Raw genomic sequence first — 288358 nt, forward strand, 5'->3', positions numbered from 1 at the left:
CAAGAATACTGTGGGAGGCCATATCAAAAGCTTTGCTAAAGTCAAGGAATAACACGCCACTGCTTTCCCTTCATCCTCCTATCCCATCCTATCCCATCATCCTAACCCATACCATCTATCCTCCACCACCAGTTGGAAATGTGTGCAGTGGCGGATATGGGGTAAACATGGAGGCAATGACAGCAGGTATCCTGAGGTAGCCTTGATGTTAAGGATGAGAATTACTGCAGCTAGAGTGAAGGGGCTAGGAAAGAAAGGCCCAGAATTCTAGAGTATTTTCCTGTATATCTTAAGACAGTGTATTGGTGAGGAGCCATATCCACTGGCTCCTCTGCAGTCCTACAAACTCCTCCCTCTTAAGCAGGATTATGCCTTTGCCACTCTTCACTTGACAACTCTGCTGAGCTTTATATCTCTCCTGGAAGCAGATGATCTAGTGCTGTGATTCTGCTTTTGTAGAAGACGACAGTTTAATCTAGGTCTACACAGCACTACAGCTCAGACTACTGAGGTGTGAATTGCAGAGAGCACCAAAGTATTGTGCTCCAGTTGCCCCATGTGGATGTTGCTGGCACAAACTAAAAGATATCTAGTTCACCTTAATGTAATCCTCTCTCAAACTTGCATCTGGAAGACTTACTGATCAATATAATTTCTTTCACTTGTTTACATCAATATTCTGAGATGCTATTTAAAAAATACATTTAAGCAACTAGTATGTTACTTGCCCATCAAGGAAAAAAAGACAGGTTTGTTGACTGAAAGTTTTACCAGAATGTGAATATTATCTAACAGCTTCTCTACCAAATCCCTATTTCAAAGATTACATGTGCATATACTCAGACAAGTCATTACACCTCAGTTTCCCCATCTTTAAAATGGGGATAATAATCCTTATTCAAAGTGTGTTGAGGTCTATGGATAAAAGGCACTATACAGGAGCCAGGTATCATCATTAGTAGAAGCACGAGTTTTCATAAAACAGAAACAAAACGGGGTGCTCCATTGCTTTTGGAAAACCTTCTGCTATATAAATTAAGAACTTTTGCTCAGCTTTGTCTTGTAATGGAAAGTAATCGCATCAGAACAGATACAATACAAGCAGCAAATATGTATTAGCCCTGTTCTGGATGAACCGCTTCCAGGATTGTTAAGTTTCCATATCCATTTGATCCTCACTGTCTGCAAACACTGCTAAACAGGCTGCCTGACAAGAAGTTCTACTGTTGCTGTTCCAAGTGACTCCCATAAAAATGTTCCGCCTTAGCCTGTGTTATAGACCACGTAGCCTGTGCATTTGCAGACAAGAAGGCTTATGAAACAGGGAAACTAGTCATTTGTTTTCCCCCGTAAACAAAAAGTAGTGCATCATATCCCAGGGTGGAGGTAACAGCTTCTGGCAAGAAAACTCAGGTTAATTGCATTTTGCTGGAAAAATTCCTTTCTTTTTCTGATAAATATACTAGATACATTGAGAGAACTCTACAATGTTCACCACATCTAATTTGAAATAACGGGGAGGATGCTGAAGACAGGAATGGGAATCCAGTGGTTTAGACCTCTGGAAAGTATCTTTGATGGTGTTAGTCTGGAGAACAGAGCACTGATTCAGCAAAGGAAGTCAAGCACATGGATAACTTCAGTGGGACTACTCAGGCTTAAAATCAGGAATGTCTTTAAGCACCATAGTGACTCAGGACCACAGGTAGTTAAATATAATCAATCTTTTATCTTTTCTAACTGTGACACTCTTTGTCAAAGTGTGTGTCATTACTGGTACAGTAAAGGAAGATAAGATTATCAATAAATGCAAGTAGACGATGTTTTCATCACTAGAATAAAGCTTCCATATAGTTTCTAGTTCATTGAGTGGCTCAAATATTTTTGCTTGAGTACTATGTTAGAAAAGTTTAGAAAAATAAAAGCATACAATATTTCATTAAACTATTACTGTGATAGAATTTCTTAAAGAGAATTTTATTCTCCATTTAAAAATACAGTTGCCTGTTCTTATGTTGCATAGTCCATCTTCTAAAACGCTAGAGCTGAATTTTGGCAGCCATCCAACCACTGGATCCCATGACATAAGTTAGTGATGCAATTCATTTGTGTTCCAAGAGTCTCATTCACAAAACTTTAATGAAGCTCCTAGTCTAAAAATGCAGAGTATGTACTTCTTTTTTCTTGTCATTTGTCAGGGTCAAAGAACAAGTTCCTGCAAAACTTTTAACCTTTTACAGATCTCAATATGCCTTCCATACCACAGGAGTGGAGCCAGAAAATAGATGAAGCTGGCACTTTCTTCCAAAATCGCTATAAAAATAGAAACATTACAAAAGCTGAATGCATGTGCAGTAATACTCTTTCTGATGACAGGAACAGCATGTACACTGTACTTTTTTCTTGAAGAGACATACTGTAGTACCATGCCAGACCCAGTTACTTATACTATATACTGTACATTTGGCTGCAGAAGAAATCCAAGAAAATAATCATAGCACTGAATATATGTTATGTGTGCCATATAATAGTGCATAAGTATGAGAGTTCTTAAAATAATTCTACACTGGATCAACTGATACAAGGTATCTGTTGAACTCTGAATGACCTAGATGTTAGAACTCCCTTAATTTCAATTTTGAGCAGTCATGCCTGCCCACACTCAAATTATGATGATAAATAAATATACTGTAGGATGGGGGAGGGAAAAAAGCCCTTTCTCTGAATAAAAATTCAAGACCAGTCACTATTTTGACAATAAAAGCCCATATATGTGAACTGGAAAAGTGCACACCCAACATACTATTGTCAAAATATTTAGCCAAATAGCATCTTGTAATATATCATGTAAAAACTGGTGACAAGCAGGTAATGAATATCACTGTGTGAGGCATGTACAGGTTGTGTATGAAGAATTCTGTGCGTGCTGGAAATATGTTTTTAAAATATGTTGTGGAAGCAGCTGATAAATAAGCCTAACCTAGACAAAGGAACATGGATAACCTATCTGCATGGATCAAGCTAACAGGTGGATAAGAAAAGCATCATAGCTTGATTACAAGCAAAAGGACAATAGAAATACACTTTCATCTAAGGTAAACAAAGTGATCAAACCAATCAAGAAAGCAAATTGACCTGAAGTTGAAGAAGGGGGTTGGCACCTGCATCCTAAAGAACAAGCAGCAAGAGAGAGGATTTGGGGGTTTACTTGTCAAAGGATACATTTCAAAGGTTTTCTTGTCTATTGAAAGGAAGAAAAGAGACTCATTTGTTATCCACCAGTTAGGGGACAAGGGAATCAGCAACCTCTGATTCTGTGAATGGGGGATCCTCCTGCCTCCAAGACTGGAGATGCTAGCAGCTTGACATAAATGAGAAAATTGCTTAGGCAAATATTGTAACTTGCTAAAATTAAATTTTAGTCACTCGAAAGCATGATATTTTTGTTTAGTTTATACCATGCCTGTCTCCTTTTCCTCTTGCTTAGTGTCACTTAAATCTATGATCTTTATTAAAAAACTTATTCTTAGTTTTACTATAAACCATCTCAATGTTGCATATTAAGGTAAAGAGTATGTCTTCTGGTGGACTAACAGGCTAGTGTATATGTGTACTGTGTCTCCGGAAACAGTGGACTTAATTTCTGTGTCCAGTGAGAGGGACTGGACTCTACTGAACACCTCTGGAGAACTCCGTTTCACTGACTGTTACCTGCAAAGCAAGGTTTAGACTGGCAGAGTCTAGAGGAGTTTGCTGGTGAGGCAAAGAGACTGTGTGGTAGGGAGCTGCGACACAGTTTAAGTTCCACCAAAGTGCTCTTGTGCTGAGGCAGAGAGGTAACACAATGGCTTATGTTCTGGGCTCCCTGAGAAGAGTGTCACTTTTGTGTAGTGGCTGGAGTTTATGGGAATGAGCTTTTGACAATCTTTGTGCAATTACTTGACCAAGTGGGCATTTAAGTTGAGTACACAGTGGAGCTCAGAGGTGTGTTTCTAATATCTCATCTGAGCTCCAGAGAGGAGAGAAATTATACTTAAAGTTCATTATAGATAAAACAAACTCCTATACTTTTACTGCGGCCACAGGGACGTGTGTACTGCAGCATCCTATCCAATATTTCCTGCTGAGGGGATGAAAGGAGCCACAGGAATAAGAGATATTCCGTTGGACCAAATTTTGTTATAATATGGAGGACTGAGGCAATGTGGCATCACCATCCCCCCAACCACCACCACTTTTCTTTTGATTCTGCCAAAGCTTCTCTGCACGTGAATTTGGGCTTCTGTGGTTTTGGGATGCATAGATGGGTGGAGAGGAAAAGATACCAATGGAAAGATACCTGGCAGCATCACCCCCTGGAAGCCCTCTGTGACTCAGAAATTGCCCCCTTCTCTCATCATGAAGGATACAAGTTATGTATAGGCATCACTTCACCCACTGAAACCCAGCCTCATCTGGAGTGAAAAGAAGCAGCTGTGTAACAGCACAAGGCACCACTACACGATACTTTATGGCTGGGATAGTTTGATGACCATAGGGATCCAATTATGATCTTACTTACTGTTTTCTCCCAGTGTAACTTGATTGAAGTTCCAGTGGTGTTACTCCTGATTTTCACCACTTAATATTTGCATTTTAGTAGCATCTGAGTCCCACTGTGAGGTTGGGATTCTATTTTACTCAATGATGTACAGACATTAGTAAAATGCTATCCCACTTCCCAAAAATCTTACAATATTAAGTCCAGTCTTGTCAACTGTTCTGCATAATATTGGATTTAGAAAAGGTTCAGAAAAGGGCAACAAAAATGATTAGGTTCCCTTTGAGGAGAGGTTAATGAGACTGGGACTTTTCAGTTTGGAAAAGAAATGACTAAAGGGGGATATGATAGGGGTCTATAAAATCATGACTGCGTGGAGCAAGTAAATAAGGAAGTGTTATTTACTTCTTCTCATAACACAAGAACTAGGGGTCACCAAATGAAATTAATAGGCATCAAGTTTATGCCAAACAAAAGGAAATATTTCTTCACACAACACACAGTCAATCTGTGAAACTCTTTGCCAGAGGATGTTGTAAAGACCAAGACTGTAACAGGGTTCAAAAAAGAACTAGATAAGTTCATGGAAGATAGGTCCATCAAGGGCAATTAGTCAGGATGGGCAGGGAGGTGTCCCTAGCCTCTGTTTGCCAGAATCTGGGAATGGGCTACAAGAGGATGGATCACTTGATGATTACCTATTCTATTCATTCCCTCCGAAGCACCTGGCATCGGCCACTGTCGGAAGACAGGATACAGGCTAGATGGTCCTTCAGGCTGACCCAGTATGGCTGTTCTTATATTCTTATGTTCTTACAAGTATGCACTTGCATCCACCCAGAATCCCTAGGGCTTTGGGTGGGTGCAAATATCTGTTCATATATATCTGTCCATAATTATCAATATCTGCCCATAATTCACAGTGCTCCCACTTTGTGACTCAGCACTCTGGCTAGGTCACTATATGCCCCCCCTTCAAGGGTATCAAAGTCTGACTAGAGTCGTAGACCAGCTCTCCAGGTTGCACCTCCAACAGTCCTGTGCCACTTCCCAGTGGCTGGTAGGGGGACCCAGGCCCTCCCTCTACGGGGGTTCCAGCCCAGGAACCCTAAAACCAGCAGCCAAGGTCTACACATTGCCCCTCTTTTCTGCAGTTTCCCTGATTTCTTCCTACCCTGACTTCTCAGGCTTTCTTTCCCTGCAACTCCTCTGGGGTTGACCCTTCTTCCAGGAGTAGGATCACAGGGCTTATTCTCCCGACTGCGGTTTCCTCCTTTCCACCTTTCCACCTCTCTGCTGCTACAGATCAACTGTAGACTCTCTCCCTATAGACCTCTACTACTACAAACTTCCAAGGACGGATTATGACATTCTGAGACCTCAGATATGTCAAGTGTAGGAGGCCCCATATCATAAAAAATGAATTTATTATTTGCACAGAAAGGACATTGAATATATAAACACGGAAGCTTTAGATGTGCATATATACAAAGGTGAAGTTGTAAAAATAGATGAATAATCTTCATTTTGAGCAGCCCTCTCTGTAACGATGACATCATGACAGAAATAAATTTTAGACAAATTCTTTGAACTAATTGCATATATAAGTAAAGTAGAAGTAAACAATACAACATAAAAAATAAAAAATACAGTAAAGAATACAATTTACTAGAAAAGTTCTCAGGAAATTTTTCTTCTCTGTTGGAGCATCTAAATTGTGGAATTTCTTGTCTGAATACACAATGAGACTCCTAGAGGATATAAGATGGCAACAGAGGATACAAGATAAAGGATGCGGATAAACCACAACCTTAAAGCTCAGCTATTAGTTGTATTGATATGAATACACCCAGGTAATAAGCAAAATTGTATGTGGGTTGTATTTTTCCAATACATTGATTTGCTTTGTTTTTATAGAAGGTTATGCTGAATTACCTAATATTGGGACTAAAATTAGTAGCAGGAAGTTTTTAATTGAAACAAGTAAAAAAATTTAATCTTATATTATAAACATTGAGATTTATATATCTATACAACAACAACAAAGTATATATATATGCCAGAAACCTGTGTTATTTTACCAGGATATTTCTGTGAAAGTTAGTGCTATGTTATCTATGTTCTCACAGGAAAAAAAGAGAGGATATATAATTTTTTTACACCATTAATAAGGAAAGGTGAATAAATGAAAAAAAATTGATTAATTTTGTTAGGGAAATACAAAATTTATCTAGATTATATATAATATATATTTACAAATGTGTATTCCGATTTAATTTTTGCTATGAAACAATGAATTGTTGGGATTTTTCTTTTGCCATACTATAAAAATACAATGTATTATACATATGATGAGATTTATAAGTCTGTATAAGAATTTTTAATAGCATAATACCTATAATTAAATATTATCTTGTGCGCTCCAAACTGGGTGAGCAGAAAATCCCAGTCTTTTTTCTAAGCGGACATCTCTCTTCGCATTCGCTTCTCTATCCTCTGTCTCCCCCAGGACCACTAATTAATCTCGAGTAAATACCCTGGACACACAGAGTGACAACAAGCTATACGCATGAAAGGGAAAGAATTTACCAGAAAAAAGACTGGTAATCTCTAGACAGGCATTGAGAAAGTGAGGAAAAACTAGCATATATTCAAGCAAATATAATAACTATTATAGGCTTTAATAGCCTATAAATCATATATGCACAGAGTCTGAAATAACTTGCTCACCAAGTACTCAGAATATTTTGCTATATATGTATATCTTCCTTCACTTCTCTCAAAACCCTCTATTTATCCTTTCATCAGCACTCTCTGATCTTTACTCTGAAGATTCCCGAAACTGACGGAGTGAAGCCAACACAAATTTATCCTCCTCAAGATCCACTTGACCCAAGTCCATAAGACGATCACCTGCAAGCTCAATCATATGAAGCATGGATAGTGCATGAAGCGGAACGCGGTGTGGGCACAAAAAAACACAATTGTACATAAATACAGATCAAAAGAAGAAAGAACACACTAACATACGAATATGAGCTTGGCAGGATTGCTTCACGACACTGCCGTCTCCATCCTCCCATTTTTCCCAATTTTATCGGCAGTGAGCTTATTTATTTATTTAAATAGTTTATGAAGGCATGGTCAGAATTTTACCAGTAGCAGCTGGCCAACAAAACACGGCCTTATGAGACAGATAGCAGACTTACTCGTAGAAATATTAATTTTACAAATGTAATTATCATTCTTTTCTCATCCCTGGCCTCACGTCTGTCAATAATGAACAATTAGTGAAGGGTTAAGGGTAGGGAGAGGGTAAATGTGTAACCAGATGTGTATATTTTTGTCATATTTGAACAAAAATGTCTATATTTAGAGAGAATCTTCTTTTTCCCATATGTCTTTTATTTATCCACCGATTTTCATAAAATTTGAAATGGAGTCAGCTTTTTCTTTTTTAGAGGCACCTCATATTGTGAGGCTCTAAACTGTCATTTAGTTAGTTTATACCTTAATCCAGCATTGCAAATTTCCTCTCTTTATATTCCTTAACCAGCTTCTCCTGCTGGTCTTCATCAGCAGTTAGCGTTTATAAATCCCTGGGCCTATCTTCAGGTGTGACTTAGAAGGTTAATTGCCTCTTTGGGACCATCTTTATCCCTTCTGGGCTGGTGTGGGGGTAAACACTCCATCACAGATGTCAGTGTTCAGTTCAGGAGCTGGACCATCTGTTTAACTACTTTTTTATATTAGAATGACTGGTTGAAGTAGACTATGATATTACCTTGGTTTTTAAACCTATGAGTTTTAACCAGTCACCATCTCTTTAGTATAGTTATTTCTAACTGTTGTTGGCTTGGAGAATTTATTCTTTATCTTCATTTATTGCAATTTTGTTTAACTAGCTACAGTTCCATTTCAATTATCAATTCTTCTGCATGCAATATTACAAACTGGATATAGGAAGATAATTTTTCAAATGTAGGTTCCTAAATTGTGATCTTAAGAATTGCACATCTAAAACCTCAATTTTTGGGGAGTACATTACTGGGCAATATTGTGCTTATGCCTGAAATAACCTGAGTTATGCATAAAAACTTGGATTTGGCATGCCATTCTGGTGTGCATTGTTTAGGTGCATTTGAAAATGTAGCTGAGCATCTTACTGCCTTACTACATATCCCTTTCCACTGGGTGGCAAAGCTCGCCTAATCTTGTGTAAATATTTGTTTTTCCAATTCACTGAGTATTTTTAAGGTTTTAAATGTTTTTCAAACAATTTCCTATTTATCTATTAGAAACCTACGAAAAAAGCACTGTGGGCAAATAAGAAATTTATTTTATGTGAGCAGTCGTTTATTGAAAATAATGGACCATAGCCACTCTCTCTATTTTCCCTAAGAGAAAGCCAGGCATCACAATTCTTACTAATAATCAAAGATGTACTGATCATTACATATCCTTTATTTGCTAATAATGAAGAAAGAAATTAAGGGTTCATATCCTGGAACCTTTTGCATCCCATTCATGAGAAAAGATTACAATGTCAGGCCCTAAATTAGTTTGGCATGATTTGTTTTTGACAAATCCATGTTCCATTCTATTTACCTTAACTTTCTTGAAGAGCTCACAGATTATTTATTGGAAGGAGTGATGAAATCACAGAATGTGATTGAAGTGATGCATAATTTTTCAAGCCAAGTGAGGGTAGAACAATTACACTAGAAACTATTAAACTTTTTAACTGGCAAGTAAAAAATAGCCAATTAGACAGAAAGACCTTGATCCAGCAAGACACGTAAGCATACGTTTAACTTGGAGATTAATGGGCCTAGTCATGGGCCCAAATCTGCACATTACTGACTACTTTGGCTCAAATCCAGCAAAGCAGTTAAGAATGTGCTTAATATTAAGCAGGTATGTATCCCATTGAACATTTCAATCAATGGGACCAGTCAGACACCCAGTTTAGTATGTCCTCAAATACTTTGCTGGATCAGGGCTGAAGTGATATAAAAGCATCTTAGAATAGGACATTAGGTTTTTGCAAATGAATGCTATTGAAAGAAATGTGTAACATTCCAATAACTTCTAATAAAGTTACCATACAAATTTAAAATTCAAAATGTTATGCTAATGAATACGATTGGCTGCCAATATTCTTTGTCAGTAAGAAAGATGTCCAAGCTTTCTTTACACATGCGTATTATGCAAGTATTGTTTATCATATTCATAAAATTATAATGTTCTATGAAGATTCAGTGACTGTAACAAACTCTATAGAGCAGTTCAGTAACAAATTATTACTAATGGAATCTATCCACCAGTAATACAGTATACTCTGAGCCATTTCAGTAGTCCCAGCAGGCTTATTAGTCTTCACAAAGACAGTAAAGACTGCTCATGAATTTCTGGGAGGCTTGTTATCTGATAACATATTTGTGGGGTTTTACTGCCTGCTTCAATAATTCCACTGACAAGGTCCAGTCTGGGAGGATTACTGAGCAAACTCAGTGAAATGATGATTGTTGTTCTCATATCCACTAGTTTTCTAGAACCCACCCCTGAAAACTCATCACAGCAGATTTCTTAATTAACATTTGATTTGTTATTTAAGCAGACTCAATCTTTTTTTTTCTAAAGCATTCATCTATATTTTCCCCTCAACCGTAAACATTTTCAGCCTAATGGTAAGGCTGCATGCTACAGCAATTACTGTCTTACCTACTGCATGACAGCTTGGCAGACTTAATAAATCTTCTGAGAACAGTTATTTTTGAAAGTGTACACAGCTAAATTTGAAACATATTTAAGATGCTTCAGAATTGAAAAAAAAAACCCCTGCACCCTCTGTAATAAGGCACAGAATGGAACGTTGAGCTGCAACATTCAAACCACCTTAAAGAATTTGGCGTCTACACCCCTCCACTTTTTCTTAGGAAGGAGCCAGACTCAGAAAAGTGAAGTGCTGAAGAGAACAAGTGACAGTTCCTCTGCCTTATTTCCACAGAAGCCCCTCTCCAAGTATCCTGTGGCACTGGGGCTGTATGAGACAAGAAAGGGTAGCACACAGGAGGAAAGTTCTCTGTTACATCACCCACCCACACCCAATTAACCTCACAAGGATTTTGCTGTGTAAAATAATGTAGACTAGGCATTTATTATCCTCTGATCAGTGGAAACCCCCTGAAGGGAGACTGGGGAAATGAGTTAGTGGAGACAAGAAGGCTCCCTAAAGTGCTATGCGGTGCTGCCATAGAAGGAGCATGCAGGAGAGATTAGTGCCTCAGACAGAGATTAGCATGATTCTCAGGGGCATGTGCTAGTCTAATGGTTTGAACACACTGTTTCATAGGGCACTGGAGTCCCCTGAACAAAAATTTTGCATGGGTTTAAAAGCCCATGAGCTGAAACTTAGTGAGATACTCATCCCCCATGTGAGTTTTCCCATCGTGTAGGAGATTATCTAGCCCATTATTTGTAGGTGGTTTCAGAATGATTGTTCTTTCAATTTTCTTTTTTACTAGGTAAATCTTGTTAAATATCCTTTTAATTTATGACAAATTAGCCAGACACAGTCAAACACATGAGAAAAAAAAGAACCCATATTTGTTGAAAAGAGAAAATAACCTCTCAATAAAGAAAACCTGACACACTTCCAACAACAGCTCTGAAAAGATCAGTGGAAACATACTTAGTAAAAAGAGCAGTTAAACTATGTTCCACAGATGCACTGCTGGCAGAAAAATTGTACACAATGGGGAAATCAATACAACTGATTGGGCATCTAAAATGGATGCTGAACAGAAGCAATAGGAATGCTTACAAACCAAATAACAGCCTGAAGAAAATAAGGAAATGATTGACACAGCATGTATTTGGAAACAGTGAAGAACTCAAAAGAATAATGGAAGAGAGTGACATCAGAACATTGTCCTATAAAGGGCAAAACCTCCAAGACATTCTCAGCATGGCCTTAAGAGAGACTCCTTCCTGAACAGAAAGGAATCAAAATGGTAGCTTTCATTACTATAATACATTTATATAAAATTTTACCACTTCTCTGGTCTGGAATTGATAGATCAGCTTGTACATAACAGATTTTTCTACTGGTTTTGCTCATGTGTATCTCCAAATATGGGCCATGTTCTTGGTAGTGCAGTTATTGTTATTCTGGGGGTTGGTGAAATCTCATTGAATCTGATGGCCAGAACTGCAGCCCTTCATTCAGAATCTTTGTAAAAAAAACAATCTCTCCTTTATGGACTAGTTGAAACAATAGGAGCACCTTCCCAAAACACAATCCACGCAGGACCATTCAGGAATCTGAGCTATGTGGATGGAGGGTTTTCCTTGGGGTCTGAATGGAAAAAGCATCAGGCTGGATATTGTTTGCAGGAGGTGTGGGTGTATGAGAGTAGCTTAAGTACACGGAGAAGGCAGCAAGAAAAAAACAAAGATAGCAACAAAAACACCTCTGGTGTGAACCCTGAGAAAAAGCTAAGAGAGAGAAAGGTTTTTGGTAAAGTGTTGGTTGAAAGAAGCTTGGAACTGCAAGCAAAGGAACTGTTACCTGTTTGAGTCCTAGTGTATCCAGAGAAACAGAACTTTGTGTACGTTCTCTGTAAATAAAAATGATTGCATCAAAGAAATACCAGACTCCCAGCATCAATTTTTTTTCCTAGCAGAAACAATCTGCAAGCCCTCAAATGTTGGCTAACTGCTTGGGGCAAAAGGGATAATGTTAATGTCCAGCAAATGCATGGGTAGCAGGTGTACAGCAAAAATCCTCTCTGTGAGTAAGTAGTCATCCCCCATATTTATTGAGAGAAAGAATGTCACGACAGAGAAGTAAAAACCTATGAGACCTTATCCTGGTTCTGACACTTACTCTTCCTCTGGTATTGCAGGTTATTTATTCTCATTGTCTCAGTTTTGCCGTATGCAAGATGGTGACATTGTTATTAGCACTAAGTGTTAATGTTGTTTGCTCCTACTTGGTTTTTATACAGCCGACCAAGGTGCCATATGCATTTTTGTTGAGCCAAGGAGCCAAAATTCATTTATACTTATCTTTCAAGGAAATTGTGTGGTAAAAGTCAGTAAAGAAACAAATAACATCCGGATAAAATATATAATCAGAGAGATGCAGGATAGCAAGAATAACTACATTGATCTCCATCAAGAGTGAGTTTTAATTATTAGACTAAGGGTCAAATTTTCAAAAGCACACAAGTGACTTAGCCTCCTAAGTCCCATTTTCAAATGTTACTTATACACTTTTGAAAATTCTGCTAGGCACCTATCTGCATGTTAGTCACCAAAATACCTTTAAAAAATCAACCATTTGTGCCTGAGTTCCTTACTCCCATTGATTGCAAAGCCTAGATGCTTTTGAAAATCCCATTACATTCTTATCTGCATCTTAGGAACCTAAATATTTGGTCCTAAGTCTATATTTTAAACGTACTTAGGCATTGAAGCACTCAACATTGCAACAACTAATTCATTAAGGAGGCTAACTCATCTTTAAAAATGGGATTTAGGAGCCAAAATCCCTCTCCTAAATTCCTAAATCTCTTTTGAAAGTAAGAGTTAGGCATTCCAACGTTGAGCACAGCAATGCCTAAGCACCTTTAAAAATCTGGGCCTAAGTGCCTCTGTCATATAGGCCTTTTTGAAAATTTTATTCTAAAGCTGAATACAGACTTTCTTTAATTGTTAATATTTAGCAATAGAGGTGATTACCTTGCTGACAGTTGTGGCAGATATATATCCTGTATTCATCTTTGAAAGTGTCAGTAGTTGAAGAATAGCTATAGATAAGAGATTTCTTAAAATGAAGAAAAAATTGAAAGTATGTCTAGATATTTTTTTCAGACTTAGAACTTTATGGAGAAACTTGCTTTTCAAGTAATTACTCTTTTGTGATTTATTTATTGATTTTCATAAAGAAATAGACATAGAAAAGTACAAAAAGGTGAATGACTTACAGCTTCTATATATTTCCAAATATTGCACACTTCGTGGGCTCTCAAACTAATTCTGTTTGGATCACAAACTAAATATAAGTCAACAATGTAATACTGTTGCAAAATAAAGCAAGCATCATTCTGGGATGTATTAGCAGGAGTACTCTAAGCAAGACACAAGAAGTAATTCTTCCACTCTACTCAGCACTGATAAGTACTCTGTCCAGTTCCGGGCACCACACTTCAGGAAAGATGTGGACAATTTGGAGGAAGTCAGAGGAGAGCAACAAAAATGATTAAAGGTCTGGAAAATATGACCTACAAGGAAAGATTGCAGAAAATTGGGTTTGGTTAATCTGGAGAAGAGGAGAAAACAGTCTTCAAGTCTATAAAAGGTTGTCATAAAGAGCATGATGATAAATTGTTCTCCTTATCCACTGAACACAGGAAAAGAAGTAATGAGTTTAAATTGTAGCAAGGGAGATTTAGGTTAGACATTAGGAAAAGCTTTCTAAGTATAAGGGTAGTTAAGCACTGGAACAAATTACCTACAGAGTTTGTGGAATTTCCGTCATTGGAGTTTTTTAAGCACAAGTTAGATAAACACCTGTCAGGGATAGTCTATAATACTTAGTCCTGCCTCAGTGCAGGAGACTGAACTAGATGACCTATCAAGGTCCCTTCCAGTCCTACATTTCTATAATACTATGATCTCTAACAGAAATATGCAAATATGCAATTTTACAATTTATCAAACCTGCAAGACCAGACAATACAAAATCAGACAATACTACATAGACATAGCATGCTAGGGTGGAGGTAACAGTAATAGAACTGGAGAAGACACATGAATAGGGAGAGGTGAGAAGGAGGGAACCATAACTCTTGGCCATTTTTGCAATGTGACTTGTTCCAAAAATTATTTGCTCTCTGCTGAATATTTCAAATAACTGTAAGGGAAATACAACAATTAAGTGACCAAAGACAGTTTGCATCAGCCTTGTGAAGTTGGTTATCATAGATTAGTCTCCAGGCAGTGGTAAGGGGTGAAGGGAATTCCAATTTACCCTGTACTTTGGAGTTCCAGCGTCAGGCTCTGAACCTGAGGGAGCAGGTTCGTTCAGCAAACTCCTCCGTGACTATTTCCTCCCTCTCTAGTAGGACAAAGTATCTGTCTTTGACTCTCTGGGACAGAGCAAGAGTACAAATGATCTGAAAACCCTTCCATGTTCTTGGGAACCTATTCCTCCTCAAAACAAAGAGAAAGCAAAGCAAGATGCAGTGAACAAACACCTCTGGATGTCTTTTCTTTCTCAGAGCAGAGATAAAGGTAAAGCCTTTAACCAGGCAGTAAATTGACACTGCCTCACAACAAACATAGGTGTATGCTGAAATTAATAGCATTATGACTCTGAGGTGCAGCCCATCTGTTGTCCAGTCACTGAATTGTTCTATCCTCCTTACATTTAGCTAACACTCTCTTTTATGTGGGCCAGACTGGCGCCTGGGAGGCTAAAAGGTTCCAGCTGTTTCCTGCTCCTGCTGGTTAGCATTCACATCTTCATACAGAACCATGGCCTGAAGCGTGGATCATTCTGCCTGTTTCTGGGACTCTGGAAGGTTACAACAAGGGGACAACATAAGAGCAAGAGAAAGAAAAAATAAATGATACATGAATTTCAAATGTTATTGTTTTCCTAAGAGACTTCTGTGCAAGACTGATGGCATCTGCTCTCAAAAATGGTTGCACCACACCGTCCCTAATCTCTCTTTGTACAGAGCAGGGATTTCTCATTTCACAGATATAGAGCCTCATCCTTCTCCCTCTGAAATGGTGTTTTGCCTTAACCATGCTATAGTATACATCCATAATGTCACATATATTCTTAATTTAAAGGATAGAAAATGTGCATTTTATCATCCAAGATGAGAACTCTAGGCACGGGATTTAATGACCTATAAGCAACTTTAACTAGTGTAATGAACATAAACATTGTGAATGCTATCCACTAGTAACATAGCAGAAGATGACATGATTCTTAGCAATTTGCATTTCCATCATAAGGATAATATATATTTTATATTACTTTAATTATCTCAAGGAAAGGTGTTTGCACGTGTGGTTTAATGTTGGATTTTTTATTTAGATCAGTCTTGCAAAACTGTCATGCAAATTTACTAACATAGGCATAAAATCTACTAGCCCACTCTTTACTCTTTACAGTGGTGGGAATGATAAAACTAAGATACTTTAATCACCTGTCAAACATAATTTACCCTGAGTGAGTAGAATTAGGAAAGGCTGATTTAGACAAACACGTTCACTTTAAAGTCAAGGTGGGCTCCAGTTATAAAATTTCAGATCCAAATTTCAAACACCCCACACTTCTGGACTGTTTGGGTGTTGAACGTTGGTTTGAGTGCCCACTTTAAAATTAGTCATTGTGACATGCAAAGAACTGGAAAAAGAAAGTACTAAATTAATCTTAGCTGTGAAATAGATTGGACCCATCTTAGCATGAAATCAAATATTCCCAAGGGACATTTAGCTTAGAGTTTAGGATGTTTATGGACTAGTTTTGCTGTTGACTTGATTGTTTATGGCACTGTTTGTGCCAAATGTTCCTCTCCATTAATTGGGACAACCCAGTGTAACCTGACAACTTACGTCAGTGATGCACCTCGGAGTAGAATTTGGCTTTGTGTTGTTGTGTATTTGTTTACAAAAGAAGCTCTTAGAAATGTTTTTTTCTGTCCAAGACAACTCCTGTGGCTGTTATATGAAATAAATATCAAAAATTACACACTTTTGGTCATTTCAAAGTTCGGCCGAGAGGCACAGTGGTTATAGATAGAAGTGACCTCTCAGATCATTCAGTCCATCTTCCTGCCAGTGCAGGAATAAAATCATAGAAATGAGAAATGCCACTTTGAGAAAGGATTTCATTATACTAGACAACATAAGCTGAGAAGTGTTAGAGTAATCACAGATTCTATACAAAGCATAAAACAATCAATACAAAAATTGATATTAAAATACATTTAATTTCTGCCGTTTTTACACAAAGAAATTCAAATCGATACAACGGAACCCACTTAACAGAATACCTGGTAAGAATAAATATTGTATTTACCAAAACCAAACATTTGCAGAGGTGTAGCTTATCAAGAGTCTCCTTTGTTCAATATCTTTGTATTAGTTCTAGACATCATGAAATATTAGCGGAAGACAGAAGAAACAAAGCAAGATATTTCTCTCCAATTCACTGAAGGTACAACAGTATATTCACAAAAAAGGAGAACTTTTTGAAGGTCAGGCACTCTCTCAACAACTACTATAGAAACCATAAAGAAAAGGAGTACTTGTGGCACCTTAGAGACTAACAAATTTATTGGAGCATAAGCTTTCGTGAGCTACAGCTCACTTCATCGGATGCATTTGGTGGAAAAAGCAGAGGAGAGATTTATATACACACACACACACAGAGAACATTCCCTGTGTGTGTGTGTGTGTGTGTATATAAATCTCTCCTCTGCTTTTTCCACCAAATGCATCCGATGAAGTGAACTGTAGCTCACGAAAGCTTATGCTCCAATAAATTTGTTAGTCTCTAAGGTGCCACAAGTACTCCTTTTCTTTTTGCGAATACAGACTAACACGGCTGCTACTCTGAAACCTATAGAAACCATGTTACTGAGTCTAATTCTTCATTGTATCAACTGCTACCAATTCACTAAGTTACCAAATAAAAGGAAAGTGTCTGATATAGAAAAAGTCTGCTTAGCAAATCACAATAAATGATAGCACATGTCTCAAAACCCTTAGCATTTACGCTGTAAAATAAGTCGGATTTTTTTAAGTATCTAAATATCTCCCTTTTCATTATTATTAGAGCGATGGTTAATAATCTGAATCAACAGTTTACATATTTCCATTAAAATTAATGCTTCTTCTGAATGATTTCTAAGAGATCAAGTACCTCAAGCAAAGTTTCTGTCATGTGACTATGAGAAAAAAATCACTGAAAGAGTTACTTTCCTCAAACACTGAACAGGGATTATTTAAAATAAGGAAAATTAGTTATGGGAATAGTCACCAAATAGTGCTGTTACACATAGTCTTAAAAGTTTTTATTTTTAGTGGGAGACCAAGTTTTTAGTCTTTGAAGAAATGCTGGTTCCGTTAGTTTTGCTAGTGTGGGTCCTTTGTGGGAAGCAGTGGGAAACAGGAGAATATTTTGCTTTTTGACTTAATCTGTCTAACTGGAGAAAATTCTTGAGATGGCGTTGCTCCCTGGGAATCAGGCACTGGTGTTGGTGTTGAAAGAAGAGATTGCCTCCATGTCTTTTGTAATTATCTCTGTTCCATGATTGCTATATATGTGTAAATAAAACAAGTTACAATGACAGTATACTATTGTGTCACAGATTTCTCTACCATTGAGAAGCTGTCCTATAAGGTCGCACATCAGCTACCGCTCAGGGCAATACTAGTCTGTGTCCCTATGTTTCACTGTAGAACTTCTGCCTAGAACATTGCTATGTCCCTCTCCTGTCTGCTCTGTGTTGCAGATTTTAAGTAACAGTACACATAAACATACAGTTTCTGCTTCAGTAAAAATCAAATTGTTGCTATAAACTCTGCATAACTTGGTAGTTTTGACTGTTCTTGAGCTTCACTTTTGGTTTACATTCAAAGTGAGACTTAAACTAAGTTTTATCTGAGTATGACTCAAAAGCAGGTGTAATTGCCAAATGCTAATCAAACCAACAAATCCTTCATCGAAACACTGCTCACCCATCCTCGGCAGGAAAGGAAAGAATATTCCTGGCATCCCCTGACAGGAGGTGCTTGGAAAAAAAAATTTAGTTTGAAACCTCCCCATCATCCCAATCCTACTGGCCCAGGACTTCCCACATTCCTTTAAACCCCTCTTACCTCCAGCATTTTCATGGACCTTTAGCTGACCGCCCTGTTCCCTCTCAACTTTTCAGGACTCAGTCAGAAGACCCCTGTCTCTTTCATAGAATCATAGAATTATAGAACCAGAAGGGACCTCAAGAAGTTGTCTAGTTCAGTCCCCTCCCTGACAATTGTTTCTTTAATCTGCTCTTCAAAATCTGCAATGATGGATATTCCACAACTACCCTGGGCAATTTATTCCAGTGCTTAACCACCCTGACAGTTAGGAATTTTTTCCTAATGTCCAGTGCAGTTTGGTTGGTATCCAGTGAATGAGGTAGGGATCCACTCATTGAATAGTATGGTAGTACATAAATGTTGAATTGATGCCTTATTCACTCTGCATTGTTCAAACCTGTGCATGAGACAGTGGAAATAACAGCATCATACTATGCCATAATGCATACACATAAGGGAGTAGAGTAAAGATTGTATTTACAACCTTACCTTTGGCATTTACAACTTTTGAATGCTTCACATTGTAATCTTAATATTCCTTTAATATAGTTTTTTGTCTTGAATCACATTTGGCATGGAATATAATCACAATTGTACTCTGGTTCAGAACCACAGTTGTCAACTATATTGTTGGGGAATATATCTTATACTCATAACATTATTGTTGGTCAGCTCTTTTACTTTCCTCATGTAATATTTTAGAAGTACCTATTGTCTCATAGTATACTGCTCTGTTAATTCTATGGTTTTGATAGGCATTTGTATAGATTCATACCTAAAATGTTCTTGAGTACAATAATTCTGAATTATTACTTATAAATTAGTACCTTTCAATGGTCACTCAAGTTGTTTATTTAGCTTAGAAAAGCCTTAAAAGACTAGACTGTGACAAACGTATAGACCAGGGTTAGAATTTTCTTCTAACACTAATATAAATCAACAATAACTCCAGACATCAATGGAGAAACCCCATAGCAAAATTACTGTGATATCCCTAGAGAGCTCTCAGGAGAAAGGAATAGAATACAGTCTTCAATAGCATTGGCAGTCTGAGCCTTCTGATGTTAGATAAGTCCTTGATATACTTGTCCTTTCAGGCTGTCATTGGGTAGTGTATCTTTTCTATCTGCTGTTGAACCTTTTGAATCTTATTTATCTTCATTTTGCCATCACATAAACCTCTATCAATCTTGTGATGACATTTTAAAACCCTTTTAAATGTTTCCTTGAATTGATTTCACTATTGCAAGACTTCACACCTGACCTCACTTTCGTTCTTGTAGAACTCAATTTTGTATCAGCTGGAATTTTTTCTTCACAGAACTGGTTACTCAGAACAGCTAAGTTAAGATACATTTCTTTGTGTGGAACCGTTACTGAAGCTGCTATCAATGTAGCATATATGCACCCATGCCAATGGAAATACAGAATTCCCAAGTGGAGATGACTCATCACTACAAGAAACAGTGGTGAAACTATTAGTTGGAGAATTTCTTGTCAGCTTTGTCAACAAAGGAGACTGACTAATCTTTTTGTTTTTTATGTCTGCTTTCTATAACAAATCTAACAAAAGATTTGCACACATGCACACACATACACACACAAAGAGATGCAAAATAAAGAGTCTTAGGCAACATGTATTAATAAGAGCAGCAGAAATGGATGGATGGAAAAAAGACATAGACCAATGTTATAGGAAAGGGGACAAATGAGCTTTACCCATGTGGCAGACAATTCCATTGTGTCAGAGGAGTACTGTTGTTGACCATGATCCTCATCCCAGATTTTAGGTGATTATTTTTTTACATATCCTCAACCATTAGGCATCTTGGAGATAAAGACTGGGATCATGAATTCAACACAGTATTCTATGATCTGCTGGACGAAGTCTTTACCATCCTATCTTATCGACTTGGGAGCTGGAATATTGCTTTGTTAAACACTAGTATCATTTAATCCAGAAAAGCTTGTAGAATTGGCTCAATTTTGTTACACAGAAAACAATTCCTATGGAAGAATTTAAGGATCATGTGAGAAAAAATTAGACAGGTATGATGTTTATCTATAAATGTTGTAAAAAAATTCATAAAATACAGCAGGCCACTGCTGAATTTTATGGCATGAAAACAGATAATTAAACTGTAAATGCTGATCTTGCTAATGCTTATAAGTGGATTATTGGAAATAAATTGTACTTAAATGCCTTCAGAATGCAGTACACATAATCAGAAACAAATGGCAAATGTTCATCAGTCTAAACTAGTGTATTGTGTAATTAGTAGAAAGAGAGGTGGGGAAATCCCAGGGAATTAAAATACTTTGCAAGTGTAAATGGACTAAAGGGTAAGCTGAAAATACATTTTACCTATTGTCTATCCTATGCTAGGGTCTAATGTGATTTCAAAACAGCATTTAATGCTATTCATTTCTGGAAGGCCTTGTCTATGGACTCAATCCTTCTCCAAATGAAGTCCATTTACTGCCATGGAGGCAGGAACAGGTCATAAGAGTGCAGTGAGTGTATATTAAAGTTTGGAAAGGGAAAAATGTTTAATAAAAAATAGTGGAATTCAGAAATGGTATAGGCAGGGACTCAAATAATAAATGACCACTGACAGTGAGTTCAGTACGAGATTCAGCTGGAAATCCATGAAATTTGTATTAAAATAATTTCCTATGGGGGAAGAAAAACAAACATGCTTTTCAGTGCTCTCCAGTAATAGACAGAAGTTACCATATACATTTTATATATTTCTAATATTTACATCCCATGCCTGAATTGATTTGCTGAAAGACTCCATATATTCAACTTTTGATATCAAGGATTATTCTGGGAAGATGTTGGCAGACCCTCTTTGGTTTATTTTAGAGGTATGAATCCCATTCATTAGAATAGCTTTTCAAATGAATGGCTTGTAGCGTCCTCATGAATAGTGTACTTGTGGTTGATGTAAATCACTCATTCTTTGCCTGTTCAGTTTCACATCCTCTCAGGGATGGCTTCAGTCCATCTCTGGCAACCTAAAAATAATAATAGTAGTCCTGTTAGTAACTGTGAGAACATGTTTGAAGTGCAGGTAATGGGAGATTCAACACATTGCACTATTCAGCCATTAACCAGGAAAGAAAATGTGAGTGTTCATTTGAACCCACACTGGAGGAGAATTAGTTTAGAAAATTGCACAGTACAAACAGTCTTAAAGCAACAGGCTGGTAGCCTGTAATTAGTGAAAACTTCATGGACATTAGCCCCAGCATAGAAGAGACAAGTTACTTTCTGAAGGAAAAAGTCAGATGAAGACTTTTCATCTCCTGAAAATGTTTAAGAGTTATAAACAGCAGGGCGTGGTATCACTATTTTCTTTTATTTCAACACATTTGAATTATAGGCACCAGTCCAGATAATTATCTGATTCACACCTAAAAAAGTCCAGATTTGTCCAAAAGTGGACGCAAAATTAAACATGCAAATTTTACATTTCAAATTCCTCCTGCAAATATAGTGATGAAAAAGTGACCCTATATGTTATGTTACAATGCAGAATCAATGTGCAATCTTATATATATTGCCAATGAGAATATATCAACTAAACAAATTCCAACAAATGATTTAACTTACTGTTCTGATTAAATAGAATCCTTCGGGATTCTATTTGTTATGTTCACAATCAAGATAAAGTTGAGACTTACTATTCACACATAGAAGTCAATTTTTAAACAAAAGCTGTGATATTAAATTAAAAAATCAAAACTGAATCAGTCGATGCTTATACCTATACTGTGTTCTTACAAACTAGGGTCTGATCCTGCACCCTTTCTTTCAGAAAATTCCCTTTGATTTAAGGGAAAACACATCTGAGGTGGCATGATAGTATTACATGGTATTGCACAACATTATAGATTGTGCCCACAAGGAGGGATGCCCGAGAGGCACCCAAGTGCAAAATTAAGCCATTGTGTCCACATGTATTGTGAAAGGTATAATTGGTATTTCATTGAAATGATGTTGGTTCCAATTGTTACTAAGATTGCAATGCCTCAATAATAAATAGCAATACCTTACACTTCTATAGCATCTTTTATTTCAAGATTTTAAACCAGGTTTAATTAAGTCTTCTAGAACTCTTAACAAGAAAGGTAGATATAATTATAAACTATTACATAATAAAATACATATTAACATAAAATATAATGATACTTTGGGATTATATATCCTTCATACTTCCTCCTATGCTGCCACTCATATTAGAAAGAGCTCTCCATAAATATCTGCAAAGCCATGTTTGCCCTTCTTCAAATCCCTCCTTAAATCTCCTCTCTGTGGTGCCTGAAAACAATTGATGATTAGGCCACTGTTTTTCATATGACTAGTGTTGTCTCATTGTTACCTTTGTGTCCTCCCTGTCTGTTTGTTCTAGGCATCTGTTGTCCCTTGCCTAATACTTAGATTGCAACCTCCTTGGGACAGGGGCTTTCTTTCTGTTATGTGTATTTGTACAGCAACTAGTGTAGTGGGATTCTGATCAATGATTGGGGTACTTAGGCACTACCACAGTACAATAATAATAAATAATAATAATTAATAATAATTAACAATTAATATTATTACATTACATCTATAATCCCAAATCTCTATTCAAAATAAAGTGACTGCTGAGATGCAAAATTAACAGAAATAAAAATATTCAGAATAATTTCCCTCCATAATGCAGTTTTTGCTAGTGTCTCAGAACAGTGTGTAAAGGTAGGGGCCATGCCTGGTCAGGTTAGGGTGAATGATGAATTTTCTTATTATTCTATTTAAATCTTAACCCTTCAAACAGTGAAGATGAGTATATATATTCTGTATTCAAAGTGTCTCTTCCAGAGTAATATTCAAGTAAACAGGCCTTGACCAGGGGTTCTCTGTGTAAACTGGAGGAAGGAAATCCTCCCACCTGGACACAGAGTGCTAGTGGACTGTGTGTTTTCCACTAGAGCCCTCTCTTGCAAGTAGTCTACACCATGTGGAGGATTGTTAATGTCTCACTTCCCTTCTAATCCCTCTTTTCCTTCCATACACAAAATGAGGTCACTTCAATCTCCCCAGTTGTCCATAGCTGCCAACTGTAACCATACCATGAATGGAGTAGAGAATCTCACTTTTGCAGTCGATTAGGGACCACATTTTTGTATGATGCTGAAGTAGTACAGTAACGTTTGTAATACATTTTGTAAAAGAAAAGAAATCTTGATATTTAAAAAAATATTTAAGAACACTGAAAATAAATATGCTACAGAACTGCAGTTGATGTATCTTGACCTACAGAATATCAGACTGATTTTGCAGTGCTCTGTTTGATAAAGGGTAACTAATAATCTTTTGGAAATTGTAAAGGATGTTTAATGTAAGGGAGTTTTTTCATTTATTATGACTTTTAACCAATAGAAACTATATTATCATGCACACACACACCCCTATAATTCTTTATCTATGAATATGAAAGTACGTATGACTTCGAAAATTACACAAATGCAAACTGTTTAAAATATAAGAATAGGAATTATAGAATGCAAATAGCATGGCTAAATCTTTGACATTAACACAAATCTGTGTGCATGTAGCAATATCCATTTAATAATGTGTACTAGTAACAAAATCAGATACTTTGTTTAGCAAAACCAAAAGTGCTTAGTGGTTCATTCTTTGTGTATCATCTCTTTTTTAACATTTGTAGAGGATTTTTAATGGATTAATTTTTCCTCCCAAACATGAATATTTACTCACTTCAGCGATTATGCACATTTTGCACATTAGAGGACAGTGCATACTTTTAAAATGTTGACTATATCTACTTTGCCCCTCCTTGATTTTCCATCCCGACCTTTGCCTTCTACCCTCAATGTACATAAAGGACAAATAGCTTAAATATAAGGGAAAGGAGAAGCTAAAGTGATCACTCATGTTTGTTTTTCTCTCCTCAAAGTACATTCTGTATCTTTTCCAAGAAAGTGAATCCCTTAAATGCCACTTGAGATTTAAATGAAAGTGCACCATCATATTAAAAACAATAGGCCAGCTTTTGCCAACCTGACTCAGGTTGAGTAAAAACCTTATTATGCAATTATTCCAGTTGAAGTCACGAGGCTATTCATCTCGAGTGAGGGTGATAGAACCCAACTCACTGTGAAAAACTCTGAATCAAAAAAAGTTTGAAGACATTTAGCAGAATTTGTCATTTGAATTAAGATGTCTTTATAAACAAAATCATTCTGTTCTTATTCTCCTTGTGCACCAGTTAGATGTAAAGACTTTATTTTGAACAACACACAAAAAACAAACAAAAAACTCTCCTGAGCTGATATATATTGATCCTTTACAAAATATTCTTTTATATTTCTGAAATGGACCATTGCATTTCTTCAAGAGATATGTTTGCTTTAATGTTGTTAAGAGAAATAAAAAGTTCCTCCCTGTACATGTTTGCAGATTGATTTCAGTAATAATGTTGATAAATGTTTCTCTGAAACATAGACAAAGTGTGCGTGTGTGTGTGTGCGTGTGTGTTTCTGAGAGGGAGATCTTTCTTCCTCTCCTTTTTGGCAAGCGGAACAGAAGGATCTATTTTTTGACAGGCTGCCATTCTCAAGAGTGCATAAAATCTGCATTTCCTTTCATCTGTCTGGATTAGTGGATTATCCTGAAGTCTGCCTTGGTGACTGATATACTTTATATCCTGCATCTCTGAGTTCTTCTAACTGATATAATAATAGGTATTTTTCTGAGATTTGGCATGTTATATGGAGGGGGAAAGGTTTTAACATGTGGCTGATTTGTATCTCACAGTCTTAATTATTTTTTCCCTAGGACCTCATTTCAGCAGCCAACACTATATTAATACGGAAGTAATGCTTTTTACTTTTGCCTCCTTTTGTGATAAAAGTACATCAAAGGGCAAAGTTAAAAGCCTGCTTCTAGTCCTTGATCCAGTTTCAGAAAGGGGAGAGAAAAAAGACGGGAATGATATTACTGCAGCAAAAATAGTGTGTGAAAAGGGAAGGGTTTGTACAATGATCCCAAATTATAACACTGTGGTCACAAACAAAATGTAAAAACATTCAAGATTAAAAGACTTTTTCAGTTAATATCCCCCCAAATAATTGTACTTAACAAAATTCAATAATTTTAAAACCCCAAATGTTAGAATATCTGGAAACAAACAGCTATGGGTCCTTGAACCTCTGCATGGGTCAGCCACATGCAGACCTCTGAATTCTGCTGTGGGTGCTCTAGAACTAGGTTATGTACAGTCAGAAAATGTCAAACAAAGATAAGTCTGAAATGGGGGCATAGCACCTACAACCATCCCAGATTAAAACCATGGCAGATCTTCTCCTCTCCTATATTCTATGACCAGCTCTCAGCAGTCTTTATAACATGATAACTTTGAACAAAACCATAAACCTGTCCAGCTGCAAGAAACCTATTTTCTACTTAATCCAGTGGTTCTTCACCATGGTTTGTGGTGGTGATGGCTGGGATGGTCCCAAAGAATTTCTTGAGCCTTCCTAACTTCAAAGACTTCTAAAAGAATGGCTGAAATACATCCCTGGTATAGTTCTATTGACCTCTATGCAGTTATACCTGCATACTGGGTATAGGAAGTCTAGGGGGTGCTAAGGTAACATTCATTATACTATGGTTCAATTTAGTCCAATAAAACTATATTCTTCACAATATTCTTTACAGATTAATGAGTGATCTCTTTCTGACCCTTTTATTTTTAAATTCAATCCTTACTCTATTCTCACACGCAGTTGCTAATCTACACTATAAATCATAGAAATGTAAGACCGGAAGGGACTTTGATAGGTCAACAAGTCCAGTCCCCTACACTGAGGCAGACTAAGTATTATCTAGACCAGCAGTTCTCAAACTTTATTTCATTGTGACCCCCTTCTAACAACAAAAATTACTACATGACCCCAGAAGGGGGGACCAAAGACCGAGCCCACCCAAGCCCAGCCACCCCAGGCTCAGGGGGGGGAGGGGAAAGCTGAAGCCCGAGGGGTTCTCCCTTGGGTGGGGGGCATGTAACCTTAGCCCCAGGCAGTGGGGGTTCGGCTTCAGCTTCAGCCCTGTGTGGTGGGGCTTGGGCTTGGGCTTCAGACTTGCTTGGGCCAGGGGCCAACACCAGCCTTGGTGACCCCATTAAAATGGGGTCATGACCCACCTTGGGGTCACGACCCACAGTTTGAGAACCCCTGATCTAGACCATCCCTGACAGGTGTTTGTCTAACCTGTGCTTGACGGAGATGCCACAATAGATAGATAGATCATATGTTCCAATGCTTAACTACCCTTATGGGACAGGGTGTGCATACACCCCACTGGGCCAGAAGAGATTAACCCCACACTATGGGTGGAGGACGTCCCACCCCTCAGACTGTACTGGACATGCGCCAAGTGCTATGCTAGTATAAAAGGGAGCAGGGCTCAGTCTGGGTTGACCTCCAGGAGAGGAAGTACCTGGTGGAGGCTCCATCTGAGGAGCCATCACAGCGCTTGCCTACGTGAGCTGAAGAGCCCGAGATCTGGACTGGAGATCTTGGCCAACAGAGTCCTATGGAATTAATTATGCTGACACCCCGATGCCCCGTGGACTGCAGCTTCAAGAAGTACAGTAGGAAGTGACCCAGGGAGGGTGAGTGAATGGTATCTCTCACCTGTGTGAGGTCAGCGTGTTTTCGTGAGATTCCCCACTGACCCAGTGGGGAACTGCTCTGACACTCCTAGGTTGTGGCCCGGGAGAGTCAGGGGGGCCCAAGGCTCACTACCCAGGGCAACATCCCCCTGGTGATGGTCCTCCAGGTATTGGTCACTTTGCCACACTGCCCCATATCTGAGAGCCATTATATTGACTCTGGTCACTAGGCCATGCTGCCCTGAATTCAAGAGCCACTGTATTGACTCTGGTCACTAGGTCATGCTGCCCTGAACTCAAATCATTTATGAAGATATTGATAGAACTGGACCCAGGACAGATCACTATGAGACCCAATTTGATATACCCTTCCAGTTTTACTGTGAACAATTTTGACTACTCTGAGTATGGTTTTCCAACCAATTCTGTCCACACCTTATAGTAGGTTCATCTAGACTATATTTCCCTAGTTTGTTTATGGCTAGTTCTTAATTCTCTCATCCATCAAAAATTATGTTTTTCAGGTACTCTCTCCTCTGTTGAGCCTACCTTTACCTTTTATATATTCTTCACATTCCTTTGTTTCTTTCCAGAAAACTTGTAACTTATTCATTAACCTTTCCAGTTACTCTGCTTTTTGTTTCCCTCTCCACAGATGCTTCTCATAAAGAGTGAAATTAGTACCTGTGCAGAGTGCTGGATCAAGGCCTAGATACCACTGATGTCTTATTTTGAGAGTTCCAGGGGGATTTATGTAGTGAATAAGTCTTCTGCTGGCCCACTGCACAGAGGTTAGTTTACTTATAATGAAGAGGGGTGAAAGAATCTTTGACTCCCTGTCAATGTCTTATTATTTGTTTGTGGTCATGCCCAAGATATGCTAGTCAAATTTCAGACATTTAAGAAGGTATGGTCACTAGTCTGTGCAGATCACAGTCTAAAGACAGACAAATAAAGACAGCTCAGAGAAAGGAAACAAACAAAAGAGAACTTCTGTTCACAAAATTCACAATAGGCTGCTGATATAATATGCTTTGGCATAGAGAGACTAGTAAAGCTGAAACATTCTGTATTCTCGACCTAGAGTACAGGAATTTAAGAAAAGCTGTCTGTCATACAAACATATATAAGGTATCCTTTATAGTCATTCTGTATTTTGTGTCCCACAATTTGTTTTATATTTTGCTTTGTAGTTTCTCTTTCTGACAATAAATAAATGCCTATTTATTTATTCTTGTTTTTTTTCCAAGAGGCAGTTAAACTTGAAAGTGATTTAGACCCTGATTCATTTATAAACCTGCAGGTATTAACCAATTTAGCTCCTTTGACTTCAAAGGAGCTGGTCATTTACACTACCAGACAATTTGGCCCATAATGGCAAATTACCATTCTGTAATTCCAGTCTTCCAAGGCTGTCGTTACCTCCTGAAAGTTTCTGAACTCCAATTGCCTTTGTTGGGAGATGAGGCACCTTGACGGCTGAGGCTCTAAAACTAGGAAATAGTCCAGTTGTGTGGTCACTCACTGCAGGGTTAAGATTTTAATCCTTTCATATTTCTTGGATAATGTTGCAATATGTCATTTTGGTTTAAATATAGCAGTTTACTGGCTAAAGCCAAGACTGTTTCATAGGTGCATCACATGTCTTTTTAATAGAAAATATTTTTTTACTAACTTACCAATTTCAGCTTCTTCATTTAACTCTGTTGATGCTGATTCTTGGTCAGACAGCTGCAGCGGCACAGGAGCTAGCAAACAGAGCTCTAAACAGGGGAGTGGGAGTGGGAGTGGGAGTGGGAGTGGGAGTTCTGTTGGAGGAGAAGGTAGTTGTACTTGGTTTTGTATTTTTAGTATTTGTATTTGTGTGTGTGTAGGGGTTTTGTGCTGGGAGAGCAGCTGAGCCTGATTAGGGGGTGGGGCTTTGTGCTGAGAGAGCAGCTGAGCCCTGCCTAGGGGGTGGGGCTTCTGACTAGGGGCCCTATAAAGGTAGCCAGCCAGTCAGGCAGTGGCACAGACAGCTGCAGCGGCACAGGAGCTAGCAAACAGAGCTCTAAACAGGGGAGTTTGAGTGGGAGTTTTTGAAAAGGGGGTTTGTATTGTGCTTGTTTGGGGTTTGCTTTTGCTGGGGGGGTGGTCTTTTTGGTGTGGCTTGTGTTTCCCAGATTAACAGGATTTAGGTGGGAAGGAGATGACAGATACAGAGGAAGCTGTGGGAGTGACTCCTGCAGTGAAAGACACATTGAGGATGACTGGATGTGGAAGCTGTGGTATGTACATGATCCTGGAGGGGGGAACCGGTAAGAGTTTTGTCTGCATGAAATGCCGTCTGATAGAGCTGATGGAGGAAAAGATCCGAGGTTTGGAGATGCAGGTGGAAAGTCTGGTTGAGTTTAGGAAGGGGTTTGAGCAGATGATGGAGCAAAGATATGAGGTATCTGAAGGGAAAAGCTCAGACTCACGGATGGAAGCAGGGCTGGGGAATTTTGAGGAGAGACTGGATGAGGAAAGTGGTCAGTGGAAACATGTGACTCAAAGAAGCAGGCAGAGAAAAAGACGGGCTAGTGAAGGAGAAATAGAGCTTAGGAACAGGTTTGCAGAGTTGGAAAATGAAGAAGGGGCTCAGCAGGTAGTCGCTGAAGGTGGAAGGGTAAGGAAGAAGAGAAGAGAGGCTAGCCCTATAGAAAAAGGGGAAGAGTCAAGGGAGACTTCACCAAATATGAGCCCCAGGAGGATACAGGATGGGTTGAAGAGAATTGTAAGGGAAAATAGGAATGGAAAGAACTTGCAGCCAGAGGGAACAGGGGAGAGACTGGAGAATAGCACTGTCACCAGGAAAAGGCAGGTCTATGTGATCGAGGACTCTTTATTGAGAAGAATAGACAGGCCTGTAACTAGAGCTGATCCTGAGAATAGAAGGGTGTGCTGTCTTCCGGGTGCTAAGATACGGGATGTAGACCTGAGATTGAAAAGGATCCTCAAGGGAGCGGGAAAGAATCCCCTAATTATCCTTCATGTGGGAACAAATGATACAGCCAGATTCTCGCTGGAAAGTATCAAGGGAGACTATGCTAGGCTGGGGAAGACGCTTAAGGAAATTGAGGCTCAGGTGATCTTTAGCGGGATCCTTCCTGTTCCTAGAGAAGGGCAACAAAGGTGTGACAAGATTATGACTGTCAACAGATGGCTTAGGCAGTGGTGCTATAAGGAGGGCTTTGGGATGTATGGCCACTGGGAGGCATTCACGGACAGAGGTCAGTTCTCTCGGGATGGACTTCATCTGAGTAGGGAAGGAAATAGACTTCTAGGATCGAGGCTCGCACAACTGATAAAGAGAGCTTTAAACTAGGAATTGGGGGGAGATGGATGGGAGATGTCCAGAAAATCTCCACGCCAGATTTTAGCATTGAGAGGGAAGAAGATGAAGTAAGAAAGGATACAGCCATGGGTAGGAGAATGTATATAAGGAGCGAGGGCGGTGTGGATACTAGTCTAATAGGTTATACTGGCTGTAGAATGACTGTGCCTAATAGGGTACAAAATGTGAGCGAGGCCAAACAGCAAAAATTAAGATGTTTCTACACCAATGCGAGGAGTCTAGGTAACAAAATGGAGGAACTAGAGCTACTGGTGCAGGAAGTGAAACCAGATATTATAGGGATAACAGAAACATGGTGGAATAGTAGTCATGACTGGACTACAGGTATTGAAGGGTATGTGCTCTTTAGGAAAGACAGAAACAAAGGTAAAGGGGGTGGAGTAGCATTGTATATCAACGATGAGGTAGAATGTAAAGAAATAAGAAGCGATGCAATGGATAAGACAGAGTCTGTCTGGGCAAAAATTACATTGGGGAAGAAAACTAGTAAAGCCTCTCCTGCGATAGTGCTTGGGGTGTGCTATAGACCTCCGGGATCTAATTTGGTTATGGATAGAGCCCTTTTTAATGTCTTTAATAAAGTAAATACTAATGGAAACTGCGTGATCATGGGAGACTTTAACTTCCCAGATATAGACTGGAGGACCAGTGCTAGTAATAATAATAGGGCTCAGATTTTCCTAGATGCGATAGCTGATGGATTCCTTCATCAAGTAGTTGCTGAACCGACTAGAGGGGATGCCATTTTAGATTTAATTTTGGTGAGTAGCGAGGACCTCATAGAAGAAATGGTTGTAGGGGACAATCTTGGCTCAAGTGATCATGAGCTAATTCAGTTCAAACTAAATGGAAGGATTAACAAAAATAAATCTGCAACTAGGGTTTTTGATTTCAAAAGGGCTGACTTTCAAAAATTAAGGAAATTAGTTAGGGAAGTGGATTGGACTGAAGAACTTATGGATCTAAAGGCAGTTGAGGCCTGGGATTACTTTAAATCAAAACTGCAGAAGCTATCGGAAGCCTGTATCCCAAGAAAGGGGAAAAAATTCATAGGAAGGAGTTGTAGACCAAGCTGGATGAGCAAGCATCTTAGAGAGGTGATTATGAAGAAGCAGAAAGCATACAGGGAGTGAAAGATGGGAGGGATCAGCAAGGAAAGCTACCTAATTGAGGTCAGAAGATGTAGGGATAAAGTCAGAGAGGCTAAAAGTCGAGTAGAGTTGGACCTTGCAAAGGGAATTAAAACCAATAGTAAAAGGTTCTATAGCCATATAAATAAGAAGAAAACTAAGAAAGAAGAAGTGGGGCCTCTAAACACTGAGGATGGAGTGGAAGTTAAAGATAATCTAGGCATGGCCCAATATCTAAACAAATACTTTGCCTCAGTCTTTAATAAGGCTAAAGAGGATCTTGGGGATAATGGTAGCATGACAAATGGGAAGGAGGATATAGAGGTAGATATTACCATATCAGAGGTAGAAGCGAAACTGAAACAGCTTAATGGGACTAAATCGGGGGGCCCAGATAATCTTCATCCAAGAATATTAAAGGAATTGGCACCTGAAATTGCAAGCCCATTAGCAAGAATTTTTAATGAATCTGTAAACTCAGGAATAGTACCGAATGATTGGAGAATTGCTAATATAGTTCCTATTTTTAAGAAAGGAAAAAAAAGTGATCCAGGTAACTACAGGCCAATTAGTTTGACATCTGTAGTATGCAAGGTCCTGGAAAAAATTTTGAAGGAGAAATTAGTGAAGGACATTGAAGTCAAAGGTAAATGGGACAAAATACAACATGGTTTTACAAAAGGTAGATCGTGCCAAACCAACCTAATCTCCTTTTTTGAAAAAGTAACAGATTTTTTTAGATAAAGGAAATGCAGTGGATCTAATTTACCTAGATTTCAGTAAGGCATTTGATATCGTGCCACATGGGGAATTATTAGTTAAATTGGAGAAGATGGGGATCAATATGAACATCAGAAGGTGGATAAGGAATTGGTTAAAGGGGAGACTGCAACGGGTCCTACTGAAAGGCGAACTGTCAGGTTGGAGGGAGGTTACCAGTGGAGTTCCTCAGGGATCGGTTTTGGGACCTATCTTATTTAATCTTTTTGTTACTGACCTTGGCACAAAAAGTGGGAGTGTGCTAATAAAGTTTGCAGATACAAAGCTGGGAGGTATTGCCAATTCGGAAAAGGATCGGGATATTATACAGGAGGATCTGGATGACCTTGTAAACTGGAGTAATAGTAATAGGATGAAATTTAATAGTGAGAAGTGTAAGGTTATGCATTTAGGGATTAATAACAAGAATTTTAGTTATAAGTTGGGGACGCATCAATTAGAAGTAACGGAAGAGGAGAAGGACCTTGGAGTATTGGTTGATCATAGGATGACTATGAGCTGCCAATGTGATATGGCTGTGAAAAAAGCTAATGCGGTTTTGGGATGCATCAGGAGAGGCATTTCCAGTAGGGATAAGGAGGTTTTAGTACCGTTATACAAGGCACTGGTGAGACCTCACCTAGAATACTGTGTGCAGTTCTGGTCTCCCATGTTTAAAAAGGATGAATTCAAACTGGAGCAGGTACAGAGAAGGGCTACTAGGATGACCCGAGGAATGGAAAACTTGTCTTATGAAAGGAGACTTAAGGAGCTTGGCTTGTTTAGCCTAACTAAAAGAAGGTTGAGGGGAGATATGATTGCTCTCTATAAATATATCAGAGGGATAAATACAGGAGAGGGAGAGGAATTATTTAAGCTCAGCACCAATGTGGACACAAGAACAAATGGGTATAAACTGGCCACCAGGAAGTTTAGACTTGAAATCAGATGAAGGTTTTTAACCATCAGAGGAGTGAAGTTTTGGAATAACCTTCCAAGGGAAGCAGTGGGGGCAAAAGATCTATCTGGTTTTAAGATTCTACTCGATAAGTTTATGGAGGAGATGGTATGATGGGATAATGGGATTTTGGTAAGTAATTGATCTTTAAATATTCAGGGTAAATAGGCCAAATCCCCTGAGATGGGATATTAGATGGATGGGATCTGATTTACTATTGAAAATTCTTTCCTGGGTATCTGGCTGGTGAATCTTGCCCATGTGCTCAGGGTTTGGCTGATTGCCAAGTTTGGGGTCAGGAAGGAATTTTCCTCCAGGGCAGATTGGAGAGGCCCTGGAGGTTTTTCGCCTTCCTCTGTAGCATGGGGCATGGTTGACTGGAGGGAGGCTTCTCTGCTCCTTGAAGTTTTGAACCATGATTTGAGGACTTCAATAGCTCAGACATGGGTGAGGTTTTTCATAGGAGTGGTGGGTGACATTCTGTGGCCTGCGCTGTGCAGGAGGTCGGACTAGATGATCAGAGTGGTCCCTTCTGACCTTAGTATCTATGAATCTATGGTCACACCTATTTTGCTATCATTGACCATGAAAATGGTTACATCGTTAGCAGTGGAGACACCTTCTGGTGCTGAGGGATTCAAGAGTGGAAGAGACCTCAACTGGGAGCAGCCAAGGAAGTGTTCCACATGATCCCTCTTTTCCTCTCTCACCCTCACCTCAGCTTGTGAGAGTTGATGTTTCTCTCTTCCCCCAACTATCCCCCTACAGATCCTTCTTTGTACTCAGGGCGTCGGGGTGGATCATCTGCTGTTTCTGAGGCCTCAGCTCTGGGACTTGTCCTGCCCACTGCTGCTGCCACTGGGCAGTGGGAGTGTCAAGGCTGATTCCCCACTCTGGCACTTCGAGTGCAGAAGATGGATTTTAAAAATTAATACTGGCCACTCCAGACTTGTTTTAAACTCCCAAGGTTACAGCTTCTCTCTGACCTTGGCTTGGTAAATGCTGCCACCACCCAAATGCAAAACCCCTTTTGTAACCCAGGAAGACGCACTTGGGAATTCCTTCCTGTGGGGTACCCTCAAGCCCTTTCACACACACCCTCCGGGGAAGACCTGAGAAAGAAAACAAAGGAAATTAGTTGTTGCCACCAGCTAATTAAACAACGAATGCACAAACTGTTAGGACACACAAATCTAGTCCTGTTCTTAAAAAAAGGTAAATTTCATTAAAAACAAAAAAAGAAAATACATCTGAAATTTAGGCTTTTGCTATATTTTGAAAGAGCAATTCCAAAAATAAGCACCGAAAATAGCTTTCTTGGGGATTCAGCTTAAAGGTTACAAGCAAACAAAAGCATCTGGGGATAGAACAAAGGAGTGCATTAGCCATAGAAAATAAACAGAAATAACCCTAATAGCATCTTTCTAAACATTCCTGATCTACTTACACATTTGGGGGTTCCAAATAAGTAATTCTAGGTATGATCTGATGATTTATTATCATACCTGGCTTAAAGCTTCTCATAGCATAACTGCTCCCTGTTCCCCTCTTTCCCGGAGGAAAAATAAAACAAAGACAAAGGGGAAGTTTTTTCCCCATTTTAAAAAGTTCTAGCCTTCCCATTGGCTCTTTTGGTCAGGTGCCCACTCCCTTTGCTTTACCTGGGGACTTTATTAACCATTTACAGATAAAGCAAGCAGCAAACAGCCATCAAGAGAGACTTTATAGCTAACTGGCTGGCTGAGTGTCCATAAAAGGGAGCTTCCCCTCTCCCCTTCATTTATCATAGGGGATGATTTTGAGATTGGCTGAATGGCTCCCATTAGGGCAGGGTGACTGGCTCCTGTATGGCTGTGGTGGAGTGTGAGGGGTGATGATACAGTTTGTTGCCTATGTGGGGTAACCATTGTGGGCTCTCTATTTACCACCCTTACTCTAATTAGGAGATCTCTGTTGAACTGGGGGGGGGTGGGCTGATTGCCAGTTTGGGGTTCTGGAAGGCATTTTTTCCATATGTTAAAACCAGCAAACTGCTGTGTGGGTTTTTCACCTTCCATACGTCATGCAGGAAGTCCAGTTTAGGGAAGTTAATTAGGATTGTCACAAATTTGGCAGGTTCCAACGAGGTTACAGGATTAGAAAGGATCTGACTGAGGTCTCTGTAACTCAGTGAGCTACCTGTACATTGGTTCTGAACACAGCATGGCACACTGAGGGGATTTGCCTCTGTCTGTGTGGCTTGTGGCACCCTTCTTCTCTCTCCTACCACTGACGCAGAGGAGGGAAATGGCCTGCTTGGTAGTGTGGGGTGGTTTCTCCATAATAGATAATAGACTGAAATAAAGTTGTATCCTTTTCATTTAGCCATATGGCGGTATCTGTGTCTCATTTTTTCCACATGCACATTAATTCACTTGAAGTCAGATGATTATTAGGATATCTCCGTGGTATTCAGAGGCACAGTGGGTGCTTGTTACCACATTGTACCATACCTGGAACACTCAGCGGCAATCAGATTATAAATGATTTCTTGGTTGCAGTACATTACTTACATATATGGAAATAATAATTTCCATCTTCAGGATAGATAATGGAATATGTGAATGTTACGGGATGCACTATATTCTTTTTCCTTTTTTTCTCTTTTTTTGTCTTGTCCTACCTCAGATGGATAAACTGTACCTTGGAACAATGAATTAACAATTCTGGAAACATCTGTTTCTGAAATGTCTGATTCAGCACTGGATTTTCGAATGTCAGGATGAATATTTCATAAAACTCCGTTGCTGGCAACATGGTTACAATGGGGAAAAAATGAATTCAGCACAATGTTAAACAGTTTTCTTTGTTGCTTGTGAATCTTGCATTGATGTTCAAGGATACGAAGCACCCTGAGCTGAGTCGATGGTATTGAGGGTGCTCAGAACTTTGCAGGGCTAATTTTAATTTCTGCTCTGCTCCTACATCTTTGGCAATAAAAAAGAAAAAAGATGGACATACAATTAATACAAATCCACATGATTTCAGGGGAAAATGGATCTGGTCAATTAACTTAATATTGTCATTTGACAATACAATACAATATAGTACAAGTCTGCTTGTCTATATGGGAAAATAAATATTGGATAAACTAAGCTGTGAATTTAAACCAATATAGTTATACTGGTATAACTATCCCTTTTGGACAATCTTTTTTTCAATTTAGCTTATGTCACTTTGGAAGGCATTTAAGTGAAAGTGTAAAGGCTTTCTTATTTGGAAATTAGGTGGTCCACACAGGGAGTTATACCAGTATAACTATATTGGTTTAATTAATATCAGCCTAACTATACTGGTATAACATTTAAAACTTTCCTGTGTAGACAAGCCCTTTAACAGATGCTTAGCTCATGGTCTGTGTGATTCTCCAGAAGGAGAGGAAGTTGGTCACAGTCTTGCTGCAGACAGCAGTCAGCTGATAGAAAAGGAGTACTTGTGTACTCCTCTGTATTTTCTACCAAATGCATCTGATGAAGTGAGCTGTAGCTCACGAAAGCTTATGCTCCAATAAATTTTAGTCTCTAAGGTGCCACAAGTACTCCTTTTCTTTTTGCGAATACAGACTAACACGGCTGCTACTCTGAAACCAGTCAGCTGATGAAAAAGTTGACAGAGCCAATTGGACCTACCATTTGATTGGCCTAAAATTAACAAGAAGCAGGTTTAGAAGAAACACAAGGAAGTACTTCTTCACACCACATATTCAGCCTGTGGAACTCACTGCCATGGGATGTTGTGAAGTCCAAAAGTATAGCTGGGCTCAAAAAAGAATTAGGTAAGTTCATGGAGTATAGGTCCATCAATGGCTATTATCCAAGATGAACAGGGATGCAGTACCATGTTCCAGGAATCCCTAAACCTGCAACTGCCAGAAGCTGGGACTGTACAACAAGGAACATAAGAACATAAGAATGGCCATACTGGGTCAGACCAAAGGTCCATCCAGCCCAGTATCCTGTCTGCTGACAGTGGCCAATGTCAGGTGCCCCAGAGGGAGTGAACCTAACCGGTAATGATAAAGTGCCATCCATCTCCACCCTCTGACAAACAGGGGCTAGGGATACCATTCCTTACCCATCTTGGCTAATAGCCATTAATGGACTTAACCTCCATGAATTTATCCAGTTCTCTTTTAAACCCTGTTATACTCCTATCCTTCACAACCTCCTCAGGGAAGGAGTTCCACAGGCTGATGGATGTATCACTCAAAATTGCCATGTTCTGCTCATTCCTTCTGAAGCATTTGGCACTGTCCACTGTACTGGGCTAGATGGACCAGTGGTCTGACCCACTAAGGCCATTCTGAAGTTCTTAGGCCTGCCAGACAGAAGGAACAACTATGTGTCTATGTGTCTTTTGAACAAAAATGCCTTATTTGTAAAGCAGCCACTGTTGAATAGCTTGCACTTTCTGATACAGGTACAGAGCTTGATTTAAGGAAAAATTTCCTCTAGGGTAAATTATAAATACACATTTCCTGAATAATTTGGCCCCAGAAGCAGCTACTGTTAATGTATTTTCATGAAGCAATTATCAATACTTAGTTCAGAGTATTATCTAATATTCCTTTGTTTACTCATAACTTAAATGTGATGACCTCTGCCCTAATCATCTCCCTAGGAGTATCCTCTCCTTAGTAAGTGAGATCTTCTCTTATACCAGTCAGCTCAATATTTCTCTTTCCTGAACACAGAAAAACACAGTAACAGCTGTTTTCCAGTACGTATCAAGCTGATTTTCTAATGTGAACTTGAACTTATGACTAAGAACCCTGGACAACAGAAGATTAAAACTAGGAAGTTCTATACTTTCTCCCTAATGAAATCCACCTATCCATTTCCAATCTCCATAATACCCATAATTACATGCAAATTGTGTGATTTTCAACTGTTTGTAGAATCTGTTTCTATAATTAAATGCACCATAACAATGTTTGTAAGAACTCACAGACATCACTATGAATCATATGCATCCAGCAGAGCCCCATTCGCACAAACAGAACTCATAGGACAACAATATTGCAGTACACATTTTGTTTTGATACAATGGATTAGGTGTGAATAATTTAAGGAATCAGAAGAAAGACCTGGATTGATTACTTTTCTAAACATTATAAAGACAAATGGTAACACAGGCCTTTATCAAATGTCGGTGTTCTAGGAGAAGTGGTATTTAATGATTGGAAAAAAGGAACAGGCTGGCACTGGTCCAGGTAGTGAGCATTTCCACTTAAAACCCCTACAATTAAATTAGTTAATGAGAATCATGTTAAACACAAAGTAGTTCATGCCATAAAGTTGAGAAAGAATCTTCACATTCCATTTTAATGGGGGGGAGGACAATTTAATCCAATTACTTTTTTTTTAGTTTTTCCAGGGAAAAGTACATTTCTTCACAATCAACTTTTGATGCATTTCCCTAATTAATGCAATTTGATAAAATGAAACAAATTCACGATGTCATTAGTTGAGTTGTGCTTAATGAAGTTGGGCTGTATGAAACATTAACTGCAATACAAAATCTATTTCTCTGGCCTGGGAAATATGCATTTATCATTTCAGTACATTTACTCTGGAAGTTCCAATCATGAAGCCTTATCACCATAATCATTATGTCTTGATAAATCAACATAAATTAACATATTAATCAATGTCATTATTAAGTGCAGACTATGAAGAATCTATTTCCTAGTAGCATGGGACAAGTTAAATAGGCTCCTTGACAGCCTAAATGATAACAGACTATGTCTGATGGACAACTGTCAAATTTGAAATGAAATTAACTGTACCTGTGTTATCAGCTTTGTTCAGCTCCACTCTTCCCCGATGATGTATAATGTCCCCTCATAGATCTATATGTGGAAATGTTTCAGCAAACAAGGCTTCTATGCGCAGAATAAAATGTATATAAACATCAATAAATAAAAAAGTAATTTCACAAGTTTAATTTGAGAGAATTAAGCTACTAGACTGAATTATTTTCATAAAGTCTAATATATAGAGGAGATATTGAAATGGAAATCTGGAATTGCTATCACTGTTTATCCATCTATATATTTTGGATTTAAAAGAGGAGTCAAAATGTGTAAAACATCCAAACATGGGGCCTGACCCTGCAACAGTCCCAAGCAGTCCTTGTTCATGCCAGGTTAGTGGAACTATATATGAGAGCAAAGATTACTTGTGTGATTACTTGGTATCTAGAGCCTGATACAAAATTAAAGTCAATCAGAGGCTTTCCACTGATTTCAGAAGGATTTGGATCACACCTCTATTTGATGTTGTGAAGATCAAGACTATAACAGAGTTCCAAAAAGAACTAGATAAACTCATGGAGGATAGGTCCAACAATGGCTATTAGCCAGAATGGGCATGGATGGTGTCCCTAGCCTCTGTTTCCCAGAACCTGGGAATGGGCGACAGGGGATGGATCACTTGATGATTACCTGTTCTGCACCTGGCATTGTCCACTGTCAGAAGACAGAATAATGGGCTAGATGGACCTTTGGTCTAACCCAATATGGCCGTTCTTATGTACACATCCAAGCGTATCTCTTATCACATTCCTTTGCCCCTCCATTTTGCCAATGACACTAGCCTTAATGCTTCTTTCATTACTCCTACTCTTGTCTTCATGTTTTCTTTCATGCTGGTTCCTCTTCACTGACCAACCTCCCAACACCTGATTGTCAATGTACCACACTGCCTTCATTCAAATCCCTGAAAAATACTGACTATTGCTGTCACTGGTCCAGTTGAGCATCACCTTTTGCCCCCTCAAACTGCTCTGAGGGGTTCCAGATTCTGAATTCCTGGGTGTTTTAAGCCTACACAGTCTGAATGGAGCTGAGGAACTGCCCCCATCCTGAGGTCCCTAGGCATATTCTTGAGTGTATAATCTCTATTTAGTATCCTGCTGTGAGAGTTCTGATCACGCAGCCCACTGCTCAGCTCATGGAACTAATATGAAGCCCTCAAACTCCTTCCCTTAAAATAGCTCAATCACACTGTCTCCAAGAACTCCAGCCATCTGCGTGTTCTGGACCCAGAGTTTACCTCTTCAAGGGGTATGTGGTAGATGTAACTCATGAAACACTCAGACACTTTGCACAGGATTCTAAAACCATTGATCTTTACTTAATCATTTGAGAAATACACAGAGCATAGGTTATATAGAAAATAAGGCTGTAAAATTATTAAAAAATTCAATCGTGATTAATCATGAGATTAAAAAAAATTGTGATTAATCTCAGTTTTAATTACACTGTTAAACAATAATAAGATAGCATTTATTTAAATATTTATGGATATCTTCTACGTTTTCAAAATATACTGTTTTCAGTTACAACACAGAATACAAAGTATACAGTGCTCACTTTATATAACCATTTTATTACAAATATTTTCACTATAAAAAGATAAACAAAAGAAATAGAATTTTTTCAAGTAACCTCATACAAATACTTTAGTGCAATCTCTTTATTGTGAAAGTGCAACTTACAAATGTAGAATTATTATTTTTTTACATAACTGCACTCAAAAACAAAACAATGTAAAACTTTAGAGCCTATAAGTCCACTCAGTCCTACCTCTTGTTCAGCCAACAACTAAAACAAACAAGTTCGTTTACATTTATGGGAGATAATGCTGCCCACTTCTTATTTACAATGTCACCTGAAAATGGGAACACATATTTGTATCGCTCTATTGTAACTTTGCGAGGTATTCATGTGCCAGATATGCTAAACATTCATATGCCTCTTCATGATTAGACCACCATTCCAGAGGACATGCTTCCATGCTGATGATGCTCATTAAAAAAATCATGTGTTAATTAAATTTGTGACTGAACTCCTTAGCGGGTAATTGTATGTCTCCTGCTCCATTCAATGTAGTACTCTCCATAATCTTCTGCTGGCTCCTTTCCCATGGCAGCAAGACTCCTTCAGAACCATAAATCAATTTATTGACACTACCCTTGACAACACATTAGGGACTCCAGGGAAGCAAACTTGGAAAATATGGTTTAGATGAAATTACTATAAAGTGAGTGCACAACTGGTTGAAAGACTGTACTCAAAGACCAGTTATCAGTGGTTTGCTGTCAAATAAGACAGAAAAATATTATATTGCCTCTATATAAATCCATGGTATGCCCACATCTTGAATACTGCATGCAGATGTGGTCATCCCATCTCAAAAAAGATCTATTGGAACTGGAAAAGGTTCAGAAAAGGACAACAAAAATTATTAAGGGTATGGAATGGTTTCCGTATGAGGAGAGATTAATAAGACTGGGACTTTTCAGCTTGGAAAAGAGACGACTAAGGGGGGATATGATAGAGGTCTATAAAATCATGACTGGTGTGGAGAAAGTAAATAAGTGTTATTTACTCCTTCTTATAACACAAGAACTAGGGGGTCTTAAATGGAAATTAATAGGCAGCAGGCTTAAAACAAACAAAAGGAAGTCTGCTGCAAAATCCTATCTCACCACCTCAAAGTGGTACAGCAGAGACCATGGCTTGTCTGACAGCAAGGATAGAGGAGTGTATTCATCAGTAGGTTCAACTATGCTATTAAGGTGTCAGAGTACCAACCCAGGGAAAGAACAGCTGTCCTCCTTCTTGAGGTTGGGTGTTAGATAAGTTGAGAAGGTAAACACGCCACTGACAGCATAGCCCCCAGTGGGGTGGGTGAAGAAATGGCTAAAACAACACGAATAAATATGCCCCAAATCCTTGTGCACGCCTCGATACATTCTACGATGGTGGTGGGGAGTTCAGTCGATGAAAGGCTGTTCAGAATCTCAGAGGTCAGAAAAAGGACTGCCCTTTCAGTGTGCACCTATAACTGCAGGACACAGATGAGAGATGATTCGATCAACCATCAATGGAGAAGGCAAGGACAGCCTGTGACATCCTTGATCTCTGTGAAACACAACGAAGATGGAAGTGAAGTGGAGAGATGAAAGTACCATCATGCTGGGAAAAGGAGAAGGTGTGAGAACCGTTGGAGGAATCAGCTTCAACATCAACAAGGAATGGTCTTCAAAAATTATTTCCTGCATGTTCAAGTCATCATGCATCAGAGTGCTACACCTCCAACTGAAGAAGAACAGTACCCTCAAGATTATTCAGATCTATACTCCCACAAGCACAAACAAAGATGATGATGTGGAAGAATTCTATCAGGAACTTGAGGAAACCCTGGCTCAAAAGTTCACATATATGATTGTGATGGGAGATTTCAATGCCAAAGTTGAAAGAGGGAAAGAAGATAAAAAGTTCATTGGAAGGTATGGCATCGGCGAACAGAATTCACGAGAGTGACTGGCAACTCTGGTAGAGATGAAAGAAATGTTCATTGGTAACACCTGGTTTAAGAAGAAGGCCAAGAGCAGGTTGACATGGATCATGCCCAATGTGAAGAACAAGAATGATATTGACTATATTCTGATTGATAAGTGGCGCATTGTACCAAGACATCTCAGTAGTACCAGCATTTAACACCGGTAGTGACCATCACTTGCTCAGAGCATGGCTCAACTTCAACAAAAATATGGAGAAGAAAGCATTATAGATGGCAAATCAGAGAGAACAGCCAAAAATATTCAAAGTCAATCTTGAAAGCGAACGTTTCCAAGGAAGACTGGAGTCTTATAGACAACTGCAATGAGGATTATAAAAATGTCACTGTTAAATTGAGGCAATGCGTGAAATTAGCCAAGAAAGAAAGACTGAAAAGAGTGAAGGGAAGAATCTTGGAGGAAATACAGAACATGCTAGAAAAGTGGAGGAATATGAAGTGAAATGATGTTGACAAACTTGAGTACTTCCTCCTCTGCAAGTTGACAAGAAGAAGAAGAAGGGAGGACTTTGAAAAGTACTGAAATGAAAGGCACTTAAAGATGACTGAAGATTGCAGAAGCCTCAAAAAATGCAAAAGGGAATTGATGCTGTATAGGTCAACAATAATGGTGCTGACGAACAGGGACAGAAAACCAGTAATTGACAGAACAGGATTGGAAGCGGTCTTCAAATATTTCTACACTGAACTGTTCGCATCTCAGAGAAATGTCCCAGTATCAGCATTTCAACAGACCAACAAGCATGTACTCCTACTCCTTGTCTGCGAAGTTTGACATGTAATTCACCAAATGAAGGAAGGAATAGCCCCAAGTAAAGATGGACTGACAATCAAAATGATAAGAGTTGGCGGCCAAGTTCTCTGGGAAACCTTTGCTCAGAAGTTTACCTGTTACTTGGAAATGCAGAAGATGCCATATAGCTGGAAGGTGTCCAACACCATTCTGCCGTATAAGAAGGGTGATCATGAAGATATAAAAAACTATCATCCAATATGCCTGCTCTCACATGTCCACAAGCTGTTCACTAAAAGAATAACAAACTTACTCTCACAGAGTGTGAACGAGCAGCAATCAGCTGTTGGAATGCTCAAGAGAATACAAATTCCTTTTATATGTAGCCTTTGTCGACAATGAAAAAGCGTTTGACAGCATAGAGATCAATGTAGTGTTGAAAGCTCTTGCAGACCAGGGCATTGACACAAACTATATCAAATCATTAAAGGAAGCAAATTCTGACTGCACTACAGATATAACCTTATTTGATATTCCCCATTTGCATGCCAGTTAAGAAAGGTGAGAAACAAGGAGACACAGTTTTACCAAAACTCTTCACAGACTGCCTCAAAATGGTAACGAGGCAGATGAATTGGAAGAGTGGAACCAACATCAGTTAAACCAGATTCACGGACGATATTGCATTTGATTACTGAAAATACTATCAAAGAAAATGCTGCAAGAACTCAACACAAAAAGCAGCCAACACTGAAAATTAACTGCTCCAAAACAAAATGTATGCAGTCTGATATGTTGCCAAAAGCCCAGATAACAATCAAGGGAGAAGAAATAGAAGAAGTTGAGCAATATATTTATTTGGGCCAAGAAATTAACATGCGCCATGATCAGGAAAATGAACTCTCGTGAAGAAAGCAAGCAGGTTTGTGCACATTCAATTCTATCAGGATGTCCTCCAAGGAAAGGTCAACAAGGCAACATGCACCAGCCTCTTCAACTCAACAGTACTGCCAGCAATGTTGTACAGCATGGGCACTGATGAAGACAGAGGAGCAGCATCTATCATAGAAAGGGCGATGGAAAGAAGAATTCTGGGAATTTCAATCTGCAACCGAGTCCCCAATGAAGTGATCAGACAACAGAGTAGAGTGCAGGATGTCATTGTTGAGAGCAGGCATAGTAAAATGCGATGGGCCGGGCATATAACGATGTTCACAGACAATCGATGGACTGCAGTTGTCACCGAGTGGTACCCACGGGAACTGAAATGACCACTCAGCTGACCTCCAAAGAGATGGGAAGATTTTATCATGAAAAGGCAGGGCCACATGTGGAGAAGGAAGGCCAGGATAGGAGAAGAATGGAAGAAGTGTTGTGATCAGCGCAATCTATACAAGGGCTAAAGGACCAATCAATCAAGGTGATCAAGGAAAAGGAAGTATTTCTTCATACAACACACAGTCAACCTGTGGAACTCCTTGCCAGAGAATGTTGTGAAGGCCAAGATTACAACAAGGTTCAAAAAAGAACTAGATAAGTTCATGGAGGATAGGTCCATCAATGGCTATTAGCCAGGATGGGCAGGGATGGTGTCCCTAGCCTCTGTTTTCCAGAAGCTGGGAATGGGTGACAGAGGATGGATCACTTTATGATTACTTGTTCTGTTCATTCTCTCTGGGGCAGCTGGCGCTGGCCACTGTTGGAAGACAAAAAGAAAAGGAGTACTTGTGGCACCTTAGAGACGAACAAATGTATTTTAGCATAAGCTTTGTGAGCTACAGCTCACTTTATCGGATGCATTCAGAATGCATCCGATGAAGTGAGCTGTAGCTCACGAAAGCTTATGCTCAAATAAATTTGTTCGTCTCTAAGGTGCCACAAGTACTCCTTTTCTTTTTGTGAATACAGACTAACACGGCTGTTACTCTGAAACCTGTTGGAAGACAGGATACTGGGCTAAATGATCTTTTGGTCTGACCAATATGGCCGTTCTTATTTTCTTATGTAGGATTAGAAATCAAAAGTACTTGGACAAATTAGAGAATTGCTCTGAAATCACCATGTTGGAATTCAATAAAGCCAAGTGTGAAGTACTACACTTAGGAAGGAAAATCAAATGCATAACTACAAAATTGAGAACAACTAGCTAGGAAGCAGTATTGCTGAAAAGAATCTGGGAGCTGTAGCTCTCAGGGAGCCAGCTGGAACAGAGTGAGTCTCCTAGCAACATACTGGACACAATTGGTCCTACCAGGGACTGCCTGAGTAATTGCACTTCCTGATTGGTGGAGGGATGGAGCTAGCTACTACTTGACCAAGCAGCAGCCAGAGCTCACTGGCTGCTCAGTGTGTTCAATACCTGAAGTTGTGCTTGGTCCTGCAACTACTTCCTCCCGCTCCTGCCTCACCTGCTCTTGTTCCTGCTTCAGCTCCTGCCTTTCTCCACCCTTGACAAGACTAGCTCTAGCTCCTGGCTCTGATTCCTGACTATGTCTCCAGCTTGCCCATTGGCTTTGGTATTCAGATCCTGATCCCTGACTCTTACGCATGTCTCTACGGCTCCTGGGTGTCCCGTGGTCCTGATCCTTGACTCCAGCTCAGCTCCTATCAAACCTCCAGGCCTGGCTACCACCATGGCTCTCTGATGGTCAGATTCATGTCCCAATCATGTCCTTGACAGCAGCCGATCATAAATAGAATGCAAAGTTGAAAAAAGGCTAATATCATTCTAGGATGTATTAACATGTGTATGTAAGACATGGGATGTAATTGTTTTATTCTACTTGGTACTGGTGAGGCTTCAGCTGGAGTACTGTGCCCAGTTCTGGCCACCGCCCTATGAAGAAAGATGTGGACAAATTGGAGGAAGTCCAGAGAAGAGCAAGAAAAATGATAAAAGGTTTAGGAAACCTGACCTATAAGGAAATGTTAAAAAAAACTGGGCATGCTTCAACTTGAGAAGAGAAGACTGAGAGGGGACCTGATACAATCTTTAAATATATTAAAAAGAGAATGGTGATCAATTGTTCTTCAGGTCTACTGAAAGTAGGACAAGAAGTAATGGGCTTAATCTGCAGCAGGTTAAATTTAAATTAGATACTAGGGCCAACTTTCTAACTGTAAGGATCGTTAAGCACTGGAACAGGCTTCCAGTGGAATCCCCATCACTGAAGGTTTTTAAGAACCGATTAGTCAAACACCTGTCAAGGATGGTCTAGGTATTTGGTCCTGCCACAACACAGGGGAGTGGACTAGATTATCTCTTGAGGTCCCTTCAGCCCTACATTTCTATGATTCTATCAATTTTACCATGGCATTTGCATTTTCCCCTGTTCTAGGTATAGGGACTAAGTACAGTGAGTACTGTACTAATGTCAATTAGGCAAAACTGGCAAGATTTTAGTGGCTAGAACTGTAGGCCTGGTCCTGATTCCACACTGGTTTTACATTTTTATACAAGTGTAACTCCATTGTCTTCAGTGGAATTACTTAGGATTCACATTGGTGTGAGATAAAAATCAGGCTATGTCTAATTAATTTTGTTTTAATTCCTTCCTTCATAGAAATTAACCATAGACAATTGAGACATATGCATTAAAATTTTCCTGTTAACTGTGATGATAAAAGCATATGTGTATTTCAACAAAGCAATGTATTTTGGGTGCAGTTTTAGTTGGTACAGACAGATCATTAGCAGTTGTGGAATAGCCCAGCAATAGTAGTCTCACAATATATGCCACTCCCCCTTTAGAATTTCCAACACTGAAAGGTTCCTTCGAAAGCTAATGCTTTTAAAACTCTACTCCACTTGCAGTTTGTTCCATCTCCTGTAGCTAAGCAACCAACATTTTGTCAAGATTCCACTGTCAGTTTGAATGTCCCAAAACATAAGGTTTTCAAAAATCATAATTACAATATATCCCATTAAACCATGGCACTTTTGGGAAAGCATGGTTGTGTGACCCAGATTTCACCAAACAGCAGGCGGATTACTTGTTGAATTGTTTGCAGTTTAAGGGCTAGCGTTGAAAACTTCCCCAGTTTCCCCTAGGGCACCCTATGTGATATCACTCTCCTAAGGGTAACAGAGGTGCAAGGGAGCAGAGGCTGCAAGAATCTGGGTACAGACCTGGTCCTTATGCTGCAATGCTGCAGTGTGCTGTAATGATGCCAGCAGAGTTCATACTGGAGTGGTGTGGGAAAGTGTCCTACCATGATGGATGAAATAAGGCAGCCCTTCCCAGAAATCTTCTGCAAAGGATTACAGAGTACCTCCATGAAAGCTTCCTAGAGAACTCCATGGAGGATTCCCGGACCATCCCCATGCACATAAACAGTCTTTCCGAGAGCACCCTCTGTGTAGCTGGAGTGGCCATCAATACCCACTACACCTACTTTTTTGTTCAGATTAAACATAAAAAATAATAGCATGTATTATTTGACTGGAAATGTGTACCCACCAGAGGTGCCTTCCTCAGCATCACACTCCAGTACCAACTGTTCCTGTGAAGGGATGGGCTCCAGGGTTAAAAATAGTTCTTGGCTGTTGGGAAGAATGGATCCTCCGCTTCCTGCCTCACATTCTCCTCCTCCTCCTCCTCCTTTTCCTCTTCCTTGTCAACAATGTCCTCCTTGTTGTTGCTCGAGGTTGCCCGGGACTCCTGGGAGGTATTCACAGAGCGTTTTGGGGTAGTGGTGGCATCACCTCCAAGAATCACATGTAGCTCCTCATAAAAGCAGCACGTCTGTGGGACAGAACCAGAATGACTGTTCATTTCCCTTATCTTCTGGTATGCTTTCCAAAGCTTCTTTATTTTCATGTGGCACTGCTGTGTGTCTCTGGTGTAGCCCTTCTCCCCCATGCCTGATGCAATCTTGGCATAGATGTCAGTGTTTCTTCTGCTGGATCAGAGCTCTGCCTGCACAGACTTTTCTCCCCACACAGAAATAAGATCCACTGCCTCTTGTGTTCTCCATGCTGGAGCGCGTTTGTGGCTTTGAGTCTCAATGATCAGCTGCGCTGGCGAGCTCTCCAGACTGATCAAACAGGAAATGAAAATTCAAAAGTTCCGGAGGCTTTAACAGGGGAGCAGCTGTTTCCTGTGTACCTGACTGATGTGCAGTAGAGTTGAAAGTACTCTCCAGAGCAGTCACAGAAGAGCATTGTGGGACCCTTCTGGAGGCCAATTCATTCGAATTGCACAATACAGTGTCTACACTATCCTCATGTCAACCCATGGATGTCGAATCAAGTGCTACACCTCTCGCAGAGGTGGAGTACAGAAGTCGATTTTTCAGGCCACTTAGGTCGGCGGAAGGGACTCAGTAGTGTAGGCATATATATTATTCAATTGACTTAACGTGGCTTATGTCGACCTAAGTTTTGTAGTGTAGACCAGGCCAGTGTGATGAATAAAGTGTTCCACTTGCAGGCTCAATTCCATAAAGCACTTATTTCAATGGGACTCCTGAGGCACTTAAAGTTAAGCATGTGCTTAAGTGCATTGCTGGATCAGGGCCTTATAATTATTTTTCTTTCCTTTCATTGTTTATTGATTTATTTTTTTTGACTGGGTAACTTAAATACTAGTTATTTCAAAAACCTTCCAACTTGACATGGGCATAGATATTGATGGAGATGAACTTATATATATAAAGAAATATGATTTTGAAATAGCAAAGTTGAACTGTAAGAGTGCTCCAAAATTTCAGTCCATGGTTTTCCACTACATTTTTAACAGTTAACCAAGGTGTGGAGCTCCATACATATGTACACAAGCCTGCATATATCTGCAATTCTGTATGCTAATTTAAATTAAGGTCTGCCTGTGTCTCCGGAGCCCATCTCACCATCACTCTCTCTGTGTGGATACCACACTCTGATATAAGTGTTTGTTTAAACAGCTACAACTGGAGCTTAATTCGTTACAGACTGTAGTTGTTGAAAACAAACATTTGCATTTGAAATGGCTCAGTAGCCTGCTCAGTGCTGGTGAGAGGAGGAGGGGGCAGCTGAGGAATTTCAGGTCCAGTCATTTGCCATGTATTACTGAGGCACCACTGACTGAACATGAAAAGGAAAAATGTCATGTTTGTCCTCTGCCCTGAACGTATCCAGCTCAGGTTTTACTTTCACATCCACCTCCCATTCACAGTGCTGCAGAACTAACTAACCTTTTCTCCTGAAGTTTAGCCACCCTCCACAGCATGGGGGTTGTTGAAGTTTGGTGACAAACACCTCTTCTAGTTCGGCTTAGAGCTCCATGGGAGCTGAGGAACCCTCAAGTTTGTTTATTTTTAACTAACTATATCTGGAATAAATTAAACTCATGCTTTTTATTTGTTTATCCTTCTTAAATCTGATTTTCAGTGGAATGATGCCAGAATCTTTCCAATCTGTACTTGTATATATGGAGTTTGCTAGCTTTCCATCTGTAAATACCCATAATTCATTGGAAGCACTATTATTCATTGCTGATATTGGGAGTTGTTATTGTGAGATTGCAGTGTCTGGTTTTTTTTCAAGTGTTAGGCATAATTTGCTAAAACTATCACTAAAGACTGATAGCAACTTGTTTATTTGGATGGAAGGGGAATTATACTGAGAAGTCATTTGCACGTTGTAAAACCCAAACAGATTTATTGGGTACTTTGATTGTAATTGATTTCTGTATTTTTGAGAAGAGAATGTTTAATTTTTTTTATAAATAAATATTAAGCTAGTGATTTATGGAATCTGTGAACTGTGCCTGCCAGAAAGTGATGTTCAAGAAGCCTTTGTGATTAAATGGTATGTAAAAGCCACTACTGTAGAGTAGGATTTTAGAAGTCTGATGCAGAGCTATGCAAGATCAAGGACTGGGATTAACTTTTTGTGTCCTGCTGATAGTCTTGACAGTTTTCAGAAGTTCCTTTAGTTACTAAAAAAAAATCTGACTGGTGCACAAAGGGAACTAAAACTAAAACTAAACTCCTGAGAGATGCCAAAGGTTCTAAGGCCATTATATATCTTTAGTTAGTTTGTGAAAAGAGAAGGTAATATTTAGGCCTTATGGATCCTGTCCTGCAAAGGTTTATGCATATATTTAATGATAAAGATGCAAATAGCACTATTGACTTCAATGGGACAGGATGATAGTTATTCACATAGGTACATCTCCATAAAAGGAAAATTGAAAAACAAAAAATAAAATATTTGGAAAATGAAATTCAAGCCAAAAATTTGGCATAACATTTTCACACACAAAAATAAATAAATGAAAATCACTTCTTTTCAAAGTGACAGATTTTTAAAACAAATATTTTCCACTTTTCCATAATTCCGCTAAAAAGTATAGGGTAAGTGGTCTCCACAGAAGAAAAATGGTCAAGTGATTAAAGTAGTGAGCTTTGTATTAGGAGATCTGAGTTCTATTGACTCTTGCCAAAGAGTCAAGAGTCAAAGCCTCTATGACTTTTGCCAAGTCATTAAACTCTCTGTATCTCTTTAAAATACTTCCCCTATCTCAACAGAATGTGGCGATACTTAATTTATTCATGTTTGTTCAGTGCTTCAGGTAGAAGGCACTATAGAAGTGCAAGTAATTTAGACTAGTGAGAAAACAAGCATTCTGTTTAGTGAAAATTTTTGAGGTCTCAGAGTTTGTAAACTAGATGTTTCAAAAAACATGACAAAAAAGAGACTCAGTCCAGAATAGCCAGTTTCCCAGAAGTTGTGGTACTTGTTAGGATATAGATATTCAGGCCTGTCTGTAAAGGCCTATACCCTAAGAATTTAGGTGTATTCTTATCACTTAGCTACTTATAAAGATATAAAAGAAAGAATCAAAATCACTGTCTGCCGGTGTAAGGGCCTTCTCTTACTGTGACAGTCTGAGACCCTGTTCTTAGGATAAGACCTCTGGCTAAGCAGCAGAGAGGCATCCGGAAGCTAACGGTCACATCCTTACATTCCAAACTAGTCACATTGAAATAAGGCGCTATTGGGCTGTTAGGAATACAATCCTGTCCTGATAATGCCTATCGCCTCCAGAGAAAGGGAAGTGCCTAGACAATGTAAAAAGAAACTTAGTCTGATAGCATCCTGTCTGGCAAGAACTCACCTATCAATAGCTAGGATGTGAAATCCTCATTTCTGTGTTGTTCTATCATTGTATTCCCCATCTCCCGATTGTTTGTCTGTATAATCTCTGTCTGGTTCTGTGATTGTTTCTGTCTGCTGTATAATTAATGTTGCTGGGTGTAAACTAATGAAGGTAGTGGGATATAATTGGTAAAATAATCATGTTACAATATGTTAGATTAAATTTCAGTAAAATGTTTGGTTAAGGTATAGCTAAGCAGAACTCAAGTTTTACTATATAGTCTGAAGTCAATCAGGAAGTAGGTGGGAGGGGGGGAGAATGGGAACAGGGAATGGGGGTGGGGAAATTGGAATCATGTTTTGCTAAGGGGAGGAATGGGAACAGGGACACGGGTAAGGGTCTGTTGTGTCAGAGCTGGGAAGGGGGACACAAAGGAAGGAAACTGGAATCATGTTTGCTGGAAGTTCACCCCAATAAACATCGAATTGTTTGCACCTTTGAACTTCGGGTATTGTTGCTCTCTGTTCATGCAAGAAGGACCAGGGAAGTAAGTGGGTGAAGCAATAAGCCCCCTAACAGTATTCACCTGGGATGTGTGACACACAGGATCAAGTCCCTGTTCTGCATGATTTAAAGCAGTCTCTCAACCTTTTTGTGCTGACAACATCCTTTGGACTTAAAAAAGTTCGTTACCTCCCTACTAAGACTTGAAAAGGTAGGGGGCTGAAGCAGACCAAACCCCTCTGCCCAAGTCTGAGGCTAAAGCCAGCCAGGGCCAGGGCTGAAGCCGTCTAGGGGGTGAGGCTGAGCCCAAGTCCTGCCACCCAGGTCTGAAGCCACCTGGGGCTAAGCCCAAGCCTCCTCCCCTCTCCCCACCTGGGCTGGGGCTCAAGCTACCTGAGCCTGATAGGGTTTCCATTTGCCCAGTTTTCACCTGGACAGTCTGGGTCTTGACTTGTGTATCTGGGTGCCATTTGACAAGCCCTGATGTCACCGGGGGAAGTAGACCAAAGCCCTGAGGTAAGTGGGGAAGTGGGATACTGGGAGGAAGCATAAGCAGGAGCGCATGAGAGGGCAGGGCTCCTGCCTCATACTGAGAAAGAGGGACGATCAGCGAGTTATTTCAAGTGCCTATACACAAATGCAAGAAGCCTGGGAAACAAGCAGGGAGAACTGGAAGTCCTGGCACAGTGAAGGAATTATGATGCGATTGGAATAATAGAGACTTGGTGGGATAACTCACATGACTGGAGTATTGTCATGGATGGATATAAACTGTTCAGGAAGGACAGGCAGGGCAGAAAAGGTGGGGGAGTTGCATTGTATGTAAGGGAGCAGTATGACTGCTCAGAGCTCAAGTATGAAACTGCAGAAAACTTGAGAGTCTCTGGATTAAGTTTAGAAATGTGAGCAACAAGGATGATGTCATGGTGAGAGTCTGCTATAGACCACCGGACCAGGGGGATGAGGTGCACGAGGCTTTCTTCCAGCAACTCTTTTCTTCCGGAAGTTACTAGATCGCAGGCCCTGGTTCTCATGGGAGACTTCAATCACCCTGATATCTGCTGGGAGAGCAATACAGCGGTGCACAGACAATCCAGGAAGTTTTTGGAATGTGTAGGGGACAATTTCCTGGTGCAAGTGCTGGAGGAACCAACTAGGGGCAGAGGCCTTCTTGACCTGCTGCTAACAAATGGGAAGAATTAGTAGGGGAAGCAAAAGTGGATGGGAACACTTAACCTACAAACACTCACCACCGAGAAGAGGAGGGGGACAGAGCCCAGGCAATCACAACCAGTTGCCTGGCACACCAGGCAGTGACCATGAGATGATCGAGTTCAGGATTCTGACACAGGGAAGAAAGGAGAGCAGCAGAATATGGACCCTGGACTTCAGAAAAGCAGACTTTGACTCCCTCAGGGAACTGATGGGCAGGATCCCCTGGGAGAATAACATGAGCGGGAAAGGAGTCCAGGAGAGTTGGCTGTATCTTAAAGAATCCTTATGGAGGTTCCAGGGACAACCCATCCCAGTGTGTAGAAAGAATAGTAAATATGGCAGGCGACTAGCTTGGCTTAACAGTGAAATCCTTGCTGATCTTAAATACAAAAAAGAAGCTTACAAGAAGTGAAAGATTGGACAAATGACCAGGGAAGAGTATAAAGACATTGCTTGGGCATGCAGGAGTGAAATTGGGAAGGCCAAATCACACCTGGAGTTGCAGCTAGCAAGAGATGCTAAGAGTAACAAGAAGGGTTTCTTCAGGTATGTTAGCAACAAGAAGAAAGTCCAGAAAAATGTGGGCCCCTTACTGAATGAGGGAGGCAACCTAGTGACAGAGGATGTGGAAAAAGCTAATGTATTCAATGGTTTTTTTGTCTCTGTCTACACAAACAAGGTCAGCTCCCAGACTACTGCACTGGGCAGCACAGCATGTGGAGGAGGTGACCAGCCCTCTGTGGAGAAAGAAGTGGTTAGGGACTATTTAGAAAAGCTGAACGAGCACAAGTCCATAGGGCCAGATGTGCTGCATCTGAGAGTACTGAAGGAGTTGGCAGATGTGATTGCAGAGCCCTTGGCCATTATCTTTGAAAACTCATGGCGATTGGGAGAAGTCCCGGACGACTGGAAAAAGGCTAATGTAGTGCCCATCTTTAAAAAAGGGAAGAAGGAGGATCCTGGGAACTAAAGGCCAGTCAGCCTCACCTCAGTCCCTAGAAAAATCATGGAGCAGGTCCTCAAGGAATCAAGAGGAGAGGAAAGTGATCAGGAACAGTCAGCATGGATTCACCAAGGGCAAGTCATGCCTGACTAATCTAATTGCCTTCTATGATGAGATAACTGGCTCTGTAGATGAGGGGAAAGCAGTGAACGTGTTGTTCCTTGACTTTAGCAAAGCTTTTGACATGGTGTCCCACACTATTCTTGCCAGCAAGTTAAAGTAGTATGGGCTAGATGAATGGACTATAAGGTGGATAGAAAGTTGGCTAGATTGTCGGGCTCAACAGGTAGTGATCAATGGCTCCATGTCTAGTTGGCAGCCGGTATCAAGTGGAGTGCCCCAAGGGTCGGTCCTCGGGCCGGTTTTCTTCAATATCTTCATAAATGATCAGGAGGATGGTGTGGACTGCACCCTCAGCAAGTTTGCAGTTGACACTAAACTGGGAGGAGTGGAAGATACGCTGGAGGGTAGGGATAGGATACAGAGGGCCCTAGACAAATTAGAGGATTGGGCCAAAAGAAATCTGATGAGATTCAACAAGGACGAGTGCAGAGTTCTGCACTTAGGATGGAAGAATCCCATGCACCGCTACAGACTAGGGACCGAATGGCTCGGCAGCAGTTCTGCAGAAAAGGACCTAGGGGTTACAATGGATGAGACGCTGGATATGAGTCAACAGTGTGCCCTTGTTGCCAAGAAGGCCAATGGCATTTTGGGATGTATAAGTAGGGGCATTGCCAGCAGATCAAGGGACATGATCGCTCCCCTCCATTCGACATTGGTGAGGCCTCATCTGGAATACTGTGTCCATTTTTGGGCTCCACACTACAAGAAGGATGTGGAAAAATTGGAAAGAGTCCAGTGTAGGGTAACAAAAATGATTAGGGGACTGGAACACATGACTTATGAGGAGAGGCTGAGGGAACTGGGATTGTTTAGTCTGCGGAAGAGAAGAATGGGGGGGGGGATTTGATAGCTGCTTTCAACTACCTGAAAGGGAGTTCCAAAGAGGATGGATCTAGACTGTTCTCAGTGGTAGCAAATGACAAAACAAGAAGTAATGGTCTCAAGTTGCAATGGGGAAGGTTTAGGTTGGATATTAGGGAAAACTTTTTCACTAGGAGGGTGGTGAAACACTGGAATGTGTTACCTAGAGAAGTGGTGGAATCTCCTTCCTTAAAAATTTTTAAAGTCAGGCTTGACAAAGCCCTGACTGGGATGATTTAGTTGGGGATTGGTCCTGCTTTGAGCAGGGGATTGGACTAGATGACCTCCTGAGCTCCCTTCCAATCCTGATATTCTATGATTTTTTGATCTGTGGAAACCTCTCGCTGCTGATTTAAATTTAACCCACTGACAGATACTTAACCTGCAAACACTCACCATCGAGAAGAGGAGGGGGACAGAGCCCAGGCAATCACAACCAGGTGCCTGGCACACCTGGCCAATCACAGCCCACAGCCCTCCTTGTCCTACCCACTCCCAACCGCCCAACTGGGGAATGTTTCTGTGCCTTGGGGGGAAGAGGTGGAGCAGGAGGCTGTTACTCCAAAAATGGATGTTGGGTTACTGCTATAACAACCTACCTATTGCCCCTTAGTCTGTTCTTCCCGAGGTAAAAGTTTCCGAAACACTAAAGGACATGGATACAACCTTCCGGTAAAGTAATTGACACAGGCAGTATTCTTTCCAAAACAAAGTATCTTTTATTAAAGTAACTAATAATTCCTAATACAATATAATCTAAATATCCTAAACAAGGCACAAAATCTCTCATACAATCCCTTATTGCAAGTTAAAGAGCATTCCAATACAATAAGCATATTGCTTCACTGAGAATCATTTAAACTATTTGTTACAAGTGACCAGTATGCAACAAATCCCTGACAGCAGATCTCCAATTTGCTTTTAAGTTTTGCATAAATAAAATACAATTAAAACACACTTCAAGCATACACATATTAGATACTATGCTAAACAAAAAATTGTATTAAAACTAACAAGCTTACTTTATAAATCTGTTGGGTATCCCTTTAAATCACTACTGCTGCTCAGCTTCTCTTTTCCCATCACAGTTGTGACAGTTGCAGCACACTCCCTGCAGCTTCTTTTTGCTCTGTTCCTTTATCCCTTAGTTATTTTGTTTCAATGGCGCCGATGCGGTGGCATGGCTGATGTTACTGCCACTTTAGGTATTTTCTTCAGAATTCTAAACTCTTTTTTCAGTAGTTCTTTTGTCCTTTTGGTCAGCTGCTCCAATCTCTCCCTGCAGCCATTCTTTCAGCAGTTCTTCTTGCTGGCTTCCAGTTTGTCCGTCTTCTTCCGATCAGCTCTATCTTTCTCTCTGACTCAGACTAAGAAACTGCCTGCTGGCAGCTGGCCTTTTATACTGTCTTATTGGGATTTTCTTCTATGCCCTTAAGCAATTACCCCATTCACACATGCTCAGTACCAATCATTACCTCAGAGCTATAATTGACAACTCTGAGCTTTAAAACAAGCTGTAACCAGTGTGAGTGGGCTCTGATCAGCTGGCTGCTCACTTAACTGATCTCTCTGTCACCCCTTATTGCACATGCTCAGTAACCACCAATCTTACACATGCTCACTGTTATTTGCCACTGGTACACACACACACACACTTAGCTCTTTGCCAGAGCACCATTTTAGAAATCCTAGGTTTTCACTAAGCATGCTCAGGGTCCACAGCATCCATCTCAGGGTGGAATAACATTTGCTTATTCTTAATAAAGATCAGAAAAAACAAGGGGAGACTGGACAATTTCTCTAGTGATAGGGCTGGGCCTTGGGGTCCAGTTACCAGCCACTAGTAAGGTGGCAACCATGGTAGCTGGAACTAGGAATGCTGGAGGTGCTGCTGCACCCCCGGCTTGAAATGGTTTCCATCATATAGAGGGTTCACAGTTTGGTTCAATGGTTCTCAGCACACCTACTATAGAAATTGTTCCAGCACCACTAGTGGCAACCCTAGAGCCCTGCTGCACAGATCCTGTCACCCACCTAAACATGTCTCGCAACCCCACAGTTTGAGAAACACTGATTTAGAGTAAGAACTCAAATCTAGGTCTCCTACATTCCAGGTAGTTGTGTCCATCACTGTGCTCTAGTGCCAGTGTCTCTTTCACTGGCCCAGTGAATATTTAATTATGTGTACAAAGTGGAACAGCTCCAACAAGAGAGATTGAGAGACTATGTCCCATAGTCTAACCTGGGATCTAGACTCAAGTTCCTGTTCTGAATCAGCCAAAGCAGAACTTACCTGGGTCCCTGTGATAGGGTATATAAAACCCTCTGAGGCCCCCTGTTGGAGGCCTTGTGGCCCCTCCATACTCTTCCCCAAAAAAGGGCAGTGGAGGGTGTCCTCCCAGCCTTCTAGAGTGGCTTTGTGGGACAGAACCAATCAGGATCCAGCAGCCTAGTATAAGAAGAGCTGCAGGGCCAGAGGGAGTTTAGTTTCTTGTGAGAGCTGTAGGAGTGTGGATGGTGTGTGGTTGGCTGATGAAGAACCCCAGACAGGCAATGCTGCCAGAAGTTGGGAAAAGTGAGGAGCCCTGAGTTGGTTGCTGGGACTCCATTAGGACAAGGCCCTAGGGTAAGGATGAAGATAGTGTGGGGAAGTGGCCCAGGAAATTAGAGAAGCAATATACTTAAAGGAACACAGCAGATGTTGGCAATCTACAGGGTCCCTGGGCTAGGACCTGGAGTAGTGGGTGGGCCTGGGTCCCCCGTACCCGCATTAGCCACTGGGAGGAAGTGGCTTGGACATTAAAGCACCCCAGAGGGGGAACTAAACTATAGTGGCCAGCTGGAGAGCTGTAGCTAGGAAGCCCCAAGAGAGCAAAGACATTGTCCCTACTCTGGGATAGAGCAGTGCCCCAGGGTTCCCTCCCTGGAGTCAGTTGGAGAAAGTGTGTGCAGGTGTGTGCACTGGTTGAGGGGGTGCTCATGAGAGGTGAGTGCACCTTGTTACAGTCCCCCCACATATTAGGTGAGTGCCTTTGTTTTTTCTGAGGTGTCTATCTACCTCTCTGGTTTTGAGAAGAAATTCCATCCTGGACCTGAGAAATTTTCCCTATGAAATGTTCATCAAAACTGATCTTTCCAAGAAAGCTTCAATTTAGATGAATCAGCATTTCTGACCAAAAAAATTAAAAAATAAATAAATAAAATTCCCCACCAGCTCTGCAAGATATTAGCATTATGTTGATTAAGCTGGGAGTATTCAGAAACCATTTGTTTTCTTGTACAAAAATTGTAACAAGGGAAAACAATGAAAACACTAAGCATAAAAGTGAAGGAAAGAGATGGAATAGTAACTTCAAGCAAATCCTATGTGAAGATTATAACAAATCAACCTGAATTATAAATATTTTCTGTTATAATAATTTAGCTAGTTCATTCTGGAATAGAATGGCTTCTAACACGCTAGAAGCGCACATTACAAGCCTGCAATTTTGTAAGTAACTCAAAGTAGTCTGAAAAATGGTGCTTTCTAAAATACACTTCTTCTTGTGTCTGTTTCTACCTCTGTAATTTCCTTTTCTTGTTTAGAAGCTTCACAGGTCATGTTCAAACAGTTATTGGAATCCTATTGGGTTAGATATTCCTATTTCATCTGAATAACTGACAAATATATTGTCACTGAATATTTTTGATGTATGGATTCCACATTGCTGTAGGAAACAATGATATTAGCAAGGGAAGAAAAATACTATTGGTCTAGATGTGTGGAGACTGCAATGCTGTTGATATTCAGTTTAAGACTCTTGCTATTTTCTTGATGAGGAGATTAGTTAAAGCTTTAAAGAGTTTCAACTGGGTCTTCTGAATGAGGGCTTAAGTCACATCAAATGTCTATATCTGCATCAGATTCACAAAAATGCAGTTTCAGTTCATAGCTCATTCCTTTTACACCTGTCTCTCTCAGATTTCACTTGCACCTTGGACGTTACACTTGGTTGAACTAATATCCTCGTCAATTCACTTCTTGTTACTTAACATCATAGTATTACAAATGTACCAAGTGAATGTGGCGTAAGGAGATGATTCAAGATGAATTTTTCAGATCAAAATATAGATTCAAATACACTTTTCATATTTAGCTGATTTGGGTATTAAAAATAGGCATTTTGCATTCCATTAAAGTACAACTAACTCTCTATTTCACTGTATTCTGCATTTAACTTTGTTGCACTCTCTTAGGGACTCTAGTCCATGCTGGTGACAAAGACAATACTCATGTTAACTTGACAGATTCCACAGTCTCTTTGGTAATTTTGAGTTCTCAGCTTAGATTTACTGTGCTAGAAAGAAGGAACTCCAATTGTTAAGATGTGATGTATTGATGCAGCTGTTAGTGTTAGCACTAATTCCTCAAGTTTCCTGATGTGGGTAGGTGAAAATTGTCTGCCTCTTTCCTATTCAGCCTCCATATACCGTTGAATATTGCCATATTTTGGAGTGTACTGGCACATGCTGTTTGACTAGCTTGCACTGTGTGAGAGCCTTTGTCACTTTGAATTTTAGTTATTCTATGGCAGGTGCTTGACTTAATTAGTTAATGTTTGTAAAGATCTTTGAAAATAAAGTGTTCTGTATGTACTATTCTATTAATACTTTGTACTCATACAGAGCCTTTCATTTTTAAAGTTCTGTGGAAACAGTAACTAATCTCTCAGAACAAGATTGTGAGGCTGACAAAAATACTATTAACCCACTTCACAATTCACAAACATACCTAATATTAAGAAACTTTGTTTTGATTATTTATTACTTAAGTTCTGTAGTTACATTGGGCATGAATTTCAGAGCTGAACAGTACCAAACGCCTCCGTTTGCATTTTGCTTTCTCTCCAGAGGCTTGGAACAATATAATAGCCTGTAATTATAAGTTACCACACAGCTCTTTATAAGCAAGCACTTTTATTCTTAAGGTGAAAGCATAACAGAGGAAATATATCCAAAATAATAAAAATCTATACACATGCGAAAAAGCTTACCAGAGGTCACCGCAGCTCCAACATCTGGCTCTGGTACATGTTAGTCCTTCAAAACTCACAACTGAATTTTCCCAGTGGTTATGAGTTCATAATTGTCTCCGATTCAGAACCAAAACCTCTGTGAAGAGTTTGTTCCTTTCTATAGCTTGGGCCTTTGATCTTGGCCTCATGTAACAGGTGATCAGCCCACTCCTAAAGGCAGAGTTTCAAAAGGCTGGGTTTTTGCAAAATTGGAGGTGAAGAATTTGCATTCACCTCACCCTAGGAAGTCTCCAGGAAAACCACTTAACTTTTTTGTTCCAAAAGTCCATTCTTGTCTGGCACAATTGTACAATATAATCCTTTGAAACCCCAGGTCTCTCACATCTGTCACATCTCTGCACTTGAGAAGTTACATTCAATCCTGGCCCATAGCAACACATACACCATTCATTTAATATAATGAATCTCAGAGATATTTACACTTAATTCAGTAAGGTCTCCCAACAAGACAGCAGGAAATTGCCATGTATGTCACAATAATTTGTGATACAAATCCATGAGAAATTGGGCTATTGTCCAAGGTCATAGAACTTGCCCATTTTCATCACAACTGTCTGTAGTAACAGAAACAGTAAAATTTTGAATCACATCTGTAAATAATCTGTCATAAATATAAAGGGAAGGGTAAACACCTTTAAAATCCCTCCTGGCCAGAGGAAAAATCCTTTCACCTGTAAAGGGTTAAGAAGCTAGGATAACCTTGCTGGCACCTGACCACAATGACCAATGAGGAGACAAGATACTTTCAAAACTGGAGGGAGGGAGAAACAAAGGGTCTGTCTGTTTGATGCTTTTGCTGGGGACAGATCAGGAATGGAGTCTTAGAACTTAGTAAGTAACCTAGCTAGATATGCGTTAGATTATGATTTCTTTAAATGGCTGAGAAATTAGACCGTGCTGAATAGAATGAATATTCTTGTCTTTGTGTCTTTCTTGTAACTTAAGGTTTTGCCAAGAGGGATTCTCTATGTTTTGAATCTAATTACCCTGTAAGGTATTTACCATCCTGATTTTACAGAGGTGATTCTTTTTTACCTTTTCTTATATTAAAATTCTTCTTGTAAGAAATTGAATGCTTTTTTCATTGTTCTTAAGATCCAAGGGTTTGGGTCTGTGGTCACCTATGCAAATTGGTGAGGATTTTTATCAAGCCTTCCCCAGGCAGGGGGGTGCAAGGTTTTGGTGAGGATTTTGGGGGGGGAAAGATGTTTCCAAACAACGCTTTCTCAAAAATAAACCCAGACGTTTGGTGGTGGCAGTGGAAGTCCAAGGGCAAAAGGTAAAATAGTTTGTACCTTGGGGAAGCTTTAGCCTAAGCTGGTAAAAGTAAGTTTAGGAGGTTTTCACGCAGGTCCCCACATCTGTACTCTGGAGTGGGGAAGGAACCTTGACAAGATGGCAGAGCAGTGGGATCAACTTGAAATCATTTTGAGATTTTTTTTTTGAACCAGAAGCACAGATTTGAAAAGGAAATATTTTTTTTTCCTTTGGGCTGCTGGAAAGCAGGTTAAACTGAAAACAGTTAGAAGTAGGTTTTTTTTCTCTGCTTTGGGGCCAGAGCAGAGACAAAAGGGAATTGCCTTTTGTGAGCTGGAGTTTTCTCTACCTAAAGGCAGGATAGTTAACCTCCTGCAGGGAAATTCATAAGTCTTCACAGATCTGAAGTTATTTTTTTTCCTAAGAGCAACTAGAGAGGTTTTCTGCCTATTTGCCTGGAGCCCAAGGTGTTAGTTTTTTTTGTGGGGGGGGGTTGGATTTTTCTGTAGGCTGACCATCATTATCAGAGAATATAGGTATCCTATTACAGCACAGCAAAATTTTACAAGCCAAGTTTTGTTCGTTTTTATTTTTCAACCTCGGGTGTAAAGTTAGTTAAAAACAGAGAGGTAAAGATGACAGAAACTAAGACATTACACAAATTGGAGTTAGACAAACTGGAGGCAGTAAAAGAAGCAGAAAAAGCTTGAGAAGCTGCCCACAGGAGAGAAATGGAGGCAAAGGACAAAGACAGGGAGGCAGCGAAAGAGGCAGAACAACACGAAGCAGCTGCCCCGGAGAACAATGGAGGCCAAGGCCAAAGAACTGGAGGCAAGGGCCAAAGAACTGGAGGCCAAGGACAAAGAACTGGAGGAGAAGGAAAAAGAGAGGAAGCACGTGGAGGAGGAGAAGGAAAAAGAGAGGAAGCATGCATTGGAGATGGAGAAGGCAAAGGCTCAGCGGAATATACCAACAAACCCTAGCAATCCTTTTCCAGGTACCACTTCCCATCCCAGAAAGTTCCCCACCTACAAGGCGATGATACTAAGGCCTTCTTAGAAAACTTCAAAAGGGCCTGCCTTGGGTACAGCATCTCTACAGACCAATACATGGTAGAGCTGAGGCCACAGCTCAGTGGACCCTTAGCTGAGGTGGCGGCTGAAATGCCTAGGGAATGCATGAACCAGTATGAAGCCAAGGTGTTTAAAGCCAAGGCGAGAGTCAGAATGGGGCTAACCGCCAAGCATTCCTGTTGGCGGTTCAGAGCCTTAAGGTGGAAACCAGACGTGTCATTTACCCGACATGCCTACCACATTGTGAAACATTGGGATGCCTGGATATCAGGAGCAAGTGTTAAATCTCCAGAAGATTTGCACTTCCTAATGCAAATGGAGCAATTCTTAGAGGGTGTTCCTGAGGAAATAGAAAGATACATCCTAGATGGGAAGCCCAAAACTGTAATCGAGGCGGGGGAGATTGGAGCCAAATGGATGGAAGTGGCAGAGAGGAAAAAAACTTGCCGCAGTTGGAGCGGATACCAGAAGGGACAAGCTCAGACCACACCCTACTACTGGGGGCCACCCAAGGCCCTACCTATCCCCCAAGGAATCCTCCAGCCACCTTATTGTCCCACCACACCATTCTCCTGCAACCCATCTCGCCCCAGTGACCCGTCAGCTAGATGATGTTTTAAATGTAATGAGCCGGGGCATGTGAAGGCCAACTGCCCAAAGAACCCCAACAGATTACAGTTCATTGCACCTAGATCACTCCAGAGGTCCTCAGGCCCAGATACCTCCCAGATACTCTTGGAGCAGAGGGAAACTGAGTGTGAGTGGGAAGAAGGTCACTGCATGGAGAGACACCGAAGCACAGGTGTCGACTATCCATGCTTCCTTAGTGGACCCCAATTTAATCAACCCAGAGATCAAAGTGATGATTCAACCCTTCAAGTCCAACTCTTTCAATTTGCCTACAGCCAAGTTGCCGGTCCAGTACAAGGGCTGGTCAGGAACGTGGACTTTGCAGTTTATGATGATTATCCCATCCCCATGTTGTTGGGGGAAGACTTGGCCAATCATGTGAAGTCAGCCAAGAGGATGGGAATGGTCACCCACAGCCAGACTAAACCAGCCATCATGCCTAGCACTGTTCTGGAAACTTCTACCAGGACCCAGTCAGAGGTGATGGACCCAGACCCCAGGCCAATGTCTGCAACAGCAGTAGTGGATCCAGTCCCAGAGACCCAGAGAGAGCCAGTCCCAGGACCGGAACCAGCGGAACAACACACACCAGACCCATTGACAGCACTGAATCCAGTACTTGCAACCCCAACCCTAGAGGGCCCCACCGAACCTGAACTGGCAGCAGCCGATAATCCTACACAAGAGGCTCAGCCGGAGCTTGAACCCCAACATAGTGCACCAGCAGAGAGCGGTTCATGGTCAACGGAAACAGCCCCATCCCCTACATCGCTTCCAGAGGGACCAAGCATAGATCCACAATCCAATGAGGAACTGATGTCTCCAGCATCAAGGGAACAGTTCCAGGCTGAACCAGAAGTAGATGAAAGCCTCCAGAGAGCTTGGACGGTGGCACGGAGCAACCCACCGCCTCTCAGCTCTTCTAATCGGTCCAGGTTTGTTGTAGAAAGAGGACTCTTATACAAGGAAACTCTTTCTGGTGGACACCAGGAAGACTGGCATCCTCAGAGACAGTTGGTAGTTCCAACTAAGTATCAGGTCAAGCTCTTGAGCTTAGCCCACGATCATCCTAGTGGCCATGCTGGGGTGAACAGGACCAAAGACCAGTTGGGGAGGTCATTCCACTGGGAGGGAATGGGCAAGGATGTTTCTACTTATGTCCGGTCTTGTGAGGTATGCCAGAAAGTGGGAAAACCCCAAGACCAGGTCAAAGCCCCTCTCCAGCCACTCCCTATCATTGAAGTTCCATTCCAGCGAGTAGCTGTGGATATTCTGGGGCCTTTTCCAAAAAAGACACCCAAAGGAAAGCAGTACATACTGACTTTCATGGATTTTGCTATCCGATGGCCAGAAGCAGTAGCTCTAAGCAACACCAGGGCTAAAAGTGTGTGCCAGGCACTAGCAGACATTTTTGCCAGGGTAGGTTGGCCCTTTGACATCCTCACAGAAGCAGGAACTATGGAAAGCCTTTGGGAAGCTCATGGGGTAAATGACTTGGTTGCCACTCCTTACCACCATCAAACAAATGGCCTGGTGGAGAAGTTTAATGGAACTTTGGGGGCCATGATACGTAAATTCATAAATGATTGCGATCTAGTGTTGTAGCAGTTGCTCTTTGCCTACAGAGCTGTACCACATCCCAGTTTAAGGTTTTCACCATTTGAATTTGTACTTGGCCGTGAGGTTAAGGGGCCATTACAGTTGGTGAAGCAGCAATATGAGGGATTTACACCTTCTCCAGGAACTAACATTCTGGACTTTGTAACCAACCTACAAAACATCCTCCGAACCTCTGAAGCCCTTGCTAAAGAAAACCTACAGGATGCTCAAAAAGAGCAAAAAGCCTGGTATGATAAATATGCCAGAGAGCGTTCCTCCAAAGTAGGAGACCAGGATATGATCTTAAAGGCACTCCAGGCCCATAAAATGGAAGCGTAATGGGAAGGGCCATTCATGGTCCAGGAGCGCCTGGGAGCTGTTAATTACCTCATAGCATTCCCCACCTCCAACCAAAAGCCTAAGGTATACCATATTTAATTCTCTAAAGCCCTTTTATTCCAAAGAATTAAAAGTTTGTCAGTTTACAGTCTAGGGTGGAGATGATTCTGAGTGGCCTGAAGGTGTCTACTATGAAGGGAAAAGTGCTGGTGGCGTGGAAGAGGTGAACCTCTCCATGATCCTCGGGTGTATGCAGCGACAGCAGATCCAGGAGCTGTGCACTAGCTATGCGCCGACGTTCTCAGCCACACCAGGGCTGACTGAACGGGCATACCACTCCATTGACACAGGTAATGCTCACCCAATTAAAGTCCAACCTTACTGGGTGTCTCCTCAAGCTAAAACTGCTATAGAATGGGAGATCCAGAATATGTTACAGATGGGTGTAATCTGCCCCTCCCACAGTGCATGGGCATCTCCAGTGGTTCTAGTTCCCAAACCAGATGGGGAGATACGTTTTTGCATGGACTACCGTAAGCTAAATGCTATAACTCGCCCAGACAACTATCCAATGCCACGCACAGATGAACTCTTAGAGAAACTGGGATGGGCCCAGTTCATCTCTACCTTGGACTTAACCAAGGGGTACTGGCAGGTACCCCTAGATGAATCCGCAAAGGAAAGGTCAGCCTTCACCACACATGTCGGGCTGTATGAATTTAATGTACTCCCTTTCGGGCTGCAGAATGCATCCGCCACCTTCCAAAGACTTGTAGATGGTCTCCTAGTGGGATTAGGAGAATATGCAGTCACCTATCTTGATTATGTGGCCATATTTTCGGATTCCTGGGCAGAACACCTGGAACATCTACAAAAAGTCTTTGAGCACATAAGGGAGGTAGGACTAACTGTTAAGGCTAAGAAGTGTCAAATAGGCCTAAACAGAGGGACTTACCTTGGACACCAGGTGGGTCAAGGAACTATCAACCCCCTACAGGCCAAAGTGGATGCTATCCAAAAGTGGCCTGTCCCAAAGTCAAAGAAACAGGTTCAATCCTTCTTAGGCTTGGCCAGTTATTAGACTATTTGTACCTCAATACAGCCAAATCGCTGCCCCACTGACAGACCTAACCAAAAAGAAACAGCCAAATGCCGTTCAGTGGACCGAAGAGTGTCCGAAGGCCTTTAACCAACTTAAAGCAACACTCATGTCTGACCCTGTACTAAGGGCCCTAGACTTTGACAAACCGTTCCTAGTAACCACAGATGTGTCCGAGCGTGGTGTGGGAGCAGTTTTAATGCATGAAGGACCGGATCAAGAATTCCACCCTGTAGTGTTTCTCAGCAAAAAACTGTCTGAGAGGGAAAGCAACTGGTAAATCAGTGAAAAAGAATGTTATGCCATAGTCTACGCTCTGGAAAAGTTAAGCCCATATGTTTGGGGATGGCGTTTCCATCTGCAAACCGACCATGCTGCGCTACCATGGCTTCATACCGCCATGGGAAATAACAAAAAACTTATTCGATGGAGTTTAGCGCTCCAAGATTTTGATTTCGACATCCAACACATCTCAGGAGCTTCTAACAAAGTGGCTGATGCACTCTTCCATGAAAGTTTCCCAGAATCAACTGGGTAAAATCGTCCTTGAGTTGTGGAAAATATTGTTAGTTTTTATATACTTGGTAGTATATTTAAAGGTGCATGTGTCTTATTAACTCTGTTTTTTCCTAGAGCTCCAGGAAGAAATCCCAGCCAGTGTTTCACCTAGCTGTGATTTGGGGAGCATGTCATAAGTATAAAGGGAAGGGTAAACACCTTTAAAATCCCTCCTGGCCAGAGGAAAAATCCTTTCACCTGTAAAAGGTTAAGAAGCTAGGATAACCTCGCTGGCACCTGACCACAGTGACCAATGAGGAGACAAGATACTTTCAAAACTGGAGGGAGGGAGAAACAAAGGGTCTGTCTGTTTGATGCTTTTGCCGGGGACAGATCAGGAATGGAGTCTTAGAACTTAGTAAGTAACCTAGCTAGATATGCGTTAGATTATGATTTCTTTAAATGGCTGAGAAATTAGACCGTGCTGAATAGAATGAATATTCTTGTCTTTATGTCTTTCTTGTAACTTAAGGTTTTGCCTAGAGGGATTCTCTATGTTTTGAATCTAATTACCCTGTAAGGTATTTACCATCCTGATTTTACAGAGGTGATTCTTTTTACCTTTTCTTATATTACAATTCTTCTTGTAAGAAATTAAATGCTTTTTTCATTGTTCTTAAGATCCAAGGGTTTGGGTCTGTGGTCACCTATGCAAATTGGTGAGGATTTTTATCAAGCCTTCTCCAGGCAGGGGGGTGCAAGGTTTTGGTGAGGATTTTGGGGGGAAAGACGTTTCCAAACAACGCTTTCTCAAAAATAAACCCAGACGTTTGGTGGTGGCAGTGGAAGTCCAAGGGCAAAAGGTAAAATAGTTTGTACCTTGGGGAAGCTTTAGCCTAAGCTGGTAAAAGTAAGTTTAGGAGGTTTTCATGCATGTCCCAACATTTGTACCCTAGAGTTCAGAGTGGGGAAGGAACCCTGACAATCTCAAAAATTGTTTTCTCGTGTGATCACTCCCAAAGGCCTGTTGTTACTTCCTCTTCTGCCCCAAAGTTAAACAAATGTTTAAAATACCAAGGAATGAATTAAAAAACAATTTGCACTTCCTGCCTAGAAGAATAGTACATGATGTGAAGCTAACTGAAGGATGTAAAGCTATATAAAAACAGATATATTTTGCTATCTAAGCATGAGTCAATTTATTATATGCTGGTGACAGAACACTGAGCAGTGCTCCCTGTCAGCAATTCTGTCGTCCTCCACCAACAAACAAAGTGTCATTAAAAAAAACCCAACCCACACCTGATGCTCTTACTACTGCAGTGCTATATGTTTTCTTTTTTTGTATAGCCCTCTGTCACTTTGAAATCTGCCTTCCCTGCAAGGGTTTTCCAGCCTTGTAGGCGAAATGTCATTGATTTACATTGTCTTCCTGTAAATAGTCACTGTAAATATGAAAGAAAATCATGCAGTACTGTGTTAAATAGGACAACACTATTTTCCTACTGCTAAATCCAAGGGCCTATGAAAGTGATAGCTTGGAAATGCTGCTTGACCCAGCCTGCTGAGTCCAGGGACATATAAGGGGTCAGCTTGGGAGTGCTGATTTACCCAGTCCACTCAGATGTGCTCTGTTAGTGTCTGTGTGCATGTATGTTTGTCTGATTCTGGGGCTGGAGGAACCCAGCCCTGAGGAACCTAGGGCCTGCAAGATAGCTCCATAGCAGGGAACTTGTAGAAGGGAGAAGTAGAGCTCCGTATGAAAACACAAATGACCCAAGCAGTACATTGATAGAATTACAGCACCCACCACACCCAAACAGTAACCCTAATAAATTAGCATACCCCAAAGTAATAGGCGAATCTGGTAACAGATGGATCAGGCAAGGTATTTCCAGTAGAGATAGGGAAATGTATTATCATACAAGGCACTTGTAAGACCTCACCTGGGATGCTGTGTGCAATTCTGGTCTCCCTTGTTAAAGAAAAATGAATTCAAACTGGAAGAGGTGCAGAGAAAGGCTTCTAGAATGATCAGAGGCATGTTGAACCTAATTCATGAGAGGAAACTTAAGGAGGTTGGGTTATTTAGCCTAACCAAACGAAGACTGAGGGGAAATATGACTGCTCCCTATAAATACATCAGAGATATAAACACCAGGGAAGAAAAGGAGTTATTTAAGTTATGGGCCAATGCTTTAACAAGAAAAAATTGATATAAACTGGCCATAAACAAGTTTAGGCTTGAAATTAGATTAAGGTGTCTGCCATCGGAGAATGAAATTCTGGAACAGCCTTCAAAGGGAAGCAGTGGGAGCAAAAAACCTAGCTGGTTTTTGGACTGAGTTTGTTAAGTTTATGGAGGTGATGGTATAATGAGATTGCCTACAATGGTATATAGCCGATTGTGACTACTGCTAGCCAATATCCCCAATGGCCTGGGTGAGTACACTGGATGCGGAAGGCTCTGAGTTACTACAAAGAATTGTTTCCCAAGTGCCTGGCTAGTGAGTCTTGCCCACGTAATTGGTGTCTAACTGGTCTCCATATTTGGAATCCTGGAGGAATTTTTCCCCAGGTCAGATTGGCAGAGACCTTGGGATGGTTTCACCTTTCTCTGCATTGTGGGGGATAGGTCACTTGCTGGTTTTAAATAGGGTAAATGGTGGTTTCTCTGCAACTTGAAATCTTTAAATCATGATTTGAGGCATTCAGTAACTCAGCCAGAAGTTATGGGTCTATTACAGGAGTGGGTGGGTGAGGTTCTGTGCCCTGGCATGTGCAGGAGGTCAGACTAGATGATCATAATGATCCGTTCTTGCCTTAAAGCCTATGAGTATATATTTTATCAGTTTGTTGGGAAGGACACATACAATTTGTGGATATTGTATTCAATCACCTAGAGATGAGTCAATAATGGTGACAGAAATTGCAGAATAGCTAAAACATGAGCATGCTTTAATTTAAGATAAAAGTTTTGCTTTGGGGGCACAATTATGTTTTGGAGGGCAGAGACCTCTTTTGACTTGAATATGTTGCCAACCAGGCTGTGGGAAATCAGGCTGAGTAGTAAAAGAGAGTTCTGCCTGCCAGTTGTAGCTGGGTCCAGGGTAGGCAGAGTCCAGGAAATAGCCAAGGGTCAGTACCAGAGTCATAAACAAGCCAAATGCAGAACCAGAGTCATAAACCAGAGCCAGAAGTCTGAAGCCAGAGAGGACCAGGAACTGGAATAAGGGGAAGTGTAGCTGCAGACATGCTATGAATTAAACAGCCACTAATCTGCTGCAGGGGGTGGGTTTATAACCAGGACTACCAAATCAGCAACTGGTCAGGAGCTGTAGCCATTCTGTGAGTTCTAAGGCAATGCAGTTCATTGGCTGCCTAGAAGTGCAGCTTTTCCTAGCTTGTCTGGTCCCTGACCACAAAAGATTGAGGTATCTAGATTGAGATTATCCTGGCTATTTATTGAATGTGCTAGGTCCTTATGATTTGTTTGTATTTTTCTTTAAAATGTACATGTGCATTTTGTTAATGTACAATGAACACTGAGGTATATATGTGGTGAATTTATAATTTATATATTTAAGACCTGAGCATTGCTGGTCAGAATTTTTCCCAGATTGTTTTATGTACTTTTGTAGGCAAACAGTTAATCATATATTTAAATAATCCCATTTTTGATTGACATAGTTGAAAAACATTTCTAATTTTTCCCAATATAGGGCACTCCAGAGGTGTGGGGGTGATACCAGTGGCAGGACTGCAAACCCACAGGATCTGTTTTGTTTCCTCTGCCTGTACACACACCTGAGTGTGCATTATATTTTTCTAGTCAGAGCATCACCCTAGATTGGAAGCTTCCATTGGAACAAAAGACAAGATTTTCATTTTATTGATTTTGTCTTTTGGCATTTCAGCATATATTTGCAGGGTGCTGAGTTATTACACTTGCTGGAATTGTAAATTACAGTGTCAATATCTTTGTGGGTTTAACTGACTGACCTTATAAGTGACCTTCCCAGGGACACTATGTTGTTGTTTTTTTCCTTGTCAGAAGGAGTCCCCCTTTCCTGTTAAATGTTAAATTGCATAATGCTATTTTGGTATCAGATGAGAACTCATTTTTCCTGGCTTGGCGATTATGCATTCAAGCAGTTTTTCTAGCATGCCTATTGTTGCAAATGAATTATCTATCACATATCATACAATATATGCACAGGTAACATATTGCTTTCTTAAAAAATAAAAGTTCAGTACATTTGGGTTAAGATTAGACATTTGTTTTCTGTTGATGGGAATAAAGATTTATTGTTCCTCAAATGTGGATATCACTTTGCCCTTTAAATGACTTCAGAGAGACTGAGCTAAATTCAGTGTCCAAAAGAAAGCTGTTAAAGTTATTTATAAATAGGACTTACTTTTTCCCTCTTCTTTGATTTTGAACTAAAGGACACAGAAGACTAGGATACAGCAGAATTTCTTAAAGTTCACAGTAGGGAATAATGCAAGCAATATATATAAAACCATACATCTTTCAAATAGATATTATATCTTAAACTGAAGATCCTTCTGTTTTCTGAAAAGATACTGGTGTTGAGACCAGCAAATCAGGCAAAGTTAGTTAACCAAGTGGAATAAAATCCAGTATAAAATGTCTCCAAACTTGGGAAGTACCAACAACTACTAAAGTGAAACAAGGAGTTCTAATGGGCAAAGAGTATCTTCAAGGTGACGATGATGATTGCTAGAACATCGATGTTTATCTTGTTTTGGTTTCTGACAAATCAAAGTTAATCTGTCAATAATTTATATTTAATAAAGAGTAGAATAAAGTAAGGGAGATGATGAGAAAATATGAGTTCTGTTTCTATAAAGACAGACAATGAGTTGGGTTATGTTGTAATAGAGGGGCATAAAAATTTATTCTAATTGTGAACTCCCTGTAAAAAGTATATGAAAGTTCACAAGGTGTCACAATAATCTATAATAACACATGTTGATAAAAGATACAAAAAGGAGACAGAAGAACTACATTAGTCTAAACAAAGGGCCTTCTGATATGGTTCAAGGACTACATTAAAATCATGCTTGGTAAAAGCAGAAGATGAGGAACAAGAAATTAATGAACCAAAACTGGAGTGTGTCAGATATTAGGCCTAATTGGTGGACAAAATAATAAGAGGATGGTTATTCCACCCATCATTCCCCTTTTGTGTCTTTAAAGAAAGAGATTCTGGGGAGGAAGGAGAAGAGCAGACTGAGGCTACTGACTCATGTTTCACTATCATGGCTGCCACCCACATTGTCTCCTGGGACCCTGGATCTTCTTTGTCCTAACCTTAAGAGATGAGATGACCTAACCAGACCAGGCCAGAGAGAGGACTCGGATACCTTTGCCACTTCTGCTGGCTCCAGCTGAACCCCAAATACCATCTGTGATAAAATGGGATCAGACTTTAAAAGCAGCAGCAGCATCTAATCTAATCTAATTTCTTTTTTTTTCCCTGGGAAGGACAGTTTTGGAGTTAAACAGCAGAAACAACAATAGTTTCAGCCTATCACAACTAACTTTTGCTCTTTTACCCAATACCTTCTTAGGCAGTGGTTCTCAAAGCCGGTTCGCCGCTTGTTCAGGGAAGGTCCCTGGCAGGCCAGACTGGTTTATTTACCTGCCACATCTGCAGGTTCAGCCAATCCGGCTTCCACTGGCCGCGGTTCGCTGCTCCAAGCCAATGGGGGCTGCGGGAACGTGGTGGCTGCCCTTCCCGCAGCCCCTATTGGCCTGAAGCGTCAAACCGCGGCCAATGGGAGCCGCAATCGGCCGAACCTGTGGATGTGGCAGGTAAACAAACCGGTCCGGCCCACCAGGTGCTTTCCCTGAACAAGTGGCAGACCGGCTTTGAGAACCACTGATCTAAGGGACTGTCAAACAAGGGCTGTTTTTTTTTTTCCTTCTAAAATTCTCTCTAGTTAAAGGGAAAGGGAACAAGAAATGTTGTTAAAATAAAATCTTCACTTAATACTTTACATTTTGAATCTTTTAACTGTTTTTCCTTACTTTCAGTTTCATTAATAAAATGTTAAAAAAATTTAATAGTTTGTTTGCCATGGCTGAAGTCTCTGTATGCCAAACTCCAGACCTGTTTAATTTGGACAGTGACTGGGTTATGTTAACTCCCTTAGCCCATATATCCCATCTAACTTAATACAACAGTGAGTAAAGTTTATTCTGACCCTCTGTTATTTAAAGGTATAGAAACAGCCATTTTTTCTCCCTATGGCTGAGTGAATGGGTAATTTGATTAGATAAGCAGGGTGCAAAGAAAGAAAACAAAAGCAAAACCAAAACATTCTAACCCACCATCAATACAAAGTTTGCCAAAACAAAGTTTTCAGTCTCATTAGAGGCCCAGCCTGACAGGCACACTAAACACTAATTAAAGGAACTCAGAACCTTGTAGGTTTACTTTATCAGACCTGAAAACACCTTTGTTTGAGAGAGTTGTCTATGTTGACAATGATGAGATCCCTATAAAGAGAACATATAGTAAATTTCACCCCTATCTGGTTTCCTGTCACAGATTTTCTATTGCTTTAAAATGAACTGTGTGGTTTTTTTTTTTTAAGTTAGCCAGTGGATTATATATATATATATATATATATATATATATATATATATATATATATATTTTAAAAAAATACAGCTCCTTGAATATTTTGGCAACATGTTTATGCTATGGACTCAGAGGTATTGTATGTATAAATAGATTATTTTAAACACTTTTACATATTTTCCAGGATGGCTGGGCTATCCCCTAATAATCTAATTCAGTTGCCATAGCAACAACAAGGGGCTATTACCACGACAACCAAATACATAACATATTCTTCCCCCCCTTAATAAGAACATCCCCTAAATAAAACAAACACTAAAGTAGAGAAGGAGGGTAGACTGCCTCCATTCCCCGCTAAACCCCGGGGATTATTTTGCCCCATAACCGTGGGTTCGCCCTAGCTAAAGATCCAGCCATTGAGGAGGTCTTCTCGCTCTAGGTGGATTACGGAAAACTTCTAGTGGTGTTGCACTGGAAAGTACCTTGGGCGCAGGCCTGACAACTGTCTCAGGGTTCGTAGCACAAACTGGTGAGGAGGTGGAATCAGCTTGTTCTGGGCAAGGGGGTATCTCAGCCGCCGGCAGTAATGGAGAATGGTCAGGAACAGGTGATTCTTGATTCGGTGTCTTGGCAGAAGAGGTGAAGTCAGACAACTCAACTGAAGATGTGTTCTGAGGACTGGCATGACCTGACAACAGCTGATCTACATGTTTCCCCCAGGTGAGATTCTCTGCAGTCCGGACTGTGTAGGAAACAGGACCTGTTTGAGCTATGATCGTGGGAGGGACCCATTTAGTTCCAGAAGTATAATTCTGAGCCAAAACTGGCTGTCCCGAGCTAAAGGGTCAGTCTTTTGCTGTGGGTGCATGCCTGATGACTTGATATTGCCGCTGATGTTGCCCAATTTGTCTGGGTTCGGAAGGTTTCAGCAGATCAAAGCAAGTGCACAGCTGTCGTCCCATCATTAGAAAGGCCAGGTCGTAGGATGAGGTTTGTTTCTGTAGGAAAGTAAGAAGGTGTCCAGATGCTTTTGAATGGAGTGTTGTCCCCTTGCTGATTTCAAAGCTTGTTTCATTGTCTGCACAAATCTTTCAGCTAATCCATTGGTGGATGGATGATATGGTGCTGAAGTGATGTGGTGTATCCGTTGTCCGTTGTCGCTTACAAGTTGTTCTGGCAGATCGAAACAACTGAGTCCCCGTAGTTTTTGGATAGTACTCTCTGTAGCAGTGGACTGCATTATAGAGACTTCTGGCCATTTAGAATGGGCATCTACCACCACCAAGAACATGCTTCCTTCAAAGGGGCCAGTGAACGTGTCAACATGAATACATTGCCATGGGTTTTCAGGCCAGTCCCATGGGTGTAGGGGTGCCCATTGGGGTGCATTCCTGACACTCTGACATGACATACAAGCTCTTGCTTTCTCTTCAATAGCACTGTCCAATCCAGGCCATCAAAAATTGCTTCATGCAATTTCCTTCATGCGCACTATTCCACAGTGACCAGAATGTAGCTGTTCTAACATCTGTGATCTCAGTGGTGGTGGGATAATGACACGTCTCCCCCACAACAAACACCAGATTGGATCGATAACTCCGTCCTCCTGGACATGTAGGTAACAAGGTCAGGTAAGACTGGAGAGATTTGTCAAGATTTTCCATGCATCACCAGGTCCATAACTTGGATGATACTGGGTCAACGCGAATGGCTTTCTTTATCTGAGTAGCAGTGATGGGTGTATTCTCTACGTGTTCAAAGTAGAAGATTTCCTTTTGGGCAGTACCTTGATGTTTGACTGGCAAAGGCAACCTTGAGAGAAACATCTACATGGCCGTGCAGAGTGCATTTCTGATATTATTTCATATGTGTGCACTGAAAGTAACATTGCCCAACGTTGCATACCACTAGCAGCTAATGGGGGAATGCCTTTGTAGGGTCCAAAAATTGATGTCAGAGGTCGATGGTCTGTAAGAAGAGTAAACTTCCACCCAGACAGATTCTGATGAAACTTCTGAATTCCAAAAATGATTCCCAATGCCTCATGTTCGATTTGGGCATAGTTAGTTTCTGCTTTGCTTAGAGTGCATGAAGCAAAAGCAATAGGTCTCTTTTCCTGAAGGCATAATGTGTGACACGACTGCACCCACTCCATAAGGGGAGGCATCGCAGGCCAATTGTAGGGGTAAGGATGGATCAAAGTGCGTTAGAACTTCAGAATTTAGCAGTGCATCTTTAGCTTTGTTAAATGCAACATTACAGGCTTCAGTCCACTTCCAGGTCTTGTTCTGTCCAAGGAGTTTGTGAAATGGTTTTAGCAGTGTGGCTAACTGTGAGATGAACTTTCCATAATAGTTCAATAGTCCTAGAAATGAGCGCAGCTGGCTAACATTTCGAGGTGGGGGAGCCTCCACAATAACCTTAACTTTTGCAGGGGCCTTATGAAGACCCGCAGCATCAATGATGTGTCCCAAATATTCAACTGGAAGGGCTGGAAGAATTCACACTTGTCTTTGCGGACTCGTAGGCTATACTCTTCCAATCTTTGTAGGGTAGGGTAGCCTCTAAAATCTTTTAAGTGATCCTCTTCATTCCTTCCAGTGACCAGGATGTCATCCAGATAGCACTGAACTCCTGGCAAGCCACACAAGATCAGGTCCATAGCCCTCTGGAACAGGGCAGGAGCAGACGTTATTCCGAAGGATAGGCGACAGTATCTATTAAAAAGAAAAGGAGTACTTGTGGCACCTTAGAGACTAACAAATTTATTAGAGCATAAGCTTTCGTGAGCTACAGCTCACTTCATCGGATGCATTACCGATGAAGTGAGCTGTAGCTCACGAAAGCTTATGCTCTAATAAATTTGTTAGTCTCTAAGGTGCCACAAGTACTCCTTTTCTTTTTGCGAATACAGACTAACACGGCTGCTACTCTGAAACCAGTATCTATTAAGCCCCTTATGAGTCACAATAGTCAACAGCTCTTGCACGTCGATGAAAAGTCGCATCTGTAAATATGCTTGACTAGATCAATCTCACTGAACTTTTTCCTCCCAGCCAGGCCCGTGAAGAGGTCATCGATGCAGGGAAGTGGGTATTGCTCTGCACACAACACCGGGTTGACAGTGACTTTAAAATCACCACAAATCCGGAGAGAGCCATCTTTCTTCACTGTTGGAATGATAGGAGTGGCCCATGGACTATGGGTAATTGGTATGAGGACTCCATTGGTGACCAGGCGCTCCAGGTCCACTTCAACTTTCGGCCTGATGGCATTTGGCACAGTTGGGCTTTCAGATATTTTGGTTGACTGTCAGGTTTAATGTTCAATGTCACAGTGATTCCCTTCATACTTCCCAGATCCTCTCCAAAAACAGCAACATGTTTCCTTAGTATAGTAGTCAGACCGGTTTCTTCTTTAGTCATTCGGTGCACTTCTGCCTAGTTCAGCTGAATCTTCCCAAGCCAAGACCTACCCATTAAGGCTGGGTAATTACCTCTCACCACAAACAGTGGCAATTTAGCAGCCTGTCCATTAAGCTCTACCTTAACATCAATAGTGCCCAACATGGACACAGCTTCTCCCGTATACGTCTTCAGAACAGTTTTTGTTGCCTTAAGGGGAAGATGCTGTAGCTTTTCTTTTATACACAGTCTCGGAGACCAGCGAGATGGCTGCACCGATGGCCAGTTCCATGTGTATAGATTTGCCATCCAACAATGGGATTACCCAGTATTCATGTGAGCCCACTGCCAAAGACAAAACGTGCAGTGGCACTTCTTCTTGTGATGAGGTGTCACCTTGGTCATCCTGGGTCTGCTCTAGGGTATGCAGGTTCCCCTTTTTTGGTTGGCCAGACCACAGGCCTCTTTTTCTTTTGTTTACAGGCACACTCAATGTGTCCCTTTTTTGCCATAGTGTCGACACACCAGGTCCTTACACCAGCATTCTGATGCCTGGTGACCTGGCTTACCGCAGCGGTAACATTCCTGACTCTGCACAGTTTTGTGGATAGGTTCTTGTGACACTTTATGCACCGTAAGGGATGCACCAATGTATTGCGCCTCCTTTGTAGCCAGTTCCATGGAGACTGCAATATCAACAGCCTTCTGTAAGGTAAGCTGAGCCTCTGTCAATAGGCACTTCCGTATAGCTTCGCTGTACAGGCCACACACTAACCTGTCACGCAGGGCATCATTTAACATCTCCTTAAATTCACAGTGTTCTGCTAGCCATTTTAAAGTTGCTACAAATTGTACAACTGTTTCATCTTCTTTTTGGTCTCTTTTGTGGAACCTATATTTTTCAGCAATTACCAGTGGTTTTTGGAGAAAATGGGACCCCAGGATTTCCACGATGTCACTGTAAGATTTGGTCTCAGGCTTCACAGGGTGTAAAAAGCTGCGTAGCAGGGAGTAAGTTTTAGCCCCCACAACAGTTATGAATATTGGCACCTTCTTCTCTGCTGTAATGTCATTTGCAATAACAAAAAGCTCAAAACACTCAGTATACACATGCCATTGCACTATGTTCTCCTCAAAAGGTTCAGTGGCCCTGTAAGTGTAGCCATGGTTTTAGTTTCAGGTTTCACAGTCAGTGCCAACAAGCCAGTTTTCACCCCCTTCTAACAGCTAAAAGATTTTAATAGGTTTTTTTTTTTTTTGCTTCTACCTTGACTTCTACTTCCTTCTGTTGCTGGGGCAGCACAGGGATCCCACCCTCATCACCACTTTGTTGTATCCTTGGGGGGCAGCAGATTTAGGAAGAAATCACTTGAGACACAGAGAGCTGTGAGCCATGAAAGCAGCCATTTATTTTCCACACTCTGAACTAACCAAACCAGCCAAAACTGGCTGGGCTATCCCCTAATAATCTAACTCAGTTGCCATAGCAACAACAAGGGGCTATTACCACGACAAACAAATACACAACACAAGTAATCATGATTTGATCACATTTATAATGTGCAAATAGAATAAAGGCAGAACCAGTGATACATTTACTTGGTGTTTTAAAAGGGCCAGTTTTACAAAGCTGAAAACAATTATGAGCCAAATCAGCTGAGAGGAAGAATTTAATCAGAAAAATGTGAATGACAATTGAATTGTTTAAGAGCACTTTATTAGGTGACCAAAAAGCCACAATCATATAATTATAGAAGATTAGGGTTGGAAGAGACCTCAGGAAGTCATCTAGTCCATCCCCCTGATCGAAACAGGACCAACACCAACTAAATCATCCCAGCCGGGCCTTAAATAGTTCTAAGGATGGATATTCCATTACCTCCCCAGGTAACACATTCTAGTGCTTCACCACCCTCCTAGCGAAATAGTATTTCCTAATATCCAACTTAGACCTCCCCCACTGCAATTTGAGACCATTACTCCTTGTTCTGTCATCTACCACCACTGGGAACAGCTGAGCTCCATCCTCTTTGGAACCCCCCATCAGGTAGCTGAAGGCTGCTATCAAATCCCCCCTCACTCTTCTCTTCTGCAGATTAACGAGCCCAGTTCCCTCAGCCTCTCCTCATAAGTCATGTGACCCATCCCCCTAATTATTTTCGTTGCCCTCCACTGGACTCTCTCCAATTTTTCCACATCCTTTCTGCAGTGTGGGGCCAAAAACTGGACGCAATACTCCAGATGTGGCCTCACCAGTGCCGAATAAAGGGGAATAATCACTTCCCTCGATCTGCTGGCAATGCTCCTACCAATGCAGCCCAATATGCCATTAGCCTTTTTGGCAACAAGGTCACACTGCTGACTCATATGCAGCTTCTCAACCATTGTAATCCCCAGGTCCTTTTCTGCAGAACTGCTGCTTAGCCGTTGGTCCCCAGCCTGTAGTCGTGCATGGGATTCTTCCGTCCTAAGTGCAGGACTCTGCAATTGTCCTTGTGGAACCTCATCAGCTTTCTTTTGGTCCAATCCTCCTATTTGTCTAGGTTACTCTGAACCCTATCCTTATTCTCCAGGGTATCTACCTCTCCCGCAAGCTTAATGTCATCTGCGAACTTGCTGAGGGTGCAATCTATCCCATCGTCCAGATCGTTAATAAAGATGTTGAACTGGGAATGAATGAGTCATTATACAAAGTAAAACTATTTCTCCCCCCCACCCGATCCCCCACTGTTCCTCAGATGTTCTTGTTAACTGCTGGAAATAGCCTACCTTGCTTGTCACCATGAAAGGTTTTCCTCCTTTCCCCCCCCTGCTGCTGGTGATGGCTCATCTTAAGTGATCACTCTCCTTACAGTGTGTATGATAAAACCCATTGTTTCATGTTCTCTGTGTGTGTATATAAATCTCCCCTCTGTATTTTCCACCAAATGCATCTGATGAAGTGAGCTGTAGCTCACGAAAGCTTATGCTCTAATAAATTTGTTAGTCTCTAAGGTGCCACAAGTACTCCTTTTCTTTTTGCGAATACAGACTAACATGGCTGCTACTCTAAAACCGGCCCCAGGACTGATCCCCAGGGCAGTCAGCTGCCAACTAGACATCGAGCCATTGATCACTACCTGTTGAGTCACACAAGCTAGCCAGCTTTCTTTCCACTTTATAGTCCATTCATTCAATCCATACTTTTTTTAACTTTCTGGCAAGAATACTGTGGGAGACCATATCAAAAGCTTTGCTAAAGTCAATATATACTTAAGTCCACCACTTTCCCCATATCCACAGAGCCAGTTGTCTCATCATAGAAGGCATTCAGGTTGGTCAGGCATGACTTGCCCTTGGTGAATCCATGTTGACTGTTCCTGGTCACCTTTCTCTCCTCCAAGTGCTTCAAAATGATTTCCTTGAGGACCTGCTCCATGATTTTTCCAGAGTCTGAGGTGAGGCTGACCGGTCTGTAGTTGCATGGGTTTTCCTTCTTGCCTTTTAAAAGATGGGCACTATATTTGCCTTTTTCCAATCATCTGGGACCTCCCCCAATCGCTACAAGTTTTCAAAGATAATTGCCAATGTCTCTGCAATCACATCAGCCAATTCCCTCAGCACCCTCAGATGCATTAGATCTGGACCCATGGACTTGTGCATGTCCAACTTTTCTAAATAGTCCTTAACCTGTTCTTTCACCGCTGAGGGGACAACAAGAAAAGAAGGTCATATTGGTTACAAAAACAACAACCTGGTTTAGAGGGGAAGTGAAGGCAGCTATAAAAAATTACATAAGAAATGTGTGACAGAGTGCAGGGAGTTAACAGGCCAGACTTCAGTCTGACCCTAAATTAGCTCCTCCCAGCCATATTTGATTGGGGAATAATATGTAATTAGTTAATCAGGATAGCACACTGGGTGAGTTAAAGCAAGAATTAACCTGTCATCTGAGGACTGCTGGAAAGGCACATGAAGGAAATGCAATGTGAGGAGAGAAACAGGGTTATCTGAGCCACATCTGAATGGATATGTCTACACAGCAAAGAAAAACCCATGGCTTGCCCATGCGAGATGACTCGGGCTCACAGGACTTGGGCTGCTGGGCTGCTTCATTGCTGTGTAGACTTCTGGGCTTGGGATGAAGCCCAGGCTGTAGGACCCTGCACGGTGGCAACTGCAGATTGATATGTGTGATCCCAAAATTTCATTCCAAAAATGTAAGTTCTCTTTGAAATTTCAAAACAAATTGTTGCAAATGTTCATAAAATTGTTCTCCTTGGTTGAGATTTTGTGAGCCAAGTCTCAGGCCAGAATATTCTTTCCAGAAGAATATTGAAGGAAAGAATCAATAATGGAAATACAGATACTTAACTGCAGCATCCAGAAATAAACTTTCATAATGCAACATGTGAATTTGTGCCTATTACTCTGAGGTCATCTCAGCTATAAGGCACTCAGGATTAGATCCACAAAGGGATTTAGGTGCCTCACTGCCACTTTTGGTTCGTAAACTCTAAGCATCTACGTTTCTGCCAGCAAGCCTCTGCAGAACCACATAGGTTCTCACACTGCAGAGCTGCTTGACACCCTAGCTCATCCTATGCCCTGGCAGAAGTCTCACACTGGGCATCCCTGCCCATCTTTGCTGCAATGCCCAATTCAATAGACACTCTTACACCACGCTTACCCTGCACAAAAGACAGCTGAGGGCAACCAGATTGGAAATTTTGCAGGGAGCAGCAGCATGTCCCAGAATACCCATTGTGCAGTGGCTAGGGTACTCACTGGGATATAGGAGGTCTGTTTTCAAATCCTGACTCTGTTTGGTGTGATGCAGGAACTTGATTTGAGTCTGCCAGAGATCAGTGAATACCCACCCTCTAGGCTACTGGATATTCTGGTTTGGATTACTCTCCTGTTTGAATGTGTGTGAAATCATTAAATATTCATTGGGCCTGAGAGAAATTGACTTGGTGGTTAGGGTACTCCCTGGAATGTAGGTAGACCCAAATTCAACTCCCTGCTCCAAAATCAGGTACAGCGGGAATTTAAAAACAGCTCTCCTACACCCCAAGTGAGTGACCTAGCCACGGGATATTAACTATAACAGGGTGGGGATCTCGGCCTATGAATTTTTTTCATGAGAAAGAGCTACCTTATTTAGGCACCTAACTCTAGCACAGGGTTCACCGCCGTTGGGCATTTCCTGATGAGCTCCCTGCTCAGTGTGCTGGCTTTTATGAATCCCATTCTTAGGCACCTAACTCTCCCCATGCATTATACAGGGAGCCTGGGTGCCTGGGCTGCAGATTTCACAGGGCAGCAGGGTGCTTGAAAGCTAGGTGTTGTCAAACCTAAGTCCCTAGGTGGATCTAGTGTTCAAATACCACATTAAGGGAATAAGATGGAATAAGATGTTGAGAGCTCTGGTCCTAATTTAGCAAAAAAAACCATGTGCTTATTATTAACTGTATGGGGGGGGAGAGGGAGTAAGTGGGACCAGCAGGATTGAGCACATAGTGCTTGGGTTTCATGGTGATGAGTGTGGAATAAGAACCCAAATAGCTAAATTCCTTTATAATTTGAAAAGTTAAATATACAACACAACACTGGATCATTAAATAGTTAGTACAGCAATAAAAGAAAACAAAGATTTACAACTTTTGTATTTAACTCTTACTACCTCTTTCTACGTACCTAGTAAATTTATTGCTACCCCTTAGAGCTGTCCATTGCTGAGTCTATTGGATTTAGAGTTGTTGTTCCAACAGCTACTGTTGTTCCTATTGTGGTGAAAACTTATCTCTGATACACTATGGCTAGATATGAGTACACTGTTCTATTCTATTATGGTACAGAGGTGTAGGGATAGAATTACAGATTTTAACCACTATCTTGGTTACAAGAGCCCTTTTTGATTAACCTTAAAATTTCAGGTTGAATGCCAGGCAGAAATTAAATAGAATGAGAAAGTTTAAGGAAACAGTTGCAGAAGTGTAGTTCTTGAAATATGCACCACTGCCAAAAGTGAAAACAGAAAAACTTACACAGAAGGGATCAGGACATGGATCTGCAAAAACAGGAGAATGACTTGTTTATCTGTATGTTGTCTATGATAGTGTAGGTAATTATTGAAGCCTGGCAGATGACTCCTATGCAAGATGAACCATGTCCACAAATAGCACCAAAAGGTACCAGATGCTACATTTTGACACATACTCAGTTATTTTAAAAGTTTAGGCCTAGGGGACAAGGAATAATAATTCCTATGTATTGTTCCTGCTTCCATCACTAAATTACAGTGTGACCTTGGGCAAGTCCTTTACCTTTCAGTGCTGTAGTTTACCCATGTCTAAAATAATATTCACCTATTTCTCACAGGATGTTATGTGGCTGAATGAATTAATGTTTGTAAAGCTCATTTAGATTTTTGAATTAAAAGGTGATATGCTATAAAAGTTCCAAGAATACTGAAGTATATAACCCCAATTCAGGAAAACACCCCTATTCAGAAAAACACCTAAGCATGTACTTAACTTAAAGCATGCTCTTAAATGCTTTCTAGAATTAAGAATATAAGATCATAAGAATGGCTATACTGGGTCAGACCAAAGGTCCATCCAGCCCAGTATCCTGTCTATTGACAGTGGCCAATGCCAGATGCCCCAGAGGGAGTGAACCTAACTGGTAATGATAAAGTGATCTCTCTCCTGCCATCCATCTCCACCCTCTGACAAACGGAGGCTAGGGACACCATTCCTCACCCATCCTGGCTAATAGCCATTAATGGACTTAACCTCCATAGATTTATCTAGTTCTCTTTTAAACCCTGTTATAGACCTTGCCTTCACAACCTCCTCAGGCAAGGAGTTCCACAGGCTGACTGTGTGCTGAGTGAAGAAGAACTTCCTTTTATTTGTTTTAAACCTGCTACCCATTAATTTCATTTGGTGGCCCCTAGTTCTTATATTATGAGAACAAGTAAATAACTTGTCCTTATTAACTTTCTCCACTCCACTCATGACTCTATCCTATCCCCCCTTAGTCTCCTCTTTTCCAAGCTGAGAAGTCCTAGCCTTTTTAATCTTTCCTCATTAGGTCAATACATCACCTTAACTTTACAACTCTGTATTTTAAATTACCCTCATCAGGAAAAAGGAGATGGGAAAATGGAACATTTGGGAAAACACTAAATAAATATACGCATATTTTTCTTTGTATTTTCTGTCTTTGAAAATTATCTTCATGAACTTTTCTGGCTGTATTTGAACTGAGAGCACATAGCAACAGCAGCTCTGAACAAAGATTAAACAGAACTGCTGTCTGTCTCTTGCTGGAGATTTTTGTTTTTGTACATCATCCATAACTTGTAATAGTGACTCCAGAAGATCAATCCATATCCTACTTTTTTTCCCCACTTTCTTGTTCCAAAATTCAGGGGCATGCATTTCATGTTCATTGCATGTAGCATCACGGTCTATATTGATAACATCATGGCATGCCCAAAATATAAAGTTAATAAGAACAGAAGAATTGCTTTTGTTGTTTTATGAAAGTTCTCTCTTCTGTTGCAGCACATGGACAGAGATTCCATTTTGTTATTATAATATCACAAGCTGTATAGTTTTTTTAAAAAATCACCTTGTTTCTGAGACAAAGAAAAATGAACCCTGTAAGCTAGTAAAAATGTCATAAAAATATTTTCACTATATTTGATGCATTGAACAGCCCACATGAATATATATATATTAAGTAATCTTCTTATGTCACTGGGATTCTAATTATGCACTAATTGCTTGGGTAGGTTAGCATGAAATCTAATTTGAACTAATCTGCCAGAGGTAAAGGGAGCATGAAATAAACAATTTGTGTTAATTTCATTTTTTATGGTATGTATTTCTCTGTAATACAACTCAAAAAAAGAGGCAAAGGGAGCTTCTGCTTGGTTTTAACAGTATACTTGAGAATGCCACATTTTTGCAGATGGTGTTGAAAATATATATTGGTGGCACATATGAAACTGGCCTGTTTAATTTTAGGTTGGGTCAATGTGGGCTTCACGAACATGCTTGTAGACCGGTGATGAGTATTGACTGAAGCCCTTTATATATTTCACCTTTAGTTCTCATACCCGTGATCAAGCTACACAGACATGGAGCAAGGAATTTTCGAGAGAAAAGTCATAAGAACTGTGATTATCTCATTTGTTACCGATGGGAGAATAAAGTTAACAAAAATACCTATCACTGCTCACAATCTTTCCCACTAAATTACCTCTTGGCTACATGAGTCATTAGAAGAGCCTGTTACAGTGCAAAATGTATGGGAATTCATTACTACAGCGCCTCAGTACTTATTGTTGTATCTAGATATTTTAGGTATGGACATAATTTTCTTTTTTACTTCTAACAGTATCAGTGTCAAAGGTCTAAGAGTTAATATGTCAGCACAAGAAATAAGGAGAACAAATGTAATTTGTTGGTTTAGAATAGTATTGGATTAAACAAATTGACACTGATTTCTTTTCATACTATCAAGATGGTAACTGCTTTAGGGTGCAGACTGCAGGGATGGCTTTTTTAAATGTAGTCACTGGCATCAAGCACATTGCCAGCCCTGAAATAGTAAATCTAATCACTGTCTCAATAGTTGCCAGCTTTCAAAATCAGCTTGTCATTTTAATTTTGCTTTTTGATTACCTAGATGTCTGCAGAGGCTCATCTACCTGACCCATTGCCCATAAGTTGTTGCAGCTGCTCAGTCTCATCGTCAAACGAAATGAAAAACTGAAAATCATCAAAGAAAAAGCTGGATGCAGCTAGCACTTAAAACCACAAAGTACGGATACTGCAGAAGCATACCTGAGGTAGACTTCTGCAGCTATGGCTGTGTGTAGTATTAAAGAAGTACCATCCATCAAAAGCACATTTTTTAAAATAACAGATGAGTATTGCTTGATGACTACCAATAAACAGTTGTAATACTGAATAACACTACGGCTGAATCTTCCTTCTTTTTCTCCTTTTTCAACATCACTAAAAGAACCATTCAGGGATCAAGAGTTCTTGTGAAGATTGAGGAAGTGAAGAGTCTGCAAATGAGCTGTAGAGAGAATTTCAATGCCTGTGTCTGTCTAATCTCAGCTAAAGCAAAAACTTCATCCAAGTTGCAAAAATAGTAAAGGAAGTGACAGAGCTTAATCTTCAGAAAGAAGGAGAGTAAACATTCATTCTAGGTTCTTATATGATGATCTTCACTGTGATATCTAGCCATCTCCACAGATTATAGTTCTCTCTGGTCTCATTAATCAGCAGGGATGAGACTTTATTTTATTTATTTGTGAGGTTATTGTAAATAGTTTCCTATGGAAGTTAATTGGAGTGGCAAAAGGGGCACCTACTCCTCCATCTTTAAAGCCAGGGCAGGAGGAATGCCAAGGAGAGTTATGGAGTTGGCGGATCAGATGCCCATCCCAATTCTCTTGGTGCAGCCTGACAGGATCATAACAACAACACACAGTAGTTAGCTCTTATCAAGTACTTTTCATCCACATATTTCAAAACACTTTACTGATGGTTTACTTATCATTCTCCTGATTTTATAAATGGGGATACTGAGCAAGAGAGTTGAAGTGACTTGCCCAAGGTCACACAGAAAGTGCAATGCCAAAATAAATTCCAGTCATCTCTGAGTGGTCTCCCTTTCAATGCAATCCTAGTAATCCATGCTAGACATCTATGGATTCCATATGATCAGTAGGATTCACTGTTCAGCTATTTTGCATGTTGCAGAGAATGTGAATATGTATGGTATTATGGTGTTTCAGCATTCATACGGAGAAATTGGAGGGGAAAAACTCTTGCTGGAAGGTTACAACATAACGCTACTTTATTTCCTAGCATTCACACAAAAACCTAAAAAAAGAGAGAAAACAGGCTCCTCCCTAAAACAGAGGCACAATTTCCCCCCCCCCCCTTATTGTAGGCTGTCTGCAAACTGACTTTGCTCATACACTTTACTACAGAGCCCCAAGTCTGCAAGCAGCACCAGGGAACCACATTTCTGCTCTGCCCCACGCCCCCTGCTCTTTAAGTGATAGTTTGCAATTACAACACCGTCCTCAATACATCATATATGATACTTATCCATGGCCAACAAAGAGTCCATGTCCTGGAATCTGAGACTAGTAGAAGGAGGAAACACCTTTCTAAAATATATTTTATAAGTATTCTGAGTCAGGAGATGATACAATATGTGCCAAAAAGTAAAGAACAAAATAAGCCATGTTGCATATTCATGTTTAAAAGCTATAGCAAAAGAACAAAGCAACTCCTTCTATTCTACAAGGCAGTATGCCAAAGAACGCAGTGGTCTGGCAGGCTTTTTAAATGACCCAGCAAGTCTTTGCTGAGCTATTTGCACCATCTGTTTCTTAGGTTCAATCAAGGGCAAGAGGGCAGACATCTGAGGACATCAATTATGAATTGATATAGAAAGAGAAATATTGCCACTAAGGGGAAATATTGCCACTAGGCGAAAAATCTATGAAAAATAAGAGACATGGCACAACGATTTCCATTTCTCTGTCCTACAGAATTCAGAGTTGTCTGCTAAGTCACACTCTAGAAAGAGGTTTTCAGACAGGCCTGAGAGTGAACAAAAAGTGATATAAGACAATAATAATAATTTAAAAAGTGTCTTCCATGGTTGAAGAGATTTCAAAAGCAACAGGCGAGGGCCCTGAATGTATGACGACTTTTCTATTCAAAATATATAATGTTTAGAAACATGCTATAGGGCAGGCGAGGCCAAATCGCGGCTTGCAAGCCACATGTGACTCTTTTACAGTTAAAGTGTGGCTTGCAGAGCCCCTCTCACACATACACACACATTTTCTGCCTACCAGACTGGGGGAAGAGGGGAGAGCTTGGGGCTTCTGCCCTGCGGCCGGGTAGTGAAGCTAGAGGCTTCTTCCCTGTGAAAAGTGAGGGCCTCAGAACTTTAGCCCCATGAAGGCATGCTGGGGCTCTGAGGGTCAATAAGTTTGGCTCTCTGTGTTATAGGGTATCATATTTGCAACAGCATATGTACAGTAAGGGTTATATATCAGTCACAGTCCATAGGATAACCCTTCAGTACCAGCAATGCGCAGCTCAGGTCTAACTGTGTATGTACTAAGATGTTTAAAAAAAATGGTTAAAAAGTGTAGCAAGCACAAGTGTGAAATGAGATTCACCTAAGTTGTCATTGTGCTAAACTAAAAACGTAATTCATGTGATTATGGATCTGAGATGGTATAATGATGTCCAATATTATTTGCTTTAAATGTACATTCATATTCAGTTGAGTAAACTATCAAATGTGATATAGCAAAAATACAATTAGCTTTTTCATACCTAGCCAACATACCAGTATCAGAAGTGATAGGTGTTTAATGATTTCTGTATCTTTTGCACACACCAGTTACTAAATTTAGCTCCTGCACTTGACATTTTAAAAATATTGTCAGAGAAACCACATAAACAGAATATGACATCAGTTTTAAAGTCAATATCTGAAATTTTCATACTCTAATCTGGGGCAGCTAAGATATTTCAACTATATTTGATTTCTGAAACAATATTTTTTGACAGTGTCATTTTCCATTTTATAGCCAACTTGTGTTGCAGAATAAGACTGAAACATATTATTTCCTGCTTACTTTCTGCTAAATTCAGTTAGCTCATAAGCATTAATTGATTTTAAGTTTCTCTCCTCTGCTTCTTGTTCTCATGTTAAAGCTTTATTTTTTTTAAGGACAGGTTTCAGAGTAGCAGCCGTGTTAGTCTGTATTCGCAAAAAGAAAAGGAGTACGTGTGGCACCTTAGAGACTAACAAATTTATTAGAGCATAAGCTTTCGTGAGCTACAGCTCACTTCATCGGATGCATTTCCAAATGCATCCGATGAAGTGAGCTGTAGCTCACGAAAGCTTATGCTCTAATAAATTTGTTAGTCTCTAAGGTGCCACAAGTACTCCTTTTATTTTTTTTTAAGTCTTCCTTCTGCCCACTTTAAGACAATGTTTCCTCTCTCTGTGAAAATCCTACATGGTCATTATCAGGTATCTGTTCACCTTCTCTACCAATGACATTTCCTAATCTAAAAGTACAAAACATTCAATATACATTTGTGGATCAGTGTAGTTTTTTAAAAGGATTTCATAAACTATTTTTTGTCTCTAATCCTCTCAATAATAAAGTGTTAAATGATTAGGCCTAATCTCTGTAAAAAATTAGATAACCCATTTGACCACAACACAAAGTCTCATGAAATAAAGACATAAAGCTGTATGCAATTTGCATATTAGAGACACTGCAGCCCATGCCACCTCCCCATATCCCACTCTGTTTTCCTAGACATGTTAAGCAGAGATCTTACTGGAACATAAGCTATTGGTATACCACACAGCACCCTCAAATGAGAAATCACCCAGTACTAATCTTTGGATCATCTCTGCAAGAAAAGCACCAAGCCATTAACAAATGAGTCGATCCATCCCCATCCAGGACTGATGCTTTGTCTGAAACACCTGACTGAATAGCTAATCACTATTTTTGTTTATATTTATTTAAGACTTATTTAACATGTTGTGTCTTTTAAAGCAACAAAAGATGGAAAATTCAGCTAAGCTGAAACTCTATTCTTAACATAGCCATTGTATCCATTGTAGCTCGCATGATATGTCAGAGCACGCACATGCACTTCCGAAGCTCCTTGTCAGAAAACCACCACAACTGCTATGCAGAAATGAACACACTATGGAATGTCAGTCTTTGCTCTGAATTCCCTGGCCTCTGTCAAAGTCCAACCTTCAAAACACCATCTTAATAGAACAGGGTTTTATTTTTTGCTCTCAGATTTCAAGCTGATTTCTCACATGGTCAGGAAATTCCTGTGGAAAAGGCCAAGGGAAGACTGAGGAAGCGGGGAGCAAAAAGCTGCACAACCAGTGATGTAGAGTTTTAACAGCATTTTCCTTTCCATTCAGCCTACTTCCATCAGCAGAAGAGTGCTTGTAATAAGGGCCATGTTTTGATGGAAAGTTAAATTAATCCTATGTAATGAATGCTAAAGCATATTATACAGTTCAGCCACTAGGTGGAGCTGTGTGTAAAATACCTTATTGAAATGAACCTCGGCCATACCTGGCAGAGCACTAAAGGATCTAATGATGAATACATCTGGTGTGTTTAAGCAAGCTCTGTGATCAGTCCATATCTGGTACAGAGAAACATGACAATCTATGGCAATTAATCAACTTAATGAATGCAGTAATGGTTAATGAGAAACCTCTTGAGGCATCTTTTGCTGTGACATACTGGATAGCTAACACCGGGAAACCACACACTATTGGAGAAACTTTTTTTCTGCCATGTGCCAAGAAAATGGTTTTGATTACGCTGGCGCAAGGCGCAGTAACTCGACTTGACTTGATTCTCCTGTCTAACAGCACTATGCCAGCATATTCACAGTATGGCAAATGATGTGACTGAGCAAATAAATGCCAAAATCAAACAAAGTCCTTTTTTCCCCATTCACGTAATTAACTGATGGATGTGTCAGGTGATGCTCAGATGCTTACCAGTAAAATTTGAGAATGAAGAAAAACTCCAAGAGGAATTTCTGTTCTGCTGGCCTTTACCACAGCGTGCTACAGGAGAACAGCTCTTGGCACTTTTGGATGCCTTTGTCGCTGATTCTGGCTTGGAATGGCAGCACTGTGTGGGAATTTGCAGTGATGGAACTTGTGCAATGACTGGGAAAAAAACAGCAGACTAGTCACCTGAGTGCAGGTTGTTGCACCTCAAGCAGTTTGGACTCACTGTATTATACACAGGCAAACCCTAGTTGCAAAAAAAATGTCACCGTTCTAAAAAAGTTCTCATTGAAACTGTTCACTTCCTTAAGAGTAGCTCAACAAGTGTGCATTTGTTTGGCATTTTGTGTGATGAGATGGCAGCTGAGTAAAAAAAAAAAGAAAACCACACACTTCATAACTGCCACTGTCCACACGAGCATCTCACGAGGAAAGTTTCTTGATCCAACTGTTGATTTTCTCAGTGAGAAAAAAGATGGAAGTGTCTTGCCCTTGAAGTGAGGTACACACATTTAGGCATTAAAAAATGTCTGCCAGGTAAACAGATCACTTGCTATCTGCAAACTTTTGGCCAGCGGGGAATCTTTGAAAGAAAAATTCTCACTATGACTTTTTGGGAGAAAATGCCTTGCAAAAGCATGACTTGCAACCAATTATCATCAGCCACCTGGGAATCCTTAAGCATTCAGGAGTACTTCCCTAAAAAGGATCGGAAAACAGAGGGGTGAGGATTAGAAATCCCTTTAATGAAGAAGTGATTGTAAGTGCTGTTATGTCACTTACAGTGAAAGAAACATTAATGGACCTTTCCTGTGATGAGACATTGATACTGAGATTTTCTGATCAATCTCTTGCTAACTTCTGGATTTCAGTGCAAGAAGAATATCCAGAGCTGTCATCTGCAGCATTGAAAGCGCTCATGCCATTTTTGTCCACCTACCTGTGTGAAACTGGCTTTTCAATACTGACTTTACTGAAAAATAAATACAGGGCCCATCTTGCTGTTGAATATAACCTCCCTCTTTACCTCAGCAAAAAAGCCCTGTTTAAAAGATTTCTGTTCATCCGTACAAGCTCACCCCTCCCATTAGGTTCATATTTATTTTATTTTTTGCTTCTGAATATAAAGGTTCTCTTGCAATTGTATTGTGAATTTAAATATTTAGTGGCTACTTTTTGTAGCTACTGCCTTGTAATTCATTTTTTATTTAAAATATTAACTATTCTAGAGACGCTGGGGTTGTGTAGTAATTTTTATTGTCAGAAGGGGGCCACGGTGCAATGAAGTTTGAGAACTGCTGCGACAGTATAAGTTCCTTCCTACTAGACCCCTCTGAACTGTCGACCCTTTCCCATCAGACTGGGACTGAAAAGATTGCAAAACCATGATGGTGGCTGTGTTCAACTATTGATATCTCCTTCTGTTAAACCACATCCATTTTGCCATATCTGCCCTCAGAAATACAGATTCTGGCTAGAGTTGTAAGTAATATTAGGGGCCCCATCCTCATATTCTTCTTCAGCAAGCCAGAAAAGGGGCTTCTGGATTTGCAGGGCCACATCCTCAGCTGGAGTAAAATAGTATAGCACCACTGAAGTCAGTTGAGCTCTGATTTCAGCTGAGGATCAGGCCTGTGTGTAATAGCTGCACTGTCTTTACCAATGCATATTCTTCTGCATGGTGCAAGTATTGTACAGAGCAGCATTTATCCATTTTGTGTGTGTTTGGTTTAGGTCATTTAGTGGCAGTACAAAAAAGACAAAAAGTTCTCATGGAAACACAGGGATAATTTAAAAAATATTATCAAATACAAGATTATCAATAACTAATCAAGGACACTTCCGGGATAATAGAATCAAACTCTGCTACTATGCAGAGATAGGGCTCGATGACCTAATGTTTTGAATTTAATGCATAGTTAGAGAACCGTTAAAAAGCAGATATTTTTCTGCTTCATTGTTCATTGTGTAAATAAATACTTGGATGCTGCTTAATGATTGGAATAGTAACGTAGACCATAGCACTTTTTTTCCTTGCTCCCACTCCTTGTCATTAAACATAAAGCACATAATTCCATGTATCTGAGAGACCGAGATGATTTCTTTGTAGTTTTCCCTTTCTATTGGATAAAAATACACATTATATATAAAAAGGCATTTTCACAGAAAGTATTCGTTTCATGGTGCAGGAGGTTCCTTTTGTGTGACATTTCCTATTAAAGTCCCCTACTGTTCTGGTCTGGATGATAATTTGGGGGGCATTTAGCTGGTTTCTAATGCTTTGTCTGAATGGGGCTCTCAACTTTACTGTTTTTATTGCTACACAACCCTTTCTCTCAGTCTCTCATCTACCCCTTTTTCTGTAAGTAACATTTCCCTGGGAGTCCCCACAGGCCTCACACAGAACTAGGCTAAAAAGGGGATGTGTTCTTTTAAAGTTCTCTTAGCTTTACTTTTCAGCTGGAGGTGGTGATCTAATTAACTTCAGCTACTGGGGTGGGTTAAGCCCTTTCGACAAAGTGAAAGGCTAATCTTTCCTTTCAGAGAAATAAAGAGCAAAGGTTTTAGTTGCTTCTTTTATTATTGTATATCCTTTTATCCTTCTTATTGCAACAAAACTGTTATTGTTGCAGCAGGAGTGGTGATTGATCCCCATTTCCGCTCTCCTGGGAATATAATGTATAGTTTGCCCAGCTGCTAGGTTTGTTGATGCAATATGGGGAATATATGAGATATCAATAGCAACACTTATATTTTAAACTGTAGTCCATAGTCTGCAAAATATTTTGCCTAGTGTTGCTTGTGTTCGGTTTTGGGAATGTTGATATCTGTGGCTAGATCCCATGTGTTTTAGGCCTCCACAGTGTATAGTCCAGATGATGCTGGAGCCCGTAGAGGCATTTTCTTGAAATGCAGATTCTTTATCCAGCAACCACTCCTGAGAGCGGCAAGGACCCGGTCCACTCACTGACTCACGCCTGACACCAGTACTGAGCCCTCAGACTCCCCCAGCCACTTAAACACACCCTCACCCAGAACTCCCTCTGTGTAAGTGTTCTGGGTCCACAGCTTCTCTCTCCAGGGGACATGTGGCAGGTGTCACACCTATCACACACAGACTTTGCACAGGATTCTAAAACACCATTGTTCTTTAGTTAAGCACAAGAAGTAGAGAGAGTGCCAGATCATATAGAAAACTACCAATACCTCACTCTATGGGAACATGTCCCTCACTCTAGCTTACCCTCCAGCCTGCGCCGCTTCCTGCAATTCCCATTGGCAGGGAACGGTGAACTTGTGGCCACTGGGAGCTACAGGCTGCTGTGCCTGCGGACGGTCAATGTAAACACTGTCTTGTGGCCTGCCAGTGGATTACCCTGATGAGCCGCAGGTTGCTCACAACTGCTCTATGGCCTGCGTATACAGGAGATCAGACTAGATAATCACAGTGATCCCTTCTGGCCTTGGAATTGATACATATGTGGAAATGTGTTTGCAGGATCAGCCAGTTAGATGATGAAAATCAATTAAGTGTTTCCTTATGATGTTAAAAAAGTCATGCAGCTTAGGGACTAAATTCGGAGGTTGTGGGGGATCACCTATCATATTTCTTTTTACTCAGGCTCATGTTCCTGATATAACTGTGCTAATCTTATTTCAGATCCATTAGATGGTTTAAAAAAACACAAATTCTAGTGCAATTAAAGTGAATTATGAAGCAGTTTTTCTTTAGGATTTGCAGTGCATTTATTTATTTATTTTCTTTCTTTCTTTAGTGCTATTGAAAATGACAGCAAAAGCACCAACTATTCAATCATAAAACAGAGCACTGTTAACAAATGAGCTTTGTATACATTAAGGTTACCACCAGCATCCCTTTTAGTTAGTTATAAAGTTAAACTAATGCAAAGCAGATGTAGAAATATTTTTGAGTTCTAGAAACATTGCAGGGCACAAAGATGAAGGAGCACGTTATATTCACATTGTCTCATATGTTCAAGTTATACTCCAGAAGACTGATGACCAAGGAACTAACTCATTCTTTAGTATCCTCCCTTTCAGCTAAATAGAATAAATTATATTTTCGTGTATTTTGGGGGGAGGGGAAAGTGGATCATGAATTACAAAAGAGTGTTGCTTTTCAAGACTGTGTTATGATTGCTTGTGACTGTAACTGTAATCAGAGAAATGAAACTTTGGTATAAGTAATCATGTCCCAGTACTGCAAGCTTGACAGCACTATGCAAAGATTTATAGCGCATGAATGTCATTAAATGGATCAATACATTACTCCAGATTTAACAGTAATAACTTCTGTGTTCTGTTTTTCCTTCGTTAAGAGTGCTAATTGTACCCAAATGTCTCATGGCTTTAAGGTTTATGTTTTGCTGGAGACTAATCTATCAATGAGCTCTAGTTGTTAAACCCACAACTGCAATTTGTTTTTTATAATCTGATCGCAGATTATAGCAAATAGCAACAGAGCTGGAGTTCAACATTTGTAGTTAGCCAAAAATGTACAAAAAGAGATTTCAAAGGGTATGGAGTTCAAAATTCATATACAACAGTGCTGTACAAGCTGAATTGTTTATTGTGTGTTTTGTTCTGTGTATTCTTTCAATGAGTCTGATATTCTAATGTCCTAACTATCTTCTGTCTCCTAGGAGACAGTATTTTTAACAGAGCAGAGGGTTCTTCACTCTCTTTATAGGTCCCATATTAATGAGAAATTAGAGAATGGCATTGTCATATGAAAGGAACTGAATTTCAGGCTAATGTCTTAATTAGCATAAAGTGCCTCCCAAAGCATTAACTTCTAACCTCTTTTGCCCTGTTTTTACTGATGATGTTACTTTTCTTTTTAAGAAAAAAGGCTGCTAAAAGTACCCTGCTCTTTTCAACAAAATACAGCGGAATTCCCACAGTAAGGAAGGCAATGCTTCATCAAAGCATTGAACAGAATTTTGCTTACTACATACTTTCTTTCAACTAATCTGTGTGGTTGCATAAAGCATTACAATAGCTTACACAAAACTAGGTAGAACTTTTTACACACTGATATCTTACAGCAATAATTCAGCTAGAATGTGACCCTTTGTCTCGAAAGATATTATAGGAGTTACTGCATAGCAGAGCTAATAAAGGCTTTTTTGTGGTCCTCGATAGCATAGTGCCTATTAAAAAGATAGCCCTCCTGACAATTTTTGTTGCATTGTGTAGAGTACAGGCACATGCATAACAGACTAAACAGAGTCAATATATCAATGGCTTGCGGGGGGAGAATACCTGTAACAATAAATGGGATTTATTCTACAGGCAGTTCTCCATAAAATTTACAATCAGCAAATAAATTAAAAAAAAAGATTTGAGTGCAATACAATTTATTCTCATTACAAACTTTTACTGTCTTGGTCAAGTATTTATATCAAAGCAATTAAGGTCAATACTGGCTCATATTGGTATGAGTTAGTCAGTTAATAGCACAGCACTGTCATCTTCTTTTTCTATTTCTATAGTTAATGTCCTTTTGTATTCGAAAGACATGCTTTTCTATAGAGACCAATTAAGCTTTGGGTTTTGTCTCAGTTCTGAAAGGCTAGAACAGTCGTTTTAAGGAAGGCCTTGCAGAGAATCAAATGTATATTTTTTTAAAAAAAATTATATTATGGAGGCAGCACTAGTGACCCCTAGCTAAGGTAGCACTAAGATTGGCAATTAAAGCAGGATTAAACTCTCTCCATTTGATGCTTTAGTGATTGAATTTAGTCTCTAAATTTGGTTCAACTCCTTGGAGGACAATGGAATTTCCTGTGTAATTTGTGTGTGTGAAATCAATCTAACTTTTGGTGAAAGAACAATCAAAATAACTTTTTGAAATGCTGTTCTGTTTTCCTACCATTTCTTAGTGTTCCTCTAGCAAAAAGACCACAAAATCCCCACAGATTCCAAATTTCACGCACGCACACATTCTGATATCTTTGATACATAGCATTTCTGACATGTTAAATTAAACACATTGTTAGTCCCTTTCTTCAAGCTAGCAGTTTTGTGCCATGCAAAGATTAACCCGGAGAATTTTTCAGAGCCATCAACTACTTCCATATTCGTACACCACCAGGCTGCATCTCTGGTCTCCCTAGCTCTGCTGTGCACCCACTACTGGAGAGAGGGAGATGTGTATGAGGGTGAGTTCTGGGAGAGGTGGGGCTCTAGAAGGCTGTGGAGGTGTTGACAGTGATGTGGGAGGATGAAGGTAGAAGAAAGCAGGCTTTGTGGAGATAGGGAAAGGTTAGCTGGAATATAGTGGATAATGGTCAGAATGAGGAGTGGTTGGGTTTGTGCAGGAAGCCTGAGGCGAAACCAGTGTCTCTGCACTAAAGTGCTTAAAGGGCTCCCCTGGTGCTGCTGCTACCTTAGTTCCCCAGGACATCCAGGCAACAGTGTTGTGGGAAGCTCTTGATGTATCCCTGCCTCGGTGTAGACTCCTGAGCCTACTGGGGCCCCCTGAGGCATGAAGCCATCTGTGTTAGGGGAGCTGAGTCACCACAGCACTTGGCCTGGCTATGTCTGGGAGCTGAGGCACAGCAGTGCAATAAGTCTTATATGTATTGGAGCTTTGGTGTAGAGAAACTTGTATTTCCCTATCCAAGACCTTCTCCACAGGAATCCCTCTAGGTTCACTCCCCATAGGTCTCTTATCCCATACCTCCCACATCCCTAATCCTTCCCTGCCCCCTTATTTGCCTGTTCACCCTCTCATGTCCCGTTATAGCCAAGTCCCCCAAGAATCTCACACACACACCAAAGGATGACAATCTGTTCAGACTAGGAAATGAGCAGGAAAATGGGAGGCAAAGGACTCGTGAGTGAGTGAAGACATGGGTAGGTCTGGGGATATATGCAAGAGGCCCAGGGGTGAGGGTCTGAGGATGCTTGCAGCGGGGCCTGAGATGTGGGGTGGGGCTGGGGTTGCGTGTTTGGAGTAACACAGGCCTGGTTGATGGAAATCCTGTTGTTGTGGCCGAGGATGGGAACTGATTAATGGAGCATAGATGGGCTAATTAATCACTTACCCATGCATTTCCTTGGTTTGTATGGTTTGCATTGGTGGGATGGGCTGTGCTATCTAGCACCCTTAACTCAAACTTAACATCGTCTTTTAGTCCATCTTATTAGGGACTTGCAAATGTAGTCTGAATAGTGATATCCAGTGATAAAAAAACTTCTTGAACCTTGAAATAGCATAAAATAGTTAAAGATTTAAAACTTTAAAAGCAAGTATAGGCTGCAATGCAGGCAACAAACAATATTTCATCTTAAAATAACAGATTTTCTACACAGATTTCATGGAATACTCATCTTTTAAAATCTATGATTTTTAATATTGTTTATTTTAGTAACAAAATATGTCACTCCAGCACCTAAGTAGGTCCTTAAGTGCCTAATTACTTGAGTAAAAAAAGAAAGAAATTTTAGTTGACTTAAGATTTCAAAGGGAAAAATCAATTATTCTTGACTCAATATTTATTTACTTAATTCACTTATTTACCAGAGTTTTAAAAGTGTTTTTAGGCTTCAGAGTCAGCTTAGTTTGGGTTAATTGAATATTTTTAATTAACACAGCTGAACTCAATCCATCTAACTTTAAACACAGCCCCAAAGGCAGCACTTGGTTAAAAAAGTTCAAAGAAAATTAATATTTGAAGCACAGAATATACTCAATAGGTTTGCCAGCTGAATTAGTACAGAGGTTAATAATCATCACTTTAGAATACATTGACATATGTTTAATTCCCTTTTTTGGATGAGTTTACTAGTCAAATTAATTGGCTCCAGTCCATGAGAAGAGCAAAAGTAGCAACTTGATTATTTGTAATAGTGTTTCACAGAGATAATGCTAAATGCTTTCAGACAGTATATTTTTGGAAAGTGAGTTTGTCTTTCTGTGCTGCTAATCTGCAATGATAAAATTATGTTGTGCTGCTCCAAAAGACTGCTAGATATTATCTCTATACAAATCAAAGTAGTATTTGTTTCCTGCAGAAGTTTCAAGCCACAAACAGATGGATGCTGCAAAACGTTTTCCACTGATATTTAAAACATTCTAAATTGATTGCCCTTTGACAGTATCTGTGACCCTTTATTCAATATCCATAACTGTATGCGAAAATGAAATTTTGTTTGCAAGAAAACTCAAGGAAGGTGCAACTTCGAGATGATTCATGCATGAAGTGTTCATGAGGCCATGTTGACATGTCTTTGTGGGTTTGAGAGCAGGAAGGAAGAGAGACAGGGTTTTGGCTGAGGAGCAGCAGAGAAAGGTAAGGGGAGAAGGAACAAAATGGAGGAAATGGATAGGTTTGTTCTTTAAGGGTAGAAACTTCTTAGAGAAAGTGCATTTGGCTCACAAACAATACTGCAGTATTCCACATCACAGTTGGGTTTGGAATAATCCGCTGGTCTTTTGCTAGTAGAGCAGGTCCAACACATGAGAGAAGCAACAGTTATCCTCTGTAGATAAAATCTTTGTGGTGTGTACTAAGTGCTCGTGACTTCTTCTCTGCCTGCTTTTGTTTTATTGTTATGAATTGGGTTAAACCTCATTGAAATTGATGGATGTAGTAGCTGCCCTTCTATTCAGGCTAAATGAGGGAAAAGATAAAAGGGTTTTTTTAGTAATAGAAAAAATAGAGCTCACCATCCAAAACACTGACCCACATGGCAACTAAGCAGAAGCTATGTCATGCAGGCTGATATTTTATGTTCTGCTGTGTCTGGATCATCTGCCATATAAGATCTCACTCTGACACAGGGTTAATTAGCAAACTCCAGTTTTAGTTTGGCTGCTTACAACATGTTCTCATGGCTTCTCAGATCAGTTCCCCAGGAAGTATCATTTGCAAACAGTATGCAGCTTGAAAATGTCTGCTAGCACATTCATATTGCCACATCCCTTCTCTTGTAAAGAAAACTGTCAAACACCGTAGCAATAACTAATAATATAATCTAACATATTCTTTTCAGAAAATTACTGTTCTTGCTGTTACTGCATGTGTCACCTTATCAGTTTGTCTAGCCATTTACCTCTACAACTAGGAAATCCATTGCACAAAATCCCTCAGGTGAGCAAGTCTTTTAACAATCCACCCTCCTCCCTGGGGCTGTCTTACTCCCATCTGATTAACTACAGTTTCTAGGCTTAGTGTTGCTGGGGTAGAATCTTAGAATATCAGGGTTGGAAGAGACCTCAGGAGGTCATCTAGTCCAGTGCCCTGCTCAAAGCAGGACCAATCCCCAATTTTTGTCCCAGGTCCCTAAATGGCCCCCTCAAGGATTGAACTCACAACCCTGGATTTTGCAGACCAATGCTCAAACCACTGAGCTATCCCTCCCCCAATCGCTGTTGAAACACCCTCTTCCTCCAGTCTTTCCTCTGATAGGTCCCTGACATTGTCCACTTCTCAGAACTTTGGCTCAGTTGTAAAACCCTAAGACATGTGTTACTGTCCTTGGAGGTGTCTTTTATTTTCCTGAGGAGCTCATGGTTTCACCTGTCTACTGTCCATTTGCACTTGATATGATCTTTAGTTTCCTGGCTGCACCACTGTAGTTTTGGACCAGAACTTAGCCTGTTTTGTTAATGGCTGTATATGCACTTTGTCACCCAGCTCCAGATTTGGCAAAACACTTGTCTTTTTCATTGGTTTCTTTGTAGTTCGCCAAGTGAAAAACCTGAATGCCCAGGTGCTAACAACTTTCTGCTTGTTGGCAAGAGTGTTGTAGTTCTCCTGCGCATCAATCTTTGGACTGGACTAGAATTTAGGCCTTGCAAGGGAGTGTTCCTATGATCTAGTAGTGCTAAGTAAGGGTCAGCTTCTGCAGTTTTCACCTTTTTCAACAGTTTCTTAGCGGTTTTTACTGCTAATTACACTTTGCCATTGCTTTGATACCTCAGTGAAGATGTGATCCAAATCCCAGTCCTAACTGAACTTCCAGAGCTGTCCTGAAACAAACTGTGGTCTGTTATTGGAACACATGATATCCAGTATCCCATACCATCCATAGTGTGCTTTTATCTTCTGTAAGACTGTTCTGAATCCTCTGTTTGGTAAATAGTCTATCTCCAAGAAATGGGAAAAACAGTCTGCAGTGATCATGCATCCTTTGTCACAAAGGTAAACGAATCCACTCCCACCTTTGCCCATGGTCTTTCCAGAACTTTGTTTGCCACAGAATCTCTTTTGGTTGATGGTCTTCCCAGGATTTGCATACATCACCACTTTTCAATGAACATCTGTAATTGCTCATACATTCCTGCCCAGCATATAGTATCTCTGGCTCATGTTAAGCAACCTTCAATTCCCAGATGCAATGAATGAACTTGTACATAAACTCATTCCTAAGAGCTGCTGGAATCACTGCTCTTTCTCCACAAAATGTCATTCTGTACACACAATTCATCTCTTATCTGAAAGAATGTTATTATCTTTTTTAGGTACTTGGTCTTTTGTTGAGGGCCATCTTTGTAGAATCATGAGTTTCAATATCTGCAGCATTCTGTCTTGCTCTGTACCTCTCTGTATCTCTCTCAGCCTTTCTTCAGAGGTAGGTAAATACTGTTCTATATTTATTGTCTTCACCTCACCCTCTATGGATTCCTCCTTTCTGGGGTCTGCCCAGTATGCACAGCTCAAGGTGTCTGCCAACATCACATGTCTGCTTGGGCAATACTTGATCCATATGTCATACCTGCAGCCTCATCATCATCTGCTCTAAGTGATTTTCTGCAGTGAATAAGGACTTTCTCCAAATGCTTTTGAGAGGTTTATGGTCAGATTGTATATCCATGGTGTGATTATAAGTGTACTGTTGAAATTTTTCCATACCAAAGAGTATTGCTAACAACTCTTTTTTCAATTTGAACATCGTCCTTCGCTGTCTCAGACAATGCTCTGCTTGTGAATGCAACAGGTTGTCCTTCTTGCAAGCATGGCAGCCCAGATACCCAATTCGGATGTATCACATTGCAGCATCAGGGGTTTCTCTGCATTGTGATATTTCGAAATGGGAACCTTCCAATCATCTCTTTTACTTTCCAGAATGCTTGCTTATGTTGGTCTGTCCACTCCATAAGCTGTCTTATGTCAGCTATCTCAGGATCTCACAGCTCTCAGACAGATGGTTGCAAAACTTTGCTAAATAATTGACCATTCCCAGGAATCTTTGGACTCCTTTAACATCACTATGTCTAGGCATTTCTCTCACTTTCTCTAAGTCTACTTTCAGGTCTCTAGAGATAAAATTTTTCCTATGTATGGCACGCCAGTTACTCTCCACCTGAGCTTGTCTAAGGTCAGTTTAATATTCTTTCTTCTGCATTTCTGGAAAAACTGTAGATATTTGTAGTCATGATCCCATTGTGCTTGTTCTGGATCATCATCCTCTCTCACTATTGTTACCTGGGGTTCTTTCAACCCAAAGCTCTTGGTAACTTTTACTCTGTGTGAGGTGGGTGTCAGAAATAAATCAGGGGAGACACAGCCGTCCGACCGATAGATGGCAGGCACAAACAGGACAACACAAGAGTGCTTTCACTTAAAGCTAAACTTTACTTAGTTTCAAGCACTTACACATGTCTGCAACAGGTTAGTAAAACACTCCCGACCCTTGATAATTATCAAAGCTGAGTGTGACTCTCAAGTAACACAGCGGCAGATTTCCGGTGGCCAAATCTTCTGTCTGCCGGTGGGGACTACAAGATGTATCCAGAGGGAGAGTCCAAAAAGAGTCCAACTACCTCAAACTTTTCCCCCTTATTTATACATTAGTAATAGATTGGCATGTCCCTTAAAGAAAACTTGTTAAGTAAGCCATTTCAATGGTCAAGCAAGAGGTTCCTTCTGATTATCGATTAACCAGGTGTGGGTTTTTTCAGAGTTTGCAGCCTTGAGGCCCCTGGGGCTAGACATTCCTAGACATTCCTGGGGCACATCCTGCTCTTCTAAAATGCATGTATCAGCCACTTCAACACAATTCTTATCAGGAAGGATGCGGGGTTCAAGCTGCCCTTTCTGTGGCACCTAAAACCCCCTCCCCTCCTGCCTTGGTCAAACTGAGAGTGCTGAATGGCCAATTTGCAGGCTGCTGACTTGGCTGCTTTTAGCAATAAGCCATAGTGGTTTCAGGCACTTTACTGGTTTGCCAAAGTCTCCCTTTACAGTTTCCCCTCCTTAAAGGTCACCTTTCACACAAGGGGTCCTTACATGATCGCTGTCACACCTTTTATGATCAAAAACCAGTTGGAGAACACTTCAATCTCTCTGGTCACTCGATCACAGACCTAAGAGTGGCTATACTTCAACAAAAAAGCTTCAAAAACAGACTCCAACGAGAGACTGCTGAATTGGAATTAATTTGCAAACTGGATACAATTAACTTAGGCTTGAATAGAGACTGGGAATGGATGAGTCATTACACAAAGTAAAACTATTTCCCCATGGTATTTCTCCCTCCCACCCCACCCCCCACTGTTCCTCTGATATTCTTGTTAACTGCTGGAATTAGCCTACCTTGCTTGTCACCATGAAAGGTTTTCCTCCTTCCCCCCCCTGCTGTTGGTGATGGCTCATCTTAAGTGATCACTCTCCTTACAGTGTGTATGATAAACCCATTGTTTCATGTTCTCTGTATGTGTGTATATAAATCTCTCCTCTGTTTTTTCCACCAAATGCATCCGATGAAGTGAGCTGTAGCTCACGAAAGCTTATGCTCTAATAAATTTGTTAGTCTCTAAGGTGCCACAAGTACTCCTTTTCTTTTTGCGAATACAGACTAACACGGCTGCTACTCTGACACCTTTTATGGATGCACCTACGTTGAGATCCAACAAAAGCTCAAAGCTCTCAGACGAGACCGAGCAAATTATCTTCTTGTTGGCATCCCATACTTAGCACACCAGCATAGCACTTGACAAGCGATTGCCTTAGTCTCCTTTCCCAGTTGAGGGAGGGGCAACAAGTTTTATATGTTCCTTACCTGGGGGTACGAGTGCCGGTGGCAGTAACCACTGACTCATCTGTCGGGGGGACTTGCATTTGCTGGAGTTTGCACCATATCCAGCATGTCATTAGGCTGGTAACAAAAAACACTACTATTTGTCACCCCAAGATTACTATGATGGGGTATAGGGGCAAATTCAGGATGCCTGTGCCAGTAGGGGACCATCCTAATAATACTTCCCACAAGTGGTGCAACAGGTCCTGGACAATTCTTGCAAATACCCATTTAATTTAATTGGCATTATGATGCATGGTAACCATGACTCTACACCCTTCCTATTTTGCAGGATGTAATGGTTCTGTAAATCAGGGTGTACAAATAATGTTTGTAAAGCAGTTAGACCGTTCCAAGGGGCACAGGTTTTACAATAGAATACAAAGTATAAGACACTTTTAACTGACTATATTTAAATTTGGGTATATGAAATTTGAAATCACATCCCCTAATTGCTACAATATGACAGAAACATTTATTCTCATAAGGATTATGATTTACTTTATGCATAAAATTAACAAGAAATGCAGGACACCAATTTCTAAAACATACACAATGATTTCCTAGATACACAAATACAGAATTGTTACTTACAAATGGGTTAATAGCTTAATGGCATTTTCCTTCAGTTACTTCCAAACATACATCCTGAGGTTGGAGGACATTTTTGTTACATTCATATCCAATTCTAGGTTCCTCTAAACAGGCTCCAAATTCTACTGTTTTCCATTTTTGATCATCTTTCACTACCCACGCTCTGTGGTCGATAGGTTCCATTACGGTCTGATTAATATTGAGACCTAAAGCCACAATGGGAGAAACCTATTTTATTTCTGCTTGGGACATTAGCAAAACAAAGACCGTGATTTCCTCTGAGTGTTGATTATACGTAAAATTTACCATTTTCCACCAGGCCTGTAACTCTCTCTCAGTTTGGGTGGAATTATTCCAAATGATGCTTCTGATTTCTACTGGGAAATTCATACCATCACGAATCATATCTTTTACTACATCAATCATCCATACTTGCATTTGTATACATGCCATAGCTAAAGAAGTGTTAGCTTGCAGAGTGCCAACAGCCTGCAAGAGGTGGCGATGGTCTTCCTCTTGGGTTTTTCCCCATTCCTCTAAGATATTTGCTACTTGGGATTGCAGAGACCTTAATTGCTCAAATGATACTCTAATAGGTGTAGCCAAATCTTTTATGTGAGCTCCCATTGGATTCATCTTGTTTGCAAGCACCTTCTCATTAATGCTGTTAAGGACTACTCCTCCCATTCCAATTGCTCCCCAAAAAGTCTCCTTTTGCCCTTCTGCTTTCCCTGATAGAGCTTTTTGGTTTGGGAATATTGTTTCCATCCAATTTTTCCAACCTTCAAATAAGGGTGGAACAAATTGCTTACACCAGGGCTCTATCACTGAGACATTTGTCAAACTTAGGTCTAGAATGACCTTTCTGAGGGATTGAGTAGGGTCAAGAACCAATTGCTTTTTGACATTGGTTCGGACAACATAGGGACTGATTAAATTGGTGACTAGTGGGTCCAAAAGCCAAACAATGCAACTTTTTACACCATGAGGCCCTCGCAGAAACCATTTTCCTGTCATGCTAACCCGCATGTTGATAATTTCCTCACTAGCACACCAGATTAACTGATGCTGCTCTCCATATCACAGAGACAGGAGCTCCTCTCTGAGCGGCCACTGGTTCCTGTTGTAACAGGACAGGAGGATCTTCCATTCCCCTCCTGGTGTGACTATTTGCAATTCTATTTTTTCCAAATTTCTCACTGCTTCCCAATGAGATAGATGCCATATTCTAATTTAAATTGGACTGTTTTGTCTCCAGGGGCTGTTTTATCAGGAAGGTCAGTCCACAGCTGCGCACATCTAGGTTGGTTACAATTATGCAGCAGCCTGTTTGTTCCCACCCAACGACAGCCTAATTTATCTGGGTAGTATTTTCCAATTCCTCCCACCAATAAATCTTCTCTCCCGGGCCAAAAAGGGGAAGGGAATATTATGGTATTCATGAGGATAGTGATGTTTCCACTAATCATTCTGGGATTTTTTAGCCGCCAAAGTGGACTATCATTTACAGTCCAACCCATTATACATGTTGCTTCCCCACTCATTCCGACAGTGATGTTTACTTTGTTCAAACCTTTTAACCTCGTAGAAGTGTGGTTGTATCCATCTATGGGTCCAAGAAGATGGAGGCTTTTCCCTGAAACATATGCGGGACTTGGAGAAACATCGAGGGTATTGTTTACTTCACACTCCAGTGTCTTCCATGTCTCCCATGTCTCAATCACGACGGTTTTTGGTGCACCGACATCAGAAGCATAGACCCACAAACACAAGAATCCAGACAGCAACATACACAGTCAGGACCACATCTCAGGCAGAGCTGTTGGACATCTACTGACAGAGGACTCTGCAACATAAAACATAGGCTGTTTCCCCCTCACACACACCCGTTAAGAGGGAAGGAGTTGTGAAGTGTCTTAGAGCTAATATTCATTCAGATTCACTGATGTCTGAAGCATCTTTCTCCCAAGATGGGAGTACCTGGGCCTGACAGTGGGCTTCATCTAAGGCTGACTGGGATGGTTTCCCTTCCATCGTTTTAGCTGTGAGGAGTGAAACCACTTCAGTATGTTTTTCTTTCCTGACCAAATTTCTAGCTGATAGACAGTGGGGCTAGCCTTGTTACAGATTCTAACAGGCCCTGCCCAAATAGGACTGAGATTATATGCTTTTTTCCTTACTTGTCAATACATAACCATGTTTCCTACCTGCTATTCTTGGGGATTTAAGATGGGATCCATTCTTTTGTCCATTTTCCAAATGTTAGTTCCCAAGGCTATGACAACTTGTTGATGGGTGTAAGAAACAACTTTTAATAGCTGCTACATCAATTGATCCGTGAGGATATGGGGTTGTAGATTGTCAGGTGGCGTTCCATCCACTCACCACTGTTCTGGGAGACACATATCTCTCCCAGTCATCGCCTTGAATGGAGTTACTCCATGCAATGCAACGGACCGCCTAATAGCCATCAGGATAAATGTCAGTCTTTGGTCCCAATCTTTCCCTTGCTAGTTTACTGCTTTTCTGAGAACAGTTTTGAGAGTTTGCTCCACCTGGCCTGAATTTTTGGGGTGTCCAGCTATATGTAGCCTTTGTTTAACCCAAACACTTGGCAGAATTCCTTTTGTGATTTCCCCAATAAAGTGGGGCCCTTGATCTGAATCAATTTCCGTCGGGGTGCCCCATCTGGTTATTACTTGTTCAGTGAGCACGCGAGTTGTGGTTTGAGCTGTGTTATTTCAAGTGGATGAGGCTTTCTTCCGGCAACTCACGGAAGCTACTAGATCGCATGCCCTGATTCTCATGGGTGACTTTAATTTTCCTGATATCTGCTGGGAGAGCAATACAGCGGTGCATAGACAATCCAGGAAGTTTTTGGAAAGCGTAGGGGACAATTTCCTGGTGCAAGTGCTAGGGGAGCCAACTAGGGGGAGCGCTTTTCTTGACCTGCTGCTCACAAACCGGGTAGAATTAGTGGGGGAAGCAAAAGTGGATGGGAATCTGGGAGGCAGTGACCATGAGTTGGTTGAGTTCAGGATCCTGACGCAGGGAAGAAAGGTAAGCAGCAGGATACGGACCCTGGACTTCAGGAAAGCAGACTTTGACTCCCTCAGGGAACAGATGGCCAGGATCCCCTGGGGGACTAACATGAAAGGGAAGGGAGTCCAGGAGAGCTGGCTGTATTTCAAGGAATCCCTGTTGAGGTTACAGGGACAAACCATCCCGATGAGTCGAAAGAATAGTAAATATGGCAGGCGACCAGCTTGGCTTAATGGTGAAATCCTAGCGGATCTTAAACATAAAAAAGAAGCTTACAAGAAGTGGAAGGTTGGACATATGACCAGGGAAGAGTATAAAAATATTGCTCGGGCATGTAGGAAAGATATCAGGAGGGCCAAATCGCACCTGGAGCTGCAGCTAGCAAGAGATGTCAAGAGTAACAAGAAGGGTTTCTTCAGGTATGTTGGCAACAAGAAGAAAGCCAAGGAAAGTGTGGGCCCCTTACTGAATGAGGGAGGCAAGCTAGTGACAGAGGATGTGGAAAAAGCTAATGTACTCAATGCTTTTTTTGCCTCTGTTTTCACTAACAAGGTCAGCTCCCAGACTGCTGTGCTGGGCATCACAAAATGGGGAAGAGATGGCCAGCCCTCTGTAGAGATAGAGGTGGTTAGGGACTATTTAGAAAAGCTGGACGTGCACAAGTCCATGGGGCCGGACGAATTGCATCCGAGAGTGCTGAGGGAATTGGCGGCTGTGATTGCAGAGCCCTTGGCCATTATCTTTGAAAACTCGTGGCGAACGGGGGAAGTCCCGGATGACTGGAAAAAGGCTAATGTAGTGCCCATCTTTAAAAAAGGGAAGAAGGAGGATCCTGGGAACTACAGGCCGGTCAGCCTCACCTCAGTCCCTGGAAAAATCATGGAGCAGGTCCTCAAAGAATCAATCCTGAAGCACTTAGAGGAGAGGAAAGTGATCAGGAACAGTCAGCATGGATTCACCAAGGGAAGGTCATGCCTGACTAATCTAATCGCCTTTTATGATGAGATTACTGGTTCTGTGGATGAAGGGAAAGCAGTGGATGTATTGTTTCTTGACTTTAGCAAAGCTTTTGACACGGTCTCCCACAGCATTCTTGTCAGCAAGTTAAGGAAGTATGGGCTGGATGAATGCACTATAAAGTGGGTAGAAAGCTGGCTAGATTGTCGGGCTCAACGGGTAGTGATCAATGGCTCCATGTCTAGTTGGCAGCCGGTGTCAAGTGGAGTGCCCCAGGGGTCGGTCCTGGGGCCCGTTTTGTTCAATATCTTCATAAATGATCTGGAGGATGGTGTGGATTGCACTCTCAGCAAATTTGCGGATGATACTAAACTGGGAGGAGTGGTAGATACGCTGGCGGAGGGATAGGATACAGAAGGACCTAGACAAATTGGAAGATTGGGCCAAAAGAAATCTAATGAGGTTCAATAAGGATAAGTGCAGGGTCCTGCACTTAGGATGGAAGAATCCAATGCACTGCTACAGACTAGGGACCGAATGGCTCGGCAGCAGTTCTGCGGAAAAGGACCTAGGGGTGACAGTGGACGAGAAGCTGGATATGAGTCAGCAGTGTGCCCTTGTTGCCAAGAAGGCCAATGGCATTTTGGGATGTATAAGTAGGGGCATAGCGAGCAGATCGAGGGACGTGATCGTTCCCCTCTATTCGACACTGGTGAGGCCTCATCTGGAGTACTGTGTCCAGTTTTGGGCCCCACACTACAAGAAGGATGTGGATAAATTGGAAAGAGTACAGCGAAGGGCAACAAAAATGATTAGGGGTCTAGAGCACATGACTTATGAGGAGAGGCTGAGGGAGCTGGGATTGTTTAGTCTGCAGAAGAGAAGAATGAGGGGGGATTTGATAGCTGCTTTCAACTACCTGAAAGGGGGTTTCAAAGAGGATGGCTCTAGACTGTTCTCAATGGTAGCAGATGACAGAACGAGGAGTAATGGTCTCAAGTTGCAATGGGGGAGGTTTAGATTGGATATTAGGAAAAACTTTTTCACTAAGAGGGTGGTGAAACACTGGAATGCGTTACCTAGGGAGGTGGTAGAATCTCCTTCCTTAGAGGTTTTTAAGGTCAGGCTTGACAAAGCCCTGGCTAGGATGATTTAACTGGGACTTGGTCCTGCTTTGAGCAGGGGGTTGGACTAGATGACCTTCTGGGGTCCCTTCCAACCCTGATATTCTATGATTCTATGATTCTAAGTTGGGATAGCCTCAATCCATTTAGTAAAGCGATCAACAATCACCAGACAATACTGATTACCCCTTGTGGTCCTGGGTAGGGGCCCAATAACATCAATTTGCAGTCGGGCCTATGGTCCTTCTATTCTCTGATGTCTCACAGGTCCTTTGATTATTTTGGGATCAGCATTATTGGCTGCACATGGTAGACAGTTATTTACAAACTGTTCCACATCGCTGCTCATGTGTGGCCACCAGCTGGCAGCCTGCAATCGAGTTAAGGTTTTCTCTACTCCTAGGTGTCCCCCATCATGAGCTAGGGAAATCATTTCTATTCTTAAGGCTGTAGGAACCACCCAGACTGCCACTGGTTTCCCTTCTTTAGTTGCTAGAATTCATTTTGATTCATTGTGGTACAGTTTCCACTCCTGGTGCTTTCCCTTTTTCACTAACTCTGTCAGGCTGGGATCCTGACTTTGGAGGGTTATTAAATCTATGTGAACTGAGTCTCTTTTTCTGGCTGCTGCTATAGGAGCTAAACCTTTCCCATTTCTTGGCTGCCAAAATTTCCCCTCTCTGCCTTTGCTTCCTCATCTGCCCGATTATTCCATTTTGACTCCTCAGTCCCCTTTTTGTGTGCTTTGACTTTTCCCATGTGTACCACAGTATCCCGGGCCTCTGCCAATGCCCACACATATGTCAGTTTGTCGGCATGGGCTATGGGTTTCCTATCTGCAGATCTCATCCCTCTCTTTTTCCATTCTGGTACCCAATCCACCAGGGACTGAAGGACCCAGTCTGAGTCTGTGAAAATGGCTACCTCCTGAGTGGTGGGGTATTTTCCAGTGCTACTGCTATAGCCACAATTTCGGCTGCTTGGGCAGAATATGGTGTATACTGTCCCCTCAGCACCTCGCCCGTAGGCACTTTTACAGCAGCGAAGTCCACATGCGGATGGCCATTTTTGTAAAAACAAGAGCTGTCCACAATCCAAACATCTGCTATTCCCAGCATCTCACTCAGCATGGCCCCTCCCTCGAAGAGGGAAGGCTCCCAGGGCAGTGGCTCAGGTAATGGGTACTTCCCCCTCTATCAGGAGGCCATAAGGTATTGGGGACAGTACTGTGGTTTTTTCCGTATCTACATTTTTGCTTAACAAAGCAGGGTCCATTTTGCCAATCGAGGGCTAGATATGAGGTCATTGTTGATTTTACCAGTGAGTACGTACTTCACTGGGGAGTGGGTTGTTTTCAGTAACACAGGGGACAAACCCACCAGGTATTCCCAATGCTGTAGTGCCCAAACAAGAGTCAAGACCTTCTTTTCACATGGGGTGAATCCCTTCTCTATCTCACTCAGGGTCTTGGAGGCATACGCTACAGGTCAGAGACCTGTTCCATGGTTCTGGCTTAGCACAGCTCCCATTCCCTTGTCTGTAGTTGCTAGGTATAATACAAATGGTTCTCCTACCCGGGGATATGATAGGGCTGTGGCTTGGGCCAAGGCTTGTTTTACTGGGCCATGGCTTCCTGCTGCTGTGGGCCCCAATTCCATTCTGCCCCTTTCCTTAACAATTCATGCAGCGGGGCTGCTTTTTCTGAAAATCCTTCTATAAAATCTTGGTACAAGTTAACCAAGCCCAGGAAGGATCTCAGAGTGGTTATGTCTGTGGGGGTTGGGAGTTTGAGAATAAACTCAACCCTCCTTTGGTCAGGGGAGCGCCCTTCTTGTCCCAGGGTTACCCCAAGATAGTGTACCTGCTGGGAGCACAGTTGGGCCTTCTTTGGACATACTTTAAACCCTGTTTTCTGAATCTTTTGCAGCACTCTGTCCAACACCTTTAAATTTTCCTCCTGGGTCTGAGTACAGACCAGGACATCATCCACATAAGAAATCACACTATCCTTTTCAGGCATTCCCTCCCACTTTTTTGCTACTTGGGCAGGGCAGATAACGGGTGTGTTATTCCATCCCATAGGGACCCAGGAAAAACACAATTGTTTTTCCTGAAAGGTGAAAGCAAATTTATAGTAGCTGTCCCAGTGTAAGGGGATAGCAAAGAAAGCGTTAGCCAAATCTAAAACTGAAAACCACTGGGCTCCTCCTACAATGGAACCCATTACCTCCTGATATTTAGGCACTACGGGGGCCATAGGTGGAGTCACCCAGTTAAGGAGGTGAAAATCCACCCCAAGCCTCCAGGTTTTGCCATCACTCTTAAGGACAGGCCATAGGGCAGCATTGTTAATGCTGGGCTGTTCCACTAAAACTTCTTGGCTCAAAAGACCATCAATTATTTCCTTTAGGCTAGCTTCGGCCTCCTTTGAATATCGATACCGCTTCTGGGGTGGAGGATCAGGGCCTGTGACTAGGATTTCTGCATCAGTTTTACCACATTCTATTTTATTCTTGGCCCAAACCTCCTGGTATTTCTCTGCAATTGCTAAAACTTCTGGGGGCCAAGGGCTGCTATTCAATAGCTGGCTGAAATTTCCACAGGCTCCCATGGGGTGCAAGGAGGCATTTCCCACAAAACCCTGTTAGCACAATCAGCTAGCACTCTCAATTCCCTCAGAGCATCTATTCCTAGAATACCTTCTCCCCCACAAATCCATCAAGCCAAATTGCCCTTGGCTTTTCTTTGTCCCCACACTATATGGGATTTTTTTTACGGAAGGAGACAATGTTTTGTGGCTCATTAATTCCCTGTAAGGTTTTGACTCCAGCCAAAGATCCAAACAGGTGCTTATTTTGGGTACTAATTAGGGAGGAGGCGGCACCTGAGTCCACTAGTAAATTCTGTCTGAACGCCCCTCCTGCAAACTTCATATAAACCGTGAACCTCCCACACTTATTGGTGTTTAAGTGTGCCACAATTGGGGAATCCTAGGGCACTTGGCCTCCCCATAGAGCAGCAATCGGTGGTGCAATGTGCTTTTTCCTTGATGCTCAGCCAGTTCATTTTCTGCCAATTTCGCTAGGAGTTCAGCAATAGGCAGCGGGTCTATCGCTTCCTTTTGCTCATATTTTAAAAGCTGCTTCCAGATTTCCCCATGCCATGGGTCAGGGGTTCTGCCTCGACCCTTATGGGGTTTGTCTCCTTTTTCTTTTCCCTGTGTGCTATTTGGAGGAGCTACAGCAGCCACCTTATCAGGTTTCCTTTTAGGAGGATGCGTATCCTTTTGGACCTCATAGGCCTGCTTTGCTCTATCCTCAATATCTCTTGTTCGAACTGCTGCCAGATCAATACCCACTAAGGCCATATGAATTAAAGGGAGAAATCCTTGGATTAAAGCTTGCTTGAAAGGGAGGGCTGCAAAGTCTGGGTTAATGATATTTGTCAGCCCAGAATGTCTCCATGCCAATTTCTTTCTGGCTACATAACTTTCTACTCTCTCCCCAGCCTGTTGCTTCTCCTGGTGAAATATAACTGTGGGGCTTTCTCCCTGGAAGAGGATGTATATTACTTCCCTCTGCACATTTATATGCTTTTCTGTATCATCTGCTCCAAGGGAGGCCCCCATCTGGACATCGTAAGGGAGCCCTGCAAAATCCTCGGAGGACATACACTCCCTGCATATAGCTGCCACATCAGCTGGAGTGAATCAGCCATGCCAGATACTCTTACCATCTACCCCAAGGCTGTGCTCCTATTCAGCTGGCCAACTGATTTCCCTACTACCCTAACCTGGTCAGGGGTAAAGGGTCTAGTCTCCACCCGCTCCTCTCTTCCTCCTTGACCTCCTTGAGGTCCCCTTTTTGTGACAGAGGTACTGACTATGGGGGCCATTGGAGGAGGTCTTTACAGCTCTTCCAGTGATTCCCATAGGGGGCTATATGGAGACTGCCCAGTGGGATCCAGGGTGAACTCACTAGGGTCTGTCAGCTCATAATTGCAATAAGGGGGGCATGCACTGGGATCCTCCTCTGATTCTATATCTTCCTCCCAGCTACAATTCCCTCTGATTGCTGCCACAATCCCCCTATGCTCTCCCAACTGAGCCTTAAGGGCACAAATCTGTCTCCAGCATTCCCCGTGCTCTGCCTGGGTTCTGCTTTGTGAATCCTTCAAAAGGGGTCTCACTGCAGCTTTGCTCTCCATGGTCTGCTGTTTCAACTCAAACACTTTCCCCTGAAGCTTACTACTGACCCACTCACTGTCACATGCCTGCTTCTGCATTCCTACAATCTGTGCTGCTTGTGTCAGAGATGTAGCTCTGAGAGCATCAGATTCTGCCTTCAAATTAATCACTTTGCTTTTCTTTTCCACTCTGATTCTTTCCAATTCCTGCACCTGGTCTTTTAACCGATCTGTATTGGTGGCCAGGGATGGATTCTCAAACTGAAGCACTCATGAAATCCCGTGTCACTTGCCAAATGCATGATAAATCAGCAGTGACATGTACCCCTCCATTACAGCCTGTTTCTCTTCCTGAATCTGCATGGGAAAAAGTGGCAATTGACATTGTAGGACCCTTTGATACTGCTCCAATTGACTGCCATTATGCCATGCCTTTAATAGACTATTTCAGTAAATGGCCTGAGGTAGTGTTTACATCTCAAATCTCTTCTGCTACAGTAATTAAGTTCCTCTCTTCAGTTTTAGCAGGGAAGGTAATTTAAAGAACTGGTTTCAGATAATGGTAGTCAATTTACTTCCCTGAAACTTTTCTAGCACAGAGGAACATTTTACACAGAAGGTCATCCCTATATTACCCTCAAGCCAATGGGGAAATCGAACGGTTTAACAGAAGTTTGAAAGAGAGTTTGCAAATGGCTAAACTGGAAGGGTGATTGTGGATGCCCTTCACTACTGATTTCTTGCAAGCATACCAGGCTACACAACATGTCACAATGCAAAGATAACCCGCAGAGTTATTGCTTGGGAAACAGATGAATACTAAACTGAACATTGCTGTATTGTTAAAGGCACGACCTGATGCCCCAAACAAGGATGATGTGAGAAAAACAGTTGAACAGAACCAAGCAAAGTCTAAGGCTTTCACAGACAAGCAGTGGGGTGCTAAGGAATGAAAGTTTGAGTGTGCTTCCTTTGTTAGAATATGAAAACCTGGCATTTTACGCAAAGGGGACCATAAATTCACAGCTCCTCTTAAAATCATAGAGAAGAAGGGACCTTACACCTATCGACTTTCTGATGGGCGGGTATGGAATGTTTCTTATCTTGCACCTGCCTATGCACCAAGAGGAGATTATGCCAATACCCGGTCTGCATTGGATAACTTCACCGTAGTACCAACACAACAAGATATTGCACTGGAACCGAGGCTTGAGAGACGGCCTGTCAGACCCAGGCGACCCCCTGTCTGGACTAGAGAGTATGTTATGTAGTATCTACAGTGTTTTCAGTGTAATATTTCTGCCAACAGTATAGTGTCTTGTTTCATATTTGTTCCTGTGGTTAGAACAACAATGTTTATTTTAATTGGGAGAGTTTCTTAAGAGAGGAGGGAATGTGGTGTTTAGATGTTGCTTGTAATTATTAGAATTGGGAGCACTGACTATTGGGAGTCTGAAAGGACAGGAAACAGGAAGGAGGGGAGAGGAGTTGGGAGGCTGAGGGAGAGCTACAGAGGGTGCAGCAGCAGCTTGGTAAAGAGGTTTCCACTTTGAAAATAAAGTCCTGTTGAAGCTTGTTAGTACCTTGCCTGGCTGATACAACAAATAGATGTTAACAAAATCAGACAAAAGTGTTGATTTAAAATCCTTTCCCCTGTCCATTGTTCAATTTTCTGTCTCCTGACTCTTGTCATGTCATGATTTTCCTAGTTCTCCTGGTGGCTTGGTCTAGACTAGCATTTGTCCTCCTGTTGTAATTGATTGCCAATTGCTTGTTAAGTGATTGTAAATGCTAATATAGACACTCTAAAAATGTTTGTATCAGCATATGGGGGCTCAGCCTTGGGCAAATCACATAACTTTGTGCTCCAGAACAAACATTTGTGGAGAGCCTCAGTTACCAACATAATTAGCATGTACAATCAATTAGCCCAAATTATAACAGAATCACCAATTCTAGTCTAGACAACTATGCCCCCAAATCTTCATGCTTCTTTACATATCAGAAGAAAATCAAACAAAAGCACAGTCTCAGTTATTGTCTCTTTACTGATCACCTTTAAAAATGAAATTATCCTTCACATTCCTAATTCCCCAAAATCAGGGTAACTGCCAACTTTGTGGGACTGAAAGACTGTATCTGGGTGTGAAAATTTGTCCCTTTCCACACCGCATGTACACATAGAATAGAGTACTTGGAATAGTTAGGGTAAGAGAAAGTTGATTAGGGGAAAGAGGCCCTCAAAAAAGCCTTGTCTTGAAAATAGCCACAGAGTTGGTTTAGTAGTCAAAATTTTTGAGGTCGTTCCACTAAAAAAGTCACATTACATCCAAACTTTACACTTCTTACAATTCTTTCTTTTTACGCATACTTGGGCTCAAACTATGGCTCTGATCCTGATATTACTCTCTCAGCATCAAACGTGGATAATTTCCACCACCCACTTCCCTTTTGGGGAAGCAATAATTAAAAAGCTATTTAGGGCCTGGGGTAGAATTTATGGTGCAAATTTAGGTCATTTGATCAAGAGGTTCCCAATATACGTCCTTCCCCCTCATTATGAGCTTCTTTTAATCTTCATAGTATTCTAAAATTCACATGCATAATGAGATTATCTAGGATATTGATATAGCACAACAGGGGCAATGGTGCAAGTTTGGAGTAACTTGATTCAGGCTTTCCTCAGATACTACCCCCTACCCCCCCAATAAGAAGAAGATTTTAATATTCAAGTTGCTCTAAAACCAACATGCATAGTGAGATTACCTTGAACAGTGGTATTCCACAACTGAAACTGAGGTAAAGGGGAACTCACATTGATATGAATGGGTCATTTTTCTCTACCCGGAGTTAAAGCTTTAGATTATTCATCTCATTGAGGTATCCTAATTCATCTGACCACACCCCACTCAGATGAATGGACCATTTGACACATCTATAGTACTCCTCTGCTGCACAGCCCCTTCCTTTACACTAGATCCCTGAAGTAGATACAAATCTGGGGCTCCCTGCTCTTCCCCTTGCTGCCTCCAGTTGGTAGATGTGCTCCTCAGAGCCCATCAGTTACCATCCTTCTTTCTTCCCATGGCACTTCCAGCCTTACCGAAGGCATGGTGGGGCCAGGAGGAGAGCAGAGCTGGCAGCTAAAGTGGCAGACCTCCCACAGGTGCCCTCCAACCATGCCCCATCACTAACACCCCTTCCTCAAGAAACAAGGGAAATTAACTGCCCAGAAATGTGGTTAATGCAGATCTTGTTTACACTACAGTACCTTTGCTGGTATCCTGACAGAGCCCCCTAGTGGAGACATAGGCTAAGCTGACAGCAGTTCTGTCGGCATAGCTACATCACCTCCCCAAACAACATTAGCTAAGCTGACACAGAACCATTCTTCTCATAGCATGAGTGTATCTCCAGCAGGACTTTTGCTAACATAGCTATGTCAGTTGGGAGTGTGATTTTTTCTTCAAACTTCTAGCTTGCTGGCCAAAAAAAAAGCTATGCTGGCAAAACTCTGTAGTGTAGATTAAGGCTTGCAAAGTTAGGTCAAAATAAGTCACTTTGCATCAACTTAATAGTGCATGTGTCTACACTCAGATTTGGCTCCTGCTGATGTAGGTGCCCCAATATAGTGACACAGTAATACCACCCCCCAAATGGTGTTGAGCCATAGTCGACCCTACTGTGGTTGATTCAGTGAGAGTACAGACATTGCATGACCTACGTCAACCCTACCAGTCCTCCAGCAGCTGTCCCACAATGCTCAACACTGACTGCTTTGGTCACAATTGTGAATACCACTTTCCAGGGTCACATACACCAGAAGCCAATTCCTCCCTTTAAAGAGTCCACATATTTTTGAAATTATTGTCCAGCTTGGTGAGCACGCCTAGCAGCATTCCATTGTTGTGTGCAACTGCCCAACTGATCATGCGCTCCACACAGGGAACTGATGCACTCCACACAGGGAACTGACAGGCTAGGAAAATATGGTTCACCATACCTTAATACTCCATAAGGAACTCTTCTTCATTTGCAGTACATAAAGATATATGCTAAACAACACATTCAACTCGCTGTAATGAAAAACCTTAACTTCTGGCCTCAGCAACACATATTTATGGCTGATGTATGTAAGCTGGCTATATATGCAACCATGGGGCATATATGAGACTCAGCCCTGCTTAGTACCCTCTTCAACTCAAGAAGTGTGTTTCAGATTCCTGCTGGCACTGCAAGTCTGATGAGCCTTCTCTGGCTTGTCAGATTGGGTTTATATCTGCTGGTGAACCACAACACCACTCATTAGACTTCTTCTCAGGCTGGTGAACCACCTGTGATTCATTAATTTTATACCCATGCGACTGCACTGATTTCATTGTGGTCCCTTATGATTTACACTGCTACAAGTGAGGAGAGAATCAGGCATAGGTGCTGACTCTGTCGGTGCTCTGGGGCTCAAGCATGCAGGGGGGAAAAATTGTGGGTGGTCAGCTCCCACCAGCCAAAGCTGTTTGGCTGGGTCGCTGTTCTGCTTTTTGGCAGCTGGCAGGAGGGGCTTGGGAGAGGATGGAGAGCAACAAGCAGCAGCCATGGGGCCTCAGGGGCAAGGGTGGAGCAGGGACAGGAAGAGGCGGAGTGAGGGCGGGGCCTCAGGGGAAGGAGCGGGGCCTTGGGGCAGAGTGGGAGTGGAGCAGCCACTGGGAAAAATAAAATTCAGCACCTATAGTATTATTGTTTCATCATACAACTTGCCGCATGGCTTTGTTATGCTACTGTTGCTTGCTTAATTGGGGCCAGGCAGAAAAGCAAAATCAAAGAAATTACAGATGGAAAAGAACTATTAGTTCATCTAGGTTGTCCTTTGTTGAGGTAAGATAGTAGACTGTTACACATTCACTAATGCATTAGTCCACTGCCAGAAGGGAGATTTGTAATAGTGTATTGCAGTGGTTCCCAAACTTGTTCCGCTGCTTGTGCAGGGAAAGCCCCTGCCGGACGGGCCAGTTTGTTTACCTGCCACGTCCACAGATTTGGCCGATCACGGCTCCCACTGGCCGTGGTTCACTGCTCCAGGCCAATGGGAGCTGCTGGAACCTGCGGACGCAGCAGGTAAAGAAACCAGCCCAGCCTGGCAGGGGCTTTTTCTGCACAAGCAGCGAAACAAGTTTGGGAACCACTGGTGTATTGTATTGAAGGCTAAAAAGGTAAGAGGATATCCTGGCAAATGGAAACCTTCATGGTTTGCTTTCTGACAAAAAATGCAGATGAGGATTTTGGAAGAAGAGCAGAGTGGGGACAATAGATAAAATTCCTGGAACAGCAAAAATACTACATCGTCTACTTTACTTCAAACTTTGAGCCTTCTCAGAAATGACAAGTGAAGTTAATCATAGATGCACACACTAAGAAAGTCAAATTCCTTATTTTTTTAAAGGGTTAAGTCTATAAAAATACAGATTTCCATTATGATTAAAATGCATTTCATCTCAGGAATATTCTGAAAAATATTCTGAAACAAACGTCTAAGAAATTCCAATTCTGATTTCTGTACATGCTGTAAACAAAACAAAAACAAAATAAACAAATCAAAATCCCCTACTTTTTCAAGAACCACAAAGTCTGAAGAAATAAAGTCCTTTCCTGTCAAAGTACTTGTTATTGCCAGAGCTGTGGCACATAGTGAATCTGCAAACTAGTTTCCAAGAATATTGGAAGTGAACTGTTCAATTATTCAACCTTTAATTGCCAAATGTATCATTAACATAAATTCATTATCAGAGTTAGGTCCTCGATATTGGTTGGTGCTGTCACCAACAAGAGACTGCTGAATTGGAATTAATTTGCAAACTGGATACAATTAACTTAGGCTTGAATAGAGACTGGGAGTAGATGGGTCATTACACAAAGTAAAACTATTTCCCCATGTTATCTCACCCCCCCACCCACCCACCACTGTTCCTCAGATGTTCTTGTCAACTGCTGGAAATGGCCCACCTTGATTATCACTACAAAAGGTTTTCTTCCTCCCCCCCTCCTGCTGGTAATAGCTCATCTTAAGTGATCACTCTCTTTACTGTGTGTATGATAACACCCATTGTTTCATGTTCTCTGTGTATATAAATCATCTCCTCACTGTATTTTCCACTGAATGCATCCGATGAAGTGAGCTGAAGCTTACGAAAGCTTATGCTCAAATAAATTTGTTAGTCACTAAGGTGCCACAAGTATTCCTTTTCTTTTTGCAAATACAGACTAACACGGCTGCTCTGAAACTTGTCATTAGGAAGAAAGCTTCGCCTTTAATTCCAAGGTATTCAGAAAGTGGTAAGTGATTTACAATTAAAATATATTTTGTGGCAGGCAGCAGGCTATTTCAACATGCATTAGTAAATATACTTTATTTAACAAAATATTTTCATGAGCAGATTATATACGATAGGGAATGTAATATGAATAAGTACACTTTTGGTTTAATTGAAAGCAGATCTTGGGACTGAATAGTAGCTACAGTCAAAATGTTTATATCAGAGCAACACCTGCATTTTGATGTTGATGAATAGATGCTCATGGCTTTACATATTCAGTAGAAGCCATCAGGACATGATGCTGCATTAGAATGTTGAACGAATTCAGCATTCAGTTAACCAATAATGAGGGGATATTGCCAGATGGATCTTGCCAGGTGTTAGCAATTAATTATTGGTATATCTTGGGAATATGTAAAGGATATTCAAAGTTAAAGAGAGCATTCTTCTTCCTGAATAGTATTATTGAATTACATTGGTGACTGCTGATTGTCTGAGTTCTCTTTTTTTCACCTTACAGGAACCATTCAAAAGAGATCCTTCTGAAGAAATCAAAGATATCCCCCCTGGCAAGCTATTATGTGGCCTCTTGAAATCAGGGTTTGGAAGAGAGAGTTTTAGAATGTGTTTTAGAAAGGAATAATGATTGCACTGAAATGCATTTTCCATTCTTCCAAGCTTGTCTGCAAGTTTTTCCTTCACTCTTTTGTTTAAATGGGTATCACACTGCCAGAGTACACTGTAAAAGCCTTTGTTAATGAGGTGATTATGTTTCTTTAAGTGCTGAATGACAACAAGAAGTGAAGTTTAGTACATTTATCATTTACACTTACAAAACAGTTCACTTGACAGCACTAAACTTGACAGACTCTATTCACAGGATAGCTACAGCAGTAGGCAAGCCGCCAGACACTAACAATAATGCAGTGTTTATCAACCCCATCCTCCTTACTGTAGTTCATTCCTTGCTCACTCAATTTTCAATGCTTCTGATTGGCTTGCAGCCAAGGGTAACGGTTTTTTTTGTGAATATTTATCCATTATGCCTATCCATTAGGAGCTGGACAGAGACTACCCAATAGGCCTTCCAACCAGGTTTAAAATTGATACAGTGTTATGATACAGATGAAAAACAGTATCTTACCTGGCCTACTGAAAACATTGAAAGTCACTGTTTTGTATTTTTGCAGTATTTTGGAGTATCCCTCAAATTTCTCTCTTTTCTATATAAGCTTTAAGAGAGTTTTAAAACATCTACAAGCATATACTGCAAATACATTTTTCCCAAAAAATGGACTTCAGAGATTAGGTCCTATCTTCCTATCACTTGAAACCAGTGTGGCTGACATATAAACAGGAGAGTCACAGAATACTATTATGTGTAAAACTTATTACCTAGGAATGTGGTTGATGTTCCACCACTTGAAGACTTTAAATCAAGACTGAATGTCTTTCTAAAAGATATGCTACAGCTCAGACAGAAGTTATGAGTTTGATGCAGAAATTACTGGGTGAGGTTCCATGGCCTGTGTTATGCAGGAGGTTAGACTAGATCAGTGGTACAATGTACTGGACAACAGGTTTTATTGTTTGCTATTGAATTACTATAGCTGTGAAAAGACCGTGGGGTTAGATTCTCTCATATGTAATGGCCTCTTTGTGTTGGTTCATCGGTACAAAGGGTCCATTACACTACCAAACAGCTGATAATTCTTCTTAGGTATAGGGCCGGCCTTCGTGGATGCTGTTATCACCCTCCCCCAGCTTTGGAGTAAGAGGCTTTCCTGGCATAAATATAGCACAACGTTGTTCCAGCAATTTTCTAGCTGGCATACCAGCCCTTTGGGGCCATAGCTGAAGCAGTTTTGACCAATCCTGAAGCTCTATTTTGTATTTGTATTTTTTAAAGATTAATTATAAGTGGAGTGCATTGTGATGTCTCTATTTAAAGTTGCATATGTGTTTTCATTCTAAAGTGCCTTTTACAATTGCTTGTGACTATGAAGAGTGAGCAAAAATTGCTTAGAAAGGAAAAATAAGTGCTCGTTTGCTATTATAAAAACAAAATATTGTGAAATTTAAAAAAAAAAGAACTGTAGGACGCAGCAGTTTGAAGGATCAATTTAAAATTTGTCAGAGACATAGACTATAGTTTACAGATGTGCAATTCAGTTGTCCACTGAAAACATGTTTACTTTTGGCAGGCTGATAATGGTATAAAATATGTATTTATGTGTCCACACTGTCTTTTATTGTTAAATGACAGATTTCTTACTAATGTTCTATTGGTGCAGCACTTTGGTATTTATGTATTATTTATTATGTATTTATGTGTGGAATTTCTATTTTAGTGTTCGAACTCCCAAGATCCCATAGACTTTGTGCATGCATTTCAGGGGGATTATCAGTCTCTGCAGGAATTTCTGGAATGAGAAGGCTCACTCTGTACCATGTGCAAAGGTGCATATGGAATAGGCAACAGCTCCTAAGACCCCTTGCCTAAGGGCTAGCTATACCTGTCCTCTTTCTGGTACCTCTGAATGCACCCTCTCAGATGTCAGGCCTCATGCGCTCACCTGTCTAAGGATGAACTCTTTCAATTTTCTCATTTTTAGACTAGGTTCTGGCTACAAAACCCCATCTATGCCAACTGCTCATTATCCTGCAGGCCTGACTGAGTTCAGGCACATGCTTTATCCTCTTTATGTATGCCTGTGACCATAGATATAATGGGTAGCAGGTTTTAAAGAAGCAAAAGGAAGTATTTCTTCACACAATGCGCAGTCAACCTGTGGAACTCTTTCCCAGAGGATGTTGTGATGGCCAAGATTAGAACAGGGTTCAAAAATGAACTAGATAAGTTCATGGAGGATAGGTCTCTCCATGACTATTAGACAGAATGGACAGGGATGCAAAACCATGCTCTGAAATGTCCCTAGCCTAGCCTCTGTTTGCCAGAAGCTGGGAATGGGTGAGAGGGGATGGATTACTTGATGATTCCTCTCTGCTTTAATGGCTTGCAATCTTCGGTTTGTGGCAGTGGAGGAATGTGCTGAGATTGTCTGACGTTCCAACACACCTCCTCTGTTCATTCCCTCTGAAGCACCTGGCATTGGCCTTTGTCAGAAGACAGGATAGTGGGCTAGATGGACCATTGGTCTGGCCCAGTATGGCCATTCTTATGTTCTTATGACCAACAGCCTTTTTAAAATGTTTATGTCTGTTAGCTAATGGAACAAAGCATCTGAGAATTTTTTTTCAAAACAACAAACAACCTTCATTCATAATTAGTCTCATCTAATCTTATGATTCACTACAAGCTAAATTAAATGGGCTTTCCCTTTGAGTTACAGGAAAAGAACAGCACCTGCTCACATCCTGTTTGGAAGCCAAGGAGCTACTGTGACCCAGCCTGGTCCCACTTGTTCTCTCTGTCTGTTTTTCCTTTTCAGGAAAGCTAGATTTTCACAAACAAACAAACCACAACACTTGCCCTCTGTGTCTGTGGTCCCCAGTTAACATATTGCTCACTCATTTTTGATACAGGGCTCAGGTATGACAAGTTCTTTGACTCACACTCCTTTTTTTCCAGTAGGTCAGCCAGGCCATCTAAGAACATGCCTCTGTGGTAGGTTCTCCATTGTTGGCAGTTAGACCCATTCAGCTTTAATGGCTTGCAATCTTTAGTCTTGTGTGCTGAGATTGTCTGACATTCCAACACACCACCTCAGAAGTCCTATCATAAACCACATTTTGAGGTTCAGATCAGCAGTCACCAATGAGTGAACCCTCATTCATTACACTGAGTGTGCATCTGATCTCAGAACTGTACTCGTGTCTATATGTATACTGTGATACAGGAAGGCCAGGGAGCAGTGGGAGAGTGGAAATATATAAACCCTAGGCTAATTAAGGCATGGTTCCCTGTAGACTAGGGAGGGTGGCTACAGGTTAATTGGGGCACATGCAGTCAATTAAGGCCCTGTCAGGAACCTAATAAAACCTCCTGCTTCAGGCAGTCAGGGGGAAGGAGGGAGGGCTGCAGCTTGGAGGTGTGCTTTGAGATTTGAAAGAACAGAGAACTGAAGTAAGGGAGACCCTTCCCCACCATCTAAGGACCGAAGGTACCCTACCAAAGGGGAAGAGGGTAAGAACCCACAGGTGTTCAGAGGGGCTGGGGCTCAGAGTGAGGAGCAGACCCAGACCCCTCCCCTGTTTCCCTCCTTTATCACCTTCCTGGGCCACTAGCAGGGCCCTTGGCACCCAAAGAGCAGGGGCAAGGGGTGGCATCTTAGCCCTGCTCCAACAAAAGCACAGGACCCACCAACTAACATCTGCCATCTTGTCACAATACTGATCTTTTAACCGATACTCTTTTTTTTTAAACACATTTTAGTTTAGTTAATAAGAATTGTCTGTAAGCGTGTATTTGGGTAAGATCTGAAATATTCATTAACTTGGGAGGTGATGTGTTCAGTCCTTTGGGATTGGTAGAACTTTCATATTTGACTTTGGTGTCTGGGTGGAAACCCAAAGCTAGGTTGCTATAAGGGAACTGTATATTGGCTTCTGTGCAACCAGTAAGGTATTGTAGAAGTTGGTTTGTGCTGGCTTGGTAAATCTAAGTATTGAACTATCCACCAGCTTTGGGGATTGTCTACCCTGTTCTTTGCAGTTTGTCCTAATTGAGTAACCTCAGTATGGCTCCCTTGGGACCCCGGTCACAGTAGTAAATGAAGCAGGGGCTTTCTCAGTGAATGGTAAAGAGAAAGATGCATATTTTACAGCTGCCTCATTCACTATTCACTATCCAACCTAAACAGAGGTCCAGTGAAAAAATCACCATCCAATGGAATTGAATGAGGAAGAGGGTCAGGAAAAAATATACTGCTATACATATGCACAAAGCAGCTAAGTTAAGATTGAAAGGGAACTCTTAAAATTGGCATTTATTTACTTTTGAGTGCTTCACTTTGCAAGCAAGTATTTTTTGTATGGAATGTATAATAGTTTTCATACATCCCATACAATTCACTCATGCATTTAATTAAATGTTTTTAAATAGTTTATTAAGGAATTAAAAGACATTTTAAAATTTAGGATCAATTCAAGAACACATTTGGAAAGTTATGTTTAAAGCATATTTATAATCAGATAATAAATAGTTGCAGTCTTTTCAGCTAAAACATCTATAACTTATAAGATTCATAAACTGATCAGTTTTAAAAACCCAAGAACAAACCAATGTTTTAAGCATGGCAGGCACTTTAGTACAGGAAGAAGAGAGCATTTTCTCCTACATTTTTCTTCATATTTTAAACATAGAAGTGCAAATAGTTCCTACATCCTCAGTACTGTAGCTTTATTGACGTCAATGGAGCAACACCAAGTGACACCTGCTGAGGAGCTGGCCCATTGCATTTAGCTGTTTCAAAACATCATTTTTTAAGGATTTTAAAAGTGCTGTACTAAATCAAGGCTTTAACACACATTAGGGGTCAAATGAAATTGGAGTTTTGCTTTATATTTTGGGACAAATAGTTAAACTTTTATAAAATGCCACTAGTAAAATTATTAGTTTGCAGGATAGTTTATCAATAGAATTGGAATTAGAATTTCAACTATTATGATAATGAATAAAAATGTAACATTAATGAAGTTAGATTTGTACCTTGTGAAGATCTTTAGAAGGAAAAGTACATAAAACTGCAACAGAATTATTTGTGAACATATGTCATCCACAGACCTAAATTAATGGTGACACCTTTTTCACGGATAAAGGTAAACACTGTAATGTTAATAAAGTTAGATTTAGACTCTGTGAAGAATTTAGAAGAAAAGGTACATGAAACTACAACAGCATTACTGGTGAACATGACACTCACAGACCTACATTAATGGAGACACCTTTTTCACAGATAAAGATAATTAACATGAGTTTTATCAAGCTGTATTTGCATAGCAGACTTGCCAAGAAAGCATGGTATTCAAGTTGTGATACAATTCCCATTGATTTCAGTGGGCTTTTGGGGGGCGCTAATACAAGGCATGCAATAGTATTCATTGCTGGTGCCACTGTTTTTTGACAAGTTCATTGGCTTTAAAGATTAAAGATTTTTATCTACTGATATTTCAGTAATTGCCTTGCTGGCCATCTATAAACCTATGTTTTATTTAGGTCCTACTCATAAAGTGTGTTTGGGGATCCCATTATGACAAGCCTAAAAGATCCACATTTAAGAGAAAAATGATGATTTTGTATAAATGTTTGCCCATGAATGCGGTGGTCCCAAGATGAACAGACAAAGCTCTTTGAAACTGAATATAAATGTGCTGAGTATTGAACACAGAACAAAAATATACTATACCAATTATCACATTTTATTGGTAGCCAATAAAATAATTACCAGGAGTTATTATTGAACTTTTGAAGTTTCTCTTTTTGTTTAATTAAGTTATCCCTTAAGGTCCAAGAATCACCTAACTCAATATAACTGATGCAGGGAACTGAATCTGGGGAATTAAGTGAAATGAATACATAAGTGGATTAGTATTTAGTGGTTATTAATTAATAGATCTTTTCTGGATAATTACAAACTCTTTCTCCTCTCACTTTGTTGTAAGGTGAATTAAACAAAAAACACCACCGCCAACAACAAAAAATGAGTGTAGTGAGTTTAGTCATCTATCTCTCTACAATACTTATTGAACTCAACCAAATTCTCCCTTTACTTTACATTAGAAAAATCATTCTCTTAATTCGGTGAATTTTTTCATTTGAGTTTATTTGACTACATAACTGTTTTAATATACTTTTAAATTTTATATGCACTACACAAACTTTTTCAGGTCTCAGCTGACAAATCTGTTCCTATAATAAATGTAAATGGGCAATCACCACTTCTAATCTTCTTCTAGCCCCAACTGGTAATTCACTGATGAATATACTATTTTGTTATAGCCTGGGTGTTACCATTTAACATAGTATATCATGCTTTTGAAAACAATGCACGTCTGTATAAGGATACCTTACATTTTCTCACATTGTGCAATTTTATTGTCTGTGTTTCTACTTTCTTCGGTTACTGACTAGCTTCCGTTACCCTGAACCAATGAAAACAACATTATTTACCGTGCACAGCAGTGCTTATGCTGATCTAAAATTCATTCACGCTAGCCGAGTGATGTCTCCACAAGGCCCTGTCCTTCAACAAATCACTTGACAAGTCCACAGAAAGTTAAGTTGTTTGGTAAAATAAGCAACTTTTGCTCTGGGAAACTATCTCCGTTCCAGAAACACCTTGGTTACTATTGCCAGCCAAATAGATGGCATCCGGAACTGAGTCAGAGCCTTCAAACAGCAAAGAATCTTTAGTGCAAAACTGTCAGTTTGTAATTTTTTTTTAACTCCATGACTGCAGTGTCAAGTATTAACATTGTTCAGCAAGCATTAGAGCTTTGTTTTATTGTCAAGTTTAATTACAGGTTTCCTGGAAGAGGCACAGTTTCTTGTGGAGTTTGCAGCCTGGGGTATAATACTTGCTAATCTTCCTGAAAGTAAGCAAAAAGAAGCATCAGAAGCAGCAGAATTATTCCAGAGGGTGTTGTAAACTTCAAATAAAATTTAAAGTATTCTCTAACGTAGTTTCAGTAAAAATATAATCTTCATAGCAAAAATCACTGGTTTGAGGAGCGGGATAAATGCTACCTGTATACAGCCCTCTCCCTCCCCTCTTTCTAATAATTAAGAAACACTACTTAGATGCTGAAGAACATTTCCAGCAATAGAAATTACAGTTTATAAATATTTCACAAAAGGAGATGATTGCACCTGATTATTTAGGTTTCAAAAGGAACATTAAAAACGTTGAATAATATCTCAAAAAGAAGATCAGCAGGCAGAAATCCCTTTCATGGTTCCAACAGAACAAGCTGCCAAGGCTGCTCTCCCAAATACACCTGTGTATTACTTTCATGCTATGTTACTTTTTATCAGTTTCATATTTCCCCAGAGAAAATACGTATTAGTTGTTCCATAACAGGTTACCACAATACAAACACTGATGATCAACAGCTTTTGGAGCCAGTCTTACTTTGATTTATACATTATTTTCTGAAATGCTGCCTCCCACACCTTTCTACTGCCTTAAACTGACATCTGATATCAAGATCTATTATTAATGTACTTCTTAGAAATCAGTGTGGCATGCCCTGGTATCCCACATTCATCAGCAGCATTCACTTGTTGATGTATGATCAAAAATGCTTGTGAAAGTCCTATGGTAAAAAAAGAACAGGTTAGACACCAAGATACTGTATTGTTCAAGTGATAGAGTTCCCCCCTCCTTGTGTTTCTACATATAACAAGATGCAAGATATTTTTGTGTAGTGTGTTTACTGCTTGATAATAAAGTTTGTTCAAGAGTGTGTGTGTGTGTGTGTGTGTGTGTGTGTGCGCGCGCGCGCATGCTGCATGTGCCTCAGCCACAAAGTTCAGTTTCTTTCCAGAAAAGGATAGAGATATCACAAGCTGGCAATGGGGATCAGATTCCTAGATAGTTATTCTGAATTAATGTAACAAACCCTGCAGCAGCTTTTTAAGATGGGACCTTCAGAGCTAAAAGTATGCTTCCTTGCTGGCAATTGCATTAACCTCTTATTTGAACAGGCCACTATATGGGGCAAAGAGCCACCTTTTTCTACTGTGGGTTACAAACACACTTCCCTAATCAGTGGATATGAAAGAGATAATTGGGTAAGTAAAACTGCTGATAGGGAGAGAGAAAAATGGAATTCTCTACAGTAAATGCATGTATTTATGTATGATGTTGCTTCTCTACTGACTGCTCCCTCATACCCCAAGCCAATTCCCTTGGGTGAATTGATGGTGATTTCCAAGGTTGGAGAAAATGATCCTAAAAGTGTGAGAGGGATGATTCCCGGACTATCAGTGTATAAAAAGATACAGGCAATTTACCTTCTGTATTTGATTGCCAATTTGAGCATCTTCTGGCCAACTGAATCAAACAAAAGGAACAAGATAACGGCTAGATTTAACCATTTTTATTTGAACAATTGATCTTGCATAACAATACCACTGATATTCGCTGCTAGTCTCTATACTGTCCTTTACTCTGGTTACAGAATATTATACTGAAATAGAACGGTCTCAGCCAGACATAGCAGGGACTTTTTTAATCCACAACTGTATTGTTATTTCTTGATTATGCAAATCACTGCACTGCGACTGGAAGCACACTGCATAGTTATTTCTTATTAACAAGTAATGCAAATCTCTGTGTTGTGATTGCTTGTTGGCCTCAGAGTACAGTATCCTTACACTCAGAATCCAAACACACCCTTTTTTTTCCTTCGAGGCGAGGGAGGGTTATGGCTCCCTCCCCATGTCCCAGGTTATTTCTAAACATTAAATTATATTTATAGATAAGCTTACTTTAGAAACTTAATCTTCTCTGTCAGCTTCAGTAGCAAACATACCTCCAAGCACTATCCGCTTTTAAAATAACTCTGAATGGGAAAAGCTAGCTCTCTGGATAATCTTTTTGTTCTGTGTTTGTTTGTAAATCACCTAGCACAATGGGGTCCTGGTCCATGACTTGGACCCCAGGCCTACGGTAATACAAATGATTATTATTGTTGGGTTTTTTGGTCCTTTTTCAGAGAGGAGAGAGAAAAAGGGTAAGAAAATGAAGGTAAACGTGTGTCACGGAAAGAGGGGATGGAGAGGAAATGCTTTTAAAATACAATGTATAAATTTAAATTACTGATAATTGGCACAGAGGCTAATTCTTCCCAGGCTGCATGTGTAGAGGAGAGGAGAGCAAGCGAGAGAACAGATTTTAGCACAATAAAGTCCTTATTAACTGGATAATAACCATATCCTGGGCTGATAAGTGCTTTGGACTTACATCTCTGAGTTGAATTAACCCAAAATTTGGGGCTTGATCATGTAGCTAATAAGCAAAACTCCCACCCATTGATTACAATGTTGCAGGATTAGGACCAAAGTTATTAATACGGGAACAGAATATACCACTCAGTTATTTAACTAATGCTGTTCAACTTTAACCACCAAATTTTAGGTTCACAAAAGCAGCCTGCCTGGATCCATTATAGATCATTCCTAACCACTCAAAACAAAAGTTTGGTTTCAATATTGTCATATCAATATGACATCTTGAGGAATTAGCATCCAGAATCTGGGCATTTCACCCACTGAGGATAAATTTGAGTTGTAGTACATAGCAGTATCCTTCTCCAACAGGAGTGTCCATGGATTGGGGCATGGGTGAAGAAAGTCTTCCCCAGTAAGAGAGCAAAAACCAGATCACTGACCAAAAGAGACATCCAGGTAGTGGTTAAAAAGAACTCCCACCTTTCCCCTCTTATCAGTCTTGTGAGCAAAGAGCCAATAACGGTATTGATAGGAACATAAGGAACTACCATACTGGGTAAGATAAGAGATCTATCTAATCCAATATCCTGTTTCAGACAATGTCAGTACTAGATGTGTCAGTGAAAATTGCAAGAAATTCTGTAATGGGAAATAATGAATTAACCTAGCCATAAGCAAAGGTTTTCTTAACCCCCTTCAATTAGTGGTTGGTTTATGCCATGAATTGTGAGGATTTATACCCCTTTTAAACATTTATCCTATGTAACCATGGATGTTCTCATTATGGTTCTAAATCTCTGATCATTGTTAATCCTATCAGTCTAGGGGAAATTACTTCTACATATTTATTTTTGTGTTACATTTTTAAAAAAGCATTTCCTTTTGTTCATGTTAAATTTGTTCCCTTTTCATGTGATTGTAAACAGGTGCACTCGACATTCCTAATATCTTTTCAATCTCTCCTCCTCATGGAAGCCTTTCCATGTCTCTATCCTTGATTCAGGGTTTAATTCTCCTCTGGGCAACTTGATCCACACTTAGTAGGTTGCCATGCCAACCTCCTGAATCTAACCTTTGAAATGGGCCACAGAAAAACAGCTAACTAGCAAGCTATCTGAAAAAACAATACTGTTTAGACATTTTGGTGGTAACCTAGATGTAAAACCTTGACATATCCTTAAAATAGTGCACCAATTTCTGCAGTCACTTACACCCTTGTAAGCCTCAAAGGGTTTGCAAACTAGTAAGTGACAGCAGAATTTGGACCATATCACTTTACCTGCACTGTGCAGAGAAACCAAATCACACCCAGTGAAGTAATTTGAATCACTCATCTGACTTGGTGTCATATGATATGCACATTTTGTACATGTGGGAAATTAAAGGTCTGTATAAAGTAAGATGGAAGGGGGAATAGATTTCTAAATTGTGTTGTAAGACTATCCCATTGTACAATACAAAATTAAAGACATAGGTACATGTGTAAAAAGCAAGGACTAAATTCTCTGTGTAACTCCACTTGCTTCAATGGAGTTATACCAGAAAATGTGGCCCAAGGGAACTCATTATGTCATATTTAAATATGCTGGACTGTCTGAATGTCAGTGTGAGCTGCACAGCTGAGGAGGGGCAGACAAAAGTATTTATCCACAAATATAATAAGGTGGTCATTAAAATCTTTACATTTGCAAGTAATTAACCTTGTAATTAACAGGACTGTCAGAGCTAAAACATGAGACATAATTGTCCTTCTGTACTCAGCATTAGTGAGGCCTCAGATGGAGTACTGTCTAGTTCTGGGCACCACACTATAAGAAAGACATAGACAAATTAGAGAGTCCAGAGAAGAGCAATTAAAATGATAAAATGTTTAGAAAACCTGATTTGAGAGGAAAAAACTGGGCATGTTTAGTGTTGACAAAAAAGAGAGTGAGGGGTGGCTGATAGCTTTCAAATATAGTAAGGGCTGTTCTAAAGAGGACTGTGGTAATTGTTCTGCATCTCCACTGAAGGTAAGACAAGAAATAATTGACTTAATGTGCAGCAAAAGAGATTTAAGTTAGATATTAGGAAAAACTTTCTGTCTATAAGGATAGTTAGACACTGGAAAAAACTTCCAAAGCGGGTTGTGGAATCCCCATCATTGGAGGTTTTTAAGAGCAGGTTAGACAAACCTAATTTTGCCTCAGCACAAAGGGCTGAATTAGATGGCCTCTTGATGTCCCTTGAACTCCTACAGTTCTATGATTCTGTTCACTTTACTATGGCATTTGCGGTATTCCCTATTCTAAGTACAGAGAAACTAACTACAGTGAGCACTGTGGTAATGTCAATGAGACAAAACTGGAAAGATTTTAATGGCAAGCACTGTAGGCCTGATTCTGATCTCACACTGATTGAACACAGGTGTGACTCCATTGACTTCAATGGAACTACTTCTGATTCACATTGGCATGGGATCAAAATCAACCCTCCTCTATGCCTGTCTAACTTTGGTTTAATTCCTATCTTCAAATAATTTTACAGTGGACAGTTGATATTGTGATGGGGCAAGGCCAGATGGCTATAGAAAAGTAGTGGGAGATAGATATACTAGCTCCAGGCTAAATAAATCCCTGGTACCAGGATAAGTGAAATGGAAGCTGTTCCAGGTCAATTAAGACACCTGGGGCCAATTAAGAACTTTCCAGAAGACAGGGAGAAGGCTAGGTTGATTGGGACACCTGAAGCCAATCAGGGGCTGGCTGAAACTAGCTAAAAGCCTCCCAGTTAGTCAGGTGGGTGTGCATGTCAGGAGCTGTGGGAGGAAGTTGTGCTGTTGGAGAGGCTGAGTAATACACACCATATCAGGTACAAGGAAGGAGGCCCTGAGGTAAGGGTGAAGTGGAGCTTGAGGAAGTGAGGGCTGCTGTGTGGGAAGTAGCCCAGGGAATTGTACATGTTATGTTTTTAAAAGGTCAGCTACCATAGCTGATACTATTAGGGTCCCTGGGCTGGAGCCCGGAGTAGAGGGTGGGCCCAGCCTCCCCCCCCCTGCCACCTTTGCCCCCTGATTAATCACTGAGACTGGGAGACAACAGAGACTGTGCAAGGAAGGATAACTTCTCCTCACCTCCCTCGCTGGCTTATGATGAAAATGGCTCAGTAGACTGTGACCCTTGTCTCTAGAGAGAGAAGGGTTACGTGCAGGGTCACAGTGAGCCTCTGAGGCTAGCGAAATCCGCCAGGAAACGTGGGATCCATGGAGGCAAGGACAGAGCTTTGTCACAATACATAAGCATTACAATTTACCTGTTAACTCTGTTAATAGGAGCTTATATGTATTCCAACAAAGCAATGTGTAGCAATGTATGTTAGGGTATGGTTTTAGCCAATACAGACAGATCATAAAGGAATATACCCATAGGTATGAGAAAAATGCTCTACTAATTTCCATAAGTAGCAGCCAGTATGGTCAGAGGACTGAAAGATCCCTACACATCTGCAGACTGCCACTGAACAGCAGACTCCATCCTTCTTTCCTCTGAATTGCCTTTGTGCACTAGAATAATTCACTGCAGAAATTACTATCTCCCCTTTCTATTATCTCAAGGAAGCAGGGAATTTGCCTGTTACATAGCCTATATGATTGCATCCTTCTTTGTTTCAAATGTTTTTTGTTTGAAATGTTTGGTAAGCTTCCTCTTTGGAAGGAGGCCCTGAGGTAAGGGTGAAGTTGTGGCCATTGTGGCCTCTCTGAGCTTAATTGTGCGTGCACAGATCTGTCTTAGCTCTTGCTCTGCCTGCTAAAACTAAGGAAACCTTTCCACCATGGAAAACCTATTATGTTAAGAACTACACTTTTTTTTATTCTTTCAATGTGTATTTAATTTACTAAACCACAATCAGTAAATAAGCACATAGTAGACACATTAAAGCCAAAGAAGTGCTGTAGTCTTGGTCAATAAAATAACCAATTCACAACATAATGTTGCATGTAAAAATGGACACATTGATATTTGAGATACCACAATTTCCTCTATACCTACAATGAGAAATAACCATGGTAACTGTTTGCAAATGTTTACTTTTCATGGCAGTCATTGTAAAACATGGTTTGTCCAAGGAAATAAGGACAAAATAACAAAAAATTAGATCCTTATTTCTAGGATTTGGATCTTGAATTCTAGCCAGTCTCTGAAATCCATCTGATTAGTTTTGGTATCTGCCTCTTCAGATGATATTAATGTGGCAGTAATATGGAGGAAAGCACCAATTTCTTTTAATTTTTAAATATGTTTTCAGTTTTAGTTTTTAGCTAGGGCTAAAAAATGCGTTAATGTGTGTGCTCTATTTGTTCTTTACACAGCTTAGGCAGCTGCTATTAAAATTGCAGTTAGTCAAAAAATCTTGTTTTTGACTCAGGAATTTTGACAACCTTTAGGATTGTCCACAGAAGGAGAAACAGACTCTTCTGAGGCTGTGTCAATCCTCTCTGGATTCCATAATTATTATTGTTTGCATGTTATTGAACCAGTAGAGTAATAGGCCATTTCCTTCCTTATCAGCACCATCTCTTCCCCATGGCAATCAGAGATCCAGACCATACCTAATGTTCTCAAATTCCACAAGCCTTGAAAGCCTGAGTATGGAGTTTGATTTCCACAATGTGGCCCTGCTATAAGAGGCATGCTGAGTTCCAGAGCTAGTGATGGATTTGAAGAGCAAAGCCCACTTACCAATGAAAGTTAGGTCACTTATTTGTTACTTGAAATCTGGCTGATGAAAGGTTCCAATTGTTGAGAATTTTGTCACTATCCATAAGCGGAAGCAAGTGTTCCTCCAGCCAGAAAAATGAAATCAAAGAGGAGTCATTGTTAAGTTAGAAGTCATGGAACTACTGCAGGATGATTAAAGTCAAGTCCACATATCTAAAAACCAATAAAACAACAAAAACCCCAGGAGGGGCAATTTAAAGGGAAATGGAAGAAAAAAGGATTATGAATAAAATAATGTAGTGATTTTTAGCAGAAGGGAAAAGGCAATGAGTTTAAATTAGAATATCCTGAACAAACATAACCCCTTCAACAATATATATCAGCCATGTAATAAATGAAAACAGCCTGCACAACATCAAATTTTCTCTTTTAGAAAAGGACTTAAAATACACTTTAGGTCAGAACACTATATAGGGGGAATTAAAAACAGTGGGGAGGGATAGCTTAGTGGTTTGAGCATTGGCCTGCAAAACCCAGGGTTGTGAGTTCAATCGTTGAGGGGGCCATTTAGGGGGATCTGGGGCAAAAAGTGGGGATTGGTCCTGCTTTGAGCAGGGGGTTGGACTAGATGACCTCCTGAGCTCCTCCTTCCAACCCTGATATTCTATGACACACCAAACCAGAGGAAAAATGGAAGGCATGTTTGGGATGCAAAGAGAAACTTTGAAACTAAAAGCTAGAAATACTGAATACAACTCTAATCCTTTTCCCCCATAAGCAAAGCAAGAAATCAGTCAAGGATGCAGCCAGACCATTAAAAAATAGAATTGAATAAGAAACAGTCAAAAAGCCTTTAGAAGAGGGATCCTGGCCAAATTGCATTAACAAGAAATGTTATTTTGATACACGAATGCATTAAAACAAGTTTTAAAAATGATGTATAGGAGGATGAAGGTAGTCTGCTTAATAACAGAGATGCGTTTTATAGATCTAGGAGACAATTGTTAAATGGGCTGAAAACAGAGGCTCATGAACATATATATTTTATTGTAATATAAATATCAAGGCACAGGAACTCAACAAAGCTATGCAGGGAACTTTACAGCTGGTGGGAGGGATAAATAAGGAGCTAGTGATAGTTTATGATCAGTTACACCAGAGCAGAGCAGAATCTAGCCTAAGATTTGGAATAAATTAATACCAGGAATATGCCTACTGCAGGGGCTTCAGCATGGAAAATTAGAAATGCTGGTCCTGGCAAGTGCTGTTGGCCCCAGGATATGACAAATGCTGCACAGGGGTAGCCTCCCTTGGAATTTTGTTTTATAAAATGATCATGTGCTTACGCTCATTTAGAAACTGTTCACCCTGAATAAATAACATTTTTTCCTTTTGATTTTGTAGTCTGTTATCTTGCAGCTGATCTAACAAATATATGTGGACCATCGATTTGAAAAGCAAATTCAGAACTGCTGGTCTGTTCCTCAAAAGCTTGATCAAGAGGGAGATATGTTGGAAGAAATAAAGAAGATCCTGGAATGAAAATCCGAGGGCTAGACTTATAAATAATAAAGTCCCATTACACAGCAGTCTGATTCTTAGTAATCCTGGCACAAACAACTAGTTGAGTAACCCTAAATGCTAGGCAACAGAGCCAAATTTATCTTTGGTGTAACTCCATTGACTTTGGGGAATTTGGATTCCAGACGAGTATTAAATTTGTTGAGCCAAATTCAGATCAGATTTAAGCACTTACAATTCCCTTAGTGTCAGTGCAATAGCACCAGCTTACTACGAGGCCTGAAATTGGCACAACATGTCTCTTATAGTCAATTGACTGCAGTTTGTCAGCCCCTTTGATATCTCCACTCTCTGGAGAGCTGCCCTCTTCCAGCCCTACATTGATTCATTGTTGAGTTGACCTTTACAGATAGACCAGAATAGAATTTAGTTTGTATAATGTCTTTCAAACTGGAGGTGTCTCTAAGCTTTGAGAAGGCAATGTTACTATGCAAATACTCTGTAGGCAAATATAAAATCAGCCATAAGCTATGTAGTGGCTTGTATATAGCCTTGGACATAGGACTTTCATAAATTATTGGCCAGGACAATAGGGTTATCCCCTTATTTATTTAAGAAGTAATTTTACAGAGTTCACTTTGTAATGAATATTCTAAATTGTAAAATAATTTCAACAATAACTTCTTATTTTTAGTAGTTCATGATGTTCTGAAAAGTCCTCCTTTTGGGTTAAAATCTCTGTTTCCCTCAGATGAAAGGTGAGCATTTTTGTTTGATTGCTTTTTGGATTTACTTTAGGGAAAATCCATTTAGCTGTGTTTGACTGAGCGTGAAATAAAAAAAAATGATACTATGGTAAAAATGTATTGCCACACTTAGATATCTCAAAATGGCTGTTTTAAATATGCCGCATACATAGAGTTCACTGTGGTCTATGTCCACAATCATATGAGAAAATGTGTTAATAATAATAATAATAATAATGATTAATGCATAATAATAATATTAATCATGAAGTTATATTTATTATAACTTCTGAGCATGCTTAGTGAATATCTGCTAATAAGCATTACCTAGCTATGTTACACTTTGTCTATATTTCATGGCATTCATATAACAACATAAAGGGTGAATATATTAACAAGAAAAACAGAAATAGAAAATACATGTTTAATTTTACCAACTTAACATTAAAGTAGGAGACCCTTAACTTTTGTATTTCCTGGCTTTTTTGTGGGCAAGCTGGATCCTTTAAAATGCATTATGATAGTTTTTTTTCTATTTAGAATAAAACAAAGAGCTTTATTTATGTAATCCTTCTGCCTGGTGGTGTTGGCTGCATTCAAATTCATCTGGGTTCCTCTTAAAATTTACACACACACTGGCTCCAGCTTCCACCCAGAAGCCTTGGGAAAAGTTAAATACCTTCCATGGGTCCCCTAACTATCAATACTTCCTCGCTCTCACAAGCTCTGAGTCTGTGTCTAAAACAAGAAAAGTTTATTAGGAGAAAAAAGGGAATACAGCATGAATTTGAGAAAACTCCCAAACATCCCTGCAGCCTGCCACTTCCCACAGCTCCCATTGGCCAGGAACAGCAAACTGTGGCCACTGGGAGCTATAGGGGGCTGTGCATGCAAACAGTCAAAGTCAGCAAAATGTCTCATGGCCTGCACTCAGATTAACCTGATGGGCTGTATGCAGCCTGCAGACTGCAGGTTGCCCACCACTGCTGTGGATCTACCTGCAAACACTGTTGTGTCCATGAGGAGATTCATTGCCTTCCATAGAGCTCCTAGCAGGTGGATTGCTTTGCATGATCATGACTCCATCTTACTCTTCAATATGACAAAGAGTAAGATGGAGCTCTTAATTGTTTTGCAAAGGAAGCAAAGCATGAAAACACAGGAGAATCATTTACTATTGTCAAATAGGACACTAGGAGAGTGAGTCCGAAAAATCCCCATCCAAGTTTCTTTGCACAGCAGTACAATAGCCATTGATGGACCTATCCTCCATGAATTTATCTAGTTCTTTTTTTGAACCCTGTTATAATCTTGGCCTTCACAACATCCTCTGGCAAAGAGTCCCACAGGTTGAGTGCGGTGTATGAAGAAATACTTCCTTTTGTTTATTTTAAACATGTTGCCTATTTCATTTGGTGACCCCTAGTCCTTGTGTTATGAGAAGGAGTAAATAACACTTTCTTATTTACTTTCTCCATACCAGTCATGGTTTTATAGACCTCTATCATATCCCCCCCCCTTAGTCATTTCTTTTCCTAGCTGAAAAGTCCTGGTCTTATTAATCTCTCCTCATACGGAAGCTATTCCTTACCCCTAATAATTTTTGTTGCCCCTTTCCAATTCCAATGTATCTTTTTTTGAGATGGGGCGACCGCATCTGCATGCAGTATTTGAGATGTGGGCAAGTCATGGATGTATATAGCGGCAATATGATATTTTCTGTCTTATTATTTATCCCTTTCCTAATAATTCCCAACATTCTGTTCGCTTTTTTGACTGTTGCTGCACATTTGAGTGGATGTTTTCAGAAAACTATGCACAATGACTCCAGAATCTCTTTTTTGAGTGGTAACAACTAATTTAGACCCCATCATTTTGTATGTATGATTGGTATTATGTTTTCCAATGTGCATTACTTTGCATTTATCAGCATTGAATTTCAGCTGCAATTTTGCTGCCCAGTCACCCAGTTTTCCTAGATCCTTTTGTAACTCTTCACAGTCTGCTTTGGACTTAACTATCTTGAGTAGTGTTGTATCATCTGCAAATTTTGCCACCTCACTCTTTGCCCCTTTTGCCAGATCATTTATGAATATATTGAATAGTATTGGTCTAAGTACGATACCTCTCTCTATTCTGAAAATTGACCATTTATTCCTACTCTGTTTCCTATCTTTTAACCACTTACTGATCCATGAGAGGACCGTCCCTGTTATCCGATGGCATCTTATTTTGCTTAAGAGCCTTTGAGGGACATTGTCAAAGGCTTTCTGAAAATCTAAGTACACTATAACCATTGGATCCCCCTTGTGCACATGCTTGTTGACCCCTTCAAAGAATTCTAGTAGATTGGTGAGGCATGATTTCCCTTTACAAAAACCATGTTAACTCATGTTTATCTGTGTCTTAGAATTCTGTTCTTAACTATAGTTTCAACCAGTTTGCATAAAAGACAATGTCACAATCCAGAAAGAAGAGACTGCAAACAATGAAGAAATTGTCATACTTCTACTTGTTCCAGAGAAGGAAAAACTGATTGAGAATGTAGGAGTAATAGGAAGAGCTAGAACCAAGGAGTACGAGCTGAAGCCACCATTGTAAGGAATGGAATCACAGAATGCACCAATATAAGGGACTGTATTTCAAGGAAGGCAAATCTTAAGGAGTTTTGAAATCTAGGGCCAGAGTCTCCTCTGCCCTGGTCTACCTGCACCAACACAGAACACTACTATACTATACCCTCTCTTGCCCTGGTAAATGGAAATAGAGAAACAGAGGCCCAGTGTGCCCAATAGTTAAAGTACAGAAAAAATCTTGGTTGGGAGAAGTCCAGTGGATATTAGGCTTGATCCAGGAGCCTGGCTCAACATTTACTCTGTAAAATGCATCCGTTTGCAAAGGGTTTCCCAGAATTTAGTGTCAAATAGCAATGCATCACACATTACCAATTTTTGTACAACAATTGGTGCTTACAGTACTTTCTCTATTTAGCCAATTTCTTAAATATAGAATTTATTTAAGTGGATATTGCAGTTTGAAGCAGATGGTTCATTCTGTTTGGTAAATCCTTTCTTTGTGGTTCGTGAAACTAGCAGCACCATTACTGTCTAGCATGTTAATTTGGAATCCATGTACTAAACTTCATTACAAAATTGTATGATGAAAAGATTTGCTATGTGTGCACAAATGTGTACCATTTGTATTCCTAGGGGCACAGTGATTCTGTAGTTAAGGCTCCATCCAGACCTCCTTTTTAAGCCTTATTTTTAATCCTCCTTCATTTTTGATAGGAAGAAACAAACTGTCTGAAAATGTGTCTGGTTACAAGGAGAATAACTTTTCCTGATGGTTTGTAAACAAGAAGATTAAAAAAACCCTGTCATATGGTAATTCTCCTCAACTTAATTATGTTTTACATTTACAGCTGTATCTCCCAATTCTTTGGACCCTTTTTTCAGCACAGGAATTATTTAAGAACTTCAGATTTCACACATATTATCAGTCTCTATGGTATACAGCAATTTTCACAGGAAGTGCATGCTTAAAAAAGTTATTAATCTTCAGCATTATGTAGTGGATCTCCTCCATTTCCTGAGTAATTAAAAGTTTAATCACCTAGTGATTAAAGGTGTCATAATTAAGCAATTGGCTCTTAAAGTTTAAGTGCTAGGAATTTAACTCCATTTTGGAACTGGTAGTAGCTGGGTCTGGCAATGCTGGGTGGATCATGGGAGAGTACTCAACTGGGGCAAAATGGCCTAGACAGTCTAGGAATAGAGGGAAGCTCCAATGTGGGACCCTTAATGAATGGGGGAGACAACCTAGTGACAGATGATGTGGAAAAAGCTGAAGTACTCAATGCTTTGTTTGCCTCGGTCTTCACAGACAAGATCAGCTCCCACACTGCTGTTCTTGGCAACACAGTATGGAGAGGAGGTGAGCAGCCCTCAGTGATGAAAGAACAGGTTAAGGACTATTTAGAAAAGCTGGACATGCACAAGTCCATGGATCCAGATCTAATGCATCCAAGGGTACTGAGGGAATTGGCTGATGTGATTGCAGAGCCATTGGCCATTATCTTTGAAAACTTGTGGCGATCTGGGGAGGTCCTGGAAGATCGGAAAATGACAAATATAATGCCCATCTTTAAAAAAGGGAAGAAGGAGAACCCGGAGAACTACAGACAAGTCAGCCACACCTAAGTCCCTGGAAAAATCATGGAGCAGGTCCTCAAGCATTTTTAAGCACTTAGAGGAGAGGAAGGTGACCAGGAACAGTCAATATGGATTCACCAAGGGCAAGTCATGCCTGACCAACCTGATTGCCTTCTATGATGAGATAAATGACTCTGTGGATATGGGGAAAGCGGTGGACGTGATATATCTTGACTTTAGCAAAGCTTTTGATACGGTCTCCCACAGTATTCTTGCCAACAAGTTAAAAAAAGTATGAATTGGATTAAATGACTATAAGGTGGATAAAAATCTGGCTAGATTGTCTGGCTCTACGAGTAGTGATCAATGGCTCGATATCTAGTTGGCAGCCAGTTTCAAGCGGAGTACCCAAGGGGTCAGTCCTGGGGCCGGTTTTGTTCAATATCTTTATTAATTATCTGGATGATGGGATGGATTTCACCCTCAACAAGTTCTCAGATGACACTAAGCTGAAGTGAGAGGTAGATACACTGGAGGGTAGGGATAGGGTCCAGAGTGACCTAGACAAATTGGAGGATTGGGCCAAAAGAAATCTGATGAGGTTCAACAAGGACAAGTGCAGAGTCCTGCACTTAGGACGAAAGAATCCCATGCACTGCTACAGGCTGGGGACCAACTGGCTAAGCAGCAGTTCTGCAGAAAAGGACCTGGGGATTACAGTGGATGAGAAGCTGGATATCAGTCAGCAGTGTGCCCTTGTTGCCAAGAAGTCTAAGGGCATATTGGGCTGCATTAGTAGGAGCACTCCCAGCAGATTGAGGGAAGTGATTATTCCCCTCTATTCCACACTGGTGAGGCCACATCTGGAGTATTGCATACAGTTTTGGACCCCCCCCACTACAGAAAGAATGTAGACAAATTAGAGAGAGTCCAGCAGAGGGCAACGAAAATGATCAGGGGGTTGGGGCACATGATTTAGAGGAGAGGCTGAAGGAACTGGGCTTGTTAATCTGTAGAAGAGAAGAGTGAGGGGGGGATTTGATAGCTGCCTTCAACTATCTGAAGGGGGGTTCCAAAGACGATGGGCCTCAGCTGTTCTCAATGGTGGCAGATGACAGAACAAGAAGCAATGGTCTCAAGTTGCAGTGGGGGAGGTCTAAGTTGGATATTAGGAAACACTATTTCACTATGAGAGTGGTCAAGCACTGGAATGGGTTACCTAGGGAAGTGGTGGAATCTCCATCCTTACATGTTTTTGAGGCCCAGCTTGACAAAATCCTGGCTGGGATGATTTAGTTGGTGTTGGTCCTGCTTTGAGCTGGGGTTGAACTAGATGACCTCCTGAGGTCTCTTCCAACCCTAATGTTCTATGATTCTATGAATGTACAGGTTTCAGAGTAGCAGCTGTGTTAGTCTGTATTCGCAAAAAATAACATGGGAAAATAGTTTTACTTTATGTAATGACCCATCCATTCCCAGTCTCTATTCAAGCCTAAATTAATTGTATCCAGTTTGCAAATTAATTCCAATTCAGCAGTCTCTCGTTGGAGTCTGTTTTTGAAGTTTTTTTTGTTGAAGGATAGCCACTCTCAGGTCTGTAATTGTGTGACCGGAGAGATTGAAGTGTTCTCCGACTGGTTTTTGAATGTTATAATTCTTGACATCTGATTTGTGTCCATTTATTTTTTTACGTAGAGACTGTCCAGTTTGACCAATGTACATGGCAGAGGGGCATTGCTGGCACATGATGGCATATATCACATTGGTAGATGCACAGGTGAACGAGCCTCTGATAGTGTGGCTGATGTGATTAGGCCCTGTGATGGTGTCCCCTGAATAGATATGTAGACAGAGTTGGCAACGGGCTTTGTTGCAAGGATAGGTTCCTGGGTTAGTGGTTCTGTTGTGTGGTGTGTGGTTGCTGGTGAGTATTTGCTTCAGGTTAGGGGGCTGTAAGCAAGGACTGGCCTGTCTCCCAAGATCTGTGAGAGTGATGGGTCGTCCATCAGGATAGGTTGTAGATCCTTGATGATGCGTTGGAGAGGTTTTAGTTGGGGGCTGAAGGTGATGGCTAGTGGCGTTCTGTTATTTTCTTTGTTGGGCCTGTCCTGTAGTTGGTGACTTCTGGGTACTCTTCTGGCTCTGTCAATCTGTTTCTTCACTTCAGCAGGTGGGTATTGTAGTTGTAAGAATGCATGATAGAAATCTTGTAGGTGTTTGTCTCTGTCTGAGGGGTTGGAGCAAATGCGTTTATATCGTAGCGCTTGGCTGTAGACAATGGATCGTGTGGTGTGATCTGGATGAAAGCTAGAGGCATGTAGGTAGGAATAGCGGTCAGTAGGTTTCCAATATAGGGTGGTGGTTATGTAACCATTGCTTAAAAGGTTTTCCTCCTTCCGCCCCCTCCTTCCTGCTGGTAATAGCTCATCTTAAGTGATCACTCTCCTTACAGTGTGTATGATAAAACCCATTGGTTCATGTTCTCTGTGTGTGTATATAAATCTCCCCACTGTATTTTCCATTGAATGCATCCGATGAAGTGAGCTGTAGCTCACGAAAGCTTATGCTCAAATAAATTTGTTAGTTTCTAAGGTGCCACAAGTACTCCTTTTCTTTTTTATGAATGTACATTCACCTTTGCTGGCTTTGGTGGCTGGCAGACCTATTAAGATCCAACAGGGCAGGAGTCTCTTCCTGCCAACCTCAGAAGAGAGAGGAGAATTGTGACACCCTGATACCCCAATATTCACCACTGTCATGTAATTAGTATATGTCTTATACAAAGTATGCCTTGTGAGGTGGCATTCTAAAAATCTTTATCTGTTAGACAGTAATATCTCATTGGATTGTATGTGCTATCATCATATGTGAAGTTATGAAGTTTGGCTATATATGTGTTACTGAAACATGTTGAGGCTGAAAACACCCACAAACAGCCTTTCAGGTACAACAGTAAAACGGCCAAACAATGTTAATGGCTTATTGAGGAAATACACACAAGCGCAAGGATTACCCTAGGAACTGTGTACAATAGAAACCCCTCAGAGATAGCACTACACAAGGGGAACTGTTTGACTCCTTTGATGATCCCCTTTGAGGATCTGGGCCTTAGCTTGTGGTTTCAATAGCTATCAATGTTTGTGTTGCTGTTGGTTTTTGCCAGAAAAGATGTGTTATTGATATATATCATCTAAAATTGCCCTATGCAAACTTAACCAAGAATTTTTGTTTTGGAATTGTAGATTGGGTATACTGGACCAGTTATTGAAATAACAATTTGAAAGATGATTAATTCTTTTCTTAGCTCTTTATTTTTCCTCCCTACCTTTCCTTCCTTTCTCCTCATTACAGGATCAGCTTTAGATGCTACTGTTGCAGGGTTTATACATTCTCTTTTCGCTCTAAATGTCTGATATATGTGAATAAAACTAATTTGTTGTCTCTCTATAAAGTATGGATGATGTGGAGTATTGATGGAGGGAGTTAGAATTTTCTGATCTTCCTATGTAAGAGAAAGCTTTAAAAAAGGGGGCCTTGTTCTAGCTCATGTACACTTACAAGTCTCCCTTTCAGAGGAAGCTGCACATATGTATTTGAGGCTAGACTGTGGAACTTAATGTAATACTGTTTCAAGATATCATTGGAGTTTGGAACTACTACAAGTCAATAAGAAGGATAAGAAAGTTTACTGAATTTTTATCGTTTGAGACCATTCCAGTGACCGAAGACCTGCCTGTGAGATGCTGAGCTCCTCTGAGAAGGTGCATACACTTTGATGGATTGGACTTTGAGAGAGAGCTTCAGAAAGCAGAATGAACAAATAAAATGTACTGCTCACTGTTTTTTACTTGGCAAAAGAGAAAAGTAATGCATTGTTCTTTGGACTAAATTGTGTCCTCATTTGTGCTAAAAAGGCAAATCAGCAACCGAGAGAGAGAGAGAGAGCATCAGAGTAAATCAAACACTAAGGGATCTATATATGAATGAGAATTAGGTGATGTATGGTAAATTTGGATAGCTCTTCATAGAGGTGAAATTAATATAGAATACTGAAAAAAATTGTTTGAAAGTGAATGGGATACATCAAACAAAAGTTTTTGGGCTAGTAGACTGTGGGAACAATAAATGGTTCCAATAGCTGAAGAAATGTCAAGGGGAAAGACAGAACTGTGACCCGGCCAGTGAAAAGCCAGATGATTAAAAGGTAAGCCTCAAAAGATATCAATCTTTTCAAACCTATGAACCTATGAATTTTGTCCAGCCTAAATGAAGGCAAACAACAAACCAGGAATCACATAATGGGTTAATAGGTAATTTGAAACCAATTATAATATCATACTTCATATCATATTCATTTCCATGCTTATGGCATTATCTGGTTAAACAACTGTTTAGTAACATTTGAAATACTGCAATCAATGTAATATTTCTTTATTTAAACATTGTACACAAAGGAAGAATCTCCCATGATAGCTAGGTAGGATTCAAATCAAACCTCAGGGGATTTGGGATTCAGCTTGCGCAGAACAATTGGGAGAATGCTGACCACTTTAAGACAGAAGGAATGGGAAGCATCTCATCTTCATAGAGTCATATAATTTAAGGCCAGAAGCGACCAATAGATCATGTAATCTGACTGCTGGTATAACAGGCCATAGAATTTTACCCAGATATCACTGTACTGAGACCAATAACTTGTGTTAGACTAAAGTACATAGTTCAGAGAGTCATCCAATCTAGATCTGAAAACATCAGAGATGGAGAATCCACCACTTCCCTTGGTAGTTTGTTCTGAGTGTTAATTATCCTCACTGTTAAAAGTTTGCTCCTTTATTCCTAATTCTAAATTGTTTGGCTTCAGCTTCCAGCCTTTGGGCCATGTTATGCCTTTCTCCACTACATTAATAAGCCCTTTAGTACCCAGTATTTTCTCCCTAAGAATGTAGAAAACACTACTGATATACTGAAAACAAGTTACCTGTCAATCTTCTTTTTGAAAATCCAGACAGATTGAGCTCTTTATGTTTCTCACTGAAAGACATTTTCTCCAGCCCGCAAATTATTTTTGTGGCTTTTTTCTGTACCCTCTCCAATTTACAACATCATTTTAAAAATGTGGGCATCAGAGCTGGATGCAGTATTCCTGTCTCAGTTTCAGTGCTGTATAGAGGTAAAACCACATCCTTCCTCCTACTCATCTGTTTATACATTCAAGAGTCACATTAGCCATTTTGCCCTGGCATTGCACGAGGAGCTCATGCTGAATTTCTTGTCCACTCTGATCCCTAAATCTTTTCTGAGTCACTGCTGTCCAGTGTACAGTCCCATTCTGTAGGTATGGCCTACATTCCTTTTTCCTAGATGTATAACTGCATTTGGCTCTATTAAAATACATTTTGTTTGAATGGGCCCAGCTCACTTCCTGACCCAGATCACTCTGTATGACTGCCCTGTCCTCATCATTATTTATCACTCCATCAAGCTTTGTGGTGTCACAAAGATAAAAATTTTATCAGCAGTGATATTATATATTTACTTCCAGATCACTGATAAAAATATTTAATATTTAATTCCTGAGGAACCCCATTTTAAATACCCAATTAGATGACAATTCCCCATTGCCATCTACTTTTTGAGATATGTCAGTTACCCAGGTCTTAATCCATTTAACATGAACTCTATGGATATTGTATAATGCTATTTTTTTTATCCAGGATGTAATTTGGATCTAAATCAAATGCCTTCAAAAAGTCTAAGTGTGTTATATACATAGTTATCTTTATCAATTTTGTAATCTCATCTGAGTAGGAGCAGAGACCTGTTGGGTGGAAAAAGGAATATTCTGGCCTATTAGAGTGTTGAAATCTGTCTTGGGTGGGAGGGATAAAGTTTGGAAGTGAGCTGTCTACTGGCAAACTGAATAGTCTGGGGCTGTCTTGAAAGAAGACAGGCAATGAAAGGAGGAAAGAAACCCTGTTAGAACCTCACTCTGGATTATGAAGTTTGGGATCTGGCTGCTTGAGCAATATGAGAAAAATCACCCGGCAAAAGTAATTTCTGTGCCAAAACCAACCAAAAAAACCTCTTAAACCTTAAAAACATTGTTTCAAATCTAGTGAAACTGATAAAGTCAAATATATCAAAGTAAATAAATAAATTTAAATGTTAAAAACAAATAAAGAAGTCAGTCTTATATAACACATTATATAACCTATATGAAAACAGGATTTATAGTGGAAATGCTGACAGACTAACTAAATCTGCAGTTGGGACACTACTACAGTATAATATTCTCATCCTGGCCCTTGTTCATTGCACCTTCAGATTCTTTGCCATGAATTTACTTAAAGATAAACTTGAACATTGCTGAAAGTGGCTTGTAAGTGTGCTTACAGGCTCTTAGTATCATCTGGTAAAAGCCAAAACAACCCTGTGAGAGCTGCAGCAGCAGAACAGCTTGTCAAACTAAAACCTTCAGCAGATGGTTCTAAATCATAGGAACTCCACTTTGTGTGCTGAATGCTTGAGCAGTTCCATGAATAACAGAAAGCTGTCCACAAATATGTGGGGAAAGAGCAGATGTGTGAGGCTGATGTTTCCTGATCTCCACCAAATGGAATCTTATTGCTGTCAAAAACACTGTCTCTTGTCTGTTTGAGACAGTGACTTAAAGCATTCACTTGAAACACCTCCATTTTTTAAATATGGCACCTCTACTTTTTGCTGTGAAAACTGAGAATTTACATTGGCATGGTAGGAAGGTAGACACTGCAGCAATACAATGTCTGAGGGAATGGTTACAAATCTCTCAGCTTCTCTTTAAAATTTCTACATAAAACTTAAATGGTTTTTGGGTTTTGCCAACTTTGGTTCAATTTCACCCAGCAGAGCAGATCTTCTTAAACGTGGTGATCTTTCATCTGTGTTACTGCAGTTTTGTGCTAGTGTAACAAACACTGTGGTTTTCAATAGAAGTACATTATTGTAATACTGAAGTGGTGCAGCGATGACACAGGCCCTTGTATCCAACCTTGGTTAAGCCATATTTCAAGAGAACTAACATCACTGTGCTTCTGAGTGCAGCCCCACAGACAGGAAGAATATGCAAATAGACAAGTTTCAGAGTAGCAGCCGTGTTAGTCTGTATTCGCAAAAAGAAAAGGAGTACCCGTGGCACCTTAGAGACTAACAAATTTATTAGAGCATAAGCTTTCGTGAGCTACCGATGAAGTGAGCTGTAGCTCACGAAAGCTTATGCTCTAATAAATTTGTTAGTCTCTAAGGTGCCACGGGTACTCCTTTTCTTTTTGCAAATAGACAAGAGCATCTCACAGGACGACATTCTACTTGTATATAATATAGTGAATATCACTTATATAAGGTTGGACCTATTTTAAATGTTACCATGATATTTTGGAGATTCCTCAACAGAAGATGAATGATCTGTGGCTGTCAATTTGGCTCCAAACAAGTACTGCCACAGCATGAAGAACTGTAGGGAAACACAATTACCACTGATAAAATGTCATCTTGAAGCAGACAGCACAGCAGAGATAAGGACAACTTCAGAAATGATTATTTTTGGTTTTGCAACTCATTGTCCACCAAGCTGCTCTTACAGGATACAGCCCAAAAGAAGAAATATATTATAATGGGACTCCCATTCCAGCTCAGGGCTTCTTGTAATTTGCAAAGTGAAGCTAGTCCTGTTAGTTGTCTGCACAGCCTCCATCATCTTCTCTCCCTTTCCTGAAAAGATGGAGTCAAAAGAATAATCCCAGAAGTTTTAAGCTATTTTTTCAGGAAAATGAAGATCTCTGTGTCTCATGGATTGAATAGAGTTCACTGAGAGATCATGTCTCCAGCACAACAACACTGAAGGTCCATGTATTGTAAATACTGGAATATGGTCTGCTAAAGCAGAGATCATTGATTGTTAATTTTGCTGGTCACCGATCACTTGTTCTGCTGAGGAGGATGACGACTACTCGGTTATTTAAAGATTTGTCAGTCTGGCTACATTTTTCTCTCAATGTGGCTTGTCTATCTCCATAATATCACCCAGTATCTGGCACTAACAGAAGCCTTAGGCTACCTACTGAGTACAATATCGTTGCCATAAATGTATTGCTGTTAGCTTTGCTGTTCCAGAAACTTATGCTCCTTTGAGTTACACACTCCAGGTGGCCTACAAAGGGCTTGTTTTAACCATGAAAGTATCTGAACAGGAGCTGGAGGAGTAGAATATAGAGCTATGTGCATTAATTTAAAACATGAGAGTATGATTCAAGCTATATATTTTCAATGTACTCCATGAAAGCATAGAAAATCGCCTAGACTGTGAGATTTTAAATATTGTTTATATATTGTCACACTTGTTTTAACTAAAGGTGCAGCATGAAATGAAGAGACATAAAATCCTTTTGACTGTGACTCTCTTAGAATTGCTTTGTGCTGCCTTTTCAAGTCCTTTTGGTACCTGTAGAAGGGGCACCATTGCCTCCTAAGCACCCTCTTGTGGTGGAATGTGGTTCTGCTGTGGCCTGCCTCAATAACAATGAGATCACTTAAAGCCCAGTCAAGGAGAAGCTACACACTATTGTAGCAGTATATCCAGAGATGAACTGCCAAATCTTAACAACGGGTTCCCTCCTCACCCCACGAGGGGTCGTTGCCCACCTCTCCCCCCCCCCCGGGACTCCTGCCCCATCCAACGACCCCATGTTCCTTGACACCCCCCCCCCGGACCCTTGTCCCATCTATCCCCCTCCCCCGTCCCCTGGCTTCCCCCAGAACTGGACAGGAGGGTCTCATGGGCCACCATAGTGGGTGCCCACCCCACCCCTAGGAGCCAGAGGCACCTTCCGGGGAGCAAGGTGGGGAGTCCCAGTGGTGCTTACCTGGGACAGCTCCCAGGAAGCATCCGGCAGGTCCCTCTGGCTCCTAGGGGTGGGGAAGCATAGCTGGGGAGGGAGCAGGGGGTGCAGCCGCTCCCCACACTGATCACATCAAAAGTGGCACCTTAGGCACTGACTCCCTGGGTGCTCCGGGGCTGAAGCACCCATGGGGAAAATTTTGTGAGTGCAGAGCACCCACTGGCAGCTCCCCACGCCGCACCCGGCCCCAGCTCACCTCCGCTCCGCCTCGTCCGCTGAACGCGCTGCCCCGCTCTGCTTCTCTGCACCCACTCCCCCAGCTTCCCGCGAATCAGCTGTTCGGCAGGAAGCCTGGGAGGGCTGAGAAGCAGGCGGCAGCTTCCCGCTCAGGCCAAGGGTGGCGGAGGTGAGCTGGGGCGGGGAGCGGTTCCCCTGTGACCCCCCCCCAGGTTACCTGCTGTGGTGTGGGTGGCCCCCCTCGTGCCCCCCGCCCCAGCTCACCTCTGCCTCCCTGGGCCTGAGCGGGAAGCTGCCGCCTGCTTCTCAGCCTGCCCCGGCTTCCCACGCGAACAGCTGATTCGTGGGAAGCCGGGGAGGGGGCAGAGAAGCAGGGCCGGGAGGCACGTTCAGGGGAGGAGGCGGAGGCAGTGGTGAGCTGGGGCTGAGGGTGAGGTGGGGAGCTGCCGGTGGGTGCTCTGAACCCACCAAATTTTCTCCTTGGGTGCTCCAGGGCTGGAGCACCCATGGAGTCGGCGCCTAAGGCGCCACTTTTGGCCAGTTAAATTTAGAAGCCCTTTCAGAACCGGTCGTCCCTCGCGGAACAACCGGTTCTAAAAGGGCTTCTAAATTTAACAACCAGTTCTAGCGAACCAGTGCGAACCGGCTCCAGCTCACCCCTGAGTATATCTCCCTTAAATAAAGCCTCCTGAAAGGAACACTTGAACACTTGTAAAAGCCAGATAAAATTTAAAAGTCCCAAAACAAAAGTGTCTAGATTCCAGCAGCAACTCCTTGTGTTATAAGGCCTCAGGCCTCTCTGCTGCCTTTCCCCTGTTTGTTCAGTGCTCCTCACAGGCCCTTCTGCCTGGAGAGCCTTTGCAGTTTTTCCTTTACTTGTTCAGGGTGTCTCCCGGACCTCCTTGCCTGAACAGCTTTTGGCTTAGTTCAGGCTCTCTGGGATTTCCCCTCCTCTGGAACGTCCTTTCTCCTCAGGAGATTTGTTCAGCTGTGCTCTCCTAAGCCTTACAGGGTACATCTACACAGTGAGCGGCAATGAATCTCAGAGCCCATATTGACGGACTCAGGTTTGTGGGGCTTGTGCTACAGCACAAAAAATAGCTGTGTAGATTTTGCAGCTTGGGCTGGAGTTCAGGTTCTGAATGCCCCCTCCCTCAGCTTTCGAGCCTGAGCTGCAATGTAGCACTGTAGCACAAGACCCACAAGCCCAAGGTGTTGACCCTGGCTTAGAGGCTTGCTGTTGCTCACTATATAGACATACCCTTAATAGGCCCAAGTGCTCCTTCCTAAATTAACTACCTATTAACTAGCCCCAGCTAGACCTGGCTTGGCTCACTCACTTCAGTGGAGCCTCTCATAGGATAGCGGCATCTGATTCCCTTAAAGCTCCAACCCTATGACGGTGCCCTTCTCGAATCCTATGAATCTACAATCCTAGTCACAACTCCAGCGCCCACTGAGCTCAAAGACTTAGCTAATTGCAATTTTAGCCTGATAGGTGGTGGATATTTCAACCAAGCCCTTTGACAACCACAGTACCCTGACAGATGGGATACCATTGGACAGAATGATACTCTAGAGGTGCATAGGAGTTTATTTTTCCATTTTAAAATGTTTATGGCCTGACCCCAGTGAGTGGCTGGGAACTTTCACAGGTCTCCATGAACAAAGGTTCTGAGATCCCCTATAGAATGGTGGGTTGTTTTTTTTATTATTTCTCTGGCACAAGTCTGCCAGAACTAAAATTATGCACCTCCCTAGGTCTGGTGACTGCTTATCATTGCCCACACTTTGTGACTGTATTATTATAAAGCCTATTTTCTACCTTAAAGTGGAGAGAGTGTGCTAGATGGTGTTAGGGAATTTGGACAAATATTCTGAGCATAACTGAAATGTTATATTCTAATTATATTTTGAGTGTGACAGCCTAAGAGTACAAATACCACTACAGTGTAATCTGGTAAATGAAAGGTAAAAGTCTCATACAGACACTCAGCAGGTTTCCAGAAGTTTTATTCTGTGATTTGCATAATTTTATGGTGTGGAGAATATAGAACATGTAAAGTTGTCAGTTATTTTGGACACTGTGGTACTACTGCTCTTCACTTTTCGTTCCTCTCTCATTTTTGAAAGGAAAATCAAGGGTAACATTTTGAAAAAGGGGCAGTTGTCTTCAACTGTGGCCCAAAATGAAGAAATCTGTTACATGATTTAGCTGGGAAAGGAGGTTATAGTTACTACTAGTTAATCCTGAAGGGATCCCAAATCAGGTTATTCTGTGAGGTGAAAATATCCTTTCCCACCACAAAAAAAACCGTCAAGAAGTTGCCCCATTAAGTCTATCATTATTTACATCTCTCTCAATATTCTGTCCTCTAATTGCTCTCTCTGTCACTGTGGTCAGCAGAATGGTTCTTCTCACTGCCCTCTACAAGTCTGTGAGGGATACTGGCATCTCTTTTCCCATTCTGCCCTATCCCTTTCAAACGGATATTAAAAGGAGGTGCTGGATCAGCTTTGGTGTTAAAAGTTATAAGGTATGGTCTTTTCTCCAGAGTGGGCCAGTAGACAGCATATTGATCTTCACTCAGCTAGTTATACCCAAGGCTAACCAGAATGGCAATCAGTGCATTCAAACAGTAGCAGATCCCTCTGTCCCACATTAAATTTGAGACTTTGCCACTATGTTCCACTTGGGCCCTCTGTTTCATGAGTTCAAAAAGCAAAACTGGTAATCATAAGACTTATTGGATGGAAGCCTCAAACTAATATCCAAAAATATGAAAGGCTAGATTCTGCCAGGTGCTGAGTCCTCCTGAGAGATGCCTAATGTCCTCAACCTAGTTGATGTCAGTGGGAGTCAAACATACATCTTGTAGAATCACACCCATATTTAACACTCCCTAACCTTGACAGTGACAGCTATTGCTACTGATTTTACATGGAAGGCACCATAGTCATGGGCAGCAGTATAAAATCCTAAAATAGATAGTTATTCCCTCTTCCACGGTACTACACATGGCAAGTAATTAAATGCCTGGGTTGCCTGTGAGTGGATACATGTGTAGGAAGAGAATGAGGTCTATTAATTAGAGCACGGAACTGGAAGTAAGACTTCTGGGTTCCATTCTCAGATTTGTCTCAGATTGTTATGTAATTTTTACCATAATCCCTCTATACCTTTGTTCACCCATCTATAAAATTGAGACAATAATACTTTAGCCAACTCACAAGGGTGTTAGGAAGCTTGATTTTATAAAAGTATTTTTCTTATGATTCTATTAAGTGTTAATTTATTACCGACATACAGTGTTTTTGATATTCTGTATTTGTGCATTGCATTTGATGACAGCTGCAATAATGATATAACTTACTGTAAAATGGAAATTTGATCAGCAAAGGGTCTGACTCTCCTCTTCCTCTTTTTTTTTTCATCAATACAACTTGATTGACTTCAACAGAGCCTATCACGGAGAGCAGTATACGAGCCCCAAAACTATAGCTAATGAATTAGATTAGGACAAACATAACCAAGGGCCATACTTAAAAGGGGAGGAAGTATTAAAATACCTCCTATAATTCATTATAGAGGATAAAAAACAGACCTGGAGCAGCTAAATTAGTTCAGAGATTCAAGAGCCATCTTGTGCCAGCAATTCCTCAGAGGTAATCCTGGTTAGACAATGACAGATGATAGGACCAGGGGCATAATGAAAGCTAGCAAAAAAAAAATCAAAACAGACATTAAAATAACAGTTCTTCATGCAGGGAATAATAAATGTTTGACACAGCCTAATGGGCCAGTTTGTTGGCACAAAGACACTAAGGGTCATTTAAGAAGCTGTTACACACTGTCCTGAGGAAAACATCACTGCAAAAAAAATAAAGGATACAATTTGATCAACCAAATAGTCTGCACATATCTTTGATATCCTTTATGTGGAAACAGTTCTATAAACACTTTCCCTCACATTTTAGGAAAATGCAACATCAAAGAAAAAATTATACTCAATAGTTTTTATATTTTTTGTGTGGAGAATTAAAAAGTCCAGACTACTAGCTTGTGCAATAAAAGTATAAAACATTATTATTAGTCAAGCAACTGCAATCATGTTTAACCAATTATAATTTGTCATATTTCCTGCTTTTGGACTTATTTTTCTCTTATATCTAAATGTTAATACAAGTGGTATAAATATTGAAGAATTAGTGAAATCTCATTATGTGACTCTGGGAACCCAGACTTCTTCGCAGCAAACATGAGCATCTCATGAGCAATCTGATAATGAAACTCATAGGACCAGCTGAGGAGCTAAATTACCATGGCACCATTGACTTTAATGGACTTCAGCTAAGGATATGGCTCGTGCTATAGTTCCATTCATCAGACAGGTTGTTAAAGGAAAGTCCTATTTACTATTTCGGAACCCAAGAGAGGATAATCATAGTGTCTACTTTATATAGATTTTTAAATGGTATGCATCACCATAGTATCTGGGTACCTTCCAATGGTGTATTAAGCAATGTGACTAACATCCATTACTTATGGTTCGTTCTCTCATCCTTTTCTCAGAGGCAGAAGTGTCTGAGGGGTGTTTGGTTTTGGTGTGTGGGAGGGGCAGGGGTGTTATGTATATATTGCTGTGTGTTTATATTAGAGAAAGCAGGCAAATAAATGTGTCTTGCATTTCAAGTGGAATGTGATTAAATGTGGGATGTACCTTAGTTCTTGGGGGAGTTCATTAGACCCCCCCAAAAAAGTTCTGTCTCCCACACAGATGAGCATTACCCTTATTGTAGAAAATTCCATTGTGCCAGAGGAGTATAATTGTCAACCCTCTTCTTCATCCTAGAATTCTGGTCAATCTTTTAGACATCCTAGGCCCGGGCCACTGTGTACCTTGAAGATAAGGACTGAGATCTTGAATGTGACTCAGTAGTCTATGGGAAGCAAATGTAGAGAGCTGAGAACAGGTGTGATGTGCTTGCCATATCCTGTGTTGCTGCGATGACGTGCTGCATAATCTTAGATTTTATGACCAGAAGCAGATATTGTCATCAGTCTTGGAAACAAGCCTTTCATTCTGTTATTGTCGGACATAGCACTCATATTTTATATGCATTATGCTGAATCCTGTCATTAAAATCTACTTATGGGACTATAGCATGTCATCAGTGGAAGTTCTGCGCATGAACCAATATAATCATTAATCTCTTTCAAGCCTCATCACAAACTACACATCCGACTCTATACATACAAAATTAACCATTTTTCATTCCTAAGTAAAATACTGTTTCAAAGTTTATCATATAGATTTTGTTTTTCTTTTGGAGTGGGTGGATGGAATATAGTGTTGGAGTTACAGCTCCAGAGACTGAATTCCTTTCTTTAGCCATAGATTAGGTACACACCTGTAGCAGCTGCACAAGCTTCCACCACAGTGCAGTATCAGTGTAGCTTCATGGTGACCTACATGGATCACCACTGGGAGAAGGCACGTGAATTATAGTTCAGACTCCATAGTCTGTTTATTCCTTGCCCTCCCTACTGAGGCTAGTAACAAGGGTGCAAATGAGGGCATGATTTTTATAATGGGAACATTTGCTCCCTAGGACTGAATTGATAATGACCTGTGTGGAATAAAAATGGAACCAAACACACAAAAGGCTGTTTGATATATCTTATTGTTTATCTATTTATCCTAGCACTTATACTGTGTTCATCATCATGGTATCTGAGCACCAATCCCAAATTCCATGGGCCACCTCATTCCCACAGGATTTTTGCATTTCAAAATTGTTGTGCACTTAATTTTAAGTTGATCAGTGGCTAAAGGAGGGGCTTAATATTTGTGAATACTTGAGATAAAGATAACAGTGAATTATTGCATAAAACAAACAAAATGAGGGTTTCCCTCTGCACCTGACAGTAGGAGAGTGTTAACTAGTTTTTTAACTCGTAACTTTCATAGAAAACCGCTGAATGGGAGTTTCGAGACTAAGCTATATAGATTCTAGCCATTGAAGGCCCTAGCAAACTGTTTACCTGGACAGCACTTTCCCTTGAAGAATTACTGCTCTAGGACAAATTCTGCTTTGAGGTGTGTATTTTATGCATGGGGTTAAGGGCAGAATTTGTGCAAGTCCTTTCATCTGATGGGAGGATATGGTAGTGCCAGAGTCTCACTGAACTAGACATACCTGACAAAATGTTGGGTTTGATAAGTGGAATGATAAACTTTTAAATCCTCTCATTGAGACTTTTATTAACATTTATTCTACTGGAGGGACCATTTGACCATTTATGGAAAACTCTTTACCTTTTTCATAAGACTATTACTTCTGACAAATCAGAGGTGAATCAGTAGAAGCAGATGTGAATCAGTACCTGCAACCCATGAAGAGTTAACCACTTTTGATGGGTTGCTCATAAAATGTGAGTGTTGACAACCCGGACTTAAATTCAATCAAAATAAGTCATGAAAGTTAACAGCACGTGAGCCATGTGAATACTTGAGTAGATCTAAACATTTTTTCTTTAAAAGCCACATGTGTGCTTCAGAAGCAGGTGTAAAAATCATTACTGTCAGGTTGAAGTGACTGCTCTGCGTATGTAGGGGTTTTTTTTAGTTTGTATATATGGGGATGTGGTAGTTTAGAGAGAATATATTGAATTTAAGCAGGTGGAACTCTACACATAAAAATCATGCAAGGAAAAAGGCCTAGAACATAATACAGCTCTGTTGTAATTATTGTATCTAACAAGCTTATCTCAGCTGTGAGCCCAATTGTTGGAAAGTGGGTGAAAGTTCATAAAATATTAAAATAATGTGTAACAGTGAATGTTGATAGGAGGGATATGCAAAGGAGACAGAAAGGCTGGATTAGTCCAATCTAAAAGGGCTACTGATACCTCCCAAGGGTTGTGTTAAGAATGAGACTGGTAAACAAAGGAGAATGGAATCAGAAATTAATGGAACAAAACTGATGTGTTGGAAATTAGGCCTAAGTGGTGGACAAAATAATAAGGAGATGGGTTATTTTGCCCATCACCAGCTTTTTGGGTGTTCTTAAAAGGACACTTTTGGTGTGCGTGTGGGGAGGGGAGGATAAGTGAGGAACAGGTCAAGAATTTAACACAGGCCTAAAGGACATTTGGCCAATGTAGTGAAACATGATCACCATGAATACAAGTGGTAAATCACCATAAAATATAGCTACTGTTTTTAACTGCACTAGTTTCTTTATTATAATCATTCTCCTGCCAATATGTCTTGCCCACTTGCTGTCTGCCTCCTTCGCTTGCTGAGGTACTGGTATGTATTATTTTTTATTTGTCTCTAATGAAAAAAAGCTGTGAGTTGTACATGCACAACTGCTATTGAAATTAATGAGGATTGTGCAACTGACAGAATGACTGAGATCAAGGATTCTCTTTTCCTTTTCTGGGATCTCTAATATATAACGTGCACAAGGATGAATGTTCTAGTGTCAATAAAGGGAAAGTGTATTCAGAACTTCAGTGTTAGATATTGTTAACTACATTGAAAATAGAGCCAAACTATTAGGAAGCACCCATGGTTAGTTAACATAATTTAAATGTTTCTATCACTCTTTGTTGTAAGTTGATCCAATTGATACATCTTAAGTCTCTTTACCATAAATCAAAATGTCTTGCAATGAATTGTTTCAGAGTAGCAGCCGTGTTAGTCTGTATCTGCAAAAAGAAAAGGAGTACTTGTGGCACCTTAGAGACTAAAAAATTTATTTGAGCATAAGCTTTCGTGAGCTACAGCTCACTTCATCGGATGCATCACAATGAAGCTGTAGTTCACGAAAGCTTATGCTCAAATAAATTTGTTAGTCTCTAAGGTGCCACAAGTACTCCTTTTCTTTTTGCAATGAATTGTCACTGCAAACTCCAGAGGAAGCAGTCTCAATCCAGTTCCTTGTTGCCATCTAATGGGTACTCTCGTGGTGATCTCAGACATGTTCCTACGTGATAGGTGTCCACATCAGAAAAAGCACCAATACAACTGGCATAATTTGTACCTTTGGCTGCAATCTCAATGAGGCGACAAAGGACTGAATCAGACAGTAACAGTGAACTAACCTGGTGCCCATCCTCCCAGCTCAGACACCCTCTAAAAGGAATATGTAATGTAATTGTCCAAGGGGGAGCAGCTTTAAGAAGTCAGAAACACATTAGCAGAACATCAATAGGGTGAGCACAGTCAATAAGAGCAATTAAATGAAGAAGATTACATGCATATACTGTCTGAAGTATGTCAGGGAAAAGTCCTGAGAGTTCAAGGAGTCACTCAGTACCGCTTTTGATGGGTGGTCACACTAAATGAAAGTGGTACCTTATTTTTACTGAATTTCAGCATTGCCTGTAAAAAGGAATTATCTAAGAATACTGTAGGAGGATATAATACAGCAATATGAAGTCTCCCTGTCAGTTGAAGGTTTTAAATCAAGACAAGCTTTAGCTGAGCCAGAAGTTATGAACTTGCTGCAAAAGTCACTTAGTGAAATTCTTTGGTCTGTTTAAGTAGGTCAGACTAGATGATCACAATCATCCCTCTAGCCTTAAAACTCTACTAATCTATGAAAAACGTCCCATTTCATAATGATGACCAAGTATTTAAAATACTAAGGTTCTGATCCTCTAAGCTTCTCTGGAGGGGTTGACCCTGTACCTGCAAAGAGCCACATTAAAGGCAGTGGAGCTCTATATGTAGAAAAGCTTGCAGAATCAATACCTAAATACATACTCATTTTCTAAGTACTGTGTTAACGTGATACTAATCGTGGATGCAGGAAACTATGAAATTGGGTGTGGGAGCAAAAGACGGGATTCAAGTGTGAAGGTATTTTAGCACAGGTCTTATCAGTAGAGAAATAGTATCTAAAATAAGGGCATATTAGGTAGTAGCATTAGTGTTAAACACAACAGATGCTCCATCTGAGATACTACATTATAAATCTAAAAGATTTCTTTTGTCCATATACATTTATAGTTTATTTTGGATGTCCATTTATCGAAACTCCTTTGTCAATAAGCCCGTGGGAACACAACTGACCAAGATTCTACCAAATGTTTTTGCTTCCAGGTTCAAACCACTGTTAGTAAATTTGAGATTGGAGAAAAACATGGTAGTATCATTCCATGGCTATCTAACCACCAACCTCAGTATCATGAGGGAGGCAGAAAGCTGTGATGCAGTTCTAAAGAGTCTTTTCCTCTCTATAATGGCTGGGAAAATTGTACTGAAACTATTGCTAACTGGAGTGGATAAGATTAAGAATGCTAATATTCTTATGCTACCCACAGTATTTCAGAATAATCAGTGAGAATACATACAGTGCCCTCTTTTTGAGAATTAAGAATGGACACATCATACCTGTAGTTATAAAATGTAACATTTTTCACTCTTTCCAAAATGTTCATTGAAATCAAAGCTTTTAATCTGGACTAGTGGAATATCTGCCCCTGTTAGCTGCATTCATACATTGATAACTATGACGTTGCACCCCATAAGGCTTTATGGAAATATGCTTATGAATATATATATGACATAAGTGGAATATGTTTTATGCTACATATGCCATGTAATATATCTCTGTAAAGGTTATGATCTACTGAATCTATTCATCCTATTTATATGCATGTATCATTTTTGTATTCGAAGTTATGAATATTGGCTGTGTACTGGTTTGATTTTAAGTAGCCTTAGAAAGGCATTTGGGAAGCTTCTTTAGAAAGGAATTGCAAGTTAAGTGCCTAGTCAAGAAGCAATTAATGCACAATGGATCTTGAAAGGCTCCACTCCACACAAGAAGTCTACTTGAGGACGTTCTAGGTAGTATGTGAACCATGGCTGCTACCTGTAAGTTCTGAGTGATGCATGGACATATGACTTGCCCATCTGACTCCAAAACTCCATCTTGTAGAAAGCACAAGAAAGCAGGAAAATGACTACCAGTGAAGCAGCTACTAAACTAGCGCTGGCTAGACTGGAAGCAGAAGAGAAGGCAAAGGACCAGGAGTTTCAGCTGAAACTCAAAGAAGCAGAGGCAACTGCACACAGGAGAGTTATGGAGGCAGAAGCAGCCAGGGACAAAAGAGCCCTGGAGTTAAAAGAAATACAGGCCCAGATTGAGGCCCAGAAACAGTAACTGGCTGTTATGGAGTGGAAGAGACAAAGCCCTCCAGCTGCTGGCTCCATCTCCTCAAAAATCCACAAATGGGAGCGACTAGGTCCACAGTATGATGAATCCAGTGATATTGACGAATATTTCATCACCTTTCAGAGACTGTGCACCCTCCATGCTATCCCTGAAGATCAAAAGATGACCACATTGATAGCAAAATTGACTGGCAGAGCTCTGGACATATTCAGTAAGATGCCTATTGATGACGCTTCAAACTATGGCAAATTTACAGTTTTAAAACAGTTTCAGATTTGACCCTGGGTTTTAACCTACAGATTTAACCTACAGGGTTAAATTCAGGAGTCTGAAGAGGAGGTCTGGATTGAGCAATGTGGCCTAGGTAAATGAAACGAGAGATTTGGTAGATGAGTGGGTGAGGGGGAAAAGGCATTACAAGTTTGGAAGAAATGTTTAATTTGGTTACTTAGGAACAATTCCTGAATATGGGCAGTGACAATGTAAAACAGTTTTTTTGGGACAAAAAGGTGGATGCCGTGGGTGAATTAGCTGGGTTTGCAGATTCTTATGAGTAAGCACAAGCTGCACTTAAACATAAACCACCGGCAGAGGGGTTCGGGGGTTGGAGGAAAGCAAAACCACCATTTTACCCCTGGGAAAAAGGAGGCTGGGCGTTCACCTCCGCATTCTCCTGTTACTCGTCCCAAATCTCCTGTACCAGCAGAAGAGCCCAAGAAGTGCTCTCATTGTATGTCCACTGGGCACCTGAGGAATAAATGTCCCTCACTGAGTAGAAACAGGCAGCAAGTAACACATGAAGCTGTTGCTTCTCAGAGCCCAGCTGCTGCCTCTTTCCACACAGGATTTGTAAAGCTTGCTTCTATATAACCAAGCAATGAGCATATGCATGCTGTTAAGCTTAACGGCAAAGTGCTCTATGTTTGGAGAGATACGGGTGCAGAGATTTCTGTGGTCAGGAGGGACCTGATCCAGGAGAAGGATTTGTTGCCAGGGAAAATGGCAGAATTAGAACTGGTGGGAGGTTACAAAGTCCTTGTGCCTTTAGCTAAGGTACACATGGAAACTGGCCATTTGCAGGCTGAGCTGACTGTTGCAACAGTGGCACACAATTTTGCACCGTTTCTACTAGGGAATGATTTCTTTAATATGGCAGGTTTCAGAGTAGCAGCCATGTTAGTTTGTATCCGTAAAAAGAAAAGGAGTACTTGTGGCACTTTAGAGACTAACAAATTTATTAGAGCATAAGCTTTCATGAGCTACAGCTCACTTCATCAGATGCATACAATGGAAAATATAGTGGGGAGATTTTATATACACAGAGAACATGAAACAATGGGTGTTACCATACAGACTGTAACAAGAGTGACCAGGAAAGGTGCGCTATTACCAGTAGGAGAGCAGAGGGTGGGGGGAGGGGGAACAGGGACATGGGGACCTTTTGTAGTGATAATCAAGGTGCACCATTTCCAGCACTTTACAAGAACAGTAGGAGGGGAAATAAACAAGGGGCAATAGTTTTACTTTGTGTAATGATACATCCACTCCCAGTCTTTATTCAAGCTTAAGTTAATTATATCCAGTTTGCAAATTAATTCCAATTCAGCAGTCTCTCCTTGGAGTCTGTTTTTGAAGTTTTTTTGTTGAAGAATTGCCACTTTTAGGTCTGATGTGGCAGAATCTGTCCCAGGGTTAGTTAGCAGTGAGAAGGAATCTTGTGCTAAAAGCTCCGGAGTGGGGATGAAGTCCCATGGACTGCTGGGGGAATTGGAGGACCTCTCTTAAATTCCTCTGTAGCATGAAAAATGCAGCTTTGGGGACAGGGATGGTTGTAACCAGTTTCTGTAGCCTTGGGGCTCAAGGCAAGGCCCAGAGGGAGGGGCTGGACAAAGCCAGCTCCTGTCCTGTAATCATCTTCCCCGGGGAGAGGAATGTTCCGCCTTTTAACAGGGAGGCCACCCCAGCTGCTGACCACCAGGAAGTTGTAGGTCAGCAGGGGACAGGGCAAGCTCTGGGGTGCACAGAGACACGTATCCCAAAGGTGGAAGTTAGGGTCCTGGTAACTTCTGTGGTGCGAACAGACACCGGGGACTCTGTAGCTGGAAGCAAGCCCAACATCAGGGAAAGGGGGAAGATTTTGCTGGCCAGTGAAGGGTCTGTCAAAGCTGGTAGCTGTGAGCCTACAGCCGGACCAGGAGAACCTTTCCTTTTGGGGGACACAGGAGTGTCTGACCCAGAGGGGAGCCCAGAAAGGGAAGTCCAGACGGAAGGCGATGGGGGACTGGAGAGTCCGCCCACCTTTTGCAGGGAGGATCTTTCCCAGGAAGAGGGTGGAAAATCTGCATTTAAAATGCCAGACCCCTCTCCTGTGGATCAGAGTTTAAGGGAAAACTGGGGGTCAGATCTCCTGGAGGGGAGAGCCCCCCAGCTAACCTTTTGGGAACAGAAAGTGGGGTGTCTAAGTTTGTAAGAGATAAAACTGTCTCTTCAAGGCAGGAGGAAGGAAAACTTTGCCTTAGGGAAACTTCACATGTGTGTGGGGTCCAGCCCAGAGAAATTCCAGAGGGAGGGGCCGAGGGCAGCGATGGTTGCAGTACACTCGTTCCTTGCCAAAGCCTCAAACACATGCCTGAATTAAAAGCCTTCTCCAAAGAGGCAGAAGAATCTGCATCAGTGCACCTATCATGGTACACAAAGGAAGTGAAAAAGGTAATAGACACTAAACAAGCCAAATTGTATGAACAGAGCCTGTCTGCCATAGATTTACTGTTAATCTTGTATCTTTTGCTACTTCATCTATGGGTCAAGACAAAGGAGTTGCAACTTGTGGTAAACCCTTTAAAGATGTGGGACATACCTGGTTTGTGGAAGAAACTATTGTACATGCATGTTACATTGTACATGCATATCCCACAAGCAAGTTACTCTTCAGCTTATACCTGTAAACAGGCTGGAAGTTTGGCACAGCAGCAAAAGCATAACAGGCCCAAATGTAGAAGGGGAAACTGAGGCACACTGCCTCAGGCATTGGTGGCTAAATGCCAAAACACCTACACTTTAACAGATATTGCTCTCTGCATTTTGAAAAAAGGTTGAAAACCACTGGCATTGCTAGAACCGTTATAGGCCTGAACTGAGGCCTTTTGAAGTCAGTGAAATAGTTCCTATTAACTTCAATGAGTACGAGACAAGGCCTCGTGCGACAGTTTTCAAGTAATGCTTAAAAGTTATCAATAACTGAGGAATATCAATGATATCAGGAATTTTTTTCTGGCCGCTTGTCCGGCTAGGGACAGTTATTTCATTTTGAAAGAGGATATTTTCTGGTAGTAACAACAATGCTTACCACTAACATATCTTATTTTTAAAGTGTTGCATATGCCATCCCACCCTGAGAACCACATGCTGCAGATGCCTTTCCTGTGTCCAAATAGTAAAGCCCACCAGCAACATCCATATTTTATATGATTGTCTGAACCGCATGGGTAAAATTGGTTAGAATAATCCACTGAGATCACTGTTCTCACCCAAACATACATTTTATATATATTAGAAAAGAGGGCATTTAAGCACAAGTCAGGAATTGGCAATTTGAGAAAGTTCAACAAAATACAACATTATATAGTGACTGGCATCTGATGTGGGAAATGCAGAAATAACTGGGCCAGACTGCACTGGTGGGAGAGCAAAAGCGTTCCCTTGGCCATTGCATGTCCCGCACAGTTGCAGTCCTTCTGCATGGAAAAACTTGGGGGCTATGGCCTGGCCCTCCTCCCATACTGGCTTGTGGAACAGGACTGGCCTAGAGATGGGGGTGAGAAGCTGCACTCCCTGACTAGCAACTAGGGCAGGTCTGTGCCTAAGCAGCATGAATGAGCACTCTGAAATCATGATCTGTTTTTGGTGCCAAAGTCCACAAAAGATAGAGAATCTAATAACAAAGGGAATGATGTTGAAATGAAAGCTCCTGTGATTATTTTTAATGGAGTAGGTAGCTAATACATACAGTACTTTCTAGAGGAAAATATATACATGGTTTAAAAAAAAGTTTCAAAGCAGTTTTATAACTGTTGTCCCTCTTTCCATTCACTGAATGGAGCTGTTTTCTCTCTCAGTGGGAGCTGACATTTTAATGATGCTTTCCAGCAGGGGTCCACTTTGATGATGCAAAGGAGTGAAAGAATTGGATTTACCATTAGGAATCAGAAAGTTTGAAAGTTTTCATTCCATAAATTATGTAATTTTAAATATTTTTTATTAATTGAATAGTTTATTTTTTTTTAATTGCAGAACTTACCTTCCAACACTAAAACTTTCTGACTTATTCTTTCAACATCTAAGCCAGTCCTGTCCAGCCTACTTTCATTAATGTCTCACTTCTTTTTTAAAGGGACATTAAATTAACATTCCTGTGGTGGGACGAACACCTCAACAGCCCAACACGGTGGCATTTAATTTCAGAAAGGGAAACTACGCAAAAATGAGGATGTTAGTTAAACAGAAATTAAAAGGTACGATGACTAGAGTGAAATCCCTGCAAGCTGCATGGACACTTTTCAAAGACACCATAATAGAGGCCCAATTTAAATGTAAAAAACACAGTAAAAGAACTAAAAAAGAGCCACCATGGCTTAACAACAATGTAAGAGAAGGAGTGAGATAAAAAGGCATCTTTTAAAAAGTGGAAGTCAAATCCTAGTAAGGTAAATAGAAAGGAGCATAAACACTGCCAAATTAAGTGTAAAAATGTTACAAGAAAAGCCAAAAAGGAGTTTGAAAAACAGCTAGCCAAAAACTCAAAAGGTAATTACAAAATGTTTTTTAAGTACATCAGAAGCAGGAAGCATGCTAAACAACCAGTGGGGCCCCTGGACGATCAAGATACAAAAGGAGCACTTAAAGATGGTAAAGTCATTGCAGAGAAACTAAATGAATTCATTGATTCAGTCTTCATGGCTGAGGATGTTAGGCAGATTCCCAAACCTAAGCTGTCCTTTGTAGGTAACAAATCTGAGGAATTGTCACAGATTGAAGTGTCATTAGAAGAGGTTTTGGAATTAATTGATAAACTTAATAGTAACCAGTCACCGAGACCAGATGGCATTCACCCAAGAGTTCTGAAAGAACTCAGATATGAAATTGAGGAACTATTCACTATGGTTTATAACCTGTCCTTTAAATCAGCTTCTGTACCCAATGACTGGAAGATAGCTAATGTAACACCAATATTAAAAAAGGGCTCCAGAGGTGATCCCGGCAATTACAGACAGGTAAGTCTAATGTTAGTACCGGGCAAATTAGTTGAAACAATAGTAAAGAATAAAATTGTCAGACACATAGAAAAACATAAATTGTTGCACAAAAGTTAACATGGTTTCTGTAAAGGGAAATCATGTTTTACTAATCTATTAGAGTTCTTTGAAGGGGTCAACAAAGGGGATCCAGTGGACATAGTGTACTTAGATTTCCAGAAAGCTTTTGACAAGGTCCCTCACCAAAGGCTCTTATGTAAATTAAGTTGTCATGGAATAAGAAGGAAGATCCTTTCATAGACTGAGAACTGGTTAAAAAACAGGGAACAAAGGGTAGGAATAAATGGTAAATTTTCAGAATGGAGAGGGGTAACTAGTGGTGTTCCCCAAGACTCAGTCCTAGGACCAGTCCTATTCCACTTATTCATAAATGATCTGGAGAAAGGGATAAACAGTGAGGTGGCAAAGTTTGCAGACGATACTAAACTGCTTAAGATAGTTAAGACCAAAGCAGACTGTGAAGAGCTTCAAAAAGATCTCACAAAACTAAGTGACTGGACAACAAATTGGCAAATGAAATTTAATGTGGATAAATGTAAAGTAATGAACATTGGAAAAAATAACCCCAACTATACATACAATACGATGGGGGCTAATTTAGCTACAACTAATCAGGAAAGAGATCTTGGAGACATTGTGAATAGTTCTCTGAAGACGTCCATGCAGTGTGCAGTGGCAGTCAAAAAAGCAAACAGGATGTTAGGAATCATTAAAAAGGGATAGAGAATAAGATGGAGAATATCTTATTGCCCTTATATAAATCCATGGTACACCCACATCTTGAATACTGCGTACAGATGTGGTCTCCTCATCTCAAAAAAGATATACTGGCATGAGAAAAGGTTCAGAGAAGGGCAACTAAAACGATTAGGGGTTTGGAACAGGTCTCATACGAGGAGAGATTAAAGAGGCTAGGACTTTTCGTCTTGGAAAAAAGGAGACTAAGGGGGGATATGATAGAGGTATATAAAATCATGAGTGGTGTGGAGAAAGTGAATAAAGAAAAGTTATTTGCTTGTTCCCATAAAATAAGAACTAGGGGCCACCAAATGAAATTAATGGGCAGCAGGTTTAAAACAAATAAAAGGAAATTCTTCTTCACACAGCGCACAGTCAACCCCTGGAACTCCTTGCCAGAGGAGGTTGTGAAAGCTAGGACTATAACAGGGTTTAAAAGAGAACTAGATAAATTCATGGAGGTTAAGTCCATTAATGGCTCTTAGCCAGGATGGATAAGGAATGGGTAAGCCTCTGTTTGTCAGAGGGTGGAGATGGATGGCAAGAGAGAGATCACTTGATCATTATCTGTTAGGTTCACTCCCTCTGGGGCACCTGGTATTGGCCACTGTCGGTAGACAGGATACTGGGCTGGATGGACCTTTGGTCTGACCCAGTATGGCCATTCTTATGTCAAAGTCATCTTCTAGGGTAATCTGTTAACTACAATATCTCTTTAACTTGCAGGGATTAAATACTATGCCTGATAATGTCATCCACATTGTCTCCCTCTACTGGCCACTATACTGAGTGCATCTCTGCAGAGACTCCTATCATACAGTGTTATTCACTGCAAAGAGACAGCTCATTGCAACAGGCTGTGTGACTTTCAAGAACTGCTTTTCCCTGAAGGCCAAACATCCAGGGTAGGATGACTTCCCCATATACTGTGGAGCAGGGGAGCAAGAACTAGGAAATTATGCAGCCATGCACTTGGGCTGTCACTGACTCAATGTATGGGATTTTGAATACTTCCCTTGGATCAGCAGCATGGAATTAAGGATAAAATGTGAGTCACTCAGGAGATGTATTGTGGGACCTTTCTTCCATTTTACAATGATGCCTTAGGAAAAATGGAAATTAACATAATCTTCTGTTTATTTTTTTAGAGTAGCAGCCATGTTAGTCTGTATTCGCAAAAAGAAAAGGAGTACTTGTGGCACCTTAGAGACTAACAAATTTATTAGAGCATAAGCTTTCGTGAGCTACAGCTCACTTCATCGGATGCATTTGGTGGAAAAAACAGAGGAGAGATTTATATACACACACACACACAGAGAACATGAAACAATGGGTTTATCATACATACTGTAAGGAGAGTGATCACTTAAGATAAGCCATCACCAACAGCAGGGGGGGGGGGAAAAGAGGAAAACCTTTCATGGTGACAAGCAAGGTAGGCTAATTTCAGCAGTTAACAAGAATATCAGAGGAACAGTGGGGGGTGGGGTGGGAGGGAGAAATACCATGGGGAAATAGTTTTACTTTGTGTAATGACTCATCCATTCCCAGTCTCTATTCAAGCCTAAGTTAATTGTATCCAGTTTGCAAATTAATTCCAATTCAGCAGTCTCTCGTTGGAGTCTGTTTTTGAAGCTTTTTTGTTGAAGGATAGCCACTCTTAGGTCTGTGATCGAGTGACCAGAGAGATTGAAGTGTTCTCCAACTGGTTTTTGAATGTTATAATTCTTGACGTCTGATTTGTGTCCATTCATTCTTTTACGTAGAGACTGTCCAGTTTGGCCAATGTACATGGCAGAGGGGCATTGCTGGCACATGATGGCATATATCACATTGGTAGATGCGCAGGTGAACGAGCCTCTGATAGTGTGGCTGATGTGATTAGGCCCTATGATGGTATCCCCTGAATAGATATGTGGACAGAGTTGGCAACGGGCTTTGTTGCAAGGATAGGTTCCTGGGTTAGTGGTTCTGTTGTGTGGTGTGTGGTTGCTGGTGAGTACTTGCTTCAGATTGGGGGGCTGTCTGTCAGCAAGGACTGGCCTGTCTCCCAAGATCTGTGAGAGTGATGGGTCGTCCTTCAGGATAGGTTGTAGATCCTTGATGATGCGTTGGAGAGGTTTTAGTTGGGGGCTGAAGGTGATGGCTAGTGGCGTTCTGTTGTTTTCTTTGTTGGGCCTGTCCTGTAGTAGGTGACTTCTGGGTACTCTTCTGTCTCTGTCAATCTGTTTCTTCACTTCAGCAGGTGGGTATTGTAGTTGTAGGAATGCATGATAGAGATCTTGTAGGTGTTTGTCTCTGTCTGAGGGGTTGGAGCAAATGCGGTTATATCGTAGCGCTTGGCTGTAGACAATGGATCGAGTGGTATGATCTGGATGAAAGCTAGAGGCATGTAGGTAGGAATAGCGGTCAGTAGGTTTCCGATATAGGGTGGTGTTTATGTGACCATCGCTTATTAGCACCATAGTGTTTATTTTTGTAATCAATCTTGTCTCTGTAGCTTTTCATGCTATAAAATTATTTTTTTAAGCAGCAAATATCAGTTGCTTTGGTGGTGTTTATATGCATTTGATGTGAGCCTGCTTCCACTCTGACACTGGGAACTGCCAGCCTATATTTACTGCTTGGAGCCTCCCATTTGGGAAAAGGAACATGTGCATATAAAACTGCGTAACTTAGCTTATCAAGGAAAAAGTGTCTCTCCTTGAACTATACTAAATATTATGGATAGATTATATTACGTACACATCTATATACATCTTTGTTTTGTGACATTACAAAGCAATGCTACATGTATGATTTATATATTTTGCAATATACCTTACTATAAATTCAGTAGCACCAAATAATATATTTCAACATTTTACTGGAGTATTATTTCATTTTACTTTAAAATCTGATAAAAAAAATATAGGACAGATCTCCCACGTCCTCTGAGAGAGAAAACCCATGGGAGAGAATGAGATAAGGAGGAAAATAAAAAAACCTCTGCAAGATTCCTCTGAGATTCTTCCAAATTCTTCCCTCTATGTTTCAACAATCCCTCCCTGCTCCAATGAAAAAGCAGGTGGTTTGGTCCCTATGTATCATGGGTCCCATAGATTTGCCAGAGGCACAAAAATACCTATCTAGGGGTCTTGTTCCACTCACTTTCTGTGGCTCTCTTCCAGCTCCCTGTCAGCACAGCTCTGCTTCTGCTTCTGCTTCTGCATGGATTGCCCTGTGCCTTCGAGATCTAACAGTTTGACTTGCCAGACCCTCTGCTCCTTCCAAGTGGGTGAAAGTGGACTATTGTAAGAGAGGTAATGAATTTTAGCAATAGTTTTAAGCTTTCTGTTTTATAGTTGCCTGTTTGATGCAATATGTATGTGTCTAGACATCCTTGCAAACTTGGTGAATGGGAACGTTTCATACAATACCCTCCCTCCCCCCACATTCTATTATTTAAGATATATGGCCAGTGACATGATGTGGTCTGATGACTTGTATTAATTTTCAATAATATCTTGTTTTAACATTGCCTTGTTTGGATCTGTATTTGCAGATTCCATTAAATGTTCAGTCTCTTTAAGATTAAAAGCAAGAGTTGTTTTGTATTCACAAGCCTGACTGATGAATTTAGAAACATCTGCTACATTGTGTTTCCAAATTCTGAACGTGGACCCAGTGGCCAGGAAGCTTCAGGACATGTTTTCTTTCTGCAAAGATGAGAGTTGTTTTTCTATAACTTCTTAAGATAAAAATGACTGCCCTGAAGTTTCTTATCCAAATACCAATTGTAATACTATACAAAAAAGAAATATTAATAGTTAAGCAATAAAAACAAGATAGTAGTCATGACAATACTGAGATATGAGAGTGTTTTGTTGTAGTATTCATCACATAAGTGACTGTAATATGGAATAATTAAATAGTCCCCCACTGGGACTATTGATGAAGTGAGCTGTAGCTCACAAAAGCTTATGCTCAAATAAATTTGTTAGTCTCTAAGGTGCCACAAGTACTCCTTTTCCTTTATTTGAACTATTTAAACCCAGACTGGTCAAAACACTAGAAAATGGAGAACAATTGTGCATTAACCAGGAGATGAACTACATGACCTAATAAGTTGTCACATCTCTAATTTCTATGAATATATGTGATATAATGCATGCGTAACAGAGTCCTTATTGTAACATTATTAGTAGATCTTGGAGGCTCCAAGTGATCTTAGGGCCCCTTTGTATCACAATGTAAGCCCTTTGGGGCAGGGACAGTCTTTTTCTTCTGTGTTTGTACAGCACCTAGCACAATGAGGTGCTGGTCCATGACTGGGGCCACTACATGCTATTATAATACAAATAAATAATAATAATAAATAATAACAACAGATATTGTATATACACACAATAAGAGGCAGTCCCTGCCCCCAGAGGCTTGCAATCTAAATAGACCAGACAAATGATGGGAGGGGAAACAGAAGCACAAAAAAATGAACTGACTTTTCCAAGGCTCACACAGCAGATCAGTGGCAGAACTGGGAATAGAACTTTTGTATCTTGAGTCCCAGCCCTGGGCTCTCGTCACTGCATTGCGTTGCCACACAAACAAAACAGAAGCTGTAAAATAAGAAATTTTTTTAAAAATAGATCTAAATAACTCCTATTACATCTAGATAACCAAGATGCTGTTTTCTAAATAAACATTGTTATGTTTTGAGAAGTGTTAGTGGGTACGATGGTTTAGCATTTTATTACATATCCTAGGATGGCTGCCATTAAAACTTCAGCATTTACCAACAGTTACCACACACTGATATCTGGCAAAAGCTGACTTTATAATGGTGACCATTGCCCATATATAATACCCATAAGACTGAAGAGAAAAGACCTCTTTCCATTGAAATCAAGGGTAAAATTCCCATCAATTTCAGTGAAAGCAGGATTGGGCCTACAACACCAGCTGGTCTGCTGTTGCTTCCATTAAAGACAAAGGAAAAACTCCAATTCATTATATATTCATTATGTTAACCACTTTTATTTGTCTCAAATTGAAACAGGATTGTTGTGTAGACAAGAATCATAAAATGAGTTTCAAATAGTAGCAATTAAGCATACTGTAGACTTCACATTTTGACTGGGACTGCTAAGCTTTTCTTTTTGCTTTTCAAATTAGCCTCATTATTGGCATGACCTTCAATAAACCAGAGCAGACATCTTACATTTCTCACAAGCAATTTACAAAGTGAAATGGCAGTTGATCCTTTCAAAGAAAGTCCATTCCAGATTATCCAAACTGAACTAAACTATGTGATGGTTTTGAAATGATGGTAACACACTCTACCTTCACTTCAGGATCTCTGTTTAATCTAAGAAAGGGTACTTGGTTCCAAGCTGTGAGAAACCTTCATATTATCATTCCTTTTTAACAAGATCAAACAGCTTAGAACATCCAAAAGGCTTAATTCCTTTGGGTAGATTGCATTTATCATCAAAGAATGCATAGTATATTGAATGACATTTGGAAGATAGCTTTGTTTTCTATTTTATTTCCTCACTGGAGTCATGCAAATTAGAGGGAATGGGAACATTGTAGATCCCACTGATTCATAATAAACAAAAAACAGATTTGGTTTTGGCAACTACATTTATAGGAATTGTGCATCAGGGCAGAAGTCAGGCAATTCCTCCTTCCTAAAACTAAAAGTAGAAGAAGGTTTAGATAACGTTGTCCATCAAGAAGCAGAACTTCTTGAAGTGCTCAATTATGTATGACAGAATCAATCAGAAACAGGGTCGGACTTACTACAGTTTTAATTAAGTAGGTGATGGGAGATAAAAATATTGTGGATAATGGAGAAGAGAAGCAGTAGCTGTTAAGATGAAGTGTGCATGTGTAGAGGGGGAGTTACAGAAGCAGAAAGCAAAGAGGAGAGAGAAGGAAGAGGTCTTAAAATTGGCAGGTTAGAAGGAAAATGGCGTGGGTGACAATTGGGGGGGATGGCACAATAAAAATGAGGGGCGGGTCTTGGAACACTGAGAGATACACATAATGCAAGGAGAGTAGCAACAGCAAAAATATCACTAAGAATGTGTTGGGAGCATTGGTTGGCAGTTATATTTCAAAAGCAATGCTCTGCAAAGAAAAGTACCGGCTCTGGGGCAGCTCTTTTACCTAACACAAACTTGAGCTCTTGGAGGGTATAGAGCAAAGACATACATCATTTAAGAAGAACTGCTGTTAAGTATCCAGTGTTGGTGTATCTAGGTTGGTTTCAGAATATTACAGAGACAAGATGGGTGAGGTAATATCTTTTACTAGACCAACTTCCATTAGTGGAAGGGACAAGCTTTTGAGCTTCCCAGAGCTCTTCTTCAGATCTGGGAAAGGTACTCAGAGTATCAAGAAAGCAGGAAGTCTGGGGAGACTAGTACTATTTTCTGAGACCTGGCTGCAGCAGGGATTAAAGAGCTGTCAGGAGCTCTGTAGGCCTGATCCAGCAAAGTGCTTAACTTCAAACACATGCAGATCCCCCACTTCAGCGGGACTACTCACGTGCTTTATCTGAATTGGGATCAGAGTGCTCAGCACATGCAGGATCCAGTCCTGTGCCTGTTCCTTCCTTACTAAAATGCTTTTTGCTTGTGGTGGTGTGGTGGTGGTGGTAGTGTTCACTCTCTACCTCCAGCAGTTCTTTCATTCTCTGATCTATGGATCTGATTTCCAGCTGCCTTGTAAGTAGTCCTTTATACAGGTGTGTGAATAATGGGTTGGTTTGTTTGTTTGTTTGTTTGTTTGTTTGTTTGCTGGCAATTCTGAAATATTTAAAAAATGTTTGGGCTGAACCAAAAATGAAAACATTTCAAAATGTTCAGTGAATCGAAAAGTTGAAAGAAATATCATTTTAGGTTGAACAAATCTTTGTGTTCGACCCAAAATGAAAAATTTGGGGTCAATTTCGAGCATTTTTAACCATTTTTCTTCTGTTTTCTAAAATAAAATTAAAGAACATTTTGGGGAGAAAGTCTTTTTGGTTTTTTTGGTTTGAAACATTTTGCTTTTTGAAACTCCCAAATCAAAATGTTTCATTTTTTTCTGAATTTTTTTAGGGTTTTCTTTGACTGAAACAACTTGGCTAAACTAACATGAACTCATGAAATGTTTCAGTGTTGCTGCATCTACATTTTTCTCTGAAAAAATGTATTGGATCTGGATGAAAAAATTTTGCCCAGCTCTAGTCATTCACACTTGGCCAAAGTAAAGGCAAAATGCTGCTGTTCTGAACTATGTGTCTGCAGAGCAGGGAGCAGCTCAGTCAGGGCACCTCGCCCAATACCAAACAGTACCAGTGAGCAAGAGTTCCACAAGGCAGGCTTGGGGTGTGAGGAACTCATCCCTTCACAGCATTAGGCCCGAAAGGAACTTTGTGCAGCTCTGGCTAGGGTATACTGCTGACCACATGGTATTCATACTAGCTATGAGGGCCAACTGGCAACACATGAGAACTGGAAGACCATTCTGTCAGGCACCATTCTCAACCTTTTTCGGTTGGTGACTCCTTCTTCATGATCCCTTTAATTTACTATAAAAGTTACAATTGTATCAATGATAAGCATATATAATTAATCCTTGATTCAGGTTTCAGAGTAGCAGCCGTCTTAGCTGTATCTGCAAAAAGAAAAGGAATATTTGTGGCACATTAGAGACTAACAAATTTATTTGAGCATAAGCTTTTGTGAGCTACAGCTCACTTCACTGGATGTTTGCAGCTTCCCGTAACTATGAAATACAAAATGAAAATAAGATGTGATTAATCCTGATGACATTACATTTAATACACTAAAATGGCTGCAGACAGAGAATTCTCTCAATTCAGGTTTATATATTAATAAAGTCTTCTCTTTATTCACGCAGCCTTTAAAACTACTAACATTGAGTGGCATATATGACGGATCCAACTGAATAAACTGCACTGATGAGACTTGACTGAAGGAGATCTTAAAACTGCAATGATGCATATACTGTATAAAACTGACAAGAATACAGAAGGTGTAGCCCCTTTTTACATTTATTTAATGATAAAAATATATTCCTTTTTAATGTGTACATCGTGTAAAGACTTCAGAAGAGGAAGAAGAAAAGATATGGGTAATCTGACTGAATACACTTTTGAGAATAATGAGTCTTGACTGAAAGCCATTGTAACAGAGCAGGGCTACATTGCATGCTACATAACAAGAAGACAGGGCTTCCATGAATAAAACTGATAAAATGCCTTGAATCAGATGCCAAACCTATACCAACTAATGACAGATCAACTTGCATTTCCCATACCTCAAAGAAAAGGGTTTTTTTTTCAACTGCTCAGAACCAATTCTAGCAATAAAACACAGAATTTAGAGAGTGACTCTTCCATCATAGTGACAAGTAAATCATATTCCAGAACATGGAATTTGGATAGTAAGCATGGCTTGTGAATGTGAATTGAAAGATCACTCCAAAGGACCAAAAAGGCAGGCAAAAAAAAACTGTCTTGAGATTACAAAAGAGAAATGAAGGCAAAGATAGCTAAGCCTTAATGAAGACAATTAGGTAAAACTGTCTAATTAATGTACCTAACTTTCTGCCTTACACATTATTCTTGAAGAAGGAAATCATGATAACATATCTCTGCTATCATGAGCCTGAATTTAGGATAGGAGTACGTGTGGCACCTTAGAGACTAACAAATTTATTAGAGCATAAGCTTTCGTGAGCTACAGCTCACTTCACGAAAGCTTATGCTCTAATAAATTTGTTAGTCTCTAAGGTGCCACACGTACTCCTTTTCTTTTTGCGAATACAGACTAACACGGCTGCTACTCTGAAACCTGAATTTAGGATGACACTTTTAGTCTATTTGCAACCTTCATACTGATCTTTTCAGATTTTTAGTTCTGAAAAAATTCATCTCATGACCGATGGTTTCCAAAGTGTCAGAGAAATGAGAGGGAGTCTATCATAAAACCCAAACCTTTAAAAAAAAAAAACAACAATAATACATGGTATTTATCTCACCATTGAAGGCTATCTTAATTCTCTACATCAGTGATTCTCAAACTTTTTTTTTTGTAGACCACTTGAAAATTGCTGAGGGTCTCAGTGGACCATTTAATGATCTTTCCAAATGTGTTTTGTACCATTAGCTAACTATTGTAAAGTGCTTTGGATAAAAGCACTATTTAAAAAACCTTTAATAGTAATTAACATTTTTTTCTACAAATAAAAGCACACAACTCATATTTTAATATCTGTAGTCTTACCTATCTAATGTGATGGATGTGCCCTCTCTCCCCTGCTGTGGCAGCCCCCGAGCTGGGGTTGGGAAGTAGGGGGTCTTGCCCTCTCTCACCTGCTGCAGCAGCCTCCGAGCTGGGACTGGGAAGGAGGGGGGTCTCTCCCTCTCTCCCCCACCACAGCAGCCTCCAAGCTGAGGCTGGGAAGGAGGGCCAACTCTCCCTGGGAGCCGCAGCCCTGGAGTTGGGGAAAGTTGCCTCTTTCTCTGGCTGCCGCAGTCCTGCACATCTCAAATTCCCCCCATCCCCTCTTCTCACTCCATTGTCCCCTCCCACCTATCCCCTATTTCCCCCCGCTCCCAAAAGGCAACCACCTCACCTTACATGTGCGTCTTCTCCAGGGTCCAGGCACCTAATTAGTGGAGCCATGCCTGTGCGGCTTCACTAATTAGGTGGGTGGTCCTTTATTCTCTTGTATGCGACTGCCCAGGCACGCACCTTAGAGGGAACTACCCGTGGACAATGAATGGAGCTCATCCATTAAAATTGTTTTTAATTATTCACTTTATTAATATAACTTCATAAGCAAAGTTTTATGAATGAAACAACATTCATTCATAAAACCGGTTACCCCAATAACTGGCTAATTGAGTTTCACTTTCAATCCAATTGCTGCTTAAATCACTGAAATTTACACTGTTTAAACATTGTAACTTCTGCTCACTGTTTGTCTTTCATTATACTTTTCTATATTGTAACTTCTGTTCACTGTTTGCCATTCCTTACACTTGTCCATATTGTAACTCAAACTCCATTTTAACTTGTCCCAAACTCCATTTTAAAATGCTCACTTCATTTTGTAAAAGCTTGCTGTAACCTTCATTTTTGCAAAACCCTGCTGTAATCTTATTAATTTAGTTTAGATGTGTGAATGAGATGATGGAATCAACCTCCAGCCCCAGCCTGTCCAGATGAAATAAAGTGTAAACACCCAAAGGCTGAAGATGTAGACAACATCCCTGACAAAGTAAGAGGAGACCACCCTCAAAAGAAAAGAGCAATAGTACAATTGGAGAAACATCAAAGCCCAGGTCCTAGGCTGAAAGTCATGTCTGCAATTGGTGGGTGATCAATCACACTGGACCCAGAGGCAGCGTGACACAGTAAGCCTATAGACTCTGGATTCAAACTAACGCCTACAAAAAGGATGGGTGAGATGGAAGACTTTGAAGGGTAACATTCTGCTGCCAACACGGAAGGGCATCGGTGCATGCCCAACAGAGACCCAGCTCTTCCTTGTGCCCGACTTTCCTGGCCAGTTAGCCGCCACAAGCTACAAACCCAAGCCACAAACTCAACCTTCATTCAGGACTGATTACAGCAGTTGCAGAAACTATGTGTGTGTATGAACGAATGTGTGAATGAATGTGAAACTGAATGAAATATTATAGCTATAACTGACTGCCTACGATGATTCTTTTTGTATTCACAATAAATGTCACATTTTGTCTTATCCCCTTTAATAAGATCCTGCTGGTTTTTATTTTATTGGTATAACAAACTTCTGTTCTACACTTACAGCTTTCCCTATCGCTAATCAGGGGGGTTGGAAGAAAAGATACCCTTTTGAAAGCTTTTATAAGATTCTCTGGGTCAAATATAAATCTCCTGTAAACAAGCCCCATCTCACCTCCAGTGTTGGGGTTGCACTGAGGTAAATCAGAAAGGAAATTTCTTTTTAAAATTCCCCAAGATAGCATCACCACGAGTAGAGATAATCAACTATTTCTTTTGTGAGCTCCAGTTCCAGACAGGCATGGGTGAATCTATAGAACCAAACTTAGGGTCACAGAATTAGTTTAGGTTTGCACAATTTTTTCACTGTAATTGAAGTTCAGTTTTAATTCAATGGTGATCCCATTTTTTAAAAAATGAGAAGAAATATTTTCTCTAACCATGAGGAATACTGTGTTATATAATAGAGACAGAGGCCTCTTTCGCTAAAGTAGGTTTTCACAAGTGGGTTCCCTCTATATTTTGTATTTATTTTATCATTAGAATTCTCTGTCACCTTTCTGATCCTTTGCTTCCCCATATTCTCTATGTAATTGTTTTTTCACTCTACTCCATTTTCACCCTCTTTGAATTGAATTATTTACTTTCTACCTCCTGTCTGTTCCTCCTTATATAGCCTCTATTAGCCATGCTGGAGACCCAGTAACTTTAGTCTTAGAGTCAAACTTTTGCAGCCATGAAATCTGAGTGACTTCAAAATCAAGCAAAATATGTTTGCCCATCCCTGGTTCCAGCATGAGGGATTTAATCCTCTCTATTAGTTCTTTCATTAATACTAAGAGAAAATACACAAGGCTTCTTTCCAGTTTCAAATCAGCCCTCTTCCAAAAATTGATATAGCCTACCTTTCACTCTATCTGCACAGACTAAAAATAATCTAGGGGACACTGTAAAAGATGTAGTCCTACCTAGATAGAAGGATAGCACTGTAAGTACATCTAAAGTATAGAGTTTAGCTTCTGCTAAATTGGAATGAGGATTGGGAAGGAAGACTGGCAGGTGTATTACTTGATTGAGATAGAAATCAGGGCCTACCTTTGGCAAAAACTTTGGATGAGGCCTCAAGGTCACCCTGTCCCTATGAAACACAGTGTAGAAAGGTCCTGCCATGAGTGTTTGCATCTCTCCCCCCTTCTAGCAGGTGTTATTGCCACTATGAAGATTATTTTGATGGACAAGTGGAAGAGAGAACATGTAGCAAGCTGGTCAAAGGGTAGACTCATCAGCTATGTCAGAAATAGATTGAAATCCAAAGGGGGGAGGCTCTCTGATTGAGGGATACAACCTCATAAGGCCTTACAGCAGTCTCGCTACTTTAGCATATGAGAATGTTGAGTGATCCTGAATAAGAAGATGAAAGCTGAAATGGCTGCTAGGTATATTCTTAAAGAGCTTATAGACAGTTTTGAATTCCAGAAACACAGAAAGTATTCCAGTCTGTTATGTTATCTGAGTTTGAGATGGTATAATTGATGTTGTTAAGCCCAAACAGTGAGTCTCTTCCACTTGGCAGTAAGTAAGTCTCAGAGTCCTTACTAGACGTGCTGTGTACCTCTGACTGCTTTGAACCTATCAGCATGCATGCAGGCCATGAGGTACAGGGAAGTCGTAACCAGATGGAAGATTTGCCCCTTTTTTATGGGAGATTATATCTGTCTGAAGAGATAACTTGACTGGAAGTCAAATGCAGAATTATCAGGTGTGATAACCAGAACAGCTTTGGAACTACAGACTAGTCAGCCTCACTTCAGTCCCTGACAAAATCATGGAGCAGGTCCTCAAGGAATCCATTTTGAAGCACTTGGAGGAGAGGAAGGTGATCAGGAACAGTCAACATGGATTCACCAAGGGCAAGTCATGCCTGATTGTCTTCTATGATGAGATAACTGGTTCTGTGGATATGGGGAAAACGGTGGCCATGATATATCTTGACTTTAGCAAAGATTTTGATATGGACTCCCACAGTATTCTTGCCAGTAATTTAAAAAAGTATGGATTGGATGAATGGACTATAAGGTGGACAGAAAGCTGGCTAGATTGTCGGGCTTAACGGGAGTGATCAACGGCTCGATGTCTAATTGGCAGCCGGTATCAAGCAGAGTGCCCCAGGGTTCAACATCTTTATTAATGATCTGTATGATGGGATCAATTGCACCCTCAGCAAGTTCGCAGGTGACACGAAGATGGGGGGAGAGGTAGATATGCTGGAAGGTAGGGATAGGGTCCAGAGTGACCTAGACAAATTGGAGGATTGGGCCAAAAGAAATCTGATGAGGTTCAAAAAGGACAAGTGCAGACTTCTGCACTTAGGAAGGAAGAATCCCATGTACCACTACAGGCTGGGGACCAACTGGCTAAACAGCAGTTCTTCAGAAAAAGACCTGGGGATTACAGTGGATGAGAAGCTGGACATGAGTCAGCAGTGTGCCCTTATTGCCAAGAAGGGCAATGGCATATTGGGCTCTATTAGTAGGAGCATTGCCAGCAGACAGAGGGAAATTATTATTCCCCTCTTGTCATAAATATAAAGGGAAGGGTAAACACCTTTAAAATCTCTCCTGGCCAGAGGAAAAACCCTTTCACCAGTAAAGGGTTAAAAGCTAGGATAACCTTGCTGGCACCTGACCACAACGAGGAGACAAGATACTTTCAAAGGTGGAGGGAGAAACAATGGGTCTGCATCTGTCTGTGTGATACTTTTGCCAGGGACAGAACAGGAATGGAGTCTTAGAATTTAGTAAGTAATCTAGCTAGATATGCGTTAGATTATGATTTCTTTAAATGGCTGATGAAATAGGTTGTGCTGAATAGAATGTATATTCCTGTCTTTGTGTCTTTTTTGTAACTTAAGGTTTTGCCTAGAGGGAGTCTCTATGTTTTGAATCTAATTACCCTGTAAGGTATTTACCATCCTGATTTTACAGAGGTGATTCTTTTTACCTTTTCTTATATTAAAATTCTTCTTGTAAGAAATTGAATGCTTTTTTCATTGTTCTTAAGATCCAAGGACTTGGGTCTGTGGTCACCTATGCAAATTGGTGAGGATTTTTATCAAGCCTTCCCCAGACACTGGGGTGCAAGGTTTTGGTGAGGATTTTGGGGGGAAAGACATTTCCAAACAACGCTTTCCCAGTAAACCCAGTCAAACGTTTGGTGGTGGCAGTGGAAGTCCAAGGGCAAAGGGTAAAATACTTTGTACCTTGGGGAAGTTTTAACCTAAGCTGGTAAAAGTAAGCTTAGGAGGTTTTCATGCAGGTCCCCACATCTGTACCCTAGAGTTCAGAGTGGGGAAGGAACCTTGACACCTCTATTCGGCCCCGGTGAGGCCACACCTGAAGTACTGTATATAGTTTTGGTCCCCACACTACAGAAGGAATGTGGACAATTTGGAGAGAGTCCAGCAGAGGGCAATGAAAATGATTAGGGGCACATGACGTATGAGGAGAGGCTAAGGGAACTGAGTTTTTTAGTCTGCAGAAGAAAAGAGTGAGGGGGGATTTGATAGCAGCCTTCAATTACCTGAAGGGGGGTTCCAAAGAGGATGGAGCTAAGCTATTCTCAGTGGTGGCAGATGTCAGAACAAGAAGCAATGGTCTCAAGTAGTGGGGGAGGTTTAGGTTGGATATTAGGAAAATCTTTTTCACTAGGAGGGTGGTGAAGCACTGGAATGCATTACCTAGGGAGGTAGTGGAATCTCCATCCTTGGAGGTTTTTAAGGCCTGGCTTGACAAAGCCTTGGCTAGGATGATTTAGTTGGTGTTGGTCCTGCTTTGAGCAGGGGATTTGACTAGATGACCTCCTGAGGTCTCTGCCAACCCTAATATTCTATGATTCTGTGATTCTATGCTGGTGCCAGGCATGATCATCTTGGTTGAGTCCGATCTGAGTTTCCTGATAATTCTTGGGATTGGTGGAATCTGAGCCTATACATTCAGGGGATCAGGAACACATCCCTGGTCCTGACCTCCTCTGGAGCAGAACTTTTGAGTTTGTTTTTTTTTTGCCATAAACAAGTCTATAGAGGGTTAGCCTCACCTGGTGAATATTTTCTTTATGATGGTGTCCACAGACCATTTGTGATTGCTTGTACATTGTCTGAGAGGTGGTCTATCAGAACATTCTGAAAGCCTTGCAAATGCAGTGCTAGTGAAGTAATCTCAAGCCAGATGCACCAGTTAAAAAGGTGCACAGCTTCTTGACACGGAGGAGTGAATCTGGTTTCCCCCTCCCTCTTGCCTGTTGATATTTAGGATTCCATAGTCCTTGTGTCTGAAGATTGCCTAGGTGGGCTCCCCTCCCTAGACTGGAGGTATCTAACACCAAAGTCTGGAATGGCAATGGTGGAGAGAAAAGTACTCCCTTTGCATACTTTTAGAGGGTCCTTCCACCAGTTTAATTATGACAGCACTTCTGGGGGGACCTGTATGTCTAGAAGATTTCTGTTGGGCCGATATACAGATTTCAACCACACCTGTATGCATTGAGGTATGTAGGTGAGGAGCATATGGACCCCAGATGTCTGAGGCATCTTACTGATTTTTAAGGATGGGTTTGTAAAGGGCTGACAAGGTTCACTATGATGGGGAATCTTTCCTGAGGCCAGTAGGAAATCTTTTCTAGATCAGATTTTTCTTCATTGACTCTGAGTTTCAGAGAGGTGAAAAGTTGAAGAGTTTGCTGTATGGAATTGATCACCTATTGTAAAGACTTCCTTGAATGAGCCAGTCATCTAGATATGGGTAAACATGGACTTCCCATGTCCTCAGGCAAGCTGTCACTACCATAAGGCATTTGGTAAATACCCTCAGCACTGTCAATAGACCAGCAGGACTCTGTCCTGGGGGTAGATACTGAATATTGGAACATAAAAATGGCCATATTAGATCAAATCAATGGTCCATCTAGCCCAGTAGCCTTCTTCTTCCTCTAAAAGCATAGTATTTCTAGCAGTACGTGCTTCTCCAGCCCTGGAGCACCAACAGAGTTGGCGCCTACGGCTTCTATGAATTAAATCATGCAAGGGCATGTGACTAGCTCATGTGACCTTGGACTCCATCTTGTGCCTATAATTGTCCACAAACTAAGGTGAGAGCATCCCCTCCACATGGGTGAAGATGTAAAAGACCAAGGAAGCATCTCTATTTTGCCTCTTTCCTACTCTGATCTCTGGACTATGGACTTACACTAAAAAAAGCATTCTAATAAATGGACTGAGGATATTCTAATTTTTGGAAGTTACCAGGAACTTTACCATCCAGCAGTTTATTCCATCACTGCTACAAACCTGATCGAAGAATTTTGCAATGAGTGTATGTACAGGATTTCTTTGACCATTTTAACTCTCCCCTCTTTCTTTTCTTTTATAAATAAACTTTTAGATATTAGATACCAAAGGATTGGCAACAATGTGATTACTGGATAAGATCCGAGTTATATATTGACCTGGGTATGTATCTGATTTCTTGGGATTAGAAGGACACTTTGTGTGATAAAATTTATTTTAAATAATAAAACTCATCATAAAGTCTAGTTTCTGGGTGGTGAAATGAGTGCTGGGATGCCTGAGAAGACTACAGTTTGGACTTCTTGTTAACCAGGGAGGTGAGACAGAAGTTTACTTTTGTTTCTGTCTTGGTATATCTAATAATAGAATGACCACCTGTTTGAGGTGAGTCTACCCTATTTCTCAGGGGTTTGTCCTGAACCTGGCATCCTCTGCTGTGACTCACTGTGGCATGGTGCTACATGGTTACTTCAAATGTAGCTAGTCTAGGGGCAAATTTATGCCATTCAGGCACTGGCCCATGTTTTGGAAGCGCAAAGCCACACCTCCTCATGGAAGCTCAGGCATAGGCACAGGAAGTAGGAGTGCAGGGGGTGCTGCCCATGGTCCTGGCCGCTAGCCGCACTGCTGCCTGGGGGCTCTGCTGCTGGACCCGGGGCCTCCGCTGCCAGCCCCAGGGTCCTGTCTGGTCACTGGCCTCACACACCCCCTAGCTGTGGCTCCAGCCTACGCCTCCTCACCCCTGTCTGCGTCCTCTCCCTCCCGGAACCATAGCCCTGCTCCTGGCCCCAGCTGTAGTGGGTGGTGAGGAAAGTGGACAGGAGTAAGAGGGGTGCAGCTCAGCACCCCCACTCCAAAAAGACTGTTCTAGCACCACTGAGCTCAGGAATGGATTGTGTAGACAAGCATCCAGGAGGACTGCACATCCTTTAGGATTTACCTTGCCTCCTTTCGGCTGCCTTGGGGTGATCTGTATCTCTGCTGGTGCACATAGTGAGAAATCTTTCTTCAGTGACACCCATCTCATCTGTTGGAGAAGAGGAAGCCTTCTTGTGCAGAACTAACATGAGATGCCCTGAACAGAATGCAGCTTTCTGCTAAAGGAGGGATTCACCAGAGGAGAGGGAGTTGAAAGGAAAAGAGAACAGAAATTAAAAATGGAGAATCAGAAAACAAAAGAAAAAGAGTATACCCACTTGTGTGCAAACTCACCCACTAAGATGGAAAGGAGACAGAGGGATAAAATGAGCAGCAGAAAGGATACAAAATGTGACCGTTCAAGAACATGATACAGAGTAGGCACAGAGGACACAACAGTCCAACAAAAGAAGGCTAAAACTAGAGCTGGTCAAGATTTTTGGATCAAAAATTTCTCACCAAAAAGTGGGGTTTTGTCAGGAAAGTTCTCAGTGATATTAAGCATTATCATTTCATTTCTTGTAACTGAAAGTTTTTCTCTGTTTATCCCTTTTTGCTACTGAGTGAAATAAAAATGAATAGTGCCTCAGATTTTCATACACTTTCCTTTCTTGTCCTTTTATACTTTTCAGAACTCTAGACCAAAGCCATAGACGCTAGACAGAATTAATTGTCTTGCACTCAGTGGCAAAAAGGAAGGAGAGATAAATGGTAAAAATGAACATCTGAAATTTTTCAAAAATATTTCAAAAAAATGTGACAAGCTGTTCCATTTTATACCCTGTGAAACCAAAATATTTTTTTACATTTCAAATATTTTGCGAAATTGTTCTTCCAGTTTTCAAATTGCTCTAGTTGAGAATCACTGTGCTAAGATGGAAAAGTTATTTTCAAAGCTCACAGGAGAAGGTGTTTGCCTGTTTAGTTACTATGTGCATTCTTCTCTCCTACACCAGTGTTCCTAATCTAGCTAGGGAATGGAGAGTGATGCTCAGATGATTCTCTCCTCCTTTTCTTCCACCAACTTTGTATGGGAATTGTGGACAGGTGTGGCAACTGTCAGCTCCCATAAGACCGGTGAGATGAGTAGCCCAATAAATGATCATATGGCTTCAGCTATGACCATGTCCCCTAGGAAGAGCAAGCAGACTGTGAAAGTATGAGGTAAGGATCACTGAACTAGCATGGTCCCCTTCTGCCATATGGGCTTGAATTGTGTGTGTGATAGAGAAGGAGAGGTTGTGGAATAGGTGACTCACCATAACCCCACATCTTCCTAGTGCCACATAATGAAAGAAAGACTGGAGCTGTCACTTTTCTTTATAAATACAAGCACCAACAGCAATAAAATGGTATTTATTGCCCACAGAGAAAATGACAGCAAAGTAAGTAAGTAGTATGCTCAGATTTTTAAAAGCAAGAGATGTTGGAAGTAGCAATTAGTATTAAATTATACCTGTTGCCTCCGAGGTCAAGGGAGATTTAGATGGGCATCCATCTAAAATTGAATAAACTGCACCAGTAATGTAATGTCTAGACAGTAATAATGAAAGCAGACTCAATGAGGGAAAAGAGTAATAATTTTTATTGTAGGCTTTGTGAAAGTATTTGAGTCCCAAATGCATAGGATCCATAGGGACCTAAAGAGTTGAATGCCTGGATGTTGATTCCTACCCCTTGAGCAGCTTATGAGTGACATATCTGCCTGTTCTGTGATCAGTGTTTTTCCCAGGAATTGAAATGAGGGGGGTTCAAATTTACAGGGCAGGGGGAGAGGGTCAGGGCCGATGAGGGGTGAGACCATGAGGGTGAAGGTGGGCACCACAGTAAAAACTGAAAAATGTTTCATGACCATTTTATTAGTTTTTAAAATCATCACACAAATTAAAGTTGGCTACTTAAGACTTCTATGAAGCACTACATCTACATCTTTCTTGATTTCGTTATAATTTTGCACAACTCTGTTAATGAACTTCTTGAATGCAATACATTTATCTTTGGTGGCGTCTCGTGTGTCCAGTACTTCCATTCCTTCAATTGATATGCTCATTAGTTCATTCACATGATCAGGCAGAAGGCGACTTCCTTCAAAACACAAAATTCTATTCAATGATGAAAAAGAACGCTCAACTGTAGCTGTTGTGACTGGGAGTAGCAAGAGATGAATTCCTACTTCTTTCAGCCCAGGAAACATAGCATAAAGATTGGGTTGAACCACTAGTGTTGATAAAAAAGAAGTTGAAGTCAAATCTTCATTCATTCGTCATGTCATATGATATTCTACTCTGTGTTCAAATTCTCTATTCTGTCCTGAGCACATGGCAGCCCCATTGCTGGTAGTGCCTCACTTCACTCAACTGTTGGTGTTTTATAAGACAGAGATCTGTAAAAGCTAACTAGAAGTTGAGTAGAATCTAGAAGTCGCTGTTGTAGATTTTTAAGAATCAAGTCTGTGTACTTTTTCAGTTGTCTTAACAAACACTTCTTGTCCTCTTCACTTAAGGATTCAATATAAATGCCTTCATTAGTCAACTTCTGGACTGAAGTCTTTGCTTCTTCCAGTACTTTTTCAAAGGATAGCTCTCTGATTGATCCAAATGTAGCTTCTGGACAAGCTTTGCTGGACAAAGAACTACTACTGTTATAGCAGATGCCTGGATGGCATTGTTTAATGACCCAAGTGTTTTCAACAGTAGACTTACAAGAAAAAGAATGACAATAGTTTTCTCTGAATGTAGTAGCAAAAGTAATCCACCAGCCTCACTACTTAGATCCATCCCATCTTGGTAGATACTTTCCAAAGCCAGTAATAATGGCTGGAGTAATTTTAAGAGAACAGCCAAGGATCACTCATGAGAAAGCCACAGTGTTTTCCCACATTGGACTAATTTGAACTTCAGTCCCAGTGTATCTTCTGTATTTTCCAAGATATTCAGTCTTTTTGGATTCTTGCTGAAAAAAGAAATATAATGAACACATTAAATTTATAGGGTTTTTTAATGTCTTTTGAAGAGTCTGCAGCTCGTACTAGCGCTAGTTGGAGTAGATGGCCTCTGCAGTGTGTATAGGAGAGACTAGGGTTACACTTTTCTCTGAGCAAAGCTTGTGCTCCACCATGTCTTCCAGAGAAGTTTGCAGCTCCATCAAATACATAGCAGCCATCTGTTTGGGGTCCAATTGACAAGCATTTAACTCTTCTAAGATGTGGGTTGTCACAGATGCAGCCAAACTGTCTTCTATAACTTGAACATATAGAAATGCATCTACTGGCCTACCACTGACATCAAGATAACATACACAATGACTTAATACTTGATGACCATTTGTATTGGTGCATTCATCAGCCATGCATGCAAATTTTTTGAATGTGGTAAGAGAGTTCTTCACTTTTTCAACTGCTGCACGACATGCGTCTAGCCAGTCAGTTGAGTTTCTTGCAGAAAGATAGTGAGCATTTGCTGGTCTTGTTCGGAACCAGTGTTCAACTTCAGGATGAACAAGTGACAATGCACTTAACTTTGGCCTCCAGTTTGTAGTGTGTGGTATCTCTTGCCTAAATAGAAAGTATGATGGCACAACCATGTTTGTTCGCATGAACTGTGTTGTGTCTCCAGCATTCTTAATAGTCTCATTAACACTCCCCGGTGTTGTCCTTGGTCAGTGGAGACTTAGAGTTCAGAGGTGCTTTCACATGAGTTCACCTCCCAGATGTGGGGCAAGAAGCCACCTTGCTGTTCCTCCAGCTGCTCACTGTTTGCTCTGGCCACTGTTGTTCATTGTGCCACCATTCACCATTCTGTTGCCAATGGCCCTACGCCGTCACCTTCTGCTACCACCTGCCAATGTGACCTCTGAAAGATTGTCTCTTGAGGTTCCACCCAGCTCTCAGTGATTTCAGCTGAGCTCTCAATGGGGGAATCTCAGTGCTAGTGTAGACTGGGCCATCTCTTCCACAGAAACACTGTCCCACAGCAGGTCTAAGCACTTAGACCTGATTCTCAGTGATTTCAGCTGTAGTGATCACTTAACAGAACAAGACTATCTAAGGAGCATAATCAGCTCTGTCTTTAAACAGTGGAGAGGGGCAGGTCTAATAGTACTTGTGACTCAGGCAGACCATCAAGCAAAACACCTGTCCCCACCCTCTTTCTCGATGCCCTCAATCAGCAGAGGATAAGTACAGTTCTACTGCCCTTTACTCATACAATAAGAATAACAACATTTCTTTACTCTCCGCATTCAAGTGATTTATAACCCAACCCCAAACAAAATCTATCACTTGGGTAACACAGCTCTGTTTGCTGGATACCCTGGTAGATTAGGTGTGAATGTAAATACAATATGATCCTGAAGCCTTTCCCTCCAGCCCCCAGCTCATCACTAACTGTCAGGGAGAGCTCATTTAGACTTTGCTTACAAATCAGAATTTGAAATTATTAGGTTGGCCAACATCACTGAAATGAATGCACTGACATGGTCATAAAAACAACAGCTGTATAAGGAAGCTCGTCTATGTTCGTACTTTTCAAATCTATTATACTTTTTCAGATACCTGTATTTTATCATACACTTTATATGCTTTTAAAGTATGTATTCATGTTTCAATTTCAATTCAAATTTCCAAGCAATCACAAAATTGGCAACACTGCATGTAACTAGTTCACAAAAGTGGAGGCGGGGGTGTTTGGGAAATTTGGGGGGGGGTAAACACCCCCATAGGGGGGTGTAGGGAAATCCCTGTCTGTGACTCTAAAGGTAAAGCAACACTCCCTCCCAAGCCATCAACAACCACTAAAGATATTCCTTAACTATGTGCATGTTAAAACCTAGCAGCCCTTTAGAGGAGATGTGCATTTTTGATTGTTGAATGCTCTAAGCAGCACCAGCTGTTGGGGAGCTCTGTCTGGTCTGTTCGCTGTCATTTGGGTGTAGGTGCACATTTTTACTTAAGTAGTTTAAAATCAATGTACAGTATTTCTTTAACCTCACATGACATTTAGAACTAGAACTGCAACAATGTCTTCACCACAAATCAAAGGAAGTAGGGACAGAAACAGAGCCATGAGTTGCAAGACAGTCACAGTAGCATCCTCTGACCAATACGCCACATTCTTACTTTGGTATTGTGCCATCTTTTGGTCCTGCATGCACTTAACTGGATGTAGGCTAGACAGATATCGGAAGAGACAAATATGCTGGAAAGGACTGCAACAGGACATCTAGTCCAGCACCGGGCACTGAAGCAGGACCCAGTATACCTAGACAATCTCTGACAGGTGTTGGCCTAACCTATTCTTAAAAACCTCCAATGACAGGTATTCCACAACCTCCAATGGAATCCTATTCCAGTGCTTAACTACCCTTACAGATAGATAGATATTCAGGAAAACATTCCAGCCTAACTCTCCCTTGCTGCAGATAAAGCAGATTACTTTTTGTCCTGCCTTCAGTGGATATGGAGAACAATTGATCCTGTCCACTTTATAACAGCCACTAACATATTTAAAGACTATTATCAGACCCCCCTTCCCCCCAACAGTCTTTCTCAAGACTAAACATGCCCAGTTTTTTAAACCTTTCCTCAGCTTTTCTAAACCTTCTATCATTTATGTTACTCTCCTCTGGACTCTCCATTTAGTCCACATCTGTCTTTAAGTGTGGTACCCAGAACTGGACACAATAGTGCAGCTGAGCCTACCAGTACCAAGTAGAACAGGAAAATTACCTCCTGAGTTTTACACGACACCTCAGAATGATATCCTTATTCGCAACTGCAATATATTTTTATCTCATATTCAATTTACTCACTCTAATAGTGAGATAATTTTCAGCAGTACTAGTGCCTATCTCTGTATAATAAATTGAATCTGATCTCATCCATTAAGTTATTGATATCACAAATAGAATTTTCAGACCACTTAAGTTAGGTTTTCCACAGAACCCAAAGTGACTGTTAGGTTACAGTCCAAAAGAGACTGATTTGGGGCAGGACCCTGTTATAAAAATAAAGGGAAGGGTAACCACCTTTTTGTATACAGTGCTATAAAATTTGTTTTGGCCAGAGGCAGAACCCTTTTACCTGTAAAGGGTTAAGAAGCTAAGATAGCCTTGCTGGCACCTGACCAAAATGACCAATGAGGAGACAAGATACTTTCAAAGCTGGAAGGGGTTGGGGGGACAAAGGGTCTGTCTGTCTGTGTGATGCTTTTGCTGGGAACAGATTAGGAATGCAGATTTAGAACTTTTGTAAAGTTAGTAAGTAATCTAGCTAGAAATGCGTTAGATTCCTTTTGTTTAATGGCTGGTAAAATACACTGTGCTGAATGGAATGTATATTTCTGTTTTTGTGTTTTTTTGTAACTTAAAGTTTTGCCTAGAGAGATTTTTTATGTTTTGAATGTGATTACCATGTAAGTTATTTACCATTCTGATTTTACAGAAGTGATTTTTTTACCTTTTTTTAAATTAATTTTTTTTAAGAACCTGATTGCTTTTTTATTGTTTTTAAGATTCAAGGGTTTGGCTTTGTGTTTACCTGTACAAATTGGTGAGGATTTTTATCAAGACTTCCCCAGGAAACGGGATGTAGGGCTTGTGGGGATATTTTGGGCGAAGACATCTCCAAGTGGCTCTTTCCCTGTTCTTTGTTTAACACGCTTGGTGGTGGCAGCATAGGGTTCAAAGACAAGGCAAAGTTTGTACCTTGGGGAAGTTTTTAACCTAAACTGATAAGAAAAAGCTTAGGGGGTCTTTCATGCAGGTCCCCACATCCGTACCCTAAAGTTCAAAGTGGAAAAAAAACCTTAACAGACCCATTAGTAACACTATTACCATGAGCAGCCTAACATATGAGAACTCACTTTTGGGAAAGCACAGATCACCCAGTATACATGACATATAGAAATATAGCAGAGGAAAACCTTTAAGTGGAAAAATGACAGACCTATATCATGATCAAGCAGATTTTATCATGTCTGGGGACCATTTTTGGAAATGAACAAAAATACAGATAATAGAAGGTTGACCAAACATAAAAGGGTCTTTTAAAGGTAACAAATACAGGTTATAAATAAGATTTGTTCATACTTTATTTAAATATCAGGTATATTAATGATTATAAAACAACGGGTTTTTAATAGTTGAATAAAAGCCTTTTTCGCACTGCTTTTATCTGTGGTTAGTTTACCTCTCCATTCTTAGCACTCATATATACAGACACTACATTACATATCAGATCATGAAATGTGCAAAATTCTTTAGATGAAAGGTTCTGTATAAATATTAGTCATTATTACTGTTATTTAGACTTATTCAAAAGCTGAAAGAGAGTGCCACCCATTTGTCTTAGATGCCTTAATATAACTTCAGAATACAACAAAACCAAAATCCAGGCCTAACTAAAGTCCAGGAATACATTTCAATCATACCCCTAACAGCAAACCAAGCAACCAAAAAGTTCCCCTCCCACAGATCACCACCCTTACATCCCCTCCAAACACCATTTTCAAATGCTGTGGGGAAATATTATCTTTACAGCATGCCTTCAAGATCATCAGAATTGGGCTATTATGGACTGAATGGCAGAATAAATTCCAAAGCTTTGGGATCCTTACAGAGAACTCCCTGACAGTGGCTCCTCTCCTTACATATCAGTATTGGGCTCAAGCCTTTGTGGTGGTGGTATGGTACAGGAAGAGAGATAATCTCAGATTGTTGTTGTTTTATTATGCTGTTCTTCTAGAATCATTTCTGTAAAACAGGAGCGGGCAAACTTTTTGGTCTGAGGGCCGCATCGGGCTTCGGGAAAGCGTATGGAGGGCCGATTAAGGGAGGCTGTGCCTCCCCAAACAGCCAGGCGTGGCCTGCCCCCACTTCTCGCCTTCTGATGCCCCCTCCCCAGACTCCTGCCCCATCCAACCTCCCCACCCCTGACTGCCCCCCGCCACCCCATCCAACCACTCCTCTCCTTCCTGACTGCCCCCCCGAGATCCCTGTTCCCCACCCTCTGACCATCCACACCCCCCCAAACTCTCCTGCCCTCTATCCAACCCCCCGCTTCCTGCCTCCTTACCACGCTGCCTGGAGCACCAGTAGCTGGAGCCTGGCTGGAGCCTGCCATGCCACCGCACAGCCCAGAGCACCGGGTCAGGCCAGGCTCTGCAACTGTGCTGCCCCAAGAGCTTGCTGCTCCAAGCATTGCACCGGCAGCGTGGCGAGGTGAGGCTGCAGGGGAGGGGGAACAGCAGGGGAGGGGCCCAGGACTAGCCTCCCAGGCCAGGAGCTCAGGGGCTGGGCAGGAGGGTCCTACAGGCCGATGTGGCCCGTGGGCCGTAGTTTGCCCACCTCTGCTGTAAAATATGAAATTGAACAATTCTAGAGCAGGCCACTCATCTTTTAAAAAAAAAAAAAAAACCTACATTCCCCTTCATGGTTTAACATTTTCTTTAGTCAGCTAGCTTCATACAAAATGGTCATTTATATTAGCTGGGAGTGATAGACGTAGGGATTAGCCTTAATCTATTCTAATTAATATGGTGAGATTCTATAGGTCTCATTTGAATTGTGGAGAATCTTGAGTGAAGAGGCTGGAAAAGAGAAAGGATCTGTAGAAATTAACTTGTGATAATTAACTTGTTGAAATAGATATGTTATGGATTAATAAATGCAAACTCCAGTGCACCATGTTTTCTGCTGTTTTTGTGTGTGAGATCTTCTGCCTGGAAATAGAAATTGGGAATGAACACACACACACACTACAATCTCTTCTGGTACAGCCATTATTTCAACTAAGCACAGATCATAGTTTCCCACCCATACCTCCCAGCTGGTCAGCCAGTTAGACTGATTTGCTCATGAAAACCTTTTAATCTGTTTCCTGTGTATTCTATAAGGGAAAGCTGCCCAACTCCCATTGATCTGGACGAGTGCTATAACCAGCTAGTGGCCACAAGTATCAACATAAAATACATTGGAAACACAGGTAATTTGGGGACTAAAATAAGTGACTTTCTTGAAATGAGGGACATTTGAGCAGGTTTGATGAAGAGCATAATCTGATATTATTACAATTATTTGGATTACAGTAGTGCCTGAGTCCCAGTTGAGATCAGGGCCCTATCGTGCTAGACACTGTGCAAAGATGTAGTATGAGATAGCTCTTGGGACAGGGACTTTCAGTTGAAATAGACAAGACAGATAAAGGGTGTCAGTGGCACAGAGAGGTGAAGTGACTTGCCCAAAGTCACACAAGTGGTCAGTGGTAGGGCCAAGAAAAGACTGCATGACTCTTCAGTCCTAGTGAAGTGTTCTATCCAGTGGACCACTTTGCCTGTCATAACATTACCTACAGATAATGCTGTATATTAAGGCCCAGATCCACAAAGGGATTTAGTCCTAGAAAATCACAGGAACAACACTGGAATCCACAAAATCTGAGTTAGGCTCGTAGGTTTCCTATACAATACATGGGGCAAGGTAGGTGCCTTAGAATGGGATCTACAAAAGCAAATATGTCAGGCTGGGATGTGCTAAACTAGCCAATTGGAGATGCCAAAGAGAGGGATGTGTCCTAAGACCCCACCCCCACCCCTCATGGTGGGGTGCCTAAGTCCAGGCTGCAGTGAGGCACCTCTCTCTGCTTGCTATCTATGAACCAGGGGGAAGATAGATGTTTGTCTATCTAACTCGCATGTGGGGGCGGAAATGGAAGGGTGACCTGCAGCCAATGGGAGCTGAGGGGGCAGCGGTTGCAGGCAGGAGCAGTTTGCGGAGCCACATTTCTCCCCCTGCCTCCCGGGGGCCGCAGTGGCATGCTGGCTGCTTCCGGGAGTGGTGTGGGTCCAGGGCACAGTGGTTAGGGCACTCACCTGATGGAGACCACCAGTTCAAGTCCCTCCCCTGCCTGAGGAAAAGAGAGGATCTGAGCAGAGCACTACCACCTCTCAGGTGAGCACCCTGCCCACAGGACTCTCTCACTCTGTGCCCCAATTAATATTTAATTCAAATGAAACAACTTCAATAGGAGAGATTGAGGGAGACCCACACAGTATATCACATAATCCAGTGGTTAGGCCACATGAGAGGTGGTAAATCCCTATTCAAACCCCTTCTCATCTTCAGGGGTTGGGGGAGACTTGAACCAGGATCTCCCACATCCCAAGAGAATACCCCTAACCACTAAGCTAAGGGTTATGAAGGAGATTGTGCTCCTACTCCTCTGTTATGTGTAAATCTAGGTGGCCGCTATGCAGGCCTACAAGATGAGACCCCATACGTGAATTAGACGGAGGAGCATCTACTTTCCTCCACTCAGGTTGGAGCTAGGCATCTGGGTGCTTAAAGTGGGGCAGCAGTGTGCATGCTCAGATGCAGAAATTTTGGTGCCTTGGGAACTTTTACTGCAAGAATTTATGTGCTGAGTGAGTTTAGGTTCCTACAAGGGTTGGATGGCAGCCAAGCAGGAGTTTTCTGGAGCACAGTGGAGCCTAAAAGCAGGATTTAGACACCTACTTATTTTTGTGGATCATGCCTAAGTGTCTAGTATTACAGTGATGGATGCCCTAAAATCCTGTAGAGTCCTTATTTTTTTATCAGTTCTGTGTGCCTGCAACCATACACGTTATGTGCAATGCATACCACGGTGGAGTGAGGCTACACAGGCTCCTGAGCAGTTAGCCCTGGTGCAGCCCCCTCTGCTCTGCTTGCAGGACTCGCTCAGATACAGCCTCAAGACCTGCTAAAAGTATGAGAGAACAAGTGAGAGTGATTCAGTTGTACATACCATTTGAAAAATTTCAAGGGGCACCCTTGCAGCTGCTGATACATATTTTCATATATGGAATCATAGACGATTAGGGTTGGAAGAGACCTCAGGAGGTCATCTAGTCCAACCCCCTGCTCAAAGCAGGACCAACCCCAACTAAATAATCCCAGCCAGGGCTTTGTCAAGTGGGCTTTGCCATAATCGTTCTCTCATTAAAGGGTATTTAAATGATGCCATCAGATTAATCTTTATGTTATTTGCTGATGCTATATACATGTATCAGAACCCTGCTTTAACATTTTCCCCTCAAATGGTATATTTGAACCATAAATGCAGAACACCGGACACTCACTGGTTATTCACTTAGTGTAGCAAAGTTAATGCTGCAAGTTTTTATCAAGCAGATAATAAAACTAAGCAGTACATGAGCATTAAGAAAATTAGGATAATTTCTCCTGTAGTTTCAGGAAAAACTAAAATGATACCCGTTTCTATCACACTTCCAATTCTGCCATTCTTCAAAGATTTTCTAGTTAAAAGTAAAAAAGAAAGAGCTCCCTCCATTTTGAGTTTGAATATTTTCATTTAAGAGATTCCATATACTGCTGCTTTAAAATTAACTCTCACCTTGGGGCAAATGGGAACCAATGAAGCAATCAAGCTCCAGTAATGACAATGGAAAATGTTTTACAGGCTTTCTATTAGGAATGGAAAAACAGTAATTAAAGTGCTAAAAATGCATTTTTGGAAACTGCAGAAAACACAGGGGTCTGTGACTTCCATAAGAAAAATTGGAATCTTACTTCTGCCTTCCCCTGGCTTTTGCCTATAATAAAGTGATTCACTATAGAAGCTAAATAGATTGATTTGGGGAAGTATTTTCAAAAGCACCTAATTGATTTTAAAGAATGAGTCCCACTGAAGGTATATAGGACTTGTGCCCCTAAGTCACTTAAGTACTTCTGAAAACCTCATCCTTTGAAATAAAAATCATCACTGGTTAAATCTATTGCATTATTCATGATAAATTCTATGTAGAGCAATGTATTTTCATTTTTAATCCAGGGCCCATTCCTACAATCCATGCTCACATGAGTAGTTTCATTTAATTCGGTAGAACTACCCTAATGAATAAGTATTCCTCATGAGAATATGGTTGAAATTGTGTTTCATCCTTATCAGTTGCTACCAGCATCAGTTAGAACATGATAGCATGTATTAATGTAACACAAATCTCAACCAGTTTGTTAATATATTCTGTAAAATGATACATAGCAAGTTCTACTGCAAACTGACAGTCATGCGAAAGAAAATACATTCAGAGAGATACCTATCCTCAAAACATTGATTGTATTTATAATTTTTTTCCATTGGAACAATGTTCCTTAAATCTTGTGCTGCTCTTTAAAGATTATGGGGTGCCTTGAGTAGGGAAGCTAACTCAGTGCAATTTTTTGTGCTGTCATAGGGACTGAGCACAGGACCTGGTCACCATGTCCTGGACAGGAATCATCATTATGAAAGCCAGGTAAATGGTCTGAGAGGAGAACATAGCTGTCAGGTTAGATGTTAGATGTTAGATAGGATACAGAAGGACCTAGACAAATTGGAGGATTGGGCCAAAAGAAATCTAATGAGGTTCAATAAGGATAAATGCAGGGTCCTGCACTTAGGATGGAAGAATCCAATGCACCGCTACAGACTAGGGACCGAATGGCTCGGCAGCAGTTCTGCGGAAAAGGACCTAGGGGTGACAGTGGACGAGAAGCTGGATATGAGTCAGCAGTGTGCCCTTGTTGCCAAGAAGGCCAATGGCATTTTGGGTTGTATAAGTAGGGGCATAGCGAGCAGATCGAGGGACGTGATCGTTCCCCTCTATTCGACACTGGTGAGGCCTCATCTGGAGTACTGTGTCCAGTTTTGGGCCCCACACTACAGGAAGGATGTGGATAAATTGGAAAGAGTACAACGAAGGGCAACGAAAATGATTAGGGGTCTAGAGCACATGACTTATGAGGAGAGGCTGAGGGAGCTGGGATTGTTTAGTCTGCAGAAGAGAAGAATGAGGGGGGATTTGATAGCTGCTTTCAACTACCTGAAAGGGGGTTTCAAAGAGGATGGCTCTAGACTGTTCTCAATGGTAGCAGATGACAGAACGAGGAGTAATGGTCTCAAGTTGCAATGGGGGAGGTTTAGATTGGATATTAGGAAAAACTTTTTCACTAAGAGGGTGGTGAAACACTGGAATGCGTTACCTAGGGAGGTGGTAGAATCTCCTTCCTTAGAGGTTTTTAAGGTCAGGCTTGACAAAGCCCTAGCTGGGATGATTTAACTGGGACTTGGTCCTGCTTTGAGCAGGGGGTTGGACTAGATGACCTTCTGGGGTCCCTTCCAACCCTGATATTCTATGATTCTATGATTCTATGATTCTATGTAGCTCTTTGAATGACTTTTTTTTTTATTGATGTGGGTGAGTGAAGGGAGTGAGATTTTTCTGACTTAAACTGTCTCCCTGCCTAATTTTTCATCGTTTTTGTCCTCCTTTTTCTCCCTCCTGTTCTATCTGCTATCTCTTCTCTTTTTGACCACCTCCCTCTCACTCTCCACCCCCCCCCCCACTTCCTCATATTTTGGTTGCCTCCTCCTTTGTAGTCTTGTCTTTTACAATCACATGCCTCCCTTTTAATTCTTACTTTCTTCTCTCTTTCTCAGGCCTAGTCTACTCTACACAATTAGGTCAATGTAAGGCACCTTACGCTGACCTAATTATGTCAATGTACATACTACAACCTTGTCCCACCGATGTAAGTGCCCTACTACAACGACATAATAACTCCACCTCCATGAGAGGTGTAGGGCTTGTGTCCGTCTAGTTAGGGGAAGACCCTGTCTGTGCAGACACTGCATTCCTTACATCAGCTGTTGGCTATCTTGTCAATTTCAGGACTCTATGCACAGAGCCATGAAATTGACAAGAAAGCCAGGCAGCTAGACCCCAGCTGCCCCCTGTGAGGGGTTGGATCACAGAAACCCCCTGGGGGGTGCCAACTGATGTGCCAAGACTACTTCTGCCCCTGCTTTCCTTGCCCTCCCAGCTGGGGACTTCAGTGCCCTGCCTGGTTTGAGCCAGACCCGCTAGCCTGCTGCAAATCCAGACCCAGGTCTGAACCATATCCCCTAACAGCTGTAGGCTTAAACTGAAAGCAGATTAAGAAGTGTTCCTGTCTTTAACACTCAGATGCCCAACTCCCAATGGGGTCTAAACCCCAAATAAATCTGTTCGCCCTCTATAACATTGGTAGAGAGATATGCACAGCTGTCCCCACCCCCCAGCATTACAGAGTAAGTATAAATTACTTACTCTGGGTTAAATAATAAGTAAAAAAAGTTATTTTATTAAATACAGAAAGTAGGATTTAAGTGGTTCCAAGTAGTAACAAACTGAACAAAGTGAATTACCAAGCAAAATAAAATAGAACATGCAAGTCTATGTCTAATACAGTAAGAAAACTGAATACAGATAAAAACCTCACTCTTAGAGGAATTTCAGTAAGCTTCCTTTTCCAGACTAGTCTCCTTCTACTCTGGGTCCAGAAATCACTCAGACCCCCTGTAGTTACTGTTTCTTTGTTTCAGTTTCTTTCAGGTATCCTTGGGGGTGGAGAGGCTATCTCTTTAACCAGCTGAAGACAAAATGAAGGGGTCTCCCATGAGTTTAAATAGACTTTCTCTTGTGGGTGAAGACTCCCCCTCTCTCCTATGCAAAGTCCAGCTCCAAGATGAAGTTTTGGAGTCACCTGGGCAAGTCACATGTCCATGCACGACTCAGTTTTTATAGGCAGCAGCCATGGTTCACATGCTACCTTGAACGTCCTCGGGTAGACTTCTTATGTGGACTGGAGCTTTCCAAGATCCATTGTGCGTTAAGTGCTTCTTGACTGGGCACTTAACTTGCAAATTCCTTTCTAAAGAAGCTGACCAAATGCCTTCCTAAGGTTATTTAAAATCAAACAAGTATACAGCCAATATTCATAACTTTGAATACGATGACACATGCATACAAATAGATGAATAGATTAACTAGATCATAACCTTTACAGAGATATGTTACATGCCATCTGTAGCATAAAACATATTCCAGTTATGTCATATATACATTCATAAGCATATTTCCATAAAGCCTTACGGGGGGCACCGTCACACCCCCAACTCCCTGTTCCTAGCTGGACTGCTGCCCAGAGGCCCCCTGCAGGAGGTGCAGCCCTGGGCGGCTGCACCCCCTGCTCCCAGTTGCCCCCTCCTGATGAGGACCTGCACCACCAACAGAAGGAGGGTAGTGTGAACGTTACTGCAGTGGCTGTAATTCCACCTAACATAGGTTGACTTAGTATTGTAGTGCAGACATACCCTCAGTTTGTCCATCTCTTTTCCTGTCTCCTTTCCCCACATACATTTACATTTGTTTAGCTCAATTTCAGTCTCTCATCCCTGCCCCCAAAGGCATGTTTGTCTCATTGCTGTTGTGCAGAGGACTGTTCATTAGGTTGTCCAAGGTAACAAAAGTGCAACTCAGCCTGTTCCATAAAATTGTTTGCAAAAATTGAAGACAAATAGAATGGCTCAAACAGAATCATTTAAGTTGAAAGACCTGTGACAAGGGGTCTTCAAGGCTCCTGCTAAAGTTGTGGGTTGATAGGATGACAAAATGAAAGATTCTAGAAATGGGAGGAAATGTTTACAACTGAAATCACCAGAATGTATTTTGATTGGTTAAAATTAATGGGAAGAGACTGCCATCCCTTCTTGGACATTATCTGAGTGTCATTGAATAGGAGCAAGGTGGACAAATGGACTGGAAGGAGGATTAATGAAAAATTTAATAGAAAAATCAGAGATTCAAAGATGAAATAGTAATGAAAATGCCATTGGGCCTACATCATCCTGATCCTGAAAGGCAGCCTGACCAGACTAGGCCAGTGAGAGGGAACTGATGACATTACCATCCCCACCAGCTTTGGCTAAATCATCAACACCTAGCAAGTGAGTGTGAGTTCCTGCTGTCACCCCTCCCCCATGTGTCAGTTTCTTTTTCCATCTTATTTCTCCTCTTTCCTTTCTCTCTTTTCACTTTCTGTTTTTATAATAGTCTAGCGTAGCCAAACAAGACTACATCTTTAGGTACACTGCTGTGAGCCCATAACCAGGGAGACAGCTAAAAAGCTATGTCTTACACAGTCTGATGTTGGTACAAATTGGCCAGGTCTTGGAATGGATAAGACCACGTGCTGGTGTAAGCGGGGGAATAGTCCCGCTATTGTGGGGAACTTTCCTGGCTTCTGCACTACCCCAGTGAAGTGGGCTAGCGAAAGGATCTGAGTCCTCGCTCCTACTTCCTTTACCCAGTGGCCTCCCTGCTCTTGAGGACTCCCCTTCCACTCTCCTGTCTGGCAGAGTCCTCGTAACCCCAACAAGGCTGGGCCCAGGATTCCTGGGGGGCCCAACCCCCCAGCCCTGCTGTGGTCACGTAAGACAGGTGCTAGGGTGTCCCCAATCCGGGGTACTCTGTCTGCACTGGGCACTTCTCTGACCCACTGACCATTACATACAAGTTAAAGCAAATGCAAGTTATTTAATCAACAATTAATTTTAAAAAGAATAAGGAAAAATGGGAAAGGTTAAAGGAAACACATCAACCCACTCTGTGGCGGGGAACATCACAAACGGTGTCTCTGAAATGTCAGGGCAGTTCACAGTCTGTTCCTTGTAAGTCCCAGGCCTTCTTCTCAGGCCCTGGCTGTGCTGCAGGGATGCTGTGGGTTGGACATTTGCTCTGGTGGTGGCTACACGCTCTCAGGCTCCAAGTGGTAGGACCCTTCTTCCCAGTGTTGCCCCCGCCCTGCCGGGGTTACGATCCAAGCCTGGCCTGCAGAGCCTCTTGACTGAGGCGTCTCCCTGTGCTGGGCCTGCTGCCCAGGGTCCCCCTCAGTCTCCCCAGCTGCTCATTGCACCCAGCTCCAGACTGCTCCAGCCCCAGCTCCACCACTCTGTCTCTGCACTGCTGCTGCTACTGCTCTGCCTCCAGCTCCCTGGGCTGCTTCTTTGGCCCCTCTGGTTCTGATTGCTACAGCTCTGCTCCCAGGACAGGTCTGCTCTGCAGGCTGCTTCTGTGACTCTGCTCCCAGCACTGACCTGCTTCCTGGGCTGATTTTCTGGCCCCCCGGCTCTGGTTGCTGCAGCTCTGCTCCCAGGGCAAGTCTGCTCTCTCTGGGCTGTGCCTCTAGCTTTGGGGCTGCAGCTTTGCTCCCAGGACAGGATCTGCTCTCTCTGGACCGCTTTTCTGGTCCCTCTGGCAATACCTTTCCTCTTGATTCAAGCAGTGAGCCAATATTTGGGGCATTCCTGGGTGTTTCTATTAGGAGAAGTTGGTTATACAAGTCAGGTATATTCTACTGTATAATCCAGTTTATTAACAAAGAGTGTACCCAAAGTCCTGTTTGGGAACACAGTAGGAACAAACAGCAGCTGGCAGTTTCTTGCTCACAATTTCTAAGCCTGCCCATGCAGCCAGTACTCCAAAAGAATCTCTTAGGGCCACACTCTCACACTGCTTCTCTCACTGTCTGCTCGCTTTCTGATTTCCTACACAGACAAAATCATTTCTCCAGCCCGTTTTTGCAATCAGTCTCTAGGGAAACCCCAGCTTTTTACGCAGGCCTTTCCATGCTAATCTATACTTTGGTGGTGACATCTATTGCATCGCCTATCATCACTGAGGTTTGTGATTGACCACAGATCAAAGGGTACGTCTACACTTCAAGCTGAGGGTGAGATTCCTAGCTAGAGGAGACACACTTGCATTTGTTTTGATTGAGCTAGCATGCTAAAAATAGAGTGTACCCACCCTCATGCCATGCAAGAAGCTAGCCTCCCCAAATCCATGTCTGTCATAGGTATTAGGTACATACATGGGGCAGCTAGCTCCTCCTACTGTTTGCACTGAAAAATTCACATCCCTGAGTGATGCAGTTAATCCAGCATAAATCCTTGTACAGACAGGGCTAGGTTGACAGAATAATTCTTCCGTCAACCTAGCTACCACCTCTCAGTAACTACTGCAACATTTCAAGTGTACACAAGCCCTGAGTCTGATGCAAATGAAAAGAATGTGAAACCACATGAGAGGAAAACTTCTGAAAAAACCCCAAAGCCACAGGATGGGATACTGCTTACAAATAAAATCAATGGATTTGAGTGATATAGCTGGGGGTATTGAGGAACATGCTTGACCCTTCATCGAAGAGACAGTGTGTTCTATGTTATGAAAGGAGAGTCACAGACAACCTGGCTAGAAAACACTGCAAAGACTTTGGGTGAACTCAACTTCATTAGACAAGATTGTATCTTGTTAATTAAGTCCTGGCTCTAGAAGGCTTTGACTCTTGGAGATCACCCAGACCAGTAAGGGGTTCTGTCACCATCTGCCTTGTAACGTTGGGTGTTTTGATGCTGTGCTGCTGTGGCTCAAAGCCCTGACACCAGCCTTCAAGCACAAAAGTCTCACTTGGCTTCCACCACCCTAGTCCTTACAAGGTGACCCCAAAAGCCCTTCCCCAATTCCATCTACCCTGAGTTCTTAACTACCAGAACCTTGGACTTTTCTCCTCTGGTTCCCCCCCCCCCCGGTGTAAAAACAGTCCCCAATTACAAATTCACTTTGACACACGCTCCACACAGTTTGCACACCAGAAACCTACTTCGGGTAACAGTAAATAAAGAGTTCATTTAATAGAAAAATCAGAGATTCAAAGATGAAATAGTAATGAAAAGCAAATTGTAGTGGGGTGGCTGCCTCACTCCAAGGTAAAAGGGATTAAGAGCAGCTGAGGGAGGCTGGAGAGGTAGTTGGCCCCAGGTGTGGCTGGCTTAAGCTGGCCCAAGATAGCCCTGATAAGAGGCCTGGGGAGGTAGGACCTGAAGAAGTCTCACTCTAGCCCTAGGGCGGTAAAGGCTAGCTGCCTGGGAGCAAGGTACCTGAAGCAGAGCAGTGCTGGGGAAGGGCAAAGGGAGCTGGGGAGCTCTAGCCAGGTAAACCCTAGGCTGCAGGCCTTGTTAAAGGCCCAAAAAGGTACTGGGGCAGCCCGGAGATAGGCAAAGGCTGCAGGTCCTACCCCCTTGCTAATGATGAGTGGCCCTTACAGACTGTAGTTTGCTCTAGGGAAAAGGGGATAGATGATGACTCCCAGTAGCCACTGAGGCAAGATGGCTTAGAGGAGTGGGGGTTCCCCTGGAGGGGAGACCCAGCATGTGGGGGCACAGCAGTGGGGAAGCACCCAAAAGTAAGGGGCACTGGGGCATGGGAGGGATATGGGGCCTGAGGCAGGCAAGACACCTGCTGGCAGAAGGTGCTCCGGAGCTGGAGTTGAGCTAATTCCCAAGATGACCAGCAGAAGGTGCCGCATGACTGAGTTGTCGCTGTTACACAAATACATACAAGTCATGCAGAAAACAAAGATGCAACTTCTGGCTTTACTCTTCTATATCGGATACATCACTTTTTTTAATATAAGTTAACTCTTATGTGAGGGAGATTCCCAAACCTTCACCATTCTTTTTAGAGAAACTGTCCCAGATTGAGTTGTCATTAGAGGAGGTTTTTAGAACAGTTTGATAACTTAAACTGTAATAAGTCATTAGGACCAGATGGTATTCACCCAAGAGTTCTGAAGGAACTCAAATGTGAAATTGCAAAACTACTAACTATGGTATGCAACCTATCATTTAAATCAGCCTCTGTACCAGGTGACTGGAGTATAGCTAATGTGATGCCAATTTTTAAAAAAGGCTCCAGAGGCAATCCTGGCAATTACAGTAAATCTAACTTCAGGGCAAACTGGTTAAAACTATAGTAATGAACAGATTTATCACACACATAGATGAACGTGATCTCTTGAGGAAGAGTCAACATGTTTTTTTGTAAAGGGAAATCATACCTCACCAATCTACTAGAATTCTTTGAAGGCATCAACAAGCATGTGGACAAGGGTGATCCAGTGGATATAATGTACCAAGATTTTCAGAAAGCTTTTGACAAGGTCCCTCATCAAAGGCTCTTAAGTAAAGTAAGTTGTCATGGGATAACAGGGAAGGTTCTCCCAGGGATCAGTAACTGGTTAAAAGAAAGGAAACAGAGTAGGAATAAATGGTCTAGTCTCAGAATAGAGACAGATAAATAGTGGTCTGTGCTAGGACCAATACTATTCAATATATTCATAAATGATCTGGAAAAAGTGGTAAACAGTCCAAAGCAGACTGTGAAGAGTTAGGGATCTCACAAAACTGGGTAACTAGGCAATAAAATGGGAGATGAAATTCAATGCTGATAAATGCAAAGTAATGCACCTTGGAAAACATCATCCCATCTATACATATAAAATTAGCTGTTCTCACTTGAGAGAGATCTTGGAGTCAATGTGGCTAGTTCTCTGAAAACATCCACTCAATGTGCAACAGCAGTCAATAAAGCTAACAGAATGTTGGGAATCATTAGGAAAGGGATAGATAATAAGACAGAACATATCACATCTCTATAAACCCATGGTACTCCCACATGTTAAATACTGTGTGTAGATGTGGTCGCCCATCTCAAAAAAAAAATGGAATTGGAAAAGGTACAGAAAAGGGCAACAAAAATGACGAGGGATATGGAATGGTTTCTGTATGAGGAGAGATTAATAAGAATGGAACTTTTCATCTTGGAAAAGAGACGACTAAGGGGGGATATTATAGAGGTCTATAAAATAATGATGGGTATAGAGAAAGTAAATAAGGAAGTGTTATTTACTCCTCATAACAGAAAAACTAGGGGTCACCAAATGAAATTAATATGTAGCAGGTTTTAAACAAACAAAAGGAAGTATTTCTTCATACAACATACGTCCAACCTGTGGAACTTTTTGCCAGAGGATATTATGAAGGGCAAGACTATAACAGGGCTCTAAAGAACTAGATAAGTTCATGCAGGATGGGTCCATCAATGGCTATCAACCAGGATGGCAGGGATGGTGTCCCTAGCCTCTGTTGCCAGAAGCTGGGAATGGGTGACAGGATGGATCACTTGATGATTACCTGTTCTGTTCCCTCCCATTCATTCCCTGGCATTGGCTATTATCAGAAGACAGGATACTGGGCTAGATGGGCCATTGTGCTCTGACCCAGTATGTTCTTATATTGCTGCTGAACAGTTTCCCAGTGTGCCACCTCTCCTAGAGGGGACCCAGTGTTTGAGGGACACCTTTCAGCTTAAAGGCTGTCCTTCACTTTCTGGTGCTAATCTCAGACACAAGCCTCTTTTTAAAAGGTTTTTTTCCCCCTTTCTGTCCCCTGTTTCTCCTGCCATAAAATGACTCATGGTAATTCAGAGTGGGGGCAATTTCCTCCTTTCTTATTTTCCAAGACTTTCAGTTGAGTTCTCCTTTCAGTTTCAATATCTTTCCATTAACTTTAATGGTCCACCATTGGCCCTTCCTGGCTTGATACTTGAAACTGATTTTGTGTAAATAACTGGCTTGGGAGGTGCTTCTACCTGTCTGATTGATCACTGTCCTGTTGTGAAGTTGTATTACAGGTTCTGAGCACAGTTTTTATATACCTAAATGCATAGATTTATAACCATAGTCTGTATATGTGCTTAATAATGACCACCAAGTTCAAAACATTACAAACTTTCATAAAAGACATTACTTGATACAGTTTTATAGTACAATAACATTGTTGATTCAACCCCTTGTTCTCTCCCTGGCGTGTCTAGATCCTGATCGTCAGAAAAGGATGTTATGATTTTATTTTATATGTAACCATTTGTTTCCAGTACTTTCACTTGCTACTTCTAGAATCTTCATACTTTGTTAAAAAATCTTTTACTTGTTTTCACTATAAACATATCCAAGGCCTAGTCTACATTAAAGGGTTAGGTTGACCCAACTGCATTGCTCAGGGATGTGAAAAAGCCACAGCTCTTTGGGGCAGGACTGTCTCATATGACTTGTATGAACAAGGCCTAGCACAATAGGGTCCCAATCTCAGCTGTGGTGTGTAAGAGCAAGCAACTGCAATACAAATATGTTAATAAAAGTGGTAAAGGTTGCTGGGGAAGTTCTGGGTGCAGTCCCACAAACTATTATGGTGCATAGCCCTAAGGATACTCCTGTGTGTGAAACCTCAGTAACCCAAATAAGGTTTTTGTGAGACAAAACCCTAAAATGTTTCTGTTACATCATGATGATATTTTGCCTGTGATGATATTTTTCCTCACACAGCTCTGTGACAGAATTTCTCCGGTGGCAACAAAAATTCTCTCTTGTAGCCTCAGGGGAGGAGATGACAAAGATATGGAGGAGGTAAACAGAGATCCAGGAATTTCTAGTGTTCCCTGCTCTTACAGTATTTTAGCCTGAAAGGTGAATTGTGCCTTCATAAGGTGAGAACACCTAAGGCACAAAATAAGGATGGGATAAAGTTGCTAGAATTCACACCAGACAAATATGTGAACTCCCCTAGGGAGTGATAGAGAAGCAGATTTCCCACAGAAACCTATCAACCAACAATACTAATAAAGCTATTAAGGACACACAGAAAGGGAACAGACTAAGTTTAGTGCATATAAAATACTGAGAACTCAAAGCAGTAACTTTTAAAACACCTGTAACAATTTCTGTACTGTACCAGCAGCCCTACATATATTTGACAATTATCTTTTTTTTTAAAGGAGTATGAAGCTCTGGTGTGAAGAGGAGAATGGATGAACATTACCAACCATGAAATAGTGGGTATCAATGCATTTAGCATAGACTTTATCTAATTTCTAGCAAGCATCTCTAGTCTCATCACTGACAGAATTATTTACCCTGGCCATGATCGTGAGATTGCCAGAGCTCTGTACTGTTTGTTTGTAACAAATCCATCTGCAGGCAGTCGTTATAGTTTGAAGTTTTAAAACTCGGATACAACTTGAAAAAGAAACATCTTGTATTAAAGAAATAGACCATTACCCCCTCCTACTCATCTTGCCATCCAATCCCTTCTGCTCCAGTCACCATTTCAATTTAATATGCTCTACAGACAGCCGCTGCAATTTCAAACTCCCTGCTCTCACAGTTAGAGACAGTGGAAATGGAATTGTCAGTAATGGAAATGGGGGTGCCTGCTATGCATTAAAGTATATGCTAAAATGGATTAAGCCCTACTATTTAGCAGCATATAATGTTATATAAAGTCCTATTGTACATACAGATGCAGAGGTCCTGGAGTTAAACTGTTGGTGGCATTTTAAATGCTTTTTATATGTAAATAGTAACACAAGTTCCATTTCCATTTTTTTTAAACAATTTCCCTTATATTGACTTATAGATATAGTTCAGGGCAGCATGGTTGTCAGATCTTGCCCAGCCTACATTCTGCTGACAACACACATAGGGGCTGGGATTCTTGTCATTTAGCCAGGTGCTTCCTCATCAATAACAAGCTTATTTACCCAAAAAAAAAAAAAAAAAAACTATAGAATGTGGTTAGCTAATCAGAGCTCAGTTTTATAAGGTGAGTGACATTTCCGGTTTTGATGGACAGCTCATGCTCACCAGGAAGTTTAAAGAGGTTCTAATTTCAAACACTTTAAATTTCTAAAAAATGCTGGGGCAAATTGTGGCATGAACTGTGTCAGGGTACAGGGATGAGGAAAAGGGGGAAAGGATCTGACTCAAAACACATTAAAGTCAATTGGCGTTTTTGCATTGACTTAAATGAACTTTGTATTAGGCCTAAATAGCCTAACCCCTCCTTGCACCCCAATGCAGATCTGTGCACATTGCAAAGATAATTTAAGAAGAGCATTCACAATAGAGCTAGCTCCCCCAAAGAGGGGGATGGAGAAGCACAGCTATTCCTCAAGCCTGGCTACAAAAGCTGATTCTGGATTTTCTTGCATCCTTAGGATGAAAGAAGCACTCCACTGTTTCTGTGCCTAAGTTGTAGCCATAAGAATATCCCTTTTGGTGCACATACATGAACAGAGGTGATAATTCAGTATAGATGGTGAAAGTTTGTGACTATTTTGTTATCAGATATTCACTGTTTGTGCGGTAGATCCCCAAAGGCCTCAATGTAGATCAAGACCCCATTGTTCTAGTCTCTGGGCAAACAGAGGTAGATATGGTCCATTCCTTTGAACGGCTCAAACTCCTGCAACAGCCTCCCTGCAGGTGGACCGTTCTGCCAGTGTGGAGCCCCAGGGAAATTAATAAAAAGGAGGAGTCCTTGTGGCACCTTAGAGACTAAGACCATCCTCCAGATCATTAATGAAAATATTGAACAAAACCAGCCCCAGATTGACCCCTGGGGCACTCCGCTTGATACTGGCTGCCAACTAGACATGGAGCCATTGATCACTATCTGTTGAGCCCGACAATCTAGCCAGCTTTCTATCCACCTTATAGTCCAAACCACACAGGGGGACTGGAGCTGCAGAGTGGAAAGCAAGAAGAAGCAGCTGGGGTTGGACGGGGCATAGCCTCCCCCAGCCTATAATACCTGCTGATCATGGTTCCAAATCATAGAAATGTAGGGCTGGATGGGACCTTGAGAGATCTACTCCAGCCTCCTGTGCTGAGGAGAGAATTTAGTCACTGATGGATTTTAGGGGCTATAGGCATGGGCCTCAGCTAAGCATGGGTTTTGAGAATCTTGGACATATGCAAATTTTGGATTTTGGTACTTGAGGTGGGGTGTTGAGCACCCAAGTATTTTTGTGGTTCTGGGTCTAAGTAACTAAGGTGTAAATTATATTAATCCCACAGAAAATTGTTTGCATAGAAACCTACATTTTCCTGAAAAATAGAAAAGGATTTAAAAGCTGCATAAAAACCCCATTCATATATGCAATGTCTGTGAGTCCATAGCATAAACATATTACCAAATATTCAAGGAGTTATTGAAAAAAAATAGGTAAAGTTCATTTTAAAGTTATATGAAATTTGTGACAGGAAACTTAGATAAAAACATTCGCAGGTAGGGGTGAAATGTACAATATGCTCTCTTTATAGGGATCTCTTCTTTTGTCCATAAGAGACAAGTCTCTCAAACAAGGGTTCTTTCAGATCTGATATGGTGAGATGCCAAACACCACCTACAAGGTGCTGAGTGTTCAGTGTTCAGTTCTTCTCAGGATTGGGCCTATAGTGAGTTTGAGAACTGTTTCAGCAAGTTGTATTTGTACTGTGCGTGGGTCATACCATTTTTTTGGCTTTGCAGTTTCAGTATATAGAATTCCTAGGGAGAAATCCTGGTCCATTTGAAGTCAGTGGCAAAATTCCCACTCATTTCAATGGAGCCAGGATTTCACCCCTAAAGTTTTTTATTCTTATCTGACCTTTGTAGTACCTTTGTTCCTGATTTTAGTCTCATACATTCTGGTTTCACGCCGGTGTAATTCAACTGATTTCAGTGGAATTATTCCTGACCTAAATCAATGGAACTGAGAACAAAATCAGATTCTCTGATTTTAGTTTTAATCTCAAAATCACATGCCCTACAATGTGATGTATATTGAGACATTTTATAAGGGCAAATAGTAACAGAAGAGCACCACATTATTTTTCATACTTGTATTTTTTATTTTTTTTTAATTCAAGCCACCCTAAGTGGCAGGGTGCATGTACACCATTTCATTTGACAAATGATTTTTAAACAAACAAACAAAAAATCAAAGAAAAATAAGACTCCTTTAATCAAATTACCCATCCCCTCTCAGCTATGGGGAGACAGTCTGTCGACTTAGCTTAAATAACAGAGGAGCAGAATAAAGTGTCCCAAATACTTTACAGAGCTCTTTTTTTTAATACATAATCTCACTTTGTTCTTCTCATTGTGAAACATAAATTGACAGATTAACTTTGATTTCAGACCCCTCCCACATTTTCTTTTCTCAAGACTAAACATGTCCCTGTTTTTTTAAACCTTTTCTCATAGATCAGATTTTCTAAACCTTTTATCATGTTTGTTGCTCTTTTCTCAACTCTTCAGTTTTTCCACATCTTTTCTAAAGTATGGTACCCAGTAATTCAGCTGAGGCCTGACCAGTGCTGAGTTGAGCAAGGCAATTACCTCCCATGTCTTGCATACAACACTCCTCATAATACACCCGAGAATGATACATGAGTCGTCTTCTCAGTGGCAACACCCTGTTGACTCATATTCAGTTTTGATCCATTATGACCTCCAGATCCATTTCAGCAGTATTACTACCAATTTGTATTTGTACATCTAATTTTACCTTCCTAGATGTATTATTTTGCATTTGTTTTCATGGAATTTCATCTCAATTTCAGATTTTAGATCAATTCAATATGTCAAAACTATTTTGAATTTTAATCCTGTCCTCCAAAGAGCTTGCAATGCCACCCAGCTTGGTGTCATCCACAAATTTTTATAAGCATATTCTTCACTCCATTATTCAAGTCATTAATGAAAAGATTGCCTGGTATGGACCCAAGGCACACCCTGAGAGGACCCCATTAGATATATCCCCCTCTCAGTCGGACAGAGAACTATGAATAACTACTCTTTGAGTATGGTCTTTCAACCAGTTGTGCATCCACCTTATAATATATCAAGATCACATTTCCTTAGTTTGCTTATAGAATGTCATGTGGCACTGTGTCAAAAGCCTCACTAAAAATCAAGATATATCACATGTAGAGCTTCCTCCAACCACTGTCCAAATAGCACAGTCAAAGAAGGAAATTAGCTTGATTTGGCATGATTTGTTCTTGACAAATCCATTTTAGCTATTCCTTATTGTTCTAGTATCCCCTAGGTGCTTACAAACTGATTGCTTAATAATGTACCCAACCCTCTGGGGCCTCATCCATCCTCTGATTCTATGATCTTTGAGAACTCGTGGAACTGGAAGAAACCTTGAGAGGTCATTTAGTCCAGTCCCCTGCACTCATGGCAGGACTAAGGATTATCTAGACCATTCCTGACAGGTGTTTGTCTAACCTGCTCTTAAAAATCTCCAATGATGGAGATTCCACAACCTCCCTCGGTAATTTATTCCAGTGCTTAACCACCCTGACAGAAAGTTTTTCCTAATGTTCAACATAAACCTTCAATTTAAGCCAATTGCTTCTTGTCCTATCCTCGGAGGTTAAGAAAAAAAATTATTTCTCCTCCTTGTAACAACCTTTTACATACTTGAAAACTGTTATGTCCTCTCTCAGTCTTCTCTTTTCCAGACTAAACAAACCCAGTTTTTTCAATCTGCCCTCATAGGTCATGTTTTCTAGACCTTTAATCATTTTTGTTGCTCTTCTCTGGACTTTCTCCAATTTGTCCACATCTTTCCTGAAATGTAGCGCCCAGAACTGGACACAATACTCCAGTTGAGGCCTAATCAGAGAGGAGTAGAGTGGAAAAGTTACTAGTTGTGTCTTGCTTACAACACTCCTGCTAACACATAAATGCTAATGGTTCTGAGATTGCCTCAGCTAGCTCTACAAGAACCCTAGGGTGACTTTCATCAGATTTTCCTGAGTTGAGAACAAAAGAACGGCCATACTGGGTCATACCAATGGTCCATCTAGTCCACTAGCCTGTCTTCTGATAGTGGCCAGTGCCAAGTGCTTCAGAGGGAATAAACAGAACAGGTAATAATCAAGTAATTCATCCCCTGTCACTCATTCCTAACTTCTGGCAAACAGAGGCTAGGGACACTTTAGAGCATGATTTTGCATCCCTGCCCATCCTGGCTAATAGATTTTGATGGACCTATGCTCAATGAACGTATCTAGTTCTTTTTGAACCCCATTATAGTTCTGGCCTTCAGAACATCCTCTGGCAAAGAGTTCCACAGGTCAGCTGCGTGTTATGTAAAGATATACTTCCTCTTTTTGTTTTAAACCTGCTGCCTATTAATTTTGTTTGGTGACCCCCTAGTTTCTTGTTATGAGAAGGAGTGAATAACACTTCTCTATTTACTTTCTCAATACCAGTCATGATTTTATAGACCTCTATAATATCCTCCCTTAGTCATCTCTTTTCCAAGATGAAAAGTCCCATTCTTATTAACCTCTCCTCATAAGGAAACTGTTCCATACTCCTAATGATTTTATTAACATTTTCTGTACCTTTTCCAGTTCCAATATATCTTTTTTGAGATGGAGCGACCAGGTCTTCACACAGTATTCAAGATGGGGTGTATGATGGATTTATACAGAGGCAATATGGTATTTTATGTCTTAGTCTCTATCCCTTTCCTAATGATTCCCAACATTCTGTTCACTTTTTTTGACTGCTGCTGCACATTGAGTGGACATTTTCAGAGAACTATCCACAGTGACTCCAAGATCTTTCTTGAGTAGTAACAGCTAATTTAGACCCCATCATTTTATATGTATAGTTGGGATTGTTTTCCAACGTGCATTACTTTGCATTTATCAACACTGAATTTCATCTGCCATTTTGTTGCCCAGTCACCCAGTTTTGTGAGATCCCTTCGTAACTCTTTGCAGTCTGCTTTGGACTTAACTATTTTGAGTAGCTATTTTGTCATGCACAAATTTTATCACCTCACTGTATACCCCTTTTCCAGATCATTTGTATATTCAAATACACATCAAACTTGTATAAGTATTTTTAAACCGATTTTTCTTAATTTGGCTTGCATGCCTTCCTTCCTGGTTGTTAATATTGTTAAGTTATTGGTGACCAAACACTATTTTTATTGAAGACTGAAGCAAATCATTTTGCATTAAATACCTCAGCCTTCTTGATATCATCAGTTATTAGCCCTCCTCCCCTGCTAAGTAGCGGACCTATCCTTCTCATCATTTCAATATTTAAAAGAATAATTTTATCACTGATGTATAGACTGGTTACCATGCTAACATTTTGAATGAACTAAAAACAAAAGAAATCATTCTCTTACTGTCAAATATAAAAAGACAGTATCACTCTTTACTGTAAATCACTAAAATGTAGATGCAATCTTTTGACCTTAATTTGTCAACAATTAACTCATTTTAAAAATAGCAAATATAATTGATTGCTCAGCTAAGCTAATCTTAACTTTTTCATTCAAATTAGCTCTTTTTAATACAATCAGGAAATATGTCCCCAAAGCACAATTGTATTGAAAGTCAGGACAGGTGAAGGAAACACAAGTGTAAATAAAGATTTTCCTAATGTATTCATCACCACAAAATACATATGTATTATATTTTGAGGGTTTAATGCTATACCTTTTTAACCTTAAACTTTCATTTCTTGACTATTAAGTAAAGGTGAGCAGGAAATGGTTTTCCTATCCCATGAATATCTTTAAATATCTGCATCAGGATGAAACTGAAACCTTTCCAAGTTTTTCCTATTAAAAACCAGAGAGGACCCTCATTGGATAGCCAATAGCCTTGTGGTTATGATACTTATGTGAGAGGGTTAGGTTCTCTGTATTTCAGAGCAGGGATTTGGTCCTAGGTCTCCCATATCCTATGTGAGTACCCAAAAACTGGGCTATTTTTAGGTTGGACACACTTTCTCTAACCAGAAATTCCATCCTGGACCAGAAAAATCTACTAAAGTTTATTCAAAACTGGACTGTTCCAACAAAAGCTTTCAGTTCTGACAAATCGGCATTTTTCTGACAAAAGGTTTGGCAAAATTCCTGATTAGCTCAACTAAGTGTTTAAGCTTAACAGCTTTATTATTTTTGCATTTTATTTTTATATATTTTTGTTTAAATTTTCCAAAGAGTTTGGCATCTAAGATCAGGGCCAGGCTTTCCAAGAAGCTTAGCTCCTATTTCTGCATCGAAGTACACTCACAAAGGGAGGTGCCAATTGCTAAGTATTTTTGAAAAGCTGGACCTTACTTATGTGACTGAATGGGAATTGAGCTCTTTGGAAATTCTGGTGCTGTGAATGCTTATTCTTTATGTGTAATATATATATGCCAAGTGGTGATGAGATGTAATTACACTTATGTATGTGGATTTCTTAATACTATGTTTGTAGTGTCAAGGATAGTGCACAAAGTGAAATTGTATCCTTATGTCCATTTGCATAGAAGTGTTCTGTTATAGGAGATTTAGTGAGGGGCTGGGATTGAAAGCTTACTCTAGCATTTCTTAAAGATCCAAAGAAAGAGCTGATTGCTGCCTTTTCTTTATTTTATGTGACGTTCATTGTACTTTTTGCAGAAAAATCAATAAGCATTGCTATCACTGTAGATGCAGTTGTTGTTCCTAGCATTTAAATGACATTCTAGGACCATGGTTCTCTGAGTGCTTAGTGGTATCTGCACATAGTAAAATGTGATGTTACATGACTACGCTCTCTTTGATGTCTCATTTGTAGATTCCACTATGCTGTTAGTTGCATTATCTCAGCTCCCATCAAGCGTGAGTTGAAAACAATGGATGGATTTTTCCAAGATTTCACAGCTCTATTAACTTGTATCATTTTCCCTAAAGTGTAGCAATCCTTGCATTCAGTGCAATACTTGTCACTGTAGCCTGCAGTGGCATCCAGCTGTGTTAAAGCAGCAGAGAGCTGAATGTGATAAAGCACTATTTACTGACAAAATGCTTCTGTCTAGACTCTTGTACTTTCCTGTTCCAATGCAAGTACAGAATAGGTACATCTATGCTGCAATTAAACCTGCAGCTGGCCTATGCCAGCTGATTCAGGCTCACGAGGCTCATGCTAATGGGCTGTTTAATTGCAGTGTAGATGTTTGAGCTTCAGTGGGAGCCTGGACTCTAGGATCCTGCTGTTATGGTCCAGGATATATCTAATCTGGCCTAGTAGTCAAAGCTGTGGTCAGGTCTACTGGGCAGAGCATGCATCCAGGTTGGGGAGCAAAGCCAAAGGTCAGCACCAGAGTCAACTGCAAGTTACAGAGCCAGAGGTCAAGCCACAGTCAGAACCAAGAATCTAAACTGAGTGTCAGAGCTGAGGTCAGATGCCAAATGCCAGAGTCAAGGGTCAAGTTGGAGTCAGAATCAGAAGTCACAGGCCAAGGTTTCAGCCAGGACTGATCACTGAGAATTGGAGGTGAAGAGTAAGGACTTAAGAAGAGGCAAAGATCAGGCATGAACAAGAGCCCGGTGGGAACATGAGCAAAGACAGGGGTAAGGTAGGAACCAGGAGCAGAGCAGGAACAGGGTTAAGTGCAGGAGGCAGGTACAAGCAAGGTCCAATGCAGCCACTATAGGAAACCACCTTTTTGATCGGATGAACTTCCTGTACCTCCTCCTGGCTTAAATGGCATAGTTGGACCAATTAGTGGAGCCAGGTGATCTTCCAGTTAGAGCTCCAATGGGTGGTGCCTTGGCTGGAGCTATAGCCCCAGAAGCTTCTCAGCCCATCTGATTTCAGTAGCCATTGGGGGGGGCCAGGAGTGGCAGCTGTCTGAGTACTGCCAGCCCTGGGTTCAAGATCCAGGACATCACATCTGTGAGGTGGGAGGGTCCCAGAGCTCAGGTTGCAGTCTGACCCTGAACATCTACACCGCAATTAAACAACCCCTTAGCTGAGCCCTACAAGTGTCAAATGTCTACACTATAGCAGTGTAGCTGCATTGCTGCAACTTGCAGTGTAGACATACCCTTAGTACCCTCAGCTGAAGGAGAGATACAGTATGAGAACTAGCAGTTGTGAAAACTTTTCCATCTAGTCATTTTAGAATCATTTATCCAAAGACATTCCAATTTGAACAGATTTCTCTCTTGAACCTGCAATCCTACGTGCAGAAATACCAGTGAAGTCAAATGGTAACTTGATCAATCAGTCCGAATTTACTGCATAGAGTGTTAGTCACCATATTATCTGCTATTCCATATAGATCAGTTTGGTATTGCTTAGCATTTCAGCTATTATTGAACCTATCTTCTCAATTTGAAAGAATATCCTAGTATTCACCTTCTTTATCAGACCCCCCCAATACAAAACATTCCCCATATGCTCTTTCAAATTCCAGTAAGACTGCTTTTACGAATGACTAGTTCACCCTATCTGTATCATTTGCTCCCCAAAGAGGAGATTCTATACAGAGGGGGCCATTGCAGAATATAGTAGAACAGCTAGGCAAAATCCTACTAATGTATCAAAGTTTGCATTTTATCCCCAAAGGCCACCTTATCCTAAACTCATGCAGGGGATTTGAATCTAACACCATTATCATTCTTAACTGACTGAAAAAATGAAATCACATATTTGTAATCAGATCTTGCCTTTTCCTAGACATAGTACTGGCATTACGGGCTGAAGTGGATGGCCTAGAGTCATTATTGTGATCCCACACACGTGGAATTACCAGAGGGATAAATCCACTGGTTGCAGAGTTCCCTCCTCCCCCCCCCCCCCGATAGCAAGGCTGAGAAACTGGCCCACAGTTTTCAAACAAATGTAATCTAAAGAAAACAGCATCATACATTAAATTCATACTTTTACCACTATGTAGTGCAAGGCTGTATTTACACAGCCTAGACACTCCACAATTCAAAGTGTAATTTTACTTGCAGGTACTATATTCATTCGCAAAGTAGTGCATAAGTCTCCTAGACTTTACACACCAATCCTTCAAGAGACAATGGCCCACTGTGTTTGGCTGTTAGAAGGTTCTAGCAACAATAAATAATCAACAGGAAGCTACCCCACCAAATGAGAATATTGCAAGGGAGCAGCATGTTACAGAAAATGTATCACTTATACCTAAGTGACAAAAATTAATCCTACACAGTGTGTACTAAGACTGTCATCAGAACAAGAATTGATAAATCAAACGGAAAAATATTAAATTGTTTTTCTACAGAATTATGGGGCCCGATCCTGTTTCACAACCAAAAGTCCCTCTGAAGTCAGGGGGAGTGACACAGAGAATGCAAGATCAGGTACATGCAGCAGATTCATGTCTCAGCTGGGGTCAGTGGAACTCAGAGAATTTATAGTCTCCCTGTTAGCATAAATTATAATAATATATATTGGGAGATACTCAACAGGGAGTTCACCTTGTTAAGTGATTACCATTCATGGCATGAGTAGAAGTGTAAACTAACATGATACATGCAGATTAGCTTTGATTTACAGACTATTTTTTATTCTTTTTAGGGGAATTAATGACACAATGTGAATCTTCATTGGTATCTTTATATCTGCTTGAAGGTGAGGATTCAGTCCTTGACAGCCCAATCCAGGAGACATTTTTGCACGTGCTTCACATTAAGCACATGAGTAGTGCAATTGACTTCATTGGGACTGCTCCCACTCACACAAGAGAGTTTTCTATTGGCTGTGAAGGTCGTTATTCATAAAGGTCTCCAAAAATGTAAATCTCCTTCATTGTTATATTGATAGTCTGTTTATACTTTGCATCCGCAGAGGTTCCTACAATGATTACAATAAATTTGGCGAGATTTTACAAAGAACTTTTCATTCTCAGTGTAATAGAAGATACAGTTGGGCACTGCTATGCATTGGGCATTATTTGCTAAGAATCACTGAAGTGGATCCACTGGCCTCCAACTAGTTTGTCTACTAATCTTTTTCTAAAACGCAACATCCTGCAATCAGAATTCTTCATAAGTGTAATCCATAAATAAACACAGAGCACTAAATATAGCACTGTTATGTGGCCTCTTTCAAGCATTGTATATAAATAAGAGCATTAAAGGAACAAAAAATGGTCTTAAATTGAGTACTTATACTTTTTACTTAATGTATAAATTTCTAATCCATGGGGCAGATTTCTTAGAGGCCTCGTATGAGGGATGCACATTGCTTTTAGGAGATTAGAGCCTGGGGCTTCCAAACCACATCTCTATTACTTTTTGTCTCTTATTTCTAAGTGCCCTTGATTTCTAGGCTTTGAAATGCCTATGTTTTGAAGGCCTGATCTACACCTAAAACTTAAGTCAACCTAGCTACATCACCCAGGAGTCTGAAAAATAATCAATCACGTACGTGAGATGTATTTAAGATACACTAAGCTCTGGTATAGACACCACTAGGTCAATTGAAGAACTACTCCATCAGTCTAGCTACCACCTCTTGGGGAAGGGAAAGAGATTTAGTACAGTGATGGAAAAAACTCTGCTGTTGCAAGTGTCTACACTACAGTTCTACCATGGCACAGCTGCAATGCTGCCTCCGGAGGGCTTGAAGTATAGATACACCCCAAGATGCAGAGAGGTTTTCCTGCAATAGATTCATTCCAAGATAGGACTAACAACTTCGTACGTTTGTTTCAGAGCAGTTCCTACTTTCATTTGCCATTTTCAAGTAATCTCTCTTTCTACAGAGCACTGCACTGCATGTTACAGCTCTTGCTTTTTAACTTAAACTAAGAAACATTAGAACTATACTCTTAAAGTCAGTCTCTACTCTGCAACACCATCTATGATTTCTTAAGGATTTTTTACCACTTTTGACTTTTATTCTACTCTCTTTACTTCATGAGATGAGTTACTGATAATTTAGGCATGAAATAAACCTTTCATTGCTCTATTGTGCCATCTCTTGCATCATTGTTGGAAATCTCACAGTAGAAGAAATGCACCAGCATTAATTTTGCTTTCAATAAGAAGTAGGGTCACTTTTTCATCACCAGCATTTAACTGTATGACTCATATTGGCTTTATTAGAAGTCATGGCTACCTCCTCCCCACCTACCAAGCACAAGCAACTTTAAAAATATCCCCATTAAGGCTGTCCTGGAAGCTTAATATTTCACCTGTCCTATAGGTTGAATTTCACTAATTATCATAGAGTTCCTGTATAACCAGGTAGAATATTAAGGCCCAAGGACAGGGGTTGTCAAACTGGGAGTTGGGACCCCTCAGGGGGTTGTGAGGTTATTATATGGGGGGTTGTGAGCTGTCAGCCTCCACCCCAAGTCCCACTTTGCCTCCAGCATTTATAATGGTGTTAAACATATTAAAAAGTGTTTTTAATTTATAAGGGGGGGGTCACACTCAGAGGCTTGCTATGTGAAAGGGGTCACCAGTACACAAGTTTGAGAACCACTGCTCAAGGACATACATTAACATGTAGATAAATTGAACACAGCTGTAGTGATTTAAAAGAGAAGATAAAATAATGGAATGACACCTGATCAATTCTCCCTCTCAAGTGTTTGGGTGGCTGGTTCATGTTCAAATGCTCAGGGTCTAACTCAGTGATACTCAGACTTCAGTGGTCCACTAGCCAAATTAGTGATCAATATTACCCAAAAAAGCCACAGTAGTGTGAATTCATTGTTTCATTTACTAGGCCTGAATAGAGACTGGGAGCGGATGGGTCATTACACAAAGTAAAACTATTTCCCCATGTTATTTCTCCCCCTCATCCCACTGTTCCTCCAACGTTCTTGTTAACTGCTGGAAATGGCCCACCTTGATTATCACCACAAAAGGTTTTCCTCCTATCCCCCCCCCAACTGCTGGTAATAGCTCATCTTAAGTGATCACTCTCCTTACAGTGTGTATGGTAACACCCATTGTTTCATGTTCTCTGTGTATATAAATCTCCCCACTGTATTTTCCACTGAATGCATCCGATGAAGTGAGCTGTAGCTCACGAAAGCTTATGCTCAAATAAATCTGTTAGTCTCTAAGGTGCCACAAGTACTCCTTTTCATTTACTATAGTACTGTATATTCATATTAAAACAGTATGACTAAGGAAATATTTAGTTTATAGATTATTCTCACAGCAAAATGATTTACCAAATATTATTTTATCAACTGGTTAATAATTGGTTAATAACATAGTAAAAGCATTCTGATTGGTTAATAATTAAACCACAGTGGTTTAATATCATGTGCTGCAAACATCTGCTGGAGACGCATTAAAGAGCCACTTGCACCTGGCGAGCCTCAGTCTGAGCATCACTGTAAAGGACTTTTCCCTCAACTCAGATGGGCAATGATATGAGTGGTGGGTTGTCACCTTCCTCTGCAGTGTGTTGGTGCAGGTCACTTGCCAGGATAATCTGGATATATCTCACTTAATCATTTTTTCTGCCACTGCAGGGGCCTCTGACACCACTGCACCTCAAACCCTCCTATTCTCTGCCTGTGGCACATAGTCTAGTCTCCTGTAAACTATAATACTCTGGTCTAAATCTGATATTTAGGTGCAGTGTGCAAGTGCTGGGTGGTGCTGGTGGCCTGTGATATACAGGAGGTCAGACTAGATGACCTGGTGGTCCCTTCTGGCCTTAAACTCTGTGACTTTATTGGTAATTCAACAGTGAAACTATGTAATTTTTCATTTAATTTGTGTGACTAGATTTTTTTCAACCACTTTGGAAGCAAAGAATAGCATGAAAAATAAGAAAATAAAGTAGCAAGCAGAAGATGAGGAAGATCTGCCCTTCTGCAAGGAAATGTCTGATTGAGTACCCAGCATAAATATATTTAAGAAGATAGTTCTAGATCAGAGATGGGCAAACTACAGCCCGTGGGCCGGATCCAGCCCATGAGCCATTTTAAGCTAGGGCGCCGGGGGAGGGCCACACCACACGCTCGGCCCTGCTCCGGCACTCCAGCTGGGGCGCCAGGTCAGGGGCCGCACCATGCAGCTCCCAGAAGCCACAGCCATGGCCCCACTCTGAGGGTTGGGGCCTGGTCCACACCTAGGAGCCAGAGAAGGGACATGCCACTGCTTCCAGGAGCCACTTGAAGCTTGGTGCATGCATCCCTGAGCCTCTCCTAATGCCCCAACTCCATGCCCCATCCCTGATCCCCCTCCTGCTCTCTAAACCCCTCAATCCCAGCACAGAGCACCCTCCTGTACCCCACACCGCTCATCCCCAGCACCACCCCAGAGCCTGCACCCCCAACCAGAGTCCTCACCCCCTCTCACACTCAAACGAGGGTGACCAGATGTCCCGATTTTATAGGGACAGTTCCGATATTTGGGGCTTTGTCTTATGTAGGCACCTATTACCCCACATCCCCTGTCCCAATTTTTCACACTTGCTGTCTGGTCACCCTAATCCCAGCCCCAATTTTTTGAGCATTCATGGCCTACTGTACAATTTCTATTCCCTGATGTGGCCCTCAGGCCAAAAAGTTTGCCCACCTCTGTTCTAGATGTAGAAATTTTACCAGGAATGTGGCTCGTAAATCTTGTTCCTAAATCTTATCATTCCCATACCCAGTGAGGTATTGTTTTCAAGACCTCCCCAAAGAAGAGGTACTTATATTTATCTGGAATCCCTTAACAGAATAAATCACTATTTCTCTTCTCTACTAACCCCACTGATGTGGCAACTTGATTCTTTCAATTTTTTTTAAACTGTCAAATTAATCAGTTGACCTCTTCTCTTAACAAAATCATTGCTGTGATGGAAGCACTTGAATTTTCTTCAAAAATCCATTCATTATCTTCAAATATGTTTTCTGTTTCTATGTTTCTGTGATTGAACTAAATGGTAACAAATTGCTTTTGTGGTATATCAACTGTCTAATCTGACAGATTGGTGAGAATGGTCCTGCATTTCTTTACACTGACTGCTATTACTTATAGAAAGGTATTGCTCTTTTTTCAGATTAAAAAACACACACCAGTGTGCAGTGAAATGTGGTTTATCTTGAGAGTGCATTCATTACACAGGGGGATCTGACAAGATCTGTGCAAATAATAGATTTTTCAGTTCATTGGCAATTCCAAAATATTTGGAAAAAAATAATTTTGAATCCAGTGAAACAGTTCTTCTGACCCGAAACAAAATGTTTAATTTCAATTTTGACCTTTTTGTACTTTTTTTTAAAAAAATTGAAGAAAATTTCTAAATAAAAAGTCATTTTGAACCACAAAACCTGAACATTTTAACTTTTTCTGATTTGTTTCCTCAGCATGGATAATTTAGCAAAACATACAAATTAATGAATGCTTCAGTGCCACCAAATCTGCATTTTGTGTCAAAAAAGTTTCAGATGAAAAAAATTAACCAGCTTTAATAATGACTGAGTTTAAAGGATAAGCAGAGGGCTGGCATAAGGCCCATTCAACACCTAACTCCAACGGAAGGCTTATTCTGCAAGTTTAAGTAGGATTTAATTACATATGGTCAATTATCCTACATTAAAAAGGCACAAGTCCCAATGGGAAGGCGCCAAAATCAGCAAAGTTCAAACAGGAAATATCAGGCAAGTACTTAAGAGTGAGTGATAAACCATTGGAACTGATTACTAAAGGATGTAGTAAATGCTCCATCCCCTGGAGTCTTTGAACACTGATTGAGCAAAGCATTTACAGTTCCATGTTCTGAAGTTGCGTTGTTTTAGGTTGGTAGGGTAAAATCACAACAATAACAACAAAGATAGGAATGTGGGGTGTTCAGATGAGCATGTAAAAATGTGTTAGCTAACTTAACTAAATTGGTAATATAGTAATTTGAATTAAAACAGTAGTGAAGACCTATTATGTCTACATTATGCATTTAAGTCACTGCCTCAAGTAAGGAATTGTGTGTGGGCCATATCACCCCAGATGTATTCCTCCGATTACACCATCCTCTAGAGACTCCAATACAACTGTAATCAGTGCTGTCTGGGGTAATAGGTTGACCAGATGTCCCGTTATAAAGGGCTCTGTCTTGTATTTGCAACTATACCCCTCGCTCCCCCCAAAAAGTGTCCTGATTTTTCACACTTGCTATCTGGTCATCCTATGGGGTAAGGAAGGGAGGCTTAGGTTCTTTGAAAGATATGAAACCTGAAAAAATGGGGAAAGTATTTCCTAACCTTACAAGAGTGCTGTGAGAATAAATACATTAAATACTGAGAGAAGAAGTACACACACACACACACATATGGGGACTATATCAGTATTTTAGATACAAGTGTGTGCTAAAGAATGTATCACTGATTTTTTGAATCCATTCAACTTTTTCCTCCCCTCCCCCCTTTTATACAGAAAGTATTGAGTAGCGAAGTTTCACTATATTGTAGTTGTATATGTCCTAGGAAAATCTTACACTTTCTTTTAAAAATGAAAAGTATTTTTTTTACCATTCTATAACAGGTGAATGGATTTTGCTGAAAGTATCTAAGTGAAATCAACAGTATGCTGAAACCACAAATGGAAAATATGAGTCAGAAAGGTAGCCTTTTTTTTTTTTTTAATTATCAGCATCTGAAAACCGGGAGTTTTAATTAAAAGAACCCAGATAACCTTAACTATGCCATCTGCTGCCAAGTGAACTCTACAGTATTATTGTTAATGCCGCTCTTTTTGTAGAGAGAGTATGAAGCACTTCACAATTCTTCTGTTTATCTTTATGCAAGTCACCCACTTGGCATTTGTCAGCATTTTTAGCATATCTTTAAAAGTGCAGTAGTATTTATCAGCTTCTGTAAACCTTCCTAACAGGAACATTTTTCTGAATTAATGATTTTTTATACTTCATTCTGTTCAAACTGCAGTATCTGTACATTATCTGCAAGAGGTTTTACTTACACTTGGATTAATTTATATTATTTAATCTTAACAGATAAAAGAATTCTTGTACAAATATATAAGAAGTCAAGAACCTGATCTGAGATGCTCAGTGGCTGCAAGAAATGCTCATCAAGGTTAGATTTTTTTGAAGTGCCGAGTAACTTTTGTAAGGTACTGAAGTCCATCATATCTGCTATTTAAGTCAATAAGAGATGGGGAAGAGGCTCAACACCACACACGAATGGGCTCCAATCTCACAGAATTAGGCTCTCAATTATGGGCAAAAAAAAAGAACAAGAAAATTATGTCCTTTTTTTAAGACCTCGAGTATCTGTATCAATCCCTTGTCATTAGGCAAGTTATTTTTATCCTATGACATTTTAGGGACTCAATTAATAAAGAATTAAAGGAGAGTAATGTAATTAATGCCAATCAGTGTCGTTTTATGGAAAACAGATCCTGTCAAACTAACTTGATATCTTTTTTGATGAGATTACAAGTTTGGCTGATAAAGATAATAGTTTTCAGAGTAGCAGCCATGTTAGTCTGTATTCGCAAAAAGAAAAGGAGTACTTGTGGCACCTTAGAGACTAACAAATTTATTAGAGCATAAGCTTTCGTGAATAGTGTTGATGTAATATAATTTGACTTCTGTAGGGCATTTGACATGCTACCACACAACATTAGTGGTGAAATCTGGAGTCGGAGTTATTTTGGATCCCAGAGAACTGTATGAAGTGTTCTTTCAGAATTGGACACTGTTATGGAGAAGCAGAGTGGAGAAGGTCTCAGAGAGAATGCCATTAGTGGTACTGGGACTCATATCTGGATCCATTCATCTGGAGCAGGTAACGTATAGCTTATTATACATGTAGCTTTACTGTCAAGGATCTCAACCAAGCAGTTTAGCAATAGCTTTGGAATAATTTAAATCTAAGGAGGTTTCCAGGGCAGTGAAGGAGTGGATTAGATCTGAAGAAAAGAAAAGAAAAGAAAAGAAAAGAAAAGAAAAGAAAAGAAAAGAAAAGAAAAGAAAAGAAGTACTTGTGGCACTTAGAGACTAACAAATTTATTTGAGCATAAGCTTTCGTGAGCTACAGTCACTGCAGTCACTGGGGTTTGGTCAAAAATGGTTAAAAACTATTGAAGAGACTTTATATATCAAAAACTAATTTTTTTAAATGTGTAAACCTGTGAAAGTGGGGCAGCAACAAAACATGGGAACTGAGCTGTTTGGGATTGGTATGTTGCTCTGAAACCAAGCTGACAGAGACACTGTGGAAACATGACCAAGCATTTCAACAGACGCTAGCAGCAGAAGTACTGCATCCATTACATGAGCACATGTTTTAGCCAGAATTAGCATCTGATTTGAAAATTAATGAAGCAAAGAATTTAATGATAAAGAGTTTTTAACTATTTTACAGTATGATGTTGTACATTTTTTTAACTTTATCATAAAAGGTAAAAGATGAAAACAATGATGTGCACAATATGGGAAATATATTCTGCATAAAGTAAAAGAGGCATACAACAAAGAAGGTTGCCCTCTTTTATCACCATAGAAAGGTTAAAAATGTGGTACAAGGGAGGTAATATTAATTGGTACAGGGCAAGAAAATTAACAAGGGTCCAATACCATAAGGTTAAATGTGGAAAGCATTACCACTCATATAATGTGGAAGAAGGTTCCCCCCGCCCCCCATCCTCAAATACTGATGCAAAACAGTGCAAAGTCTGGACTTGTACCACTGTTTGCACCTGAGGGATACTTACATGTGCAGGTTCAATGTCTTACAAACAAAATTGCTGGCATGTGGGTTCACTCTGGGGAAACAATCTCCAAAGTGCACAGTATGGTTGAGACCCTGGGATACTGTTAAAACAAAACAAAAACAAAACAAAAAAACTGCCTGTGCTGGTGATGACAAGTATTGTGTGGTGTCTGAAGAGGATCACTTTTGGTATGAACCCAGGTTGTGTTATATTAATTGGCCTATGTTCTGTTTCACACTTTAATTTCCTGTGGTGATAAATGGAAAGATTTTTCTATTTTCCACCAGTTTTTCATAATGTAATTAAAGTAAAAGCAAAGTTAAAATTACAGAAGGATGCTTTAAAGGCAAAGCAATCTTATAATGTGGGATTACACCCTGGTGGGCTGTACCAGGGGAGGTTAGCTTGCACCCATTTCATTCTTTAATCCTAATATTGATGGTAGTTCAAATAATTACAACTACTGTGGTTTTAGGCATGTGTTGCTGGGTAATAAATTTGAAAAAAGGTAGCACAGAAAGATAGGCATATGATATAATTAATTAACACTTGGAGGGAGGCCTCATTTTCTAGAGGACAGAAGTAAACAGATCATTAGGCTGAAAACAGAATTTTTGTTCTAAATAAGATAAGTAAATAGGTCAATAGGCTATGAAGACAATGTCTGACTCAGCTAAGATAAGAGGGAGAATGTCCAGGGGACCTTTTACTATTAACAAGATCATGATTGGCAAGAATGGAATGTACATATGAGGTAAAGAGTAGGTTGAGTGTATGGATGGACAGAACATGCTGCACAGGGATTGGTTCCTGCGAAGTAACCAATCCAATCCAAAAATGTGTGATGTAATGTAATGTGTACGTGTATATAAAGGAAGAGGTTTTCTGTGTAACTTTGGATGTGTGTTATACATTATATCCACCTCCAATGCCCAAGTCTGATCAACTCAACATAGCTTTACTGTATGCCAAATAAAGGAACCTGAGTGATGAAAGCTGGAGTTTAAATGAGTTTTTTGGATGAAGTGTTCTCCCAGAACTGGACAAGGTGTTCTGGAAGAAAACACATAAGCATTGGGAATGTGGTAAATAATGAAGACGACTGATCACTGATACAGAGTGATCTGGATCACTTAGTAATCTGGGCACGCATAAACAATGTTATTTAATACAGACAAATGTAAATGTATACACCTAAGATCAAAGAATGTAAGGAAGATATCAGGCGGGGGCTCCCAGGGCAGACAAGAAGTAGATCTAAATCTGGATCTCTGGCAGAGCTTACACAGGTTCCCTTTGCTCGGATGCAGCATACAGCACACACAGGCACATCCCATACCTAGCTTGACATACACAGACTCTCTGCCCTGTGTCAATGCAATCCCTCCCAAGTTTTCATTCAGTCCAACCTGTCTGTGCATTCTGGTCTGGTGCTGGCCTGCAGTGTGAGCTCAGAATGGTGTGTCAGTTACATGGTCTCCCGTGTCCTGTTAGCTCCAGTCTGAGGGTTTACTAGAGTCCCTTTTTGATAGCAGCTGGCTCTCCTCCAAGCAGCTCCCTGTCTCCCCTTGCTCGGAGCTCCTGCTTCTTTCTTTGTTTTCTCTCTGAATCTTCTGTGCTGGTCCCTACCTGGCCCTGTTTGCTCATTTCCTCTCTCTTCCAGGGATCAGAGTTAGCTCTGTGTGTGTGTTTTGCGGGATTGTGACAGTCTATCAGGTTTGTGCAGAAAAGCATGTAGGAGGGGGGAGTGGAAGGAGCTCTCACAGCAGCTCCACATCATACTTACAGCATGGAGGATTCTATCCTGGGAAGCAGTGACTAAAAAGAAGATTTTGGGGTCCTAGATTATCAGATGAACATGAACTCTCTGGGCAACACTGTCAAAAGGACTAATGCATGAACTGGTGAATCTTGAATAGGAGCAGAGAGGTTATTTACTCTGTATTAGGCACTGTGGCGGCTGCTGCTGGAGTCCTGTGTCCAGTTCTGGAGTCCATAATTCAAGAAGGATGTTGATGAATTAGAGAGGGTTCAGAGAAGAGCCATGAGAATGACTAAAAAAGTAGAATACATGCCTTATAAGGACAGACTCAAGGAACTCAATCTATTTACTTTAACAAAGACAATTAAGGAGAGAACTTGATTACAATTTATAAGTACCTCTATGGGGAACAATGACATGATAATGGGCTCTTCAGTCTAGTAGAGAAAGGTTCACCAAATCCAATGGCTGGAAATTCAATCTAGACTAATTTAGCCTGGAAATAAGATGTAATTTTTTAAACAGTAAGGTAATTAACCATTGGAACAATTTATCAAGGAAGACTCTCCATCATTGACAATGTTTAAATCAAGATTGGATGATTTTTTCTAAATGATATGCGGAATTTTGGGGAAGTTCTATGGCCTGTGTTATACAGGAGGTCAGACTACATCAACAAAATGGTCCCTTCTTGCCTTGAAATCTATGAACCTTAGCCTCATCTGTCTTACAAGTGACTTGTAATATAAAGGTCAGCCTAGGATGTTCAAGAGATAATCACCTGACTTGGATTATAAAATGTAGAGATGTAATGAGAGGGTTTTCAAAAAGAAATATAATTTTTTTTGTACAAATGCAGTACTTGTTAAATGTACCAAATGACCAGGCTAGTTCAAGCAAACTTGGGATTCTCATGGATCAGATCTAAGTTGAAAATTTCTATTATCATACTCTGAGTTTATTTAGGTCCCTTTATTTTGAAGTAGAGCAACGATAAAGTCAGAACTGGCTTCAAACCAAAGTTGCGTAAAATTCAAATTTAAAGCTTCATGTGTCTTCAGTATGTTTTTGTATAATATTACGAAATTCAAATTTTGCTTTAAGTGACATTGCAATAATGTTGCTATTTTTCCATTGAAAGAAAGCAAAAAAAAAAAAGATGAAAAACATGATCTCATAGGTATTGTCGATGCAAAACCACTGTACTCAAAAACTGGCCCATTTTCACTCAAAATATCCTCATCTCTTATACTGTTCTGGGGATAGCACCTAGACTCCAGCAAAAGAACTGGGGTCTCAGATCAATACCTGTGTATACTCAGAAGGCAACATAATAATAAATCTTAGGGGTAAGGCCCCTGTTTTAATCTAAGGCTCCATCTCTAATTGCGAAGTGACAGGTAGTTGGATGGTGATGTAGTTCCTATTTCAATCCCATCCCTAAAGTAGAACACAGTTCATTCTCAAGGTACGAGTTTGATGCTGCCACTTTGATCTGATCTAATCTAAATCCACACCCTTGGATTCTAGAGGGAAGGGATCCACAAACTGAGGGTCCCAACAGTCTTTGCATCTCATCAGGACAGGAGCCTTTTTGCTTCTTTCTGTGCAAGCAGACCTCCTTCTCCACACAGCAAATTCTCATAGATATGTAGGATGCACAACACATCACATTTGGCAACCCTGGAGATGGTCCTCAAGCTGCAGGTTTCACAGACTCTCTGGACCAGCCTGCCAACTTGATATTTATGGAGACTGAAGTCCTCCGTTTAGATACAGAACAGGTTCACCTTTGGCCACAGCAATGCAAGCTTCCTAAGGTTGCCAGTTAGTAGTGTACTGCAGAACTAGATTTGAACCCATGACCTAAAGGTGAAAAACTCTATTACCCATTACTAACTTTCTGAGCCCTTCAGTTGCCAGAAGAAATTGCATTATATTTACTACTCCTCACTGTAAATTACTGCATATAAAATGTATTCTATTTGTTCATTTCTATCAGTTGTTGAACTTCACATAACTGGCATTCTATATAAGTCTTTATAAATATATGCTATATTTGTAAAAAAAAACTAATAAAAATCAGGAACAGAAATAATCTAAGAGACATATTACCATTCTAAGAAGATGCTATAATGAATACAGTGCCTTAGCAAATACAAGACCATATTGTCCTCTCAATTACACTGATGAAACACTTCCCCTGATGTTGCAGTGATGGAATAAGAGCAGTATTTGCCCCCTAACTCAAAACTCAACACAGAAATGCACAAATCCATATGGAAACCATTTAAAATAGATTTCCTGCTGTCCAAAAGAAACTAGTCTATCCCACACGTACACAGTATTCTCCCAAGGAGTAGATGAAAGAGCACTGCTTCTAATGGTCACATTCTTGTTTGCTGAATGGAAGATAGGTATTTTATTTCTGCCCTGGGAAGCATTCTGCTGCTCATTTTTACACTTTAGAAATAAATATAACCAAAACTGGATTCAAATGCAGGAATGGAGAGCAGGAAACAATTGCAGATCAGCTCAAAAAGTAAGATACAGTACATAAAATGTACTGCAATGCAAGTGGGTTTTTTCCCCTGAAATTTTCCATAAGCTACAGGGCAAGATCTTCTCAACTAAATAAACATGCACAGTTTCACAATGCCTGCCTCATTGATCAAAAAGATGCTACTATAAAAGTTGTTCAAATTATCAAACCTCACAAGGAGAAATAAATAAAATACCAATTAAAAGTAAGGCATAGCTAGTATCAACTGTAGCTACAAAAAGGAAGAACAAAATCACTCTGTGTGTGTGTGTGTGTGTGTGTGTGTGTGTGTATGTATATATATATATATATATATGTATAACACAAATAGAGTACATCATCATTTGATCAAACAAGTTATTTGCAAGTAGTCTATAAATGGTTGTGTTAAGTGCTATATCTTGTAGCAGCAAGAGTTTTTTCCTTAAAATTGTATTACTAATTTATCACATTTTGAAACTCAGTTATTTATATTGGGAAGTGACTTAGCAGGCAATCACCCGACAGACAAATTCAGATAATACTTGATAGCAAACAAAAAGGGCGACCGCCTGCCATCCTTCAATATCATTTTTGCAGCAAAGTAGCAATTTGCCAGTAATTCAACCAGGTATTCATATAGAAAATTATCTTCCTTTAACAGACTACGGTAAACCACCACTGCAGTCTGATTTTGCTGCTTTATTGCTCTGGTGTGCAATCAAGGAGTCTGCAGTATCATAGTTTTAAAGTTTCCCTATATTTCAGCAATGGCAATTTTACAGCAAGCTCATCTTTAGTGATAGGGATTGGGTCCTCAAGGTGTTACTGTAATACAAAATGAAATTATTAATAATTAATAATAAAAATTCCCTTTCAGAGGGAATCAAAAAAGTCCCTCAGAGGGAAATTATCCACCCAAAATTATTGAAGACACTGTGATGCATTATGAGACCTGGACAAAATGTGACACCCTCCTCCCCCCACCTTAAGCTCTTTTCTGGGGGAGGATGGGAGCATGTGTATGATCATCTTCTCACTTTTTTAGTGTAATCCTATTAATTACAGTGGTATTATTCCTGAATTATGCCAGTGTACAGGAGAGCAAATTCAGACCTCTGTGTCTTTTCTCTGTAATCTACATTTATGGCACTGTATAACTGGTAAATTAATAATAATCATCTTGCCTGTACTCAATCCCCACTAATCTTTATGCTATGGAAATTACTGCTTTGTGCAGCTTCTAACTGGGAAAATCAAGAATCATTAAATGAGTGATCATTAAATGGGGACTTCCTGACAAGGAAATTCTCAACCTAGATCCCAAGGAAAACGTCATCTTTGATCCTTGCAATATGAATTTACTTTATGTATTGGCAATGCCTTGATAGAAACTTGATAAAAACTTTTCCTCACAATGCAAGATGTCCTTGTAATAAAGGTTTCAGAGTAGCAGCCGTGTTAGTCTGTATTCGCAAAAAGAAAAGGAGTACTTGCGGCACCTTAGAGACTAACACATTTATTAGAGCATAAGCTACATCGGATGCATCCGATGAAGTGAGCTGTAGCTCACGAAAGCTTAAGCTCTAATAAATGTGTTAGTCTCTAAGGTGCCACAAGTACTCCTTTTCTTCTTGTAATAAAGGTGTACTGCACAGAAGTGCCAGTCTGTATTTCCAGCACCAGTTACCTGACCTGACATATGTGACAGGGTTATTCTGTGACCAGATAGTCATCAGTTATACTTGCCAACTGAAAAGTCTTCAAATATGGAATCCATTCCTTTTGCAATTGAAATCTTTACACAATTGGCATATAGCAATAGGTCAGAAATCCTAAATGCTTATAAACAGGAGTGCAAGTTCAGAAATCCATCAACTTCATGCATATAGCAATAGGTCAGAAATCCTAAATGTTTATAAACAGGAGTGTGCAAGTGGAAATCCATCAACTTCATGAAAAAACTTACACAGATACAGACAGACATCTTCCTCTCCAAGTGCAAACAGATGGACATACCAAATGGACTGAAGGTAAAAAATCCATTGCAATTGACATACTACACTGACTATGGTGAGAGATTGTACCACACGCTCTCAAAGAATCTGAGAAACCACCTGATCAGCATCCTGTACAGTAAACAGGAGAAGATTAAGAATGAGCTCTCAAAACTGGAGACTCTCATACAAAACCAACCTTCCATACAAACTTCCACGTGGCTGGACTTTACAAAAATGAGACAAGCCATTTACAATGCACACTTTACTTCTCTATAGAGGAGAAAGGATGGTAAACTATCTAAACTCCTACATGCCACAGGGAGCTACAACAGTGGTACCCTTAACTCATCCAACAATATTATTAATCTATCCAACCACACTCTTAGTCCGGAAGAAGAGTCTGTCCTAGCTTGGGGACTCTCTTTCTGCCCCATCACCCCCACACACATGACACAGTTCTGCAGTGATCTGGAAGCCTACTTTCGCTGTCTCTGATTCAAGGAATGTTTTCAATATACCACTGAACAGTGCACTGACCCACAGGACCCTCCTACCAACACGACAAGAAGAAGAATTCTACATGGACTCCTCCTGACGATCGAAATGACAGACTAGATTTCTACATACATTCCACAGACATGCACAGGCTGAAATTGTGAACAAAAAGCATCACTTGTCCCATAACCTCAGCCATACAGAACGCCACGCCATCCACAGTCTCAGAAACAACTCTTACATTATAATCAAAGGGGCTGACAAAGGAGGTGCTGTAGTCATCATGAACAGGTCGGATTATGAACAGGAGGCTGCCAGGCAACTCTCCAACATCACATTCTACAGGCCACTATCCTCTGATCCCACTGAGGAGTACCAAAATAAACTATACCATCTGCTCAAGAAATTCCCTGCTATAGCACAGGAATAAATCTACACAGACACACCTCTAGAGCCCTGACTAGGGGTATGCTATCTGCTACCCAAGATCCATAAACCTGGAAATCCTGGATGCCCATCATCTCAGGCATTGGCACTCTTACAGCAGAATTATCTGGCTATTTGGACTCTCTCCCAGACCCTACGCTACCAGTACTCCTAGCTATCTTCAAGACACCACCGACTTCCTGGGGAAACTACAATACATTGGTAATCTTCATGAAAACACTATCCTGGCCACCATGGATGCAGAAGGATTGCAAGGGACAATAGGAATTGAGAGGATTTACAGCCAGAGGGAAGAGGGGATAGACCAGAGAATCGCACCATCACCAGGAAAAGGCATGTCTATGTGATTGGGGACTCCTCACTGAGAAGAATAGACACGCCTGTAATCAGAGCTGATCCAGAGAACAGAAGGGTGTGCTGACTACCAGGTGCTAAGATACAGGATGTGGACCTGAGGCTGAAGAGGATCCTAACGGGAGCGGGAAAGAATCCACTGATTGTCCATCATGTGGGAACAAATGATACGGCTAGATTCTCGTTGGTACGTATCAAGGGAGACTATGCCAGACTGGGGAAGACGCTTAAGGAAATCGAGGCTCAGGTGAACTTCAGTGGGATTCTGCCTGTTCCTAGAGAAGGGCAACAAAGGTCTGACAAGATTATGATGATCAACAGATGACTCAGGCAGTGGTGCTATAAGGAGGGCTTTGGGATATATGGCCACTGGGAAGCATTCATGGACAGAGGACTGTTCTCTCGGGATGGAATTCACTTGAGTAGGGAGGGAAATAGATTTCTAGGATGGAGGCTGGCACAACTGATTAAGAGAGCTTTAACTAGGAATTTGGGGGAGATGGTTGGGAGGCAATAGCTGATGGATTCCTTCACCAAGTAGTTGCTGAACCAACAAGGATGCCATTTTAGATTTGGTTTTGGTGAGGACCTCATAGAAGAAATGGTTGTAGGGGACAACCTTGGTTCAAGTGATCATGAGCTAATTCAGTTCAAACTAAATGGAAGGATAAACAAAAATAGATCTGTGACTAGGGTTTTTGATTTCAAAAGGGTTAACTTTAAAAAATTAAGGAAATTAGTTAGGGAAGTGGATTGGACTGAAGAACTTGTGGATCTAAAGGCAGAGGAGGCTAGAATTACTTCAAGTCAAGGTTGCAGAAACTATCAGAAGTCTGCATCCCAAGAAAGGGGAAAAACTCATAGACAGGATTGTAGACCAAGCTGGATGAGCAAGCAACTCAGAGAGGTGATTAAGAAAAAGCAGAAAGCCTTAAAGGAGTGGAAGATAGGAGGGATCAGCAAGGAAAACTACCTTATTGAGGTCAGAACATGTAGGGATAAAGTGAGAAAGGCCAAAAGCCATGTAGAGTTGGACCTTGCAAAGGGAATTAAAACCAATAGTAAAAGGTTTAATAGCCATATAATAAGAAGAAAACAAAGAAAGAAGAAGTGGGACCGCTAAACACTGAGGAAGGAGTGGAGGTTAAGGATAATTTAGGCATGGCCCAATATCTAAACAAATACTTTGCCTCAGTCTTTAATGAGGCTAATAAAGAGTTTGGGGATAATGGTAGGATGACAAATGGGAATGAAACTATGGAGGTAGATAGGTTTCAGAGTAGCAGCCGGGTCCTCTGTTTTTTCCACCAAATGCATCCAATGAAGTGAGCTGTAGCTCATGAAAGCTTATGCTCTAATAAATTTGTTAGTCTCTAAGGTGCCACAAGTACTCCTTTTCTTTTTGGAGGTAGATATTACCACATCCTAGGTAGAAGCCAAACTTGAACAGCTTAATGGGACTAAATTGGGGGGCCCAGATAATCTTCATCTGAGATTATTAAAGGAACTTGCACATGAAATTGAAAACCCATTAGCAAGAATTTTTAATGAATCTGTAAACTCAGGGGTTGTACCATATGACTGGAGAATTGCTAACATAGTTCCTATTTTTAAGAAAGGAAAAAAAGTGATACTGGTAACTACAGGCCTGTTAGTTTGACATCCGTAGCATGCAAGGTCCTGGAAAAAATTTTGAAGGAGAAAGTAGTGAAGGACATTGAAGTCAATGGTAAATGGGACAAAATACAACATTGTTTTACACAAGGTAGATCATGCCAAACCAACCTGATTTCCTTCTTTGAGACGGTAACAGATTTTTTAGACAAAAAATGGATCTAATTTACCTTGATTTCAGTAAGGCATTTGATACGGTTCCACATGGGGAATTATTAGCTAAATTGGAAAAGATGGGGATCAATATGAAAACTGAAAGGTGGATAAGGAACTGGTTAAAGGGGACACTACACAGGTCATACTGAAAGGTGAACTGTCAGGCTGGAGGGAGGTTACTAGTGGAGTTCCTCAGGGATCAGTTTTGGGACAAATCTTATTTAATCTTTTTATTACTGACCTTAGCACAAAAAGTGGGAATGTGTTAATAAAGTTTGCGGATGACACGAAGCTGGGAGGTATTGCCAATACAGAAAGGGACCGGGATATCATACAGGAAGATCTGGACGATCTTGTAAACTGAAGTAATAGTAATAGGATGAAATTTAAGAGTGAAAAGTGCAAGGTCATGCATTTAGGGATTAATAACAAGAATTTTTGTTCTAAACTGGGAACTCATCACTTGGAAGTAACAGAGGAGGAGAAGAACCTCGGACTATTGGTTGATCACAGGAGGACTATGAGCCGCTAATGTGATATGGCTGTGAAAAAAGCTAATGTGGTCTTGGAATGCATCAGGCGAGGTATTTTCAGTAGAGATAAGGAGGTGTTAGTACTATTATACAAGGCACTGTTGAGACCTCAACTGGAATATTGTGTACAGTTCTGGTCTGCCATGTTTAAGAAGGATGAATTCAAACTGGAACAGGTACAGAGAAGGGCTACTAGGATGATCCGAGGAATGGAATACCTGTATTATGAAAGGAGACTCAAAGAGCTTGGCTTGTTTAGCCTAACCAAAAGAAGACTATGGGGAGATATGATTGCTCTCTATAAATATATCCGAGGGATAAATACCAGGGATGGAGAGGAATTATTTAAGATCAGTACCAATGTGCACACAAGAACAAATGGATATAAACTGGCCATCAGGAAGTTTAGACTTCAAATTAGACAAAGGCTTCTAACCATCAGAGGAGTGAAGTTCTGGAATATCCTTCCAAGGGGAGCAGTGGAGGCAAAAGACATATCTGGCTTCAAGACTAAGCTTGATAAGTTTATGGAGGGGATGGTATGATGGGATAGCCTAATTTTGGCAATTAATTGATCTTTGACTATTAGCGGTAAATATGCCCCATGGCCTGTGATGGGACACTAGTTAGGGTGGGATCTGAGTTACTACAGAGAATTCTTTCCAGGGTGTCTGGCTGGTGAGTCAAGCCCACATGCTCAGGGTTTAGCTGATCACCATATTTGGAGACAGGAAGGAATTTTCCTCTAGGGCAGATTGGAAGAGGCCCTGGGGGTTTTTCTCCTTCCTCTGCAGCGTGGGGCATGGGTCACTTGCTGGAGGATTCTCTGCACCTTGAAGTCTTTAAACCATGTGCTGAGGACTTCAATAGCTCAGACATAGGTCAGGGGTTTGTTACAGGAGAGGGTGGGTGAGATTCTGTGGCCTGCGTTGTTCAGGAGGTCAGACTAGACTATCATAATGGTTCCTTCTGACCTTAAAGTCTATGAGAAGCTCTTTACACCAATGTTCCATACAAGGATGGACTACAAGCTGTCAGGAACAGTATCCCTGATGAGGCCAGAGCTGAGCTTTGTGACTTTGTCCTCACCCACAACCATTTCAGAATTGGGGACAACTTATACCCTCAAGTCAGTGGCACTGCTATGGGTACTCACATGACCCCACAGTATGCCAATGTTTTTATGGTTGACTTAGAACAATGCTTTCTCAGCTCTTGTCCCTTGCACCCCTCCTGTACTTGCCCTACATTGATGACATCTTCGTCATATGGACCCAAGGGAAGGAGACCCTTGAAGAATTCCACTTGGATTTCAATAATTTCCATCCCACCATCAACTTCATCCTGGACCAGTCCACACAAGAGATTCACTTCCTGGACACTACAGTGCAAATAAGTGATGGTCACGTAAACACCACCCTATACTGGAAACCTACTGACCGCTATACTTACCTATATGCCTCTAGCTTCCATCTAGGACACATCACACAATCCATTGTCTACAGCCAAGCCCTAAGATACAACTGCATTTGCTCCAATCCCTCAGACAAAGGCAAACACCTACAAGATATTTATCAAGCGTTCTTAAAACTACAATACTCACCTGGGGAAGTGAGGAAACAGATTGACAGAATGAGATGGGTATACAGAAGTCACCTACTACAGGACATGCCCAACAAGTTAAATAACAGAACACCACTGGCCATCATGTACAGCCTCCAGCTAAAACTTCTCCAGCACATTATCAATGATCTACAGCCTATCCTGGAAAATGATCCCTCAGTCTCACAGACCTTGGGAGGCAGGCCAGTCCTTGCTTACAGAAAGCTCCCCAACCTGAAGCAAATACTCACCAGCAAGTACACACCACAGAAACCAATCCCTGTAACAAACCCAATTGCCTACTCTGTCCCCATATCTACTCTTGCGACACCATCAGAGGACCCAACCACATGAGTCACACCATCATGGGCTCGTTCACCTGCGCATCTACCAATGTGATATATGCCATCATGTGCCAGCAATGCCCCTCTGCCATGTACATTGGCCAAACCAGACAGTCTCTATGTAAAAGAATAAATGGACACAAATCAGACATCAGGAATGGTAACATACAAAAGCCAGTAGGAGAACACTTCAATTTCCCTGAACATTCTATAACGATTTAAAAGTAGCCATCCTTCAACCAAAAAACTTTAAAAACAGACTTCAAAGAGAAACTGCAGGGCTACAATTCATTTGCAAATTTAACCTAATTAATTTGGGCTTGAATAGGGACTGGGAGTGGCTGGCTCACTACAAAAGCAATTTTTCCTCTCTTGGTATTTACACCTCCTCATCAATTATTGGGAGTGGACCACATCCACCCCAACTGAATTGGCCTTGTTAACACTGGTTCTCTACTTCTCCCGTCTCTTCAGTTGTCAGTATATTTATGCCTGCATCTGTAATTTTCACTCCATGCATCTGAAGAAGTGGGTTTTTTTACCCAGAAAAGCTTATGCCCAAATAAATCTATTAGTCTTTAAGGTGCCACCGGACTCCTCATTGTTTTCAAGTTCAGATCAGAGCACTGATCTAGTCTGATATGCTTACTCCAGCTTTTATACGTGGGATAAGAATTCTCTCATGTTCTGTGTAAGCAACCTACGCCATGAAGAATAAAATGTTATCCTCTCTTGTATCCTTGTTTTAGCTTGCTTAAGTGCAACTAATGCTCATAAAGGGCCAGAGTCTTACACTGAGTAGTACCACACTCTGCATTTTGCCCCACTGGTTTTGCACAGTAAGCTGAAACGGACTGTGAGTAAGTATAGCAGAATCTGGCTAAAAATTATCCAGTCCATTTTAAAATTTGCCATGGGGAGCCTTGTTTATGAAATATTCCAATAGAATTTCACCATATGAGAATTTTGTCAAATGCAATCACCCATTGTTAAAGAGTCTCCTCATTGTCTGATTACATTTTCTACATTATATATTTTATGAAGGGGATTCTACCATTGAAAATTTTCAGCTGAGGCAGAACTCTTAGATGGTATGAGACATAATAAAACAAGACCCTTTGAGGTAAGATAATTTAAAAACTGGAAGCTGGCTCTAGAAGCATGGTTAATAAAAAGCAATTGTACTCCATTTTTGTTGAAAACAAATCCCTTCCAAGCCACCTTGAGTCAGTTCCATGCTGATTGCATAGGTCTCCGGAGTGTGAGACTGATATCTCACCTGCGGTTCAGTAAATGTGAGGAGAGATTTCAATTCAAACCTTGGCAGGAACAGAGGAACCTTGTTTCAAAGTTACTTACTCAGATGCAGATTTCCTTTGTTTTCTTTCTTTTGTCTCTCGCTGTCTGAAAACTCTGTTTACAGCTTATAGGCAAATTGAGGTAACCACATATCCCTTTGTTAAAGGCATGCTAATCAGGGCTACATGAGTTTGAACATTTAACATTATACAGGGGGATTTTATAACTTTACACACAATGTTGCTACATACATTTCACCATGGTATTATTGACCAGTGAGTTATTAGTTTTAAAATGATACCTTACAAGACATATTTTGTACAAAGATTATTACAACAGTGTTTAGGATGTGAATACAGAGTACATTCGGTCATATAAAGAGACAGCTTAAGAAGCTGAAAAACTATACAGAATTAGGGTCTCTCGAAGAAGTCTGGGTCCAGAATGAGTCCCTGAGAATATTTTACCAGGTGGTAGAAAATTCTTACAAGTTTTACATTACATCAGGGTAACCTTTTAAAGCTTTAACTTTGTGAAGGGAACCGTTTAGCATGGAAATAAAAAGCATCCAAACTGCTCTGTGCACACAGACATCTGCTTTTGATGAAACGCAAAGTCAATAGTAAACTAGAGAAGGATATGCACTAAGGGACATCTACACATTCCTGGAACTACCAAAACAGAAAAATCTGCCTTTGTGTTTGCACAATGTTGTTTTTCAAGTGCAGGTGCAGTGGCAATTGCATTGTCAGGTGTCTGATCCTGTGAAGCTCCAAGTACCTGCAGGGAAGTTTCTGTAAGATTTTGACTACAGCTGGTTGAAAACTGCAAATCTAGTTTTGCAAAAACATGACAACATTATTTTTGTTTGAAGGGTTTGAAATAGACCCATATTTTAATTTTTTTTAAGTTTTCTCAAATCTATTACTAAATCTGCTATCAAAATTAAAAAATTAAGCAAATAATTAACATTTTCCTTTAACTGAAAAATACTGACAATTTAAAAAAAAATATTTAAAAAAGGATCGTTTTTCAACAGAAAGTGGCCATAGGTTTCACACTGTGTAAAAAAAATGTGTTCTTGTTTTTGTTTTTTGCATGACTGAGAATACTCTCTAGGGAGCAGCTCTGCAGTTAAGAAAATTATTCCAGTCAAAGAGAGACTCAGATACAAGATAAAATTTTATTGGTCAGATGCTCAGCTTTAAAATGAATACCACCTCAATGAACAACATAGTATTTCTTCCAAGATGTTACTGTCTATACATTCAGTTAAACTAAATTTGTAAGACTACCTGTAATTGCACAATCTGGTGATTCCCAATAATATTACATTGCTGAGTTCTCTGAAACTCATATTGAACTCGATAAGAATGTTACCTATCAGCTCTGTGTTCTTGGGGAACCAGGGCACAGTACCCAGCCTGCCTGACTCATGAAAGACCTTTCCCCCAACCCAGCCTCTGCTTGAATCAAAACCAATCAGAAGAAAAAGACTTACAAAAAGCAGTGAAAAGTCAGTGAGAGACACACCTAAACCCTTTGGACAAGGGTGACACGATTAAGGCAACTCCCCTAGCCTCATTTGCATCAAAGATGGGACAGGGAGGCATCTCCACTAGCATATAGAATGGAGAACAGAGATTCCAAGGCAAGAACTGCATGGAACTGTGGGACCAGAAAAGCAGGAAAGCACTGCATGATGGGGGAATCTCTGCTCCAGCTGTTAATGAACCCATGACTGCACACACCCAGCTCAGTAGTTATCAGACCAATTCTAGTAATTAATCCTTTATTGGTATCCAAATTCTGAAGCTACCTAATTGCATTGTGAGCTTCCCACAAAGAACACCACCCATAGCAAGGAATAAAAAGTGATCCGGGTACCTACAGGCCAGTTAGTTTGATATGCAAGTATGCAAGGTCCTGGAAAAAATTTTGAAGGAGAAATTAATTAAGGACATTAAATTCAATGGTAAATGGGACAAAATACAACATGGTTTTACAAAAGGTAGATCGTGCCAAACTAACCTGATCTTCTTCTTTGAGAAAGTAACAAATTTTTTAGACAAAGGAAACACAGTGGATCTAATTTACCTAGATTTCAGTAAGGTGTTTGATACGGTTCCACATGGGGAATTATTAGTTAAATTGGAAAAGATGGGGATCAATATGAACATCAAAAGGTGGATAAGGAATTGGTTAAAGGGGAGACTACAACAGGTCCTACTGAAAGGCGAACTATCAGGCTGGAGGGAGGTTACTAGTGGAGTTCCTCAGGGATCAGTTTTGGGACCAATCTTATTTAATCTTTTTATTACTGACCTCAGAACAAAAAATGGGAGTGTGCTAATAAAGTTTGCAGATGATACAAAGCTGGGAGGTATTGCCAATTCAGAGAAGGATCGGGATATTATACAGGAGGATCTGGATCACCTTGTAAACTGGAGTAATAGTAATAGGATGAAATTTAATAGTGAGAAGTGTAAGGTTATGCATTTAGGGATTAATAACAAGAATTTTAGTTATAAGCTGCGGACACATCAATTAGAAGTAACGGAAGAGGAGAAGGACCTTGGAGTATTGGTTGATCATAGGATGACTATGAGCTGCCAATGTGATATGGCTGTGAAAAAAGCTAATGCGGTTTTGGGATGCATCAGGCGAGGATTTCCAGTAGAGATAAGGAGGTGTTAATACCATTATACAAGGCACTAGTGAGACCTCACCTGGAATACTGTGTGCAGTTCTGGTCTCCCATGTTTAAAAAGGATGAATTCAAACTGGAGCAGGTACAGACAAGGGCTACTAGAATGATCCGAGGAATGGAAAACTTGTCTTATGAAAGGAGACTTAAGGAGCTTGGCTTGTTTAGCCTAACTAAAAGAAGGTTGATAGGAGATATGATTGCTCTCTATAAATATATCAGAGGGATAAATGCAGGAGAGGGAGAGGAATCATTTAAGCTCAGCACCAATGTGGACACAAGAACAAATGGGTATAAATTGGCCACCAGGAAGTTTAGACTTGAAATTAGACGAAGGTTTCTAACCATCAGAGGAGTGAAGTTTTGGAATAACTTCCAAAAGAAGCAGTGGGGACAAAAGATCTATCTGGCTTTAAGATTCTACTCGATAAGTTTATGGAGCAGATGGTATGATGGGATAATGTGATTTTGGTAATTAATTGATCTTTAAATATTCAGGGTAAATAGGCCTAATCCCCTGAGATGGGATATTAGATGGATGGGATCTGAGTTACCCAGGAAAGAATTTTCTGTAGTATCTGGCTGGTGAATCTTGCCCATATGCTCAGGGTTTAGCTGATCGCCATATTTGGGGTCGGGAAGGAATTTTCCTCCAGGGCAGATTGGAAGAGGCCCTGGAGGTTTTTCGCCTTCCTCTGTAGCATGGGGCACGGGTCACTTGAGGGAGGCTTCTCTGCTCCTTGAAGTCTTTAAGCCACGATTTGAGGACTTCAATAGCTCAGACATAGGTGAGGTTTTTCGTAGGAGTGGGTGGGTGAGATTCTGTGGCCTGCATTGTGCAGGAGGTCGGACTAGATGATCAGAATGGTCCTTTCTGACCTTAGAATCTATGAATCTATGAATAATCAGTTCCTATTGTCTAGCTTGAACAAAACACCTTTGTTATTCTCCCTTGAGCCATTAGTTTAACCCACAAACAAATCTAGTGTTCGCCCTTGAACCATCGTTGTTTCCCTACAAAAACCTCTACCCATGCTCAAGTAAGTGTTCTGATGCCTGGATCCAAAATCTGCATCAGTTCTATTGGGACTTCATCTTCTCCTGACTGATCATGCTGGGGGTTCTGCCTGTCTCCAGCACTCCAGACCCTCAGCTACTACCACCACCACCGGGGACCCGTGATCGATTCAAGCTTCATGGAGTGATGAGAACCCAGCGCTCTCTCTCTATGTATAAGCCTTCTGACCCTGACTTGTGTGATCAGTTATAGTTTTCTAAACCTGACTTTTATAATCAAATTTAAGTTAGATTTAATATTATAACTGTTTTGTTTGTTTGGCTCCCCTATGATTATTACATGGCAATAAATAACTTTCATGGTTAAGCTGGTTGCTTCTCTCTCTCTTGACCGCCCCTCCTTCCCCCATGGGTGTTTTTTGGCTTCTCCATTCGCTCTGCACCAGCAATGCTCCTTGTACCTAAGCTAAAGATCCCTGCAGCACCCAAAAATCTTCTGGGGTTTGCTCATCAAGTGGGTTACTACCAGAACAATTGTAACGTGAAAGTGGGGATGGGGAAGTGCTTAACTTGGGACATTTCTGGGTGGCACCTTGGAAGTGCTGCTTGACCCAGCCTGCTGAATCCAAGGGCCTATGATGGGGACAGCTTGGAAATGCTGCTCTACCCAGTCTACTGAGTCCAGGAATATATAAGGGGTCAGCTTGAGAGTGCTGATTAACCCGGTTCTCTCAGACGTGTTCTGTTAATGTGTGTGTTCGTCTGATTCTGGGGCTGGAAGAACCCAGCTCTGGGGAGCCCAGTCCTATAGGATAGCTCCATTGGGAGGGAACTTGCAGAAGGTAGAAGTAGAGCTCCGTATGAGAACACAAAGGACACAAGCAGTACATTGATAGAATTATAGAATCCACACCCCCGGAAGAGTAACCCTAATAAACGAGCATAACCCAAAGTAAAGGGCAAATCTGGTAACAGGAATTGAGAACATGCAGCATCTCAGGGAGCCACTCAGAACTTAGTAGGTCTGGCCCCACATGACTAGACAGAAGGTGAATTATGGTTCTACTGATGTCAGTGGCAAATTTCCCATTACTTCAGTAAGACTATGATTTCCCCTGAGTCTCTAGTATTTAGTGGCTTTCTTTGTTAAGTTAGTAACAAAATGCTCCTTATTTCTCTGAAGTTTGTCAGAAATAGATGAGCACATCTAGCAGTAGATAGGAGAGGCACACTGTACACACTCAAAACAGTGAGTCTGACTAACTCAAGTAAAAAGAAAAGGAGTACTTGTGGCACCTTAGAGACTAACAAATTTATTTGAGCATAAGCTTTCGTGAGCTACAGCTCACTTCATCGGATGCATCAGATGAAGTGAGCTGTAGCTCACGAAAGCTTATGCTCAAATAAATTTGTTAGTCTCTAAGGTGCCACAAGTACTCCTTTTCTTTTTGCGAATACAGACTAACACGGCTGCTACTCTGAAACCTGTAACTCAAGTAAGTAGTGCAAAGAACAAAGTGAGAAAAGAAGAAAGGCAACACTATTTTTTAGCGTAAAAAGATAGTAGAGATGGAACAACTAAAATTTAATTCACCATTTGTTTGTGGCTGACTGAGAAAGCCTGATTCCCATCAGTTCCCTGATGAGTCTGTTTAATGCTATCACATACAGTATCTGTAATTTGCCAGACACCCTATTTTTCTTTATGCTATAGATAATTCCTATGGCTTCTTTTTCATGCCACTGGGCAACACCTTCTCCCTGAGCAACCGACAGCTGAGAATTCTGAAAGTGTTCTTTTTAACCTTGTGTATTACTCTATGAGACTGGGACAACAACTTTATATTCCACTTTCTGATATGCAATCTACTTCCCTTGAAAGAGGAAACATTAGCTAGGTTCCTAAGAGAGTCCAGTATCCCTTATAAATGTGAAGGTTTTAAAATCTCATAAGATTTGTATTAAGATGGTCTTCACTCTTTTCCAACAGTAGCAGTCAATTAAAATAAAGATGCCAAAAACCACAACAAGCATTGGAACAACTGGTGAGTCACTGTAACCTGGGTTCTATAAACATAGCAGGTAGTTTGGTGTCTACGCTATATTATATTACAGGATCTATCCAAAGCATTAATTACTCAATTGGTGAATTGCTATTTCAGTTTCTTACTATCCAAAGGGAACTTTTGAGAGTATTCACTGAGAATACATGTCCAAAACCACTATTTGGCAGCTAGTAACAAAGAGACTGTGATTCTGAAAACAAAATAAAATACAGTAACTCTGGGGAATTTATCATACTATATTAGTGAAATGTTCATTGTAGCAATTTTCTACCTGATAATACTGTGACGGGTTAGATAATAGAAACCTCCTGGAAGCTGCCACTTGATGTGCCAAGACTATTCTACCCCTATTTTCCTGCCCTGCCAGCTTTGGACTCCAGCACCCTGCCTGGTTTGAGCCAGACCCGCTAGCCTGCTGTAAACCCAGACCCAGGTCTGAATCACGTCCCCTAACAGCTGTAGTCTTAACTGAAAGTAGTTTACAGGAATGTTCCTGTCTTTGGCACTCGGATGCCTAACTCCCAATGGGGTCCAAACCCTAAATAAATCTGTTTTACACTGTATAAAGCTCTGGCTTAATTAATAAGTAAAAAGTGATTTTATTAAATACAGAAAGTAGGATTTAAGTGGTTCCAAGTAGTAACAGACAGAATAAAGTGAATTACCAAGCAAAATAAAATAAAACACACCAGTTTAAGTCTAATACAGAAATAAAAACTGAATACAGATAAAATCTCACCTTTAGAAGATGTTTCAATAAGTTTCTTTCACAAACTGGAGCTGGACACCTTCCTAGTCTGGGCAAAAAGAAAAGGAGTACTTGTGGCACCTTAGAGACAAACAAATTTATTAGAGCATAAGCTTTCGTGAGCTACAGCTCACTTCATTGGTTTCATCGGTCGCAGATTCCAGGGATGACCGGTAACTTCACTGTTTCACGCCATGGACCGGCTAAAATGGCCTGCTCCCCGACCCGCCATGGCAGCCGCCGATGTCGTAACCTCCGGGGCCAAATCTAAGTATCCGGAACGCTTCTATATGGAACGAAAGATTTTTGGGTTCTTACTCAATAAAGGGGGGCTTAGTAAGGACGATGCCCATAAATTAACTCCTGCACAACAAAAGGAGATGGCCATAACCTTGGGGTGGGAAGATCGTCCAGAAAATTCACAGCAGAGAAATGACATGGGACCAAGTGCGTAATGGCGGCCGACGCCCGGTCTCATGATTCCAGGCCGTATTTTCCCCTTGTTATCCCCAATAATCAGGAGGTTCAATTTTTATTAGATATGGGCTCCCAAGTGTCCGTCATTCCCCCGTCCATACCCCATAAACGCACTGGCCGCGTCATTCACGTCCAGAGACTTAATAGTATCAAATTCCGACCTGAGGTCAAAGTAAAAGCCACCCTTCAAGGCACCCCCATTCAGTTTACCGCCCTCTTGGGGGATCAGGCCATTCTTGGAGTAAATGAATTAAGGGCTTTAAAATTGGCCCGTCATTGTTCAAGCCCTACCTGCTACTTTAATTGTTAAACCCCATGAGACCCGTGCAAGTAACCCGACCCCATGGAGGTATCAACCTATCCCCACCCCTCCGCCCAGGGAAAAGCCTCTATTAATCAACTTTTAACCAGCTCGAGAATGCCCAGCGTATCTGCCGAATTACCACCAGCCGATACCTGTCCAGCGCGTGGGGCATTCCAAAACCCCACAAGCCTCATGAGTTCCATATGGTCATCGACTATCGGTCGGCTAATCAACATATTGAAGCTATCGCGTTTGTAAGTCGGTGGTATCTACCCGCAAATGAACATGTCCTGCTTAATCGTCAGGCCAAATGGGCATGTACCCTCGATCTTAAAGATATGTTTTATCAGATCCTCCTTTATGACCCACAAGGATTTCTTAAATTTTCCTATGAGGGTGCCTAGTATCAGTGGCAGATCTGCCCCCAGGGGTACCGAAACTCGCCTGCCTGCACCACTGAGGCCCTAAGTCGGACCCTTGAGGTCATTTCGCCCCAGCCTGGATTTGAAGTCGTCCATTACGTCGACGACATTCTCATTTGCAGCCCTGATCCCAGCCCTGTCCAAATTCTCACAGATCAGGTCCTTCAGTCCCTACATGATGACGGGTGGGAAGTTAATAAAGCAAAAAGCTTCCTGCAGCCAACAACCTCCTTCCAGTTTTTGGGGTTTAACGTTCGGGAGGGAATCCTCCAGCATTCCTCTTACCATGCACTGCAGCCACAGTTTGCGGTGGGGATTCACCCCCCCCGCCCCCGAAACCAAATTCAGAAGGTACTTGGAATACTTAACTATCACCAAGCTTTCCTCCCGGCCACTTTGGTCAACGCACTTTCCACCGTCCAGCAATTTGCAAAAACAAACGACTACTCTGGACCGAGGAAGCTAATCAGGCCATATAGAGTTTAGTGGCATGGCTTCACTCTAACCCAACCCTCTATCGGTGGAACCCAAGCAACCCAGTCCTCATTGAGTTATCAGTCACAGCCCATGGCATCAGCGCCGTCATTACCCAGGAGAACCAAGCGATATACCGTAGCACACATGCTTTTAATGGTCCAGAGCACCGGTATGGGTCAGTAGGACAAATGCTTCTTGGGGTTAGGCTGGCTGCCCCCTGGGCTTAGTTAACTCATGGACAGCTCAAGGGGCCCCACGTGCAGCTTATCCCCTGGCTATCATTTACTCCAGCCCCGCAGTTTCACGGTTCCTCAGCCACCTGAGAAAAACTAGTGTTCATAGCACAAGAAGCCTTTAGCCAATGGAAGTTAAGTCCAAGCTCCACAATTAAGGAGAACCCCAGCCTAGCGGAGCTTAGTGCATTTGAGCCATGGATCGTGTCTGACGGGGACACAGCCCCCTCCCTTCGCGCTGGCATGTTTTGCCAATGATGTGAAACGTTCCAGGCCAAACTCCTCCCAAGCCATGCCTCAGTTCAGCTGGCCGAGGTCCAAGGGATATTTCTGGCCACCTCCCACCTCGTCTGTACCCATCCTCGTACTCGGGTCGTGCTTGGCATCGACTCTGCTTACGGAGCATCCATCCTCACTCGCAAGGGGCAGCCCCGAGCAAATGAGGATCTATGGGAGCAAATCTTTACCCTCATTTATAAAACCAAGGTACCCTGGTTTATTACCCATTGCCCCTCCCACCGACCTGACAGCAATCCCCTCCACACCGCCCTTGACCAGCGCCTCGGGGCTTTAAGACTGAGACCCTTGGTAACACCGAGGTGTCATCCGCTACTCTAATTGGCCCTCAGAACCCCCTCCTAACATGGCTACATGAAGAGTGGGGGCACCTGACAGGCCAAGCCCTCCACCAAGTGCTTATGGCTCACGGGTGCCGCAAAGCGGATCTAACCCGTCAGCACTGTAACGAAGCCATCCAGGCCTGTCAGCAGTGCCAGGTGAGTTGCCAAACATCCCGGCCTGCCATAGCTCATAGAGCATTACGACCCCAGCTTTTTAGGCCAGGGCATCATTGGCAACTGGACTTAATTGGTCCCCTGGCCGGGGCTAAATTATTTCCAAAGGGACTGGTAGTGGTGGATCTGGCTCCCGCCAAGTTTACTGCTTGCCTCTAAAACGATCTACAGCCCCAGCAGTTAATACAGCATTGTCTCAGGTTTCTGCAGCCTGGGGCATTCCCTCTGAAATCCAAACCGACGGAGGCCCCCCCATTTACCAGTCATAGCTTTGAAGCCAAGGTCACATCCACCTTCCCTACCAACCCCATAGCAACGGTGTCATGGAACGCCACATTGGAATTCTCAAAACACAACTCCGTGCCATTATTGGAAAACTAAACTACAAGGGCTGGCACCTGGCACCTACCCCAGGCCCTCATTACCTTAAATGCAGCGTACAGCCGGTGGCCGCAAATCGATCCGGAACCACCCACGTCTTGGAAGCCGGTTTTTACCCCCCAGGAGCCAGTATGACTATGCACCCCAAAGGCATCTGGGCGCTCTCAGCCCCTTCTGGCCACTGTCTCCGGGCCTGGCCATTTTTCCAATACATATCATGTTGTGTGCACCGGCCAGTCAGAAACTCAGCTGGTTCATCACAATTGGCTCAGTCAGAGATCATAACGGGACCCACCTAGGGCTCATCCTAGTTTTGTTTTATCATTTCAGGGTTGTTACCGACCACCCCAGCCGAATCTGAATCCTCTGGTCAACTGGGTCCTGGAATATGCCCACCAGGAACTCCTCGCGGCCAACAGCAGCGATGTCTCCTCCATCCCTCAAGACCATCATTGTATTGTGTGTTCCAGCTCCCGCAATTACCCTGAAAAACCATTATTTTACTTTTCATTTTTGCCCATGAAAAATGTAACACGCGAGGAGCCTGTGTCCTGGTGTAACCGGACAGATTGGCCCTGGCGCACCATGTTTACCTGTAATTCCTCCAACTCAGACCGCTTTGTAACTCCTAGTGCCCCAATCACCATTATTGGCCCCAAACTACCAGTTAGCCTCTGTTTTGTATTTTTGAGTCCCAAGTCAGTTCGTCCTTGGGGATCGTATCCCAATTGTTCCCACTTCTATATGCCTCTGGCCCCTTATTCAACACGGTCCCCAGACTCTATCATTAATTCTCCTCCCTGGTATAAGCAACAGTTTGATTCTACTCTATCTATTCTCCAGCAATTATCCATGCTATCCCTATCTTTAACTCTTCCCTCCCCCCCGTTTTTCAACCAGTTCCACTATTCGCATGGTTAGCCTCAGGGCCACTGTCTGGGCACGCCAATATTGGCTTACGGCAGCCCTTTTCCTGAACAACCCATGGGCAGCACAATTAATGTTTGGCTATATTGCCAATTGGCTCAAGACATCCTCCTTGTATGCCCCCCCCCCGTAATTTATTAGTTATGTGGGGACAGTGTGACTCGTAATCAACTCCACTCTCCCAAGGGCATCTGCGCCCTAGGGCAAGTCTTTATTAAGGGAGGAGGGGTCTTTCATAGATCTGCACCCGTGTTTGGTCTACAAAACCATGAAGTCACAGGGTAGACCTGCTTAAAATCCACCACCGAAGCCTTCTTCTGGGGTTATGTACAGTTTAACCCCTTTAGTTACACCTTTACCCTCAACCAGCTTCACAGTCTTTCAGTTAATTTAGAAATGCTTACTTACCTTACTGCCAAAGGATTTTTGCAGGTTGATGATTCCCTTACTGTGTTAGCTGAGTATGCCGAGCAGAACCGCCTCATGTTACAAACCTTACTCAACCAAGAGCTTCGTGAGGCCCTGGAAAATCTTGACCCCCGCTTCAAAGGCCAGTGTTGTCTTCGCCTATGTCCCGGATGGAACAACGTTTCTGCTATTGCCCAGCAGCTCTCATCTCTAGCCGTTCACATCCGCAAGGAGCGCCAATCCTGGAACTAGTGATAAACCACCCTATCGGGATGGGGGTTGGGAACCTGGGCACAATCTATTAAGCAATGGCTAATTATTATCGTTATTGTTATTGTTGTATTTTGTTTAAGTCTAGCAGTAACAAAGGTCTTAATTGTAAAGACCGTCTCAGCTTTCCCCATTAATAATGTTAAGTATTCCACACTCCAAGCAACAGACGACCAGTCAGACACCAAAGTCCCCCATTAATAAAGTTTTAGTCCCGTCTCCGGCTTCACATCCCCTCCCTGGGCGTGGGTTGACCCTTTCGCAGCAACTGACAATTGGCCACAGGGGCATGTCACAACCCAAGGTAAACAACCGGGCTGGCCAATTGTCGGCCCAACACAAGAAACAACAAAACCTCCCCATCTTACAGTAGGTTCTTGTCACATACACCAAAAGGAGCCGTGCGCAGACCCGCTAACATAAAAGGCGCCAATCCTGGCCCCGGAAGGTGAAAAAGCATGTCAAGTGCATAAATTAAAGGTGTCGTGTGCAGAGAACCAAAAGCAGACCAGCTGACGTAAAAGGGCCCCAACCTGGAATCCGGAAGGCGGAAAAGCTAAGCGACTATAGCAAAACGACACGACCCCAACAAAGCCCCATAAAATACAGCAGCCAACAAGTGAAACGGGGGGATTTTCTGCGTGTACGCCAAGGAGACTGATCATCCCTTGGCTGAGATAATCCTCCCATTAGCGCTGGCCCGTGTCGTGTCGTGTTCATTGTAACTTACCCTATGCTTACCCTGAGATTGGTGTCTGCACTGCTGGTCAGTTGGCTCGGATGTGTGGTATGTATTTTCCTACCACCTTTAAGTCTGTAACTCTCCCTACTTCCCCTTTGCTTAAGAGGTTGTATAATTTGAATTGTCTATGGGCAAACCGTTCGCTATATTCCCCAGCCACTGAGTAACTTTGTTTGTCCAATAAATGTTGCCGCTGTGCATTTTTATCAATTCACTTGTCAGTGGGTTTGTGTTTTACCCAGTAAAATAATTCCCGAGCCCGCTAGTGCCACAGACAGAGAGGTCATCTAGTCCAGTCCCCTGCACTCATGGCAGGATTAAGTCATATCTTCTAGACCATCCCTGACAGGTGTTTGTCTAACCTAATCTTCTCCAGACCAAACAAACCCAATTTTTAAAATCTTCCCTCATAGGTCATGTTTTCTAGACCTTTAATCATTTTTGTCACTTTTCTCTGGACTTTCTCCAATTTGTCCTCATCTTTCCTGAAATATGGTACCCAGAACTGGACACAATACCCCAGTTGAGGCCTAATTAGTGCCAAGTAGAGTGGAAGAATTACTTCGTGTGTCTTGCTTACAACACCCCTGCTAATACATCCCAGAATGAGGTTCGCTTTTCTTCTGCAACAGCGTTACACTGTTGACTCATATTTAGCTTGTGATCCACTATGACCCGCAGATCCCTTTCTGCAGTACTCCTTCCTTAGCAGTTATTTCTCATTTTGTATGTGTGCAACTGATTGTTCCTTTGAAAATGGAATAATTTGCATTTGTCCTTATTGAATTTCATCCTATTTACTTCAGATCATTTCTACAGTTTGTCCAGATCATTTTGAATTTTAATCCTATCCTCCAAAGCACTTGCAACCCCTCCCAACTTGGTATCAGCCACAAACTTTATAAGTGTACTCTCTATACCATCATCTAAATCATTGATGAAGATATTGAACAGAACCAAACCCAGAACTGATCCCTGCGGGACCCCACTCAATATGCCCTTGCTTTTCCAAATAGTTATGCACTCACCTTATAGTAGCTCCATCTAGATTGAATTTCCCTAGTTTGTTTATGAGGAGGTCATGTAAGACAGTATCAAAAGCCTTACTAAAGTCAAGATATACCACATCTACCACTTTTCCCCTACCCACAAGGCTTGTTACCCAGTCAAAGAAAGCTATTAGGTTGGTTTGACACGATTTGTTCTTGACAAATCCATATGCTGACTGTTACTTTCCCCTTATTATCTTAAGGCGTTCACAAATTGATTGCTTAATTATTTGCTCCATTATCTTTCCAGCTACTGAAGTTAAGCTGACTGGTCTGTAATTCCCTGGGTTGTCCTTATTTCCCTTTTTATAGAGTGGCACTTTATTTGCCCTGGTGATATGCTGGGGGTTCTTTGAAGCTGGTGGCTGTGAGAGCCAGGATGAAAGTAAGCAGCAGTTACTCTCTTTTTGAAGTAAAGTATCTGAAGCAATATGAGTGAGTGAGAGAGAGAGAGTGAGTGCAGATGAAGCCAAAAACAGAAACATACAGAGAAGGCAGGAGAAAGCCAAGTACAGCCAGGAAAGAACTTATAGCATGACTCTGAGAAAAAGCCAAGACAGCTTTTTTGGTAGAGTGCTGGCTGGAAAAAGAAGCTTGGAATACTGAGCCCAGAAACAGTCACATGCTATTTGAGATTCCTACTGTGTTCAGGGAAACAGGATTTTGTGTACATAACACAACCGCATCAAAGAAATATCAGGTTATCATCAATTTCTCCTGCTATTGGAAACAAGCAAATGTTGGCTAGTCACTCAGAAGAAAAAGGGTAACAATAGCCACAAGCAACAACATGGTGTATTACTATAGGCTATTGGTACACACCACAAGGAGCATGGTAAGACATAAGGTGACAGGATGAGTTCCTTCAGCTACCAGTGCCCTACTAAAGCATACTGTGGAGTGGCTTAATGGTATGTCTACTTAATGTGACTTTTTTTTTAACTGGTTTACCTAAAATATCCAAATTCTTCACATCTAGACTTCATGGTCTTCAGAGTCAATTATGTGACAAGTTATAATCTGGTCATGAGAAAAATGCGAACATCATGTGTCAAACACACACAGCCCTGGTAGAGCTCCACTGGCTGGACTCAGCATGTCGGCGTGCTTGTGTCCCACCAGACAGGGACTGTGTGCTCTGAAGCTTCCCTTGTTTTAAGTAGGCTGCAGCGACGTCCTTTCGCTTGGCCTCTCTGGCCCATTTCCTGGGTACTGCTAGTCTGTTACCCTCTTTCTGGGTAATGGGACCATGTGGCTTGGTGCCCTATGCTGCCAGAATCAGTACTGACCCCTCAATAATTTACGTACACCCTCTCAGAACCCCAGCCTGGACGGTGCTGTGGGTTTACAATTTACCACATGATAGTGAGAGGCAAACAGACAATCTTCACAAAGATTTCTAAACCCAGTTACTCTCTGCTTAGATAGCAGAATAGATATACAGATCCAAACAAAAATAGTAAATACACCTGCATGCATTTGCCTGCCTCAGTTTCGTCAGTCTCAGGAGTTATTTGGTTATAGGGCAGAGTCCTCTGAGGAGTCCAAGGATCCTTCTTCAGCAGATCAAGGCTTCTCCTCCATATCATTCCTCCAAGTCAGCTTCCTCTGACCTTGTCTGCTCCCATAATCAAACAGAATCCATCTGATCCTCCCTCCTGCCTATCTTCTTCCCTGCACTGTGACTCCCTCAAGTTTTATACGTCCGACCTCCAACACTTAGGTCCTTTATTCTGCCACCAATATGTTCTATTTGCCAAACCACTGCCCCAGTAGAGAAAATTGGAGGAACTAGTTCTACTAGCTTCAGCTAACCCATTGTTGCTGTGTTTCCACCTGAATAAGCAACCATTAAGGTATAAAGACCCACCATTGTACCTCATCAAGGAGGGATATGCTACAGCCCTTACAGTAGATGGCTGATTTCTCACCCACTGAGGTATTCCTTGATACAACAAGTTCATAACATTAGACAGAATTCATAACTGGTACCTAGAGCCCTCACATTTTGACATCATGCATTTATAGAAAAAAAACCTAGTCATATTTCAACATCCCTTATCCCTCTATATAACACTTAACTACAACTTCAGACTTACCAGTAGTCCAGTGCTTGCATGTTCTGCAACTGCAGCAGCAGCACAGAAAGCTGGGTGGGACATGTCTTTTTCAGCAATGCTTCAATACTGTTTGGTGATTACATATCTCTTCCTATATCTTGCTGATGTTTAAAGGCTAAAAACACCTGTCCTATATTCTATGTTGGTGATACAGATTATGCACAATTAACATAGTGTTTTACCCAGATTTTAACCCAATCCGTCTTCCATCTGGGTTTGGAGATGCTTTAAACCTAGGACAGCTTGCCTGGCCAGGGGCATAGTTTAGAAACTGGGCTCCTGATTAATTCAGGCTGGATCCCACCCACTTGGCAGTGAGGATGGAAGCAAAAATCACTAGAGTGCTGATATTCCTCCAATGCTATTCCCCCAATTCCAGACAAGACCTCCCACAACTAACACAATTGATTAGGAAAGAATCCTACAGCATCTCAGCACAAAGAACAATAGCCTATTCCCAGACACACCTGAGCTAGTTCAGAAACAGGGAGGGCACAATAGCATGGAAAGGGGTTTGGTTTGGGGAGTAGGCTAATCTGGATGCTCAGACCTGGGTGCCAATCACTCTCATTAACTGGCCAGTGAAGACGTAGCCTTAGGGTACACAAAGTTAGCTCAGGATTTTACCCAGGTGGTGTCCCCCTAAACTTCCTTCTGTTCACATACAACATCATCTCATCTGAGTTTAATGGTGCTTTCAGCCTGGGCTAGATGCCCCATCCTAGGGGTATGGGTTACAGCTCAGGTTCCACTTTCCCTTGGACATTGCAATGACACAGGCTACATCACTCAAGTACTGATAACTCTGCAATGTCTTCCCACAGTTCCCCTATGTGCCCAGAAGAATAGACAAGTTCTCCCACAATTCACTGGGAAAGAATCATAGAGCAGCATACAACACAAAGAAGCATGAAATATGCCCTTAAAAGTCCCAGCGACTAACACAGGGGTGTGAAGCACAAGTGAGAACAGAATAACTTGGGTAGGGCTTTGCAGTGTGGCTGCTTGTGCCTGGGCTAAAATGACCTGGGTGCCAAATACCTGGGTTAACTCTGCAGATGACACACCCTGACATCACTCAGAGTACTGGTGCTTGGACCCTTTTGCTTTTTGTTCAAGGCAGACTCTGAACACTGTTTACCATATGTTAAATATTCTGTCACTAGTGAACCACTACTCTATTAGGTTCATGGTCTCAGTTCAGTTAAGCAAACAGATGTCTACATCAGAAAAATACCACTATAACTGATACACTCTCTGGTAATCTCTGCAGAAAGGCAAGGACTAAATGGGCAAGAAACCTGCACTACTTTTTCACCTTTGGAGGTGATCCCTCCAGAACAGGGATACATTGAAAAACACTGTGGGGATGTGATGGGGTTCACTCATCACCGCGGCACTTCCTGCCAACTGTCATGGGAGCTAGCTCTGCTCAACAAGATGCCCTCCTCTGGTGGTGCCTCTCTGTCACCACTTTTGTTCCAGGACCCGTGCCACTCCCAGGACTGTGGCATCCTCTTCAGTGACACTGCTTTCTGGCTGTGCCACACTGTGTCCCCCCCTTCCGAGGGACCTACAATTACTGTTCAGTCACTCCCTCAATGTCAACTGCACTGTCCTTTGTCCCAGGGTCACTTCCCATGCTGCTCCAGCAGCCTCTTCTGTCCTTACCTCAGTGCTTCAGCCTGCAGGCCCTAGCAGCCAGCCAGGAGCTCTTTCTAGCTGCCCCAGTCCCTGTTTGCACCACTGCTCTTCCCAAGTGCTGGCACCCCTTCCTCCTGCTAGAAGCCTGGGCTTCTCCCCTCAAACTCCAGTCACCTACTGAACTCTGATCTGCCTTGCAGTCCTCCTTATAGGAGCCTGCTGGACCATGACTGGCTGCTCCTCTCAGCCCCTTTCTAATCCTCCCCCTCTCGACTGTGTAATAACAGAGATTGTTTGAGAGTCTTTTGCTGCATATCGGTGGAGCTGAAATCACTGATAACCTAGTCTAATCATTAGACCAGCTAGGGGACAGTGTCTTGGATGAAAGAGGCTGCCCAGCTTACACTAGCAGTGAGGCCCCGCCCAACAGCTGAAATCACCAAGTGCTGAAATCTGTGGGACCGCAAGATGTCTCAGAGGGTGCGGAGCAGCCTGCTAGCTGGTGGAGTGCTTGATGCCAGCAAAGGGAGTGATGGACACTGAAGGGAGCAAGTTGCCTTCTTCTCCCCACCCCCAGGATGGAAGGTGAACTCATTCAAATGCACCTCTGCACTCTGGGTCTTTCCTGACCAAAGCCAACAACTGTGAGTTGGGTGTGGTGGAAGGAGAAGGAAGGCGGCACAATAGAGGAATTTTTGATTGCTGGACTTAAAAACCTGAGATGAAAGACATGGCACAATGTACTCTGGGTTGTGGGTTTTGCTCATGGTTTTATGCTTATGAATCCTGATTGCAGCATTTTCCCAAGTTAATGCTGGGTACTTTCCCCCTTTTTTAATTTTATTTTTATATTACTATTCCCCTTCTTTTCTACACTCAGACTCTGTGCTTGCAAAAAGGGAAGTTTTGCCTCTTGGAGCTGCCCAGGGGGTGGTATGTAATTGTCCCAGGTTACTGAGTGGGGGCTCGTGTCAGTTCTGCATTGTATTTTTGAAAAGGAAACCCTAGATACTGAACCCAGCCCTTGTCACTGCTAACTCCATCTGGCAGAAGGATTACATTTTAAACTTTCAGGATTTATTATATGCTGAAACAGAAAACTTTATGATCCCAGTATGTGTCCTATGCTATCCTTGGTACAGCTAAGGACCAGGAATCTATTGGTAGCTCTAAATTAGCCTAGGTGCCACCCTCCTCAAGAGCCATTTTGGCAGACAGGGATCTGCTGGATGCTGTGGCATCCTGGCCATACCCTCTGAATCAGAGACCAGGAGGGATATGTCATAAGAGCCATAACAGTGATGCTATGCTACCACATAAATCTATGCTAGGAGAGAATCCTCCACTGTCCAGGTTATTTAGATATATAATCATCAGTCATAGTTGTCCCACAACAGTGATCCAGGTAGGCCATTCAGGGGGTTCGCTTGATTCTCATGTATGGCCCCATATGGCTGGGATACAATCTGATCCTAAATTTTCATAGATTTTTGAGGCAAGAAAGGAACATTATGATTATCTACTCTGACCTCCTGTATAACACAGACCATTTAATTTCACCCACCAATTTTTGTATAAGGCCCATTACTTCTGGTTGAGCTAGAAAGATATCTTTTAGAAAGATATCCAATCTTGATTTAAAGACTTCATGTAATGGAGAAATCCCCACGTCTCTAGGTAAATTACTCCAATGGTTCATTACCCTCACTGTTAACAAATTGGGCCCTATGTTTAGTCTGAATTAGTCTATCTTCAGATTTCAGTCACAGAATCTTGTGATACAGTTGCTAAATTAAAGACTACTAATCAGAAAGCTACTCCGAATGTAAGAAGTACTTACAGACAGTGACCAAGTCATCTCTAATCCTCCTCTTTGGATAAACTCAATAAACTGAACTCCTTTAATCTCTAATGCATTTTTTCTCTAACCTTGTAGCTCTTTTCTGAACCCTTTTCAATTTGTCAACATCTATTTAAAGTGTTCACATCAGAACTGGACAAAGTATTCTAGCAATGGTCCCACTAATCCTCTATATAGTAAAAATACCATTTTCTGACATCTACTTAATACTCAGTAACTCCAGCTACTGCTGAATAGCAATTTAAAATGCCAAAAAGTATCTTCCGATTTTCCCTGCTTCCTATCAAAAGTGTCACATCATGAGCATCATTGTTTGATCTAAATTCCGTGCCCCAGTTATCCAGGTGGTTAAACCCACAAATATCCCTTTGCTATGACTCATCCATAAATACATTTTTAAAAAGCCCAACGGTGGACTTAAGTTACAGCTCAGCATCACACCAGAGAGCATTTTAATCACTTTTCCACTCCATTCATTCACGAAAAATTAAAGAGGGTTTTCTATATTATTTTCATATTGACGCTCTTACTTGGGATTTACTCAGGCAAAATGCCAACTGACTCCAATACATTTTTTGGCTCAGAGTAAGAACTGAGATAGTATGGTGATAGGCACGCTACAAAAATATGAGAATAGATTTAATTTGATTGACAGCCTTCAAGATTTGGTGCTTAGTTTTTTGTTCCAGTAAGGTCATAATATTGTCTACCTTGTACATTTTTTTCTTAGATCAGTATGATCACTGAACACTAGGGGTGTTATTGCTGAACACTGCGCTGTGCAATTTACTATAGTATCTCTTTCCTCTTTGAAGGTCAACAAGAATAATAGGAGAGATGTGAGCCTATGGACCTAATATACAGCTTCAGAAGAAGAGTCACTGAAAAGAAATTATGTATAATTCTTTATTGTGACATCTGTCATCAGGTCACATGACTTCACTACACTGTTTATGAAGTAGTCAAGTGCACATTCTTCTCTTGATTCTCTGTTTTAATGGAAATTGAGGGAGTAATTAATGGAAACAGGAATGTTTTGTGGCTTTCAGAAGAATAGCTTTTTTTTAAACAGAATTAGCTCCATTAATCCTCTCTAAAATCTAATCACAAACAGACAATGAAAAACATTAAATTTTATAGTGAATCAAGAGCTGTAAATATAAAAAACAATGAAGGGGTCAGATTTTATACATCAATCAACTATCTAATGAGCTAGTAGTTTATAAAGTACCTTTAACAAGTGTGCACTTGGTATGTATTTTATATCCTTTGAAGGGCACAATCTACCATAAACTCGGGGTGTAAAGGGAACATTCTAGCTAATCCAGCTTCAGGAATGATATAGCATGCAGTTCTTAAAGTAAAGTAACCAGTAGCAAATGCATAGTTAAATTTACAAGATACATTCTAAAACCTCATTTTCACTCTCTTTTTTTTTCTAAATAAATAATAATACAAATACAAGAAATCTTGTTGGATTTAAATTTGTCAGTTTTAGTCTTAACTCTAAGGTGATTTATTTTGAAAAATTGGAATAAATCCCCCAATCCAATAAATAACCTTTTAATTAACTTTCAAAATTACAATAAAAACAGACACCAGTAGCTGTGCTGCAATGTCACTTCATGTACTTTACTAGTGAACTTTTACAGTGCTAGACTCAAAGCTAAATTATTTTGTCTAATTAATAGAAAAATTAATCCCTTGATGCCTACAGTCAACATTCCACAGCCTTTCATCTCACTCCCACCAACAGGCTGTGCCAAAAATGCTGGAAGAAAGGCTGATTTTTGTGGTTAAATCACTAAACTGGGACTCAAGAGATCCAGGTTCAGTTTCTGGCACTGCTGCAGACTACATAACCTTAGGCAAATCATTTGAACTTTCTGTGCCTTACAGTATCATCTGTAAAGTGGGGGTAATACCTCTCTTCCTGACAGCTGTGCTATAGATACACTCATTATTTCTGAGGCACCAGATTCTATAAGGAATGGGACCCGCTAAGTATGTAGACTTATTGAAATCTCAATCTTGATTCCGAGAGCACATCAAAAATAGAGAGAGAGAGAGTTATGAATTAATGAAAACTATATTTACAAATTATGCAGAAAAACATCCAAGTCCTAGGCTAGTACCCTAATGGGTAATACAGATAAGAGCTCCAAATGCCAGTGCAGATTTGGGAGAGAAGAGATTAAGCACTACAGAAAGCAGAGAGTGCTCTCCAAAATAAGTTTTTAATTTTACTTAGTATAAATAATTAAACAATCACTGGAGCAGGAACTGGAATCCAGATGAGTGCCCTAATTATCAAGCTAGAAAGTTCAGCCTGAACAAAGTGGGAGAGATTTAATAGGAAACACTGAGAAAGCCCCACCCCAGAGTACCCCATAACCCAGTGGTGAGCACATTTACCTAGGAGGGAAGAGACTTGGCTTCAAGTCCATACTCCAAAGCAAGTATTTGAACCTGCGTCTCCCCGTCCCAGGGGAATACCCTCCCCACTGGCATCAAGGTTATGAGAAAGCCGCCACCACAACCTTTTCCTCCTTTTTGTGAATGTGTGAGGGTCACCTCTTGTGTTATCTGGATTGATGATCTCCTAGGTCACTCCAATCCTTGACTCTGGGAGCCGCCTTAATCATAGAATCATAGAATCTCAGGGTTGGAAGGGAGCTCAAGAGGTTATCTAGTCCAACCCCCTGCTCAAAGCAGGACCAATCCCCAACTAAATCATCCCAGCCAGGGCTTTGTCAAGCCTGACCTTAAAAACTTCTAAGGAAGGAGATTCCACCACCTCCCTAGGTAACGCATTCCAGTGTTTCACCACTCTCCTAGTGAAAAAGTTTTTCCTAATATCCAACCTAACCCCCCCACTGCAACTTGAGACCTTACTCCTCGTTCTGTCATCTGCTACCACTGAGAACTGTCTAGAGCCATCCTCTTTGGAACCCCCTTTCAGGTAGCTGAAAGCAGCTATCAAATCCCCCCTCATTCTTCTCTTCCGCAGACTAAACAATCTCAATTCCTTCAGCCTCTCCTCATAAGTCATGTGTTCCAGTCCCCTAATCATTTTTGTTGCCCTCCGCTGGACTCTTTCCAATTTTTCCACATCCTTCTTGTAATGTGGGGCCCAAAACTGGACACAGTACTCCAGTTGAGGCCTCACCAATGTCGAATAGAGGGGAACGATAACATCCCTTGATCTGCTGGTAATGCCCCTACTTTTACATCCCAAAATGCCATTGGCCTTCTTGGCAACAATGGCACACTGTTGATTCGTATCCAACCTTACCCTGCTCTGCTGTGAGAACCCCCACTCCTGGTTGTTCATGCACAGCGTCTGGCATGTAAGCTGCTCCCAGCTACTTGCAAGCAAATGACACTAGCCAATATCTCCGGTCCCAGAAACAACCCTAGGAACCTCTGTCTTGCAGTGTCCAGTTGTGCCCACTGGACGGTGCAAGTTTATATAAATTCATCAATTTAACAAAGAAATGGATATGTACCAGGCTTGTTATCCCAAGGGCAGTCTCTGACACACTTCAAACCAAACACACTGCTTCAGGTAGAATAAACAAACAGATTTATTAACTATAAAGATAGATTTTAAGTGATTATAAGTCAAAGCAAAACAAGTCAGATTGCTCAAATGAAATAAAAGCAAAAAGCATTCTAAGCTGATCTTAACACTTCCAGTGTCCTTAAAAACTTAGAGGCTTCTCACCACAGGCTGGCTGCTTACTTTTCAGTCAGGCTCCCCCCTTTGATCAGCGTTACAGTTGCTTGGTGGTGATGGTTTCTTTAGATGTAGGTGGAAGAGACAGAGCATGGCAAAATGTCTTTCCCTTTTATCATGTCCTTTCTTTCCTCTTGACTTTGCCCCTCCCCTTCAGAGTCAGGTGAGCATTACCTCATCGCAGTTCCAAACTGCCCAAAGGAAGGGGGCGACTCCCTCAAGGGTCTAACAGATTCTTTTGTTGCTGCCTAAGCCAGTGTCCATTGTTCCTGTGAGGCTGGGTTGGGTTTGTCCTATCCATGCCCTGACGAGTTGTGAATTGTCTCTGTTCTTGGAGAGTTTTTGCATGGGCTTGCTTTAAGCCATGAGGATACATTTTCAGCCTCATAACTACATACATTAAATTATAACCTATAACCTAATTCTAACATTTCTGCAACAATTACTATAACACCACTATAACAACCATGCTCAGTGCATCATGAGCCTTCCAAAGACACTCAACATGACAAACTTTGCATTGGATACCACACATTGAGCTGAACATGGAGCAGCTATGTGGTAACAATGTGTCCCATTAAATTGGCCCCTTTGGGTCAAGTTCATCCTTGGGAAAATTGAGCAACATAGCAATAGTGGAATAATTCTACTGCTATAGCTATACCAGTATAACTCCCCATGTCGACACTCTATTCTGGAATAAAAGTGACTATATTTATTTGAATACATTTATATAAATAATAAATAAAAGTCAGTTTTATTCCAGAATTTCCTGTCCTTCTGGGGAGTTATACCAGCATAGCTATAGTGATATAATTATTCTACTATTGCCCAAAGCAAGCTCAACATGCAGGACAAAAAAGGGCCAAATTATGCGAAAGGTGCAACTTAGATCTGAAAACCTTTGGTAATTGACAGTAATGTGAGACAGGAAGAAACTGTGGGCTTAATGTTTGATTCTGGCAACACTGCAGCTGGCAGAGGGCTAGAAGTGTATGGCACCTTGGTCCACCCCAACATCAGTGTAGGGGAGCAGCCAATGATCTATGAACCTGTTATGCCCTTGTTGTAAATTAGAGTAGCTTGAAGGCTGCTCTAAAGTAAATCTGCTACAATAGCCCCCCAGTGGCTGTTGGGATCAAAGTCATTCTGGTCACACCCATTCCTGTCTTCAGCTGCCTAAATATTGGGATGTCAGGAGTGAGGGCACAAAGGAGAGACAGCAAGTATTGATGATCTGGCCTGCTTTATGTAGTTGAAAACTGGGACAGAGGTATTGTTTGGAGACCTGCAAGCAAGATATAAACTGCACTTGGCTTTTTGCCATCTATGGTCTTTGTTTAAGAATTTGCTATTTTGTAATAAATTAGACTAGAATATAGAAAATCACATTGCTAAAGTCCTGAAACTTCCTGACCATTCAGAAGCCACAATAATTTCCTGCTATGTCAGTAAATTCCATTATTTATGCATAGTATAAAAAAGTATTTCTTTCTTTAAAATCTCTTTTTATTATATAGCCTTTTAATTTCATCCAGTGTCTTTTTGTTCTTGTGTTATGATAAAGCTTAATCAAGAGTGCCTAACTGACCTTCTTTATGCCATGAACTGTTATACATACCAGCTCTGTTCTATCTTCTCTTGTGCTTATCCTTTCCATATTCATTCGTCCTCTTTTCTTTAATCTCTCCTCATATAGAAACTCCCATCAAAGGCTTCCACAGAGAAATGGATTGGGTGTTTTAAAGGAAAACCTATTTAAACTAATCTAGAATCTCTTTGAGAAAAATAGAACCAAACATATCAAGATAAAGAGGGACAGCATAAAAAATTAAAAGTAAGGTTTTTTTCTTGGCATACTGGAAATACCTCAGGCTAAGAACTTATTGAATAAGCCACATATATTATTATCTTCTCAAGGGACTTGCTACCACAGGCTTTTTGTCCTCAGTATTAGTTATGTTGGCAGGTGTTCCGCAGAACTCAGAACTTGGCTGTTTGGAAATCATGATTTAAGTTATTTCTGTCTGAGTTACTGTCTCCTAACAGTCCGCAATTTAACATCATTCTGTGCTACACAAAAATATATTTATTAAATGCGACACAGTGCACCACCACTTTTCTTGATAGAGAATGAAATTTTCACTGAACCTTATCATATATGATCTCTGCACTTCACGTATAGCTCAGCTATCTGCTGCTAATGTTCATTCTCGTTCAATGCTCATTCTTGTGAATTTACCTCTGATGTCATATGCCTCTGAATAGTTTAATCTCCCTCATAATTACACAAGTTTTAATTTTAGCAACTAATTGATCACCACTAAATTCACAAAGTTCTTGCTTTTTCTGAAGTCTCAGTGGTTGAATGAAGAGACAATGTTACCCCGTATATAAGTACATCATGTCACAGGCATCAGCTTAACCTAAATTTGAACTAAACTTTGCATTCCTTCATATATTTTGAACCACAATTTCAAATGCCAAACATCACCTGGGATAAAAGGTCATTTCAGGTCTGGTGAACAGAATCATCAGCGTTATGGAAGATGTGGGACGTATATCTTGGTTATTCTACTTGCTGTTATAGCTTCAATAACTTCCATTATTATTTCGATATGCATGTTTAGCAACTAGATTATATTTTACCCCAAACCCTATACCCTCCAAGGTCAGGTCAGGTATAAATGGTCAACACACATGATTCCATATTTGGACTTCAGCCTAAAGATAAATTAGGAATCTAAAAACAGTTTGAACCTGCTATTAAGAAAAATGGCAAAACTATCCTACGAGTCCCTTGAAAAAGCCCAATGAAACCAAGTGGAATTAACACATATTTGTGAGAAAATATGAAGTGTGTCTTAACTACAAGGATACTTGGTAACAACTGGAAAGATCAAAACTGCTGAAATGAAGGAAAAGGGGAAGAGTCTGTTTGCTGTATATACCTGGTGTCACTTGATTTATATTTAAATCATAAAGCTCTTTGGTGCAGGGACCCTGTTTTCATTATGTGCATGTAAAGTACCTAGCAAAACAGGGCCCCGATTCTTGGTTTGAGCACTAGGCACTACTGCAAGACAAATAACTAATACAAATAGTCAAATTCTTAGGGAAGAGTTGCAGACCAAGCTGGATAAGCAAGCATCTCAAACAGGCGATTAAGAGAAAGTAGAAAGCTTACGAGGAATGGAAGATGGAAGGGATCATCAAGGAAAGCTACCTCTTGGAGGTCACAAAGTGAGAATGCCAAAAGCCAAGCATAGCTGGACCTTGCAAGGGAAATTAAAACCAATAGTAAAAGGTTCTATAGCCAGATAAATAAGAAACAAAGAAAGAAGTGGGACCACTAAGCACTGAGGAGGGGTGGAGATTAAAGATTATCTATTAACACTTTGCTTCTGTTTTTAATGAGGCCAATAAACAGCTTAGGGGTAGTGGCAGGGTGGCTACTGGCAAGGAGGATATGGAGGTACAAATTAGCACATCCAAGGTGGAAGTCAAATGGCTTAATGGGACTAAATCAGAGGGGCTGGATAATCTCCATGCAAGAACATTAAAGGAACTGGCACATCAAATTGCAAGCCCAATAGCAAGGATTTTTAATGAACCTGTAAACTCAGGGGTCATACCCTATGCCTGGAGAATTGCTAATATAGCACCTATTTTTAAGAAAGGGAAAAAAGGTGATCTGGGAAACTACAGGCCTGTTAGTTTGACCTCAATTGTATGCAAGGTCTTAGAAAGAGAAAGTAGTTAAGGACATATTGTTGAACAGCAATTGGGATAAAATACAACATGGTTTTACAAAAGATAGGTCGTACCAGACCAACCTGATTTCCTTCTTTGAGAGAATAAATAATTTTTTAGACATAGAAAATGAGGTATATCTAATCTACCTGGATTTCAGTAAGGCATTTGATACAGTTCCACATGGGAAATTATTAGTTAAATTGGAGAAGTAGGGGATTAATATGAGAATTGAAAGTTAGATAAGGAACAGGTTAAAAGGGCAACTACAATGGGTCATACTGAAAGGTGAACTGCCAGGCTACAGGGATGTTACTAGTGGAATTCCTCCAGGATCGGTCTTGGGACCAATCTTATTTAACATTTTTATTACTGAACTTGGCACAAAAACGGAGAGCGTGCTAGTAAAATTTGCAGATGACACAAAGTTGGGAGGTATTGCCAATACGGAGAGGACCAGAATGGCATACAAGACGATCTAGATGACCTTGTAAACAGGAGTAAATAGAAATGGGTTGCTATTTAATAGTGCAAAGTGCAAGGTCATGCAATTTTTGCTATAAGCTGGGAATTTATCAGTTGGAAGCAACAGAGGAGGAGAAAGACCTGGGTGAACTGGTTGATCACAGGATGACTATGAGCCATCAACATGATGCAGCTGTGAAAAGGACTAATACAGTCCTGGGATGCATCAGGCGGGGTATTTCCAGTAGACACCGAGAAGTGTTATTACCATCATACAAGACACTGATGAGACCTCATCTGGAAGACTGTGTGCAATTCTGATCTCCCATGTTTCAGAAAGATGAATTCAAACTGGAACAGGTGCAGAGAAGGGCTATAAGGATAAAATTTTAAGTGAAAACCTTGCTAGCTAATGTCTATCTCTAATCTCCTTTTGGGCTGTCAGAGCTCAAGTTTGCTGAACTTCATACTGAAAGCCCTAACTGTTTACCCAAACTACATTTGAATGTGAAATACAAATGGGTTTGAGGACTTTAGGATGGGGCTAGGAGGTGTGCTGTTTGTGTTAACAAATGTTGTTTGGATTATATGCTTTTTAAGTTAGTGTTATAATGATTTTGTTATAATTAATGCATGTCAACATGGTTCATAGAAAACAGGTCCTGTCAAATAAACCTATTTCATTCTTGGAGGTGATTACAAGTTTAATGCATAGAGGTAAGTGCTTAAGTGTAATAGACATTTGGCTTGCTAATTCCCAACAGGCTAATAAAAAATTGTGCACTGTAAAATTGGAGCAAAACACACATTAAATGGATTAAGAACTGGCTAGCTGGTCGATCTCAAATAGTTGTTGAGAATCATCACGGAATGGAGGCTTTTCTAGTGGAGTTCTGCTGGGCCTACACTATTCAATATTTTCATCCATGGTCTAGAAGTACATTGTGATGGACCAGAGAAACCTCACACCAGCAGAAGAGGGATCAAAGAGAGACTTAGGGCCTAGCTTGCCCTTCTCCCCTAAACCTGCAGCTAATACTGTGTCTGGAGGGGAAGAAAAAGAGAGAATCTGGCTCAGTTCAGTGCTGAGTGGTGAAGAGGCAGGAGGTAGCTCTGCCTCTGTACATGAGGCAAGTTTCACTATGAGCCTGATGGCTGACAGCCACCAGAGGAGAAGTACGTGTCCCTGACTGAGAGGCAGACCGTTGAAAAGACTGTATCACTTGATAAACCATTCCAGCTAATTGCATTTTAATACAGCCAAATACAAAGTTAAACATCTAAGAACAATGAATGTAGGCCTCACCTAGAGAAAGCAGGACAGTATCCTGGAAAGAAGAGCCTTAGAAAAGGATTTAGGGGTCATAGTGAACAAGCAACTGAACATGAGCTCCCTGGGTGATGCTGTGGCAAAAAGGGCCTATTCAATCAGGCAAGCCGGGACCAGGAATAGGGAGGTGATTTTACCTCCCTATATGGAATAAGTGAGACCGATACTGGACTACTGCATCCAGTTCTGGTGTCCACCTTTTTAAAAGAATATTGTAGAATTGGAGAGGGTGCAGAAAAGAGGCACAAAAATTGTTCAAGGGCAGGAGAAAATGTCTTACAGTGAGAGACAAAGAGCTCAATCTGTGTAGTTTATCAAAAAGAAGATGGAGAGGTGACTTGATCACAGGGTATCGTCACAGGGAGAAAATACCAAGTACTAAAGGGCTCTTTACGCTAGCAGTGAAAGGCATAACAAGAATCAGTGTCTGGAAGCTGAAGTTTCAAATTAGAAACTGGGCATAAATTTTTGGCAGTGATGTTGATTAACTTTGGAACAAACTATCAAGAGTAATGGTGAATTCTTCATCTCTTGATGTCTTCAAATCAAGACCTGATGTCTTTCTGGGGTGATGTGCTTTAGTCAAACACAAGTTTTTAGATTCAATGAGGTGGTACCAGGGTGAAAGTTAAGGATCTAGGGTCTTGATCTAATTTGTTCATTCTAACCCTAAACTCTATTAATCTATGGATCTATTGTCAATGAACCTAGAATTTAAGATGAATATTTTGTAACTAAATGAAAGATTACTTACTAAACCAGATGGGAATTTCTCAAGGACATTTGTTTTGTGAAAAAGATGCCGATCATCAAAACTGAAAATTTGCAAAATAAGGTTGGTAATTTGAGAGGTTGTGAAGATTTGAGAGATTTCTACTTTTCATCCCAATTTGGAATGGGAATTATTTTCAAAATCTAAACATTTTGCAGTATAGGAAACCCATTTCCCTTCCAACCCATTTTCCCAAACTCACTTTTAGAGGCTTCTTTCATCTCTTTTCTACATATTATGTCTTATTTCTGTGTTGTTGATGATAACATTAGCTAACATTTAGAAATCATTTTTTGTCCTGAAGAACCCCAAAATGCTTGAAAACATCTGCTACCATCCTATTTCAATTGAAATCAACGGCAAAACTCTCATTTTCCCCAAAGAAGCAGGATAGGGCTTTTAATATATACAGGAGTCACTTTACCCACCAATGAAATGCATCCACATCTGACCCTGAATATGGAAGTTGTTCAACAGTATACAAGAGCATTAGCGTACAAGTTACAAGGGTGGTAAAAAGGAATGATATGTACTATTGAAACTATAGGAGGAATTTTGCTAGGCATAATAGAATTACCCCACATGCATTTCATCCACGCCACTGAGGCTAAAGCCCTTATTCTTTATAAATTACCATGGGAAGCTTTAATGATTACAAGTGGTGAGGACTTTGATTTTCTGCGTTATTCAAAAGTCATTCTTTACAGTGAAATGAAATACCATGGGTCAAGTATCACAAAAAGAAAATGTTGCACTGTATTATTCCCAGATGGGCTTCAGTGCAGTCATGTGGAGCTCCCACAGCACCCATAATTGAGCCATGCAACTGTGTAGCCACATCAGGAATGACTTTTCATGCCTGTGACAGCTTTTGCACGCTGAATGCTATTCCCAATGGAATAGTGCATCTCATTCTATATGAGCACCATGTCATCACCTGCTCTTGGGGTGTGGAAAAAATACGAGTAGCTGTTCACACCTGTCATTTGTTGGAACAAGACTAAGCTGACAACTGATAGAGTGGCTCATATTTAATTTGACAACGTGCACTTCAGGCTGAAGAGAGCACATTTATCTGTTATCTAAGCCAAACTCCTGTCATACAGATAGGGCATGCATTGTTTTTGTGTCACTTCATTCCCCAAGTGTTGCAGGTACCAAGGAAAAAAAGAGCAGGAACTATTTTGTATCTACATTCTGCCTCAAGCTATGCTCTAGTGTGGATGCAATTGCCTGGGAAACTGAAACTTTGCTTTCGTCATAGCATAACATTTTGTGATGAAGCTTAAAAAGTTCTGAAAAATCTTGACACTCATTCAAAGGGTATGTCTACACTGCAGTGGGAAGCATGCTTCCCAGCATGGAGAGACAGACGCGCTAGCTCTGCTCAAGCTATCGTGCTAAAAATATGTCTAGACTGCAGGTGGGAGTGTGTTTTCCAGTGTGGAACTACACGTGTGCTAACTCACGCAGAACTATAGAGTGCTAAAAATAGCAGTGTAGCCAGGTGTAGCTCAGGCAACAGCTCAGGCTAGCCATCAGCATATATACCCAGGGAGGCTGAGTGGATCTATACTCCGGCCACTAGCTTGAGCTGCCACCCAAGCAACCCCTGACTACACTGCTATTTTTAGCACTCTATAGTTCTGCACACTGGAAAGCACACTCCCAGCTGCCCTCTAGACATAACCTAAGTGAATGCTATAATTAAAACACTGTACAATAGGTCAGGGCTATGCAGCTAAGAGACCCACAGACAGAATACAGAAGGGAGCAGGTGGAGAATAGACATTTTAGAGAGACCCAAAATGGAGCTGGAGCACTGGACCCCCTCAAAAGAGACCTACATTCACATTCAGATAAAATTAGAAGCTGTAGCTCCAGTGCTGGGCTACTGGTTTCAACAGAAAGAGCAAGTAAAAAAGGCAACTACAACTTTGTATGTCAGAAATTCCCAGCCCAAAGATCTGAGATCAGATGGAAAAATGTCTCCCCTCCTTCCAGAATGTAAGGTGGAAATCATTAGGGGGCCTGGAAAATGATGAAATGCTGTATAGCAAGTTTAAATGATTACGTGGCATACATATGTTTAACTGTCCCCCAAAGATATAAAACATTAATGGCTCTCAGAGTAGCAGCCGTGTTAGTCTGTATTCTCAAAAAGAAAAGGAGTACTTGTGGCACCTTAGAGACTAACAAATTCACGAAAGCTTATGCTCTAATAAATTTGTTAGTCTCTAAGGTGCCACAAGTACTCCTTTTCTTATTAATGGCTCTGCAACCTTAGCTGTAGAACGAAAGTATTAATAACCCCTAGTGTTCAAAAACATGACTCAGGCCCCCCAAAAATCATGAGGCTGGCTTAAAAAATCATGAGATTTTTTTTTAAAAGCCAATAGTTTTGGAATCTTTTCATTTTGCTTCTGGTCTTTGAACTGTGAGCTGTTTTTTCAGTTTCAGTTTTTTCATTTTCTTTTCCTGCTTTTTAAAAAATGAAAGCTGAGATTTTCAAGTAATGATATGATTCCAGAAGCTGGGCTTTAAAAAAAAACACCAAATATTGTAAGATACAGGGTAAAAATCATGAGTGTTGCCAAGACTGAATAAGTAAAAAAAACCTTTGGGGTGTGGTCCTGTGTACTGGAGAGACCATTTGTGAGCTCTGCATTGACAGTTTAACATTTATTGGCACTTCCTAGATAATACCCTCGAGATTTTTACATCATGGGGCTTGTGCAAAGGGTTTTCTCACTGAAGTATCCTTGACTCTGGAATTCATTTCAGGCTTGAAGTTAATGTTAAAACAGCATGACAGAAGACTACGCACATCAGAGCTACCTGAGATTCACTGGAGAGACTATATGCTTTGGTAATGGAGAGAAACATAGTCCTTGATCTGTGTGGCTCTTCCCTGCTTTTTCCTCGGTTCCATCTTCTTTCTGTCTTTGGCTAAACATTCTCACTACTTTAGTTTAATGTCTTTTTTTTTGATTACCAGAAAGGGGCTTCTCTGATCACACCCAAACCCTTAGTCTTTTGAATCCCTCCCCTCTGAGTTTCAGCCAGAAGCAGGTAGGCTGCCCCTTCAGAAGTGGGGTGAGCAGGAGAGGTAAAGACATCGTGTTTGTCTCTTAAACAGCCTCCTTCAGGGAAGAGGAATTCTACTCTCCTCTTTCCTTGTGTTGGAGAAGGCTGACACTACCCAAGTGCACACACAGAAATGAGATTGTCAATATGGAAGGGACCTACTACACCCCTAAAACAGGCCATATAATTTGACTTGGGTTGGGGTTGGGGTTTTTTGGGGAAGTTTAACCTTTGCAACATCACAGCTTATGAAGTGTGTAAGTGTGTGAAGTGTGAACCAGCTGAGCAGCGAACAGCAGAGAGGCTAACAGAGGGAGTTTGCCTGGGATCTGCCTGAGAGGAGGTACGCTAAGGGCTGCATTAAGGAGGCTGTGTTGGTGAGCCTTGAGTGGGCCTGACTGTTATAAAAAGCCAGTCAGCTGCGAACAAGCTGAGCAGCGAACAGCAGAGAGGCTAACAGAGGGAGTTTGCCTGGGAGTTCGCCTGGGGAGAACCCACTGAGGCTTACATCTTGCTGGCTTCTCTGAGTAGTTACTACAACTCCTGAGGAAGCTCATAGGATGAAGGTAATATGGATGGGGAGTGTTCATCTGTTGTGACCTGCACTGGATGTGCCATGTTTGCCTTTCTTCCACAGGATAGAAGCAACTTTGTCTGTACAAAGTGCAAGCTGATCTCCATATTGGAAGAGAAGGTTCAAGGATCTGGAGCAACAGGTATCGACCCTGCATTGCATAAGAGAAACTGAAGATTTCCTGGACAGACGTCAGGATATGCTTCTACAGACACAATGTTCTGAAGATTCAGAGCAGGCTGCACTGTGGGGACAAGAGAACGGTGAAGAAATTTGGCAGCATGTGACCTCCAGAAGAAGAAAGGGGAGCGTCCATGTACAGCAACGCAGATACAAGTAAGTAACCATTTCATTTTCATTTCCACAGGTAGTAATGCAGAAAGTGGACTAGATGATACATCTGAGAGAAGGGAACAGAAGGAGACTCCACCGATTGGAAGGCATGAGATGCATTGTCCTAGGTTTGGGGGTTCGACAACCACCACTCCCAAGAGAAGGAGATGCGTGGTGGTGGTCGGGGACTCTCTCCTCGGGGGACTGAGTCATCTATCTGCTGCCCTGACCGGGAAAACCGAGAAGTCTGCTGCTTGCCAAGAGATAGGATTCATAGATTCATAGATTCATAGATACTAAGGTCAGAAGGGACCATTCTGATCATCTAGTCTGACCTCCTGCACAGCGCAGGCCACAGAATCTAACCCACACACTCCTTCGAAAAATCTCACCTATGTCTGAGCTATTGAAGTCCTCAAATCGTGGTTTAAAGACTTCAAGGAGCAGAGAAGCCTCCCTCAAGTGACATACCCTAAATGGCAGGGGAAGAGAGCAATGGGCGCAGGCAGATATGCCCTGGCTACTGCCTCTGCCTCTCCAGGCAGGGAGAGAGAGAGGACCTGGTACTCTCATGGGGTACCGATTCCTTTTTGCTGCTCTTGGGGGGGAGGAGGAGGATGGGGAGCAGACTCCCCCGCTCCAATCACTGCTCCTGACACCTGCCTCTTCAGGTGGGGATGGGGCCATGGCGCAGGGATGGCCCATGCGTTAGGGCCCCGGATTGCATGAACCTAGTCCTGCACTGTCTTACTCTGTGTTTGCAAACACAACAGGGACCTGAGCCCAGCTGGCCCCACAGGCGCTACTGTAATACTAAGAGTCAGTGAACACTTGGCTGTTCTAGGGGCTTAGGAACCTGTTGGTTTAAAAGGGAGATTCGGGTGCGAGGGACCCACAGGACAAAACCTCAGGCCGGGCTGGTTTTCCAGCACTGCAAAGCCAGATGACCACAGGCAAGCCTCTCTGCCCCCTCTGCAAACAGGGGCTTGGGTACCAGTCAGGTGACTTCCATGACTGCCAGCTTGCAGTACTCATGGCAGGGACGATGCGGCCGCACAGGAGAATCCAGCCCCTTTTGTGCTGGCTCCTGCACCCAAGCAATTTTTCCAAGGGGCCGCAGTAGCGCTGCCCCCCTTGTGCAAAGTGCTTTGAGATCCTCGGCTATTGTGTAATTATCCTAGTGAGCTGGCCCTGGCTCCACTCTGCCAAACCAAAGCCACCCATTCCCTGCAGCAGGGATGAAGGATGAGGAGATTGCCTGAGCCACCAGCCATAAACAGAGTTACTGTCCCCTTTGATATTCTGGGAGACCTCGTGTACCCTCTTTTACTTTTCGCTTATGAAACTGTACCCTCATGTCAGAGGACCTGGCAAAAGAAAGTTTAATTACACTCTCAGCAGATGTAGAATGGTTGTTGAATGTGCTTTTTGTCCTCACCCATAACTATTTCACATTTGGGGACAATGTGTACCTTCAAATCAGCGGCACTGCTATGGGTCCCCACATGGCCCCACAGTATGCCAACATTTTTATGGCTGACTTAGAACAACACTTCCTCAGCTCTTGTCCCCTAATGCCCCTACTCTACTTGTGATATATTGATGACATCTTCATCATCTGGACCCATGGAAAAGAAGCTCTTGAGGAATTCCACCATGATTTCAACAATTTCCATCCCACTATCAACCTCAGCCTGGACCAGTCCACACAAGAGATCCATTTCCTGGACACTACGGTGCTAATAAGCAATGGTCACATAAACACCACCCTATACCGGAAACCTACTGACCGCTATTCCTATGTACGTGCCTCCAGCTTTCATCCAGACCACATCACACGATCCATTGTCTACAGCCAGGTTCTACAATACCACCACATTTGCTCCAACCCCTCAGACAGAGACAAAAAACACCTACAAGCTCTCTATCAAGCATTCGTACAACTACAATACCCACCTGCTGAAGTGACTTGGCATTTCGAAGTGCGCCAGCCCCCAGGGGGGCCAGCAGAGCAGGGACCCGCCACGCTCCCCCTCGCCTGTGGGTCCCGCAGCCGCTGCTTCCTAGGAGCTCCTCCGCTGCCTGGGAGCAGGTTCAGGAAGACTCAGTTTCCCTTGGAAAACACCCGCCCGGCCCCGCAATGGGGTTCCGCCCCACTACCTGCCAAAGTGTCCCACGGAGTCGAAGAGGCGCTCCCACTGCGGAGCCATGGCTGGGGCAGAGAGGCCGCGCTGCTGGACTGACTGCGGGCGCGGGGACACTCATTCTCCCCCCCTGGCCGGCCCCCACCGCTCCTCCGCCCACCAGAGCCTCGTGTCCCGCCCGCCGCTGACTCCTCCCCCTGGTCTGCACCGTCACGCCCGAGACACCCCCGAGCCTGGCCGGACACCAGGAGCTGCCACAGAATTGTATCACTGCCTTCCAGCTGCCCGCTCAAATAATCTCCACAGCCCTGGCCAGATACCCCCGGGGATGGGCGCCCTCTCCACCCCTGAGCTCCATGAGGGGGCCATTGGAGCCCTTGCCAGGCTGTGAGCAATGGTGGGCAGGGACTTTCCATAGTGTGCACAAGGAGGACTTGTGGCACCTTAGAGACACGATGTGACGGAGAGACTGCCGAGACTCATCAAGCCCTCGGATCGCTACCCCTTCCTGCTTCTCCACGTGGGCACCAATGATACTGCCAAGAATGACCTTGAGCGGATCACTGCAGACTACGTGACTCTGGGAAGAAGGATAAAGGAGTTTGAGGTGCAAGTGGTCTTCTTGTCCATCCTCCACGTGGAAGGAAAAGGCCTGGGTAGAGACCGTCAAATCGTGGAAGTCAATGAATGGCTACGCAGGTGATGTCGGAGAGAAGGCTTTGGATTCTTTGACCATGGGATGGTGTTCCAAGAAGGAGGAGTGCTAGGCAGAGATGGGCTCCACCTAACGAAGAGAGAGAAGAGCATCTTCGCAAGCAGGCTGGCTAACCTAGTGAGGAGGGCTTTAAACTAGGTTCACCTGGGGAAGGAGACCAAAGCCTTGAGGTAAGTGGGGAAGTGGGATACTGGGAAGAAGCACAAGCAGGAGCATGCAAGAGGGCAGGACTCCTGCCTCATACTGAGAAAGAGGGACAATCAGCGAGTTATCTCAAGTGCCTATACACAAATGCAAGGAGCCTGGAAAACAGGCAGGGAGAACTGGAAGTCCTGACATCAAGGAATTGTCCTTGTGTGATGTGATTGGAATAACAGAGACTTGGTGGGATAACTCACATGACTGGACTACTGTCATGGATGGGTATAAACTGTTCAGGAAGGACAGGCAGGGCAGAAAAGGTGGGGGAGTTGCTTTGAATGTAAGGGAGCAGTATGACTGCTCAGAGCTCAAGTATGAAACTGCAGAAAAACCTGAGAGTCTCTTAGAAGTGTGAGCAACAAGGGTGATGTCATGGTGGGAGTCTGCTATAGACCACCGGACCAGGGGGATGAGGTGGACGAGGCTTTCTTCCAGCAACTCACGGAAATTACTAGATCGCAGGCCCGGGTTCTCATGGGAGACTTCAATCACCCTGATATCTGCTGAGAGAGCAATACAGTGGTGCACAGACAATCCAGGAAGTTTTTGGAAAGTGTAGGGGACAATTTCCTGGTGCAAGTGCTGGAGGAACCAACTAGGGGCAGAGTTCTTCTTGACCTGCTGCTCACAAACCGGGAATAATTAGTAGGGGAAGCAAAAGTGGATGGGAACCTGGGAGGCAGTGACCATGAGATGGTCGAGTTCAGGATCCTGACACAGGGAAGAAAGGAGAGCAGCATAATATGGACCCTGGACTTCAGAAAAGCAGACTGACTCCCTCAGGGAACTGATGGGCAGGATCCCCTAGGAGAATAACATGAGAGGGAAAGGAGTCCAGAAGAGTTGGCTGTACTTTAAAAAATCCTTATTGAGGTTACAGGGACAAACCCATCCCGATGTGTAGAAAGAATAGCAAATATGGTAGGCGACCAGCTTGGCTTAACAGTGAAATGCTTGCTGATCTTAAATAAAAAAAAAAGCTTACAAGAAGTGGAAGATTGGACAAATGACCAGGGAAGAATATAAAAATATTGCTCGGGCATGCAGGAGTGAAATCAGGAAGGCCAAATCACACCTGGAGTTGCAGCTAGCAAGAGATGTTAAGAGTAACAAGAAGGATTTCTTCAGGTATGTTAGCAACAAGAAGAAAGTCAAGGAAAGTGTGGGCCTCTTACTGAATGAGGGTGGCAACCTAGTGACAGAGGATGTGGAAAAAGCTAATGTACTCAATGATTTTTTTGCCTCTGTATTCACGAACAAGGTCAGCTCCCAGACTATTGCACTGGGCAGCACAGCATGGGGAGAAGGTGACCAGCCCTATGTGAAGAAAGAAGTGGTTCGGGACTATTTAGAAAAGCTGGACGAGCACAAGTCCATGGGGCCGGATGCACTGCATCCGAGAGTGCTAAAGAAGTTGGCGGATGTGATTGCAGAGCCATTGGCCATTATCTTTGAAAACTCATGGCGAACGGGGGAAGTCCCGGACAACTGGAAAAAGGCTAATGTAGTGCCCATCTTTAAAAAAGGGAAGAAGGAGGATCCTGGGAACTACAGGCCAGTCAGCCTCACCTCAGTCCCTGGAAATATCATGGAGCAGGTCCTCAAGGAATCAATTCTGAAGCACTTAGAGGAGAGGAAAGTGATCAGGAACAGTCAGCATGGATTCACCAAGGGCAAGTCATGCCTGACTAATCTAATTGCCTTCTATGATGACATAACTGGCTCTGTGGATGAGGGGAAAGCAGTTGATGTGTTGTTCCTTGACTTTATCAAAGCTTTTGACACGGTCTCCCACAGTATTCTTGCCAGCAAGTTAAAGAAGTATGGGCTGGATGAATGGACTATAAGGTGGATAGAAAGTTGGCTAGACTGTTGGGATCAACGCGTAGTGATCAATGGCTCCATGTCTAGTTGGCAGCCGGTATCAAGTCGAGTGCCCCAAGGGTCGGTCCTCGGGCCGGTTTTCTTCAATATCTTCATAAATGATCAGGAGGATGATGTGGATTGCACCCTCAGCAAGTTTGCAGATGACATTAAATTGGGAGGAGAGGTAGATACGCTGGAGGGTAGGGATAGGATACAGAGGGACCTAGACAAATTAAAGGATTGGGCCAAAAGAAATCTGATGAGGTTCAACAAGGACAAGTGCAGAGTCCTGCACTTAGGACGGAAGAATCTCATGCACCGCTACAGACCAGGGACCGAATGGCTCGGCAGCAGTTCTGCAGAAAAGGACCTCGGGGTTACAGTGGACGAGAAGCTGGATATGAGTCAACAGTGTGCCCTTATTGCCAAGAAGGCCAATGGCATTTTGGGCTGTATAAGTAGGGGCATTGCCAGCAGATCGAGGGACGTGATCGTTCCCCTCTATTCGACATTGGTGAGGCATCATCTGGAGTACTGTGTCCAGTTTTGGGCCACACACTACAAGAAGGATGTGGAAAAATTGGAAAGAGTCCAGCGGAGGGCAACAAAAATGATTAGGGGACTGGAACACATGACTTAGGAGGAGAGGCTGAGGGAACTAGGATTGTTTAGTCTGTGGAAGAGAAGAATGAGGGGGGATTTGATAGATGCTTTCAACTACCTGAAAGGGGGTTCCAAAGAGGATGTATTTAGACTGTTCTCAGTGGTAGCAGATGACAGAACAAGGAGTAATGGTCTCAAGTTGCAGTGGGGGAGGTTTATAGATTTATGTTTAGGTTGGATATTAGGAAAAACTTTTTCACTAGGAGGGTGGTGAAACACTGGACTGCGTTACCTAGGGAGGTGGTGGAATCTCCTTCCTTAGAAGTTTTTAAGGTTAGGCTTGACAAAGCTCCAGCTGGGATGATTTAGTTGGCGATTGGTCCTGCTTTGAGCAGGGGGTTGGACTAGATTACCTCCTGAGTCCCTTCCAACCCTGATATTCTATGATTCTATGATTTCATATTGTAATGTTGACACCTGTGGAGCTGAAGTGGATGTGTGGAACGCTTAGCTATTTAAACTCTCTGGTCTTATTTTTCATCTCCTTTTGGAGGGTTTTTCAGTTGCCTTGGCATTTATCAAGGATTTGAACATTTATATAAACAGAGCACTGGACAGTTCGATTCAAAAAGAGGAGATCATAGAGACCATCTGGCCAATTTTGGAAAGCTAGAAAAGTATTATAAGATAAGAAGATAGGGAACATATATTTTACTGGTATAAGTTCAGTAAATATATTTTATTACTTCTTTTTGTTCTTATTTTATAAACTTGAAAATTAAACACACACACATATGTGTGTGTCTATGGTATGGTATACAAGTTCTATTGGCATGAGATTGGGGTGGCTGCATTACTCACTGGTTGTGAAGTAGGCCACGCCAATTAAGTGCTAACAAAACTTTTTACACTAAAACACCCCACCATGTATTCTCCAAATGCCAAATGTTACTGAAAAACTTTTTTAGAAATGTTTTAGAACGTTTTTTAAATGTCATTGCTACTAGTTTTCATAGTCCTTTTCTTTTAGTCGGGTGCCTTAGTTACCATGAATCCAACTGTACAAAGCTCAGGGTGGAGGAAGCCAAAAATCTAAAATGACATAGAATGGCTTTTTCTATATTTAAAAATGCCACTACTTTGAAATCTGATATCTTGAGCTCTTTGGGGGCTAGAAGCCAAGAGGATCCCTTTGGGAAGCCAAGAAGCTCCCATTTGAAATGTTGTGACTCTCCTATTTTTATTCCAGCAGAGCTCCAAGGTACTGTACTTAAAAGTTGTGAATATCATTCCATACATCCATATATCACAGGCCACCAATACTACCCATTGCAGGCACACTAAACTGAACAACTGAAATTAAACAAAAATATTATAGGAGGCTAAACTATTACATGCCACAGGGAGAGACTAGGAGGGACTGACGTGCATCAACACTCAAGGCTGATGCAATGGATGGAAAATAATTAAGTGAGAAATGCCCAGATAATCTTGGCAAGTAATCCACACGCAGGCTCTGCAAATGATGGCAAAAAAACCCCAAGGTCACTGCCAATCTGACCTGGGGCAAAATGTCAGTGGCCAACTGAAACCCTGAACCATGAGCTTTTAGGAACATAAGATATAAACCAAAAGTAAGTCCAAGGGCTGCTGAGCCCAGCTCCCTACTATCACAAGCAACCCCATTGTACAATCACATTCATACATTTTTCCAGTTCTCTCTTAAAACTAATTGAGACGGGTTAGATCACAGAAAACCCCTTGGGAACTGCCAATTGATGTGCTTGGACTACCTCTGAGCCATTTCCCCTGCCAGCTTGGGACTTCAGAACACTGCCTGGTTTCAGCCAGACCCACTTGCCTGCTACAAACCCAGACCCTGGTCTGAACAACATCACACAAAAGCTGCAAGCTAAACCAAAAACAGCCTAAGAAGTGTTCCTGTCTCTAACACTCAGATGCCCAACTCCCAATGGGGTCCAAACCCAAAATAAATCCATTTTATAAAGCTTATATAAAGCTTTATACAGGGTAAACTCATAAATTGTTCGCCCTCTATAACACTGATAGAGAGATTTGCACAGCTGTTTGCCGCCCTTCCCCCCACCGCCCCCCCCCCCAAGTATTAATACATACTCTGGGTTAAACTTAGGGGTTTCTGCAGAAAAGGACCGAGGGGTTACAGTGGATGAGAAGCTGGATATGAGTCAACAATGTGCTCTTGTTCCCAAGAAGGCTAATGGCATTTTGGGATGTATAAGTAGGGGCATTACCAGCAGATCGAGGGATGTGATCATTCCCCTCTATTTGACATTGGTGAGGCACCATCTGGAGTATTGTGTCCAGTTTTGAGGCCCACACTACAAGAAGGATGTGGAAAAATTGGAAAGAGTCCAGAGGAGGGCAACAAAAATGATTAGGGGACTAGAACACATGACTTAGGAGGAGAGGCTGAGGGAACTGGGATTGTTTAGTCTGCGGAAGAGAAGAATGAGGGGGGATTTGATAGCTGCTTTCAACTACCTGAAAGGGGGTTCCAAAGAGGATGGATTTAGACTGTTCTCAGTCATAGCAGAGACAGAACAAGGAGTAATGGTCTCAAGTTGCAGTGGGGGAGGTTTAGGTTGGATATTAGGAAAAACTTTTTCACTAGGAGGGTGGTGAAACACTGGAATGCGTTACCTAGGGAGGTGGTGGAATCTCCCTCCTTTGAGGTTTTTAAAGTCAGGCTTGACAAAACCCTGGCTGGGATGATTTAGTTGGGGATTGGTCCTACTTTGAGCAGGGGGTGGGACTAGATGACCTCCTGAGCTCCCTTCCAACCCTAATATTCTATGATTCTATGAATTAATAAGTAAAAAGTGACAGGTTTCAGAGTAGCAGCTGTGTTAGTCTGTATTCGCAAAAAGAAAAGGAGTACTTGTGGCACCTTAGAGACTAACAAATTTATTTAAGCAATAGTTTTCGTGAATGCATCCGATGAAGTGTGCTGTAGCTCACGAAAGCTTACGCTCAAATACATTTGTTAGTCTCTAAGGTGGGGCAAGGCCAGATGGCTATAGAAGAGTAGTGGGAGATAGATATATTAGCTCCAGGCTAAACAAATCCATGGTACCAGGATAAGTGAAATGGCAGCTGCTCCAGATCAATTAAGACACCTGGGGCCAATTAAGAACTTTCCAGATGGCAGGGAGAAGGCTAGGTTGATTGGGACACCTGAAGCCAATCAGGGGCTGGCTGAAACTAGTTAAAAGCCTCCCAGTTAGTCAGGTGGGAGTGCATGTCAGGAGCTGTGGGAAGAAGTTGCACTGTTGGAGAGGCTGAATAGTACACACCATATCAGGCACAAGGAAGGAGGCCCTGAGATAAGGGTGAAGTGGAGCTTGAGGAAGTGAGGGCTGCTGTGGGGGAAGTAGTCCAGGGAATTGTACATGTCATGTTTCTAAAAGGTCAGCTACCATAGAACAAACACCCCGAGGTCCCAGCTATTCAACCTCATACACCTCGCACGGAAGTGGTTACAGCCTGAGGTGTGCAGGCCGGAGGAGATTTTGGAAACCCTGGTCATAGACCATTATATGCGGGGACTGCCACCAGATCTCCGCAAATGGGTAGGCCAGAACGATCTGTCCACATACGACGAGCTGGTAACACTGGTATAAAGACGGATGACAGCCAGGGGACTGACCCAACTAACCAAGGAAGGCCTCTTTCGAAGCAAGCACCCGACCCCAACTCTGGAAGGTTGGACAGCCAAGCCCCTGGGGAGTCCTAGGTGAAAGAAGGGGGGTGCCGAAAACCAGCGGAGATCCCAGAAGGAAGGGATTGGCCTAAGTGGGGGGAGCCCCGGGACTAAACTCCCTAACCGCCTGGATGGGGAGTGATTAAAAGCAATTATAGATGTTATGCATGTGGGGAGTGGGGACACATAGCAGTACAGTGTCCCAGCACCGAGGAGCCTATCCAATGTAACTTGGGGGATTGGGAGGTCCCATGCTCCCTTATCCACCTCACGGGGTCGCATTAGCCCTGCATAATTACACCAGGCCAGTGAGAATAAATGGAGCAGAAACTGCAGCGCTTGTGGACTCTGGGAGTGCTATCACCCTCATATCGGGTAAGCTGGTAAAAAACAGTGAGCTGCTACAAGCCGTAGCAGTGATGTGCGTGCATGGGGCCATGAGCCATTACCCCACCATCCCAGTGGAGATAGAGGTTCAGGGAAACCCCATTGAGGTGACTAAATATCCTGGTCACTACATATCCTGTAGTCATTGGGAGGGACTATGCAGGGTTTGATAATTTACTCCCCTGGAGAGGCTGGAGGGAGGTGGGGACCCTGAGGACAGTGACTCGTCACTGGGGGAATGTCAACCCCTGATGTTCGCTGAGATTTCTCAGGATCTGTTCTCAGCCCCCCGAAAGACCCGGAAGACAAAAAAGGAGAGGAAGGCCGCAAAGGCCTTGGGAACCTGGATCCTGACCAGGGCCAGAAGACCTCCCTAGAAGGCAGATGGACGTGAGCAGCCAACAGAGGAACTTCCACCACAGAAGGTGAGCCAGAAGCTGCCCCCAGCCATGACGGCGGCGAGCCATTGGAAGAAGCAGAAGCCAGCCCCTGGAAGCTTGGGCAGGAGAGTCCAGGGAGAGAGACTTTTGGGCGGGACCAGGCGAAGGACCCAAGATATGATAACGCCAGGAAAGAGGTGGCCGAGATTGATGGGATACCCGTGGATGGGAAGGTCCGGGGTCCCGGACCTTACTTTATAGTGAAGAAAGATCTCTTGTACCGTGTGGTGCAAATGCAGGAGCAAGAGATACAACAACTTCTGGTGCCACGAAAACATCAAAAAGCCATACTGAGTCTCGCCCACAGTCACCTGTTTGGAGGACACCTGGGGTAGATTCATAGATACTAAGGTCAGAAGGGACCATTCTGATCATCTAGTCCGACCTCCTGCACAACGCAGGCCACAGAATCTCACCCACCCACTCCTACGAAAAACCTCACCTATAAGAAAACCCAGACACAGATCCTGCAGAGGTTCTTCTGGCCAGGAGTACATGAAGATGTCCGGTGATACTGCACCTCTTGTCTGGAGTGTCAGTTACATTGCCCTCGCCTGCACTTGCAGGCTCCTTTGATACCTCTTCCAATAGTAGAGATTCCTTTTGAATGGATAGCCATGGATCCGGTAGGGCCCCTAGAGATGACAGCCCCGGGCCACCAACATGTGCTTGTTGTACTGGACTGTGCAACCCGGTACCTGGAAGCTGTTCCCCTGTGCAACACAGCTTCCAAGACAATAGCTAAGGAGCTTGTACAGATCTTTGCCCAGGTTGGGCTACCCAAGCATGTATTGACTGATCAAGGAACACCTTTCATGTCCAAGTTGAAGAAAGATCTCTGTTCATTGCTCCATGTACAAGCCCTACGGACCTCTGTATACCACCCGCAAACAGATGGCCTTGTGGAAAGGTTGAATAGGACCCTCAAGGCCATGATCAGGAAAGTGGTGAGCCGAGATGGGAAAGATTGGGATACCCTATTGCCTTACCTCATGTTCGCCATCCGGGAGGTTCCGTGGGTTTCTCTCCATTCAAACTACTGTATGGGCGCCACCCTTGGGGCATATTGGATATAGCCAGAGAATCCTGGGAAGAGGAGCCAAATCCCAGAAGGAACATAGTTGAGCATGTACTGCAGATGACAGATCGGATAGCCTGAGTTATGCCCATTGTACGGGAACACTTGGAGAGAACACAGGAGACCCAGCAAACCCATTATAACCACCAAGCGAAGCTTCAATGGTTCCAACCAGGGGATTGGGTGATGGTACTGGTGCCCACAGCAGAAAGTAAACTGTTGGCCCAGTGGCAGGGACTCTATGAAATAATCGAAGCTGTGGGAGAGGTGAACTATAAGGTGCGGCAGCCAGGCCGCCGGAAATCGGAGCAAATTCACCACATCAATCTTCTAAAACCTTGGCACGATCGAGAAACATACTTAGTCATGCAGGAGACTCTTCCCCAGGAGGATAACTTACACGAGCAAGTGAGGATACCATCTGACTTGACGCCGATCCAAAAGATCGAGGCGGCCAACATGATTAATCGCAACAGAGATGTGTTCTCTACAAAACCAGGGCAGATGACTGAGACCTATCACCATATCTGCACGATCCCTGGAGCCAAGGTAACATTGAGACCCTACCGAATCCAAGCAGCCAAAGCAGAGGAAATCAAGGCCAAAGTAAAGAAAATGTTAGAATTAAGGGTTATTGAAGAATCTTAGTCAGTGGTCCAGTCCAATTGTTCTAGTGCCTAAACCTGACAGTACTATGAGATTCTGTAATGACTTCTGTAACGACTGAATGAAATATCCCAGTTTCATGCATACCCCATACCACACATCGACGAACTGGTTGACCAACTGGGTAGTGCCTGATTCTTGACTACACTGGATCTCACAAAAGGGTACTGGCAGATTCCTCTGACCAAAAAAGCTAAAGAAAAGACAGCATTCTCCATCCCGGATGGGCTATTCCAGTACACCATCTTCCCTTTTGGGCTACATGGGGCCCCAGCCGCATTCCAGCGCCTCATGGATAAGCTGATGCGCCCCCATGCTAGTTATGCAGCTGCATACCTAGATGATGTCATCATCCATACACCAAACTGGAGAACCCACTTGGAGAAAGTTGAGGCAGTACTGCTCACCTTAAGGAGGGCTGGCCTCACTGCTAATCCCGCTAAATGTGCCATAGGGCTAGCAGAGGCTAGGTACCTGGGATATACTGTGGGAAGGGGCATAGTGAAGCCCCAAACGAATAAGCTAGAGGCAATTCAAAACTGGCCCCGGCCTACCCGAAAGAAGCAGGTCTGTGTGTTCCTAGGCGTGGTAGGCTACTACTGATGGTTTATTCCCCACTTCACCATTAGGGAAAGTCCCCTAACAGACCTGGTGAAGGCCTGAGGTCCAGACATGGTAAAGTGGACCGACGCAGCAGATGGGGCATTTACAGACCTTTGGACAGCCCTCTGTAATGACCCTGTACTTCGGACTTTAACAGGGAATTTGTTTTACAAACAGACGCTTCCGAGGTGAGGTTGGGAGCAGTTCTGTTGCAAATGGTGGGAGAAGAGGAACACCCAATCCTCTACCTTAGCAGAAATCTTCTCCCAAGAGAACAAAAATATGCAGTAGTCGAGAGAGAATGCCTTGCTGTCAAATGGGCTATGGAGACACTGTGTTATTACCTCTTAGACCGGCGATTTACTCTGTGACAGACCATGCACCCCTCCAGTGGATACAGTGGAATAAGGAAAAGAATGCAAGGGTCACCAGGTGATTCTTATCCCTCCAACCATTCCAGTTCCGCATATGGCACAGGGCTGGATGCCACCATGGCAACGCTGATGGTCTGTCACGAGCATACTGCCTGGTGTCCCAAGTTGCCCAACTCTATGGTGTTGAGCAGAGGGGGGGGATATGTGATGGGGCAAGGCCAGATGGCTATGGAAGAGTAGTGGGAGATAGATATATTAGCTCCAGGCTAAACAAATCCATGGTAACAGGATAAGTGAAATGGCAGCTGCTCCAGGTCAATTAAGACACCTGGGGCCAATTAAGAACTTTCCAGATGGCAGGGAGAAGGCTAGGTTGATTGGGACACCTGAAGCCAATCAGGGGCTGGCTGAAACTAGTTAAAAGCCTCTCAGTTAGTCAGGTGGGAGTGCATGTCAGGAGCTGTGGGAAGAAGTTGCGCTGTTGGAGAGGCTGAGTAGTACACACCATATCAGGCACAAGGAAGGAGGCCCTGAGATAAGGGTGAAGTGGATCTTGAGGAAGTGAGGGCTGCTGTGGGGGAAGTAGCCCAGGGAATTGCACATGTCATGTTTCTAAAAGGTCAGCTACCATAGCTGATACTATTAGGGTCCCTGGACTGGAACCCGGAGTAGAGGATGGGCCTGGGCTCACCCCCCCCCCCACCTTTGCCCCCTGATTAATCACTGAGACTGGGAGACAACGGAGATTGTGCAAGGAAGGATAACTTCTCCTCACCTCCCTCGCTGGCTTATGATGAAAATGGCAGTAGACTGTGACCCTTGTCTCTAGAGAAAGAAGGGTTACGTGGAGGGTCACAGTGAGCTTCTGAGACTAGTGAAATCTGCCAGGAAATGCGGGACCCACAGAGGCAAGGACAGAGCTTTGTCACAGGTGCCACAAGTACTCCTTTTCTTTTTAAGTAAAAAGTGAGTTTATTAAATACAAAAAGTAGGATTTAAGTGGTTCCATGTAATAACAGACAGAACAAAGTAAATTATCAAACAAAATAAAATAAAACACTCAAGTCTAAACCTTATACAGTAATAAAGTGATTACAGATGAAATTTCACCCTTGGAGATGTTCCAGTAAGCTTCTTTTACAAACTAGTCTCCTTCTAGTCTGGGTCCAGCAATCATTCACACCCCCCGTCGTTACTGTCCATTGTTACAGGTTCTTTCAGGTATTCTTTGGGGATGGAGAGGCTATCTCTTGAGCCAGCTGAAGACCAAATGGAGGGGTCTGCCAGGGGGTTAAATATACTTTCTCTTGTGGGTGGACACCTCTCCCTCTCCCTGTGTAGAATCCTAGCTACAAGATGGAGTTTTGGAGTCACATGGGCAAGACACATGTCCATGCATTATTCAGAACTTACAGGTAGCAGTCATTGTACACATGATACCTTGAACATCCTCAAGTAGACATCTTATGTGGATTGGAGCCTTCCAAGATCCATTGTCTGTTAAGTGTTTCTTGACTGGGCACTTAACTTGCAAATTCCTTTCTAAAGAAGCTGCCCAAATGCCTTACTAAGGCTTCTTAAAATCAAACAAATACACAGCCAATATTCATAACTTCAAATAAAAAAAATGATACACACATACAAATAGGATGAATATATTCAATAGATTATAACCTTTGCAGAGATAAGTTACATGGCATATGTAGCATAAACATATTCCAGTTATGTCATATTTACATTCATAAGAATATTTCCATAAAGCATTTTGAGGTGCAACATCACACTAATCAAAACATTTTCTCCCACATTTCCAATTAGGAGGCTATTCCAGAACCTCACTCCTCTGATGGTTAGAAAATTTCTTCTGATTTCCAGCCTGATTTGTTTATGGCCAGTTCATATCCATTTGGTCTTGTGCCAACTGTTCTGGGCCACGGTGCTCAAAGCACCACAGGCCTGGCAGGAGTACTCTGAGAAAAATGAGGCTTACACACAGCTGTGAGTTATTGGCTTTATTGAAGGTTAGTGACCCACCCACAACGGGGACTCCAAGCATTGCAGTTATGGAGGTGGGGAACCCAGCACACTGGAGCTTTGCCTGGGATGGAGTCCAACAGAGGGGCAGACAGTCAGCGTTAATAAGCACTACACAAAAACAGCTCATGAATATAGAATTAGGTGCTTCTTAAAGGGGGGCTTTCTACTACCTGGCGAAGGGCCATGCAAAGCAGCTGTGTCCTTCAAGAACTAACTCTATCCCAAAATAACAAAGCAGCTATCTATGTCCCACAGTAACCTCTCAGCTCGAGAAAGTGGAAGTTCCCTGACTAGGCCGTAACAAAGTCTTCCGCAGTCCCTTGCACCAACATTGTCCTTTAGTTTAAAGACCTCTGCACCTTCCCCAGTGTTTACCCCTTTGTTGTATTTATAGAAAGCAACCATATCTCCTCTCAGCCTTCTTTTTGCTAGGCTAAATAATCAAAGCTCTTCCAGTCTCCTCTCATAAAATAGAACCACCCTTCCCTTAATCATCCTAGTAGTTCTTCGCTACACCTGTTCCAGTTTGAATTAACTTTTCTTCATCTTGGATAACCTGAACTGTACACAATATTCCAAATGAGGATTTACCAGTGTCCTGTACAACAACATTACTACTTCTCTATCTCTAAGGGAAATGCTTCACCAGATAAATCCTAGGATTGCATTTGCCATTTTCATAGCCATATAAAATTGGTAGCTCATAAGCATCCTTTGATCAACACAATGAGGTCTCTTCTCCTCTGTCACTTCCAAATGATGAGCCCCTAGTTTATAGCAGAAATTTTTGTTACTCGATCCTAAGTGTGTGACTTTGTACTTTGTGCTATTGAATTTGATTCCATTTCTGTCACTGCAGTCTTCAAGGTAATCCAGATCTTCCTATATAATATTCTGATCTTCCTTTGTCTTGGTGATGCCTCCCAACTTTGTATCAGCAAGTTTCATTAGCACACTCCTATTTTTTGTGCCAAGGTCATTCATAAAAAAATATTGAGGAAATCCACTAGTAATGGCTCTCATGTCTAATAATTCACTTTTCAGCAAAACCCATTGCCTTCTCCTCTTTAGCCAGTTGCTTATTCACTTTATAATTCATGTACAAATCCCTGTCTTCTGTTATTTAACCAATAATTTTCCATGTGGTAGCATGTCAAATGCTTTACTGAAGTCCAAGTATATTAGATCTATTGCATTGCTCTTATCAGTTACTTTTCTCAAAGAAGGAAATCAGGTTAGACTGATATGGTCTACCAGTGGTAAGAACATAAGAATGGTCATACTGGGTAAGACCAAAGGTCCATCTAGCCCAGTATCCTGTCTTCTGACAATGGCCAATGCCAGGTGCCCCAGAAGGAATGAATAGAACAGGTAATCACAAATAATCCACCCCCTGTCGCCCATTCCCAGCTTCTGGCAAATACAGGCTAGGGAAACCATCCCTGCCCATCCTGGCTAATAGCCATTGATGGACCTATCCTCCATGAATTTATCTAGTTCTTTTTTGAACCCTGTTATAGTCTTGACCTTCACAACATCCTCTGGCAAGGAGTTCCACAGGTTGATTGTGCATTGTGTGAAGAAATACTTCCTTTAGTTTGTTTTAAACTTGCTGTCTATTAATTTCATTTGGTAACCCCTAGCTTTTGTGTTATGAGAAGGGTAAACCTGTGTTACATTACATTCCTTTTATCTCCATGAATGTAATTGTTCTTTCCCTCACAATTTGATCTAAAGTCTTGCATACTACTGAAGCCAGACTAACAGGTTGTAAGTGCTGGAATCACTTTTTTCCCCTTTTCTTAAATAGAGGTATGATATTAGCTATTTTTCAGTCATATGGTACTAATGCAGATTTATTAAACATCATTGCTACTGGACTAGTAATCTCATGTGCCAATTCTTTCAAGTATTCAGGAATGGAAATTAACTGGTCCTACTGATTTGAGTGCATTAATCTCTTTAGGGTTATCATATTACTCCTGGGGGAATTTTGTGCTACTGCATGTGCACGTAATTAATGAGACATGCATTTTTAAAATATTTGATGCAGAAAAAAACTTCTGCCAAAATGTTGCTGCACTTCTTCCTTTTGCCACCAGAGGGTGCTGTCATGAAAAAACAAAGCAGCAGCTCCTAGACAGCTAGGAAAGAGAAAGAGCCTGTCTTCTTCACAGCACCTGTCAGGCCAGGTCTGGAGAGAAGGGATATGGCTAGACAGACAGTGTGGGGCTGCTGGGGAGTCACACAGGGGCTTGTAAGGGCTAGTGTAGGAGGACTAAGTTTATGGAGGAGATGGTACGATGGGATAATGTGATTTTGGTAAGTAATTGATCTTTTAAATATTCAGGGTAAATAGGACTAATCCCCTGAGATGGGATATTAGATGGATGGGATCTGAGTTACCCAGGAAAGAATTTTCTCTAGTATGTGGCTGGTGAATCTTGCCCATATGCTCAGGGTTTAGCTGATCACCATATTTGGGGTCGGGAAGGAATTTTCCTCCAGGGCAGATTGGAGAGGCCCTGGAGGTTTTTCGCCTTCCTCTGTAGCATGGGGCACGGGTCACTTGAGGGAGGCTTCTCTACTCCTTGAAGTCTTTAAACCATGATTTGAGGACTTCAATAGCTCAGACATAGGTGAGGTTTTTCGTAGGAGTGGGTGAGTGAGATTCTGTGGCCTGCATTGTGCAGGAGGTCAGACTAGATGATCAGAATGGTCCCTTCTGACCTTAGTATCTATGAATCTATGACAGACTGGGAAGGGGATGAATGGAAGTGGAGGCACAGGGCCACAGGGGGAGGGAGTGCAGGGCCACATGGTCATGGGGGAGGGGCTACATAGGGACAGGGAAGTGGCTGGGTGGGAGCACAGAGACACATGGGGATGGGGGATGCAGGGACACATGTGGATGGAGGAACACGTGAACGGGGGTGCAAGGACACATGGGGGTGCAGAAACACTTGGGGATAGGGGCAGATGTGCCTGACTGAATAGGAGAGGCTAGGGGTCAGTCAGGGTCTGCATGGGGGAAGCTTCCTAACAATCCCTCTCTGCCCCTCCCCCCCAAAACCGGTTCCATACTTCCCCCACCTATACCCAACAACTCTCCATGTTCACATCCAGGCTGCTTCCCAGCAATTTACTTCCCTCTCCCCCAAGCCTTTGCACTTCTTCTGAGGGTTGCAGGAAATGCAGTTCTGTATTGTAGTTTAAATGAATTACTACTCAGAGTTCTGTATTAATACGTCTAGTAAGGAATCTATTTGTCAAAAAATATTTCCTGAATCTGTTTTGTTGTCTATATTTTTACAGGTGTACTTGCTGACAGGTATTTTGAAATAAATGACCAAAAATAATTGAAACTGGTGTGATTATATTGTTATTTTGACAAATAAAATATGCCAAATTTTAAA

General features: G+C 41.4%; 2 long non-coding RNA genes across 2 annotated transcripts; one reads left to right on the forward strand and one right to left on the reverse strand.

The window, feature by feature from the left end:
• Positions 1–18575: 18575 nt before the first annotated feature.
• LOC122459251 lies at positions 18576–188523 on the reverse strand. The gene is made up of 4 exons (XR_006279795.1): positions 188425–188523; positions 186990–186992; positions 26308–26329; positions 18576–18599 (listed from the first exon to the last, which is right to left on the reverse strand). It is a non-coding gene; the product is annotated as an uncharacterized LOC122459251 (long non-coding RNA).
• Positions 188524–201916: 13393 nt separating this feature from the next.
• LOC122459638 lies at positions 201917–225140 on the forward strand. Its single transcript, XR_006280458.1, has 3 exons — positions 201917–201955; positions 215790–215868; positions 223081–225140. It is a non-coding gene; the product is annotated as an uncharacterized LOC122459638 (long non-coding RNA).
• The last annotated feature ends 63218 nt before the right edge of the window (positions 225141–288358 follow it).

This window comes from Dermochelys coriacea, chromosome 3 (genome assembly GCF_009764565.3).
Source record: "Dermochelys coriacea isolate rDerCor1 chromosome 3, rDerCor1.pri.v4, whole genome shotgun sequence".
Classification (NCBI taxonomy): Eukaryota; Metazoa; Chordata; order Testudines; family Dermochelyidae; genus Dermochelys; species Dermochelys coriacea.